The sequence below is a fragment of the Lithobates pipiens genome, unplaced genomic scaffold (assembly GCF_037356315.1).
Source record: "Lithobates pipiens isolate NorthernLeopardFrog02 unplaced genomic scaffold, aLitPip1_a1.2 Scaffold_18, whole genome shotgun sequence".
NCBI classification, from domain to species: Eukaryota; Metazoa; Chordata; class Amphibia; order Anura; family Ranidae; genus Lithobates; species Lithobates pipiens.
Genome location: NW_027507758.1, coordinates 440,947,345 through 441,235,702, shown reverse-complemented (window position 1 = coordinate 441,235,702; position 288,358 = coordinate 440,947,345).

Sequence of the window (288,358 nt, the reverse complement as noted above, 5' to 3'; positions counted from 1 at the left end):
AAAGTGCATCAGCGCTGAAAGCTGAAAATTGGTCTGGGACTGAGGGGGGTTTAAGTGCCCAGTAAGCAAGTGGTTAAAGACTAGGTTGACACTATAGCCTGGTGCAGACTTGTGCATGGCTTCAAGTTCTTAAAGTAGAAGTAAAAAGAAAACTTTTTTTTTTATTTTGGATAGAGAAAAGGAGGGTTATAAACCCTGTCAGGTTTTTCTGTCTGTGTCACTTCACTCCCTGTCTCATAGTCAAACAGAAAGTGAGAGGAAATCTCTCCAAGCTGAGGGAATCCCTGGTTGCCACCAGAACAAGTGTCCCCATTGGAAGATTTCCCCTCCAGTCTTGTTCTGGTGACAATCCAAAATTGTGGGATTTTCTTTCACTTTCACTCTCAGTTGATAACAATAAACGGGACAAATAAAGAGGGTGAATCTCCCTAGCGGGGCACAGACAGTATTTAAAAACCTGACACGTGTTCTAATATCTCTCCACTCTATCTGAAACAAAAAAATAATAATGTTTTGCCTTTAGCTATACTTTAACTGAAGATTTTATGAGATTGTATAGTTCAGTCTCAGCATAGCTAATAAACACTGGCATTTAAAGAGGAAGTAAACCCTGATGAGTTTACTTCCTCTTTCATTCCCTGCAAAGGCAAAGTTTAATGGAGTACTATGCATCGCATAGTAGCCCATTATGTGTCACTTACCTGACACAGGAGCCAGCGAAGTCACCGCTGTCCCCTGTAGTCCGCCGCATCCATTTTCTCGGTGGGTTTCGCAGCTCTGCCGCTGTCATTCGGCGAAGCCGCGATGACGTCACTCCCGCGCATGCGCACGGGAGCCGAGATGTGCGGCATTGCTCGGCATCTTCGTTATCGAGAATGCCACGCTCAGTGCGCCTGTGCCCCGCTGTCTACGGGAGGAAATGGCCAATTAAATAAAGTAAACATTTCTAACCAAAGATGCCTTCATTGAATTTATTTATAAGTTTAGAATATTATTATTATTATTTATTTGCTAGCTGTGTACATAGAGAATTTCTCACTAGTAAAATGTGATTGGAGACGTCTGTAATTTGTTTAAAAAAATATTTTGCCATTAAGTTGCTGTGATCGGCAGTTTTAGTTGGCACAGTTAGAAGTGTCAGATGGATATCTTCTACCTTCAAAGGACTAGGACATCACACCTTTTTTCTTTCATGAAGAATGAGGCTCTTTGAAGTCATAGTCACAAAACGGAGCGTCTCAGCCATTGTCTTGCCATTTGTCCAGGGAATAGTTGTGGATTCGTGCAATTTTTATTCTGGCTGTTGATTACAATGGTTAATTACAAAGTTATATGAATCTATATATTCCTCTAGGAATATCTGGTCTTAATTTTATCCATTGCTATATATGCTCCAACATGGAGACTCTCACTGCACTGTACAGAAATGTCTTGGCTAGACAGTGCAGCTTCCACCTATGTTTGAAAATATTGTGCTACGAAAACCTCAAATTTTAACGCAAATTGGTATAGAGTGTAATTTAGTCATTCCATGTGTGCCTTTAGCTTTAAAGGCTAGTTATACATTGGGGTGGTCTCCATTTATGTTTATATGAATGGATGTCTGGTTGCTGACTACTACTGACCTAGATGATTGGCCACAAAGTCACCAAGTAATATATCCTGTGATATAATCCTATTATAGCATGTATAACATGGCAGTCATATGTCACATGTCTAATATGACTGACTCCATAAATCACAAAACACATTGCTCTCTATCTTGTTCAAGGCAGGAATTGCGGAATTGGGAGCAGGTACCTGTCAGAAAATGGTCTACCCCTCCAAAAATAAAAAGCTTTCAAATATGTTAGAGGAGGTACTTTTACTTTTAATTGAAGATCCACTTTAACCTCTTGCCGACCGCCTCACGCCAATATACATCGGCAGAAGGACTCGTACAGGCAAACTAACGTACCTGTACGTGGCCCTTTAAGAGGCGGCCTGCAGGCGCGCCCGCGGCAAGCTCTGTGAGTCGGGTCGCGAGTCCCTCAGACTTGATCGCTGCAGGGATATCTGCGATTGCCTCACGGGGAGGAAGGCCTTCTGCCTAGTGACAGTGTCACTGATCTCTGCTCCCTGTGATCGAAAGGAGAGATCAGTGACGTGTCGCACATAGCCTCGCCCCCCCCCCCGCCACAGTTAGAAACACTCCCCAGGACACACTTAATCCCTACACTGTCCCCTAATGCTTAACCCTTCACTGGCAGTGTCATTTACACAGGAATCAGTGCATTTGTATAGCACTGATTGCTGTATAAATAACAATGGTCCCAAAAATGTGTCAAAAATGTCCGATATGTCCGTCATAATGTCGCAGTCATGATAAAAATCACTGATCGCCACCATTACTAGTAAATAAAAAAAAAATATTAATAAAAATGCCATAAAACTATCACCTATTTTGTAGACGCTATAACTTTTGCGCAAACCAATCAATAATCCCTTATTGCAATTTTTTTTTTATAGCAAAAAATGTAGAAGAATATGTATCGGCCTAAACTGAGGAAAAAAATCTTTTATATATATATATATTTTTTTGGGGGATATTTATTATAGCAAAATGTAAAAAATAATGCGTTTTTTTCTAAATTGTCGCTCTTTTTTTTTGTTTATAGCGCAAAAAATAAAAACCGCAGGGGTGATCAAATACCACCAAAAGAACGCTCTATTTGTGGGAAAAAAGGACGTCAAGTTTTTGTTTGGGAGCTACGTCGCACGACCGCACAATTGTCAGTTAAAGCGACGTAGTGCCAAATCGCAAAAAGTGCTCTGGTCAGGAAGGGGGTAAATCCTTCCGGGGCTGAAGTGGTTAAAGAAGCACTAGAGTTAGAAGTTCTTAAGCTGATGTAATACACTATATTACCAAAAGTATTGGGACACCTGCCTTTACACGCACAATAATTTTTATGGCATTCCAGTCTTATGCCGCGCACACACGGTCGGAATTTCCGATGGGAGCTTTTTGTCAGAGATTCCGACCATGTGTAGGCTCCATCGGACATTTTCCATCGTAATTTCCGACACACAAAATTTGAGATCTGGATCTCAAATTTTCCGACAACAAAATTAGTTGTTTGAAATTTCGATCGTGTGTACACAATTCCGATGCACAAAGTTCTACGCATACTCGGAATCAAGCAGAATAGCCGCACCGGCTATTGAACTTCAATTTTCTCGGCTCGTCATACGTCAACACGTTCTTGAAGTTTGGAATTTCTGAAAACATCGTGTGTATGCAAGACAAGTTTGAACCAACATCCGTCTGAAAAAATCCCATGGATTTTGTTGTCGGAATGTCCAATCGTGTGTACGCGGCATTATTTCGTACGGTTCGATATTGAGTTGGCCTTACCTTTGCAGTTATTACAGCTTCATCTCTTCTGGGAAGGCTGTTCACAAGGTTTAAGAGCATTACATCAGAGGGGTCATCAGCGTCAGAGGGGTGGGGTCAGGTGACGGGTGGCCCCGCCCTCCTAATATAAGAAACGTCAACGTTGGGATCCCCGCAGTGTCTCTGCAGTGGAGACAGAAGACGGATGTATGGACAGCGTTGGACTGAAAATCACCCATCGCTGGATCAGATCAGCCATCGCTGGACCCCAGAGAGATGATCATCCGTCGCTGGATAGCAAGAGTGGATTACCACTGCTGGAATCTTTTTTTTTATTTTTAATAAAGGAATTTTTCAAAAGTGTGTTTGTCTTATTTAACCATTTTTACACTTTCTTTGTGAAATGGTAGGGGTACTTTTGTACCCCCTTACCATTTCAAACAGGGGGGGGCCTGGATCTGGGGGTCCCCTTGTTAAAGGGGGCTTTCAGATTCTGATAAGCCCCACGCCCGCAGACCCCCACAACCACCGGCCAGGGTTGTGGGGATGAGGCCCTTCTCCACATCAACATGGGGACATGGTGATTTGAGGGGTCACAGACCTCCAAAGCATCCTCCCAATGTTGAGGGCATGTGGCCTGGTATGGTTCAGGAGGGGGGGTGCTCTCTCGTCCCCCCCTCTTTTCCTGTGGCCTGCCAGGTTGCGTGCTCGGATAAAGGGTCTGGTGTGGATTTTTAGGGGGGCCCCACTTCAATTTTTTTTTTAATTTGATGCGGGGTTCCCCTTAATATCCATACCAGACCTGTAGGTCTTGGCTCATCCTTACACACAATCATAAAATCGTAAGAATAATACTGATTTCAAAGAGATCGTACGATAATCTGATAGTTAGGACAGTTAATTCGATATTATTTGATCGGACATACATGAAAATATTTTTGGTACGATGCCAGATCGTACGATTTTAGTTTAATCAGTACAGCTGTCGTTCGAAAATGCAATACAAATGCATTACAACACATGACATCACTTATTCTGCCGTATGAGAATTTTCATGACTTTAGGAAATTTATCAGATTCGATCTGAGATTTGCATGGAAAAAAAACAGACGCCCATTCATCTGATAATCTCATCGTGTGTATTGGGCTTTACCTTCAATTTGACTGGTATGAAACACAAGAGGAGGTGAGGGGAAATCTTCCTAATGAAGATATTGAACACAATAAGAGCAGCTTTTCTTTATAGAGTGGTGGAAGAGGGGCTACTTCCAAATTTTTGTTGCTTCTTATGCCACCATTCTGTATGTTTCTTTTTATTTGCTGTCCAGATGACAATTGTCAGACAGAACAGAAATGAAGGAGAAATATCCCTTTCCATTTCTGTTGAAAACAAAAAAGAAAATACAAAAACAAAACAAAAAAAAAAACGAACCCCTCTGGGTTGCATTTTTAACAAACTAAAGCTGGCCATACATTATACAATTTTCTTGTTCAATTTCCTTTAGATTTACCTTCAATGGTAGTGAAAGGACCTGCCTGATTGCATATAAATTTAAAGTGTTTATATTTGACCTCATATTACATGGTTTTGGTAAATCTAAAGGAACATTGCACAAGGGAATTGTATAATGTAGGGCCCTTATGCAGGCTATACATGGGCCGAATTCCGCATTAATTTTCTTTCAAACATCTGAAATATGGTGGTGTCTTTCGAAAATCCTTTCTAAGCATTTCGCACCATTAGTAGGCTGCAGCAACGACCGATTTTCGTGCAGCCAATCAGGCATGTTGGAAAAATTTTACTAAAATTAACAAAATTTTCTAATCAATGATAAGAGAATTGTGTGAGAAATATAATCCAAAAAGAAATGCGCATAAGCACAAGAAAAGATTATTCCTGGAAAGGAAATTCCTGGAAAGAAAAAAGGTTCCCAGCTATGAAAATTCTATTCTGTAGGACATTAGGTGAAATTGAAGGCTTGGTTAGTCGACTTTCTAAATCCGTAGTGGCATCATCAGATCACGAAAGGCACAGTATTTCTGATTTTCGAAAGAAAATTAGTTCGGATTTCGACCCATATATGGCCTGAATTATGCAGGCCATATGTGAGTCAAATTAGGGATGAATTTTCTCACTAAACTCACCAAAACAATTCTATTACAGAGGATGTCTAAAATGTTAAATGTACAGTGCATCCAGAAAGTATTCACAGCACTTCACTTTTTCCACATTTTGTTATGTTACAGCCTTAATCCAAAATGGATTAAACTCATTATTTTCCTCAAGATTCTAAAAAACAATACCCCATAATGACAACGTGAAAGAAGTTTGTTTGAAATTTTTGCATGTTTATTAAAAATGAAAAAATATCACAGGTACATAGGTATTTAACGCCTTTGCTCACTACTTGAGGCACCTTTGGCACCAAATTACAGCCTCAAGTCCATTTGAGTATGATGCTCCAAGCTTGGCACATGTATTTTTGGGCAGTTTCTTTGCAGGACCCCTCAAGCTCCATCCAGTTGGATAAGGAGCATCGGTGCACATCAATTTTCAGATCTCTCCAGAGATGTTCAAACGAGTTCAAGTCTGGGCTCTGACTGGGCCACTCAAGGACATTAACAGAGTTGTACCATAGCCACTCCTTTGTTATCTTGGCTGTCTAGGTCATTGTCCTGTTGGCAGATGAACCTTCGCCCACGTCTGCGATCCAGATCGCTCTGGAGCAGGTTTTCATCAAGAATGTCTCTGTGTCAGGGCTGGGCTCAGCCCTTCCTTCTCAGAGATGGCCGCTCTTGGGTCTCATCCTTGGATGTACATGCCCCTGTCCTCCTCCATGATTTCCATAGAAGTTTTACCCTCAAGCCTGGTGGTCCTCTGAGGGGGAGGGGTCATTGAGGAAGGGGTACTGTCTGGGCTGGGCTCAGCCCTTCCTTCTCAGAGCTGGCCGCTCAGCTGTTGGCTAATTGCCAGCTCCTATCTCTCCACAGTTACTCAGCTGTTGATGATATCCTGCTCATCAGTCCTGCCTACTTAAGCCGTTCAGCCCAGTGGTTCTCTGTCTTCACCTTGGTCAACATCACAGAATCTCCTGCAATCCTTTTCAAGACTTGCTTTGCTTTCCCTTCTAGCTCCAGATCCTGATTGCTGTTCCACTACATTGATCCCTGACTTTTGGTTTGGCTGACTTTCTGTTCCGGTTGCTGAACTTTGGCTATGTTTTGACTTTTTAAACAAGTGTGACTTAACTGTACTTCTGTCCCGGCCTGATTTCATGGTTTCTGACACTCTGTACATTGCTGCATTCATTTTTAACTTAATCCTGACTAGTCTTCTAGTTCCTACCACTGAAAAACATCCCCACAGCATGATGCTGCCACCACCCAGCCTCACTGTAGGGGTGGCATTGGCCAGGTGATGAGCGGTGCCTGGTTTCCTCCAGACATGACGCTTGCCATTCAGGCTAAAGAGTTCAATCTTTGTTTCATTAGACCAGAGAATTTTGTTTCTCATGGTCTGAGAGATCTTCAGGTGTCCTTTTGGCAAACTCCAGGTGGGCTATCATGTGCCTTTTACGGAGGAGTGGCTTCCATCTGGCCACTACACCATACAGGCCTGATTTATGGAGTGCTGCCAGAGATGGTTGTTGTTCTGGAAGGTTCTCCTCTCTTCACAGAAAAACGCTTCTGTCAGAGTGATCTTCGGGTTCTTGGTCACCTCTCTGACTAAGGCCCCTTTCACTCAGTTTGGCAATGCGGTCCGCTCTAGTCCTGGTGATTCCAAACTTGCTCCATTTACAGATGATGGAGGCCACTGTGCTCATTGGGACCTTCAATTCTGCAGAAATGTTTCTGTGCCTTGATACAATCCTGTCTCAAGGGTCTACAGACAATTCCTTGGACTTAATGGCTTGGTTTGTGCTCTGACAAGCACTGTCAACTGAGGGACCTTATATAGACAAGATGTGCACCTTTCTAAATCATGTCCAATCAACTGAATTTGCCAATTTTGCTAAATTTTGAGAGTGATGGCAAAGGCTGTGAATACTTATGTACATGTGATATATTTATTTTTTTTGTTTAATAAATTTGCAAAGATTTCAAACAAACATCTTTCATATTGTCATTATTGGGTATTGTTTGAAGAATTTTGAGGAAAATTATGAGTTTAATCCATTTTAAAATAAGGCTGTAACACATCAAAATGTGGAAAAAGTGAATCGCTGTGAATATTTTCCGGATACACTTTATCTTAGTGCAGATATCTAGGAAAAACAGTCAGCTACTGTAATCTCACAAGCTGGAAATTACATTTCTGGTGAAGTTCTATTTACCAGCTGTGTACAGAAGACCTCCGGGTTGCCATATTGTAATGAAGTTCACAGAAAAATACAGTGGCTGCAGATTGAAAAGGAAAGGTAATTGTTAATAATATTAAACTACAATATAGCTTGTGTGGCAATTTTATATGTTATACATTTTTCTATTTGCTATATTTTTCACAAAAGCAGAGTTACCATTTATTAATCAAAATTCCTTTTATTTAACATACAGTACCGTCTGCAGTTAAATCTAATGCAGCCATCTATGAAGGGGGACTTCAAATGTCAAAATTGGAGCATCTTACAGTAGATTACAATGGGTCTGGGAGGTGGTGAATCCCTTAGGTTCTCATATTGCTGTGTTGCAGAAGAAGCAATGAAATTGTATTTTGGCTGAAATCTGGCGATCTTTCTCTACAATGATTAGACTTTTACTGTAATTATTTGCACTGCATGTAAAATAAGGAAGTCATTGTGTTACCTCCACACTGCACATACTGTTCAATATTACATTCCAAGTGTACAATGAAATCTCTGTTTTCAAGGCTACAGTAAACAAGTTAATACTTGAGATAAAACAGGGATTAAAATGGGAAACTGAATTAAAATAATTTAATTTATGAAAAAAGTAGCGGCCTAACGCCAAGCAGACACCTACCTCAATCTGAAACAAAGAAGGCGCAATATATTAATAGTAAAACAAAAACAATGATGAGTAAACAATAAACCTTGGAATGGAAACAAAAGCAGGTAACATTCAGCATGCAACAATGATAGGTATACTTTGGATGTAAGGACGTTTTGTTGTTTGTACTAGCAGGGACCTGTTCATCTACTGATTTTCATTACCAATTAGGTTACACTTTGGAATGTCAAAGCATACTCTGCTTATTGCTCATTTAATTTACTTCTGGTTAAAAGGTATTTTTATATCCAATGAAAATTCTTACAATTTGTCATAAGTTTGCTTTGTGTGTTTATATATTTGCATACTGAAATAAATATATAATTTTTAAATATTAGCTATTATGTACACAACCTGTTCAAATTAAGAAACGTGAACCTCCATCCAAAACCTTTGTATATTTCAAGTGCAGAAGGGCTAGGACACATCATAGATTTTCCTACTATTTGTGTCCATATTGGGGAAGGTCACATAAACAGCACTGCATACTAATTAGGACCAACCCATTTGATAGGTGCTAGCAATAACACTGACAGTACAACTAAACTATCTAATTTTCAAGGTCCTTTGTGAAAGACCTCATATTTTGCTGTGTTGCTCCAATGATCAACCATAACAATTCATTAGTAGATTGTGGAAAGGTTACAATGTGATTTTTGTTGCTGTTATGTCCGTTACAAAGGCGTCTTATTTCTTGTGAAGGTGAATCTTTCCAATAAAGGAAAAATAAAACACATTTTTAGAATGGTGAGTGTTAGTAGGTTAGATCCTCTAACTGAGATTGGTGACATTATCTCATTTGTTAACACTCTATAAAAGGAAGAATGCAGAAGAAAAAGGACAATACGAAAGTTACTGTCCATCCCCAGGGATAACAAAAATGCTTGTTTATATCTATAGCTTCAATGCTCTCCTCTACTACCCTACACATCAGGAATGGACTGTCCCTCAGTGTCATCACATTCAGCACAGGTATATTGGTCTTCAAGGACCTTTGACTACTGGTGTGGAAAGGAGAAGAGGCTCCTGAGGCCAGTCTTTCATATTCTGGTGGACATGGAGGGAGAAGAGAATCAGGCAAAAAGTGCTGTTTATGGTCCACTAGAACTAAACATGCATTTAACCCTTGCAGTGCGGGGGCAGCCCCACCACGAGAAAAACAGGGATATTTGGTTCACATATATAGGGAGTCCTGGAGCAGAGTAGCAGCGGAGGGACAGCATGACAGGTGCGGACTGCACAGTCACGCTGTTAAGGGGGTTTATGCCTGCTTCTTTAAGAGTAGGGGTGGGGCCGCAGCAAGCGACACATTCGCCGGGAGAGAAGGAAGGAAGGGGTGGAAGTGATGTCAGTCGAGAGTGGCGGGGAGAAAGATTCCCACCCACTCTCCCTTGTGTAGGACTAATTTGAAAAGGTGAGGCAGAAACAGGCTGGGCAGTGGTTTGGGTCTGTGAGGAGGAGGAGAGGTATGTTATATGGAGATATAACATGGTTGTTACCCATCTGTGGCATGGGGTATCAGGTACCTTCTGGTTATGAGGGGTTAACCAGAAAGGGGTAAAAAGGTAGGTCTCTGCGAAGTTTGGGTACCGTCTCACAGTCCGGGGGTTGTGATTGGAGGCCAAAAGTTGATATGAAGTTTGTCGCAGTAACCAGTGGTGTGTGTTTCCCTCCAAGACCCCATAAAAGTACAGAGAAAGTTATTATAAAAGTTATTTTAAATGTTTTTTATTTAAGTTTATGTTTGTTAATAAAAGGCCGGCAAGGCCATTTACTCCAATACCTTGTCACGTTTTTTGTGGGGAGGGATTTGAAGGGACTAGAGATTATGTTTATGGGGTAGCAGTGACTGGGGGGATAAATCCTTCACATGTCATGCAATACATGTTTATGCTGACCAGCCGTGAGGGAACATTTTTGATTTTCCCTGAGTTCAACTTTAATCTCACAGAAATGCCCTGGTAGTCACAGTACAAGAAATTGGGTGGGGGGGGGGGGGGGGAGGCATTAGGGGTGAATTTGAGCAAAATCTAACCCATCTGTACACTATCCAAAAAAAAAGTTATATTGAAGCAAAACGTTTACATCTTGCTTCAGAAATCAGGACGTGGTCATTTGACTTCGTAAAACACTAAACATCCCTCTTTATTTGGACAGCCCAGTGAACGCTCATCAAATCTTTTACATGCATTGCACGGGTTATGTCATTATTGCAGATTCCTCTTTTCTGATGAAACTCTGACCATTGTAATAACATTGAGGCCATTCCAATAACTTTCTCAAGCAGAAGCAAAAGGGGTAGGTGGGAGGGTCTGCTTGCTCTATTTGCCTGATAAGTCCCAGTGTTCTGATAAGAAAAACTACTTAGAAAACCAAGAGCAAGAGATAAAATGTCTGGGCGCTTTCTCTACACAAACAGGACAGATTGCTTCCAGTGGGGGGTTACTAAAACTGGAGAGTGCAAAATCTGGTGCAGCTCTGCATAGAAACCAATCAGATTCTAGGTTTTAGCCCACGTTCACATTGGCCCAATTTAGCATGTAATTTAACATGTCAAATTGCATCCCAAATCGGATCCCATTGGGACAATGGCGCTGTCCAAATCGGTGCGACGCTGACTTTGCAGCGCCGCACCGATTCCCAAAAGTAGTTTTTGCACTACTTTTGGCGACTTCGGGGGCAATTTCAGTAGACATCTGTGCATGGACCCGCACAGATGTCTGTCAAATCGGCCCTGAAGTCGGACTGAAATGCCAATTTCAAATTATGCGAGTTCAGCTGAACTTGCACGATTTCAAATCCGCCCTCAGACCCCTTTCACACTGAAGACTGCCCTGTGCTAGATAAAACCAGTGCTGAGTGGGCGGGGTGCTTTTAACCCCAAAGAAGGGTTTAACAAGGGGTTAAAAACACCGCTGCCAAAGCACTTAGCATACGCTTCGGCAGTGCTGCCCATTTATTTAAATGACAGGGGTGGTTAAAGGGATTGTGAAGTAAATTATTATTTTTTTTTTAAATAACAAACATGTTATACTTACCTCCACCATGCAGCTCGTTTTGCACAGAGTGGCCCCGAACCTGCTCTTCTGGGGTCCCTCGGCGGCTGTCTCGGCTCTCTCCCGCAGGTGCTTCTTACGTTCATGCGAGCTCCCTCGCATGGTGAGAAGCATCTGCGGGGCGCACTCCCGTGATACAGCCGGTGGCTATAGCCGCTCGCTGTATCACACGCCCCCCCCCCCCCCAGCTCCGCATCAGTGGATGTGATTGACAGCAGCGCGAGCCAATGGCTGCGCTGCTTTCCATCCATCCACTCCAGCCAATCACCGGCCAGGCTGAGTGGTGAAAAGGAAGTCGGGGACGAGCACGGGACTTTTGAGGGGTGAGGTAAGTAAAACGGGGGCGGGGGGCTGGGGGTGCAGGCACTGTCAGATGTTTTTTCACCTTAATGCATAGAATGCATTAAGGTGAAAAAACATTTACCTTTACAACCCCTTTAAGGAGTGCTGTATACACCGATCCCGCACCGTCCCAAAGACGTTGTTTGCAGGACTTTTTTTTTTTTGTCCTGCAAGAGCACCGCCCCAGAGTGAAAGCATTCGGGCTTTCACACATGGGAGGAAGTTTACAGGCTTTTTTCAGGCCCTATTTTTAGTGCTTAAACGCCTGTAAAGTTCAGTGTGAACGAGGGATTATTATCAAATCTTAATTGAACAAGCTGAAGTTAGAAGCTGATTGGCTACCTTTCACAGCTACACCACATTTTAAAGGTATCAGCTATAGTCAGGCCTTTTTTTTTCATAGAAAATAGGTGCAGGAACTCAACCGCGATCCCCCAAAAAACTCCTCCCCCCACACACCCTCCAAACCACATCAAATAGTGGATGTGGTAAAATTTCACTAACAGTTGAAGTGTCTTAAAGGGGTATTAAATACCAAGAATGCATTAAGTTCAGAGGTGCACTGCACTACACAGAGTGCATGGCTTAGCCTTTTTCAACAGCTGCCTACCTCTGCATCCCCTATATACATCTGACTTTCACCCCTCTTCAGCTCTGACCTCTGCATGCAACCCCCCCTTCCACTGCCACTATTTTCTTCCTCATTAAAAGCTCCACCATCTTCCACTTATCTTAATTGTGTTGCTCTATTAAGCTGAAGCACCCAGGGGGCTCTAGTACCTACCCACACACTGTAGGTGGCTCTGCCTCTCTCTCTTGCAGGGAGAACATCTAGTGGGGGTCTCAGCACCTGCACCTCCCTTGTCTCCATCAGTGAGAGCTGCTAATGCCGTGTACACACGATCGGATTATCTGGCAGACTTTTTCTTCCCAAAAGTTTTGACTCAAAACAAACCCACCCCTCTCTGTGCTAGTCCGACGGACTTTTCAAATGAACGGACTTGCCCACACATGGAGTAAAGACCGTTCATTTTGAACGTGACTCCAGGTAGACGGGACTAGCGAAGGAAGTCAATGTTGCCGCCTCCATCGGCGAGATTGACACCTCGCGAGCCCCGTTGCCTGGTATGGATTTAAAGGGGAACCCCTACACCGAAAAAACGGTGCGGGGGTCCCCCCAAAGTCCATACCAGACCCTTATCCGAGCAGGCAGCCCAGCCAGTTAGGAAAGGGGCTGGGGATTGAGCGAGCGCCCCCTCCTGAGCAATACCAGGCCATGTGCCCTCAACATGGGGGGGTGGGTGCTTTGGGGAAGGGGGGCCCTGCCCCCCCCAAAGCACCTTGTCCCCATGTTGATGAGGAAAAGGGCCTCTTCCCGACAACCCTGGCCATTGGTTGTTGGGTCTGCGGGCGGGGGGCTTATCGGAATCTGGGAGCCCCCCACCCTATGTGAATGAGTATGGGGTACATGGTACCCCTACCTATTCACCTGAGGGGAAAAAGTGTTAATAAAAAAAAAACCACAGCACAGGTTTTTAAAGTAGTTTATTAGACAGCTCCGGGTTCTTCTTCTGAGTTCAGGAGGCTCTTCCGCTATCTTCTGCTCTTTTACTGCTCTTTTACTAGCAGAGGAGCCCAGCTTTCTTCTTCTTCTTCATCGCTGCCGTCCGGGGGTCTTCTTCCGACTTTGGGGGTCTTGTCCCGCTCTTCGGTTCTTCTGCTGGGCCTCCGCTATCTTCTTCCAGCTCTTTTACTAGCGTTGGCTCAGTCTTGTCACTGTTGCCACTCTCACCGACCGCCTTCTTCTTCCTTCTTCTCTCCTTCCGATGTTGACACAACACTCTCTCTGGCCTTAATTACAGGGACGTGTTGCGCGGCGAATTATATAGGCATAAGGGGCACGGTCACCTGGTGATGTCACATGGTGACCCCGTCCCTTATGATGTCACATTCCCAGCATCCCCCGGGACTGTGACATCATAAGGGGTGGGGTCACCATGTAACATCATCTGGCGACCCCGCCCCTTATGCCTATATAAGTCACCACGCAACGCATCCCTGGCATTGCGGATGGAGAGAGCTTCGTGTCAACATCGGAAGAAGGGAAGAAGAAGGAAGAAGAAGAAGGCGGTGGCGACAGCGACAGAGACAGAAGACCGGGCCAACGCTAGTAAAAGAGCTGGAAGAACATAGAGGAGGCCCGGCAGAAGAAAGGAAGAGCGGGATAAGACCCCCAAAGGCGGAAGAAGACCCCTAAGCTGCCTAATAAACTACTTTAAAAACCTGTGTTGGTTTTTTTTATTAACACTTTTTCCCTCAGGTGAATGGGTAGGGGTACCATGTCCGGAATCTGCAGACCCCCCTTCCCCAAAGCACCCACCCCCCCATGTTGAGGGCACACGGCCTGGTACGGCTCAGGGGGGGACGCTCGCTCGTCTCCACCCCCTTTTCTGACTGGCCAGACTGCGTGCTCGAATAAGGGTCTGGTATGGACCTTGTGGGACCCCCACGCCATTTTTTCGGCGTAGGGGTTCCCCTTTAAATCCATACCAGGTGACAGGCTCACGAGGTGTCAATCTCGCCGTTGGAGGTGGCGACATTGACTTCCTTCTCTAGTCCCATTGTACCTCAAGTCATGTTCAAAATGAACAGACTTACTCTGTGTGTGGGCAAGTCCGTTCATTTGGAAAGACCTCCGCCAAAAGTCTGGTGGACGATGCACCGGACCTAGTCTGCCGGAAAAGTCAGTTTGTGTGTGGGCGTGTGTGGGCAGGTCCGCCCGTTCGGAAAGTCCGGCGGACCTCCGCTGGAAAGTTCGGCGGATTGTCCGCCAGACTAAGTTCACCAGATAGTCTGATCGTGTGTACACGGCATCAGGAGATCAGATCTGTGGGTGCTGTTGGGAGACATGTGTTTACAAGTGTTTACAAATGATGGTGTTGAGAATAGTGCCTGAGCCAGAGGTGGTGGAACTGAGGTCCACCAAGTTCCAGCTGAAAAAAAGCCCTGGCTATAGTTAATCTTCCCCAGTGTACCCAGTTTTCAGAAATCATAGCTGGCTGCAGATTGACATGGAAATGTCTTTTTTAATAATTTATAAATACAATGGATGAGTACAACGAGCAAAGGGCCAAGGTCCAATTAGCCTGCGCCAAGGTTGCAGTCACACAGGATCAAATGACCGGAGGTCCATGTACCCTTTGTAGACTAGTTACAAGAGTCAACAGTATAACATAAAAGAGCAACAATGATCCAGAATTGCAAATGACAAATCAAAACTCACTATGGGGCTCATCTTAGCTGTTACCACCAATGCATTAATGTTTCTAGTTTCCTTGGAACCCATTAGAGGGATGGATACCAATTTCTTCAGCAAGATACATTTCTTGGTTTATCTCCTCTACTATATTAACTAACAAACTATAGGTAAATGCACAAAGGCCCATAAGATACCCCCCACGATCAGCACAATTTCATCTGTGGCTTTCCAATATCTTCATGCACAGATGCCTATGCAAGTCACACATGAAATTGCCAAAAATAGTGCAGGAACCTTTTGCAAATCGGTCCAAGTAGGAGTCGCACTGATTTGAATGGTTCTATAGGCACAAATAGGGTGCGACTTGCCATGCAATTTTAAACTGTCAAATTATGACAAGGCCTCTTTTACATGGGCAGTTAGTGGCATACTTAGGATACCAGTGGCAAGATTAAGCAGATTTTCAGCTGGGATCACAGGAATATGCGCCTCTTGGCACTCAGCGTGTACAAAGTAATGATGGGCTGAGAGGAGTCATTTTTGTTTGCACATCCAACAGAGATCATCTGTCCTTAAGTGTAGATAACCACTGCATGTGCGTTTACCTGTAGACAGCCATGTCTGCTCTCAGTTTATCATGAATTCACACTGACAGAGCGGCTGCATCTAAATGTACTCACAGGTGATCCCACCTGAGAGAATACACTGATGCTTGCCAAGTGAATGAGGCCTTTTTATTATTTCTGGCATTTAGCACACTAATGTTTTCCTTTCACTAGGACTTGTAGGAACCCTACAATTTATTTTTTATTTAGAAATGATACTATGTTTCACAGTAATACAGTAGTATACCTTTTTATTCTGTTATCCTACCCTTTGTTTCAACATTCTATTCAGCTTATCATCATCAAACATTACCTCATTTGTTCTTATACTTTTCATTGTACCAGTGAAGGTAGACATGATTCACTCCCCTACTTTTCAGCTTTAGAAACACAAGGAATGGCCTTTTATCAGCAGCCAAAGCTCTCTGCAACTCTCTACATTCTCTAGTTCTCTTCAATTCTTTCTACGTAAAGCACAATATAGCCTTCTTAAAAACAGAAGTCAACCTAACATCTCTCTACCATCACAAGTCCATAAAGTAAGGGCCTTGCTCCTCATTCATCAATTTGATAATTCTATTTAGTAATAGTTGACATACTGTAGTTACATAAGTGAAAAAAGTAAATTTAATTCAACCAATAAAAAAAAAAAAAAAAACTTCTAGAAAACCTCTATATACACAATACTTTACCCACAGTTGATCCAAAGGAAAGAAAAACCCCCAATAAATGATAGCCCAGGTGCTGGGCTACAGCAATATGGTGAAGGAGGCATTGCCTTTTATTCTTCTCTTCCTCTACTAAGATACTGATGTTATGCTGCAGCATTCTTCTCTGGCCAGCAGAGAGAGAGAGAGAGAGAGAGAGAGCTAAAGCCAATCAAGCCCATAGACTTCTATGTAGAACGATAAGAATTCTGGGAGTTATAGTCTGAGATTACTTTAGACCACAGATCAGATTATGCATTGTGTGAGGTGTGGAGACAGGATTTTGATCAAACTTCACAGGAAAGTTCTTCCTCTTGGCACCAAGGAAATAGAGAGAGCAGAGCATCTCTTTCCAAGTATTCACCTATACTGCACTCTATACTGCACTTATTCCAAACCTAGCCTGCACCTATATAAATCTTATACTGTATTATATCAAACCTTTCCACCATCTGCACCACATTGACCTTGCACCTTTGCCATGACTATATCGTACCTATACTGTACCTATACTGCATGCGGGTGTCACGTCTACCCCACGCAGGTGCTCAGATAATATAGCTGGCTACTGTGTGCTTCACCTATAGCAGCCCCCTTTCCCTTAAAGCAAGCAGGCCTATCTATAATTGGTTGCCCCTAGGACTTATACACAATGCTATAGTGCCTAGCCACCTTGCCAGGGCAGGTGCGAACTAAGCAAACAAACAGACTACTTGCAGTTAGCAGACAGGTAGCTATGACAGTCCAGGTAAAAGGCAGGCTAAAAAGTTCAATATCCGATCCTGGTCATACACAGGGAAATCCAAACTAGCAAAACAGGGCAGACAAATGGGGGTCTCGATCAGGAACAATGCAGGTATCACTGTCTCTATCACAAGCAAGGAACAAAGCTTTTGGCTTGCTTATAATAGGTTGCTAACCATATCAATCATCCTGCAGGTGGACACCGACAGGGAGAATGCAATAGCCAAAACCTGGATGCTGGAATGAGGAGTAGGAGCACTTAAGTGATCCTAACAGCAGGTTTCCTGGGACTGTCCTTAAAGAGGAGTGCCACCTTAAAAAAAAATATTAAAAGTTAGCAGCTACAAATACTACAGCTGCTGAATTTTTATAAATGGACACTTACCTGTTCTAGGGTCCAGCGATGTTGGCAGCAGATGATGAGCAATTGTTCATCTCTCGGCTGCCCCCGCTGCCATCCTCTGTCAAGGAATCGGGAAGTGAAGCGTTGCGGCTTCACTGCCCGGTTCCCTACTGCGCATGGGCGAGTGGCGCAGTAAGGAAAGGTGCTAATTGTGGCACCGGAGGGGGGGGGGGTTCCGATGAGCGGAACTTCCACTTTAGGGTGGTGGTCCACTTTAAGTACAAATAAGCTCTTTCTTCCCCAATGAGGGCTGGCAGATAGCATCTCTAAGGACTTCCCCTTCCATAATAATTATTCTGCAAGTCCCCTTTGTTCCCCTTCCCCCTCCACTACTATACTAATTTTCCTTTGGACAATGCATGCCTAGTGGCTCTAGGAATAGCATTGCTGTTATAAATGTGCTCTGGAAAAATAGTTCCAGCACTCGTTAGATTACACTTTACTACTGCTTGAGATGCTACTGTTTATCTTATCTGGACTTCAAATGTCATCTTATGCCTAGTCCTTACTGTTAATCACTTTGTATGCTAAATTGTGTAATTACCATTGCTAATTAATTTTATGCTTGTCTAGTTACCAGCCATTTTAGGTGACGTTATATTAAGTTTGCCTTTACTACCTGGTTTGGTGTCTGTTTTCTTTGATATTGCACTACTATTGGGTACAAAGTATTACTTTCAGTGATTTCCTGTGATAATATATGTTTGTACACTCAATTGGGTGTGTCAGGGGGCTGTGGTTCCTGAGAAGGTCGTGGCAAAGAATCCTATCCTATCCAGCGGCTCCTATGAGGTAGCACTACAAAAGCAGGATCCAATTCACTACAGGGGGGGGGGGGTAAAAAATCCTTACTGATCCCCCAGGAGGCAATCTATCAGTAACGTGGGGCCAGCCGCCAGTCTAAGGTGCACTGTATGGCTAATGCACATGCGTGTAGGCATAGACCTGGACATTTTTATGGGCATAGAAGAAATACTGAACATACATCATTTTTCACGCATATGAGCACAGGCAGACCTCTCTGCTCGATTGTTGCCAACTTCTACCTGTTTCTGACTCTGATTCTGCATCCTCAACTGTACCTCTGCTTGTTAGATACCAGTGCTCCCAAGTTCCTTCTCAAAGCGTCTATAATTTGGCACTCGTGTCTTTCCTTTGAATCTGCAAACTCTGTCTTAATGTCTAGGGTTGCTTTTACAGAAACTGGGCAAGAGGTCACCCTAATTACCTAAGGCTCTGCATACAGGTACGTGACACAATCAGATATTCTCTGGATCAACTACCCCTGGTGTTATAACCTATAAATGTTAGTATCCAGTTATATTTTGTACCTCTGGGAATTAGGGTTGGGCCCGAGCATAAGGTCAGGCCAAAATTTGGTTGTTCGGAAGTTGAGCGAACAATGAACATTATGTGGCGTTTGCGGCAAATTCAAAAGCCGCGGGACCCTGTTAAAGTCTATGAGACACTAACATGAAAAACCAAAAGTGCTCATTATACAGTGTCTATAATATGCCTGTAAAGTGGCTCAGTTGTTCTGTGTTTAGAACAGTACCACAGCAAAATTACATTTCTAAAGGAAAAAAAGTCATTTAAAACTGATCGCAGCTGTAATAAATTGTCGGGTCTCGATAATATAGACAAAACTCATGGGTTCCCCCCAGTACATTGCCAGGCCCTTTGGGTCTGGTATGAATATTAAGGGGAACCCCGAACCAAAAATAAAAAAAAAATTCCATGGGGGTCCCCCCAAAATCCATACCAGGCCCTTTAGGTCTGGTATGGATATTAAAGGGAACCCTGCGCCAAATTAAAAAAACGTGGTATAGGGGTCCCACCCAAAATCCATACCAGACCCTTATCTGAGCAAGCTGGCAAGCCACAGGAAAATAGGGGGACGAGAGATTGCACCCCCCCTTCTGAATTCTACCAGGCCACATGCTCTCAACATGGGGAGGGTGCTTTGGAAAAAAAAAAAAAGTCCTGCAATGTAGATCCATCTCATGCCGCCAGATGAGCCTTTGAACACTTTTTTTGCATATTTTTGCAGGAAAAAAAGGGCATTTATTATTTTATTTTTTCCACAGGAGCCTGAAAAGCATTAAACCAGTAAAATACCACCAATAAAATAAAAGCATTATACCAGTAGTGATCAGTAGATCGTTGGATTGTGGGCTCAATGCCAGGCTCCTGCGGACACTTTCTTCAGCTTTCCACCTTTACCTCTGTATAGGCTTTCAGGTTGAAAGCTGGGGAAGTGTAAATAGGCTACAAGTCCATTTTTTCAGGGGGCTGGGACACCTAGCAACATCTTATGTTATATTTACCCTAAATATGGGTGTAACATGTAACATGTTCCTAATGGCGATCTAAGCCTTTGAACAGTAGAAACAATATGTAAATATTAACTATATTAACACTATTTATAACAAGTAATCTGCCTGGCTTTACAATTAAAAAGTCAAATCAGCATGACAAAAAGTTAACAAAAGTAGGATTATGAAAGATATGGGGCACCCTGGGACAGAACAGAAAAATAAAAATCTGTGCCCACTATATACAGTTCACACATATACCAAAGTCCTTGTACCTGAAAAATACTAATTACTGTGCCACAACTGGCAGTCACACAAAAGTTCTATTACATATATTTTTATGCAGGCATTTAACTGAGCCTAAATACTAAAGCCCACTGTCGGCTGATATCTCAGAGCCAGTCCAGGCTCTGCAGGGATCCCAACAATAATGTTAGGATTCCCTCAGATGCCTGATAGGCAGCTAGCTCGGTCTCTCAGCACAGCACTTAGAGCCTAACCTAACCACTCCTGCCCCTCCAGAGCACAATGCACCAGTGATCACTGGAAGGGCAGGGCACAGAGCAGTTACTGTAATCTGTAATTGTTATACATATTCCTAATTCATTGTGGCAGTGTGACTTATACTTTCCAAAACTGAAAGGCATAAATATGGAGTCAGAAGGTGTGGTTAATCGTGGGAGAGTGACAAAACCCGTTGGAGGGGGGGGCTTGTAATGTAATTGTGTAGTTGTAGGAAGTACAGGATTGCCCATGAAGGCAGCAGGGCCGAGGACTTGCGAATGATTTTGTCACCCCAGCAATGGATCTGTGTTTGTTAGAGTTCATCAACTGTATGCACCAGGGCTAATGCATTCTGAAATGTGAGTGGAAAAGTTGCTTGTGTTTTAAATACGTTTTGTCTTAGCCCTTGTACACACGGTCGGACATTCCTCCAACAAAATCCTTCGGATTTTGTCTGACAGATTTTGTCCAAAACTGGTGTTGCATACACATGGTCGGACAAAGTTGTCGGAAATTCCGATCGTTCGTAACGTGATGACGTAAATTAATTATGACGGGACTACGTTCAGGCTAGTAGCCAATAGCTTTGGTCTAGGAATTTGATCTGAGCATGCGTGGCACTTTGTCCGATCGGAATTCTCTACAAACGATCGGAAAAAGTCAGATCGGATCATGCCGTCGCAAAATTTTATAGCCCAGCTCTAAAACTTTGTCGGTCGGATACTCTGACGGAAACAGTCCGATGGAGCCCACACACAGTCGGATTATCTGACAACACGGTCCGATCGGACATTTTCCATCAGAATGTCCGACCGTGTGTACAAGGGCTTACAGTATTACACTATGCTAGTTCCTTCTTTTTCCTTGTGTTGCCATTACCTATGAGAGACCACGCTTGTAGGAGTCCACTGTTGGAAGCTTAATGCTGCGTACACATGATCAAACAATCCGGTGGAAAAGTTTGATTGAGTCCCCGTGTGTGGGCTCCGGTGGACTTTTTTTTTACCCAAAAGTCCGGCGGACTAAAAAAGTAGTTTTGCACCAAAATATGTCCGCCGGACTCGCAGTCCGGCAGACAATACGGCCGTGTGTGTGCTAGTCCGCCGTACTTTTGAAATGAACGGACTTTTCCCGCACGGAGAAAAGTCCGCTCATTTTGAGCGCGGCTCCAGGTAGCCAGGACCAGCAAAGGAGGCATCGCTGGCCCGTCACCTGGTATGGAGTTAAAGGAGTTTTTTCTACTCCGAAAAAATGGCGTGGGGGTCCCCCCCTAGGTCCATATCAGATCCTTATCTGAGCATGCAACCTGGCCGGTCAGGAAAGGGGATGGGGACGAGCAAGCGCCCCCTCCTCCTGAGCCGTACCAGGCCGCGTGCCCTCAACATGGGGGGGTGCTTTGGGGAAGGGGGGGCCGCGCGGCCCCCCCACCCCAAAGCACCTGTCCCCATGTTGATGAGGACAAGGGCTTCTTCCTGACAACCCTAGCCGTTGGTTGTTGGGGTCTGTGAGCGGGGGGCTTATTGGAATCCGGGAGCCCCCTTTAATAAGGGGGCCCCCGGATACTGGCCCCCCCACCCTATGTGAATGAGTGTGGGATACAATGTACCCCTACCCATTCACCTGTGAAAAAAATGAAAAAAAACACAACACACAGGGGTTAAAATAGTTTATTGCACAGCTCCGGGGGGTCTTCTTCCGTCTTTGGGGGTCTTCTCGCCAGACTCCTCCGCTGTCTTCTGCTCTTTTGCTATCTCTTTTACTAGCGGAGGAGCCAAGCTTTCTTCTTCGTCGCCGCCGCTCTCTACTTCCGACTTCGGGGGTCTTGTCCCCCTCTTCGGGGGTCTTGTCCCCCTCTTCGGTTCTTCTTGCCGGGCCTCCGCGCCTTCTTCTAGCTCTTTTACAAGCGGTGGCCCGGTCTTCTGTCGCCGCCTTCTGTTCTTCTCTTCCCTTCTTCTCTTCTTGAGCTATTGCCTCGTCGCTGTCTCTAGCCACAATGACAAGCACGCCGCGTGCCTGTCATTGTGGCCAGAGACAGCGACGAGGCAACAGCTCAAGAAGAGAAGAGAAGAAGAGAAGAAGAGAAGAGAAGAGAAGAAGAGAAGAGAAGAGAAGAAGAGAAGAGAAGAACAGAAGGCGGCGACAGAAGACTGGGCCACCACTTGTAAAAGAGCTAGAAGAAGGCGCAGAGGCCCGGCAAGAGAGCGAAGAGGAGGACAAGACCCCCAAAGTTGGAAGAAGAGGGCGGCGGCGACGAAGAAGAAAGCCGGGCTCCTCCGCTAGTAAAAGAGCTAGCAAAAGAGCAGAAGATAGCGGAGTCCGGCGAGAAGACCCCCGAAGACGGAAGACTCTTGTGTGTTGTTTTTTTTTTACATTTTGTTTCACAGGTGAATGGGCAGGGGTACATTGTACCCCATACTCATTCACATAGGGTAGGGGGCTGGTATCCGGGGGCTGGTATTAAGGGGCTCCCGGATTCCGATAAGCCCCCCGCCCGCAGACCCCGACAACCAATGGCCAGGGTTGTCGGGAAGAGGCCCTTGTCCTCATCAACATGGGGACAAGGTGCTTTGGGGTGGGGGGCCGCACGGCCCCCCCTTCCCCAAAGCACCCCCCCATGTTGAGGGCACGTGGCCTGGTATGGCTCAGGAGGGGGGGTGCTCGCTCGTTCCCACCCCCTTTCCTGACCGGCCGGGTTGCGTGCTCGGATAAGGGTCTGATATGGACCTAGGGGGGGACCCCGCACTGTTTTTTTGGCGTAGGGCTTCCCTTTTAACTCCATACCAGGTGACGGGGCTAGCGACGTCTCCTTCGCTGATCCCGGCTACCTGGAGCCACGCTCAAAATGAGTGGACTTTCCTCCGTGTGTGTGGGCAAGTCCGTTCATTTCAAAAGTATGGCGGATAATGTGTGGGCAGGTCCGCTCGTTCGGACAGTCTGGCGGACTTTACGGCAGTTTGTCCGCCAGACTAAGTCCGCCGGATAGTCTGATCGCGTGTATGCGGCATAAGAGACACTGGAGACCCCAAAGGGGAAGGTGCTACTTGGCCTAAATGAGGGCCACTTTGGGAGGTGAGTGCATAGTGTGACTGGTGGAGGGTCCACTTGGTGTCAAGTCACTCATTTGCTAGTATTCCCCGCTGGATTGTATGTGGATAGCAATTTGTTTACAGAAGATATCACTGGATATATGGACTTGTTTGACATATTATATGTTATATTTCTTTGTCACTGGTTACGCACACTATGTTTGTGTTGTTTGTAACACCATCAGGTGCCACATTCAACACACCCACTAGGGGCAGTATATTTTGATTATATGTGCATATTGTACAGTAAATTTATCATCTATATGGTAGCACTTCACATTTCACATTTAACAGTTGGTGTTAAGCAGCAACCTCTTACATCAAAAATATATAACACTCATTTTAATTTTAATAGTAGCGCAGAAGTAAATTTATTTTCATTATTATAAGCCCTTGTACACACGGTCGGAGATTCTGACAACCAAATCCGTCAGATTTATTCAGACGGATTAATTCCAGAAGAGATCCGGACGTGATGTTGCATACACACGGTCGGACCAAGTTGTGGGAAAATCCAATTGTACAGAACGTGATGACGTTATTTCGTTACGACTGGACTACGTTCAGGCTAGTAGCCAATAGCTTTGGTCTAGGAATTTGATCTGAGCATGCGTGGCACTTTGTCCGTCGGGGTAGGCTACACATGATCGGAGTATGTCCGATCGGAGCATTTTGTCAGAAAATTTTACCGGCAAGTTGGAAAAGTTGGTCCGTTGGATATTCCGATGGAAAAAGTCCGATGCAGACCACACACAGTCGTAATAGCCGACAAAACGGTATGATAGGAAAGATTCCGACGGAATCTCCGACCGTGTGTACAAGGGCTTAGACAAGTGGCTGCACCAAGGTGCTTCACTATTGTAAATTGTAAGCAACGTAACACGCAGTCATCACAAGCCCAATTGCCAATATTTGTTTGATGCTACATTTTCTATCAATAATGGTCAGGAGCCATTATGGTCTTGGAGAACAGAATATATACCAATTACATTTTAATAGTTCAGAGAGCATTTATAGATACAGGTAAGGATTCAATTATCATTGCAGAAAAATGCAGTAGAAATATTTTATTACAGTTGGTATTTCGTAAAAAAGTGGGAAATTTTTAAGAATATAAATTGCCCAGAAAATTTACCAAGTGAGGCCAATTTCCTTGGAAATTAGGGACAGCAGTCATCTCTAGAAGGGTTACATGATTTCCCAAGCTCAAACTCTTTGCCCTCGTACACACGGTCGGGCATTCCGACGGAAAATGTCAGATCGGACCGTGTTGTCGGATAATCCGACTGTGTGTGGGCTCCATCAGACTGTTTCCGTCGGAAAATCCAACGGACATAGTTTTAGAGCTGGGCTATAAAACTTTCCGACAACATGATCCGATCGGACTTTGTCTGATTGTTTGTAGAGAATTCCGATCGGACAAAATGGCACGCATGCTCAGATCAAATTCCTAGACCAAAGATATTGGCTAATAGCCTGAACGTAGTCCTGTCGTAACGAAATAACGTCATCACGTTACCTACGATCGAATTTTCCGACAACTTTGTCCGACCGTGTGTATGCAACACAAGTTTCGGACAAAATCCGTTAAACAAAATCCGACGGATTTTGTTGTCGGAATGTCCGACCGTGTGTACAAGGGCTTACTGTTCATGTTAATGACTGTTTTGGAGAATCAATGATTTCTAAATATTCCTAATGCTGTGTTTGAGATATAGATACCCGTAAGGTTAATGTGACTTTAATGTGGTGATGGGCCTTACACGAAAACAACACCCTGAATCTTTTACCCTTGATAGCTTTTACCTGAACCTGGGATTATAAGTGGAGAAAGGGTGAACAAAATGTGACTTTGTACCTCATAGAGACAGAAATCACATAAAAATGAAATTACAATTTATTACAAAAGTAAAAAAAAAAAAAAAAAACACACACACACACACACCACATATACAGTGTGACCATCAAACAATGTGTTCTGAAAACCATATAAAAAAATGGTATCATTCCACAGAATAAAATTATTCATGTATGGTGTCTTTGATTTGTAATCTGCTCACTTCCTCAGGATCGGAAATGCATTGATCAAAGGCCCCATACATGAATAATTGTATTTTATCCCATTTATTCTGTGGAATGAAACAATTTATGATGGTTTTCAGAACACAGAACTTTTGTAATAAATTGTGAGTGAATATTTGTGTGATTTCTGTCTCTATGAAGTGCAATCAAAGTCCACTTTTTTCACCCTCTCTCCACCTTGTTAACTTGTGGTAGACTGTGGGTGTCTGAACAAAGGTTGGTACCTATAAAAGGCATTATAATTATAATATAAACCTGCCCCTTAATTGTCTTGATTCTGTGCCCAGACTTTGCTCAAAAATGTAAGAACAAGCAGTACAAGCTCTTTAAAGCAAGCCCTCACTGATCTTAATGGCTTTAGACATTGTGGTAAAATGAATCTTTAAATTTTACAACAATTTTTCACAAATTTTTTTCTCCCTGGCATCAGGTACAAGGCAGAATGTTGGCCTACTAATGTAAACACACTGCAGGTTACTGCAGTCATTCTATTGACTCCATAATACCCGACATCACTTACGATTACAGCTCGTTGCTAGCTTGCGTTCCAGAGTGATTATGACTCTCCCTGGTGGACACTGTTCAAGCCTTGTATCCCCCCTCAGCTGGGTGTCTTCTGCACAACACAGTTGCTTGCTGATTCCATCTGCCAGCATTTTGGCTGCTTTCCATCGAGTCCTTTTAGTGACTAAGGCTGGATTCACACCTATGCATTTTTAGTGCCTTTTGCATTTTGCAGATTTGTACTACAGAACGTGTTCCATAGGAAACCATGGTAAATGGACTATAGTGCAAATCTGCAAAACGCAAAAAGCACTAAAACTGCATAGGTGTGAATCCAGCCTAAAGACTGCTGATGAGCCTGTCTTTCTTCTACTCTTGTCAATGAATCTTTAACCATTTTGAAATAATTTTTAATGAACTGATAAACTTAGATAGTGGCGCCTTCTGCTTTTTTGTTCATTGCAGGTTAAGCTGTTAGAACCTAAATCCTGACTTCAGAGTATCTGTTATGATCTTTGAGGATGAATTATTTCACAGCATATTCTACTAGAAATCTCACTGATGGCTTGTGTTAAAGTGGTTGTAAACCCTAGATTAAGGCTTACCTGTAGGTCCAAGAAATATCTCCTAAACCTATACGGTTTAGGAGATATTTACCTGAAGACAGCCACCACATCCCAATGTCCGAATAAAAAGATAACAAATTTCAATTAATACGAAAGAAATTATAGCAGATATAACAAATGAATTTGACATGACTCGTTAATTCATTAAAGATCTAATGAAACAAAAGGTCACTCAAAGTAAATCTTACCTTCCAATCAGCTGATTAATTTTGTGCTAGAGGTTGGATTACTGGCAAAGTGCATTCCTGAGAACTGAGTGAGAAGGGTGCTGTAATGTATTTTAGCAGAGGAGAAGAGACGTTGTCATTGTGTGTGAATAGATTCAATAAACAAACAACTTTCTGAACTACGAATCATTATCACGAATATATATACATACATAAATATCGAATTGCAACGAAAACTAACAAAATTATAGCGCATATAACAAATTAATTTGTCATGATTCGAGATTCAGTATAACAAATATCGACACTCTACAGAAATAACAAATTATCCGAAAACGTATTAATGCAACATAATGAATATAACAGAACAAAATTATGTATTTTACGAATGACAATGAACCGAAACTAAATTAAATTTTCCCTTTTGCACAAGTCTATAGTCTTTTTTAAGGTGTGTTTGGGGTTATCGTGTTGGAGTACTGCCCTGCGGCCTAGTCTCTGAAGGGAGGGATTATGCTCGGCTTCAGTATGTCACAGTACATGTTGGCATTCATGGTTCTCTCAACGAACTGTAGCTCCCCAGTTCCGGCAGCACTCATTCAGCCCAAGACCATGACACTCCCACCACCATGCTTGACAGTAGGCAAGACACACTTGTATTTGTACTTGTCACCTAGTTGCCGCCACACACGCTTGATACCATCTGAACCAAATATGTTTATCTTGGTCTCATCAGACCACAGGACATGGTTCCAGTAATCCATGCCCTTAGTCTGCTTGTCTTCAGCATACTGTTTGTGGGTTTTCCTGTGCATCATCTTTAGAAGAGGCTTCCTTCTGTGACAACAGCCATGCAGATCAATTTGATGCAGTGTATGTCGTATGGTCTGAGCACTGACAGGCTGACCCCCACCCCTTCAACCTCTGCAGCAATGCTGGCAGCACTCATACATTTATTTCCCAAAGACAACCTCTGGATATGACGCTGAGCATGTGCACTCAACTTCTGTTCTCTGTGGAACCTGTCCTGTTAAAACGCTGTATGGTCTTGGCCACCGTGCTGCAGCTCAGTTTTGGGGTCTTGGCAATCTTCTTATAGGCTAGACCATCTTTATGTAGAGCAACAATTCTTTTTTTCAGATCCTCAGAGAGTTCTTTGCCATGAGGTGGCAAGTTGAATTTCCAGTGACCAGTGTGAGAGAGTGAGAGCGATTACACCAAATTTAACACACCTGCTTCCTATTCACACCTGAGACTTTGTAACACTAACGAGTCACATGACTCGAGTCACATGCCCAATTTGGACATTTTCACTTAGGGGTGTACTAAATTTTGTTGCCAGCGGTTTAGACATTAATGGCTGTGTGTTGAGTTATTTTGAGGGGACAGAAAATTTACACTGTTATACAAGCTGTACACTCACTACTTTACATTGTAGCCATTTTTTCAGTGTTGTCACATGAAAAGATATAATAAAATATTTACAAAAATGTGATACTGTATACCCCCCCCCCCCCATGACCCTTTTTGCAAAGTAGACAGTCCTAGGTATTTAGTAAGAGGCATGACAAGTTTTTTGAAGTTGTAGATTTTTGTCAGAATTTTTTGGAAAAAGAAGAAATTTTAAAATAAATAACTATTTAAAAAAAAAAATTTTTTTAACATACTGTCAACAGTGCAGTACAGCTTTATCATATAACGGGTGAGGCAGTAATCAGGGACACTGACTGGTGATAGTACAAAAAAATATATTTTTTAACACCTTCCTGCCCAACCAATAGCAAATTGCTGGCTGTCATATGACGCAGCGGCGCGATCTGTCACCGACTGCACCCATGGGTCACGGTCGATGACCGATCTGCGTCTCGGCTCATTGCTGGTACCATGTGATCCCTGTGACATATCATAGCAGGTCACATGACAGTTGTAAGCAATACATGGCTTCCTTTCATTCCATCCATTGAATACAACTGTGTTGCTAGATGGGATTGGTCAGTGTGATCACATGATACAAACAAGGCCAATCACAGCCAATCTGTACCACGTGATTAGCTCTGACCAATCACAGCTAATCAAAACAAAACAGCCTGAATGAAACAGTTGGATTCGGCAAAATGCTTGCTTATAGCAATGTAATACATTGCTATATGCAAACATAATGTGTAAAAAAATAAAATAAAATCCTGAGCACTTCATCAGAGTAGTAAAATGTTACTATGGTAACATTATTTTGCTCTGGTCACAGTGTGTTTTAAAAAAAAAAAGAAATAATAAGAAAAGAAAAACAAATGTAAAACAATTATTAACCACTTGCCTACTAGCCACTTTTACCCCCTTCCTGCCCAGGCCAATTTTCAACCTTTAGCACTGTCACACTTTGAATGACAATTGCATGGTCATGTAACACTCTACCCATGAAGTTTTATTATTTTTTTTCACAAAAATAAAGCTTTCTTTTGGTGGCATTTTTGCTAAACAACGAAAGAAGACTGAAAATTTTGAAAACATTTTTTTTCAAGGTTTTTTATAAAATTTTGCAAATGAGTAGTTTTTCTCCTTCACTAAACCCCTTTCACACTGAGCCGCCCAGGGCATCAGCGGTAAAGTGTGAAAGGGGTCTAATATGCGCTGATGAGGCTGCATTGATGGGCAGTGATTGGCTGCACTGATGGGCACTGATGAGGCAGCACTAATAAGTGGTACTGGTGGGCACTGGTGGGCACTGATGGGCACTAATAGGTGGCACTGATGAGCTCTCATATGTGGCACTGAGAGGTGGCACTGATAAGCAGCACTGATGGCCACTTATAGGTGACACTGATGAGGGGGCACTGGTGAGCACTGATCGGCAGCACTGTTGGGACTGCACTCATAATCAGGACACTGATAATAAGTGCCCTGATTATCAGTGCAAATGTCCCTAGCACAAACTGGTTGTCATCTGTCAGCGTGAGGAAAGAAAAGTCAACAATTGGCTTGTGTTTACATCCTGTGAGCAGCTGTCATTGGCTGACAGCTGATTTTGTGGTAAAGGTTTGCTGCGATTGTGATTAGCTGAGTCCGATTACAGAGGGGGCTGCCTGCGCGCTGCAGGGGGCGTGCAGGCAGCGTGATGACGGGAGTATGTCCATGTATGCTCTTCCAGCAGGGGAAACCCATGCTGTAGCCGTCTTTTAGCTATAGCTTGGGCAGGAACTAGTTAAAATTTACATAAGAACTGCAAAATAACAATGTCTAAACTTTTCCAGATATTAGATGAAATGTCTTTTGACATTTTATTGTATTATATAAAGTTCATCTGCCATTTAATTATTTTTTTTATACATTATATGCAATTTATGTACTAATGATAACGTAATGTTGTTATTTCTTTTTTAACCACTTCCTGTCTTATGTATGTATATAAACACCCTGACCGGAAGTGGTTAATACCAGGATCATGGCTGCATCTGCTTCCGTGTTACAGGCAGGGAAGGAGCCGATCAAATCTGTGTTTGATCGGCTGCTTTGAAGGGCAGGGGAGACATCTAACAGACCCCTGATATCTCCATAAAGAGTACCAGTCACCAGGGCTGCTAACAAGGGGGTAGCACTGACCCTCCAGTACTGGGCCCAGCCCTGTCAGATCAGCAGGGGGGCCCACAGGCAGAGAGGGGACTCCCAAGTTCTGGCTACCCTGCTCTGCAGCATTTAAAAAAAAATCCCAATTTTTTTCAGCTGTCTGTTGCTGCAGCCTCAGTGGCTTGTAAAGGTAAAAAAAAAGTGATGTACAAACACTGCTTAATCTCATCTATCCTCCAATACTCCATTTACTAGTGATTGGTTTAGAGAAGGAAAAAAAAACATATCCTTGACAGTGCAAAAACGGACAGGAGCCTACAGATGAAGTTTAAATTACTTTGGATTTTGATTTAGATATTCAAGGTCTGAGTAGAGCAATTGCGGTCCAAGCACTGATTCTACACAATACAGTCAGTTGTGTTGCGTCCCCATTGAACTTATAAACAAAGGGTTGAGGGGCACATCCTAAACATACATTTCTAAGGTTGGTGCTGCTATAAAGACCAATATACAAATTCAACCATAGACAATAACGCACACATACACAAAAAAAAAAGTTGCTTTCAAATCTTGTAAGGCTACTTAAAATCACCTGATCTTAATAAGTGAATATGGGGATTTAGTCACATCATATGGCCATACCGTGCTTAAGCCCACTATTTCGTCAAAATACCCAATTTTTAGTGGGTCCTACACTATTCATAGAATGAAAGATAAATCCCACTTCTCAAAATCATGGGGCATACGCACTCCTTACATGGGGGATAAAGGGCCCTAGTTAATACTTAAAGTGGATGTAAACCCTCAAAATATACCCAGTGAAGTGAACAGCCTCTGATGATACAGAGATGAAACAAATCTCCCTACATAAGTTTTATTTGTATAGCTGCTGTCTTCCCCTTTCTACATTATTTGAAAAGGGCAGATCGTGTTAGAAATCTTTCTTCCTCTTCCAGCAGTGGGTGTGGAGTCTGGTCATACACTGTGTGAGAGCCGATTGGAGGAAAGGCACACACCCCCTCCACATAGGCAGAGGAATGAAGAAACATGCAGAGCTATAGTCTGAATAGACAAGCTCCCTGCGTATCTACCTCTAAGCTCACTCCCTGACATAAATGTTCAGCTACTGTTATCTCCTGTGTCAGAGAACTTGTCAGAAGCGATTCTGTTGATAACAGAGGAATGGAGCACCAGAGACAAATGGCACTTAAGCCTAGTACACATGAGGAGATTATTGGACAAATGTCGGTCTGTATTTGTGTTTGCATGCTAGTCTCCATATTGAAAACAAATAGGTTACCAAAGTACAAAAATTCTCGCATGACAGAATAAAAATTCAGAAGTGATGTAATGTATTTGTATTGTATTTTCAGACGAAAAACTGTACTGATTAAACAAAAATCATATGATTTGGTATTGTACGAGAACATTTTTTGTGTTTGTCCCTTCGGGAAATGTTGGATGTATACTAATAATCAGATTATCAAATGATCGCGTTGAAAACCGGTAATTTTTTGTACGATATTCTGATCGTGTGTACAGGGGCTTTAGAGCTTTGGAGAGAGGTAAGTAAACACTACAGATATGTGTGTAGCACCCTGATGTTTAGGCATGTTTTCTCTTAAATTTATTTGCCAAGTGATAGTTGCCTTGGCCAATTGCTAGGGGGTAAACTGACTTTGCCCTAATTCTGGAATTGCTGCATGTCTCTCTTCTGTCACTAGGTGGCTGGGTACCTGGCGACATTAGATAAGACAAGGGCATTGCAAGGTCAGATTACAAGTATATGGGGTATCTCAGCCAATGGGCAGGGATTTTCTAGAATCCCTTGGCCTGCTGGGAGAACCAATTTATTGGGTGGAGTCAGGTGATTGGAGTTCTGTGCCACCTGCGTGTCTGGGTGGACGTGTGTTGTGCTGCCCCGGGATGCTAGGCCAGAGCCTGAGGCCTATCCCAGGGACATTTGGCTGCTAGGCTGTCTGAGGGCCTATCCGAAGCAAGAGAGCAGCATAGGGTTTCAACTGTGGCTTGCAGTCCAACCAGAAGTGACTGTTCTGCCGGTCGGAGAACCTGTCATGGTCAGAGGTAGAGGGGAAGCTGAAGCCACTGAGGGACCATCCACCTTGTTACAGGGGACCACTGTGAGTATCTGACGCAAGTACCAGAGCAGTATTCTCATCAACTGGGGACAATGAAAAATTGGCAAACTTCAGGAGATGTCAAACCACCAGTGGAGGTGACGCTTGCCGAGCAATATTGTGTGCCAAGCCAGGGACCAAGCAGGCCAGTGGGGTGACGAGGAAGATGCTGAAGTAGAAGATTGAAATAGTGTACATTATCTACCTTACATTGCACCCACCATGCCTCGTAACTCACTCTACACAGAAGCATGTCAGCTGTCCCTAACGTTGGAGGTCAGCATTAGGCCTGAGACTTGGCTACATGTGCTTAGGTCAAATTTAATGAATGGGGTTTACATCCACTTTAAAGCAGAGTTCCACCCAAAAATGGAACTTCGGCTTTAAGGGAAGTTGACCCCCTGACATACCACATTTGGCATGTCATTTTTTTTTGGGGGGGGAGCGCATACCCTCTTTTTAGAGGGTTCCAGCTGCCACTTCCTCCTGGCACATCGTGGTACATGATGGGAGATCACCTCTCCCCCTCCCTCTCGCCAATAATCTGGGACACGTCACAGGTCCCAGATGATTGCTCGGCCAGTCACGGCGCACTGCGTGCCCAGCTGTGAAGCCACAGCTGGGTGCCCATAGTGACTATGCCGGTGCCGCAGAGAGGATTGGGAGACGAGCGGGGCTTCGTTCCCCCACATTGCTGGACCCTGGGACAGGTAAGTGTCCGATTATTAAAATTCAGCAGCTGCAGTATTTGGACTGATAACCTGCAAAGGCTTTTAAAATGTCACCTATGGTAATTTTTTAGGTACTGTAGTTTGTCACCATTTCACACGCTTGCACAATTTTAAATCGTAACATGTTTGGTATCTATTTACTCAGTACAACACCATCTTTTATATTTTACCAAAATAATTGGGTATTATATTGTGTCTGTGGGCACTAAAATTAATTTAAATGTATGTTATCTTGAAAATCTGTGTTGGATACACGACTATGCAAATATCCTGTGACATAAAAAAAATTGCAACAACCACCATTTTATTTCTCCAGGGCTTCTGCTTTTAGAAAATATATAATGTTTGGGGCTTTCTAAGTAATTATCTAGCAAAAATGTTGATTTTACCATGTATGTTAAAAATTCGAAATCTAGTTGTTAAAGAATGTTGTTTTCTCACCATCCAGCCGTTGTACAAAAACTACCAGATGGCTGCATCCTGTGGGTGGGAGGCATTTTCTTCAATGGTCTTACCTTTTCAGTGCGAAAGCATGCATGCTTTATGATTGTTGTGTCAATTGTACACAGCAGATCACGAAACAACCTTACAGAACCAATGAAACTGGCCCTGTATCACATGATGCAACCAAACACAGCCACCACACATGTAAAGGCTGCATTTTGGAGCCAGCGTTCTGTTCTGTTTCCTACAGTGATAGGCTCCAGCATTTTTTTACACTGCACCTGAGTTAGGCACAATCCCCCTGATCGCTCCCCACACCAGTACAATGTCACCAGACCAGTGCAGCCAGCCACAGTGCTTCTGATCAAAAGCAGCCAAAAAGTCTCACACGTGTGGTATCCTCATACTCAGTAGAAAAATGTGTTTTGGGGTGTAATTCTAAGTATGTATATGATGTGTGTAAGAAATATCCTATTTATTGTCAACTTTGTGTAAAAAAAATGTATATATATTTTTTTCTTTTTTCATTTTCCAAAATCTTGTGGAAAAAAATGAGATCTTGAAAAGACTCACTATGCCCCTAAGAAAATACATTGGAGGGTCTGCTTTCCCAAATGGGGTTATTTTGGGAGCCTTTCTCCTATCCTGGCCCTTCAGGGTTTAAAAAAAGGGAAAGGTAGTCAGGAATCCTTTGAAAGCATGAAGGTGCTCCTAGGTTTTTGGGCCCCGCTGTGCATCTAGGCAGCAAAGTTTCACACGTGAGGTATCCCCATACTCAGCAGGGTTAGAAGAATGTTTTCTGGGGTGTAAGGCTAAATTTAGACATGCTGTTGGAGGGCATTAAAAACCCATGGTTAACCCGTGTTTTAGCGCCCCCCCACCTTACGCTGCAGTGGCAGCAGACAGAGGTGTTTACATGCCGCTGTTGTGATGCTTTCATTTGCGCCAACATTTTGCTATCAGCAAGTCCGCCAAACATGATCCAGGTGGAGAAGAGCACAAATGCCCCAGAGCATTTGTACAGAAAAAATGGGGTTAAAACAGGCAGTGAAGAAGCATCATATTGCCTCCTAACCTCCTGTAAATCACCTCTAAAAAACGATTTGAATGCAGATCACTAATCAGAGGAGCAGGGAGTTTAGATACATGTCTAAATCTAGCCTAATTGTAAGTAGGCCTTTGCTGTGTATTATTATTATCATTATACAAGATATAGAGTAATACCTTGGATTACAAGCATAACTTGTTCCATAAGAATGCTTGTATTGTTGTATTTGTATTTGTTTTTGTATATAGAAGCGCGTTACCCCATAGGAAATAATGGAAACTCAGATAATCCGTTCCACAGCCACTGCTTGTCAATGCGGTACCACATGTGGCCAGGGGTGCCGGAGACACTTGGAAATGCTCAGAGATGCTCTGAGACCTTCGGAAATGCTCGGAGATGCTCTGAGGCACTCAGAGATGCTCAGAGACACTCAGAGACACTCAGGAATGGAGTGTTTCCAAATGTCTGAGTGTCTCCGAGCGTCACCGGTGCCCCCACAACTCTGATCAAACGTGGTACTGCACACCCCAGTGGCTTGAATCCTGCCTGTCTTGCGAGACAACAGCAAGATAGAATTTTTTTTAAAAAACAGCTCGTAAACCACATTACTCGCAATCTGAGGTTCCGCTGTATATAGCGCCAACAGCTTGTGCAGTGCTTTACAATGTTAGGGCAAACAGTAAAGTTACAATACAATTCAATACAGCAGGATTTAGATATGAGATACAACTTTCTTTAAAAGATCGAATTTAAAAATCCTCTCTTTTTAACCACTTGCTTACTGGACACTTAAACTTTTCTCCTGCCCAGACCAATTTTCAGCTTTCAGTGCTGTCACACTTTCAATGACAATTGCGCTGTCATACAACACTGTACCCAAATGAAATGTTTATCATTTTTTTCACACAAATAAGGCAGCACTGATGGGGACAGATAAGGTGGCACTGATGGCCATTGATAAAATGGCACTGATGGGCCTTGATGGGTGGCAATGATGGGCACTGATAGGTGGCATTGATAGGTGGCACAGGTGGGCACAGATGAGCTGGTGGGAGCTCTCCTTGATCGGGCCCGATTACCCTCTGAGAGCTGATCTACTTTTTTTTCTCCTCACACTGTCAGTGCGAGGAGAAAATATAGCCGATTACTATTACTGTTTACATCAAATGATAAGCTGTCATTGGCTGACAGGGGTCAGGATCGACCCCTTACACCGATCTGTGATCAGCTGAGACTCATAGACTTGCTGATCACAGAGCGTGCCACACATGCACCCTGCAGGCTTCTCGGGCACAGGAGGACATCAATAGACGCACTCCTGGCAAAGTAGGTCCGCGCTGTAGCCATCATTCGCCTATAGCCCGGAACTCTGAAGCAGTTAATCATTTTCCCAAAATTTGTGACAATTACAATTTCAAAAAGCTTACTATGCCTCTTACTAAATACACAAAGTGGGTCATTTAGGGGTTATGTGTACTGTCCTAGCATTTTGGGGCCTCAAGAATTGAAATGGGCAATCAGTACATCAGGACTGATCAATTTTCAAATATATACCATAGTAAGCAGACGCTATAACTTTCACACAGACTAAATAATTTACACTAACTTGAGTTATTTTTACCAAAGAAATGTAGCAGAATACACTTTGGTTCAAATTAATGAAAAAAAGATTATTTATTTGCAAAATTTTATAATAGATACGAAGTGCACCTTATAATTGATATTCTCCCACAATTTCTCACAGATCAGGATGCACGTTACGTGCACGCACACCACATTGGATCACGCTATGGCCACTTTGTGGTCCCTTGTCTGCTTTTTGGTTCCCCGTCTCAGCCCTGGGGGAGATATCCTACCTGGTATCCCCATTCTCCTGTGCAGACATTGGGTCCAGTGTTCAGGCTGTGCAGTAAGTTATTAACTTATTCTATTGTCCCTATTTCGTTTAAATATATATTGCTGAAATCTTCTTTTTCCAGAGTATATCTTTAACTATCAATATCTATTTTTCTTTATAGTATATTACATCATTACACTAGTGATAAATGGCTGAAATGCCAAGAAACGCGTTGAGTGCTACCAGATATCAAGCGATATTTGGTTATATTATTCATATTAATATTTTTTTCATGTGTATTGTTTATACCTATTCACCAATTGTATTGTATGTTATGAGCAGTATTTTTTAGTGTAAGTCATGTGACTACCTATATACTTGATATAATGTTTCTCTTTAGAATGTGGTATGAACTTGTATATGCAACAATAAATCATGCATTGTAATTTTATTCATGTATTGATGCTATTTTGACATGGCATGCCTCATATAAAGACCCAGCTTGCTTTCCTTTCCCACATGACGAGGGAGCGGCAGACTGGCAGTTGTGGAAGCGATCGGCGGGTTCAAAGTTGCTTGTATCACTTCCACATTGAAAGCTGACAGTTGGCTTTACAAAAGTACATACACTTCCAGCCAGAAGTGTGTTAAAAAAACACAAGTCTGCAGCACAGTTAAAAATCTGAATTCCCAGAAAAGGGTACTGCCCCCCCCTTTCCTATCATTGCGCCCTGAGGGGGCTACCTAAGAAGCCTTATGCTGGCACTGACCCTGGATGTAGGAGAGCTTACGGGTTCAGGTCTGGTAACTGGCCTGCACTATTCAATAGAAATAAGATACACCTGTGGTCAAATCCAAATGGTATATCTATATATCTATAGATTTCAGGTGATAAAGGGGTGTGACCACATGTTAACACTGAAAATTCTGAATAAACACTCTGCACACTGCTATACACCCTTTCTAATACACTTTGCATAAAAACAGGGATTTTTAGTTCACACGCACATTGCAATGTATGTTTAAGCTGGCCAACTGTGTCAAAGTAATCCCTCTCTGGCCAGTCCCTACTCTAATCGAATCTAATCAATCATTCACCATACCCTTATAACGCATGTCTTTGGGTGTAAGAGGAAACTGGAGTGCCTGGCGAAAAACCACATGGGAGCAGAGGGAGAACATGCGAACTCCATGCAGGTAATATCCTGGTTAGAATAGTTAGAATAGGAAACCAAGGACCCAGTACTGCAAGGCATGAGTGCTAACCACTATGCCACTGTGCTGCCCGCATTTAACCACTTCAGCCCCGGACGATTTTACCCCCTTCCTTACCAGAGCACTTTTTGCGATTCGGCACTGCGTCGCTTTAACTGACAATTGCGCGGTCGTGCGAAGTTGCACCCAAACAAAATTGACGTAATTTTTCTCGCACAAATAGAGTTTTCTTTTGATGGTATTTGATCACCTCTGCGGTTTTTATTTTTTGCGCTATAAACAAAAGAAGAGCGACAATTTTGAAAAAAACACAATATTTTTTACTTTTTGCTATAATAAATATCCCATTTAAAAAAAAAAAAAAATTCCCTCAGTTTAAGCCGATACGTATTCTTCTACATATTTTTGGTAAAAAAAAATTGCAATAAGCGTATATTGATTGGTTTGCGCAAAAGTTATAGTGTCTACAAAATAGGGGATATATTTATGGCATTTTTTTTTTTTTTTACTATTAATGGTGGCAATTTGCAATTTTTTTCATGACTGCGACATTGTGACGGACATATCGGACACTTTTGACACATTTTTGGGGCCATTCACATTTACGCAGCGATCGGTGCTATAAAATTGCACTGATTACTGTGTAAATGTGACTGGCAGGGAAGGGGTTAACACCAGGGGGTGCTGCAGGGGTTAATATGTTCCCTGGGAGTGATTCTAACTGTGGGGGGAGGGGACTCACATGGGGAGGAGGCCGATCGGTGTTCCTCTGTACTAGGAACACACCATCGGTCTCCTCTCCTCTGAAACACACAGATCCACGGTCCTGCTGTGTTCCCGGGCAATCGCGGGTGTGCACCGGGTCCCGGCGGCACGTGAGCACCCCCTAGGCGGCCGGGAATGGGAGGACGTCATATACGCCCATCTGCAGGCATCATATGACTATGGGTGGGTAGGGAAGTGGTTAATGAGTACCACACACACCGCAAATACCCACATACTACAAATACACACACACCGCAAACACACACCGCAAACACATACACAGAAAACACACACACACCACAAACACACCGCAAATACACACACACCGCAAACACACACACCGCAAACACACACACAGCAAACACACACACAGAAAACAAACACACCGCAAACACACACATACCACAAACACAAACACATCCACACATCGCAACCACACACCGTAAACACACACACTATCTATCTATGAAAACGGATGGCTTGGTCCACAGTGATGAGGATCATCTGTCCACAATTCAGCAGTTGTATCTATGGGGAGAGAAGAAACATGTATTAACTATTTCATAAAAGAAGTATAAATAACTAGTAAAATAAATGTTCTAAATAATTCTACCAGCTAACAAAACAATCACTGTCACCCAACAATGGTCAAAGAGGCTGTTTTGGGAGAAAAGACACAAATCAAAATTAGTCAAGTAACCCTCTGCCATCACAGTGGACAGATTCTTGTCTCTGGCATTCATATCCTAATTCAGCCACAGCAGCTAATGAATCATCCAATAAAATATTTTATTTTTTTGTTTTCCATAGTGCAGGGAAAGCTTAGAACCTCTGTTTTATTGCTTCCTGGGAAACAAATAGGTTTTACACATGTCCAGGGCAGCCATCAGAAATTGTGGGGCTCCTTAGATAGCTTTAGGCCTGGGCCCCCCCAGGCCTGACTGACAACATTCCCCAGGGCCTGCCCAGTGACTGTCCCACCGAATCCACCCACTAGCCATCTCATCAAGTCCTTCCGTGCACACACCTTTTATTTTAACACATACAACATCATATATGAAAATTAACAATGTATTATAAGTCATCAGTGCTTTCATATTTATATTTTGCCCAAAAGAGACACCCCAAACCAGCAGCTATATGCTCGCACCCCACTCACACCCGTATGTTCTCAGACCCCCTAACACCTGTACGCTCTCAGCTCCCCTCACACCTGTATGCTCTCAGCCCCCTCACACCTGTACTCTCTCAGACCCCCTAACACCTGTACGCTCTCAGACCCCCTCACATCTGTACGCTCTCAGCCCCCCTCACACCTGTACGCTATCAGCCCCCCTCACACCTGTACGCCCTCAGCCCCCCTCACACCTGTACGCTCTCAGTCCCCCTCACACCTGTACACTATCAGCCCCCTCACACCTGTACGCTCTCAGCCCCCTCACACCTGCACACTCTCAGCCCCCTCACACCTGTACACTATCAGCCCCCTCACACCTGTACGCTATGAGCCTTCTCACACCTGTACACTATCAGCCCCCCTCACACCTGTACGCTATCAGCCCCCTCATCCCTGTACACTATCAGCCCCCTCACACCTGTGTACACTCAGCCCCCCACACACCAGTACGCTATCAACCTCCTCACACCTGTACACTATCAGCCCCCTCACACACCTGTACGCTATTACTTTAGAAAATCAACCCCCTGGTCTTTATTCTATTATACTTGGTGCACAAACAATAATGGGTGAAAGACTCTTAGAGCCCACACTAACCTGATTTACAATAAACACATTATAGCAGACAACAGACAGGTGGCTGGAGTTGATGAGATCAGTATCTTCTATTAGCCCCAACATTATGAATCAGTAACTATTTATAATATGGCATATAAAGGGTTCCCAGAGTCTGTGTGTCTTGGGGGGATATGGACCTGAATCCAAAGTAACACCACCTCAAGGTGGACAGTACAGCTGGTTATGGTGAGTTTGATGGAAGATTATCGGGAGTAGCTGTGTGGTCCTAGATTTTTCAGGATGGCTGGATCTATGAGTATCAATCTATACTAATAGATGGAGTGAATTTCAATGTCCTCATTCAGACCCCCTGGTTTTAAACTATCCAAAGTGTATATCCAGAAAGTTTCCCTCTCGCACAGATGCTTGATGCGCTCTGCTCGAGGGAAACTCCCAGGATGGACTCTATAACCCAGATCTGTAGACCATCGGTGGAACCCTGATGGAACTCGGTGAAGTGTCTCGGGATGGTGAGGTTGCTGTTGTCTTCAATGGAGTGCCTGTGTTCGCCAAACCTTTTCTGTAGGATTCTGATGGTGCGGCCTACATAAAGCACCCATTTGGGGTGGTGGCAGCTATGAAAGTGGAGATATGAATTGCCTGCAGTTGGTTTGGTGTAGTTCTTGGCATGAATGGTATTGTTTGTATGACTTAGTTCTAGGCTAGAGTGTCAGGGCCACAGACTGAAGTGAAGGATAGGCCTAAGTTGTTAGTATTACAATAGGCCACAAAGTCGTCAACCAAGGACCGTGAGCCATCCCAGATGATGACTATGTCGTCTATGTATCGCCCGAAATACACAATACACAGCTGTCACCACTCCAGATGGATTTCCAACGTGCCTAAAAGCCAATTTTATCCGTTAAAACTAGAGGATTACACCGAACAGACTGACCTCTTCAAGAAAAAATCCCTTGAAAAAGGTTACCCTGCCCCTCTAGTCCAGGGTGCCTACAACCAATTTCTCAGTGAAACGCCCAAACCCAATCATCACCACTCCAACTCATCCTCCCAGACACCCGGGTTCATCACTCAGTTCCACACACAGCATAAAAAGATGGAACACATCTTTCAAAAACACTGGGGTATACTATGGGAAGACCCCCATCTCTAAAACTGTCTCAGTGACTTACCAAAGTCACTTCCCCTTTCCCACTAGAGCCCTCCCAATTCTTCTATCACCTACAAGAGTACTAGTGTCACCCACTGTCACATCCACTGTAGACCCACTTTGCTCCCAATGCTGTAGAGTGGTCTGTGTATGTGTATGCATGTGTGTGCATGTGTGTGTATTTGTGTGTCTAAGTATGTGTATAAGTATGTGTATAAGTGTGTGTGAGAGTGCATGTGTATGTGCATGTGTATCTATATGTGTATGTATGTAAATCCAATCCAATCCATTTTAGATCTACCCCTTAGATTTAGAAAGACTGCACTTCCAAGTGCACTTGCAGTGCAAAGTGGATTTGCCTTTCATAAATAACCCCCTTTATCTCTTTGGGAATAAAAAAACCAAGCTCATAATTTATCTAGGATCAGGTGCTCTTTCTTTATGCTGAGATATGCATAACATGCATTTATATTAGGAATGTCTATCAAAATTATAGTTAGCGTTAAACAGGAATAAGAAAGAAACATCTGTTTCCTATGTATGAGAGGCAACGAGGAATCTACAGGGATGTTTGAAATATTCCAGATACCTGATGCTGGAAAATATCGTAAAGAGAATCATCGTTTTTTCCAAACATGAACCAGCAGCCATCATCACCGTATAGAATGCTTATGAATTATGGTAACAAGCTTTCCACACACATTACACACCAATTTACGCTTTATCAAGAAGCTTAAGAACATCTGGGAGAATGGAATGTTTGAGACTTAGATTACACACTATGGCATGTGGAGACTTTTGGCCTGTGTGAAGCATACAGTAGGGGGCCTGCAGTGCAGTAACTACAGTATTACCTGTCAATAACATCTCATAAAGTGCAATATTCACAAGGTCAGGGAAAAAGTGAGATGCTAATACACAGTATTAAACTATACACAAGCGTAAAACAGCCCAGTCTGCAGAGAGTACATAAATCCAGGCTGCCAAGATTCATCACCTGCTTAGTTCTCAGACTGGGCAAGCAGAACATATCCATGAGAGTTGAGATTTACCTAGGAGGTATCAGATTCACTCCATCTATTTTCACAAAATAGAATACATATGCAGTCTTGCCATGTAAACCACATGTATCATTCCTACAACTGACAATTTACTACAGCTGCAAGATGTAAACCATCAAGAACCGAAATGAAAACTATCACTTATCAATTGTCAGCTTTTCAAAAAGTGAAATGTGAATAATTGAAACAAAGTTCAAATATCCAAATCATTTATAAAATAAAAAATTTTTTCGCTGTTCTCAAGTAATATAACTCATCACAGGGAAAAGGTATAGAAAGCCATATTCTTACCCTTCAGCTTACTGGGAAAAAAATCCGTAGTTACTGTATTTGTAGTAAAATTGCACTTCTGTGTCTTAAAATCACAGAAAACACTTTCATTTCATAACATTAGCATTGTAATAGCAATGCAAATTATGAAATATCTTCTTTCCTATTATCTTGGTCTTTTGGTTACTCTTCCTCTTAGATTGTAAGCTCTTACGAGTAGAGCACTCTGATTCCTCTTCTATTGAATTGTATTTGGAAGTAAAATAATACTGCGCTAATATATAACAAGTGAAAATTAAATCAAAATATGCCAGCAGCTACACAGGAACGTAACAAATATTCGTATACAAAGGGTGCAGAAATTGTAGCGCTAACAAAAATATGTGCACAAATAATAAGTGCAATGATCAAAAAATGAATGTTCCAAATCCAACTTAGTGAAATGAGTAAAGAAGTGAAAAATGCTATCTGAATCTGAGTGATGATCTTCTAATGTGGAAAATGCAATGTGAAGCATCAATGATGGTGAATCCTGAAGGTGAATAAGATTGGGCACTCTTACCGGAGCAGGTGGACCCGGATGTCAGAGACACCGAATCGTAAAGGCTTGGAAATCCAGATATGTGGCTCTTTCAGAGGGATGCAGGAACCCAGAGTGTCCAGTGATATCTCCAAATGACCTCACGGGTATCGACCGAACTGAAAAGATATTTGACCAAAAGGATCGCCATGACAGCTCTCATCCAAAAACAGCTCCTCGCCTCAATTGCCCTGCGCCCCTCAACCTGGAAGGAAGTCGCAGTGAATTGTATTGGAACTGTACCGTTTGCTTTTATTTTGTAAAGCACTGTACAAACTATTGGTGCTGTATAAATCTGATATAATAATAATTATAATAATAATAATAATACATGATGCATGTTTGCTGGTTATATTTTTCAGCAGCTTCCTTGATTGCCTGCACGAATCTCCATTGCTCATTCTTTTTGGTTTACTTTCAAAGGACTACATATCCCATGGTACCTTTCTGCCTGTAAGCAGTGATTCCTGTACTGTCTGCATCTCCAGAAACTCTTCTTAACTTCTCGTTAGTTCAGAAGGCAGGCTATGTGAAATTTGTGACACAGCAGTGTCTATTCCCAGGACATAGTGAATATGTGTCCCATAATTTGAAGGAGTAAATGTCTGGGACTTCAAACTTCAACATCATTAGAGTAATTGGAGTAGGCTAGAAATAATTGACATACAATGTAAAAATGAATATATGATTTTACATTTTTACCTTACACACAATTTATGTTGCCTGTGAATTGTTCCAAGTCAGCAAATGGTCATACTGTCAGCACAGACTGGGTCTTAACAGGTATGCAAATTGCATAGTGTAAATCAGCATTTGAAGTAGAACAGTTTGAGATACCTGGAGATCTACTGTTATTCTAAAACAGAGAACATGTTTATGTGTGTGACCCCAAACTGAAGTGTGGTATTTTAGTCAAACCTCAGTAGCAAGTTTGGCATTTTTATGATGTATTAACTTGCTGGATCACCTATTACAGAGGTGTCAAATTCAATGTCATTGCGGGCAGCATCACCCTTATGGTTTCCCTCAAGGGGCTGATTAAATCTGTGAGACTAGATGCCCAGAGCACCTCCCCTACATTGGATGTCAAGAGTCCCCCATCCCCCACCCTCCCTTACATCACAGTGCACCCCCCCCCCCCCTTACCTTGTGCTGCTGCTGGACAGAAGCTGGAGGCAGCTCTGCAAAGTAGAAAGTCCCGGGTCTGGAGGAGGACCAAGGTAGGGCTGGAGTCAGCTGCTGGTGTCCTGCTGAATGCTGACACCAGGGGAGGTGGAGACAAGGAGTGCTGTGGCTGCACAGAGAGGCACAGGATCTGTAGGAGGAGAGCTGTCCTCCTATCTGCTGCCAACTGCTAAGACAAAATGGAGGTGGAGACAAGGGGGGTGCTGCAGCTGCAGGAGAGGTGCGGGGGCCACTTGAAATGATCTGGAGGGCTGGATTTGGCCAGTGGGCCTTGTGTTTAACACATGTAACTTAAAAGTAACATATCAAATGGTATTGGTGGATGTGGACAGTCTTCTTCAGAAAGCTACTGGATTGTCTAGCTCCAATCTTTGTCTTTCACCAAGCTGAAGAAGAGCAGAAAGAAAGTTGGACTTCAGAGAGGAAAAACTTATTAGCTAAATTAAAAAGTGCAGTATAAGACTCCTTTCACACTGCTAGCGCGGCTGTGCGGACGGGAGCGGGTGCTTTTAACCCCAAAGATGGGGTTAACAAGGGGTTAAAAGTGCCCACAAAGAGCCGCTGCCGAAGTGCTTTGCAGGCACTTCAGCAGTGTTGTCCATTGATTTCAATGCCAGGGGTGGTTTAGGAGCGGTGTATACAGCGCTCCCAAAGACAATGCTTGCAGGACTTTTTTTCCGGTCCCGTATGTGCACCGTCTCAGTGTGAAAGCACACTGGGGAGGCTTGAGAGGTGATTTTCAGGCACTTTACAGGCTTTATTTTTAGCACTAAATTGCCTGAAATGCGCCTTCAATGTGAAAAGGGTCTAAAGGTAACATTGGGGGGAGAAAATATACTTGAATGAGAAACATATTTCAGACAAGGAAACAGTTAAACTGGTATAAGAGCAATCTAAAAAGGAATACAACATGAGAACAGGACTGAGGACCACTTCAGAGTATAGGGAAAACTATTTTATATAAAGAGCAAGGCAAAGTGGCTCATAAGGGATGGAGAAATAGAAGGGAAAATAGTAATCCTATTCTGATGGGGGTAATTTCCTTAGTGGAGGAATACGGGCTTTGTTAGATTTACTATGCAAGGCCATGCTATGTAATACATGTACAGTACGTTTGCTGTTAAAATGGCTATTAAAAACACATTAAAAGCATCTAGAGATCTCAAAGCAAACCAACCCTACTATTTCATATAACCACACTCACTTGCAAATGTGTGTGATGTGCTTAGCAGATGGTGTATTCCATTCTTCAACCACAAATAACCCCTGCCAAAATCTTTGCTCATCATAAAAATAACTGAGCAGACATATTTGAATAAATGATGGATTATTAAGCAGTCATTACCTTGAGGTCTTACTGTATGTTTCAATGAACTGAACCATTATACACAGAATTACCCAACTGCAATTTAAAAAGAATGAAAATATTGATTTTTGACTTGCAGATATAAGATAGGGTCATGATTATAAAGCAGGGAATGTGACTTTCATCAAACATTCACTTCAGGCGAATCAATCACTGTCATTTAAAAACACACACCAGAAATATTCATCTGCCGTGAATATTTGGTGAAAGTCACATTCACTGCTTTGAAAGAAATATATCCCACAAACAAAAACTGATTATTCCCTATGGAGGACATTGGTGCCTGTGATCTGCCAGTGTAATGTGGTGGTTTTCATTGTTCATTATAAACTGCACCAACATATCTACCTACCTTATTGATGTGCAGTCAGAGTTTTTGAAATGTATCAGAAATTAAATGTACAAATGTATCAGAATTTCTGAAATATGTCAAACTTGCCCCTTTAAGTGGACCTTATACTTAAAAATAACTACTATGTACTAGTTAAGCCACAGGCACCCCATGAAGAATGGATGGATCGAAAAAAAAAAAAAAAATATATATATATATATATATATATATTAGTAATCCTTAAACCATAGCTTCTGGTCTTTGTTCACTAAGGTGCTGGTGACATTAGATGGCCTTCTGGGGAACCTATAGATCCTAAATCTAATAAGAATACACTCCTGCACTGTGCATTTGGATTGGATTTGGGATTTTCAGGTTTCCCAGGTGGCTACCAAAAGACGGTGTGGCGTCTCCGATGCCTGGGGGAACTGTCAGAAGCGGAGACCTTTCCTTTTTTTTGCATGCGGGGGTGGGGGGGTTCACAGACTGTCTACCTTCTTTCTTGCTAATTTTTCAATGTGAGCTTTCAATATGAAGAAACACTAAATGCCTAATGCCGCGCACACACGATCGGAATTCCGGCCATAGAAAGACCGATGAGAGCTTTTAATTGGAAAATGCAACCGTGTGTATGCTCCATCGGAATTTAGCTGTCCAAATTCCCGCCAGCCAAGAATTGATAGCATGTTCTCAATTTTCCAGACGGAAATACTTTCTACCAGAAATTCCAATCGTGTGTATGCAATTCCGACATGGCAAAAATCACGCACCCTCAGATTCAACTACGAGACGGAAGCTATTGGCTACTAGCTATTGAACTTCCTTTTTCTAGTCCCGTTGTATGTGTTGTACATCACCGTGTTCTAAACGATCGGAATTTGGTGTGACTGTGTGTAGGCAAGACAGCTTGAGCGGAATTTCCGTCAGGAAAACCATCAGAGCTTTTTCCGACGAGAATTCCGATCGTGTGTAAGCGGCATAAGGTAGATGAGTTCACTCTCTGAACCGCCTTTCTGCAAACATTTAAGGTCTAAAAAATGGGAATCAGAAAAAAAAATTCATGACATTAAAATGGAGTTCCACCCAGAAATGGAACTTCTGCTGATCCAGTTCCTCCTCCCTTCTGGTGTCACATTTGGCACCTTTCAGGGGGGAGCAGATACCTGTCTAATACAGGTATTTGCTCCCACTTCTGGCAAAAGAGAGCTGCAGAACCCAAACTACGCTATGTCCGGCCCCTCCTCCGCCCCCTGCTGTCTTTTGGGAGACACAGGTCCCAGAACACAGAAGGGACCATTCAAAACGCGTAGCGAGAAATGCGCATGTACAGTAGGGAACCAGGCTGTGAAACCACAAGGCTTCACTTCCTGATTCTCTTACTGAAGATGCCAGCTCCTGCACCTGGAGGGATGGGTCAACTTTGAGTGAGGACATCGCGGGACAGGTAAGTGTCCTTATTTTAGAAATCAGCAGCTGCAGTATTTGTAGCTGCTGACTTTTTTTTTTTTCAGTGGAACTGCACTTTAAAGGTGTTTGAAGAGTATACACTACTTCCATAGGAAGAATTATGAATACTATGTAGGCTGTGTATGCACTCTGATTCCCTCTACTATACATATACTTGGAAAGATAAACCTAAACTGGTGGACTCAGTATCTGGTGCAGCTGTGCACTGTAACCAATCAGCTTCTAACTTCAGCTTGTTCAATTAAGCTTTGACAATCAGGCAATGTTCACATTGGGCCAATATGAAATGCGATTTGACATGTCAAATCGCATGCCAAATTGGAGCCTATTGCTGGCAATGGCACCGTCCGAATCAGTCCGATGCCAACTTTTGTGGCACCGTGCCAATTGGCTCATGCCAATCATCAGGAGTAAAAATGCTCTGAAATTAAATCAGTGATATCTTTAAGTATCGGGTATCCTTTAAAATGGAGAAAAATCTCTCAAAATAAAGGTGTGTAACTTACATTACAGCCAAATGGTGATGCCCAACCTTAAATCCAGCTGTTGTCTCTGATCTGGATGGGACTCTTCATCACAGCCCCGGGGGAGATGATTATTCTTGTCCCTCTTCTTCCCTTGGATTTAAGGTTGGGCATCACCATTTGGCTGTACTGTAAGTTACACACCTTTATTTTGAGAGATTGTTCTCCGTTTTAAAGGATATCCTATATTTATAGATATAGATATAGATATAGCCATGAAACGTGCGTCGAGTTACATCGAACTGATGCTTAGACAATGTTGGCTCACCATGAAAGATCAATTATGTTTATTGAACTTTTATGAATGGATGAGTGTGCTTTTGTAACTATAATGTTTATTAAGTTTTATCTTACGCTGTATAACTAGTACATATGTATGCAAATGTATTACATTATACTGTGTCCTGTATTTCAGATTGAAACCCTCTATAATGTGATTTGTTATTAATAAATAATTTTATAAATGAACTGAATAAGGTATGCATTCAGTGACTTGGCTCATATAAAGTCCCATTTCTTTCTTCTTTTTGTTGATGTCAAAACAAAGGGGATGGCACGTAACCCTTGGACATAGCCCATCCCTGATCGGGGTAAACAGTCAATGAAATTGGCTGTTTTCCCACGTGTTCGGCTGTGTCCAATCACAGCCCATCACAAGTATGAACAATACGGCAGTATCCAGGGATCTCTCCTTCTCTCTCCTCACACACTGATCGTGTGAGGAGAGAGAAGGAGAGATCTGAGATCTGTGAGTTACAGCTTTAGTGTTATTACTGTCTGCATTACTGTGCACAACATGCCCCCCCCCCCCCCCCCATGAAGAGAGCCTATCACACAACCCATCTGGATCTGTAACAGCCCATCTGTCACACAAGCTGCCAACAGTACCATCATCGGTACCGCCATCAGTACCATCTAGATCTGTCATAGCCCATTTGTCACACAGCCCATCTGCCAGTAACGTCATCAGTCCCACCATCGGTACCACCATCACTACCGCCACACAGACCCCTCATCGGTACTGCCATCAGTACCACCACACAGTCTCGCCATAAGTACCGTCACAAAGGCCCGCCATCAGTAACCTGTTAGTACCATCACACAGACCCGCCATGAGTGACCTGTCAGTACCACCACCAGTACCATCACACAGGCGTGCCAAAAGTACCGCTATCATGCCCCAAAGAGTTTTCATGGCTGAGGAGGCATATAACATCCTTACCATGTTGGATGATGAGAGCAGCGGGGAGCTCCCATCATCCGAATCTGGTTCGGAATATGAGCCAGTAGAGGGTAGTGGATCGGAGTCCGAGTCAGCAGAGGGAACTGCCCCTCCTAAGAGAATAAGGAGATCAGGACCAAGATCAGAACCAAGATCAGAAGACCTGCCTCCCACCAGCAGCGCTAGACCCCAGGAAGAGGAGCCCAGTACCAGTCCTGCAATTACACATCCAGCCCAAAGATTCCAGGCCCATTCATACCTTCCTGCTGCCCTGGAAAACCCCTTATGGTTGCCTGCCATCTCAGGATCCCCTATAATCCCCCCTTTCACTGCACAGCCAGGTGTGCAGCACAACACTACTAATTTTTCACAATTGGATTATTTTTATTTGTTTTTCCAAGAAGATTTGTTGTAGTGCATGGTGGACCAAACAAATCTCTATGCAGAGCAATATATTGCTGCCAACCCCAATTCATCCTATGCCCGTACGCTCCATTGGCGTCGTCTCACACTAAATTCATTCAAATTGTTTTTGGGCCTTACATTCAATATGGGCCTTACAAAGAAGAATGAACTGCGTGCCTACTGGTCCACCAACCCGATCCATACAAGCCGATATATATTCTGCTGTCATGTCCAGGACACGCTATGATATGATTATGCACTTCCTACTTTTCAACAACAATTCGCAGTGCCCTCCCCGAGATCATCTCAACCATGATAAATTGTATGAAATACGCCCCCTAATAAATTCTTTTTTCTGAAGTGTTTATCCCAGACCAAAATATTTGTGTAGACGAATCCTTTATCCACTTTACTGGCCTGCTGCAGTTCAAGAAGTATATCCCAAGTAAGAGAGCCAGGTATGGGTTAAAATTGAATCAATTGTGAGTCACTGGATATGTGTACACGTTCCGAATTTATGAAGGCAAAGACTTTCAGCTCCAGCCCCATAATTGTCCAATATATATAGGAACCAGTGCTAAAATTGTCTGGGACCTTGCATACCCCTGTTTAAGAAAGGATACCACTTATAAGTAGACAATTACTACAGCAGCTTGATCCTTTTCCGTCACCTGTATTGTGAAAAAAACCTGGCATGCGGTACCTTCCGAAAAAACAGAAATGGCTTCCCACAATTTACTATCAAAAAGGCTACAAAACAGGGAATCCACATTCATGAGGAATGAGGAGGTCTTGGCCATGAAGTGGCGGGACAAGAAAGATGTTCACATGATGACTACCATACATAAGGACACCTTGGTGGAGTTTCAGAGAAGATGTAGCCCCATTGTAAAGCCTGAATGTGTCCACAACTACAATCTGTTCACGGGAGAGTGGATTTAAATGATCAGATGCTACAACCATATTTGTCAACATGAAAGTCCCATTACTGGTATAAAAAAATTGCATTTCATCTTTTTCATATAGCGATGTTCAATTTGCTTGCCTGCTATCAAAAATTACTGCTCTTATTTACCAGAAAGGACCCGCCCCAGAAAGCATTTGATCTGATAGTGTGAGTCGACTTCCTGAGCAACATTTTCCCTATAACATTCCCCCCCACAGAATCCAGAATAAGACACCAAAACAGATGTTGTGTATGCAGCAGAGTAGGACTTAGGAGATATACCAGCTATTATTTTCCCCAATGTCCCTCCCAACTTGGCATGTATATTGGAGTTTGCGTCAGAAATTATCACACATTCATCAGATATTAGTTCCCCTTAACAGACTGCCATTTCCCTGTTTCAAATACCTATGTGGATCATTTGCCTGCTACCATGTTTCTACCTTCCATGTCAACTGACCCTGGCCTGTTTACGGACGATGTCTTTGCCTGCCGTTTTAACCACAGTTTTGACTTCCAAGTGCACCAAACTCAGCCTGTTTACCGACCATACCTTTGCCTGACGTTTTAACCATGTTTCTGACTTCCACGTTCATCAACCTCTGCCTGTTAATTGACCATGTTTTTGCCTGCCTTTTGGACTGATATTTTGCCCTTCTTCTTTAGTACACAGGAGTCTCACATATGTGAGGGGCATCAGAATAGCGTTCTGAGTAGAGAAAATCAGTTTTTGGGTTTCTGTGTTCCCAGAACAAAGTTTGGTGTCCAGAGGCTTCAAAGAGATTTGGGTGGGAGAAGCCTCTACCCCTGTCACCCTGGCCCTAAGCTTGATGGTCCTTCCTGCTGCCTGGACCAATACTTAGGTTGTGCTGACCATATCACTGTCTGTAATGACCCAGGACTTTATGGACCATGTTTGTTCCTGCTGCCTGGACCAATACCTGGCTGTGTTGCCTATATCTCTGCCCTCTGCCTCTACTGACTATGGACTATGGACAGTATTTCTGCCTGGACATCTCTGCCTGCTACCTGGACCATTTCTTTGGCTGTGCTGACAGTATTTCTGCCTGTACTATCTATGGACAGTATTCCTGCCTGCTGCCTGGATGATTGCTTTTACTGTCGCTGACCACATCCCTGCCTGTTGCCTGGACAGATGCTCTCCTCTGTGGACCACTGCATTACTAAAACCACAGCTAATCTTTTGTTATTTGGTATGTACATGCTATGTGTTAGAAATATGCAAGGCCTCCAAAAATGTGATCGGTAGACAGAAAATTATATGTGGAATTTATGCTCCTAGAACGCCTGAAGCTGCTACTTGGATGTTGGGCCTCTGTATATGGCCAGGCTGGGTAAAAGTCTCACACATGTGGTATTGCTATAGTCAGGAGGAGTAGCAGACTGTATTTTGGGTTGTAATTTTTGCTATGTACATACCATGCGAAATATCTTATAAATGGACAACTTTGTATAAAAAAATGTGTTTTCATTTATTTTCCACAGTTTCCGAAAACTTCTGGAAAAAATGAACAGTTCAAAAGACTCACTATGGCTCATATATTATATGTTTGGGTGTTTGCTTTCCAAAATGGGGTAATTTTGTGGGCGTTTCCATTGTGCTGGTGCTCCAGGGCCTTCAAAAGTGAGATAGGAGGTCATGAAATTATATGTGCAATTTATGCTCCTAGAACGCCTGAAGGTACTACTTGGATTTTGGGCCTCTGTATGTGGCCAGGCTGCGTAAAAGTCTCACACATGTGGTATCGCCATACCCAGGAGGAGTAGCAGAATGTATTTTGGGGTGTAGTTGAAGTATGCATATACTGTATGTGAGAAATAACCTGTTAATATGACAAGTTTGTGTAAAAAAAAAAAATCTTAATTTTTCCAAGAATTGTGGGGAAAAAGTACAACTTCCAAAAACTCACCAAGTCTCTTACCATGTACCTTGGACTATCTACTTTCCAAAAATTGGTAATTTGGGGAGTATTTGTACTTTCCTGGCTTGTTAGTGTCACTAGAAATGGCCTTCAGTTCATCTGTTGTGGTCAGTTTTACGTGACTGGCACCATAGCTTATAGACTCTATAGCTTTCAAATAGACTAAATAATATCCACTAATTTGGGTTAGTTTTACCAAAGATATGTAGCATTATACATTTTGGCCGAAATGTATGAAGAAAAATTACTTCTTTGCAAAATGTTACAATAAAAACTGAAAAAAAAAAATTTTTCTTCAAAAAATTTCCCCTTTTTTGCTTATATCGCAAAAAATAAAAAAACTCAGCAGTGATTAAATATCAACAAGGGAAGATCTATTTGTGAGAAACAAGTGATAAAAATGTTGTTTGGATACGGTCTAGCATGACTGAGTAATTGTCATTCAAAGTGTGATAGCACTGAAAGCTGAAAATTGGTCTGGGCAGAAAGGTGTATAAGTGCCCTGTATTGAAGTGGTTAAGAAAAATGTGAGACCCATTAGAACTAAAGAAGTGGCTTGGATAAGCTGTGAAATGTTTTCGTCAATACAGAAAAAGTCTAGTTGAATATGACTATCTACTAGTACCAAAGATGAACATACTTATTTTTAAAAAGTAATAGTTATTTTCAGCTGAGTCCAATGAGCTTTATAAATTGTCATCACATTGCAGAAAATGAAGATCCTTATTTTATGATGACAGATAGTCCATCTGCCTTACTCTTTCCATCCAGGGCACAACCTCATTGGAGACTGTCTGTTTTTCCCATGTTGATGTGTGTATCCTCCAGGTACGGTAGTCTTCTCTTCATGCCAGTATAATGCTAGTAGGTTGGTTGGCTGCCAGGGAAACTATCCATGTGTGTGAATAGTACAGAGTACTGCAGAATTTGTTTTTGAAACTTAACCTAGGTCCACACTACTGCTGCTGCATAATCCATGCATTTTCAGTGCATTTTCGAAAGTGCTTTTGAAGTGTTTGCATGCTTCATGCATTTTTATTTTTTTAGGAGGGGACTAGTTATTAAGCATAATCCAAAAACACACCAAAAATGTGGCAAAAATGTATGTGTGTGCACTCCCATTGAATTCCATGGAACCAAACACCTGCACCTTTTCAAAGACTGTACTTCAACATGTTGCATTGATTTGAATTGGCTATAATAGAGAATAATGTCATTTCTAATGTCGTGCATTCAGTGTGACGGCAGACGCAGGATAAATTGCACTAATGGGCACAGGCCTTTAACCACTTGCTTACTGGGCACTTAAACCCCCCTCAGTCCCAGACCAATTTTCAGCTTTCAGCGCTGATACACTTTGAATGACAATTGCGCGGGCATACAACACTGTACCCAAATTAAATTTTTATCATTTTTTTCCCACAAATAGAGCTTTCTTTTGGTGGTATTTAGTTACAGCTCGGAGTTTTATTTTTTGCTAAACAAACAAAAAAAGATGCAAAAAAAAAAAAAAAAATCATGTTTTAATAGTTTGTTATAAAATTTTGCAAACGGGTCATTTTTCTCCTTCATTGAAGTGCGCTGATAAGGCGGCACTGATAGGCTGCATTGGTGGGCACTGATGGGCTGCATTGGTGGGCACTGATAGGCTGCATTGGTGGGCACTGATAGGCTGCACTGGTGGGCACTGATAGGCATAGTTAAGGCGGCACTAATAGGCACAGATAAGGCGGCACCGATGGGCACAGATAAGGCGGCACTGATGGGCAAAGATGGGCACAGATAAGATGGCACGGATGGGTGGCACGGATAAGTGGCACGGATGGGTGACACGGATGGGCACTGATAGGTACCACAGATAGATGGGACTGATGGGCACTGATAGGTGGCACTGATAGGTGGCTCTGATAGATGGCACTGCTGGGCACTGATGGGCGGCACTGCTGGGCACTGATGGGCGGCACTGCTGGGCACTGATGGGCGGCACTGGGGTGCAGCACCTTTGAGGCAGATTGGGTGGCACTGTGGGTGGCACTGTGGGTGGCACTGTGGGTGGCACTGTGGGGTGGCACTGTGGGTGGCACTGTGGGTGGCACTGTGGGCACTATGGGCACAGACGGGGGGCACTTACTTTTACTTTTAGTTCTACTTCAGGTGGCATGTGGTGCCTTGCATTGCTGGCCGTGATCGGGACTGATGTCCCGATCACGGCCGCCGGTGATCGGCTTTTTTTTTTTCTCCTCGCGCTGTCAGCGCGAGGAGGAATAATAGCCGATTACCGGCTCCGTTCTATCACATGATCAGCTGTCATTGGCTGACAGCTGATCACGTGATAAGGGGTCGGGATCGACCCCTTACACGGATCGGTGATCAGGCGAGTCTCACGGACTCGCCGATCACAGAGCGCGCCCCGCGCGCCCCTCAGGGGGCGCGCAGGCCGCTCGTAACCGGGACGACGTCAATAGACGTAGTCCCGGAAATCTAGGTCCGCGCTAATGCCGTCATTCGGCAATAGCGCGGATCCCAAGTGGTTAAGAATGAATTCAATACATAAACAGTCAAAAATGAGCACAAAATTATAGTATGAAAAAATAGAATTTCAGTATATTTGTATGTTAAACCTATAACAGCAGTATGAAAGAAGAATGAAATGTTCTGGTGCTAAGCTCATGGCATGCACACTGTATAATTATGTACAATTATTTCTTATTGAAAGCTTCCATCGCTGTCAGCTTGCAGAGAAGAGAGGCGATCAGATCTTTCTGAAGTCATATTCTGACATCTGCTGGTGGCATCAAAAAACTACCAGCGACTGCATCACTGATTGTTCTGTTGGGTACAAAGCTTAGAAGTAAATATAACTACATACAATAGTGGCTGAGGTATTTTGTTAAAAATAATATTTAAAAAATCATACTGGTTATTATGCTTAACATCTTTGCGCCTAAGAGTAAAATGAATGTAATAGATTTGCAATTTTGCAACTTTAACATGTGTTAGTAAAACCGTACATATCATCACAACTACTTTACGCATCCAGTTGGGTTATACAATGCTTTTTCAGGACAAATTGGGCTTTCAATTGGTGGTAAATGGTAAAGGATATCTCCTGTTTTTTTTTTTTTATTAAAGGAAAACTGGCCCAAAATACAAAAAAAAATAAAAATTTTTTTTTTAAATTTAGCTATACTGTATATTTCTTGCTCCTACCATAACATACCACCAAAGAATAACATTCTCCTACTCCTGACGATCACAGCGATACCATATATGTGTATGTTAGTTGTTGTATTTACCTGCCTTACAGCCCAGAAGCAATAGTGCACATTTTACTTTTTTTTTTTTTTAAATCCTACCTATAACACACTGACACTGATACTAATTAAAAAACAAAAATCCTGTCCAAAAAATACTGACCCTGACCTCCTTTGACTCTAACATTGAACTTTCACCCTGAGCCAAACACTAACTCTATCACTGACCTGGATCAAACCCTGATCTAGGTATTTTTTTTAACTATTATTTTTTTTACTACACACACTTTTTTCCTATCTCTGCAAGGGCTGAGAAAGATACAATATAGACTGCGAAGGACAGAGACAGGAAACACGGGGTGGGCTTCACAGTGACTAATCACTGTGATAACCAATCAGAGGCTATCACAGTGATCAGGTGACCCAGAATTTGGAAGTCCTGGGTCCTAATTATCAGAAAAGGGCCCCGGTCTTTTGGTGACAAGCACAAAGGGAGATACTCAAATATGCAGTGCCACTGGAAAATACACAATTAAATATTATGTAGTGGTCACCCCTGGAGGGGCCACGGAGAGTAAACAGGTTCTCCCACAGGAGCACAGAGGCTGCCCACCACTTAAGCACAGTCCCACGCACACCGTCAACTGAGGCTCAGTCTAGGTCTTTTTAGTATGCATTGCTGAACTTTAACAAAAGAGGGGTTTAAAGTCACAGAATACTCCAAAATGGAGTAAGGACAATAGGTGGACAAAATTCTCTCCTAATCTTTCAAAAGCAGAATTTCTGGAGGTAGGAACCTACCACATCAATAAACAAAAACCACTTCTGGCACTTAGTTCCCTTATGGCGCTTGCACAACCATCAGTCCCCAGCAAGGTCTTTACTCACAGTGTCTCACTAGCTGTTTGCCATGTAGCATCCACAGGTTGATCCTTAGTAAGGGACATAACAATATATTTCTCCAGACCCAGGACTTCAGTACAGTACCCTCCAGCAAATGTAATTCTCATTCTTCCCCATGCACTAAGCCCAGCAGCTGCTGAGGACCAGACTTCAGTTTCTTGTCTAAGTGGAGCTGCCTCCAGAGGCGATAGCCCCAAGAGAACCGGATCCATTCCTAGAGGGAAAGAGAACACTCTGTGGGATCGGCTGGGACATTATAAATATTCAACTGATCATTTGATATTCTCTGGAAATTTCTTTCAGAGGCAGGTTGGAGTAATCAAACTCTCAGTTCAGGATACGCTGACCAACACAAAGCAATCTCTGCTCTGTTCACTACAGTGAAGCCAAAGACTAAATTTACCTTGCAGCCTAACTAGAGGAGGGTGCTACAATTACAGTATATACTGTATGACGTATTTGAACATCACTGAACATCACTGCCCAGTGAGCAGGTTTGCTGGCATAATAGAATTGGTATTCCCATGTCCCATTCTACTTGAACTTTTCAGAATATATCCCTCAAATCTTGATGTCCACTAATATATATTACTTTTAAATATGTAAAGTAAGACACTACTACTATACTTGTGCATAAAAACCTAAAAAATATGAAAAACCTTTTTGTGACACTGTGAAAAACACACAATTTATAATCAACACTTCTATATACCATATAACACTATACCTATTGATGAAATGCATTTAGGTTGGGTTGCTGCTGTTACTTCTGGATTGCCGTTCAAGTCACGTCTGGAATAGTTGGAATCCCCTTGGAGAGCAGTGGGGCAGAATGCTGGTAGCACAGGCTGTTTGAGCTGGTGCTGGTTTTGGCATAGAACAATGTAAGTGCCTTTGACTGGCTTGATTTTAATATGCTGTATTTTAATAAATGTGCTGCACTGTTGATCTACTTTTTTTTTGGATTCATGATTCCAATTTGGATGCAAGAGATGAGCTGTACAGCAGGGCATATTATATGCTGAATTTACTGCATCTTACCTGCTGACATAATATAAAGAGTGAAAAAGTCTTTATGGCCATGTGAGCCTGGTGAGCGGTTTCCTTTACCAACCGTGGTGGAGCACTTTAATTTGAAGAAGTTGGCAGTGATATCATAAGGCATGGTGTATGGGAATATTTCACATATTTATGGACAGTAAAGAAATGCAAAATAATTATTTGCTGAAATAATTTTGGAATCTATTTTATAGACTGATACTAATATTTTTAGTTGAGGAAATCACTTGGAGTTTTTGGCATATTAGTATATGAAAGTGATAATTATATATTGTGTGTTTTTCACAGTGTCACAAAAAGGGGTTTTCACGTTTTTTTAGGTTCGTATGCACAAGTATAGTAGTAGCGCCTTACTTTAGTGGTTTGCACAGTTAAAGGAGCAGCTGCTTAAAAATATAATAATACTTTGAAGGTTATAATAATTTTAACATATATTACTGTTTCTATAATAATAAACATCCATATTTTCCCATGTCGAGAGCATGCGCTGTTTTGTTATTGTACTATAATTTGCCAGGAAAAGTTTGAATTTTATTTGGTATTAAAGGGAGAACCAACAGTTTTTGTTCAGCTATAATGAAATGTGCACCTTGAAATACATTTCACAACAAAAGAAATCTACTAAATCTAGGAAAGGAGTTTAAGAAGAAAGAGAAGAGAACATTAGATAAATGATCATTTGAAAGATTTCAAAATCTGAGCAGCTCTTTTGGATTTTCAATTTACGAAAATGGAATAGAGTAGACAGTGAATGTGTCAATGTACACATTTTGTTTACATTTAAAGTGATTGTAAAGGATTAAATAAAAAAAAACTAAGAAAAAAAAAACAAAGTTGTACTTACCTGCTCTGTGCAATGGTTTTGCACAGAGCAGCAGCGATCCTTTTCTTCTGGAGTCCCCCGCCGGAACTCTTGTCTCCTCCCCCACTGAGTGCGCTAATAGCAAACCACCTGCTATGAGGGAAATTGTGCAGACTCACTCCCCAGCTGGCTCTGTGTGTCCATTTAATTATGGTATATTTTTCATAAACTGAAAATCTAATAGCTTATAACAATTTGAGTCTCTTTAATTTTAGATTCTATTCTAATGAACATTCATCTAATGGTTTCTCTCTCAAATTCTTACATTCCTATTTTAGGGTTAGTAGGTTTCTTGTTGCATGGTTCATTTCAATGCAGTATATCTTAAGGCTGGTTCCCACATTTTCAGGTGTGGGAATACATGTAAATCACACGTGTTCCTGCACCAGCAGGCACCTGCAGACAAAATGCCAAAGCACCATGCGGTTTTTATGTGGGTGCGGTTAAAGAAAAGAGTTGAGGACCTTTTCCCCATTCAAATAAAAGGGCTGCTGTGTCCATACAAACACTCCCCACAGCAAACACAAAGGTGTGAGCCTAGACTGTTCAAGCACTGTCTGTGTTGACTTGGGAACTACTGTACATCTTCATGTATGTGCCCTGCAAGGTAGGAGCCTAGGATGTGCAAGGTGCACTATAAGTCCTTGACTAGTTCATTCTTTCATATTCAAACTTACACATTTCTGTTAATTTAAAGTTTTTTTTAACAGCACCAGAGATTGTACTTACCATGAATGAAAAATGTTCTGGTGACTGCTGCGTTCGATTGTCAGAAGTCCTTGGATACCCGTGGAGCAGTGATTTTCTAGCGTTGCAAGGTTAATGTCAGTGGCTGCTCCTGTTACATATAGTTGTCAATTGCTGACTATACCTGCCATTTCCGCCCTTGTGCCCCCCCATTTATAGAATCCATAACATCTGTTTCACAATGAAAAGTGAATGGAGGTCAGGCGGATGGATGAAAGGTCCACCTCCTCCGATCATAGACACTTTTCATTGTTGGAACCATGAGTATGGCTTCTTTGTATGGAGAACGGGGGCAGAAAGGATAAGCATAGTAGGCATTAGATGAGTGCCTGTAACAGGTACAGGGGTATCTGGGGGCAGAGGACTTCAGATTTCAACCAAACATAGCAGCCACCATAATATGGGACATTTTTTATTCATGGTAAGTACCGTCCAGGATGCTGTTTTAAAAGAAAATTTTCCCTAAATTTCAGCTTTTTTCTCTGACTATCCAGAAAATTACATAAGCCCAATCATGACATATTCTTTTTAATATGTTTCATGATAGTAAAGGAGTAATAATTGTGATTTTGAATCTAATGTATGTAGACGTTGCAATATTCTGAAAGCTTATTGTTCTATATTTTAACATATGCAAGATACTCTTTCTAGTTACACAGACACATGATCAGTGGGAATGGAAGATTTTTGGATAGTAGGATAAATTAATTTAATTAACTGTGATAACTTGCACGGGTGCCACAAACACGGAAGCATAGTAACAGACTGCACAGGCTTCCAACATATGGAGTACATTTGTTTAAAGAACATGATGTTTGGCTGATCTCTAAAGCAAAAAAAAAAAAGGAACAGAACTTCATATGAATGGAAATTTACAATTCAGTTGACAATTCAGTCAAGATAATCTGGAAATAGAACATTAAAAATTCATACTAGGCTGCCATTATCCAAAAGGTAACATCAGAGAAACTAAAACCCACCTCCAACCAAATCTGTTGTCTACATACCCTTTGGGGAGACCTTCCCTCACTTCTTGTTCTGTCTGACCTCTATCATCTGGACAGACTATGCTTCCAATGGATAGAAAGACTGCAAAAAAGATGGAGTTTTAACCCTTTTCCAGGCTACTAAAAACACTGTAATTGTTCTCTTTGGGTTATTCCGAATACAAGCAAGGGTGAATCTTCCCAATAAGGACACAAAAATAAATAACAAAATTTAAAACATACAGGGGTTCTAACACATTATTTACTCTATCCAAAACTAATATTTTTTAACCACTTCAATACTGGGCACTCTCCCCCTTCCTGTGCAGGACAATTTTCAGCTTTCACCGATGTCGCACTTTGAATGACAATTGCGTGGTTATACTGCATTTGTATCATTTTGTTCCCACAAATAGAGCTTTCTTTTGGTTGATCACCACTGTTTTTTTTTTTTGCTAAATGTTTTTCTTTGTTTTTGTTATACATTTTTGTAAATAAGTAATTTTTCTCCTTCACTGGTGGACACTGATGAGGCTGTACTGATGGGCACTGGTGAAGTGGCACTGATGAGGTGGCACTGGTGAAGAGACACTAATATGTAGTATTGATGGGCACTGATAGGCGGCACTGATGGGCATTGATAGGTTGCACTGATGGGCACCAATAGGTGGCACTGATAGATAGTTCTGATAGGAAGCACTGATGAGGAGGCACTGGCAGGCTTTACTGCTGGGCACTGATTGGCATCTAGAATGGGCACTGACTGGCACCTTTAAAGTTAATACCTGGTGGTCATGGGTGGCATCCCTGGTGGCCCTGGGTGGGCATCCATGGTCAATGTCTCTGGTGGCCATGGGTGGCATGCCTAGTGGTCCTGGGTGGGTATCCTTGGGGGGTGGGGGCTGTGCTGATAATCAATCAGCGCAGACCCCCCCTGTCCAGAGAGCAGCCGATCAGCTCTCCTCTGTCAGACGCGAGTGACGGAAAAGCCTATAAATGTCTCTTCCTGTTTACACTGTAAACAGCTGTGATTGGACACTGCTGATCAGGTGGTAAAGAGTCTCTGTCAGAGGCAATTTATCAGGGAAATGGCTGGTGTTGGTGCTTCAATCATCCTGGCACCATGGTTGTATGGTATCAGGACGATTGAAGCGCATTATTTCTATTATTACATTGTTATATAAAATTAAATAGTTCAACTCACCATAATGCAGAATAAGTGGGAGCCCTGAGCGTGTCACTTGCCGCTTTCGCCTGCCACCAGATGCGGATTGTAACTTGCCACGTCACCTGTCACCAGATGCAGATTGTCACTTGCCACGTCACCTGCCACACATTGCAGATTGTCACTTGCCACCTCATTTGCCACAAGTTGCGCATTGTCACTTGTCACGCAACAACTGCCAGAAAATATGTTTTTTTGCGGGCAATTTATCAGGGAAATGGCTGGTGTTGGTGCTTCAATTATCCTGACACCATGGTTGTATGGTATCAGGACGATTGAAGCGCATTATTTCTATTATTACATATAAAATGAAATAGTTCAACTCACCATAATGCAGAATAAGTGGGAGCCCTGAGCGTGTCACGTGCCGCTTTCCCCTGCCACCAGATGCGGATTGTCACTTGCCACATCGCATGCCACCAGATGCAGATTGTCATGGAGACATGCTTGGCCAGTCCATCACCTTTACCCTTTACCCTCAGCTGCTTTAGCAAGGCAGTGGTCATCTTGGAGGTGTGTTTGGGGTTGTTATCATGTTGGAATATTGCCCTCTGGCCCAGTGTCTGAAGGGAGGGGATCATGCTCTGCTTCAGGCTTCAGTATGTCACAGTACAGGTTGGCATTTTCATGGTTCCCTCAATGAACTGTAGCTCCCCAGTGCTGGCAGCACTTGTGCAGCCCTAGACCATGACACTCCCTCCACCATGCTTGATTGTAGGCAAGACACACTTTGTACTCCTCACCTGGTTGCCGACACACGCTTGACACAATCTGAACCAAATAAGTTCATCTTGGTCTAATCAGACCAGAGGACATGGTTCCACTAATCCATATCCTTAGTCTGCTTATCTTCAGCAAACTGTTTGCAGGCTTTCTTGTGCATCATCTTTAGAAGAGGCTTCCTTCTGGGATGACAGCCATGCAGGCCAATTTTATGCAGTGTGTGGTGTATGGTCTGAGCACTGACAGGCTGGCCCCCCACCTCTTCAACCTCTGCAGCAATGCTGGCAACACTCATATGTCTATTTCCCAAAGACAACCTTGGGATATGATGCTGAGCACTGTTCTGAGTGTAACCTGTCCTGTTAAACCACTGTATGGTCTTGGCCACCGTGCTGCAGCTCAGTTTCAGGCTCTTGACAATCTTCTTATAGCCTAGGCCATCTTTATGTAGAGGAACAATTCTTTTTTTCTGATCCTCAGTGAGTTCTTTGCCACGAGGTGCCATGTTGAACTTCCAGTGACCAGTATGAGAGAGTGATAACACAAAATTTAACACACCTGCTTTCAATTCACACCTGAGACCTTGTAACGAGTCACATGACACCGGTGAGGGGAAATGGCTAATTGGGCCCAATTTAGACATTTTCACTTAAGGGTGTACTTACTTTTGTTGCCAGTGGATTAGACATTTATGGCTGTGTGTTGAGTTATTTTAAGAGAACAGCAAATTTACACGGTTATACAAGCTGTACACTCACTACTTTACATTGTAGCATGGTGCATTTTTGTGCTGTACAGTGATATGCGGTGCTTTCCTGTGCGCTGCAATAAAGTGCAGCATGTCTGCATGCTGTTTTAACAAAAAAAGGAAGCACTGAAATGTAATTTACTAGCAATATAGAAGTTTTTTTTTTCATTGGAAATGTCCCTTTTGCCATAGTACATCCTATAACAAGAATTTTAAAAAAATGGGGCCCTCCAAAATCCATACCAGACCCCTAACACATACATGCAACCTGGCTGGCCAGGAAACGGGGGGAAACAAGCATATGGGCTCCTTCCCACTCCTGAACCACTCTGGGCCAAATGCCCTCTACCTTGCGTGGGAAAACCCCCTTGGCAAAGAAACATATCGTCAAGTTGATGAGGACAAGAGCCTCTTCCTCACAAGCCTAGCCATGTGGTTGCAGGGGTCTCCAACAACTCTTATAACATGTTCGCAATCTCTAACAACTCCTATAGCACATTTTCAGTCTCCAGCAATTTCTATAGCATGTCCCCAACAACTCTTATGATATGTTCAGTCCACAGCAACCCCAAAAGCATTATCATAGTATGTAAAAACACTTCTACAATGTCTATAGCATACCCCAGTTTCCGACAACTCCTATAGCATGTCCCTGCTCTGCAACAATTCATTGTCATAGTGACTTCCTGCACAGAATAACTTTGGCAGTAATTTGTATTTTAATTAAGGACTGAGGGCCAGTTATTCTGAGGCCCAGTTATTCTGTATGTGCCACCACTGCATATTTCACAAATTCAGTCAATGTAAACATCAATAGTGTGCAATCGGCAGGGCATTGTTGATATTTACACTTTGGACCTTTGTGCTGTACACTGTACGCATATAAATGTAGTGCTTACTCACCTACAAGCAACTGGAAATGTGCCCAGGTTCTTCCCAAGTGGATTGCTCTGCAGCCAGAAACATAATCTAACCCACACTTTTCCTCAACAACCAGTCTGGAGGTGTTGTTTTTTTTATTTTTGAAGAACTTGAATAGGGTTGAGGGAATTGAGTGGGATACTCCAAAAACCGAAACTATGTACAGGTTGAGGACAGGGCTGTATAAATATTTTATGCTGTCATCTGCATAGCTCCACACCTATGATCCAGAATGTTCTCTTTTCTGGACAGCAGGGGAAGTAAACAGACTAGCAGTGCAGTGGGATTCCCCTTTGTCCAGATTCCAGTGCAGGTCCCTTTAACTCAACTCCCCACAATCCTCTGACCTCCTGGACACACCCGGGGGTATAAATGTCAGCTCTACCCAGCTTCCTGTGCTCAGAGAGATCCTGCCTGATGGGACAGCAGTGACTGGGCAAGTGAGCTGTTCCCAGGTGCTGGGTCCTTCCCTGTTAAGTCTGGTGTGCGGGCCACCAGCAGTGAGTACAAGAGCACGCAGCATTTTTCAAGCACCAGTCACTGGAGAGGGCTCTGTTAAAGTCCATTTTCGGAAGTTGTCCAGGACGTGGGTTGGCCCTATCTGCAGCAACCAGAACCTCCTGACCAAAGCAAGTAGAAAGCATGACGTTTGTGCCAGCAGGAGGTCCACTCAGCTCTCAGTCTGTTGAACGAACGATTACTATCTTGGACACGTGAGATTCTTTAGCCCTCTATTCTATCGGAAGATTGAACTCAGAACACCCTGCTGCCATCTAGTAGACATTAGTTGAACGGCAGTATAATTGTTATATCCTTTTTCTTCACGGTTCAGATTAATGTTCTGTACTATATTCCCGTGTTCACACGATCTCCGGTACAATTTATGTTGAAGTTTATTGTTAAGTAAAGTAGAAATTGCACATCACCGCTGGTCTGATTATTTGGCTGAAACCGTTACACTACAGCAGCAACTGAGAACACTGAGCAGACCTAACTAGTCAATGGCAGCTGTACTTAATACAGTGAGCAATTACATTTACCTAATATAAACATTACAACCACAATGACTGCAGCGTGACAAGCTAAATTTACCCATCAAAAAAACAGCTCCACATAACACAGTTAGCCAACACTATCTACATAAATATTAGCACAAGCGTTTACATGTATGCAGCTTAAAATATGCTCACTACTCCCACCCTATAAATGCAGAGTTTTCTATTCCTTGTTTACACAGCTTTACATTTGGATTAACAATGGCCAGTGTACATTAGCCCATAGGTTAACATACTGCTGTGTTGAGATGCATATAAACTTTGGTTTTGAATGCAGAGTATTATACCTTGGCATGCATGAGCCCTTTTGCTGCTAATTAAAGCTACTTAACCATGTTGAGAAGATTGTCCTGTCATTTAGCCTTATTTATTGCAAATACTAAATACACACCCACATTTTGCCTCTACTGTTTAATTCAGGGGTGTCAAACTCAATTTCATCGCAGGCCGCATCAGCATTATGGTTGCCTTCAAACACTATATAAATTTATCCAGGGCTTTTTTTCTTAGCGAATAGGTGCAGGAGCTCAACCACACCCCCAGCTGAACCCCATCGAATGGTGGGTTGCCAAATTGCAATAACATTGGGAGGATCTCTATGGGGAAATAAATATCAGGAATGCGTTATGTACAGAGTGCAGAGTTCAGGGGTGCGTCACATACCGAGTGCAGTATCCAGGGGTGCGCTATGTACAGAGTGCAGTTTCAGGGTGCCCTAAGTACAGAGTGCAGAGTTCAGGAGTGCACTGTGTACAGATTGCAGTTTCAGGGGTGCCTTATGTGCAGAGTGCAGAGTTCAGGGGTGCGCTACATACAGAGTGCAGGCTCTGACCTCTGCACCACTCATCCTCCACCTCTGTACACATATTTGCATTGCAGCTTACCACATGATGCCCCATCCCACACTGCACCTGTATCTGCCTCTCCCTTGTCCCCGCTGTAAGTGCAGGGCAGGCATGTATCTGATGGGACCATCAACAGAAAAACTGTCCTTGTAAACAGTGGTGAGCGGGGAGGGTGTGGTGAAAGCCGGAGGTGGTGAAATGGCTGAAAAAAAGCCCTTCGGTGGGAGAAATAAATAAAATGGCCTTGCTGGCCGCATTCAGCCCGCAGGCCTTATGTTTGACACATGTGGTTTAATCTGTAGGCTTCTAGTTCTATTAAGAGGCCCCTTTCAGGCAGTTCTGAATTTTGGCATGGAGGCTTCCATTTTCATAATTGCCCAGGACCCCATTTTATCTAGCACCATCCCTGCATAAAATATTGCACAGCAAATGATTTCTATTTTAAAAAGAAACATCATCCCATAATTAGCAAAGAGATACACATTTATTAGAACAGATTACATGTGGGTGTAAGGGTGTATGGCTGAAACACAAAAATCATTATAACTGAACTGAAAGCCAACTAGAGGAGTAATTCAGTGGAATATAGAGTTCATAAACACCTCATTGTTCATATGATTTATTTATTTCATAGTATTTCCTGTGTTTATTTTTTATCTTTATTTCAAAGTTGTGCATATATATGTTATGTTGTCTTATAACATAAATAAGAGGAACTCATAAGTTTATAAAGCATAAATTATTTGACTCGTGTGAATCCTTATGTCCTAAATTAGAACATTAGAAAAACTACAATCCTTTATGCAAAAGATAATTCATTTAAGGGAGCTCTATGTCATACAGACTGCCTGTCAGACTTGACAAGTCAGCTAACACTCGCTGCCTCCTGCTCAGAGCTATGATTAGAGACAGTTTTCAGATGATGCGCAGACATCAGGTATGGACATAGAGTGGGGGGTCAGCAACCTGTAGATCACCCTCTTCCAGCAGAACTCGGACAGGTGACCAGGTAGATCGCAGTCTGGGCTTGCTGACCCCCCATTCCAGAGCATCAAACAGTGCAATGCAGAGGGACTACTTGTAAAGTTGGAGCTTTAGTAGGGATCAAAAGCCGCATAAGCCAATGCCTCCTCTGTAGTGCTGGCTCCTGTCCCATTTAGTGATACCAACTGCACTGTAGCTCTTATCCTGGCTGGCGGTCTCCAGAGTGGTGCCAGCAGCAGGAAAGAAGAGATCTTCAGGTCAGTGTGAAGCAATACACTGGGTATAATAGCAGCATTGTGTTGCATTCTCGCCACCTGCTTTAGCCCCTTGGACCATGCGGTTGAGGGGCGCTTGCAGAGTGGCCCCATTTGCTTGAATTAGTCTCGATTGACAGGCGGTAGCACCCACCAAAAGCAAAAGGGGGCTTAATTCCTGCTGCAGCATGTGTATACCAAGGGAAGTAGGGATTGGAGTCGCTAAAATCCCCACCCACTGACCCACCCACCCAACTTTACATGTGAATAAGCACTATGAGTGCTGTTGCCTAATGCAACTAAAGGCTCATTCACAAGTGCAGCAGGCACTGCTGTTCCTCTGGAAGGTGATCCGAGTGTGTTTGACAGATGATGAGGAGGCAATAAGTTGCCTCCTCACCACCTGATTTAAACCCATGATTGCTGTGCAATGCATGTGATTGCAACATGGTAGTACAGCAATTAGTGTGCGCAGTGATGTACCCAGTGATGTGCTCAGTGATCTTTGACTACTTCCATGTTGTTCAGGTGAATCTCCACCTCTTTAAGGATGCCTACCCCTGGAATTGTTTAATTGTAAAATCAGGGTCAGGACAAGATTTTTCAGAACTCAGGGAAAAAAAGGTAAACTGTACCTCCCCCCCAATTATATGCAAGCTTAGGGGATCCTACCCGCAACAGTCAGTCACTTGTCAAAATTACCGTGCAGCTTCAGATCTGTCAGTCAGGTTTTGCTTGGACCTAGAAATGTGCAGTGACATTCAGGGCCATCTTTAATACTGATTGGACCCTGGGCAAAAATTTTCTTGGGGGCCCCCCCCATGCAGTTTTGCTCTCCATCTGCTCTGAGACATACAATAAATAGCAGCTAGACTTAAAATCTGTTTACTGAATCTGATCAGGCAGCAAGTGCGATTGGTTACCAGTGGTTACAGCATATCATTACTGCTTAATGACTGGTTGCAAGAGGTTATAGCACACATTTACATATGAATGCCGGTTATTTACATGTAAACACAGGGTCTGCAGGTGAGTTATCTGTACACAACAATAGGGCAGAGCTGGGCAGCATTAGTACCATCACTTCACACTGAGATATTGGGACTAAAACTTCAAGGGACAAGGGAATTTACACTGGGAAAGTTGGGCCTCACAACGATGACAGGGCCCAGCTGCCCCTTTTGCCCTGCCTTAAAGACGGCCCTGGTGACATTGTGGGACCTTCCTGATGTGTTCTTTTCCTCTGCTGGTCTCCTTGTGCCGGAGCCAAAAATAATAGCACGTGTGCCAGTCAGAGTGGAGTATGAAGTTGTACAGGTTAGGGAGAAGAAAGTATGGGTTGTATATGTCAGATCACCTAGTTATGAATTAACCACTTCAGTACAGGACACTTTTACCCCCTTCCTGTCCAGGCCAACTTGAGCGCTCTCACACTTTGCAACACGGTGCCCAAACAAAATTGTTATAATTTTTTTGAGACAGATAGAGCTTTATTTTGGTGATATTTATCAACACCATTGGGTTTTTTAGTATTTGCGATTTAAGTGAAAAAAGACAGAAAATGTTGGAAAAAAATATTTTTTTGTTTTGTTTCTATTATAACATTTTACAAAGTAATTTTTCTTGATTCTGCCCACGATTTGAAATAGCAGCAAATTGCTGGATGCCCGTGATTCCTTGTCACTTCCAATGGCACCCCAATCGCGGCCCGATTTTGCCACGATTTGTCAGGTGACAATTGTGGTAAAATTGCACATACAGAATTGCGAGACACCTTGCCCAAAAGAAGCCACGATTGGGGTGCCATTGTTAGTGACAGGGAACGCACGTGCGCCCTGCAATTTGCCACTATTTCAGATCGTGGAGAGAATTGCGGCGAATCCGCCCTCTATTCGGAACACCAATATGTGAATGTTATAGAGTCTACAAGCTATAGTATGTATCATTTCATTTATGTATATATCATTTCATTTAATTCTAATTTCTAGAGGCCCCGAAAATGCCAGGAAAGGACACATACTTCCCAAATGACCCCTTTTTGGGAAGTAGACAATCCAAGTATTTAGTAAGAGGCATGGCAGGTTTTTAAAATTTTAATTTGTTTCCCACATATCTTTGGAAAATTAAGAAATGCAATACAATTTTTTTTTCTCGCAAAAATTGTCATATTAACAAGTTCTTTTTCACACACAGCATAGACAAACCTGCGATTACACCCCAAAACACATTCTGCTACTCGTCCTGAATGTGTGAGACTTTTTCACAGCCTAGAGAGGCCAACACCCAAGGAGCACCTTCAGGCAGCTGTGACGGATACACTACTGATGGATGGCAGTGATTCCTGCTCTGTGACAGGTACACTAATAGGCTGCACTGACAGGTACACTGATAGGTGATACGTCGTATGATTTTCACCCAGAAGAACAAAAGGACGAAATCGCCCTCCTCTCCCTAGCAATCTAAGAATGACTCAAGCCCCATACACACGATCAGATTTTCTGCTGACTTTTACCTTCAGATTTACCAAAACCATGTAGTGCAAGGGCCTGCCTGATTGTATACAAATTGAAACTCCTAAGGTTTGACCTCATATTGTATGGTTTTTGTAAAACTGAAGGTAAAAAATCAGCAGAAAATCTGATAGTGTGTATGGGGCTTTAGTTGTGCTTCAATGGAAAATGTCTGCTAGCTAGAGATGTGTTTAGAGCCAGTTACCGCAGGAATAGGACAAGTTTATCATGAATGTAATCTTCAAAGGTGATTATATTCCGCACTGCAGTCTAAACTTTTCCTTTGTAGCTTTTAGATCAGCATTGTAGGACAATTTGAAACAGAAAAGAAACAGTCTGAATAACATTTTGGTTAGAAGCCATTCCAATATCATAGCTGCTTATACTGGCAACAGATTATATGCATGGATGAATCAGATCATTTTGGCTTCTGAAAATCAGACAACACTTTTGATAACTCATCTGATATTCATTTCAAGGGACTTATGAGATTGGAAGTATATTGATGTTAAATTCATTCTGACAAATCTCTCACGTGTGCAATAATTCTGGGCAGATCTGGGGAAAGGCTGCAGAGAGATGTGGCAGAATTTAGCAGAAGTGGCCGCAATTATTTTCTACTGGCAAATGTTTAGCTGGTGAAACACACTTGACATGAGAAAACAGTTCTATGCAAATAAAAAGTGAAATTACACAGAATGATAGGATTTCCAGCAAAACTTGTGTAGCAGTACTCCCATAGGGGCTGCAGAATATAGTAGTTCCACCTGTCACCCTGCCCCAACCTGACATTCACTTCCAGACACTCCAAGACAATGAACAAGTCCATCAGCTTATTTTTTTGTATTTTTATTGAGGGATTAGAACTTGGATGGGGATAAGTAATTCATGGGATGCCCAGAAAATGATTCTTGCATGGTATGGGACAATTCATAAATTCTCCTTCTGCACAACACTTGCCTTCTTTGTCCAGTACTGTTCTTCAGGCTCAGCTAGCACATGGTTAGGCCTAACTCTGGTTTCAGCCAGGCCTTAGCAAAGTTCCTTATTACAGGCAAGGACCGTGGGTCTAAACCCAAGAGCAAATATGTAATATGTTTTAGTCCACTAGCCCTTATGCCGCGTACACACGATCGGACTTTGCAGCTGAGGTCCGCTGGACTTTCCGAATGAGCGGACCTGCCCACACACGACCGGACTTTTCCAATGGGCTAGGTCCGGCGGACAACCAGCCAGACACTATGGCGGGAGTCCGACGGACTTTTGAAATGAACGGACTTGCCCACACACGCAGAAAAGTCCATTCATTTTGAACGTGACTCCAGGTAGATGAAACTTGCAAAGGAAGTCAATGTCGCCACCTCCATCGGCGAGATTGACACTTTGCTAGCCCAGTCACCTGGTATGGATTTAAAGGGGAGCCCCTACGCCGAAAAAACGGCGTAGGGGTCCCCCCAAAGTCCATAGCAGACCCTTATCCGAGCACGCAGCCCGGCCAGTCAGGAAAGGGGGTGGGGACGAGCCAGCACCCCCCCTCCTGAGCCATACCAGGCCGCGTGCCCTCAACATGGGGGGGTGCTTTGGGGAAAGAGGGGGCCCTGCGCACACACCCCAAAGCACCTTGTCCCCATGTTGATGAGGACAAGGGCCTCTTACCGACAACCCAGGCTGTTGGTTGTCGGGGTCTGCGGGCGGGGGGCTTATTGGAATCCGGGAGCCCCCTTTAATAAGGGGGCCCCAGATACCGGCTCCCCACCCTATGTGAATGAGTATGGGGTACGATGTACCCCTACCCATTCACCTGGTGAAAAAAAGTGTAAATAAAAAAACAACACAAGTTTTTAAAATAATTTATTAGACAGCTCCGGTGGTCTTCTCTTCTTCCATCTTGGGGGTTCTTCTCGCCGGACTCCTCCGCTATCTCCTGCTAGCTCTTTTACTAGCGGAGGAGCTCGGCTTTCTTCTTCATCGTCGCCGCCGTCCTGGGGTCTTCTTCCGACTTTGGGGCCTTGTCCTGCTCTTCTGGGGTCTTGTCCTGCTCTTCGGTTCTTCTGCCGGGATTTGGGGGGACCCCCACGCTGTTTTTTCGGCATAAGGGTTCCCCTTTAAATCCATACCATGGGGCTAGTGAGGTGTCAATCTCACCAATGGAGGCGGCGACATTCACTTCCTTCGCTAGTTCAGTCTATCTGGAGCCACGTTCAAAATGAATGGACTTTTCTCCGTGTGGGTAAGTCCGTTCATTTCAATTGTCTGCCAGACAATTTTGAGTCAAAACTTCTTTCTAAGTCCGCCGGACTTTTGGAAAGAAAAAGTCCGCCAGAGCCCACACACGGCGAATTGTCCACTGGACATCCACCCCCGCATCCTACGTTATCTGTTAGGCACACTCCTTTACACGGGTCATTAATCAGCATTTCCAATTCTGTAAAATACAATAGAATAAAATACAATAGAAAATTAAATAAAAAAGTAGAATAGAATAATAGAACAGAATAAAATAGAATAGGAAAAATGTAATATAAAAGAATAGAATAGAAATAAGAAGAATGTATATAGCCGTCTTCCAAAAATTTGTATTTTGAATTTCAAATTAATTCGAATTTTGAATCAATTTGAAAATAACGAATATACAAAACAAATCCGAATATACAAAATGAATTCTGAAAATTGATCATTCTAACAAAACAAAATTATTAACTTAACGAACGTATCCAAAGCAAAACTAGTTTTTCCTTCCTGCACATCTCTAGTTATACAACATCAAATACTAGTGGCTGGTTTTACAAGAAGCAAAATGGAGCAATTACAGGTACACACATAAGATACTGAAAGTGTGACAAATGCTGTCAGAACAGAAACGTAGAAAATGAATATCTTTATGAGATTTCTGGCAGCCAACACCACAAACCAAACAACTTTACCCCCATACAGCCAAAAATGATACCACGACCCAAATTTATTGGGCAAATAATGGCCACGGCGCTTTATTGGTTTACAATTAAACATTCAAAATTCATAAATATGTATTATTTAACCATAAATAAAGTAAATATTTCATATCTATATAAGCTTAGCTATTAGAACTCGAGGCATATTGAACTAAAAAACAATAAATGTCCTCCCTAGCATTCCAGGGTGAGCAACCACATAAATCACCAGCGACATGGGTGGGAGGCAATTTTTTAGCACTTTTGCCAAGACTTGACCAACTGCAAAAATGACTGGGAGCTCTCCTCTATTTATAGGGCTCCCAGGAATTCTTGAAAAATCCATCAATTCCTATTGGATAATTCATTTTCCTCAGAATAACTACTTGCTGCCCACCATATAGCAAAATGACGGTAAAGTGCTTTGCGATATCCTGACCAAATGTCATATGATGTCGCCAGATTATCAAGCCGCTGTGCACCCCTGGGGGCACGCATTGCGGCGCTCGTTGTCGCGGTGTGCCAGTGTGACACACCCCAACTCCGATCTAGGTAAAGAGTTTCTGACGGAGACTCTTTACCACGTGATCAGCCGTGTCCAATCACGGCTGATCATGATGTAAACAGGAAGAGCCATTGATTGGCTTCTCCTCACTCGCTTCTGTCAGACACGAGTAGAGGAGCGCCAATCAGCTGCTCCTCTGACAGGGGGGGTCTGTGCTGATTGATTATCAGTACAGCCCCCCCCCCCGAGTATACTCACACTGGGCCACCAGGGATGCCACCAGGACCACCAGGGATGCCACCTCTAGTCACCACCGGGTATGCCACCCTAGACAACCAGGGATGCCAATTGTAAAGGTAGGTCCTTGCTCTGTTAGGTGCTCGATTTCCCTCTTCCTATCTTTCCTAGGCCGTGGTCTGGATGTACTTGGGAGTCCCATTCACCGGTGAGATAACCAAAACTCATACACGAGATGTATGCGAATAATGATTACAATTTAATGTTTTGAATACAACAGGTTATATGCTGAAACAGTTGGGGTGGCGCCCTGTGGAGTAGCCAATCAGGGACCCGCTCGTAGCTATACAGCAAGCTTTTCCTAGTAACAGGTTTATTGACAGAACAAGCAAAATAAGCAGAAATTGTCTTCACGGCAAAGCACGTCATTAACCTTCACACGAGATAAGAATAAGACTACGATATTTAACAATATTCAACAATATTGTGCTAATAGTCTGTGGTCCAGACGTTCTAGGTCATAGACGATATAAGATAGTTGCATATCTTGGCTTTCTCTGTACAAACTCTCGCGGCCAAGGGCATTCAAAGAAAACAGCATGTTTTCCAAATAGCAAGCATCTATGTCTTAGTTTTACAAAGTTTTAAAATGGATGACAGTATAACAAAATGGAGACTTGTTAATCCTTATAATCCCTCCTGTGATCATAACTTTGGCACGAAGTTATCGATCATCCTCTATACCAGACATTCTTGGAAAAAGCCATAAGTGCTTTCTCTTCGTCATTGGGCTTGGTTGCTATTGTTGGATGGGAAACCTTGGAGGCTGCTATGCAGCAGCACTTGGCGATCACATAGAACATTACTATCAACAACACTATCATCACTAATACGAGAAATATTTTCTTGAAAAATCCCAGTATTGTTGGGGCTAAAGAAAATGTTTTACTGTCCTGGGGGGGTAATTTGTTCCGTGCTACCTTTACTTCTAAACCTTTGTTATTATTATTATTATTATTACTGGGCCTTGGAACTAATGCTCTTTTGTCTAGCGGTCGGTTCTCAGTACCTTTTGAGCTTCTTGTAAACCCACATGACCCTGTCATGATACATGTCATCATGACTATAGAAAAAAACACAAAAGTCAATACTATCGACCAGAGCAAAATGGTGTGTAGTACATACTGATCTTCTAAGCCCCTGTCCCTTTCTTTTTGCAAAGACTTCAGTCCGAGCTGGTGGGAGGAGGAGGAAAGTCCAGGGAGATTCTGACGAACTGTTCCTGGAGGGTCTGTAGGTTCGTCTCTGGGGTCTCTTTGGTGTTGGCGTCCTCCTGTTGGCCTTGGGCAAGTGTCCTCTGGGGGTGTTCTGGAGTCGGTGGAGGTTCGGGGCATTTTTTTAGTCTGCTGGCATGGATCCACTGAGGGGTGTAGTCTGTGAGGACAGCAGTCCTGGAGACCTTCTCCACGTTCCATGGACCGGAGTAGATGGGCCCCACGTGCTTCCGTTGGGCAAGCTGCTTGATCAACACTTTATCCCCCGGGATGAAGGGGTGAGTAGGTTCTGTTGGAAGAGGAGAAAAGGTGACAGCAACTTGTTCATTATGTTCTTCTATTGTACTTACCAGATGTTTCACGTACTCTTCCTGTAAAGAATATAGGTTAATGTCAGTCTGTGCATCTAATGCTTTTAGTTGTGTTTGTGCTGGGACACCCATTAGGATTTCGAATGGTGACAAACGTGTCCTAGTGTTTGGGCATGTGGGTGAAGTCTATTTGTAGGTCCTGTAGTGGGCCTAGGGGTGGGGGCAACTGGCCGTGTATACCATGTCGCTTACCCTGCGTGTTGTTTTGAGCGCATGTGAGGCATGACTTTGTTAGGGTCTTTGCATGGTTCTTTAGATTAACTGTGCAGAAAGTTTTTTCATACAGCTGTTGCAAGGGTTGGGACCCTATATGTCCGGGACCATGCAGGTAGGAAAGGATGAGGGCCGAGCTGGCTTCAGGGATCCCAATGACCCCTCCATTTGTCCAAAGGCCTCTTTGGTCTTTGGACAATCCTTGCTGGACCCAGAAAAGGACATCAGCGTCTGTGGCCATGGATTGGATTTGGGCTGCAACTGAGGGGAAATCTGGCGCTGAAAAATCTTGTTGGAAAAATATCGTGGTAGGGGCGGGTGGATGTGTGGAGGAATTTGCCGCCGCTCGAGCGCATCTATCCCCAAGGGCGTTGCCTCGGGCAATGTAGCTACCAGTGGTGGTGTGAGCCTTGACTTTAATAATCGCCAAATGTTTGGGCAGTAGTATAGCCTGGAGAAGGGCCAGGATATGCTCCTTGTTGGCTATAATTTTGTTGTCAGCCGTTCTAAACCCCCTGTTAGCCCAGATCACCCCGAAATCGTGAACCACGCCGAAGGCGTATCGACTATCAGTGTAAATATTGACATCCCTATTTGTGAACAGGATACATGCTCTGGTGAGGGCTACCAGTTCCGCGACCTGTGCCGAGGAAGGCGGAAGTGGCTTAGCCTCCAGAACCAGATCTGGGAGTTGTACTACCGCGTATCCTGTCAGAAAAGTGGAATCCGAAGGGCGCAAGCAACTGCCGTCCACAAAAACTTCCTCTGCACCGGCCAGAGGTACGTCTGTTAAGTCCTTTCGTGGGGAGGTGACTTGGTCCAACACTTTTGTGCAGTCATGCATTTTGGATGGTTCACCATAATTCATGAGTTTGAGCAGAGAATGTAATAGCCTGAGGATGGGGGAGGTGTCAGAGGTGTGTTTGATGGTCAGATTGGAGGTGTTTAGAAGAATGATTTCATACCCGCTGGCTCTTTGGGTGGTCATATGTTGTGTATTGAGGTTTTGGATAAGGTGGGTGACTGAGTGGGTAGTGTATACAGTTAGGGGGTGTCCCAGAACTAACTTGTTGGCTTCTTGAATGGCCATGGCACATGCGGCCATGTTCTGGAGGCAAGCAGGCATGCCCTGGACCTGGAGTGGGAGTTTCTTTGAAAGGAAAGCCACCGGTCGGTAAGAATTACCGTGCTCTTGGGCAAGAACTGCTGCAAAGGCAGATCCATTAACTACACAATATAGATAAAAAGTTTTCCTGTAGTCCACTAGTCCTAAGGCCGGGGCGGAGGCAAGGGAGGAGAGGAGGGTGTTAAATGAGTGTAACATTTCCTCTGTCCATTCCACCACTTTTGGCGCAGTGGAGAGCGTGGCCCTCCTCAGAATGGAGTCATGAAATGAGCAGTCAGGGATCCATTGCCGGCAATAGACGATTGCTCCCAGGAAAGACAAGAGGGCGGCCTTGTCCCTGGGTGGCTGCAGAGCATTAAGGGCTGCGGCACGGTGGGGGGAAACACTTCTCTCTCCCTTGTTGAGGATGCACCCCAAGTACTCTACAGTAGGGGTCACCCACTGTATCTTTTTCCGTGAGGCCAAGTGACCTGCCTTGGCTAGGTGATCCAGCAAGTTCTTTGAGTCTTCTTCACAAGCTTCTGGGGTAGGGCTGCAGAGAAGGAGGTCATCCACAAATTGGATGAGTACCGACCCGGCGCTCGATTGCCAGGATTTGACTGTCTCATTCAATACCATAGAGAAGGCTGCCGGGCTGTCCACATAGCCCTGCAGTAGGCGGGTCCAGGTCAGTTGCCCCCTCCCCCCCCAAGAAAAAACAAACATGGGCTGGGCCAGTGGATCCACAGGGATGCTAAAAAAAGCGTTAGCTAAGTCAATTACCGTGTAGGCCACTGAGTTTGCCGGTATGCAAGAAAAAATAAAGGCAATGTCTGAGACCAGAGGGGGGAGAGGAACCACCATTTTGTTGACTGCCCTGAGGTCCTGTACCAAGCGCCATTCCCCGCTTGCCTTTCTCACTGGGTATATGGGGGTGTTCCATGAGCTGATGACGGGTGTCAGGATGCCCATGGCTACATACCTATTGATGAGGGGTGTAATCCCCTCAGTTTTGTCAGAATGTAGTGCATATTGTTTTTGAAAAACAGGTACTGAGTCTGGGCGCATTTGGGGGGTGTAAGGGGTACATGGGATGAAACCCACACTCGCGTTATTCTCTGCCCAAATAGCATGGGTTTCCAGGGAGGCAGGTAAGAGTACAAAATACCCTTTTTTGGATTGTCTCTTTGGGCCTTGTAAGTCGCAGAGTGCGGAGCTGGCAGTTACTGCTCCCTGTGGATCAAATTTGATCACCACTCCCAGTTTGGACATTAAGTCCCTTCCCATCAGGGAGACTGGGCATTGGGGCAGGATGGCAAACCGTTGTTGGCAAAGTAGCACCCCCACCGGGGTGGTTACTGATAAGGGTGGGGTGATAGGGTGGGTAACAGGAGTCCCATTAATACCTATGGAGCTTCCCTCAGAACATTGTGGCGTGTCAAAGGTCACATCATTGATGGAGCTAGAGGTGGCACCAGTGTCAATGAGAAAACAAATGCGTTTTCCATCTACACCCAGGATCACCTGGGGTAGGCTCCTCCAGGACACATTGTAACATACCAGGCTGAGGGAAGGGACATACTCCAGGCAGCCCTATGTCCTGCTTGAGGGTTGGGTGGCAGGCCATTGCATGGGAATAGGGGCTGGTGGGGGTGGTGGAACACGAAGGGCGGCATTGTTAGGTGGAGGGGGTCCTTGGGGTCCTTGATAGGGCTGGTGATATCTGGGGCCTGACACTGGTCCTTGGTAAGTGGGGGTATGTTGATGTTGTGGAGTTGAAGGAAAGGCGTTAGGGTAACGCCTTCGTCCATTTCCCTTCCCCCAAGGTCCCGTCTGGCCCCTACGGTAGGGACAATTGGACTTCCAATGTCCCATTTGACCACAGTTGAAACAACCCTGGTCTGGTGGTTGGCGGGCATATTCTGGTCTTCGAGTGGGGGCATATGGTTGGAGTGCCATTAAAGGGGTTGGGGGTTCAAATGTGTTATAAAATAACCCCCCTTTTTGTTCAAAAACCCCGGAAGTTTCCCTGGAGCGGGTGTCTGACATGAAATCCTCCGGGGGTTGGGTAGCCCATTTGGGGTTAATTAATTTTAGCAGCTGTACTACTTTTGGCTCCCCTCCGGCCATTACAGTAGTGGTAAAAAGGGACCCACTATAAAAGGGATTATTTCTGGGGCGTTCAGGGGTGTAGTTATAGGGGCCGAGGGTATTGGTTTTCCTTCTGTGAGGGCATGATTTTTGGCATGTTTTTTTTTATAAATTTTTAGAGGGGCTTCCCATATCTTGCAAGATTTTTTCATGTAATCTACATCCCACTTCCCGGGGGGGTATGAGTGCTTATGTAACTGACAAATCTTTTTTACTACATGCCAATCTTCTGTGTTGCAGGGGCCCGCGGGACCTATATCATGGATCCCTAATTGCTGGCACCTTTCCCTAACCTGACTCCAAAATGGTTCTACATAAGGACCGGGCACTATAGTCTGCACATACTGATAGGGAGTAGGTTGTTCATGAGGGGTCCCGTCTTTGCCTACAGTATTCCCCATTATGGGGGGGTGTTAGGAGATGCTTGGTAAGGGGGCAGAGGTGATAGCAGCCAGTGGCACGAATCACCTGTTGTTGAACTTCTTCCAGGGAAGATTCAGCAAGGAGGTGGGTTTCACTGACTGGGCTATGCAGGTTTATTCTGACTAGCGTGACAACGGGAGATGTTTCGTCCTGGGGGTACACGGGGCTTTCTCCTAGTCTAGTGGAATATCCCCCTGGGCGAGTGGCTATCAATATCAGGATATCAATTTGTTTAAGAAACAATAAACCAACAGTACAGTGAGGGCAAGGGTTAACAATTTCACAGCAATCTGGATCACAAGGTAAAGACATTGAAAGAACAGCAAAATACAAAAAAAACTATTGAAAAGGCAAGTTTGAAATACTTACGTAACCTGGAAAGAAAAACATGAACAACTAAATCACATACAATCGTTTTACATGACCAGATAAAATGAAAAATATGAACAACTAAATCACATACAATCGTTTTACATGACCAGATAAAATGAAAAATATGAACAACTAAATCACATACAATCGTTTTACATGACTAGATAAAATGTGCACTGTGTTTGATTTGATCAAATTACCCTTCGGGCGTCCCTTGAACATCCGACCTTATTTGGGGAGGGCGCAATCTATTGCTTCCCTTCCCTGTAATGTTCCTCTTTAATCTATTTTACTTAATAGTTTTAAGTCAGGCCAACCTAGCCGGACTCTCTTTTAATCTATTTTACTTAATAGTTTTAAGTCAGGCCAACCTAGCCGGACTCTCTTTTTTTTTTAGGTACGAGCCCTCTACTTCTCCCGATGGGCCAGCCTAGCCCACCGCGGAGGCACAGCAGCAATACAGGTCCCGCACGTGGCGGTCACCGCGGCAGTATGAGTGACACCAAAAGATCCTCACCAATAAGGTAAATAAATCAGTAGTCACTCACCTGCCGATCGATGACCCCACTTCTGGTACCAGCTGTAAAGGTAGGTCCTTGCTCTGTTAGGTGCTCGATTTCCCTCTTCCTATCTTTCCTAGGCCGTGGTCTGGATGTACTTGGGAGTCCCATTCACCGGTGAGATAACCAAAACTCATACACGAGATGTATGCGAATAATGATTACAATTTAATGTTTTGAATACAACAGGTTATATGCTGAAACAGTTGGGGTGGCGCCCTGTGGAGTAGCCAATCAGGGAGCCGCTCGTAGCTATACACCAAGCTTTTCCTAGTAACAGGTTTATTGACAGAACAAGCAAAATAAGCAGAAATTGTCTTCACGGCAAAGCACGTCATTAACCTTCACACGAGATAAGAATAAGACTACGATATTTAACAATATTCAACAATATTGTGCTAATAGTCTGTGGTCCAGACGTTCTAGGTCATAGACGATATAAGATAGTTGCATATCTTGGCTTTCTCTGTACAAACTCTCGCGGCCAAGGGCATTCAAAGAAAACAGCATGTTTTCCAAATAGCAAGCATCTATGTCTTAGTTTTACAAAGTTTTAAAATGGATGACAGTATAACAAAATGGAGACTTGTTAATCCTTATACCAATCAGTGCCCACAATGGATGCCAATCAGTGGGCATTACTGATTGGCAGGCATTATTGTTTGGCACTGATTAGCATCCATCAGTATTATCTATTGGTGTACATCAGTGCCACCTATCAGTGCCCATCCATGCCCATCTGTGCCACCTATCAGTGCCCATTAATGCCACCTATCAGTGCCCATCCATGCTGCCTTTCAGTGCCCATAAGTGCCACCTATGTGTACCCATCAGTGCTGCATATCAGTGCCACCTATCAGTGCCGACTATCGGTGCCCCATCAGTGCCGCATATTAGTGCCCATCATCAGTGCCAACTGTAATGTTTATGCAGAATCACTGTGACCTTTAATCCCTTTCTCCTGATGCATGCTGCGGGAGGGGCTGTACCAGGAAGTCAGTCACAGTGTGTGTGGGACTGGGAAGCAGCAGCATGATACTTAGAGGGAAACCTGTTGTATATGACTCCTCCATGTAAGAATGTACATCGCTTTCTGAGTGAGTAATAAACCCTTCCCTGGTTAAGAAGTGCATCCAGCCTGTGTGTAACTTGCTGAGCAGACATTGGCAGCATTGCTAGCAACACCCTGAGAGACCCTGTGTCAAAGGGACATAACAGTGGCGACGAGGATTGTGGATTTTAGCACACATGGCTTTCATAGGGTTTATTCAACCATTTGATCCTGTTGCTGAATCATGGAGCTCCTGGGTGGAGAGGCTGGAACAGTATATGGAAGCAAATAGTGTGGCTGTAGAAAAGAAAGTTGTAGTTTTCCTCACAGCATTGGGTCAGGCTGCATATGGCACTCTCAGAGACTTAATTTCTCCAGATAAGCCGGTCTCTAAGCCCCTACCTGAGTTAATTCAGAGTCTACATGAGCACTACAAACCAAACCCGCTAGATATCGCAGAGCGGTTTAAATTCTACAGTAGAAGGCAGCATGCTGGGGAGGATATAAAGACTTATATCATTGCTTTACGTAAACTAGATGCCACTTGTCAGTTTGGAGACTACCTGCAGATGTCTCTCCACGTCATGTTTGTCATGGGACTCTGCGACCCAGCCATACAGAAACGTTTACTCACAGAACCCGACTTGACTCTGATGAAAGCCACGGACCTTGCTACGGTCATGGAGTTGGCTACATAGGACACCACCCTACTGAAGGAGCCAACTGAACCTCCTGCAAGCCAGGGAGAGCAAATATTCCACACTGCTATCACCCAACACCCACGACGGCCGTCGCTAAATCAACCTAAACCTCACCACCCTAATTCTTCTGTCTTTAGGATACCAACTTGCTATCGTTGTGGTAACAACTCTCACAGTGCACCTGTTTGCAAGTTCAAGGATATCATTTGTTTTCTTTGTGGAAAGACTGGAAAGACTGGTCATATTGGGCGTGTTTGCCGCAGCTCACACTCCCCAAACACTACCACAAAAGGTAGATGTAAACAGACATTTTATGTGCATACTGACAATAACGGCTCCAGCTCTGATGAGGAGACCTGTGTCCAGCATGTTTGACTGTTTCGGGTAGCTGGGAACACTCCTGCGATAAAAGTGGATGGCACACTCAATGGCTGTCCTGTCTCCATGAATGTTGATACAGGGACGGCTGTGTCCGTCATTTCATGGACTGATTTAAAGGCATCGGATCTGTCCTTACCGCTCCAACCTACAAATCTCACACTACAAATCTACAGCAAGGAACTGCTACAGCCCTTAGGTTATGTGAAACCCATTGTGACATTAGGCAAGCACAGTGAAACTCTACGCCTTTATGTTGTAAGTAAAGGAGGTCCTCCGCTGTATGGTAGGGACTGGATCAAAGCCCTGGGTATGCCCCCTCTTGCCATTGCCCAATGTACATTGCTTTTTGAAGTAGACCATTGGGTGGAATCCCTAAAGTCACGCTTTAAGGAGGTTTTTGAGGACTCTCTGGGCTCGGTAAAAGGAAAAATGGCCCACCTTATCTTAAAGCCTGGTGCTACACCTCGTTTTTGTAAGGCAAGATCAGTGCCCTTTGCATTGCAGAAGAAATGGAATCAGAGCTGGACCATCTATTGGCTGAAAAGATCATAACTAAAGTTGATAGAAGGGAATGGGCATCGCCAATTGTGCTTCTCAAGAAAAAGAATAGAGGCATTAGAATTTGTGGGGATTTCAGGGTTGTCCTGAACAACCAACTTCTTGTGGATCAATACCCGTTGCCTCGACTTGAAGATCTATTTGGCTCACTGGCTGGGGGGCAAAAGTTTACAAAATAGACTTAAAGCAAGCTTACCTGCAACTGCAAGTACACCCAGATTCATGCCATCTGTTGACCTTTAACACCCATAAAGGATTATTCCAATATAACCGCATGGTTTTTGGCATATCCCCAGCTCCAGCCATCTGGCAGCGGATCATGGATGAGGTCCTGGCAGGCATACCTTTCACACAATGTCTACTAGATGACATGCTCATTACTGGTCCCACTGATGAAGAACACAGAAAGAATGTTGAAGCTGTGCTAGAGAGACTCCAACGGTATGGTTTACGTGCCAATCTTTCAAAATGTGTATTTTTCAAGTCTCGACTGGAATTTTGTGCCCACACTGTGGACCGACATGGGTTACACACTACTGAAGAAAAGGTTAAAGCCCTTACCCATGCCCCTACTCCCCAGAATGTCACACAGCTCAGGTCATACCTTGGCCTCCTAAATTACTACCACTGTTTCTTACCGAACCTAGCACACCAGCTCTACCTGTTACATCGCTTACTGGATACAAGAGCTAAATGGATATGGACAGACAAATGTAAAGAAGCTTTTTGGCTTTCTAAAGAGCTCATTCTGTCCTCTCAGGTTCTGGTCCACTACGATTTAAAGAAACACGTCACCTTGGCTTGTGACGCCTCACCTTATGGACTGGGTGCCGTGCTTTCCCATGTCATGCCAGATGGCACGGAGCGCCTCATTTCTTTTGCCTCCAGGTCTTTAACCTCAGCAGAACAAAACTACTCCCAGATAGACAAGGAAGCTTTGGCCATTGTATGGGCCACAAAAAAAATTCACACGTACATCTATGGATGGGAGTTCACACTTATCACTGACTACAAACCTCTGTTGTCCACACTGAATCCTGAGAAAGGAATTTCTACAACCGCATCTCGCTTACAAAGGTACGCTTTATTCTTGGGAGCTTATACTTATTCTATCAGATACTGCTTCCACGAGGCCCATGGCAATGCAGAAGCATTTTCCAGATTGGCAATTGGAGACCACCCACCTAGAGACATACGGATGGAAGTGGAAGTACACAGGCCACGGTCCTGCATGTCCACCTCCCTAATTGCCAGACATACAGCCACAGATCCCTTCCTGTCTCAGATATTCTCGTATGTTCAGGCTGGATGGCCAGAGAAAGTGCCAGGTGAATTTCATCCGTACTTTACCAGAAAATGTGAGCTTGTGATTAATGCTGGTTGCCTACAGTGGGGCAATAGAGTGATTATACCTCAGTATTTGCAACCAATCATGCTAAGGATACTGCATGAGGGCCATCCTGGCGTGGTGCGCATGAAGCAGGGAGCCCTGTGTCAAAGGGACATAACAAAAACTTACTTATTTACAAAGTTTTGTAACAGAAACAAAAAAAAACATTTTTTTTTCAAAAATTTCTGTCATTTTTTTATTTGTTGAGTAGAAAATAAAAATCCCAGAGGTCATCAAATACCACCAAAATAAAGCTTTATTTGTGGGAACAAAATTATAAAAATTTTGTTTGGGTACAGTGTTGTATGACCGCGCAATTGTCATTCAAATTACGACAGCGCTTAAAGCTGAAAATTGGTCTGGGCAGGAAGGTGTATAAGTACCCGGTATTGAAGTGATTAAAGAGACAGTGTCCTATTTGATAAAATGCTATTAAAAATCCTATAATACATGCGGAGAGGGGCGGGGCTGCCTCAAGCCCATGTATGTGGGCTCAAATACCCGTGCAATCCTTTTACATTCTGTCAGAAGGTTACACAAGTTTGATCATTACTCTAACAAACACCAATCGTCTGCTGTAGTTTGGTCCCATCTTTGTGAAACGTCATGCTTGACTGTCATGCTAGGTGCTACCCTTTAGACCCCTTTCCCACTGGGGCTGCCCGTGCGCGAGGGGTAAAGTGCCGCTTGTTTTAGTGGTGCTTTACAGCTGTTTAAGTGGCACTTTTTGGCTGCTAGTGGGGTGCTTTTAACCCCAAAGAAGGGGTTTAAAACACCCGTGTTGCGGCACTTCCGAATTGCTTTTCAGGCACTTCGGAAGCCCTGCCCTTTCATCGCAATGCGCAGGGGTGACAGGGTGCCCAAACTGCCCCAAAGATGCCGCTTGCAGGACTTTTTAATGATGTCCCACAAGTGTTCTAGCTCTAAAATGCCTGAAAACTGCCTCAGTGTGAAAGGGGTCTTACTGAATGCCATAAATGAGGGTCAGGACTATTAAAACAGCAGAATTATTGTTTTCCCGCTTTTATTCCCATACTGTTGTTTCAGTGATAATACCTCATAAAAGATGTCCCATCTATTCTGAAAGCCTATTCTTTTTATACTTTAACATATGTGACATCCTTACTGTGTCTAGAGACACAAAAACATCATCAGTAGGAATATCAGATTTTGGTATAATACAATTAATTAGTTTAATTAGCTGTAATAATAACTTGCATGGGTGCCGCAAACACGGAAGCAGAGTAACAGATTGTACAGGCCTGTGACATATGGAATCCATTTGTTCAAAGAACATAATGTTTGGCTGATCTCTTAAGAAGAAAAGCAACACAACTTCATATGAATGGAAAAATACAATTCAGTTGCCTTTGAGAGATAATATGGAAATAGTTACTGAAATTAATACCAAGCTGTCTTTATTCAAACGTAACATCAGCAGTGCAAAAGTACTTAGAGCACTTAAAACCCACCCAAGACTACTATCTGTATATCCTTTGGAAAAATTTCCCTTCACTTCCCATTCAGTATGACATCTGCCATCTGGACAGGAAGTAAGGTTCAACTCCCCTCAGGGAAAATAAAGACGGCAATTAAAATGAATTTAAAATTGTATTAAAGATTCAGCTTTTTATTTTCTTTTTTTTATTAAAAAACATGTCATACTTACTTGCTCTGTGTAATGGTTTTGCACAGAACGGCCCTGATCCCTCTCTTCTCTGGTCCCCTGCCGGTGTTCTGTCAAATTAGCTAACTCCTCAGAACTCCAACCATCTAACTTCCGGTTTCTTTATACCATCAGTAATTGGAGATTGACGAATTGCTGTTTGGACTGAAAACTGGCAACCGTTCACAGTCTGCTGCCTGATATTATGAGTGGAGATTGTTACTTGCTTCGATACTAACCAAAAAAAATATATACAAGTATTATGTCGCTCATAAAAACACCCACCCGCCTATCACTATTTTTCAAGAAATGAAAAACACTTAATAAACACAATATTTAAAAAACATATTTAAAAGGCATAATAATAATGCTGCAAGTAATGATGCTGTAGGTGCAATCAGCACAAGAGGGGGAATGGAAAGAGATGGGGGGAATGGGAGTGAAAGGGGCGTAAGTAAGGAGAGGACCCCTTCCTTAACTAGGTCTAAAATCCGACAGGGAAGGGGTTAATCACTCTCAGGAGGATAAAAACTCTCAGGGGGGTAAAAGTATGGTCCAAACACGGCAGCCATCCAGTGGAAACTGAAACAGGTTCCCAATTAGTACTGTAAAGATAAGAGAGAAAGGCGCCTCTGAGTGTAAACTGTAAAATTCCTATTTAATGCACAGGTGGTTAAAAACACTCGCATTAAGTAGTACATTAACAGGCAATGTAAAGATTCCAAACCGGAGGGAGACCCTCGATGTGTCATCTGTATCCCTTGCGCTGGGGGAGTCCTGTCGGCGTGTGTCCGCTCCTGGGGGCTGTATTAGATGTGCAGAGCCGGCCGATGTAGAGCAGTGAGCGTTAGTCCGAGGCGTGGAACGCACGAGGAACTCCGGGCGATGGGAGATGACGTCACAGGGGATGCAATGCGAGGGAAAGGGGCGGGGATGCCGGAACCAATATACAGGCCTGTATATTGGTTCCGGCATCCCTGCCCCCTTTCTCTCCCCTGTGTGCTATTTATACCCCTGCCCTGATTCCAAGAGCCCAGCTTGGTAAAGGAGCGCAGCCGTCCTGTCATACACGGTCTTGCCAGCTCAGGAAACGCGTTGCATACCTTGTGACGTCATCTCCCGTCGCCCGGAGTTCCTCGTGCGTTCCACGCCTCGGACTAACACTCACTGCTCTACATCGGCCGGCTCTGCACATCTAATACAGCCCCCAGGAGCAGACACACGCTGAACTCTGAAGTGGCAACAACCTTGTTCTCGTTAGCTGCTGTGGTGTCAAAACAGCAAAAATCTTCCTTTACCGGCTGGTATTCAGTTGCCGGTGTTGTGTCCAAGCAGCAATTTGTTGAAATCTCCAAATACTGATGGGTTAATAAAACCGGAAGTGAGGTGGTTGAAGTTTCTGACGAGTTGGCTAATTTGACAGAACACAGGCTACTCCCCCTTGACCAGTGCCGAAATGTCAAGCTGCTGTGAATGACAGAAGGCAGGGTGTTAGCAAGGTGGCAGTGGAATGCCAGGTGTGATGAGGATGATAACAGGGTTAGGGTGTTAGCAAGGTGGCAGTAGGGTGTCAGATGTGATGAGGATGAGGATGACAGGGGGTAGAGTGTTAGAAAGGTGGCAGTGGGGTGCCAGGTGTAATGAAGATAAGGATGAGGAGAGGACACAGGGTGACAGGAGGTAGGGTGTTAGCAAGGTTGCAGTGGGTACCAGGTGCGATGAAGATGAGGATGACAGGAGGTAGGGTGTTAGCAAGATTGCAGTGGGGTGCCAGGTGTGATGAGGATGACAGAGGGTAGGGCGTTAGAAAGGTGGCAGTGGGGTTCCAGGTGTGATGAAGTTAAGGATGAGGATGACAGGAGGTAGAGTGTCAGCAAGGTTGCTGTGGGATGCCAGGTGTGATGCGGATGAGGATGACAGGGAGTAGGGTATTAGCAAGATGGCAGTGGGGTGTCAGGTGTGATGAGCATGACAAGGGGTAGGGTGTTAGCAAGGTGGCAGTGGGGGTCCAGGTGTAATGAAGATAACAATGAGGAGAGGATGTAGGGTGACAGGAGTTAGGGTGCTAGCAAGGTTGCAGTGGGTGCCAGGTGTGATGAGGATGAAAATGACAGGAGGTAGGGTGTTAGTAAGGTTGCAGTCGTGTGCCAGGTGTGATGAGGATGAGAATGACAGGGGGTAGGGTGTTAGAAAGGTAGCAGTGAGGTGCCAGGTGTGATGAAGGTAAGGATGAGGATGACGGGAGGTATGGTGTCAGCAAAGATGCAGTGGGGTGCCAGGGGTGATGAGGATGACAGGAGGTAGGGTATTAGCAAAGCGACTATGGTGTGCCAGGTGAGATAAAGATGAGGATGCCAGGTGGCAGGGTGTTATCAAGGTGGCAGTGGGGTGCAAGGTGAGATGAAGATGAGGATGACAGGAGGTAGGGTGTTAGCAATGTGACCGTGGGGTGCCAGGTGTGATGAAGATGAGGATGACAGGAGGTAGGGTGTTAGCAAGGCATCAGTGGGGTGCCAGGTGGAATGAGAATGATAGGAGGCAGAGTGTTAGCACGGTGGCAGTGGGATGCCAGGTGCGATGTGGATGGGGATGACAGGGGGATAGGATGTTTGCAAGGCGGCAGTGGGGTGCCAGGTGTGATGAGGATGACAGGGGGTAGGGTGTTAGGATGGCAGCAGTAGGGTGCTAGGTGTGATGGGCATCATAGCTAATTACTGCATGTGTAATATAGAACAGTGCAGTAACATGTACGGGAGTGTTAACTCGTTTATGGGGATCACTGCCTCTTGAAATCCACTATATCTGTGTCCACATACTTTTATGGGAGGCGAGCATCCATCAATTAAGATGTTACATTCCACACACTGTGTTATTTTTTTAGTTACTGGACATGGAGGAGGAGGGAGGGACTGGGCTGTCATTTAGGATCTGTATACACGCCCAAATGTATGATGTCCATACCATATAACCTGACTAGCTCCGATCAAAAAGGAAATGTTATCTCCAGCAATAGAGACCAAACTGAACATGTGCAACCTGACTCCACTCACTGCGTCTTATCTGGACTTGTCCAGTGTGACGGTGCAGGAGGGGGAGGATCTGTGCATATACACAGTCAAACCGCCTTTTTACACAATGCAGAGGATTACCCCCTTAAATTCCACAGTGAGAATAACAAGCATGCTATTCTGCATATACACTGTTGTGGGTTTAGTAACACTTTAATGCAAAGCGGTCTGTGATTGGAGGAGGTGTGGATGCACATCACATTTCCCTCTTCTAAATACAGAAAGCCTTGCATTCAGTGAAAAGAATGCAAGAGTTTTTTGTAAATGGAGGAGGTGCCAAGCGAGCAAACTCCTGTAATATCTGTACTACAGCCAGAACTACAAGTTTCAGCACCAGATGATCAGTGCCAACAGGGAAGTGAGGGCTGAAAAAAGTCAGTTATAACAAATGCAGTCTGAAGAGCATCAGCGTTCAGTTTATAGAGAGAGAGTGCATTTGGAGTTTCCAACTTGTTCTCACACTCCATTGTCCCCTTCTGGTGCCACATTTGGCACCTTTCGGGGGAGGGGGGGGGCGGGTACCTGTTTTTGAAAAGTACCCTGTCCCCACTTCTGTTGGACCTTGCCACAGTGAGGTACTTCAGAAGTCTGGCCCCTTCCTCCTCCTCTCCCTACTGTTGGGCCAGCCGTACTTCGCGAATGTGCAGTAGGAACCCGACTGGTGTTCTATCAAATAGTGCCCTCCGTCGAAAAGTGCCCACGTATGTGTAGAACGGAGGGGCACTCCAGCTGATTTCCCGATCAGCTGGTGTGAGGTCACCATACACATGCGCACATCGTAGGAGGATTTTGCGACAGGAGATACCATTTCATGGGCACAATTGAAAGCTATGCAAAGTGACCATAGACCATAGTTGTCAGATTGTGCCTCGCTGTTGCAGGGCAAGTTGTGTCTGTGTTGCAACCCACCCTTAGACACAGGCAAAACCCGCCATTCAACACACCAAACCCACCATGCAACACAGACAAAAATGGACCTTGAGCACACTGTAAACCCACGGCGCAACAGCGAGGCACAATATGACAAATACGGTGTCCCTCCGCTGTTTGCATAGCATTCAGTTGAGCCCATGAAATAGTATCTCCTGTCGAAAAAAGCTTCCTACGATGTGCGCATTCACTATGGTGACGTCAAACCAGCTGATTATGAAATCAGCTGGAGTGCCCTTCCATTCTGTGCATGCGTGGGCACTTTTCGACAGAGGGCACAGTTCTACAGAACACCGGCAATGGCGGCAGTGTCACCCAACAGCCGTCGGAAACATCAGCTGTGGTGCCGACATCGCTGGACTCCAGGACAGGTAAGTGTCCTAATATTAAAAGTCAGCAGCTGCAGTATGTGTACATTTTTTGAGGGGAAGGTGGAACTCAACTTTAACCACTTGCCTTCATGACCAGGCCATACAGCGATGCATTACTCTAACTGACAATTGTGTGTTAATGCAATGCTGGACCCAAATATAATGTGTGTCCTTTTTTCCCACAAATAGAGCTTTCTTTTGGTGGTATTTGATCACCTCTGCAGTTTTTACTTTTTGCACTACAAACAAAAAAAAGACCAACATTTAAAAAAACTAAAAAAACAAAACAATGTTTCTTTATTTTCTACTATAAAACATATCCAATAAAAAAAATGTAAAAAATCGAATTTCTTCATCAATTTAGGCCAATATGTATTTTTGGTAATCATTTAGGTTTTACTAGTAATGGCGGCGATCAGGGTCTTATAGCTGGACTGCGACTTTTGACACTTTTTAGGGACCAATGACACTAATACAGTAATCAGTGCTAAAAAATATGCACTGTCACTGTACTAATGATACTGCTGGGAAGGGATTAACATCAGGGGCAATTAAAGGGTTAACTGTGTGCCTGACCAGTGTTTTTAAAACTGTGGAATGTGCATCCTGTCAGAACGACGATCTGCCTTGTTTAAATAGGCAGACCGCCATTCTGCCTCTCTGCTGGATGATTGGCGAGTGCCGGTGGACATCGAGTCCACGGTACCTGCTGCTGGGCTGCCGCTGTGTGTGTGTGATCACAGCGGTAGTGAGCTGCTGGAGGAGCGGAAGAGTCAGATCACATAAATATATATATATATATATATATATATATATATATATATATATATATATATATATATATATATATATATATATATATATATATATATATATATATATTGTGGAGATGCGACCCTATGTCACAGGTGCATATAAGCAGTATATGCCTGATTTTGGGAGGAATACTAATTACACACCTGTGGGCTGGGTTCATAAACATGCCAGGAAAAGAAGTCAGTGCTCAGACGTGGAGACAGCTCTGCCCGGCAGACAGGAAGTCTGGCCAGGAGGGTTCCAGTAGGAGACGGCTCCAGAAGCAAGAGACAGGAGGTCTCGGGGTCTAAGACTGCAGGTGACAGTCTGTGTGTATGTCTGAAGCAGGCAGGTGTAGCCTGTGACTAAGGCTGGATTCACACTGAAGCGATGCGGGAAAGCCGCGAATCCGCGGGGTTTTCCCGCATCACATGCCTCCCACCGGCAGTTCACACTGCCCTATGCGGACTGCTGGGAGTGTCAGTGAAATGTTAATGATACCCCCAGATCAGTTCGCATATCACAGTGTGATCTGCAAACTCGGACAGGAATCGCATGGCGTGAACACCCATGCGATCTGATTCTGCTGCGGACCAAAAAAAGGGTCCCGTGCGAGTTTGCGGCGGGTGCGATGCGAATTCAGCCATACTATCTGTATGGCTGAATTCGCATTGCACAGAGATCGGATGTGATTTGCACTGCAGTGCGGTGCAAATCACATCCGGTTCTCGCTGCCGCAGCGGTGTGAACCCAGCCAGACAGTGAGTAAGCCAGGAAGCTATCGTTTGTTTATACAGTGATGGTGGAACCCCCTGCGAGGGAAGATTACTCTTTGTTTGAACTTTTTTGTTTCCTTTAAATAAAAGTGGGCTGCCATGCCCTAAAAACGCAAGTCTGGAGTGGCACACTTCTGGAAAATTGCATGCACCACTTGAACCTAATCACCCCGGATCTTCACAATATATATATATATATATATATATATATAGCTAGCCCGACGCGTTTCGACACATATGTCTTCGACTGGGGCATGGGCTAGCTGTTGGCACCCCACATTGCTTTTACTTTTATTTTATTTTTTACTTTTACCTTACTGCTTTGTGATCACTAAGTCATTGGTTACACTCTTGACTTTTAATAAATTATCCTTTTTATCGCCTGACCCGCACCATGTGGAGCTTTTTCTTTCTTTTTTCTCTTTTGGTTTAAACCCTTCAAACATCTTCCCCTTTATTTTGGGGTATCCGGAGTATCGGAGTGCAGCGTGCCTTACCTGAGTTGGATTTCCTAACCACTTTGAAGTTCCATCGGTGAGATTCATGATTGGATATACGGCCCTTTGGAGTCTCCCCACCAGGCTGACGAACCTCCTCCGATTCACCCCTCGGTCCTAGATTGTGACCCCAAGCCTTATTGACTCAACCGTCATACGACTGTGTGAGTCCAACATTTCTGGTAAGAAGTATCCATCTATTCCTTTCCAATGTCTCCAGACAAGCTGTTGCACATGGACATATCCGTTTAATAGGATCTGCCCCGTATTGCGATACGGTCTGACTACCATTGTGCCGGTCTTTCCACAGGAAGCTTACACCTATTCTTTGGACTTTATTTTGTTAATTTACACATTTATATGATCTTTGTTATATGATCATCTTTTCTACACATATTCACTTTATAAGCGCTACACTATTTTTTACCACTGCTTGTTGAACTTTGTTTGTTTGAGTGTTGGCTGCTGTGCTCTTTTACCTATATTTGATTTTAGCGCAGTGTTTTCCCCTATCCCCAGTCCAAATTTTTTAGCTGTTCGTAAGTTCTGGTGCGAACCGAACCAGGGGGTGTTTGGCTCATCCTTATACATAACACTGTGATATTAGCAGCTTGCAGTAGAGGGCAGCATATTCTTACAACTGTATAATTAAGTAAATCCAGCAGGCTACTATAGAGTCCATGTTAACATGAATGCACACAGTGCAAAAACTGAAGTAATGCAGTGCTAAATAAATGACAGTTGGCAAATTTACAGCATGTACTGCAGATCTCTTGTATCACTCTTTCTACCAGGAAAGATGAGTGTCCATGGATGGTTTCAGAATGGTGGCAGCTGCTTTTAGCTTAAAGAATCTGCTTATCAAAAACTCCTTCAGATTGCTATTCTCAAAGCCACCATATTTTGCTGGCCACAAATTGCTAGAATTGTGGATTCCTGCTGAAACTGGTGAAATTCAGGCCATTGGTGGCCCTCTCAGCAAAACCCAGCTCAACAAACCCCTTTTTATATGTAAACTCAGGCTTTAACCAATATGGCTAGCACTACTTGGTTTTCAAGCATTTTCTCTGTGGTAGTCTATACCTTCCAACTTTCTGAGATGGGGTCTGTATTTATAGGTCCAAAAGAGGGAGAACTGAAAAAGAAAGGTTTTGTTCTGAAAGATTTTGTATCCCTGTAAAAAAAGGGGAAGGTGAAAACTACCCTACTAGAGTGTCACCTCAAACATTTCCCCACTTATCACATGGATGATTTGCTGAAGTACACATTGGGCATTGATATAGCCATTACAGACCATGCAACTGCATTGAAGCCCAGAAGCACAAAGGGTCCACAGTTTTTTAACTACATAGTGATTTATGCAAGTACATAGTTTGGTAAATATATTTGAATTAATTCAATGTACTGCATGTGAAGCATAAGAGCCTCCATACAAGTCTATGAATGTATCAGGAGCATCTAGTACTCCTGGTCCTCATTCCAGCATCAGGGGTTTTGGCTATGGCACTCTCCTTGTCTGTCTGTCCACCTGCAAGGTGATTAACGTGATCAGTCTCAGAGTGCAAACTAAACCTGTTATAAGCCAGCCAAACCCTTACTCGCATGCTTGTGATATGTGTGTTATTCCTGATCAAGACCCCTGTCTATCTGCCCTGCTCTGCTATATTGAATTTCCCTGTGTATGACCTTGGTCTGAATTTTGGACTACTCCCTGAATTCTGCCTGCCTTTTACCTGGACTGCCTTAGAACCATGCAATCTGTCTGCCAACCCGCAATTACCTGTTTGCTTTGCTCAGTTTGCGCCTGACCTGGCATGGTGGCCAGGCACTACAGCATTGTGTATAAGACCCGGGGCCACTGAGTACCAGTAGGCCTGCTTGCTTTATGGGAAAGGGGGCTGCTATAGGTGAATAACACATTAGCCAGCTATAGTGTCTGACCACCTGCGTTTGGGTAGACGTGACATTATCCCAAGCCTTTAACAAAAATTTATTTTTTTCGGGGAAGATGGACTCTACAGGCTCATTTATTTGCTGAAGAGGTTTGCAAAATGACAAGCCAAGTCCAGGAACTGTCTGTGCATGTAAACGCACCTCCAGCAGTAATGCAGGAGCCAGAGCCCAAAGTTAACCTGATCGTTTTTCTGGTGACCGCCATATGTTTTCCAACTTTAAAAATAGTTGTATGCTATACTTTATGCTTAAGCCACACTCTTCTGGTTCTGAAGCACAGTGGATCAGCCTGATTATTACATGGTTGCAGGGAATCCCCTGTCTTGGGCTTTTAGTCTCCCCACAGATGACCCAGGCAGAGGGTCCTATGAAGCTTTTTTCAAGGCCTTGGGTTTACTCTATGATGATCCTAATCATACCCACTCAGCAGAAGCTAGCCTTAGATCATTATGTCAAGGTAAACGCACTGCTGAACAATACTCTTCTGATTTCCACCACTGGGCAGGTCTAAGAAGCCAGTTCAGGTTAGGCCTATCAGACTCCATCAAAGGCTCCTTAGTACATTACCCTGAACCAAAGTCACTGAATGGAGCCATGCAGGTAGCCATCCATATAGACAGGCGTTTAAGGGAAAGGCATACAGAGAGGTTTGTTTCTTTGCCCCTAGTATGCTGCCCACTTCTTCTTCTTCATTAACCCTTCCTGAGCCCTCTAAACCTCTCCTGGAGGATGAGCCCGTGCAAATTGGTGCTACCCATTTATCCTCTGGGGAAAAGGCTAGAAGAAGATCTCAGGGACTCTGCTTTTACTGTGGCAACCACAACCACTTTGTCGCCAGCTGTCCTAATAAGCAGAGAAATGCCAAGAGTCTAGTGTAGGTGTGGTCTGCTTCTATAGACAACACTGTGTCTGTCAGTTTCCCTCTGAGATAATCTATTTGTTCCTGCACAAATTAGTTCTGCCAAGTTTTCCTATCACCTCTCAGCTTTCATAGATTCTGGTTCTGCTAGCAATTTCATTTATAGGGACCTAGCACACTGTCTACAGATTCCTATGACAAAGATGCACAGACCCTTTTCAGTCTTAGCTGTTAATAACTCTTCCTTGTCCATTGGTCTGGTCACCTTGTGCACGGTACCTATTACTCTGACTATTGGGGAATTTCATAGGGAGACAATCAGCTTCTACTTGATCTCATCTCCTGCTCATCCCCTTATCTAAGGGTATCCCTAGCTTAAACGTCATAACTCACACATAGATTGAGCTATAGAGGATATTAGGCCTGAATCCAGAACTGCATTAAAACTGCTGACCAGTTGCCCATTTCTAACTCTTGTGTGGCCAGTACCAGTCATGTGCCTTTATTACAATCCTATTCAGATCCTGATCATGACTCCAGGCTTGCATAACCATGTGCCTTTATACGACTGTTAAAGCAAAAAACGTTGAAAAGTTTATTGATTGCTCTACAGGCCACTTCTCCTGCCAATTGCCACAGCCTGAATCTTTTTCTCCTAGAAGCCAAACGTACCCGCTGTTTCGCAGCCTTGAGCCCTGTTTGGAAACTTCCTCAAAGTCCTCAGAAGTCAAGCCCTCTGGACTACTGCTACCCTTGCCTGTCCCTAAACTCCCTGGGATGTGCATCCAGGCTAACTTGTCCTCAAGTTCCACAGTCGCTAGACCTGGCGATGCAATCCAGTCAATCGCTACACCTGGCGATGTGGTCCAGTTAGTCGCTACACCTGGAGATGCGGCCCAGTCAGATGCTATACTTGATGATGCGGTCCAGTCTGCCTCTGCATCAGTTATCCTTGTCCAGCCCATACCCATTGAGTCTCCAGCATTTTCTTATATGGGACTTTCTGTAACCTGGCCACACCATACTACTACATTCATTCAAACCTGTCTAAGAAGTTCAATCCATCCTTTGGATAGACTGCCTCATTCGGCCAGGTGGGGCTTTCATCCTTTTTTTTCAAGCCTCTTTGCATTCCGCTTGTGTTTCAGCTATCCAGCTTGACACCTGTGACATGCCACCTGCTAACCAACCCAACCTTAGAGGTCCCCTTACCACTGCCTGGTCTGATGGTCCTGCACTGGATGTACAGCTCATCTTTAAGGGTCCGGGGGCCCCTCCTCAGAGCGGGGGGGAGGGTAATTTCAGGAGCATCTAGTACTTCTGCTCCTCATTCTAGCATCTGGGGTTTTGGCTATGGCACTCTCCTTGTTTGTCTGTCCACCTGCAAGGTGATTAATGTGATCAGTCTCTGGGTGCAAACCAAACCTGTTATAAGCCAGCCAAACCCTCACTCATGCTTGTGATAGAGAGTGATACATGTGTTATTCCTGATCAAGCCCCCTGCTCTGCTAAATTGGATTTCCCTGTGTATGACCCTGGCCTGGATTTTACACTATTCCCAGAACTCAGCCTGCCTTTTACCTGGACTGTCTTGGAACCACACTACATTTCTACCCAACCGCAGGTACCTGTTTGCTTTGCTCAGTTCGCGCCTGCCCTGGCATGGTGGTACGGTATCACCAACTGGGTGCTAACATTTTTCTAGAGACTATGCCCACTACTGCAGCTATGTCTGGCAATGTATAGCAGCTTTCCAATAGCTCTGCAGTACATGTCATTGTTGGGCAATACATTTTCTGCTTCATTGCCCTTTTGGTAGCCTGGTTCCATGGGTGTTTTGCTTCTTTTGTATCTTGCATGTGGAACTGTTTCAAGAGTTTGACAATTTTCTGAGTTTGGTTGAGAAGATAAATTCCATCTTCTACCCTCTCTATTTGGACTCCTAGATAGTGGCTGATCCCTATTTTGTTCCAAAGTTCTGTTTTAGCTTGCAAACTGTCTGATTGTAATCCCCTTGTTCAAAACAGGTTATAATGTCATCTACATAAATGATGGTGTATACCAGTCTGTCTTCTTGATTTATGGAATAGAGCTCTGCTTTGTTACATGAGAATCCCTCTCTCGTGAGTACTTAATTTACTTTCTCATTCCATGTTCTTGAAGACTTAAAATTGGAGTTCCACCCAAAAACATAACTTCCGCTTTTCCTGCCCCCCCGGTGCCACATTTGGCACCTTTCAGGGGGCAGCAGATACCTGTCCAATACAGGTATTTTGCTCGCACTTCCGGGCACAGATACCTGAACCCCCTGTGGGTATCTACGGCAGTTCCCATCCCCCCTGCTATCTTTTGGGAGACACAGGGATCCCAGAAGACAGCAGAGACCAGTGGGATAGCGCAGCACGAGTCACACATGCGCAGTAGGGAACCAGGAAGTGAAGCCGCAAGGCTTTACTTCCTGATTCCCTTACTGAGGATGGCAGTGGCAACACCCATCAGCTGAGGGATAGATCAGCTTCAGGTGCCGACATCACGGGTGGCTGGGCGCCCTAGACAGGTAAGCGTCCTTATTTTAAAAGTCAGCAGCTGCAGTATTTGTAGCTGCTGACAATAAAAATAAGGCTGTAGATGCTCTTTTAAAGTTTACACACAAGGTTGTGTCCCTGCTCAAAGCTTGATGGTTACTCCATGTTGAGATCATTCTTAATGTCTCTGTATAGGAAAGCGGTTTTGATGTCTGTGTGCTTCACTCGCATGCCTTTATCAGGTGCAATGCTAGGAAGTATTCTGATGGTGGAGTGTCTTACGATGGGAGTGAATGTTTCAGTGTAATCTTTGAATTTCTGGGAGTAACCCTTGGCAGCCCTTGGGTTGAACTGGATACACTTGTGTCTATTTTCAACCAATCTATGTAACTAATCTAGTGATATATTTGTGGATATTTTCTTCAGCATCGTGCTTCACTTTAAAAATCCACTTGCTTACTAAAGTTTTGCAGTTAGGGGGTAGTTCTGTGAGTGCCTAGGCTTTGTTTTGCTGAAGCAATTTTATTTCTTCTTCCTCTGCCTTTTTGGTAATTTTCCTCCCAGGACCTTGGTTCAAGTATGTTATGTGTCTTAGCAGCATATGACAGCTTGCACGGCAGTATCCCCTTTGTTACCCGAGTGGGTTTTCTAATTTCAGCCTTTTCTGTAGGATCTAGTGGAGAACCTAACTTATCTATTGGGAGTTCCACCTATTATTCTGACTCCTGTGTGGCCTCATTTTGGTCAGCTTCTCGTGTTGATTCACTGGGGAGATTCAATTCACAGCTTTCGGGATCATTGTTTCTGATGATGGGCTATTATTAAAATAAACTCTGTGGCTTAGGCCGCGTACACACGGGCGGACTGTATGGCCTACTTAGTCCGTCGAAACACATTTCAGCGGACAGTCCGCTCGTGTGTGGGCTTCAGCGGACTTTTTCAGCGTGCAGTCTGGCGTACTAAGTATTTCGGATTTTTCGAAATACTGTCCGTCATACTTTGGTTTCAGCGGACAATCCGCTCGTCAGTAGGCTAGTTCGACGGACTAAGAATGGCGCATGCTCAGAAAGGATTTACACGGCGAAAGGTTGCATTGCTGTGTATTGGACTTCCTATTTCTAGTCCCGTCGTACGTGCTGTACATGTCATCGCGCAAGCTTTCGACAGACTGTTTGTGCATCCGTGTGTGGTCAAGTCCGTTCATTCGAAAGTAGGACGGACTGTCCGTCGGATTGTATGACGGACTAAGTAGGCCATACAGTCCGCCCGTATGTACGCGGCTTTACTCTCACTTTGTAAGTCTTTGAGTACAGGATTCTATATCCTTTATTTTGCTCACTGTAGCCCACCAGATGCCCTCTATGTCTGTGTTCTCCAACTTGGATCACTTCTTGCTTGGGATATACTGTAAGCAAATGCTTTATATTTGAACACTCTAAAGTGCACTATGCTAGGCTTGATCAATGCCACATTTTGAATGGGGTGCTTTTAATAGCTTTTGATGGTAATATATTGCAGTCACATAGTAGGCAAGGTTGAAAAAAGACACAAGTCCACCAAGTTCAACCTATGTGTGTGATTTTATGTCAGAAATACATTGTATATCCCTGTATGCTGTGGTCATTGAGGTGCCTGTCTATTTTTATTTTTTTTTTGAATTATTGATGCCCCCCGCTGAAACCACTGCCTGTGGAAGAGAATTCCACATCATAACCACTCTTACAGTAAAGAATCCTCTACGCAGTTTAAGGTTAAACCTCTTTTCTTCTAATTTTAGTGAATGGGTGTGTGTCTTGTTAACTAGTTCCCTACCGCTGTATTGTAAAATGACAACGGCAGGAACCGTTCTTCCCTCCAGGTAGGCATCATTTGACGTCTTCTGCTTCCTGGCATTGTGGAGAGCACACGTGTGCCAGCGGCAGCACACACGCGCTCTCCACAATGCCAGGAAGCAGAGGACGTCATATGATACCCACCTGGAGGGAGGAACAGTTCCTGCGCGCCGCATCATTGGGGAAGGGATGTGCGTGCCCGCAATGTCCGATGGGCACCCGCGATTGCCCGGTAACAGAGCCGGTACGTGGATCCGTGTGTGTAAACAGATCCACGTCCTGTCAGAGAAGAGGAGAACTGATCGTATGTTCCTTGTACAGAGGAACACCGATCTGTTTTATCCCCTGATCAGTCCCCTCCCCCCACTGTTAGAATTACTCCCTAGGACACACATTTAACCCCTTCAATGCCCCCCTAGTGTTAATCCCTTCCTTGCCAGTCACATTTATACAGTAATCGCTGCATTTTTTTATAGCATCGATCACTTTATGAATGCGAATGGTCCCAAAATAGTGTCAAAAGTGTCAGATCCGTCTGCTGCAATGTCACAGTCATGATAAAAATTGCAGATCACCGCCATTAGTAGTAAAAAAAATTAAATAATAAAAATGACAAATCTATCCCCTATTTTGTAGACGCTATAACTTTTGCACAAACCAATCAATATACGCTTATTGGGATTTTTTTTTTTTTTTACCAAAAATATGTAGAAGAATACATATCGGCCTAAACTGAGGAATTTTATTTATTTATTTTAAATTGGATATTCATTATAGCAAAAAGTAATAAATATTGTGCTTTTTTTCAAAATTGTTGCTCTTTTTTTGTTCATAGCGCAAAAAAAAAAAAAACGCAGAGGTGATCAAATACCACCAAAAGAAAGCTCTATTTGTGGGGAAAAAAACAATCAACATTTAATTTGGGTACAATGTCGGATGACCACGCAATTGTAATTCAAAATGTGACAGCGATGAAAGCTGAAAATTGGCCTGTGCAGGAAAGGGGTGAAAATGCCCTGTATTGAAGTGGTTAAATTCCCTATTGTGTGGTCATCAGTATGGTATTTGTACATTGAAATCATATCCCCTCTCAAGCGTCTCTTCTCCAGAGAGAATAAGTTCAGAGCTCGTAAGCTTTCCTCATAACTAATATCCTCCAGTCCCTTTATTAGTTTTGTTGCCCTTCTCTGGACTATCTCCAGTTCCAGCACATCCTTCCTGAGGACTGGTGCCCAGAGCTGGACAGCATACTCCAGGTGTGGCCGGATCAGAGTCTTGTAGAGTGGGATAATTATCTTTTTATCTCTGGAGTTAATCCCCTTTTAAACACACGCCAATATTCTGTTTGCTTTCCTTGCAGAAGCTTGGCATTGCATGCCATTGCTGAGCCTGTCATCTACTAGGACCCCCAAGTCCTTTTCCATTCTAGATTCCCCCAGAGGATCTCCCCCTAGTGAGTAGATTGCATTCATATTTATACCACCCAAATGCATTATTTTACATTTTTCTACATTAAGCCTCATTTGCCATGTAGTTGCCCACCCTATTCATTTGTTCAGATCTTCTTGCAAAGTTTCCATATCCTGCCGAGAAGTTATTGCCCTGCTTAGCTTAGTATCGTCAGCAAATACAGAGTTTGAGCGGTTTATCCCATCATCCAGATTGTTTATAAATAAAGTATATTAAATTGGATTGGTCCCAGGTCAGAACACTGGGGGACCCCACATTCCACCCCAGACCATTCCGAGTACTCCCCATTTATCACTACCCTCTGAACTCGCCCCTGTAGTCAGTTTTCAATCGATGTACTCACCCTATGGTTCGTGCCAATGGACCTTACTTTGTACAGTAAACGTTTATGGGAAACTGTATCAAATTGGTTGGGCAGGAACGATTCTTCATGAATCCACACTGATTACCGCTAATGATAACATTGTCATTACTAAAATCTTTTATATAGTCCCTTATCATCCCCTCTAAGAGCTTGCATACAACTGATGTTAGGCTAACTGGTCTGTAATTCCCAAGGATGTATCTTGGCCCTTTTTTAAATATTGGTGCTACATTGGCTTTTCTCCAATCAGCTGGTACCATTCCAGTCAGTAGACTGTTCGTAAAAATTAGAACAATGGTCTGGCAATTACTTGACTAAGATCCTTTTTTTTTTAACATAAAATTTTTATTAATTTATGGCAAACAGTACATACAATCCAAAAACAGTCAAAATAGACAGATGTTACAGACAAAGATCACATATCCGGAGACATATTTAGAACATCTAAAAACGAATGGTCATGTCCTCGGGTCCACAGCCCACCCACAAGGTTATAAACACATAAGTACTACCAGGGTCCCGACCACTCCACCAGAGGGGGGGGAGGGGAAGGGGCGCCAGGTCCACTCCTCTTCATCCCAGGTTCCCAGCCACCCACCACCCCAGCCACTACATTACGTCAGTGTTAATACCAGACTTGGTCAATCTATATAGGAACACCTACCCAATAGTCACATGTTTTGCCCCTACCCAAGCAGCCCACACTCTATCAAACTTTCCAGGGCAATTCCTTCCCATATACGTTAATTTGTACAAGGGCAGCGCCCTATTAAGGAGCGTTAACCACAGCTGTCTGGTAGGAGGCTGAGCCTGGTTCCATTGAAGCATAATTGCCTTCCTGGCATACATAGCAGCATAGAACACAAACTGTTTTTTCCGCTGAGGGGCCTCTACAGCAGACCAAATGCCCAGGAGAAGTGGAAGGGGGCTATTAGGGACATGTAGTTTACTAACAGAATTAATATCCTCCAGGACCTCCGACCAAAAATCCCTAATCAGTGAACAGGACCAGACCACATGGAAGAAGTCCGCCTCCCCCACACCGCACCTGGGGCACGCCGCTGGCCTATCCGGATACATCCTGGCCAGGCGCTTCGGAGAGAGATAGGCGCGGTGTAAAAACTTCAGCTGAGCAAACCTGTCCCTGGAAGACACAACCAGGGTCAGGTATTGCCGAATCCCCTCCTCCCAATCCTCCCCCCCAGATCTGGAATGTCCCTGCGCCAGGTCTCGTACAGCTGGGAAACTCTAGAAGTGTCCAAAAGTGACAGTGCATTATAGATAATTGACATTGTTTTAGACCGCTCAGGAGATCTAAGCTCTTTTTCCAAATCCGACATCTGGAGAGTAATTAGTTCGGGAAATTGGGACCTATAAGCGTGTCGGATCTGGATATACCTGAAAAACATACGGTTTGATAGGCCCCTAAGACCCTTCAAATCATCAAACGTGCGAAGCCGTCCCTGAGACACTATATCCCCTAGCGTAATGATCCCATATCTAGTCCAGACAACCGGGTCCGGGATGGAGTAGAAATGGGGGAGACGCGGGTTACCCCACAACGGCGTCTCGGGGGACCAGGTGTGCGGTTGTCCCAGCTTTTTGGACACCGTGTCCCAGACTTGAATTGTTGCCCTCATAGGCGTCGTAACTCCCGAGTTAGATCTGGGCCCTTTGTAGATGAGATCTCGCAAATCAGAATGGGTCCCCAACAGGGCCCCCTCCACCACCGCCGCCGGATTCACCGGCTGCCTACCCAACCACCATTTAAGTGTCACGAGAACCGCCGCCCAATAGTACTTTAAAAAGCAAGGAAGGGCAAGGCCCCCCATTGCTACTGGGAGTTGTAGGGTAGATTTAGCTATCCTGGGGACCCCCCCATTCCAAACAAAGGTGACAACTATACTATCCAATTTCTTAAAGAATGAGGCGGGGATGGGGACGGGGGTCTGCCTAAACAAATAGATAAGTTTGGGTAATATAGACATTTTAATTAAATTGACCCTACCCACCGGGGTCAGGGGAAGAGACCTCCATGCCACACATTTCTGCGTGATCTGGGTCACCACAGGGGCAAGATTAAGATCAATGTATTTCCCAAGATCCTTACTGATCTCCACCCCCAGGTACCGAAATTGAGATACTCGTTGTAGCTGCCCATCAGAGTCCATCGGGCCTGCCCCCGAATGGAGCGGAAATAGCACGGACTTTCCCCAGTTTATCCGGACTCCCGAGTAGTGCCCATACCGGTCTATAACCGCAAGTGCCCGCTGTAGGGAATCGCCGTCGTCTCTAAGGTACAACAACGTGTCGTCCGCATAGAGGGACACCTTTTCCGTCAGAGGGCCTATGTCTATGCCTCTTACCTGGGTCGTGGACCTAAGAAGGATGGCCATGGGCTCCACCGCCAAGGCAAAAAGCCCCGGCGATAGAGGGCATCCCTGTCTCGTCCCCCTTTGAAGGGGGAAAGGCGAGGAGAGGACAGCCCCCGTGCGCACCCTCGCGGTCGAAGATCTGTACACGGCCGCAACCCAGGAGACGAAGATGGGACCAAAACCGAACCTGCGGAGGACCTCCCATAGATAGGCCCATTCCACGGAATCGAAAGCTTTTTCCGCATCCAGGGAGGCCACCACCGCCTTGTCAACATCTCCGACCCCCGAGGACAAGACCGCATACAGTCTCCGAAGGTTAATATCTGTCCCTTTCCCGGGCATGAAGCCCGATTGGTCAGCATGCACCAGGGTGAGAATCACCTCGTTGAGGCGTTTAGCTAGAATTTTAGTCAATACTTTGGCATCAGCGTTGAGAAGGGAGATAGGTCTGTACGAGGAGCAGAACCGGGGGTCCTTGCCAGGTTTGGGTATTACTACAATTATAGCTTGAGCCATCGAGTGGGGAAGGGCGTCGCCAGACAGCGTTTTCGTAAACATATCATGCAGCCTGGGTACCAGTACGTCCGCATACTGTTTAAAAAATTCAGGGGGGAGCCCATCCGTACCCGGGGTCTTTCCTGACTGAAGGGATCCCAGCGCAGCCCACACCTCCGCCAACGTTATCGGGCTATCCAAGGCCTCCCTAGCTTCAGGGGACAGAGTCGGAAACTGCACGTCATCTAAAAATTCGTGTAACTGGTCCATGGAATAATCCATTTTAGAAGAATACAAATTGGCATAAAAGTCTTTAAAGCAAGCATTAACGTCTGCCGGATCAGTGTGAATGGTCCCATCCGCAGATTGTATCCTAGCGATGGCGGCTAACGGGGACTGTTTCTTAGCTAACCAGGCCAGCATCCTCCCCGTCTTCTCCCCCTGCTCAAATATCCTCTGTGTCTGGACCAATTGCCTCTTGTGAACCTTAGCTACCCGCAGGAGCATCACCTCCCTGTACGCTACCTTCATGTCCTGTCCAGTAATTGGGTTAGCCGTACTGGCGAACCGTGCCTCCAGGGCCTGGGCCCTAGCCTCAGCCTCCTCAAGGACGATCTGGTCATTCCTGCGCTCTCTAGCAATAGAGGAAAGATAGCATCCCCGCACATAAGCTTTAAAAGCATCCCATTCAATGCCTGGGGACGCGGACCCGGCGTTCAGTCTCCAGTATTGCTGTATCAGCCCCCCCACCTCAAACTCTATAGTGGGGTGACTAATCCAGAACCTGGAGAGACGCCAAATTCTATCTGAAGGGGCAGTAGCCGTTTGCACACTACAAAGCAGAGGGGAATGGTCCGATATACCTCTAGGAAGAATACTGATATCTCTAAGTTTAGGAAGCAAGGTGGAACTCACATAAGCAAGGTCAATACGTGACAATGTATTGTGGGGAAGAGAATGACAGGTGTAAGAGTGTACCCCGGGATTTTTCCACCTCCACGCATCCTGCAGACCAAATATTCCCGCCCATTTAGACAGGCTAGACTCAGTGTGAGCATCAGAGGCCAATCTATCCAGGGATGGGTTCGGGGCAATATTAAAGTCGCCCATCAGAAAAATATTGTCCGTGGGATATTGTGCCAATATTGGGACCATATTATATAACAAGGACATGTCAGCCGGAGGAGGCAGGTATAGACCCACCAACTCCAGTCCGCTCTCGCAAGCGTGTAAAATAACATAACGTCCCCCAGGATCCAGCTTGACATCCAGTAAGTCAAAGGTAAGGGATTTACGGACCAAAATGCTAACCCCTCGAGAATACCCCGTGTGGGTAGCATGAAAATGTCTGCCAACCCATGGTCTTTTGAGGCTAAGAATTTTGCTGCCCACCAGGTGCGTCTCTTGTAGGATGCAGATGTGGGGGTCATATTTCTTGAGGAACTCAAAGACCAGTGAGCGTTTAATTTTATTATTAAGACCCCGAACATTCCACGAGAGAACCTTCAACTGGGCTATAACACGGGTCGAATTTGATAGCATACGGGGAACTGTGGACAAGCCGGACCCCGGGAGGACAGCCTCACCCCCCACCAATACCACATGTACACAGGAAAGTAGATCTGTCTATGAGAAAATGATGCCATAACATTTTGGAATGTAAGAACAAAAAAGCAAAACTTAAACTGAAACTTCAACCCCCAACCCCCCCCACCCCACACCCCGCCAACCGTAGCGTAAGGTGTCTGCATACCCAAACTAAACATACCAAACTGATATAGGAAGGTCTCCTATTGGGGCAGCGTGGCACAGCAGCCCACCGTGGAGATCAAAGACAGATAACAGCACTAGAAAAAAAGAGAACAAAAGTAGAAAGCAAGAAAGAAGAAGAGAGAAAAAGGAGGGGAAGGGAAGAAAAGGAGAGAGAGAGAAACTCCGGGAGCTCCACACCGCAACACCCTTCAAAAGCAGCATTTTCCGTGATTAATGAACAGAACATATTACAAAAACCATCTCTTAGTGTACACTAAGGGCACCAACTTATGCTCCCACCGCCCCCCTCAGGTCCAACCAGTCCATCCAGGCCCCACCAAACTCCGTAGAAACCCACCGGGGGGTATCCCCACCCACGGAGAGGCAACCCCAACAGTCCCCCCACTCACCCCACCCCTCGCCCACCAGGTTACTAGCCACGATCCAGTCCCGGGGGAACCAGTGGGGGGGTGAAAAAACGGGAAGGCGTCCGACTAATAGAAAAAAAAAAAAAGGGGGGGGGATGGGGAGGCCCACTCACACTCCCCGCGGACCGGGGTCTCACCAACCCCCCACAGAAGTCAGAGGGGGGGGGCCGAACAGGGGCAAGCGGGGCTCCAAGGGGACACTCACAAATGGTGAAGCCCAGATAGACAGAATCCACATCAGGATAGAGTCACGGACGGTGGGAAGGATAGGCCACAGGCGTGACAGGAGCGTCACCAACCTCCACAAAAAAGCAGCAGAGTTAACGGTCCCGAGGCAGCGACTCAATCCAGCGAGAAGCCTCATCCGGTGACCCAAAGAATCTAACCGATTCGCCATCGACCACCCGTAGTTTAGCAGGGAACATCATGTTGTATTTCAAGCCTCTGGCGCGGAGCTGTGCCTTGACCTGATCAACCGTGCGGCGTAGTCGCTGTGTTTCAGTCGAATAATCCGGGAAAATCATAATTCTGGCATTCTCATACCGCAACTCCTCCATCTTCCTCGCCTCCCTCAGCACAACGTCCCGGTCACGAAAGTTCAGGAGCCGAAATATAAAGGTCCTCAGCGGCGTCCCCGGCGGTCCTCTCACCGATGGCATCCGATGCGCTCGTTCTACCACAAATTGAGGGGAAAAGACAGCCTGGGGTAAAAGGGTGCGCAACAGGTGTTCCGCAAAAGTCGCCAGTTCTCGGCCCTCCGATCCCTCCTGGAGGCCCACCAGGCGGAGGTTGTTCCTCCGATTTCTATTTTCCTGGTCTTCGGCACGAGACTCCAGCACCTTCATCTTCACCTGCAGGGTCCGGAGAGCTTCACCATGCGAGTGAATCGTATCCTCCGTATCCCCCACTCTCCGCTCAGCTTCAGTGAGCCGGTCCCTGTATTTGTCCATGTCCCTCCGGATTAAACCCATCTCCATTTGCATCTGCTCTATTTTGGCGGTCAGTGTGGTCTGGCATCCTGAAATCGCCTGCATCAGAGCGGTGAATTGTTCGTTTCCCAGCGCTGCCGTCTCCGGGTTATCCGTCTGGGACGCCATGTTAAGGGAGAGCACACGTGCGTCCCGGGGATCCGGCGAGGTTTTCTGGGCCTGCTGCCGCTTCTTTTGGGAGCCGGGGTGCCCTCTTCTCATGCCCAAAGACAAGTGACACACTCACAGGTTTAGACAGGCTCAATAAGTCTTTTGCAGACGGATAAATAAGCAATGTAATGCGGAGCTCCCCTCACACACGTCCACTCAGGTCGCCATCTTGCCACGCCCCCCGACTAAGATCCTTAAAGACTCTCGAGTGCAAGCCATCTGGTCCCGATGACTTATTAATGTTAGGTTTTTCAAGTCTATTTCTAATTCTGTCCTCTGTTAGCCATGAGGGTGCTTCCTATGGCATGTCATGAGGATAAACAGTGCAGCTTTGGTTACTGAAGCCCCCCGATTCCCTTGTGAAGACTGAGGAGAAGAATAAATTCAATACCTTTGGCATCTCTCCATCTTTAGTAACCAGATTCCCTTCATCATTCTTTATGGGACCAATATTATCTGACCCCCCTTTCTTACTTTTTATGTACTTAAAGAATTTCTTGGGATGTTTTTTACTCTCCTCCGCTATGTGCTTTTCGCGTTATATCTTAGCCGCCCTGATTGCAGCGTTACGTTTCTTGCTGCATTCTTTGTAGAGTTGGAATGCTAATAATGATCCCCCAGCTTTGTATTTTTTGAAAGCCTTCTCCTTTGCTTTTATATGCATTTTTAAATGGAAGTTAAGCCACCCAGGACTTTTATTAGCTCTTTTAACCACTTAAGCCCCAGACCATTTGGCTGGCAAAAGACCAGAGCGTTTTTTGCAATTCAGCACTGTGTCGTTTTAACTGACAATTGTGCGGTCCTGCGACGTGACTCCTGAACAAAATTGATGTCCTTTTTTCCCTAAAAATAGAGATTTCTTTTGATGGTATTTGATCACCTCTGCGTTTTTTAGTTTTTTGTGCTATAAACAAAAAAATGGCGACAATTTTGAAAAAAAAAAACATTATTTTTTTGAATTTTTGTTAATAAATATCCCCAAAAAATATATAAAAAAACAACATTTTTTTCCCTCAGTTTAGGTCTACATATGTTTGGTAAAAAAAATCACAATAAGCGTTTATTGATTGGTTTGCGCAAAAGTTATAGCGTCTACAAAATAAGGGATTTTTTTGGCATTTTTATTAATAATTTTTTTTTACTAGTAATGGTGGCAATCAGTGATTTTTATCATGACTGTGACATTATGACGGACAGATCGGACACTTTTTACGCTATTTTGGGACCATTCACATTTATACAGCGATCAGTGATATTAAAAATGCATTGATTACTGTGTAAATGTGACTGGCAGTGAAGGGGTTAACCACTAGGTGGCGCTGCAGAGGTTAAGTGTGTCCTAGGGAGTGATTCTAACTGTGGGGGGAGGGGCTATGTGTGACATGACACTGATCACCGCTCCCGGTTACAGGGAGCGGTGATCAGTGTCCTGCCACTAGGCATAACTGGGAAATGCTTGTTTACATCAGCATTTCCCCGTTCTTCCTCTGCATGAGATGATCGCTGGTATCCCAGCGGATATCGAGTCTGTGGCACCCGTGATCACACTCACGGAGGTCGAGGCGATCGTACGCCCGCAAACCGCTTCTAAAAGGGCAACGTACAGGTACGTTAATCTGCCTGTACGTGCCTTTCTGCTGACGTATATTGGCGCGGGCTGCTCGGCAAGTGGTTAAATGTATTTTCCACTGGGATGCACTGGCTAATACCCTTATTTAATATGTTCTTAAAGCATACCCATTTTCCCCCCGTGTTCTTTGTTCCTAAGATTTTATCCCAATTATTATCTTCTAGCAAGGATCACAGTTTAGGGAAGTTGGCTCTTTTGAAATTCAGTGTCTTTGTATTGCCCTTATGTTTCCTAATTGTGTGATTTATACTAAAACGAATTGGCCTGTGATTGCTGTTTCCTAAATTGCCCCATACTCAGTGGCGTATCTAAGGTATGGCAGCCATGGCAAGCGCCATGGGCGCCATGGGGGGAAGGGGCGGCAAAAAGCCGCCCTCTGCATGAAAAAAATCCCCCCTGTCCTCCCAGACTAATATAGTACCTGGCGCCGATGTTCTATCAGATAGCTGGCTGTTGGGCTCGGCTTAGGCTCTGTCAGCAGGGAAGTTTGGGGCAGGGGGCTCCACTGACGCTCTGCCCCTGCCCTGCCCCATGTACTCTGTATGTGCACCCCTCTGGTGGGAAGCTACACCTCCGACCTCTGAGAGCAGGAAGTGAGCCTGGCTGGCCAGGTAGGTTTTTCTGCTCACTGTTACTAAGCCCTCCCTGACAAAGTTGTTTACCCCCCTGTGTAGCTGTGCATTGCTGAAAACTGGCTACTGCATTCGCAGTCTGGTCATCTCCTGTAGTTGCATTCCACAGTCTGGTCATCTCCTGTAGTATGTTGCATTCGCAGTCTGGTCATCTCCTGTAGTTGCATTCACAGTCTGGTCATCTCCTGTAGTATGTCGCATTCACAGTCTGGTAATTTCCTGTAGTATGTCGCATTCGCAGTCTGGTCATCTCCTGTAGTCGCATTCGCAGTCTGGTCATCTCCTGTAGTCGCATTCCACAGTCTGGTCATCTCCTGTAGTATGTCGTATTCGCAGTCTGGTCATCTCCTGTAGTTGCATTCCACAGTCTGGTCATCTGCTGTAGCATGTCGCATTCGCAGTGTGGTCATCTCCTGTAGTATGTCGCATTCGCAGTCTGGTCATCTCCTGTAGTATGTCGCATTTGCAGTCTGGTCATCTGATGTAGTATGTCGCATTCGCAGTCTGGTCATCTCCTGTAGTATGTCGCATTCGCAGTCTGGTCATCTCCTGTAGTTGCATTCGCAGTCTGGTCATCTCCTGTAGTATGTCGCATTCACAGTCTGGTCATCTCCTGTAGTATGTCGCATTCGCAGTCTGGTCATCTCCTGTAGTATGTCGCATTCACAGTCTGGTCATCTCCTGCAGTCGCATTCGCAGTCTGGTCATCTCCTGTAGTTGCATTCCACAGTCTGGTCATCTCCTGTAGTTGCATTCCACAGTCTGGTCATCTGCTGTAATATGTCGCAGTCTGGTCATCTGCTGTAGTATGTCGCATTCACAGTCTGGTCATCTCCTGTAGTATGTCGCATTCACAGTCTGGTCATCTCCTGTAGTATGTCGCATTCACAGTCTGGTCATCTCCTGTAGTATGTCGCATTCACAGTCTGGTCATCTCCTGTAGTATGTCGCATTCACAGTCTGGTCATCTCCTGTAGTATGTCGCATTCACAGTCTGGTCATCTCCTGTAGTATGTCGCATTCACAGTCTGGTCATCTCCTGTAGTATGTCGCATTCACAGTCTGGTCATCTCCTGTAGTATGTCGCATTCACAGTCTGGTCATCTCCTGTAGTATGTCGCATTCACAGTCTGGTCATCTCCTGTAGTATGTCGCATTCACAGTCTGGTCATCTCCTGTAGTATGTCGCATTCACAGTCTGGTCATCTCCTGTAGTATGTCGCATTTGCAGTCTGGTCATCTCCTGTAGTATGTCGCATTCACAGTCTGGTCATCTCCTGTAGTATGTCGCATTCGCAGTCTGGTCATCTCCTGTCCTGTAGTATGTCGCATTCGCAGTCTGGTCATCTCCTGTAGTATGCCGCATTCACAGTCTGGTCATCTCCTGTAGTATGCCGCATTCACAGTCTGGTCATCTCCTGTAGTTGCATTCCACAGTCTGGTCATCTCCTGTAGTTGCATTCCACAGTCTGGTCATCTGCTGTAATATGTCGCAGTCTGGTCATCTGCTGTAATATGTCGCAGTCTGGTCATCTGCTGTAGTATGTCACATTCACAGTCTTGTCATCTCCTGTAGTATGTCGCATTCGCAGTCTGGTCATCTGCTGTAGCATGTCGCATTCGCAGTGTGGTCATCTCCTGTAGTATGTCGCATTTGCAGTCTGGTCATCTCCTGTAGTTGCATTCGCACTCTGGTCATCTCCTGTAGTATGTCGCATTCGCAGTCTGGTCATCTCCTGTAGTATGTCTCCTTCGCAGTCTGGTCATCTCCTATAGTATGTCTCCTTCGCAGTCTGGTCATCTCCTGTAGTATGTCGCATTCACAGTCTGGTCATCTCCTGTAGTTGCATTCACAGTCTGGTCATCTTCTGTAGTTGCATTCGCAGTCTGGTCATCTCCTGTAGTCACATTCGCAGTCTGGTCATCTCCTGTAGTCACATTCGCAGTCTGGTCATCTCCTGTAGTCACATTCGCAGTCTGGTCATCTCCTGTAGTCGCATTCACAGTCTATTTAAAAGTAGTATCTGTTGTTGCACAAATCACTTTATTACACTTTTATTTCTGATATTTATGGCTATTCATATTTATTTAATCCATATCGAGCACTATATTGGATTGGCTGCTTCAGCTTGGCACACACGCACAATCAAATAGTGCTCAATAAGGATTAAAAAAATAGATATCATAAAGTTTAATAAGGTGACTTGTGCAAAAAGCTCATTAAACGTTCTACATTCAGTGAAAGTTTGTGTAGTGCAAACTTTGCAGTACATGAACTTTCACTGAATGTAGAATGTTTAATGAGCAGGGGCGGACTGACCCATCGGGCACTTTATGTAGTGCCAATCCATAATTTGTTAATTGAAAGATTAAAGAGCTTGACTTGTTACTGTTGACTAGGGATGAGCTTCGAGTTCGAGTCAAACTCATGTTCTACTCGAACATTGCCTGTTCGCCTGTTCAGCGAACAGTGAACAATTTTGGCTGTTCGCAGCAAATTCGAAAAGCCGGAACACCCTATACAAGTCTATGGGAGAAATCTAAAGTGCTCATTTTAAAGGGTAATATGCAGGTTACTGTCCTAAAAAGTGTTTGGGGACCTGGGTCCTGCCCCAGGGGACATGGATCAATGCAAAAAAAAGTTTTAAAAACGGCCGTTTTTTCAGGAGCAGTGATTTTAATAATGATTAAAGTGAAACAATAAAAGTGTAATATTCCTTTAAATTTCGTAGCTGGGGGGTATCTATAGTATGCCTGTGAAGGGGCGCATGTTTCTGGTGCTTAGAACTGTCCCTGCACAAAGTGTCATTTGTGCAGGAAAAAAAGTCTTTTAAAATCACTTGCGGCTATTTTCGGGTCCCGTAATACAGAGAACACTCAATGAGTGTTCTCTGCATTAGCCGACAATTCATTCATTCATTGATAAAAATAAAAAAAAAAGCGTGGGGGTTCCCCTAAATTCAATTACCAGGCCCTTCAGGTCTGACATGGATATTAAGGGGAACCCCGTGTCAAATTTAAAAAAAAATTGACGTGGGGGTCCCCCTAAATATCCATAACCAGACCCTTCAGGTCTGATATGGATATTAAGGGGAACCCCACATCAAATTTAAAAAAAAATTGACGTGGGGGTCCCCCTAAAAATCCATATCAGACCCTTTATCCGAGCACTCAACCTGGCAGGCCGCAGGAAAAGAGGGGGGGACGAGAGAGCGGCCCCCCCTCCCTCCTGAACCGTACCAGGCCACATACCCTCAACATTGGGAGGATGCTTTGGGGGTCTGTGACCCCTCAAAGCACCTTGTCCCCATGTTGATGAGGACAAGGGCCTCATCCTCACAACCCTGGCCGTTGGTTGTGAGGGTCTGCGGGCGGGGGCTTATCAGAATCTGGAAGCCCCCTTTAACAAGGGGACCCCCAGATCCCGGCCCCCCCTGTTTGAAATGGTAAGGGGGTACAAAAGTACCCCTACCATTTCACAAAGAAAGTGTCAAAATGGTTAAATAAGACAAACACACTTTTGAAAAATTCCTTTATTAAAAATAAAAAAAAAAATACAGCGGTGCTAATCCACTCTTGCTATCCAGCGACGGGTCTCCGGGGTCCAGCGATGGATGATCATATCCAGCGACGGGGGATCTCTCAGTCCAGCGCTGTCCATACATCCTTCTTCTGTCTCCACTCCGGAGACACTGCGGAGATCCCAGCGCTGACGTTTCTTATATTAGGAGGGCGGGGCCACCCGTCACCTGACCCCGCCCCTCTGACGCTGGAGAGGGAAGCCAGGGGTTCCCCAGTGACGTGTGGGTGACCCGCCCCCTCTGATGTAATGCAGGTTTCCGTTACATCAGAGGGGGCGGGGTCACCCACACGTCACTGGGGAACCCCTGGCTTCCCTCTCCAGCGTCAGAGGGGCGGGGTCAGGTGACGGGTGGCCCCGCCCTCCTAATATAAGAAACGTCAGCGCTGGGATCTCCGCAGTGTCTCCAGAGTGGAGACAGAAGAAGGATGTATGGACAGCGCTGGACTGAGAGATCCCTTGTCGCTGGATATGATCATCCATCGCTGGAGCCCGGAGACCCGTCGCTGGATAGCAAGAGTGGATTAGCACCGCTGGAATCTTTTTTTTATTTTTTTTATTTTTAATAAAGGAATTTTTCAAAAGTGTGTTTGTCTTATTTAACCATTTTGACACTTTCTTTGTGAAATGGTAGGGGTACTTTTGTACCCCCTTACCATTTCAAACAGGGGGGGGGCGGGATCTGGGGGTCCCCTTGTTAAAGGGGGCTTCCAGATTCTGATAAGCCCCCCTCCCGCAGACCCTCACAACCAACGGCCAGGGTTGTGAGGATGAGGCCCTTGTCCTCATCAACATGGGGACAAGGTGCTTTGAGGGGTCACAGACCCCCAAAGCATCCTCCCAATGTTGAGGGTATGTGGCCTGGTACGGTTCAGGAGGGAGGGGGGGGGCGCTCTCTCGTCTCCCCCTCTTTTCCTGCGGCCTGCCAGGTTGCGTGCTCGGATAAAGGGTCTGATATGGATTTTTAGGGGGACCCCACGTCAATTTTTTTTAAATTTGATGCAGGGTTCCCCTTAATATCCATATCAGACCTGAAGGGTCTGGTTATGGATATTTAGGGGGACCCCACGTCAATTTTTTTTTTAATTTGACACGGGGTTCCCCTTAATATCCATGTCAGACCTGAAGGGCCTGGTAATTGAATTTAGGGGAACCCCCACGCTTTTTTTTTTTTTTTATCAATGAATGAATGAATTGTCGGCTAATGCAGAGAACACTCATTGAGTGTTCTCTGTATTACGGGACCCGACAATTTAGCCGCAAGTGATTTTAAAAGACTTTTTTTCCTGCACAAATGACACTTTGTGCAGGGACAGTTCTAAGCACCAGAAACATGCGCCCCTTCACAGGCATACTATAGATACCCCCAGCTACGAAATTTAAAGGAATATTACACTTTTATTGTTTCACTTTAATCATTATTAAAATCACTGCTCCTGAAAAAACGGCAGTTTTTAAAACTTTTTTTTGCATTGATCCATGTCCCCTGGGGCAGGACCCAGGTCCCCAAACACTTTTTAGGACAGTAACCTGCATATTACCCTTTAAAATGAGCACTTTAGATTGTGAACGTTCGAGGCCCATAGACTTTAATAGGGTTCTAAAGTTCACACGAAGTTTAGGTCTGTTCGCAGGTTCTGGTGCGAACCGAACAGGGGGGTGTTCAGCTCATCCCTACTGTTTACTTAGTTCTGTTAGCTATTTTTTTTTTTATAGGGGCGCAGTTTCAGTGCTTGCCATAGGCACCATTTTCACTAGATACGCCTCTGCCCATACTGTATTTCCACATTCATGATCAGTTCTGCATTGTTGGTAATCAGGAGGTCAGTAATGCTTTGTTTCTAGTTGGGGCATTTACCATCTGACCCATGAAATTGTACTGCAAGACATTTAGGAACTGTCGAACCTTAGATGAACACGCGGTTCCTTCCACCCAGTCTGTCTGGATAATTAAAATCCCCCATTATAATGTCACTTCCCATTCCAAATTGTGATAGGCGGTCCATCTCCACCTCCTCCCTCTGGTTAGGGGGCCTATAGCATACTCCCAGTATTACTTTCCACTTAATTTCCTCCCTTTGTAGCTCTACCCATAAGGATTCCACCTCCTCCCTTGCTCCCTTAGTGATGTCATCTCTCACATTCACTTGTACATCATTTTTGATATACAGGCATACCCGTCCCCCTCTTTTAGATTGCCCTCTCAGTCCTTCTAAGAATTGAGTCCACTACCACCAGAGTATGTCTTTCCTTTCCCTTGGCTTTACTCCCAGCCTCACTGGAGGAGTCATTCCCCTGGCAGCTAGGGGAGTCACTCAGCTCCAGCAGTGCTGGTCCCTGACTGGTTTCACAAAAGTTTCTCAATGGGGTGTACTTATTGGGTTGTTGCAGCCCAAGATCGGCCTCCCTGACTCTTTCCTCTCTATACTTCCTGACTGTCACCCATCTACTCTGCTTTGGTGCCTGCCCCTCTTTATCTCCACCTGCCTCTGGGCTGGCCCCTGTCAGCACCTGCCTGGTATGAGCCCAACTCTCCTTTACTATGGTGGGACTTCTTAGTGTTGACAGTTGCTTCCCTAGATTGAGAACCTGGGCTTCCAGGGAAACAATGTGCTAACATTTTGCACAGCAGTATTCGCCCTTGATCGGATGATCAAGGAACGCATACATGCAGCAAGATGTACACCAAGTCGTATCTCCACACCCGCCGGGCATAGTACCTACTAATTTAATGGTGATTGGGGCTTATACTCTGTCCAAATTTACTAACAACTAGCTTCCTGACACTAATACTCAACAATACACAAGTTCTCAACAAGACAATACACAGGTACTCTCAACACACGTCATCACAGTCATAACTTCTTCTCCCCAGTACTTGTTAAGTAGGTTGGCATCTGACAGCATGCATCCGGTAATTTCTATAAGAGTACAATTCTTCCTTTCGGCTACATTGTTTTGTTTGGGAGTGCACGGTGTGGTTGTCTGGTGCGCTATACCTTGATTCTTCAGGTATGATTTCATTTAATTTCTCATGTATTCTCCTCCGTATTTAGGTGTTAATGATGGTTTTCATTAGTAAAAATCAAATGGGAAGGTTGTTAAAGGGAAGCGTACTGGCAGACCAAGGAAGACATCAAAATGTCAAAATGTCAAGATAGAAAACTTAAAGCAATATCCCATGAAAACAGAAAATGCACAACAAAACAAATAAGGAACAAATGGTCAGAAACTTAAGTTACAAACAAACGGACATGGCCACACATGAACGGACGTCCGTTTGTAAGACCGTTCATTTTGAACGTGATGACGTAAACGGGACTAAGAAAGTTCAATAGCCAGTAGCCAATAGCTTCCCTTGCGTCGTATTTGGTCTGTCGGACCAGCACACAGACGAACAGTTTTCCCGATATTAGTCCGTTGGAATTGAGTCCGTCAGATAGATTTAAAACATGTACTATTTCTAGGTCCGTCTGATTTTTTATTTTTTTTTTAATGATCGGACTAGCCCACACACAATCGGATTGTCCGACGGACTAATCCCTTCAGACCTAGTCTGCCAGAAAATTCAGTCGTGTGTACGCGGCATTAGACATTGGCTAAAAGAAATGGGATTTACATACAGAAAACCATCATTAACACCTAAACAGAAAAAAACAAGGTTACAGTGGGCTTAAGATAAACAATCATGGACTGTGGATGACCTGATGAAGGATGAAAGTGATATTCAATGATGAATCACAAATCTGCATTGGGCAGGGTGATGATGCTGGAACTTTTGTTTGGTGCTGTTCCAATGACATGTATGAAGACGACTGCCTAAATAAAACATGCACATTTCCACAATCATTGATGATATGGGGTTGCATGTCAGGTAAAGGTACGGGAGAGATGATAGTCATTAAATCTTCAATAAATGCACAAGTTTATATTGAGATTTTGGACATTTTTCTTATTTCATCAATTGAAAGGATGTTTGGTGATGATGTCATTATTGTTCAGGATGTAATCTGATGCAGATGTTTGTTTTAGAACTGCAAAGTACATGGTGATTCCATAATATTTTCATCTGCAAAAACAGTTGCAACTGACTACAGTTTTCTTTCTTTTTTGAAGTGTTTATTAACCGCTTAAGGACCGCCTCCTGCACATTTACGTCGGCAGAATGGCACGGCTGGGCACAATCGCATACTTGTACGGGGCTGTTTAAGTGCCCAGCCGTGGATCGCGCGCGTGCTGCCGGCGGCGCACTCGCGACCCGGTCCTGAGTACCGTGGCCGCGGGATCCATGGACCCAATCACCGCTGGTGTCCCTTGATCGGTTCACAGAGCTGAAGAACGAGGAGAGGTATGTGTAAACAAACCTCTCCCTGTGCTTCCTAGTGTGGCTGTCACCGATCGTCTGTTCCCTGTTATAGGGAAAGACAATCAGTGACGTCACATGCCAAGCCACGCCCCCCAACAGTAAAAAAAAAACACACACGTCACACTTAACCCCTCCCCGCCCCCTAGTGGTTAATTCCTTCACTGCCAGTGTCATTTACACAGGAATCAGTGCTTTTAAATAGCACTGATTGCTGTATAAATGCCAATGGTCTCAAAAATGTCCGAAGTGTCCGCCATAATGTAGCAGTCACAACAAAAATCACTGATCGCTGCCATTACTAGTAAAAAAAAAATATTAATAAAAATGCTATAAAACTATCCCCTATTTTGTAAACGTTATAACTTTTGCGCAAACCAATCAATAATCGCTAATTGCGTTTTTTTTTGTTTTTTATTACCAAAAATATGTAGAAGAATACGTATCGGCCTTAACTGAGGAAAAAAAATTTTTTTATATATTTTTTGGGGATATTTATTATAGCAAAAAGTAAAAAAAATGTAATTTTTTTTCAAAATTGTCGCTCTATTTTTGTTTATAGCGCAAAAAATAAAAAAGTCAGAGGTGATCAAATACCACCAAAAGAAAGCTCTATTTGTGGGAAAAAAAGGACGCAAATTTTGTTTGGGAGCGCGCAATTGCCGGTTAAAGCGACGCAGTGCCGAATCGCAAAAAGGGGCCTGGTCCTTTGGCTGTAAATTGGTCCGGGGCTTAAGTGGTTAAAGCCAAAATGTTAAAATGTTAAATGAAAATAGTTTTAAGAGATGTATGTGATTCATTTTTTACACAATGAAACAATTGAATGAACATCTTCATTGATCCACGCAGTGTATGAGCTCCATGGGACAGGTGGTTTGTCTTTGAGTGGTCTGTGGAAGGGGAGTATGTGTGGCCTTTGATTTCGTACAACACTTGCATTTCAAGAGCATTTTCAAAGGCAGCTTTGTCATATCTTCTGATAAACCTCTCTTTAAAATTTCCTTTCTGGGTTTCGGTGTGCCAATTGTGGTGAATGCATTTATTGTGGGGATTCTAAATGGTAGTCTTGCCTTGCTCATCTGTGGTGATGAGTCTGTATAGGGGTTCATTTAATCTTCCTTTTTCTGAGGATTTGTATGGTGTTTCAAATTGTGCATTCATCACCTTGGAATTGAATTGTGAGACCATTGTTAACAAGGGTTTTCGCTGATAGAAGGCTTCCTTCTAGGTCTGGGACATACAGTACATTTTTTACATGAGGATACTTTGCTTGTCCCCTGATGGTGTGATGCAATTCAAGACCCCTTGACCATTACCATCCGCAGTAATACTTTTATCATTTGTTGGGAAGACTTTGTTTTTCGCACTGAAATCAGTTTCTGTAAAGATGATCTCATCGCTGGTCATGTGGCTTGTTGCATTTGAGTCTATACACCAACTATTTTCTATACTACACCGAGTCACTTTAAATATGCCATTCCATCATGTACCTGCAGTTTCCTTTGTGACTGCTTTAACTCTTTCTCTTGTGGATTGCTCTTACCTTTTCAGCTCAGCTTTCCATATTGAACAGTCCTTTTTCAGGTGGCCAGTCTTTTTACAGCTAAAACATGCTCAACCTTCTTTGCTTTCTTTTGTGCCCTCATGCACATTAAAAGCTTTCTCAGTCTCTTCATTATGCATATTTGTTTTTTCCTTCTGTTATATTCATCAATTAATTTTCATTTGGCGTATTCTATTGTTAATTCTTGCTTGAATCTGGCTTCTAAAGCATTAATAAGGGCATTATATGATTATAGAAGGCTGCATAGCAGTAGCTCCACCACAAAGTTATCTTTAACGTGGTTGCAAAGCCAGAAGGTTTTTTTTTTATCTTAATGCATCCTATGCATTAAGATAAAAACCCTTCTGTGTGCAGCGGCCCCCTCAGCCCCCCCCCCCCCCCAATGCTTATCTGATGTCCCTCTAGCTCCAGTGATGTTGTAGGAATGTCTTGGCCATCCAGGACTTCCCTCCTCATTGGCTGAGACAGCAACACAGCGCCATTCGCTCCCGCTGCTGTCAAAGTCAGCCAGCCAATGAGAAAAGAAAGGGGGTGGGGCCAGACCACAGCTCCGTGTCTGAATGGACACATGGAGCTGTGACTGGGCTCGGGTGCCCCCAGAGCAAGCTGCTTGCTCTGGGGGCACCCAACAGGAGTGAGGGGCCAGGAGAGCCGAAGATGGACCTAAGAAGAGGAGGATCTGGGCTGCTCTGTGCAAATCCACTGTACAGAGAAGGTAAGTATGACATGTTTGTAATTTTTAATTAAAAAAAAACAAAAACTAAACTTTACAATCGCTTTAATTTCCTCTCCATTTGCACCTAGCTGTTCTATGATTTCTAGCATGGTATTCACATGTCCACATATTTCCTGGTCTTTTTCTAGCCTCATTTTATATAGCGCGCATAGCAGATATAGTTTACTGTTTAGGTTTGAACGTTCATGCAGTTTTTGTAGTGCGGTCTACATGCCTTTTAGCTGCATTTTCTTTTTTTCTGTGGATGATCTGATCATTTTCCACTAGCAGACGTATGATTGCTTTTGCTTGAGGCCGCGTACACACGCGGGGACTGTTCGCCCAACTTTGTCCGCTGAACAGTGTTTCGGCGGACAGTCCGCCCGTGTGTGGGCTTTCAGCGGACAGTTTCAGCGAACAGTCCGCTGAACAAGGTTTTTCGGAAATTCCGAAAAACTGTCCGCTGAAACTTTGTTTCAGCGAACAGTTCCCTTTGTGTGTAGGCTTGTTCGACAAACTAAGTTCCGCGCATGCTCAGAAAGGATTTACACGCCGAAAGTTATAATGCAGTGTATAGGACGTCGTATTTTTCGTCCCGTCGTACGTGCTGTTCACGTCATCGCGCACGGTTTCAGCAAACTGTTCGTTCGTCGTGTGTGGCCATGTCCGTCCATGCTAATTTTGAGCGGACTGTTTGCCGAAACTGTTTGACGGACAAAGTTGGGCGAACAGTCCCCGCGTGTGTACGCGGCCTGAGTGTTCTTCCTGTCCCATTTCTCCATTAGTGGGTCTGTCTGTGTTCAGTACTTGCCACAAGTCGTCTTTGTTTAGCAGCATCTTCAGCTTTAATTTCCACAGCTGGCAATTAGTATCGTTGAGCTGTGTGATAGTAGACCCTACATCTGACAACCATTTTTCAGCAGCTTGTATGCAGCACTTGCCAGCTTGTAGTATTCTGTTTAGTGCCTGGGCCCTTAACCTGTTGGTTATGGGATACGATGGCACTGACATAATGAGGAATGTAGAATTCAGCTTTACTTGCATAGGAGAACAGCATACATGTGTGAGAACAACATTAAAGGAATGAGCATAGAGAGAGAAAAAAAACCTTCCTTCCCAAGAACAATATACAAACATACATAAACACACATTCGCTAGTATATCACTACAGTACTATCTATAGTTTGGAGTGCATAGTATATGCTGTTGCACTTCCAAAAGGGATTAAAAGGACTGGAGCCCCTTCACATATATGGTAATTACTTCTCTGTCCCTTTCTTGTAAGTCCTTTAAATACTGTACAAATTTGGAAGTAAAACCAGCCATTCTGTAGGAGAACATATATGGTTCACTCTAAATTCTATCCAAAAGTGCTCAACTTGGGACTTTGTCAGGCTCATGTAACATAAACATTAGTGAAGGCAAGGGTATGAATACATACATTTCACCCCACTATATTACTCATATGAAGTATGACCAAAGTACCCTGTTCCTTTTATGAAAGTCTTTATACCACTCTCAGTGTGCTAGCCAATTGTGCTATTTAAACACTAGTATCACATGCCTTCCCTGCTTGTTGCTCATTATTGTTTGATTGAAGTGTTGCTCACCTATCTTGAGCAAATAAAACAAATGCTCGATCCTTTACCAATATGCAGCATCTAAAAATAGAGCTACCAAAAGACTCATCTTTGTTCTAGGCATTGGGGAAATTTGCAGCATGGCAGAACACAACATAATGGCTATTCATGCGCTGATGTTTATTTATGAGTCCTATGTTGGCCTTGCATAAGTTGCATTGAAGGTGGATGGAAGTCATCCAAAATTAAAAAAAAAATACTGATGGTGTAATTCCAACACACTCAAAGGAAGATACTTTTTACTACTTTCTAAAGACCACAGACATTATGCGTCTATGTAACCTAAATGTAAAGGGAGCCAAGGCTCAAAGCGTAATAAGTCAGCCATGCACTGGTGCAAAGCAAGGTGGTCCCTATATTTCAAAATAGAACAAAATCTTTACCCAATAACGAGAGATCTTAAAGTTAAACTTCTATTGCAGGTGATTTTGATCCCTCTTTCATGGGATACCAGAACCTTATGTTCTTTGATATGTGTTTTTGTTTTTTTTATGTTTTGCATTCTTTGCATACTGTCAATGTCCTTAAGTTGTAATTGGAAGCCTGGTTGTTTACTAGTGCAGCACTATTGGGGGTTCTTTCCCTTGAAGTAATTTCTGTTGTAGCGTGCATTATTTAAGACTCTGAACACCAACTGCCAAAGAAGGATGGTGTAGAAATGGAAAGGTGCAGAGATGGTAACTGTGTTAATATGGGGTTTGGAGGACCTCAGCAATGAGGAGAAATTAGAGACATTGTAACCAGACCATTCATTGCAACATAAATCTGTGCATAAGATTACAGTATGTGTGTATTTAACATATTTTATATATATTATTTAACTGTGAGCTGAGTGTGTCAATTTTCCGGAAGAGGTGATTAAGGTAGAATGTGATTTGCTTTTAACAATATATACAGTACAAGGTCCCTTTAGTTGTTCACATCATGTTGAACATAAAATACAGTAGAATACTCTATGTGACCGGAGGAAAAGAGTCCCTTACTGTGGAAACTGTGAAAATGTGAATTAGTCTTCTAGAAGTACTGGTCATAGGTGACTTGTGAAGGTCAATTTTTTTTTTTTTTATATAAAGACAGAATTAGTTTTGTTTCTAGTACTGTTTATTTGCATACATTTCAATAGTGGCTTAAAGTGGATCTACCCCTCTTGGCTCAGTCTCTCTCATCATAGTGAGCTGGTTGAGACTTCAGTCTGCTGTGTGTGGGGGGGCATGCTCCAGCTCAGTGCATTAGTAAACAGTGTGTCATGGCGCAATAGCCATGGGCATAGATGGAAAAGGTGGGGAAGCGTATCTCTTGGGAAATATGATTTGGTAAGCTACCCCTTGGAGGCATGAGTAGGCTTTGAGGTGTATATCGTAATTGGGCATTGTCCTCCTATAATCTGTATATGAAAGTATTCTTTTCCAGGCCAACAATATATACATACATACATACATACATACATATGTTTGTTGTATTATTATGCTAAATTAGAATTTATGACAATAGAGGTATCCCCATATTTTCCATCATTTTCCTCATGCCATTGTGCCCAGGCACTGTCCATTTCCCATTACCACTTTTCTTGTAAATAGATTTAAGTCAAGTCCACATGGGTTTTTTTTTTTTTTTCCCTTCTGCTTAGATTGCCAGTTGCATTCAATATAATGTGGACCTACCGTGCTCTTGCGCGTCTGTGGCATAAAACTAAGTCACAGCAAGATTTCAGCCAATATAAATCTGCCCTCAAAAAATACCATTCCTGCCTGCACACTGCCAAACAGACCTACTTTATCACTCTCATTAACACCCTCTCGTGCAGTCCCCGTCAACTCTTTTCTACCTTTACCGCTCTACTTTGTCCTCCATTACCCCCACCCACTAACTTACTCACTGCCCAGGAGATTGCTTATCACTTCAAAAATAAGATTGAGAAGATTTGTCTCGAGATCTCCGCTCTACAGACATCTCCCTTGCCTTACACTCCTTGTCCTCCTGCACAATCAATACTTTCCTCTTTTAACCCAGCTACTATAGAGGAAGCCACTGAACTTTTTTCTAATGCCCACCTAACCTCCTGCCCCCTGGACCCTGTTCCTTCTCAAATACTACGGTCACCATCTGACTCAATCCTACACTCCTTAACTCATATCTTAAACTTCTCACTCTCTACTGGCATCTTCCCCAACCCTCTAAAACATGCGCTAGTCACTCCCATACCAAAAGGCCTCAGACCACACCAATCTTAACAACTGAAGCCCATCTCTTGACTCCCTTTTCCCTCCAAACTCCTTGAACGTTTAGTCTACAACCGAATAGTATATGGGGGTCCCTGGCGCTATAAAAAGCTGCGGCGAACCTAAATACCTACCTGCCTAACTAGCGTCACCTGTGACACTAATACAGCGATCAGAAAAACGATCGCTTATTAGGCTGGGTTCACACTGGAGCGATGCGGTGTGAACACCCATGCGATCCGATTCTGCTGCGGACCAAAAAAAGGGTCCTGTGCGAGTTTGCGGCGGGTGCGGCGGGTGCGACACGAATTCAGCCATACTATCTGTATGGCTGAACTCGAATCGCACAGAGATCGGATGTGATTTGCACTGCAGTGCGGTGCGAATCACATTCGTTCTCATAAACCGCTGCAATGTGAACCCAGCCTTAGTGACACTGGCGACGGGGGGTGATCACGGGGTTAAACCTTTATTGGGGGGGTTAGGGGGGCACATTAGAACTAAAGGGGGCTAACCCTAACTGCCCTAACAGTTATTACAGTCACAAATGACACCAATGCAAAAAAAAAAAAAAAAAGCAATTGGTGTCACTGTGACTGGGGGGGCAGGGGTAATTGGGGGGTGATCGGGGGGTAAAGGGGGGGTGTGAGTGTGCCTGGCATGTTCTACTGTGTAGTGTAGTGCTTGTGCAACTCACCGATGCTCTCTCCTCGGTGCCGGAACGAAAAATACCGACACGGAGGAGAGAATACATCACTTCCTCTCCTGTGTTTACATTACAGGAGAGGAAGTGATGTCACCGATCGGGCCCCCGACCCGCGGGCAGGCAAGGACTTACATGTAAGCCCTTATGCCTGCCCGTGCCATTCTGTCGACGTACATCGTCGTGCGGCGGTCGGCAAGTGGTTAAGTACCTGATTGTTGGTAACAAAGAAATTTAGCCTATCCTGGACAGCTGGTACAGGAAAATCCACTACAAATGTTGGCAGAAAAGAAGGATGAAAACCATAATTAGAAAAGAATGGTGACTGGTTTGTGGCAGAGTGAGTAGAATTATTGAATGCAAATTCTGCCAAGGGTAATAATGAGGCCCAAGCCTCCTGGGAAAAGGAAGTGAAACAACGTAACTACTGCTCCAACGTCTGATTAGTACGTTCCGTCTGCCCGTTAGTTTGGGGATGATAAGCTGAGGAAAAATTCAATTTGATACCTAGTGCCTCACACAACGACTTCTAGAATTTTGACGTGAACTGAACTCCACGGTCAGAGACAATATCACTGGGAATTCCATGGAGCCTAACAATTTCTTTAATGAATATTTTGGCTGTTTCAGTCGCAGATGGAGTTCCTTTCATGGGAATGAAGTGTGACATTTTAGAAAAACGATCCACCACCACAAAAATGGAAGAAAACCCTTCAGATGGAGGAAGTTCAACAATAAAATCCATTGCGATTTTTATCCCATGGTCTTTCGGGAATGGGTAGTGGTCTCAACAGTCCCCATGCTTTATTCTTGCTATTTTTATTCCTGAGGCAGGGTGGACAAGAGTTGACATAGTCCCTACAGTCCTTTGCAAGATTTGGCCACTAGAAGTGTCTTTGAACTAGATTCATAGTCTTGTGACCCCCAAAGTGACCAGCCAGAGGATAGTCATGGCAAACCTGTAGAACAGAAGTGCGGAGACCTTGAGGGATGAAAAGTTTGTCTTTCTGCCAGAATAGACCATCCTTTTCTTGGAGGTTTGTATCCGAAGGGATTGATGTACCTCGGGAGGACTGACGAACCTGTGATAAGAAACTGGGTTGTGTTAATAAGAAATTTCCAGCTTGCAGGATAGTGTCCGGAGGAGCTGAGACTTCAGTTTCTGTGAACATGCGCTAGTCACATGGATAACGCATTAGGTTTACTGTTTTTGGATCCTGGTCTGTAAGTTATATGGAAATTAAAACGAGAAAAGAAAAGGGCCCATCTTTCCTGCCGGGGCCTGAGACGTTTGGCTGTTCTGAGGTACTCCAAATTTTTATGATCTGTGAAGATCAATATTGGGTGTGTTGCCCCTTCCAAGAGGTACCGCCATTCTTCTAAGGCTGATTTTTTTTTTTTTTAAATGTATTTTTATTGAAGAAAAAAGATTTTCATACAACAGGTGAAATCGTACACAGTGATACAAATAGTCAAGATTGATAATGCAACATCGTCAAAGAAAACCGCCGCAGGTGGGAAATAGACTGTGAACATTTCAGTATATCACATCAAAAAGTAAAAAGAAAAAGGACACACCACGAGTCTACCAGTAAAGATGCATAGAAAAACCAAAGAATATATATATCAGTGTGGGAGGGGTTGTGGAGCAGAAATCCCAAGGCCAAACCTGAGAAAACCATTCCCTAGAGTAAATGGTCAAAAGAGTTAAGGTACAGTCTCAGGGTTAACCATGGAAATGTCCCACTTGTCCCATATTTTAGAAAACTTGGGTAGAGTATCTTGCACCAGCGCAGTCAGATGTTCCATTCTGCGGATATATGCAATAGCAGAGATTAGCTGCGATTGGGACGGAGGGGAGGTGGACAACCAAAGAGTGGGAATCGTTCTCTTAGCAGCTAGAAGAATACAGGCTGTCAATTTCTTGGCGTATTTAGATAACGCCGCGATAGGCAGGCCTAACAAGTAGTGTTTAGGGTCTAATGGAATATCTACCTCCAAGACAGATTGTAGTAGGGATTGGACCATGGACCAAAAAGGCACAATCAAAGGGCAGCTCCAGAAAATATGGTAATGGGTGCCCTCATCTCGTTGGCATCTCCAACACAACTTAGATACGGAATGATCATATTTATATAACATTTCAGGGGTTTTGTACCAGAACATTAGTATCTTGTAGGCCGTCTCTCTCTGCTCCACACATCTGGAGACTCTAGAGGTAGAGGTCCAGATGTCCTGCCATTGGGAAATGGTTAAGGGGGATGGTAAAATTGTAGCCCATCTTCTCATATAGAGATGTGTGTCTGTGGTGGGTGAGATTGAATTGTGGAGGGCACTATAAATAGAGGATATAAGTCCTTTCTGGTACGGGCCTTGTGAGCACAAAGTTTCAAAAGTGTTAGGATTGGCCAGAGTCAGGTCAGGAGATCTAGAGTGGAAATAATGTTTGAATTGAATGTAAGAGAAAGAGAGTCGATCAGGAATGCCATATTTGTCCTGAAGCTCAGGAAAGGATAGGAATTTGCGAGATACTGGATGCACCAGATGGCGGAGTTGAAAGACGCCAGACCTATACCAAGGAAACATATTCTTCACCGAAAGGCTGTCAGGCATATCTGGATTAAAAATGACATTCAGCAGGGGTGAGCATGGAGAAGAGAGAGAGAACCGTATGTGACACTGTTTCCATACGGAGAGAGTAAAAAGCATCGGTCCCAGGCATATACGCCTAAGCTGAGCCATAGAGGAGGTCAGATCAGACCATAGCATGGAGCACGGATGGACCGGGGTGACCACACTCATTTCTAGCTCTGACCATCTACTGGTAGCAAAATATGACGACCAGGAGACAGCCGCCACTAGGTGCGACGCATAGTAATACTTCACGATATCGGGGGCTCCCAGTCCTCCATGAGATCGTGGAGCAAAAACCACCGTTTGGGCAATCCGATGCCTCTTATTCCCCCATATAAATTTAGCAAAGGCTCGCTGAATATTCCTAAGCTGAGGCATGGAGATAGCAACTGGTAATGTTTCGAAAAGATATAAAAACTTAGGGAGTATGGCCATTTTCAATACGTTAATCCTACCCAGGAGAGATAGGGGGCAGGACGACCAACTTCTGAGTAGACCATGCGTTTCCGCTATTAAGGATATATAGTTAGCTTCATAAAGGGAGCCGTACTTGGCGGTCAGGTTAATGCCGAGATATTTGAGAGAAACGGGGCACCAACGGTAGGGGTACGTGGATTCTAAGGAAGCTTGAAGTGCGGGGGGGATATGAATAGGGAGCGCTTCGGTTTTAGACGCATTTACCTTATAACCCGAGAGCCTACCGAAGGAATCTAAAAGAGTGTGAAGTTTGGGAAGGGAGGTTAGGGGTTTCGTCAGTGTGAGGAGAATGTCGTCCGCAAAAAGAGACAGCTTGTATTCTTTCAGTCTGAGGGAGACTCCCCTTATGTCTGAATCCGCCCGTATAGCTGCAGCCAAGGGTTCTAAGCATAATATAAACAGTAAGGGGGATAGGGGGCATCCCTGTCTGGTACCATTACTATGTGTGAATAGCGGGGATCTGTAAGATGCCAATTGGACTTGGGACGTGGGAGACGAGTATAGGGCTTGCAGGGCCGATAGGAAAGAACCAGAAAGGCCAAAGCGCTTAAGCGTTGCAAACATGTAGGGCCATCCCAGCCTGTCAAAGGCTTTTTGTGCGTCTAAACTCAAAACAATAGCCGGGCGAGACATTTTATCGAGTAGATCTATGAGGTCAATGGTACGCCTGGTATTATCCCCAGCCCGTCTACCCAGTACAAATCCCACCTGGTCATTATGAATCAGAGCAGGAATCAATAAGGAAAGCCTATTAGCTAAAATTTTGGTGAAAATTTTATAGTCGGAGTTGAGTAAGGCTATGGGTCTGTAGTTATCTGGCAGTGTAGGGGATTTACCCGGTTTCGGGATAACTGTGATATGTGCGTGGAGAAACTGAGAATGCGGAACATTGCCCCTTTGCAGGGAGGTGAAAAGATTAAGCAGATGTGGGCTTAGTGTCGGGAGAAAAGTTTTATAATAAACATAAGGAAGCCCATCAGGACCCGGGGATTTATGGGACGGAAGGTCTTTTACAACCGCAGCTAGCTCCTCCGGTGTAACGGGGGCATTTAAGGTGTCTACTTGTGGGGAAGACAACACTGGTAATTTCAAAGAAGCGCAGAAATCATCAAAGCTACTTTGGGAGAACTCATGATTGGGGTCAGAAGCTAGGCAGTTATATAATTTTTTGTAAAAAGTGCCAAACACTTTAGTCATCGTCAAGGGGCAGTAAGTTGGAGTGCCGTCCGGCTGTAGCAGGAGGTCAGGATAGGAGTGAAATGGACGGGGCTTAAGCTTGTTCACCAACATCCTATGAGGCTTGTTGGCAAATTCATAGAACCTTTGTTTAGTCCAAAGCAGAGCCTTAGAACACTTGTGCATATCCAAGGACTTTAACCGTTCGCGGAGAGAGGTCACTGTGCGAAGGCGCGGCACCGATGGGGAGGACACAAGCAGAGCCTCAGCTCTTTGCAATTGCGAGAGGAGGTCCAGTCTCTGCGCTGCCGAGTCCCGCTTAAGGCGAGAGCCAGCCGAGATACATAATCCTCTAAAAACAGCCTTGTGGGCCTCCCAAAGGGTGGACACGTCCCGCACCGACCCTTCATTAAGCTGAAAAAATTCGGGGGCGTGTCCGGAATGGCCGACTGAGAGGACGCACAGTGAGTGAGCTCCGGCCGAATACCCTGTTTTGATACTCTTATCCCTGCAATTTGGCTGCCCTGCTCGGTGTACTACCGCACACCTGCTCCCTGAGGGGGATGACCAAAGGACGGAGCTCGTCGAACACCCGGAGGATCTCCGCGACAGCTAAATCTAAGCCCCGGGCTGAATCGGGCCTTCCCGCCGGGCCGCAGCCCCTGCAGCACATGGCGTCCCAGACGGAGTGCTCGGACCCTGCCTTGACGGAGCAGTCCAACTTCAATGCTCTCATGCAGGCGATCGCGACCTGCCAAACCGCCCTGACGGGTAAGATTGAGTCCGTCCAGATGGATGTCGGATTGATCCGTCGCGACATGGATACCTTTCGCGCCCGGCTGACAGAGGCGGAACGGCGGGTGGGAGACGCGGAGGACACCCTGCGGGAACACTCCGGTGCCATCCGCACGCTGCTAACCAGGGTTAAGAGCCTGGAGAGCAGGGCAGAGGACTCCGAGAACCGGAATCGGAGAAATAACCTCCGTATTGTGGGATTACCTGAAGGGGTGGAAGGTGTAGATCCCCAGGCCTTCACGGAGCGACTGCTGCGGGATCTCCTGCCGGGTGCGCAGTTCTCACAGTTTTTCGCGGTGGAGAGGGCACATAGAATGCCTGCTGCCCGGGGTCCCCCGGGAGCTCCTCCACGCACGTTTATTCTCCGCCTGCTGAACTATCGAGACCGTGATCAGGTCCTACGGAAAGCGAGGAAGACCGAGACCTTGCGCCATGCGGACGCACGAATTATGATCTTTCCGGACTATTCCGTTGATACGCAAAAACTGCGCCGCTCTTTTGACCATGTCAAGCTGAACTTACGGAACCGCCGCATTAAGTACAGTATGATGTTCCCCGCCAGACTCAGAGTCCAAGACGGCGAGACCGTACGATTCTTTACATCCCCGGAGGATGCATCGCAGTGGCTGGACTCCCTGCCTAGGGGATGAGGTGGCTCTGAGGTGCCTCATGCCTCCCTCGTGTTATTGAATGCATCTTGCAACATCTGCAGTTACTACCGGGATTATTTGGCGGCTGCCACCACCTCTTGACTGCAGACACCTGGTGACTATTCTTCTTCCCCCCCCCCCTTTTTTTTTTTTTTTCTTTTAAGCTCTTCCTACTGGACTGGGGGTGGGGGGCTCCCCGGCCTTAGCGGGGCTCAGGAAATGTTGCTGTTCAAGGAATGAGGTGCCCAGGGTTTTCTCCGTTTCTTTTTCTTTCTTTTTCATTTTTGGATTTTTTTTAATTTTTTCCTCTTTTATTTACCGCATAATACTTTTTTATGTCTGGTTGGTAACGGGTTTTTGGTTGAAGTGTGTGCCCCCGACCTCGATCGGGAGACTTTCTGGAATATGCAGGGATCGTCTATCCTGAAGTGACTGAGCTGGAGTCGGTGTGCTAGGACTAGACTCTCAGGGAGCTGGGTTTTGCACGCACCCCCATGGTTGTTACCGGGATGCTATGTTTTGGGTTCAAGGCACGCCGAAGTTTGGGGGGTGGTGTCGGGGAGGGGGGTGGAGGGGGGTGGGGGGGTGGGGGTTCTGGTCATGTTTTTGTTCACAGCATATGGCTCATCTATAGGCTCATGTATGTATTGTATGTCATGTTTCAACATTGTTTTCAATTTCTGATGGTTGCAATGTCGTTCCTTCTGCTCCACTGGTGGGGAGGGGGGTTCTGGTATAGCACAGGTCCGGGGTCCTTAGTGATAAGGGGGCTGTGTAGTTCTCCGCTATTTCTGCTCAAGGACTTGCCATGGCACCCCTGAAGGTTCTTTCCTGGAATGTTAGGGGGATGAACTCTAAACATAAGAGGTCCTTAGTCTTCACCTACATTAAAAAATATGCACCCCACCTCTGTATACTCCAGGAGACACATTTAGTAGGGAGCAAGGTAATGGCCCTCAAGAAGCCCTGGGTGGGATCATGCTATCATGCCACCTACTCTGTATACTCTAGGGGGGTTAGTATTCTTGTGCATAAGTCCCTTCGCTTTACTCTCCTTGATCTCCATCTGGACCTGGGGGGTAGGTATGTGGCTCTACATGCGGTATGTGAGGGCACGGAGGTGCTGATTATTGGACTTTATGCTCCCCCTGGGGCTACCATGGAGCTCATGCATCGGCTAACCCCTATGATGGTTCTGTACCCAGGAGCTGGGGTGCTGCTGACCGGAGATTTCAACATGGCACCTGATCCCTCTGTAGATAGATTGCAGGCTGGCGGGGCGGGGGACTCCCCACTGCTGCGGTGGATGGAGGCATACGGACTGACTGATGTGTGGAGATGGAAGTGTCCGGAGGGTAGGCAGTTCACATGCCACTCTGCCACGCATGCTACTTTCTCCCGTATTGATCTAATGTTGGCTTCGGATGCATTGGTCTCTCGCACCCTTGGGATAGAAATCCTCCCTAGAGGCATATCGGATCATGCACCCCTATTGATACAGTTGGAGATGGGTCTTCCACCTGGGATGGCCTTATGGAGGCTTTCGGGGTACTGGTTAACTGATGAGAGGGTGGCCCCGGAGGTGGCGGTGGAGTTGGGGACCTTCTGGGGACATAATACAAACTCAGCTGGACCGCCTATACTGTGGGACGCATTTAAAGCCTTTGTTAGAGGGCAGTACCAAACGTCCATTGCCAGAGCTAGAAGGGATACCAGACTGGCACTGGAAGTGGCGGAGGGGCGGGCGTTGAGACTGGAATCTAGCTATGTTCAAGGGGGGGATGAAGCGACCTATGCGGATCTCCTGAGAGCTCATAGGGAAATTTCATTGCTCCGTACCGAAGCCACTAGAAAACTCCTTCTTAACCAGTCCCAACGCATATTTGAGCAGGGTGAGAGGACGGGTCGGCTTCTGGCTTGGTTGGCCAAGGAGCGATCGAACACCTCCCATATCACCCATATTAGAGGGGAACAGGGGGAGATGGTTTCCAGCCCGCAGCTTATAAATAGTCGCTTTGCAGATTACTACCGAGCTTTGTACACGTCTAGGGCTACGGCCGCCCCCGAGGCTCTGGAGGACTTTCTCAACCGTAGGGCTCTTCCGGTGCTCTCTGAGGCGGACCGTATTAGATTAGATGCCCCCATTACGCTTAAGGAGGTACAGACGGCGGTGGCTACACTCCAGTCGGCGAAGACCCCGGGCCCGGATGGGATTCCCGTGGAGTTCTATAAGACGAATGCCGATGTGGTGGTGCCACAGTTACACGCCCTCTTGCTTTCCATGTTACGGGAGGGGGAGCTACCGGCCACGATGTCCGAGGCGATCATTGTGGTGATTCCCAAACCTGGCAAGGACCCGGGTCTGTGCTCCTCCTACCGACCAATCTCACTACTTAATGTCGATGCTAAAATTGTCACTAAGATCCTAGCCACCCGACTCAATTCGGTCATTCTAACACTGATTCAGGGGGATCAGACGGGGTTTATGCCGGGTAAAGGCACCGACATAAACCTCAGACGTTTATATACTCACATATCCCTGGCTGCGACTGAGGACTCACAGAAAGTCGTCGCCTCCTTGGACGCCGAGAAGGCGTTTGACTCGGTTGAGAGGCAGTTCCTTTGGAAAGTCCTGGAGAGGTTTAACTTCGGACCCCAATTTATATCTTGGGTTAAACTGCTCTATAGAGCTCCCACTGCCAGGGTGCGCACTGACGGCCTATTGTCTGAAAGCTTCTCCTTGGGTAGGGGTACTAGACAGGGGTGCCCTCTCTCCCCGGGCTTGTTCGCACTTGCCATTGAACCCCTAGCAGTGTTGTTGCGTGACTCGGTGGAATTAGGAGGGCTGTGGGTTGGACCGGTGTGTGAAAAGATTTCGCTTTATGCGGACGACACCCTCCTGTATCTCCCGGATGCCTCCGCTGCGCTGGACACGGCCCTCGGGCTCATTGACGAGTTCGGCTCCCTATCGGGGGTACGTATTAACTGGGACAAGTCTCTGCTATTTCCCCTGTCTCCCGCTCCCCTGGTTGTATCTGCCCGTACCTCTTTGCGGACGGTAGATAAATTTCGCTACCTGGGCATAGAGGTGCAGAGGGGGTCCAAGGAGTATCTCACGGATAATGTCTATCCTGTCCTCCGGAGCCTGATGGATAAGTGCCAAGTGTGGAAGGCCCTACCCCTCACCCCAGTGGGGAGGGTCAACCTGCTTAAGATGACGTTTCTTCCAAAGTTTCTTTATGTATTTCGTAATACCCCAGTTCCGATCCCAAACTCCTTTTTCAAAAAGATAGATCAGGTGGTGTCTACTTTCATTTGGGCTGGGGCGACCCCGAGGATAGCGCGAGCTGCCCTCCAGTTGCCTCTGTCCCGGGGGGGCCTGGCCCTTCCCTGCTTCAAGGAATATTACTGGGCGGCTGTACTGGTCACGGTGCGGTGGTGGTTCCGGCAGATCCGCTCTAACCCATCTGTTAATCTGGAGGCGGCGATTCTAGGCTCTCATGCTGAATTGAGTGCCTTGGTATACAAGGGACCGAGGGCTCGCCCTGAGGTCACCACCCCTATGCGAACTACGCTTCGGGTCTGGACTCAGGTTGCGGCTCGGTTGGACCCACATGCCGCACTGTCACCACATACTCCACTATGGGGGAATCCTCGACTGAAACATCTCCAGTCGGTTCCTGATCAGGCTCTATGGACTAGATATGGTGTCACTACTCTGCAACAGGTGATGCCTGGGGGCTCCCTCATTCCCTTTGATTCCCTTAGAGAGGACTGTCAATTCCCCTCCAGAATGATTTTTTGCTATATACAGCTACGCCATGCCCTTAGAGCTCAATTTCCTGCAGGAGTAATCCTCCACTCTAACAATGTTGAGAGATTTCTTTTGGCCCCGGATGCGGACCGTGTTCTATCGTCTCTCTACCTTAGGATTTCGATGGAGTCGCCCGGAGGGGGAACTGGTCTCTTCCAGAAATGGTTGGCGGACCTCCCCACCCTGGCGACAGATGATTGGGAGGAGGGTATACAACAGTATTTGCCGCTGATGATCTCGGCTAAGGACAGGTTCATTCAGTTAAAATTCATCCGTAGGGCATACTATACCCAGCAACGCCTGTCCAGAATATATCCGGGACACTCGGATAGGTGCCCGAAGTGTACTACCACAGTGGGCTCTTTCTTGCATGTAGTATGGGAATGTCCGGCTATATATCAATTTTGGGAGGGGGTGGTACGGGAGATCAATGAGGTCGGGGGCCTCTCTGTGGGCCTGGACCCGGTAGTCCTACTGCTAGGTGTGTGTGACAGGGTGACACCGAACATACATCGTCAGTTGTTTGTGTTCTATGCAGCATTTTACGCCCGAAAGGCTATCCTCATGCAGTGGAAGAAGTCGGACCCACCTAGTATAACTCATTGGAAGGCTTTGATAGATGCTGCCCTTCCGTTGTATAAGCTTACTTATATGAGTCGTAAATGCCCCAAGAAATTTACTAAGATCTGGGGTTGCTGGGTACGGGAGTGAGACACTAGCCTGTCCGCTCCTGTGCGCGTGGTCCTCAGGTTTCTGGAACCCTCCCATTTCCAGAGACCCCCCTTTCCATCCTTGTTATGCTTTGGAGTGGGAGTCTATATATATGCTCGGTCTCTTGCCCTGGAAATCTGTGGCAAATACACTCGAGTGCTGCCCCTCTAGATAGTGGCTCGGGTGGGGGGGAGATATGCTCCAGGGACTGTGACTGCTGAATGTGTCTATATGAAACATGCTAATGTATGAGTATGATGTGATGACTCTCTGAGTTTTCTTTTCATTTCTACCTAATACTTGATATGCTGTAGTTTCTATGTAAAAAGGAAAAACGAGCTGTGATGTATTGTTGTATCCGTTTTATGACCAATAAAAACGTTTCTGTTAAAAGCTGAAAAAATTCGGCTAACCCGTGGGATAGATGAGCTTCGGTAACCGGGTCGCGGAGGAGGAACTCGTTGAATCTCCAGTGGCAGGTCTTAGGTGTAGAGAGGGTGAGGGCGAGGTCAAGCTGTACCGATGCGTGATCAGACCACGTTATGGGATTCAACTCCGAGGCCACTACCGACGTTAGGAGAGGCGCCGAAACAAAGATGTAGTCCAATCTAGAGTACATCTTGTGTGGGGGAGAGTAAAAGGAGAATTGCCGATGTGTAGGGTGTTTAATCCTCCAGGTGTCCAAAAAATTATGAGACCTAATGAGCTTGCGAAACGCAGCAGATTGACGTTCCGTTTTTAAAGAGGGATTGTCGGAAAACAGGGTCTGCCTATCCTTCCTAGCAGACATGGCCATATTAAAGTCCCCGCCAAGGATCATGAATGGCTGGGCATAGGTGCCCAGGCTGTCCAAGACCTCAGTGAGGAAGTGAATCTGGCCTGAGTTGGGAGCATAAACATTGATTATAGTAAGAGAACGAGATAAGTAGTCACAGTCCAGGAGAATGTACCTGCCCCGAGGATCGATAAATGAGGACTTAACCCGTAGTGGGCATGTCTTTTTAATCAGTATTGCCACCCCTGCTTTACCAGAGGGGTCGGAGGCCATAAAAGAGACCGGAAAATGTTTGGCCGCAAATTTAAGAGATCCCCCTGGGCGAAAGTGGGTCTCCTGGACTAGGACCACATCCGCATTAGAGGACTTGAACTCCTTCAAAGCCAACCAGCGCTTATGGATTGAGTTCAGGCCCTTAACATTGTAAGTAAGTACCCTCAAAGCCATCGTATAGAAATCAGAGAAAGCTTAAGACATCCATAATATACATATAAAAAACGGACATAACCATACCAACCATGAAGAAATCGGGACTCGTGGCGTGTCCTAGAAGTAAAAGGCAAATGAAGACATAGAATAACAACAATGTGATTATAAATTGTAGTAGAAAGCATCCAAATTGAACAAAAGATGAAAAAAAGGCCAAAAAATAGGCCTAGAAAGTAGAAAAAAAAAACATTACTAATAGAAAAAAGGCCTGGGGGGTGAAAACCACCCAGGAGTCCACAGCCGTAGCCATGGAACCAAAGAAGGCACATCAGGGGTTCCAGCTCATCTGGAGAGACCCCGCCACCTTCCAGCAAAAATTACAGGAAATAAGAGCAAAACACTGTAGTCCCAGCAACCAAAAAAGAACAGGGGCAGTGGAAAATGGAACCTGTAACTAAAGTTGCAAATATCCCTTGTTAAAGAGGAAACATGGTGAGACAGGGGCCGAGGCCAAGATCAGCCAAACATGACACTTGGAAGCTTCCATCAGGGAGGGAGTCTAGGATGCAGGTTACGTTGAGGGGTAGAGAAGGATTTCTGCGGCTTCTGGCGTGCAGGGGTCCAGATCCGAGCAGGAATGGAGGAGGGTCTGGGCGTCGTCGGAAGCTGCATGGGGTCTTCGTCTGGAAGCGGTGGTAGGCCCAGGTTACGTATGAAAGCTTCACTCTCCTGAAGGTCTCTCATAGAGTATTGAATCCCATCTTTAGTAGCAGAAAGGCGGAAAGGAAACCCCCAACGATATGGAAACTGATGATTTTGTAGATGAGCAGTCACGGGGCGAAAGCTGCGACGCTTGGCAAGAGTAATAGGGGATAAGTCACTAAAAATTTGAATCTTGGCTCCTTTAAATTCCAAGCGGGATTTGTTCCAGGTGGCCATGGTCAAAGCCTCTTTGCTATCGTAGTAATGAAAGCGTACGATAATGTCTCTGGGATTGGCTCCGGCAGGCGGTTTTGGGGCCAGGGATCTGTGGGCCCTATCCATTCTCCAGTCTATGTCCGGGACTTTAGGGGCAACAACGTTAAAGAGGCTGAGTAGGTAAGGTTTGATCTCCCCCTCACTAATAGCCTCTGGAACGCCTCTGATCCGAAGGTTTTGGTGACGTTCCCTATTCTCCAAATCTTCCTGTTGGGATTGGAGCTGAGAGACCGATTGTTTCAGACCGGCGTTGTCTTCTTCCAAAACGTGGACATATTGTATCAGGTCATCAAATTTGGTTTCCAGGACATCAGTCCGTTCTCCAATCTGGGCAAGCTCTCCCCGCAGTTCATGGGCCAGCTTACCCATTTCCTTTGAAACATTGCTCGTCAAGTCTTGTAGGAGAACTCGCAGTTTATCGTCAAGCACATCAACTGTGACCGGGGCGGACATCGTGTCTGAGTGGCTGTGTGACAAGGAATGTGGACTGTCGTGCGCCGGTGCTTGGGATGCCACTTGTGCATACGTGAAGGAACCTGGGGAAGGGGCTGGGGAGGCCGGCCTGCTTAAAAATCGATCCAGAGTCTGTGTCTGTGAGGGCCGCAAATCCGGGGACGCAGACTGAGGAAGGTGTTTCGGCCCGTATTTCACCATGAGGCGTTGGGACTAGGCGTATAATAAGTTACATGCGGTGTTTCCCATAGAAAAGTAGCGACTGCGAGTAGCACGGGAGCATTGGAAGGCGGCTAAGGCCTATGTAGGATGATCACATGGCTGTCAAACAAGTGGGACCCAAGATGAGACCCCAAGATAGTATGCTACCGTTCAGAAGATCCAAACCAACCGTGGGGGGAGGGGGGGATGGAGCAGGAGTGCAGGCCGCAGCAGTCAACTGTGAGGGGAGGGAGATGAAGTAGGAGGGCAGTCTGTAGCAGTCCCAAGCAACCAGGGGGGGGGGAATCCAGACCCCACTGTCCCACTGGGTGGTATAAGGGGAGAGGGCACCAGTTAAGGCAGGAATCAGGGCAATTAGCAGGCAGGTACAGGCCACTGGTAGTAGGAGAAGGAGATGGGTGGACCAAGATGGTCGCTGAGCAGGCCGAGGGTAGGTGCAGGGTAGGAGGGTGAGAGAGATTTAGGCAGGCAGATACTCAGGAGGGTTGCTATGCACAGCTGAGGCAGGGATCAATGCCTGTTCTGGATGGGGCAGCAATCCGGCCACAGGAGGGAGGGAGGGAGAGCAGATATGTTGGTAAAGGCCTCGGGTGGAGCAAGATGGCCGCCGGAGCTCACCTTTCTAGCTGGGGCCTGGGCTTCCTCTCTGGCATCCGAGCGGCGGCCAGCGGGTGTCCGGTGTAGGAGAGGCTATCCGAACGGATCCGCGCCAGGTGTCCGCTGCAGTCCCGGCCGGGATGGGGCCTAGGATGCGCCGTCCGGAGGCTCCGTGTGTCGGTGTAGGCCGGCAGATGGCGGCGTCCGGCCTGCCTCGCCGCCCGCCGCTGCGGAGCGAGAACGGCGGCGGACTCAGCAGCAATATCAGCTCCGTCCGGAGCTCCGATGGCCCACCGACGAGATGGAGAGGTCGGTGGGCAGAAATAGGGTGCGGTGGCCGAGGATGGGGTTCGATTGGAGCTAGGCCTCAGCGGAGCTCTCCCCAGGCACGTCCGTCGTCCTCGGCTTCCGGTCACGCCCCCCCTAAGGCTGATTTTATTTCCAAAAGTTCCCGATCCCCCACATCATAGTTCTTTTCCGATGCACCAAGTTTTTTGGAAAAGAAAGCTACAGGGTGCATTAAGGACTGAGGCCCTTGGCGTTCGGACAAAATGGCTCCTACAGCATTTTCTGATGCATCCACTTCCAGGGTATAAGGCAGAGCAGGGTAAGGATGTTTTAGTATTGGGGCAGATGTGAACAGTCCTTTTAATTTATCAAACGCAGCTTGAGCTGCAGCAGTCCATTGAAACCGACTTTGTTTTCTTGTGAGTTGTGTGATAGGTGCTATAATACTGGAGAAATTCTTGATAAATTTTCTATAGAAATTAGAAAACCCAATGAAACGTTGTACCCCTTTCTTGTCAGTTGGAGGTGGCCAGGATAAGATGGCTGAAACCTTCTGAGGATCCATTTCTACACCCTCAATCAATATCACCAGGCCGAGAAAGTGAATGGTCTGGCCCTCAAACTCATATTTCTCGGCTTTGGCATAGAGTCCGTTTTGCCTCAGTCTGAGAAGAACCTGTTTTACATGGTCACGATGTGTTTCTAGGGAGTCTGAAAATATTAAAATATCGTCCAAATAAACGATCACGAACAAATCCAAAAAGTCCCTGAAAATATCGTTAACGAAATGCTGGAAAGTAGCTGGTGCGTTGCAGAGTCCGAATGGCATGACCAAGTACTCAAAGTGGCCAAAGCGTGTCCGGAAAGCCATTTTCCACTCATCCCCTTCACGGATTCTGATCAAATTATAGGCCCCTCGTAAATCTAGTTTTGTAAATATTCTTGCCGACCGAAGTCTCTGGAATAATTCCGGGATCAATGGAAGGGGATAGCGATTTTTAATCGTTACCTTGTTCAAGTCCCTGTAGTCCACACATGGGCGGAGGGAATGATCTTTTTTTCTCAACAAAGATATTCCAGCGCCGGCTGGTGAAGAGGAATGTCGGATGAACCCCTTCTTGAGATTCTCGTCAATATATTCTTTGAGGACCAGAAATTCAGGTTCTGATAAGGGAAATATCCTTCCGAAGGGAATTTCAGCTCCTGGCAATAATTTAATTGGACAATCGTAGACCCGATGTGGAGGAAGAGTGTCAGCCTTTGTTTGTCAAAAACATCTAGGAAACTGTGACATGTAGCTGGGACCAGTCTTTGAGCCTCAGATGTGGGCTCTGAGCAGGCAAGAACTGGGACCAAGTGGTGGGAGATCTTGAGGCAGTTCTGAAGGCAGTAGGCGGACTGAAAAACCACTTCACCAGTCACCCAGTTTGTTTGAGAATTATGGGCTTGTAGCCAGGGCATTCCCAGAATGATTGGTAATAGTGGTAAAGAATTAATGTCCAGGCGGGTAGTTCCTGATGGTCGGGTAGTATGTTGGCGGATAATGTTTGAGTTTCATGGGTGATGGGGCCAGATTTAATGTTTGATCCATCCGCTAACCGTATGGAGAGTTGACGTTGCTTGGGTATTAATGGTATATTATGTTAAAGAACAAGAGCATGGTCAATGAAGCAGCTGCAGGTGCCAGAGTCAACTATAGCTTGTACCTGGAGTGTTCCTTCTGGAAGCTGTATGGAAATGGGAACAGCGATGTGAATAGATTTTGTCACAGGCAGTGCATTAGGTTCAAGAGGTGAAGGATTGAACTTGCGGGTCTTGTTTGGGCACACATTTGCATAATGACCAGCTTCTCCACAATAGAGACAGAGATTGTTCTGACGACGGCACTGCTTTTCTTCCGCAGATAACGGTGAACGAAGCAAGCCTATTTGCATTGGCTCTGGAGCTTCAGAAGTGGTAGCAGGTTTTTGAGATGAAGGAATGGGAGGATGATTCGGAACTTTAGGCAACATCCATGTGGGACGAATTTGGCTGATTCTCTCAGATCTCCGTTCCCTGAGACGACGATCAATTTGAATTGACACTTGTATTAGGTCCTCCAAAGAACTGGGAACTCCGACACAGGCTAACTCATCTTTTAGAGCCTCAGACAGTCCAATGCAGAACTGGTAACAGAGGGCGGCGTCGTTCCATAGAGTATCAGAACTCCACTGCCTGAAGTCCGTTACGTAGTCCTCTACAGGTCTGCGACCCTGCTGAAGGGCATGGAGACTGGCTTCTGCAGTTGTGGCACGCTGAGGGTCATCATACAACTTAGCCATCTCATTCAAAAAAGAGTCCATGGTATCTAGGAGATGGCTGGCCTGTTCCAATAAGCGGTGAGCCCAGGTTTGGGGTTCGCCCTGAAGTAAGGAAACAATAAATCCCACCTTTGTGCTTTCCAGGGAAAAAGTATGAGGCTGCAGCAAAAAATATAACTGGCAAGCATTCCTGAAGGCACGAAATTTGCTGCGATCTCCGGAAAACCTCTCTGGGGTAGGAACTCGAGGTTCTGGGGGTGGCACCACCACTGCATGTGCAGATGCTGACGTTGCCGGAATGGAGGATCGGGATGCTGTGGCCCCTTGAGAAGCAGCGGTGCTTGGTGTTAATGACTCCACTCTCTGCTCAAGTTGGTGATATCCATCTTGCAAACCCTGGACTGCTTGGGTGAGGGCGGAAATTTGTTGGCACAAGGCTTCCAAAGGTGAGGCCCCCCGGTCGGACTCCATTCTGGCTGGATCTTTCTGTCACGTACCTTACAGCAGAGTCAGACTGAGTACGGTTCCGGTCTCTACACCCCTGGAAGTGGGAACAGGGAATGTGGAGGCAGCGAAAGGGTGCAGGTGCCTGTAGCTTGGAGATGAAGACCTGAAGATACTGGGTCCTCCCGGGTGAAGAGGCGTAGGCCGGTCACTGGTGGAATACAGCGGGAGCCAAGCAGGTGTGAGGAAGACACTGCACGTCAGGAACAGGCTAGGTTGGCAACTGGCTGGCACCGAGGTACAGAAACGAAAGGCAGGTGCGTAGTCAGGAACGAGCAAGGGGTCTGGTAACGTGCTGGCAGTGAGGTACAAAATTAGGAAGCAAGCCGAAGTAGGAAATCCAAGCCGAGGTCAGAAATAATCCAGGAAACAACAAACAGAATAGTCGAGCAAGCCGGTAGTCAGGAACAAGGTCACAGGTACAAGAACGATCAGGTATTCCAAGGACAAGCTGAAGACGATCCAGCATTGGTATCAAGTCAAGATCCTGTTTATATAGGGCAAGATGTGCCCGGATTGGTGGACGTGGCCTGGGTGCGTGAGTACGTGCATACGTTCAGTTGGCGCGAGTGCGTCCACGTGTTCGTATTGGCGTGTGTCCGTTCGTACCGGAACTTGCACGCCTCTGACGGGGACACCGCGCATGGCCTTTGGGATGAAAGCGAACCGCCGCTACACGGGGACGGACATTCACATGGTGAGTTCTCTGACAATTGTCTTATTTTGCAGCGGACCAGAAAGATTGCAGCTGTAAAGGCTGTCTGTTTTTTTCCTCAGTGTCTGTTTTTATGTTGTTGCACAGCAAAAATACTCAAGATTGAAGCTTGTTGGTGCTTTGTTTCATATTGCCTTGCCTTACTGCTCCTCAGAAAAACACAATGCTGCAGGTTGCTTGTGTCCTTTCTCAGTGTTGGTTCTATCTTAACTACACTACCGAACTGCATAACAGAAAGGATTGTCTTGTGTTCCATATTATTTTACCCTGTGGCATAGCAGAAATGCACAATACGGGAGTTGGTGTTCATATTGATCTTATAACTGTATTTGGTGGTTTGTCAGAAATACGCAACATAGAGGTTTGGGTCTTTCTGTCTTTATATTTATAGCCTTGTTTTGCTGTACATCAGTAAAACACAACAGTAAAGGGGTTCCTGTCCTTTCTGTTTTTATATATCGGCTATGACCTAGCTAGCTGCACTTCAGAAATACGCAGCATTTAGGGTTTGCTTGTGTCTTAATGTTTTTACATCTTGGCAGCACATCAGAAAACCAGACTGTGAGGACTGTTTGTCTACATTGAGGTTCAGATTTGGGTCTCTTCCCATATTTGATATATCGGTTTAGCTAGTCACACTCAGGTACACAACATTGTTGTCTATGCTTGTGTCCTTTCTGTCCAAATCTATTGTGCCGTGCCCACAATCTATGATCTTTTTATTTGTGATATTAATAATACATGTATCACCTTTTGTATTTCAGCTTTCTTTTCCATGGAGGGGCCAGGATTTCTGGCTGTAGATGTCACATGTCAGAAAGCCTCGACCCCTTACATTCAGGAATGCCAGAACCATATCCTAGGGTTGAAGCCCAGTAGGGTTATGGGACACTGGAGGAAGGGGATAATGTATCGCCCTGTTTAGTAAGGACTTATAGAGTTCTGTTCAGAGGAGTATTAGGGCCTGAGGATGAAGTATAAGGATGTATACCTGATCAAATAGGTTTCGGCTCGGTGCATGGCCTACTTTTCGCCCTTCTAGCAAAACTAGATGTAGCAATATGGGTAGTCTACTCCTGCTAGGGACTTTAATCTGCTGAAGTAGGCTCTCAGGCGTAAGTAAAGCCATAGATTGCGCATGCCTTAAACCCAGGAATCAAGTTTCTGTTCATTTATTACCCTTAAGTAGGCTTCCCTTTAGTCTTTGACGTAAAGATAAAAAGGAACAAAAAAGGTTCTGTCATGGTGCCCCCCTTTTTTTTCAGTTTTATTTCCCTGAACAGGGTAGTGTTAAGACAGGCCCTCTTATTGATCAATGTAGTGTCATTGTCTTACAACACTGGTCTCTGATTTATCTTTTTAGTGATTCTAAGTAGCACCTACAGGCACAATAGGCCATGGTTGTTAGATGTGTGAGGCAGGAAACATTGCTAACCTACAAGTATAATATGTTTTCTGATTCCATCTTTAAGAGCCCATTCCACTTAGATACTGCACCCAAAGCGGAAAAGGCAGGGACATCTGTGGAGCAGACCTGCAGATCAGCCTCATGATCCAGTTAAGATACCTTTATCAAGCATATTGGAGGTAAAGCTCACTGCAGAACCAAGGTTCGCCAAGAGGGTCTTGCAGTGGCTCCACCCTAAGGTAGGCCCGAGCTACTTCCCGCCCGTTGGAGGAGGGAAAATTGTAGAACACTAGAAGGTGAGTGCCTATGAGGGATGATTTCCCTTGTAAACCGGGTTCAGGAGTTACTTCTCTACAACCTGAGGATCAAGGGGAAGGGTGGGGACTTAAAACAGCTGTTGATTGATTGTGTGGGAGGAGCCTCTCATCTCTCAGGTGTGCCGTCCTAGAAGATTTCCCAGAAAGACAGCTACCAGTAAGTAACTGGTACCTTTTATCACTAGAAAAATACACAAAAAATAAAAAAATATTCTGGAGATCACTAGAAAAGAAAACACCCAAAAGAAAATTCTGAAGATCACTAGAAAAAAAAACACCAAAAAAATATATTATTCAGGAGATTACTAGAAGTAATAAAAAATAAGTTTGTCAGAATTCAGCAGCAAGGTTACTTCATTATTATACCATTATAAAGAAGAAGAGAATGTGCTGCATTGAGAGATTTCATAATTTTCCGCGTCACAAATGTGATACCTCCATTATGAATGCTAGTTTTACAAGACCGATCGCTTCCAGCTCGTAATTGATTCTGAGCATGCATGGACTTTTTTGCGACAGACTTGTGTACATAGGATCGGAAAGTCCGACAACACACAGTTGTTGGCCGGAAAATTTGAGAACAAATGTCAGATGGAGCAAACACACTGTCAAACTTACCGCCAACAAGCTCACATCTAACATTTCCCGTCGGAAGATCTGATCGCGTGTATGAGGAATTACTCTGCATTAAATATTTATTTGCAAAACAACATTTTATGCAAATAATTATCAATAAAATAGAAAGCAAGGAAAAAGACCAACTTACTTTTAAAAATAAATGTGGCCAAAAACCAGTATCATTTCTCTAATTTAAATTATGACAGTCAAAAATCTAAATCCAGCTGAGCTGACAAAAGAGAAGCATTAATAAACTCAGATTTCATATGGCAGAGTACAATATGCAAGCCCTTTGTGGGCGGCCTGATTTGCTTTGACAATACACAAACTGTCAACCTTATCAATATGAGTTGCTTTGGTTGGCAAAAGGGAAAATATAAAGAGATGGCTTTAAAGATATGTGTATTTTTACCGCCTACAAAAAAATTGCATGTGTTTCATTTGCGGTTCTTGCTGGGATTGTGCTTTTGACATCTGTGTAACATGAAAAAACTATATTTGGCAGCTTTACAATCCAGATGCTGAGCTCAACTTTCTTGCAAAATGTGTCATTGTGATTTTGGCTGTCATTCTGCAGCTGGTCTCATAGAGCTGTTAAGGGAATGTTCAAAATTAGATTATTCTCTAACTGGCTGCTTTGTCTGTTGCCTACAAACTTGTGCAGCTAAGCAGCTTAGTGGCTCTTGGCGCTCCATGCTGCTAATGTAGCGGACGGTCAACTGGCATTTTGGAGGCATAAGCCTGTAATAGAGGATAGAAGAAGAAAAGGAGGATGACATTGTGGTGGAGTAAAGAAATTTGTATTAGATGAGGGTTAATGAAATAATAATAGAGGGTTAGGAGATTTAAATGTTCCCTGAAATCTAAAATGTCTAACACAGTTAGATAAATCTGGTAATGCTGACTCAGGCTGTGTTCTGATCAGTCTTGGAAATACACATCCCAGTTTTATCCCCTCCTCCCTATTTGTGCAGAGACTTGGCTATAATCCCTGATGTAAATCCTTACTACATACATATACAGTAAAGGGGTGATACTAACCTATCTACAGGTTCATTTATGGCATTATGATTTAATTAATATAAATTTGTTATTGTCTGTAGTTATTTAATCCAAAGAGAGCACATATGCACGCCTGCAAGGAAGCAGATGCATATGGCCTGTAAAACGCGTTGAGGCTGTCCTGCCCTCATGAATTAAATATATGTTTATAACCTGGCAATGATGTTTTGGGGGTGAGTGGCTACATACTGGATTCGTTTGGGTCAAATCTCCCAAATATTTCTGGAGTCATCCAAGTTTAAAAACAGCCTGTTCCAGCCTTGCAACTATCCAGCTACTTCTCTCCAACTCCATTTTATTCAGCTTATGTGAGATCAGGGAGGGCAGGTATGTGGCCTTAAAGGGGTTGGAAACCCTTGTGTTTTTTCACCTTAATGCATCCTATGCTGCGGCTGATGGAGCTTTCACTCTAGTCACGGCTGTGCTGGTGGCTACCAGCACTTCCTAGTCCATGGGTACGCTTTGGGGAACATCACTTCTGGATCTCAGGTGGAGCGGGGAGGTGCACGAGTTCGGAGCATGCATGCTCCTTCTTTAGAGAACAAATTCAGGCATCTTAAGCGTGGCATAAAAAGGCAACCAAGACCAGTGGGCGTGAGTAAAATCACTGATCTTACTAGATGGGCTGACAAGTGCTTGGGAAGACAATAATAGTGGATGGGGGACACTAAAATAAATATAACGGAACCGTGCATCCGTTATATAAGAACTGTCAGAAGAAGAGAAGCGCCACACAGTGGGAGCCTCCCATTGATGCAGAGCGGCCCAAGAACGAAGCAGGGAAGAAGACGCCGTGGAGGAAGATGGGGACAAGGTGCTTTGGAGGCTACCCCCAAAGCACCCTCACAATGTTAAGGGCATGTGGCCTGGTATGGTTCGGGGGGGAGCTCTCTCGTCCTCCCCTTTTTTCCTGTGGCCTGCCAGGTTGCGTGCTCAGATAAGGGTCTGGTATGGATTTTGAGGGGGACCCCCACGCCATTTTTTTTGGAGTGGGGTTCCCCTTAATATCCATACCAGACCTGAAGGGCCCGGTATGGATTTTGAGGGGGACCCCCATGCATTTTGTTTTCTTAATTTTTGTTTTTTTTCTTAATGCTGTTTTTAACAATGAACTGTTCATTGTCTAATGTCTAATAGCATTCCTAATGCTAACATGACCTGTGAGTAAATATCCTTAAAAAAACCCATAAAAGTGAACCAGTGTAAAAAAAAAAAAAAAAAGTCAAGTTGAGAGGTGCACCCGTTCAACCATTTACATTGCTTGACATTTACTAAGATTTTGCCGGCGCAGTGAACCAAAGCATTTAAACGCGTACTCAAATGCTGCTTGCGCATGCGCAATGCATAAATTGACCTCACGCAGTTCTAAGTGTACTTGCAGGTGCAGTAGGCTTGTTCAGAAAAAGTTACTTTATCATTCTATTTTGGGCATATTTGTTACTTGGGCAGTTATTACTATACTTCTGCACATCACCCACATCACCCCCATAATATTGGCACTTCCAACTTCTTTAAATTTTGAGTTGAAGAATGCGTGCGCCAGGTCTATAGTTTGGAGCGTTTGGAGCCCGGCGAAGGAGCATGCATGCTCCAAACACTTGAGGTTTACTACTTCTCATGTGCTTGATCATTGGTATCTTGTGAGTTACTTACCATTAAATTAATCTGGTGCCTCTCTTTCTTCTTCCTATTTGCTTCCAAAGCTGCCTTCTAATCTGGCAACCAGCTGCCTACACACACAGTGTCCCTGGGATCCTACAGTATTAGGTTTATATATGTACCTTGAGGACTTTCCTACATATGGATTTTAACCTAACTTAAATATATGTACTTTTACTTTTTCTTTTTTTTTGGTTGAATTAGACATTGGTTGAGTTTATCCCATATTGACTCCCTTCAGTCACATTTCTTTAATACTCCTCCAAGCGCTCTTCACATCCTGTTACTCTTGTCCTAGGATGGTTCAAGAATACTGACAAATCTTTCTATGCCGAAGCTTTCCAGGCATTAGTTAAATGCTTCAATAAGTGTATAAATGTACAGGGGTGTATGTCAAAATGTTGTTTGCTTTTAACAATTGACTTTTGGAATGAATGGATTTCACTAAACAAAAATGGCATTTACTGTTAGAAATTTGTTAAAAAAATCTTTTTTACATCCTACCTCTTTGGATTTTTTCATTACTGCGGTCAAAAATGAATGTCAGTTTGATCTCACTAACAATTAGAAAATTGAGCATATGTTCTTAGAGAAATAGATTTTGTACAAAATTCTACTAGTATATGGGCAGTTAGGTGGACTGGTCAGTGTAGGCTTACAGGGATTGAATGATGGGGATACCAGGCATGTGAGTCTTTACTCCTAATCTTCTTGACTCTCCACTTAGTGTGGAAATAGTCTGGGTCACTACACCCGATAATTTCTACAAAATGAAGATACTGGCATCCCTCCCCTCAAAACTCATGTTTGTTTGCAGGATGGCAACCGAGAACTTTATTGTGGCTTAGAGTGAACATTAAAATGTTCACACCTGAGCACTTCTGAGATCAATGTGGCAACTAGTGCCAGGAAAAAAAAAGTCTGTTCCCAAACTTCATCTGCAGCACATTGTTGAGATGTTACGAGTTGACCAGCTACCACTTATATACAGCAGCCCTGTGGTGATAGCATTGAACAGAAGAGCAAAATATGTAAAATATAACATATTGTACAAACTAAAACTAAACCTAAACCTCATGTTCACATAGTACAGTCCTACACACACAAAATAATCATAGGTATATGTCAGACCCCAATTACATTACAATTATTAGTTATCTCCAAACACATTAGATATTGTATAATTATTTCATGACATCATTTTAACACAAATCCCTAAATAGATGAAGTAGAAAAGATTTTTTTTTGTTTAAGTTGCCTATTTACAGAATTGTACCTTTTTAGTATGGTTATTTATACTGCTATTTTTGTGCATATGTGCTGTCTTTACTTGGTACTTAATTTGGAACTTCACTCTCCCAATAAACATTGACTATATTTAATCCTTATGCTGCTAGCATTAATAAATACTGTAGATAGGAAAGAATATCATATTTACCTTTTTCTTTACATTTATTCAATTACTTCCTCTTTTTTTTTTTGGCTAGGCAAATGATGTCATGCATTCCATCAAGAGAGAAGAGGAGAAGGAGGGGTTTTCTCAGCTAAGCACTCTCTCCTGTACTCATGCTTGAGCAAGGGCAGATGGATTCCTGGAAGTAAATTTGCCCTTACTCAAGATGGCCATGGCCATAAATTTTAGAGGGTGTTTTTCAAAGTGATTTTCTAACAAAATAAAGCATGTAGACATGGAGGGATGGGAGAGTTTTATTTGAATATTAAAAATGAATTCTCTTTGAGATGTAGAAGTTAATGTACAGGCTTGTCTGTGCTTATTTTATAACAATTTAATAGATTGTTTAGGTGTGTTCTTAGTTTTGGTAAGCCTAAAGTGGCCCCTTTAATCCCCTGTTGGGGAGAAAAACAGGGTCTGTTCCTACATTCTGGCTTTGTGAATTTACACTACTTGCAATAAAGCTGGTTGAATATTAAAGCAGACTTTCAGCCTAAACAGGCATGTACTGGCCATCGGGACTACCGGGAGTTTCCCGGTGGGCTGATGGCTCAGTGGGCCACTCTGATGTAGGGGGGCTGGTGATGGGACACTCTGATGTAAGGGGGCTGCTGATGGGACACTCTGATGTAAGGGGGTGCTGATGGGACACTGATGTAAGGGGGTGCTGATGGGACACTCTGATGTAAGGGGGCTGGTGATGGGACACTCTGACGTAAGGGCGTGCTGATGGGACACTCTGATGTAAGGAGGCTGGTAATGGGACACTCTGATGTAAGGGGTGCTGATGGGACACTCTGTTGTAAGGAGGCTGGTAATGGGACACTCTGATGTAAGGGAGTGCTGATGGGACACTCAAAATGTAAGTGGGCTGGTCTGGATGAAGTCCAGGTCCAAATTTCTGCCCCAGTCTAGCCCTGAGCCTAAATGTCACGTTGTGGTGTCCCGCCCCCCCCCCTCCTTTCTCTTACAAATGCAAATTAGCTTTTGGGGTGCAGAAAATGTATTGTTGTATTGTGTTTTTTCTAATTATAGCTTGTCCTAAAGTTTCTTTGTCTTAAAGTGGAACTAAAGTTCTGTCGTTGCATGCTGTGAGCAGACAGGCTTTTTATTGCAGAAGAGACATGCGATTTCTCTTCTGCAATAAAATACACCAACCTGCTTGCTCACAGTAACCCCTTACAGCAGCTGGCCTGATCCGGTGTGTCAGGATGACTAGCTTTTGCACATGAAGAAATGCAAACATGATTGTGCTGAGTCTGTGAGACTCTTACTTGGGGCACAGCAATCTAAGCATATTGTATGGTTACAAGAATGCTTTTGTTTTATTTAACCATGCCCCTTCAGGCCCTCCCACTGTTAATGCAATTTGGCCACATCCACTGTTCGGCACTACACGCGCCACATTGCTACTGTTCTTGGGGCACCCAAATGTGTCCCAGGTCTTTTACAATACTGTAGTGTATATTAAAAAAAATTCAGTTTGCTGGTAAAATGTTTGGGTTTCGCTTGAAGAAAAAGGTTGTAGTACCATATTCACAACAGCCTCCTCCAGCTAAAGCCAAAACAATAGTATGGGTGAAAATACAAACAAATTATGCAAAAAAAGATCCTTTTTTTTTCATGAAAAAATGTAAAATGTTTTTGGCTATTTTTTTATTTCCTCTATTTTTCCTAAAACTGTATATTTTTTTATATATTTTTAAATAATTTGTATAGTTTTCTTAATCTTACAAATAAATATTTAACAAAAGGTGTAGATCACCACGCTTACTTTGTGCTTTTGAAATAAAAGTTTAAAATACAGAATAAGGCCATTTGCAGTGCATACATGAATACTATAATTTTCGTTCACTTTTACAATAGACCAGTATACATATGTCATCTATAGCTACTCTGACCTGTTCTATTGCCATGCATGAGCCTTGCAGACCACAGAGCTGTGCTGTTGAACAACTATGAAACATGCTGCACTGATGAACACTGCTAAGAGAACATTGTCTTCAGGGACAAAGAACTGTATAAGAGAACATTTTGTTTAACATGCTCACAAACATAAGGGGGCTGCAATATAAATGCCATGTACTCTCATTCATCTAAAACATAATAAGGATTTAAAAATGATCTTATGATGCATCTTTAATAATTAATATTAATATACAGTTTATTATGGATAACAACCCTTTTCCTGTATCTGCTAACAAAATTGCAATAATGATGTCTCCTTAATAATAATGATTATTCCTTAACAATTTGCAAATATTTGAATACACAGTATCTCACAAAAGTGAGTACACCCCTCACATTTTTGTAAATATTTTATTATATCTTTTCATATGGCAACACTGAAGAAATGACACTTTACTACAATATAAAGTAGTGAGTATACAGCTTGTATAACAGTGTAAATTTGCTGTCCCCTCAAAATAACTCAACACACAGCAATTAAAGCGGGAGTCTGCCGGGAGTTCCGCCGTCTTTTTTTTTTTTTTAAAGCCAGCAGCTACAAATACAGCAGCTGCTGACTTTTAAAATAAGGACACTTACCCGCCCAGCGCACCCGCGATGTCGGCACCCAAAGCCGATCTCTCGGGTGCTGTCGTCACCATCTTGGGTATGGGAATCAGGAAGTGGAGCCTTTCGGCTTCATTTCCCGGTTCCCTACTGCGCATGCGCGAGTCGCGCTGCGCAATAAGGATGGACCCGCTGCCTCTGGGATCTGTGTGTTTCCCAGCAGGCAGCGGGGGACTTTCGGAAAGGGGCGTAGATCTACGCCCCTTTCCGCAGAGAACTATCCCGGAAGTGGGTGCAGATACCTGTACTGTACAGGTACCTGCACCCCCCTCCCCCCTGAAAGGTGCCAATTGTGGCGCCGGAGGGGGGGAGGATTCCAATGAGCGGAAGGTCCACTTTAGGGTGGACCTCCGCTTTAATGTCTAAACCACTGGCAACAAAAGTGAGTACACCTCTAAGTGAAAAAATGGCCATATTGGGCCCAAAGTGTCAATATTTTGTGTGGCCACCATTATTTCCCAGCACTACCTTAAGACCCCTTTCCCACGGGGCGCTTTGCAGGCGCTATAACGCTAAAAATAGTGCCTGCAAAGGGCCCTGAAAGAGCCACAGCTGTCTCTCCAATGTGAAAACCCAGAGGCACTGGCAGGAAAAAAAGTCCTGCTAGAAGCATCTTTGGAGTGGTGAAGGAGCGGTGTATACACCGCTCCTTCCCATTGAAATCAATGCAGCGCTTTGCGGTGGTTTTAACCCTTTTTCAGCCACTAGCGCGTGGGGGGGGGTAAAAGCGCACCACTAGCAGCTGAATAGAGCAGCCGAAAAGCACCGCTAAAAATAGACGCACCCACCCCCCCCCCCCCCCCCCAGTGTGAAAGGGGTCTAACCCTCTTGGGCATGGAGTTCACCAGAGCTTCACAGGTTGCCACTGAAGTCCTCTTCCACTCCTCCATGATGACATCACAGAGCTGGTGGATGTTAGAGATCTTGCACTCCTCCACCTTCCATTTGAGGATGCCCCACAGATGCTTAATAGGGTTTAGATCTGGAGACGTGCTTGGCCAGTTCATCACCTTTACCCTGAGCTTCTTTAGCAAGGCAGTGGTCATCCTGGAGGTATGTTTGGGGTCATTATCATGTTGGAATACTGCCCTGCTGCCCAGTTTCTAAAGCAGGAGTCTCAAACTGGCGGCCCTCCAGCTGTTGCAAAACTACAAGTCCCATGAGGCATTGCAAGGCTGACAGTTAAGAGCATGACTACCAAAGGCAGAGGCATGATGGGACTTGTAGTTTCGCAACAGCTGGAGGGCCGCCAGTTTGAGACCCCTGTTCTAAAGGAAGGGGCTCATGCTCGGCTTCAGTATGTCACATTACATGTTGACATTCACGGTTCCCTCAATGAACTGTAGTTCATTACAATTTAATTTGGGTACATTGTTGCATGAGTGCAACACTGATAGCTGAAACTTGGTCTGGGCAGAAAGGGGGTGAAAGGTATTAAGTTAAATACCCCTGAAAGAAAGCTCTATCTGTTTCAAAACAGATTGTCAGTCTGAATGTCAAAATATCATAGCAATACATCGACTTGATACACTGTTGACTATCCTAATATGTTTATTGGGCCTTATAGAGGGACTTTCCAATACGGTAGCCCATAGAACACTGTTGAGCATACTACTTTTTTATTCTCGAAAAGCAATCATTCTACCCTGGAAAAAGCAATTGGCCCCCACAATAAACATCTGTAAGAAACTGGTGAATGCAGAACTCCCATACTACAAGGCCACATATTTGAATCTGGGCTGTCCTAGAAAATTTGAGAAGGTATGGTGTAGCTGGATCTTGATAACGGATGCAAACAGGTAGTCTCACGTGGCTTACCTTTCACATTGGGTGGATGTTGAACGGGGTGCAGAGTAGATGTGTCATGGTGGGCCTGTCTTCTGTTCCAAACTCTTTGTTTGCTATTCTCCTCAATTGTTTTAAGATTGCTTTGAGCTAGTAACTAATGTAGAGGCCGGGGGGGGGGGGGGGGGTGCACTGTTTGGGGCTCACATAATTCTTCCAGCCTAGATGCACAACTATTTCCTGGCTAATGTACTTTCTTGTATGGTCGAGGAGGTAAGATTATTTACAGAGAGGGGTGGGGGAAAGTGTTACTTGCGGGCGGCAGAAGGTTCTTCACAAACTCTCTCTGTCTGTTTGGAGGATGTTTTTGTACTTCCGTAATTATATTTCTTTCTTTAAGAAAACTCAATAAACAGAACTATTATTTTCCAAAATAATATAAGTATCATAGCAATGGAAACTGAAAAAATGGCCGTATTACAGACTGGTATGCATGTGGTTAAACACTTTCCTTTCCAAACCACAAAGCCTGTTGTTACCAGATAATTCAGATAATTTATTAAATCAGAACTGACATTTCGGAATTTGTATTTTAGTTTCCCTGATAAAGGGATTTTACTGTTGTCATTTAAAATGTAATAGATAGAAGAGGAAGGTTGAGTCCTTTTTAACATTTGGAGTGATAAAGCGCTGTCAATTTTTGTATCCTTAGCACAGTGCTGTACAACCATAGTCTGTCAACTGTGATGTGTGCTATGCACTCTTTGTGTGAAATCCAAAAATATAAGCCATCTGTGTGGTTCTATAATGATGGAAAGAACTATGTGCAAAGAACAGCAATACATAGCAACCATATTTTATTGTTCTGGCTGACAAAAGGTGAAATGAAATTCATGCCTTGCTAAAATCAATACTTTCTGTACCTAAATTAAGCGGGTCAGTGTTGAAAACAAACAAAACATTTGTCAGTCAAAAAGCTCATTATTATGCTTAATATAAAATGTAGTAATATGTCAATTCGAATTACAGACCACCCTAAATGTTGTTTTTCAAACCTGTACTAGAATCTTGGCAATTCAAGTCTGTCTTTCAGACCCCTTTCACACCAAGGGCGTTTTTGCAGTTAGGCGCGTTAGAAATAGCTCCTGCAATCGGCCCTAAAACAGCTGCACCATTGTCTGTAGTGTGAAAGCCTGAGGGCTTTCACACTGCAGCGGTGCGCTGGCAGTACATCAGGAAAAGTCCTGCTAGCAGCTTCTTTGGAGCGGTGAAGGAGCGGTGTGTTTACCGCTCCTCCACCACTGCTCCCCATTGAAATCAATGGGGCAGCGCTGTAATACCGCCGGCAAAAACGCAGCTATTGTGGTGTATTGCCAGGGGGTTTTAACCCTTTCTCGGCCACTAGCAGGGGGTAAAAGCGCCCTGCTAGCGGCCAAAATGCACCACTAATCCGACAGTAAAACGCCTCTAAAAATAGCGGCGTTTTACCGCCGACGCTAAGGGGCGGTGTGGTGTGAAAGGGGTCTAATGGATAGTACCTTTTGCTTTTCCTTTCCATTGGCTTGCATACTCCGATCCCGAAGACAGTAAAATTGGTTGGTTCTATATTAATGTTCTAAATTTAAGGGTCACACAGGGACATATACAGTATCTCACAAAAGTGAGTACACCCCTCACATTTTTGTACATATTTTATTATATCTTTTCATGTGACAACACTGAAGAAATTACACTTTGCTACAATGTAAAGCAGTGAGTGTACAGTGTGTATAACAGTGTAAATTTGCTGTCCCCTCAAAATAACTCAACACACAGCCATTAATGTCTAAACCGTTGGCAACAAAAGTGAGTACACCCCTAAGTGAAAATGTCCAAATTGGGACAAAGTGGCAATATTTTGTGTGGCCACCATTATTTTCCAGCAATGCCTTAACCCTCTTGGGCATGGAGTTCCCCAGAGCTTCACAGGTTTCCACTGGAGTCCTCTTCCACTCCTCCATGATGACATAACGGAGCAGGTGGATGCTTGAGACCTTGCGATCATCCACCTTCTGTTTGAGGATGCCCCACAGATGCTCACTAGTGTTTAGATCCGGAGGCAGGCTTGACCAGTCCATCACCTTCACCCTCAGCTTCTTTAGCAAGGCAGTGGTCATCTTGGTGGTGTGTTTGGAGTAGTTATCATGTTGGAATATTGCCCTGCAGCCCAGTCTCCGAAGGGAGATCATGCTCAGCTTCAGTATGTCACAGTACATGTTGGCATTCACGTTTCTCAATGAACAACAGTAGCTCCTCAGTGTCGGCAGCACTCATGCAACCCCAGACTATGACACTCCCACCACCATGCTTGACTGTAGGCAAGATACACTTTTCTTTGTACTCCAGACCTGGTTGCTGCCACCCACACTTAACACCATCTGAACCAAATAAGTTTATCATGGTCTCATCAGTTCCAGGAATCCATGTCCTTAGTCTGCTTGTCTTCAGCAAACTTTTTGTGGGCTTTCTTGTGCATCATTTTAGAAGAGGCTTCCTTCTGGCATGACAGCCATGCAGACCAATTTGACGCGCAGGGCTGGACTGGGACAAAAATTTGGCCCTGGACTTCATTCAGACCAGCCCACTTTAATTTTGCAAACAAGCACAAAAACAGTATGTAAAACTATACGCAATTGTGCAAAAAAACATAAGTAACATAACATAAGGAGTCCTCACTAACCTCTAATTATTTCACTTATTCTCCTCTGTATTTTTCTCATCTTTCTCACATCACTGCGTGAAGTTGAGGGCAAGCCGCGCAGCCATTACTTTGTCACTGAAACCGCCCCACTGAGCCATCGGCCCACCGGGAAACTCCCTGTAGTCCCAATGGCCAGTACATGCCTGTTGACGCGCACGTACACGCAACTTCTTTGGTCAACCATGGCGATGCCTTTTCTCAGCGGAACCTGTCTTAGTAAACTGCTTTATGGTCTCGGCTACTGTTCTGAAGCTTCAGGGTCTTTGCAATCTTCTTATAGCCTATGCCATCTTTATGTATAGCAATAATTCATTTTTCTTATTCTCAGAGAGCTGTTTGCCATGAGGTGCCATGTTGAACTTCCAGTGACCAGTATGAGAGAGTGAGAGTGATAACACCAAATTTAACACACCTGCTCCCCATTCACACCTGAAACCTTGTAACACCAATGAGTCATAGGACACCGGGGAGAGCAAATTGGCTAATTGGGCCCAATTTGGACATTTTCACTTAGGGGTGTACTCACTTTTGTTTTTAAAGCGGTTTAGACATTAATGGCGGTATATTGAGTTATTTTGAGGGGACAGCAAATTTACACTGTTATACAAGCTGTACACTCACTACTTTACATTGTAGCAAAGTGTAATTTCTTCAGTGTTGGCACATGAAACGATATAATAAAATATTTACAAAATTGTGAGGGGTGTACTCACTTTTGTGAGATACTGTATATGTCAGCTTGTTCTTTTGCAAGCAATTTACTGTTCATATTCTTCATATTCTGTTATTGGGTTAGACCCACACATAAGAAAAACATCAGAAAATTGTTTAAAAGCTCTGAACAGTACAATTATTTTTTAAATAAATAACTGTAATTTGCTTTGCCAACACACATTTTCTTCCATTTAAAGTTGAGTTCACTAAGAAAAGTCACATTTAAATATAGTTCAATTCGAAAGTATATTTACTGTATCAGGGAATTCTTGCTTTTCATCAAACCAAACCTATGCAAATCATGGTTCATTACATTTAATTCAAATGTATTTAAACTGAAAATTACAGAGAGCTTTGTCAACCAGAGATTTTGTTTTTTTAATCAGAATGTTTAGCCTGTACATAATATGGAAAGGTCATTTATAATGAAGCAATACACCACATTTATTCTTCAGGTACATCTTGGTCCCGCAATGCACTCACAGTTTTCCTAGCAAAATAATACTCCTTTCGCACCATTACAGGAGACTGAAAGTTCCTTAAAGCTGTCATTAGGAATGAGCTGAACTGCCCTGCCATGTTTGCCCACACAGGCATGGGATGCACAGGTGTTATGTGCATCCCCATGCTGGCAGTCCCATTCATGTCAATTAGGATGCAAGAGCTGCATGGACAGAGCCACTGCTCCCAATTTGACATCTGTGAGGTCCCCAAACACACAGTGTGGATTTGGGGACTCGTACCCACACACATTTCAGATTGAGAGCAGCATCTGTGTTTGTGCATCAACTGCATCCTAATGGACATGAATGTGACTGCCTGCATGGGGATGTTATGAACACCTCTGCATTCTCATGCCCGTGCGGGCAAACATTGCCCACATAAGTATATGAGCAAGTGTGAGCAAGGCTTAACAGTCACATACAAACATTCATTAACACAGGCTGCTGACAGGCTGGGAGAGGCATTTATGGCGGGGGGAGTGTGTACAGGTAGGGGGATATATGGCCCCAATGCACTGGGCTTTTTGCCGTGGGGGCGCATATTTGCGTATCTCCCTTTGTGCTGGAAGCATCCGGGCCCCGTTCTAATGATCAGAACCAGGAACATCCGATTCCGGGTCACCTAAACGCTGTGATAGCCTCTAATTTGCTATTAGAGTGATTCTTCACTGTAAAGCCTGCCCCCTTGTATCTGTCTCTGTGAATGATGAGAAAGATACATTGTATCTTTCTCTGTCCTTGCAGAGATAGAAATAAAAAAGTGTGCGTAGGAAAAAAAAAAGATAATAGTAATTAAAAGAATAAAAAAAAAAATACATACTGTAGATCAAGGTTTGATCTAAGTCAATGTCAGGGTCACTGTTTTGGTCAAGGTCAGGATCAAAAGTCAATGCCAAGATGAAAGGTTAGGGTCAGTATTTTTGAGACAGGATTTTTAAAAAAAATTAGTATCAGTGTCATTTAGTGTCAGTGTAGATGTGTTTTATGTAGGATAAAAATGTTTGGGCTATACTACAGGTATATACAACAACTACAAAAAGCGTATGCAGAAAAAAATAAATAATAATAATTAAAAAAAGAAAAAAATAATTCCCAGATCAAGGTTTGATCTAGGTCAATGCCAGGGTTAGTGTTTGGATCAATGTCAGGGTCAAAGGAGGTCGGGATCAGTATTTTTTGGACAAGATTTTTATTTAAATTAGTGTCTGTGTGTTTTCAGTAGGATAAAAAAAAGAAGAAGAAAAATGTGCATTATTGTTTCTGGGCAGTACTACAGGTGCATACAACAACTAACATACACAGTTGCCATTATGATTTAAAAAGAGTAAACACATTTGATTGATAATAAATGCCAGGGTATGTAAACTTATGAGCACAACTGTATGTGGTATTGCTGTGATTGTCAGGGGTGGGAGACTTTGTTTTGGGTTGTTCTTTCGTGTTAGGTTATGGTAGTAGCAAGAAATATAAAGCTAAATTAATTTTTTTTTGGGGGGGGGGGGCCCTTTTCCTTTGATATTAATAATATCAAATTATATCCATTATATATAACCATTACCATTTACCAGCCTAATTTGTCCTGAAAAAAAAAACAAGGTATAATCTATCTGGATACACAAAGTTGTTATGATGATATGTACTGTTTTACTAGTACATGTCAAAGTTGCAAAATTGGGTTTAGGCATTAAAATTTGTTTTACCCTTAGGTGTGAAGAGGTTAAAACATCCCTGCTGCTCTGGGTTCGGCTTGAGCAAGGTTCTGCAAACTTTAAAGAATTTTGGATGCTGAACCCAAGCAGCATTGAAATCAATGGGTGACAAATCTGGCAAATCAAAAGTGACCATTTTCTGGGCTAATAGGCAAAGGGTTGTCAAAAAAATTGATGGAGAAGTGGTCACTACCATTGGGGATGTACCAGCCATGCACCAGTGCAAAAAAAGTTTTACAAAATGTAATATGGCTGGAAGCAGTGATTTGTTTAAAGCACTGATACTTACAAATGAAAAATGGTTTATTGCCATCAAATAACATCCAAGCCCTTTTGGCTTCTATTAAAAAAAAAAGGCACACAGACGCCTTCAAAGATGTCCAAACTATTTGGGGCACCTTTGGAGGATCTGTGTGTTGTTTTTAATTTAAAAAAATCAACAACAAAAAAAAACAAAAAACGGCAATGTAATGTTATTTGCCAGCAATTTAAACGTTATCAATTTTTATTTGAAAACATCACTTTTGCTGTAGCACATCCTACAACCAGATTAAAAAAATATATATATTTGCACCCCCTAAAATGCATACCAGACACTTTGACTATCAATCTTAAGAGTGTACCAGACAAAAAAAAAGTGTGTGAGGTCCTCCAGGAAATTAGGGTCTGGTATAGATTTTAAAGTGGATTCTCAGGCAAAAAAAACCAAAACAAAAAAAAATACTGCTTATATATACAATGCTTGACTCCTCCCGAACAAGTAAACCTTTGGATGACCGGCTGAAAGCCTGAATGTCCAAAGTTTGGTTTGAACCTGGGATCTGACAGAACCATTCATGCTACCTGTCATCCATGATTATCCACAAAGAGAAATTTTTCTTTAGTGGGATAACTATAACAAACTTCTTAGTAGAAACCAATACCTCGTTCGGAAACATTAAAAAATCGTTTTTTTTATTTTAGATATCCTGATTTGAATCAATATAATATAAATCAGAATTGGAATCCATATGTAATGCATTTGTATGCTTCTTGGGTTTTTCTTTTTGCCTACCTTTGTATCAACTGTGGATAAAAGATTACAAATATGGAGGTTTTCTGTTTATTAATTTTTTCTTTTGGTTGAACAAGATAGACTTGTGTTATTTTTTAAACTGACTAACTATGTAACGATAGGTATTTTATTTTTAATGGTTTCAGAAAATAGGATTACAACAGTCCAATCAATTGCATATCTTGACCTAACTGGAAACCTGCGCACAATGTCTATCATCTACTCTAGGTGTCTAGGTATTCCTAATGATACCGCAAACAATATCACAAAGCCTGCACCGGAGCGCATGGCCCTGCAGTGCTACTATTGGTGTGATCCAGTGTGATTTCAATAAATAGGCTGAAAACTGCACCACACAAAGTCGCACGGGAATGTGGACCATGTTCCTGTGTGATTCAGTATACAGTTAGGTGTGAACCGGCCCTTAAAGAGAGCCTTTCCTTTTTAAATTAAAGTCAAAGTACCAGGTGTGCCTAGTTCCTGGCACAACTTTGTTTTTGTATTGCCTTCCATAACACAGCACTAAGTGTTTGAGAAGCCTACCACCAGGTCCAATGGCTGCCAACAGGAGGCAGAGGGAGGTTCCTTAGCACTATGTAAGCTAGGGTTTCCACCCGTCTGCGATTCACCCGGGCAGTCCTGGTTTTGACTCATGTGTCTGATTTTCAGACCTCCTTCTCTCTCCTACCTCTGAACAAGTACACTAAGGTAAGGGGGACTCAGATGTAAGAGGTGCTCTGTGGACTCTGATGTAAGGGGGGACTTTGGGAACCCTGATCTAAGGGGGGATGCTGGAAAATCTGATGTAAGTGGGGGCTTTGGTGAGAGGAAAACCCCTTACATAAGAGTTCCCCTTTACTCCAGAGTCCACAGCGTTCTACTGCAGGATCCCAATACTTATGATGGAAACATTTTTGCAGAGCTAGCATGTCACTTCTTATAAGTGTGCTGACTGCTGAGTCTCTCATAGTAAACTACATCTCCCATGATTTTGTTCACCATGCTTGCTCAAAAGACCATATTTTTGAGACTATTCTAGACGGACAACTAGGCGTGTCCTATGCAACTTACATTCAGCCTGTTTGCAGGTAAGTGAGCAGGCAGGCGGGGAATAGGCGGGCATCTGCAATGCTCAACAAATGCAGAACAGCCAACCTCTAGGCATGTCTTACATTAACAAGCTACAGCCTCCAGCCCTGCCCCTGTGACATCATAGCACCCTGCTGTAGACTGATCAGAAAAAGTCTTGGATGCAAAGGGTTCAACAAAGTGATTTGTATAGAAGAGAAGCTGCATTGTCACCCTTTTAGAGAAGGTAGACCTATAAGCACTTTGCCGGGATCCCAGGTACATTACTGACACTGCTTGCCACGTTCTGTTAAAAGAACAAAGACATGTTTAATAACTGACAGAAGTATATTATGTAGTACTTACTGTAGCTCTATTTTATGAGAAAATGGTCACTTATTACAGCTTTCCAGCAATCAGTAACTACAGTCATGACAGATATGATTCTTGTTTGATTTACACATAATGATAGATGAAGTCAGGTTCATCAATTATTTGAGCAAGAACTGCATCTGTGTATTTTTTGTCTAACGTTTCTCAACACCACTGATTTTATAACAATAATGTTTAATAGAATGTATGTGCATTTTGCAGAATTTACTTGCACTGAAAATAACGGACAGAAATAATTGGTATAATTACAACACATGGACTAACATCCAAAAAATGGTTCTAAAAACAATTTTTTTTATTTACCACAGAAGGTGCTAGTTTTAGAAGTTGTTGTCAGCTTCTTTCTAGGCGTTGTAGTCAGTAATTGCTTTTTACAAGAAAGTAAATTACATACAGGGAGGCATAAGTTGTAAGAAAATTTCTAAAACACAAGTAATTAACAATAGCAACATTTTTCAATACAGTGCCTTGCAAAAGTATTCCCCCCCCTCTCTTGGCATTTTTTGTGTTTTATTTTCTCACAACCTGGAATTAACATGGTTGTTTGAGGATTAGCATCATATAATTTACAGAACATGCCACCAAATTTGAAGATTTTTCTTTTTTTTTATTGTGAAGCAAACAACAAATTGGACAAAATAACAGAAAAAGTCTATTCACCCCCCTAAAGTCAATACTTTATAGAACCACCTTTTGTGGCTATCACATCTCCAAGTCACTTTGGATAAGTCTCTATGAGATTGCTACATCTTACCACTGGGATTTGTGCCCATTCCTCCTTGCAAAACTGCTCCAGCTCCTTGAAGTTGGATGGTTTGCTGTGAACAGCAATCTTTAAGTCTGACCACAGATTCTCTATTGGATTGAGGTCTGGCCTTTGACTAGGCCATTTCAACACATTTACATGTTTCCCCTTAAATCACTCAAGTGTTGCTTTAGCAGTGTGTTTGGGGTCATTGTCCTGCTGGAAGGAGAACCTCCGTCCTAGCCTCAAATCACACACAGGGTGGTACAGGTTTTGCTCAAGAATATCCCTGTATTTAGCACCATCCATCTTTCCCTCAACTCTGACCAGATTCCCAGTCCTGACTGCTGAAAAACATCCCCACAGCCTGATGCTGCCACCATCATGTTTCACTATGGGGATGGTGTTCTTTGGGTGATGTGATATGTTGGGTTTGTTCCAGACATAACATTTTCTTTGATGGCCAAAAAGTTAAATTTTATGCTGCGTACACACAATCAAAATTCTCAAAAACCAAAAGACGTATCTCTCAAAAACCATCATAGCTTTTTCCGAGGGAATTCCACTCAAACTTGGCTTGCATACACACGGCCTACAGACGATCTGGATTTCCAATCGAAACTTTTTCCATCTGAAAAATTGAGAACATGCTCTCAATCTTTTTCTGGAGGAAATTCAGCCAGCAAAATTCCAATGAAGCATACACATGGTTACATGTTGCGATGAAAAGCTCTCATCGGTCTTTTGCTGGCCTGAATTTCCAGTCGTGTGTACACAGCACTAGTTTCATCAGACCAGAGCACCTTCCTCCATACATTTTGGGAATCTCCCACATGCCTTTTCGCAAACTCAAAATGTGCCATTTTGTTTTTTGCTGAAAGTAATGGCTTTCTTCTGGCCACTCTGCCATCACAACTTCTATGGAGCGTACGACTTATTGTCCTATGTACAGATACTACAGTCTCTGCTGTGGAACTCTGCAGCTCCTCCAAGGTTACCTTAGGTCTCTGTGCTGCCTCTCTGAATAATACCCTCCTTGCCCAGTCCGTGAGTTTTGGTATGCGGCCGTCTCTTGGCAGGTTTGCTGTTGTGCCATGTTCTTTCCATTTTTGTTTATGATAGATTTGATGGTGCTCCTAGGGATCATCAAAGATTTGGATTTTTTTTATAACCTCACCCTGACTTGTACTTCTCAACAACATTGTCCCTTGCTTGATATAGGAAAAAGCTAGGGTCTAAATGTTTGGACTTTAAAGACACACTGGTAAACAAACTAAAGGTAAAAATATTTTTTTTATTAACATTTTTTACGTAGATAAAACGTTTTTTTATAAATAGTACATATCAATGTATACACTGTAGAAAATATTCAAAAAGCTAGTAATTGTAAAGCACCCTGTACATAGACATCACATTACATACTATCATCATATTATAACCACAGCAGAAATCAGTAAATAGAAATTTTCCAACAGACGATCTCCAGGTAGTAGTGTAGTTATATAGCGATTGTGAGTTAGATTATGAATCCGGGTGCAAAACGCTTAACTAGTTGCTCGACATGTTGCGCGTAAGAGTACGCTTCTTCAATAGCTTAGGATTCTAATAAAATATATACAGAAAAATCAAAATCAGATAGAACAATCAACACTACATAAAAATGTGAGTACAAATTAATAACATATCAGTAGATAAAATAAGTTCAGAAAAGGAAGAAAATAAAAGGAAAGGGGGAAGGGATGGGGAAGAGAAAAGCTTTTTCTTATATCTACTACTGGTACGTTGGCACAAACAATACCTGTGTACTCACAGTGTCACCCTGTGAGCACATAAAAAAAACCTTTCAAATAATTTCCTTCAAATTGTCCATTGCTTGTTTGGAGAGTTCCTTGGTCTTCATGGCAGTGTTTGGTTGGTGATGCCTCTTGCTTAGGTGTTGCAGCCTCTGGGACCTTTCAAAAATGTGTGTATATGTAATGAACTCTTCATAAGGGGGCATAGAGTAGGAACCAATATTAAGCATCAGTATTCAGTTTAGAGCGACCCCACAGATCCCAAATCTTAGAGAACTGAGGCATAGTGTCATGGACTATTGCCGTAAGTCGCTCCATATGGCCAATGTATTCAAGGTTCTGCAAAACTTGGGAGAGAGCGGGCGGAGTTCGGCATAGCCACCGTATAGGGATGGCTTTTTTAGCCGCTAATAAAATAAAGGTGGCGAGCTTCTGAGCATGACAAGGTGCTTTTTGAGTGGCGCTATAGGTTTTTGAGCTTTGCAAATTATACACACACACACACACACACACACACGCACACACACAGTGGCTCACAAAAGTGAGTATACCCCTCACATTTTTGTAAATATTTTATTCTATCTTTTCATGTGACAACAGTGTACAGCTTGTATAAGTGTAAATTTACTGTCCCTTCAAAATTGCTCAACACACAGCCATTAATGTCTAAACCACTGGCAACAAAAATGAGTACACCTCTAAGTTAAAATGTCCAAATTGGGCTCAAAGTGTCAATATTTTCTGTGGCCACCATTATTTTCCAGCACTGCTTTAAGCCTCTTGGGCATGGAGGTCACCAGAGCTTCACAGGTTGCCACTTGAGTCCTTCCACTCCTCCGTGATGACATCATCGAGCTGGTGGATGTTAGAGACCTTGCTCTCTTGACACTTTGGGCCAAATTTGGACATTTTCACTTAGGGGTATACTCACTTTTGTTGCCAGCAGTTTAGACATTAATGGCTGTCTGTTGAGTCATTTTGAGGGGACAGCAAATGTACACTGTTATACAAGCTGTACACACTCTACTTTACATTGTAGCAAAGTTTCATTTCTTCAGTATTGTCACATAAAAAGATAGAATACATATAACTAAAAAAATGTGAGGAGTGTACTCACTTTTGTGAGAGAGAGAGAGAGAGAGGGGGAGGGGGAGGGATTTATCCATTCTTCTCTGCAAAATAGCTCAAGCTCTGTCACATCTGTGACAAGCAATTTTAATATCTTGTCACAGATTCTCAATTGGATTCAGGTCTGGATTTTGACTGGGCCATTCTAACACATGAATATGCTTTGATCTAAACCATTATATTTTGCTCTGGATGTATGTTTGGGGTTGTCCTGCTGGAAAGTGAACCTCCACCCCATTCTCATGTCTTTTTCACACTCTAACAAGTTTTCTTCTAAGAGTGCCCTGTATTTGGCTCCACCTTTATATCCACCTTCTCATCAACTCTGACCAGTTTCCCTGTCCCTCCTGTCCCAGCTTCCCTGTCCCTGCTGTCACTGCTGTCCCTGCTTAAGAAAAGCATCCCCACAACATGATGCTGCTACCACCATATTTCATAGTGGGGATGTTGTGTTCAGGGTGATGTTCAGTGTTAGTTTTCCGCCACACATAGCGTTTTGCTCTTAGGCCAAAAAGATTAATCTCATCTGACCAGAGCACCTTCTTCCACATGTTTGCTGTGTCCCCCACATGGCTTCTCACAAACTGCAAACAGGACTTCTTATGGCTTTATTTCAACAATGGCTTTCTTCTTGCCACTCTTCCATAAAGGCCATATTTGTGGAGTGCACGACTAACAATTGTCCTGTGGACAGAATCTCCCACCTGAGCTGTGGATCACTGCCACCCCTCTAGAGGTACAGTACCATGGGCTTCTTGGCTGCTTCTCTGATGAATACTCTCCTTGCCTGGCTTGTCAGTTATGGTGGATGACCATGTCTAGGTAGGTTTGCAGTTGTGCCATACTCTCTCCATTTTTGGATGATTGATTGAACAGTGCTCCGTGAGATGTTCAAAGCTTGGGATATTTTTTTATAACCTAACCCTGCTTTTAACTTCTCCACAACTTTATCTCTGACCTGTCTGGTGCGTTCCTTGGCCTTCATAATGCTATTTGTTAACTAAGGTTCTCTAACAAACTTCTGAGGGCTTCACAGAATAGCTGTAATTATACTGAGATTACATTACACACAGGTGGACTCTTTTTATTAATTAGGTGATTTCTGAAGGTAATTGGTTCCATTAGATTTTAGTTAGGAGTGTCAGAGTAATGAGGGCTGAATACAAATGCACACCACACTTTTCACAGATTTATTTGTAAATTTGTGGTGTTCTATCACATAGAATCCCAATACATTTACGTTTTTAGTTGTAACATGATAAAATGAGGAAAATTTCAAGGGGTATGAATTCTTTTTCAAAGCACTGTATTAATATATTTGCATACAGCCAAACATTTAAAATCATAGTTACCTTTAAGACCATGTTTCATGTTACACCCATATTTAGGATGTAAAATAAAGCATGGTACCATACACCTTCCCTCTTCACCCAAATTGCACCTCCCTCTTGCTGAGTTCTAGCATGTAGACTGGTGCAGACTGTTTCTTAGTTCAGTGTGGCTATGTGGGATCAATCACTAAATTAAGTCCCATCTTCCACCACAACAGATGCAGGGCAGTGACTGGCAGCAGGGCAGTGACATCACAGTAATTTTATTCCAGAGACCATTTTCTCCAGCTCCATAATAGAAGGTCTGTACTTCTGTATGGTGATAACAATGCTCTACAGGCCTCAATGCAAAAATGTAATAAATGCACATTATTTATTTTATCACTCTGGGTGCATTTATTCAATATTTTCAAAAGGTGGACTATGCCTTTAATAGAGTAAAAGTAGGCTTTAGAGTATAAGAAACAAGTTTAACTAATCAAACATTATTTTCCATGGTTCCAACTGCTCTAAACTATTGAAGGTTGGATGCTGATTGGTTGCTTTGGATTATTAATCCATAATTTGAAAAAACATATTTTTTTAACATACTTGCCAGATTTATGTAGGACATATTGTTCAAAATAACATAATGATACCCAGGATAACTTGAGTTTAAATTACTTATTTCAATGAGCTCAGATAAGGTGCTACAAATCAATACTAGTCTAGACAATACAATTAATTCTAGTCACAAACATTTGTCTTTCTACTAAACATTATTTTTGCAGGCACATTGGCGTTTTTTAAGAAATGTACCTAATGATAAACAAAACAAACTACCCTGACAAAGTTTTTAAGCTGTTTTTTTTTAACTATTAATGTTTTCATGCCCAATTTTGTGTACCAAGATTTAAACACAATCCAGTAGATTTATTGGTGGAGAACACCCCCAGTTTTGCTGATCTACACTAAACTGAAAAAAGTAAAAAATTCTGATAAAGTACCATGCTTTCTCTTTGGGTGATTAAAAAAAAAAATTGTTTCCCAAAACATTTATTTTTATGTTCCAATACAATTTTCTATTTTTATTTACAGTATATGCAAGGCTAATCACTAAAATCACATATAAGCTTTAACATGTTAAAATGTATGTAATCCAAAATCAAAAAGTCTTGTTTAATCTTTAACATGCTTTTGCAACATAAAAAATAATTTTCAATATGTTTAAATATGAAGCTTTAATAAAGTAATATGGGGTGTTCTGTACAAGGGCGCTTTCTGTTATAGGGTGACAACGCTCTGCCTCAAAACTCCACTGCTCTTCTGCGTTGTCAACCTGTACTACAGGATTCTGATGGAAATGGCAAGATACTGTTTTAACATACAAAATGTAGACAAGCACCACTGTTATTGCCTTCAGTAAACCCACCCTGGAAAAAGACATGCATTTAGACAATTTGTGATTGAAAAAAAAAAAGCCGTAGAAGCTCAGTAAAACCGAGAATGTGAAAAAGGAGAAAACAGGTACAGTACTTTACTCTATGTTTACTCTATCTTTACAGTAAAGAAAAGGCAATTTGCAAATGAAATTTCATTCAGTAAGGGCTCTTTAAACTTGCAGTCGAGCTGCATATTTAGCACCCCCAACCATCCCCTAAGCTGCAAAGGCAGCAGATGGGGTGTTCGCATGCCACATTTACAATGATTTGCATTGCGCCCATGACAAAAGTTATTGACCCTGTCAAGCAAAGGGGGATGTGCTGCAAATGGGGTTTAAACCTTGTGGAAAAGGTTTTTTCATTTTTAGAACCATGGAAATTCAGCTGCATGTCTAAACCTACCTTATAAACCTAGGGTTTATAACTAATGTAAACATAAACTATTGCATTTTTATAGTGAGTACACAATTTGGAACGTTCACCTGGAAATTATTTTGACATTTTGCATGCTTGTTCTGCTGTAAATCATGATTATTTATAAATTTGTAGATTCTACCTTGATTGGCTTTCTATCAGATGTTTGTAACCTCGCTTTCCAGGAATTGGGAAGAAAAGTCTCTGAAACCAGGCAGTTGTCCTATCACTTCCCTACTTTGTCACTGGAAGACAGGTACTCCTACATTACAAGAAGAAGCCTTAGCCCTTGTACACACGGTCGGAGATTCCGACAACCAAATCCGTCGGATTTTGTCCGAAACTGTTGTATACGCACGGTCGGACAAAGTTGTTGGAAAATCCAACGTGATGATGTTATTTCGTTACGACTGGACTATGTTCACGCTAGTAGCCAATAGCTTTGGTGTAGAAATTTGATCTGAGCATGCGTGGCACTTTGTCCGATCGGAATTCTCTACACATGATCGGAGTATGTCCGATCAGAGCATTTTGTCAGAAAATATTTCTGGATAGTTGGAAAAGTTGGTCTGACGGATATTCCGATGGAAACAGTCCGATGCAGACCACACACAGTCGGAATATCCGACAAAAATCTCTGATCGGACACATTCCGACGGAATCTCCAACCGCGTGTACAAGGGCTAAGTCTCTTACTCCTATGGCTGCTGCAACTTCTGCTCAGCAAAAGAGGTCTTTCTACTTTCCCAACCTCAAAATAAAGATTAGTACTTCCTTTCGTCACAAACCTTGGATCCCTAGGGCCATCAAACCTGCCCAGAAGCCCTCCACACACTGAAGGGGCACCCCCCATTCCTTGGAGTTGGGGAGTCGGTTGGCATTTCTGCCAGACTGTTTCCATAACATCCCGGACCTCTGGGTTCAATCTGTTCTTTTTAAAGTTTAGAAAATATCGTTTATATCTCCTAGACTCGGGGTCGGCAACCCATCGATTGTAATCTACTGGTTGACGCGAGCAGGTGACAAGAAGATCGTGCCTCTGCATTGCCAATCCTGGACTAAACACTCCTCTCCAGTGAGAGATGTGAGGAACGGGATGAGAAGTTATGGAGCAGGGAAGGAGAGATCCGGGTGAAACAGGGGAGGAGAGACCCGGGCGGAGCAGGAGAGGAGAGAGAAGAGCAGAGAAGGGGAGGAGAGAGCTGGGCCGAGCAGAGGAGGAGAGAGTTGGGCGGAGAAGAGTAGAGATCCGGGTGAAGCAGGGGAGGAGAGAGCTGGGTGGAGAAGAGGAGTAGAGATCCGAGTGAAGCAGGGGAGGAGAGAGCAAGGCGGAGCAGCGGAGGAGAGAGGTGGGTGGTGCAGGGGTGGGGAGAGCCTGGCAGGTGGATTTAAGGAGGAGACTTTCCCTTGCACTGAGCTACCGCTGCCACTGTAGCTGCAGCTATGGGCGTATTAGCAGTGGCGCTCTATGTTTTGGGGGAACAAACAAACCACCCAACACCTCCCCTGTTGGTCAGTCCAACCCAACCACCCCCCCGTCGCTCGGTCGATTGTCCGTCTGCCCATTAGCCCCACACTTACCCCACCCAGGCCACGAGCAGCTTTGGCGTCTTCCCCCTGCATCTCCTCCTCTGTGCCTCCCCCCTTGCTCCCAGCCAATATGGTTGCTTTTCCTCTCGACCAATCGGGTCTTAAGACTCGCTTCCTGATTGGCCAGGAGGAGAAGCAGGAAGACCATAGCTAATATTGTACCACCCTTTTTTTAAGACAATGCTTAAAAAAACAAAAAAACACTGAAATACATGCGTCTGGTGCCCTGCATGTAGATTATGGGCCGGGAGCATGGATTAGGGAATCGGCACCCCTGTGCCCCTAATGGAGCAGCCGCCACTGGTCTTTAGCCCACCCCCCTAGAAAAACCTGGAGTCCGGATCAGGTTTTGCAGTGCCAATGCATCATCTGTGCAGCCGAGTAGTGGAAAGTTTGATCCACTACTTGGCTTCTACCTTGTCTTAGGTTCCACACTCCTCCGCTCTCATTGACTGGGGGAAAGTTTTGAGCTTTCACCCGATATTTCCTTCATGGAGTGGAGAGAAGCCCGGTACAGGCGAGGAAGTGTTGGTGCTTACAGCCGGGCCTGTTGGACACTGACCTATCACAGGGCTGAGCGAGGCAGGGGGAGGAGGAAGTGGAGGGCACTGCCTGGTAGCAGTGACCACTATCACTGGTGAGCATAAATACTGCTCGGGTCTGCTCCACCTGTTGGGAACCCTCTGTAACCTTACTAGGGCCAACAGAGGGGGGCTGGGCAGGGGAATCTGTCATTACCAGGAGGGTGGCCTCTGTTTTTACATTAGGGGGGAGAAAGCATATAATTTGTTACTAGGGGACATTTGTCATTAGTAACAAATTGTAAAAAAAATATATATAAATATATAAATAATAAAAGAAAAGAAAAGAAAAACTGCTGACAACATCCTCTGCCCTACTGATGCTACCCTACTGACACCATCCTCTACTCTACTGGCTGACACCATCCACTGCTCTAAGACCGCACTACTGACACCATCCATTGCCCTACTGACTGACACTGTCCATTTTTAAACTAGGCTTTATATTTTTAAAGTGACATTTGTTTTATTATATTTTTCTAAATTGTCCTTTGTATTTAGTTAGTCCTTGCTAGTTAATTTCCTAAAAAAAAAAAAAGGGTGCTGAATTCCGGTGATCTTGTATCTCCTTCGTGTTTGATCATGTAGACCTCCACCTCTCAGAGATTGCCTACCCCTGCTCTAGACCCACTCTTACTTTTTACCTTCTAATCTGCCAAAAGAAGGCAAATTTAATGACTGCCTTGCAGCACCTTCAGGCATAAGGTGTGGTTGTACCAGTTTCTTTAGAAGAACAGTTTTTAAAGTTTCTGTTCAAACCTTTTAACAGTCCAAAAAACCAAAGGGGTGTATCTGCCCAATACTAGACTTAAAATCTCTAAACAGATTTTTTTGTGTACCAAAATTCTGGATGGAATCATCAAGATCTGACATTACTACTTTCAGACAGGGACATTTATGCATCAGTAGAAATACAGGATGCATACTGTATCTAGACATTCCTATATTTCCCTCACATCAACACTTTTTGATTACTTTTTTCTTTATGGGAGACCAACCATATGGTAGTACTACCTTTCGGCTCTCCTCTGCACCCTGAGTGTTCACAAAAGTGCTTGCCCTGCTTCTGACTCTTCTGTGGACCAAGGGCATTCGTGTCACAAGTTCGCTAGACCAGTGTTTCTCAACTCCAGTCCTCAAGGCGCCCCAACAGGTCACATTTTCAGGATTTCCCTCAGATGAAACGGCTGTGGTGATTACTAAGGCAGCGAAACTGATCACTTCACCAGTGCAAAATAAGGGAAAACCTGAAAACATTACCTGTTGGTGCGCCTTGAGGACTGGAGTTGAGAAACACTGCCCTAGACAACCTCTTACTTGTTGTTTAGTAAATAAACCCTATTGTCTACATCTTTTTAATATCTTTTACAAATTTAAATAGTAGACATTTTCTACAATTCCACTTTTTGCCAGGCAAGAATGAAAACAAATGATTTTTGCATTTAAATGGAAACGATAATGGCTTAGTCTACAGTTTTGTTTCTTCCATAATAAATTCCATAATCATTTTATTGACATTTTTAATTACAATTTGGAGTCTTTGGAACTGCTTTTTTTGCAAAGTCATGACATCTTTTTACTTCCTACACTTTAAAAATGTTTTTTGTAGACCCACTGAGAATACTTGTTCTTTTTCCTGGCTTAAAAAAATAGTGGTTTACAATTGCTTAAAATAGCCTTGTGCACAAGTAAAAAAAAAAAACTGAGAAATAGATTGTCAGATTTGAGAAAGATAGGATATAATCGGTTCTTCACAGGTATATTTTAAATTCTATTCACTGCTCCAATTTTAGAAAAGTACTCCAAACAAAATATAAAACATAGTGATAAAATAGGGTTGCGAGAATCTACAGTTTTGTTCTTGGGCTGTTCGTGGAATCCAGCTTGGAACCTGAATTTAGCTGCAAAATGTAAACTGGGAAGGAAAACTGTGCTATATATTCTTAAAACCTAAAAAAGCAGCAACTGTGCTGTAAGATATGTACAATCTAAAATAAGCAGTTGTAGATAAAGTATTGCTAAACCACAAATGAAAATTTGTGAAAATGACATAATATAAACATTTTGCCTAACTAATTAGTGAAAATAACAGTCCCAATATGAAACCTTAGATGATGAAAGTTGAATATTTCTCCAACAGTGCAAATCATAAAAGTAAATATAAAACAGTCCAAAAACCAAAAGGTCCTTTCAGTGATAATGACACTGTCCAACACCGCAAATGAACTGATACCTCCACCATAAATAAAACGTCAGCTGTGACGAAACGCATCAGGTGGAGCAATATACTGACATCACCATGTTTTTTAGATCCCAGAAGGACAGGAATTTTATCCTAGAGCCAGCTGGCTTATCTTTTTCCAATACGTGTTTATGCGAATATGATGCAAGTATGTTACTTTTAAGATTCAATTAACACTTATGGTTTTACACTGTGAACCTTTATCTTTTTTGGGGAACTTCCATGACCACTTAGAGGATATCGGTAAGGGATTCCCACTGTGATTGAGCCATATTAGTCGCTGTACTTGCTACCCTAGAAGTTGATACATGGTGGGAACGCCACATATGCATCTCCTTGTGAAAAGCAAATGTCCTCAATGAATAAGCCCAGCGTCGATGTGTGGAACGCATCTACCTGTACCTGCTTTTTTGTCCTGTAGTGTCATTTATGTTACAGTTTTTACATTAAAGAGACTTATCATTTACCTTGGACTGCATGTGCACTGGTGGGGCTTCCCAACATTGGATATCACCTCAGTGGCCACTCAGGCGGCCTAGGTCCACTCCTATTAAGCATTAATTAACGTACTATGCAAAAACAGTCCTTATCCTACACACAGAGCTGATATCTTGAAGCTATCCTATAAAATATTTCATATCTGCAATGCTAAAATAAAGGGAACTAGCCTATCTGAGTCGCCCAATGCACTCCTATCACATAACCCCCAGCTGACGGAGATCTTTAAAATACCTGATGGGGAATGTTGGGTGAAGTATGGGATTAAGTATGCACACCAACTTTTCCAAGAGGGAATTTTCAATTCATTTACGCATTTTAAGATAGAATATAAACTGCCTAATACATTTTTCTATAGGTATCTGCAGTTGAGACATGCTGTGCATGCACAATACGGCAGACGGCAGGTGCTATTGACCCCTTCAAAATTAGAACAGCTCATAGAAGATGGGGACCACACCAAGCTTATATTTCGGTACTATTTTGCTTTAATGACATCTTCGTCTGCCAGGATGGGCAGGGTGTCCACACAGTGGAAGTCGGACATCCCGTCCATCTCAGAGGAATCTTGGGATGAGGTCCTGGAGACAGCCCTACCTTCGCTGATCTCGGCTAGGGACAAGTTGATACAATTTCACTATCTCCATAGAATTTACTACATCCCACTGCGGCTCCACAAAATGGGAAGAATAGACTCACCTGAATGTTATAGATGTAGAGGGGCAGTGGGAGACTTTTTCCACATGGTCTGACAATGCCCGGAAATAGCAAAATTTTGGAGAGCGATCCTCATATATCTAGAAGATGCTTTAGCCCTACCCAATATCTATTCTCCGGCCAGATGCCTGTTGGGTGTTTTGGAGGAGGAAAGTATATCCACATCTCAGAGGACTCTACTTAGAATACTTTTTTGTTATGCTAAAAAAGCAATTGCTCTTAGATGGAAGGAAGCAACCCCACCGTCTCTACAATACTGGATAGGATTAGTTAATGGCTCATTGCCAATGTATAAACTCACGTATACTGCCAGAGGGAGTACTAAAAAAAAATTGACAAAATATGGGCAGGCTGGATCCAATGTGCTCCGTGTGACGGAATAATGGCTTAGGATGGGGGGGGGGGGAGTAGACAATTGGTAATAATACAGGACTAGATACTGAACATGACCCTGAACACGAAGGATGCCTTCTTTTATTCCAACCATGTATTTATTGGCGAAGAATTTGAACAGAGCATGCTTGCACCCACATGGAGTAATATGGTGAAAATGCTTTTATTGCTTAGACGTTGCGAATAAGTAACACTTATGTATGTATGCAATTGACAATATCAAGAGGTAAAGACACGAACATGTTATGTACAGATGTACAATGTTATTTCTGCTTATGTTATCTTTATAAAAACAAATAAAAATGTAACCTTTAAAAAAAAAAAAAAAAACCTTATCCATGAGGCCAAAGTTAGGGGCACTCCGATGCTGCTGCTCTCTACAGATGCCGAGAAGACATTTGATAGGGCACATTGGCCCTTTATGTTTGAGACCCTCCAACACATAGTGTTTTGGAATCTGGACTAGAAAAGCCCGATATTTTGTTTCTGTCCCCCTGACCAAATTAATCCTTAATATAAGTGTGCACACTTGAAGTCAAACACTGACACACACGCAGTTCAGTATTCAGATACTTCTGCTTTTTATTTCCTGAAACTCTGACTGATATACTTATGAGCCGGATATCTCACTATCAAATCAAAAACTAGATAAAAGACAGCGTGTACAAATCACAAATTATACATATTCATTATTGTGATGAAGTATAAGCTTTTTAGCTGGGTTATGTCCAAAATAGGGGAAGAGCAAGCTTCGGCAGCTAAATTAGTCTTGTTCCCAGCCCCATTTCTCCTTGGGTGTACTGTCACGGTGGCCGAGAACAGGCGCGATTCTTCTCTTTGACATTGCTCTCTTTCTTTTAACTCTTGCAGTTTTCACATATAGGGAGAAGCTGGCAGACATCTTAATTGTGATTATATGTGTATGATTAAGGTTGATAACTGAAAATGAAAGATAAGCACTTATACCTATAAGAGTACCAGAAATAGGCATTTCGCTTATAACACTCATGATCACATCCATTACAGTTCCCCCCTTGAAATGCTTATTTCACTAAACTGTCCCTCATACTAAAAAGACCACCTAAAACCACCGGCTTATCATTCCCCTCTGCAACTCTTTTAAGCTATACATAGGGAAAGGGCAGTGACTAGCTCACCACCCCCCCCCCCCGATACAGCTGATGAAATGTAGCCAGGTGCTGTCTGTCCCTATGGCCCTACAGCGTCGCATTTCGGGGGAGGGTGACTGTAACAGAGCGTAACACATAACTGTCATCATAGGCATCGCCAAGTCTAACATAAACATCGTAGTCATCGTCTGGGGTTTCTTGGTTCACCAATGTAGGGGTAGCTTGATTAACTGCCTTTTCCACACATTTCCTGATGCAGGAGAGAATGCAGCAAATTATAGCCGCCATTACCAGGATAGCTATTCCTATCTGGGTCAACAATCCCTGCCATCCCCCCTTTATCCAGGTGAAATACTGATCCCAGGGATTGGTGAGCCCTGAATTCTGTTTTAGCTCTCTGGACAAGTCCTCAAGTTTCTGGATGGCTAAGGTCTGAGAATCTGGTTTCTGCATCCATAGTATCCTCAAAGGTAGGTTTCGTTATGGCTACCATGTCCCCTATTGTTCGTATATGGGGCCTCAGGGGGTTAGAGTTAGGTGCAAACTGGGAACCTATCCACTCTGGATTGTTGAACATGTCTTTTAGTTGGCAAGGTTTCCTATCGCTGTAATACCCACTTCCCCACCATATACCAAAACCATAAGTCCCACTGTCTCCTGGGCTGGGGTTTTCAATGGTCAGTCTAAACTCCTTTTCAGCATACCGTCCTTGTTGTTTGTTAATTGTCATTCTGTCTAGAAGTGATTTCCCATTCTTGTCTTTCCTATTTTTGGCGGTTTCGGGGTCGTATCCCCATTTCGTATCTCCAGTGTTCCAACCCACTGCTCCCCAATAATCACAGTTGTTACCCCAGTAAGTGTCGGTGACATACATATACAAGGTTCCCAAATCCAGTCCTATGTCTCTGACTGAATAGTCTGTGCCCAGTATCCTACCATAAGGGGATATGAATGTAGCAACACGTGTGTTAGATGGTATGACTCAATTCTGGTATAACTCATCTCTTTGTTTTATGGCCACCTCTTGGGCCTGAGCATAAATCACAATAAAAAGGATAAACAGGATCATGGCTTGGTCCCCTCAGCCTCTACTTCTTCTTCGGGCACAGGGACTTTCTTGGAATGAGAGGCGTGTATCCATGAGTTCTTTCCGGACACTTTTACTGGTGTGGAGGTTGTCAGAAGGACTTGGAAAGGACCATCGTATCTGGGTTCAAGGGTGTGTTTCCTCACGAACTTCTTCACCAATACCCAATCTCCGGGGTTCAGGATCTGGGATAGAGGAAAACACTTGCACATGGATACGGGTTAATTCTCGAAATAAAGTAGTCACATAATCAGTTAATACATCAGATTGTGGTTGCAACTGTTGTGGAAAATAATAACCCAGTCTGGGGGCTGAACTGAACAATATCTCATAGGGTGACAAACCATGATTTCCCCTTGGGGTGTACCTGACACTGAACAGGGCAATGGGTAGGCTGTCTGGCCAACTCATTCCTATTTCCTGAGACATTTTCAGCATCCTGGACTTAATTGTGCCATTTAGTCTTTCTACCCTCCCACTACTCTGAGGGTGGTATGGGGTGTGAAAGGCTAGTGTGACCCCTAAGGCTGTCAATATCTCTTTGGTTACTGAGGCCGTGAAAGCCGGCCCCTGATCACTCTCTATAACCTCTGGGACACCATATCTGCACACTATTTCGGACAAGAGTCTTTTTGCGGTGGTCTTCGCGGTCATGTTGGCCACCGGATACGCTTCTGGCCATCCCGAAAACATGCAAATGACTGTTAAAGCGTAGTCATATTGGCCGCGTCTTGGCATCTGGATGTGGTCGATCTGTATCCGCTGAAAGGGGTATTGGGCCTTAGCCAAGTGTTTCAAGGGTACCTTTTCTGTTCTTCCAGGATTGCATTTGGCACAGATAGCACATGATCTGCAGAAGTTGTTGGTAAGCGGGGTGATACCTGGGGCTAGGTAGTATTTGTTGATTAAGGCATTCATCAGAGTTTTCGACAGATGAGAGGCACCATGGGCCCATTGTACCACTGCAGGGAACATTGTCCGCAGTAGGCACGGTCTCTTTTTCAACTCCATGATTCCTTCAACTTCTGTGGCTCCTTTCTTGATCCACACATCCTTTTCTTCTTTGTCAGCTGCCTCCTGTTGTTCCTTGAGGTAAGTTCTGCTCACAGGAGGGTTTTGCAGAGTCATAACCGTTTGCTCTGTCTCTTCGAGATCATCTATTGGATTGTCTAGGATGGGTGCTACATTCACTCTGCTGACCATTTCTCGCGTCCCATCTGCTGCTTGCTTTGCGGCAGTATCTGCCAGGTGATTGCCTCGTGCTTCTCGGGGAAACCATTTTGCCGTGCGCTTTTACTTTAAGTATGGCTACTTGTGTTGGGAGAAGTAAGGCATCCATCAAGTTCTTGATAGCTGTGCTGTGTTTCACAGGTGTTCCTGCAGCTGTCAGGAACCCTCTGATTTTCCAGATGATCCCAAAATCGCAGGCCACTCCCAGAGCATACCTCGAGTCTGTGTAAATGTTGGCTCACTCGCCTTAGGCCAATTTGCATGCCATAGTTAGAGCTTGCAGTTCTGCTTCCTGGGCAGACATAGAGGGGGGGTAACGCTGAGGCCTGGAGAACTGTGTCTTCAGTAGTGACTGCATATCCTGTGTGGTACCTTCCAGCCTCATCTGCATATCTGGAACCATCCACAAAAATTGTCAGGTCAGGGTTCTCAAGGGCTGTTTCACTGACTGTCGGTAGGTGGGATGTCTCCATCTTCATCACTTCAAACCAGTCATGAGCAGTTTGGTGAGGATCATCTTCCAAAAAGGTTCCCCCCTCGAGAATGGGAAGCAGAGTAGATGGGTTGAGAGTATTACATCGAAGGATGGTAATGTTGTCGGGGAGAAGCAAGGCACACTGAAGTCTGAGGTGCCTCTGTGAAGACAGGTATTTGGGCTGGGTCTGGTTTAGTATGGCAGTGATGTCATGTGGGCGAGGAGGGTTAAGGGATGGCCCAGAACAAGGTCTGCAGTCTTGTCTAGGAGAACAGCTCTGAGGCAGTGAAAGCTAAGCACTTATACCTATTAGCCCCTGTACACACGGTCGGAGATTTCGACAACCAAATCCGTCGGATTTTCTCCGTCGGATCTTGTCCGAAACTGTTGCATACACACGGTCGGACTAAGTTGTCGAAAAATCCGATCTTTCAGAACGTGATGACGTAATTTCGTTATGATGGGACTACATTCAGGCTAGTAGCCAATAGCTTTGATGTAGGAATTTGATCTAAGCATGTGTGGCCGTTGGTCCGATCAAAATTCGCTACACATGATCGGAGTATGTCCGACCGGCCCAGTTGGTCGGGAAATATTCCAACATGTTAGAAAATTGGGTCCGACGGATATTCCGACGGAATCAGTCCGATGCATACCACACAGTCGGATTATCCGACGACACGGTCCGATAGGACACATTCCGACGGATTCTCCGACCGTGTGTACAAGGGCTAAGAGTACCAGAAATAGGCATTTCACTTATAACACTCATGATCACATCCATTACAATAGGACTAGGACAGAGGATGATGAACTGGATACAAGCCATCTATTCCAGACCCTCAGCTCAAGTAAAAGTAAATGGTCAACTTTCCCCCCTCTAGAGATATCCAATGGGACAAGACAAGATTGTCCTCTGTCCCCGTTGATATTTATTCTGTCCCTGGAACCCTTCCTCCATATGGTGAGAGACAACCCCAACATCTCGGGATTACATCTCAGTGACACCCTGTCTCCTAAAATAGCAGCTTTGGCTGACGACTTTTCTTCATTTCAAATACCCTGGTCTCCATACCTAACCTGATGTCGAAACTGAAGAAATATGGAGAGCTGTCCTTTCTCAAGGTGAATTTCCAGAAATCAGAGGCCTTAAATATCTCCATGCCACCTTCTATGGACAGCCTGCTACGTGCAGACTTCCCCTTTAAATGGGCAAGTTCCCATATCAAATACTTTGGCATTCGTCTGCCTAGTAAGATAGAGGAGATCTTCCCCCTTAATCCCCCCCCTCCTTCTAGCGGACATCAAAAAGACCTACGGAATTGGCAGGGGGGACTATTCTCCTGGTTTGGGCGCTGTAGCATAATCAAAATTAATGTGATGCCCAGACTATTGCATTATTTGCAGATCCTCCACATGCAGATTCCAAGTGCTTTTCTTAGAGCAGCAAACAGAGTACTAGTCTCATTCATTTGGGCTCAGAAACCCCCTGCGACTGGCTCAACCAATCCTACGTTTACCAAAAATGTTAGAGGGAATAGCCTTCCCAGATGTGAGTATGTACCACGTGGCGTGTCATCTGACAAGAATTATTGATTGGTGCCATCACGGGGGAGCAAAAGCAATGGACCCAAATAGAGCGGCTTCTGGCAAGAATGGATTTAGAGGTACTGCCATGGTGCCGGAATGTACCGGTTTGTGCCTCACTTCATCCCACTGTAGGGGAGACGTGGCGGATAGCCCATAAATCCTTTCGCGAGCATTCGATCGCGCCCACCCCCTCACCGCTTACCCCAGTAATTGAAAACCCGGAGTTCAGCCGGGTCTGAGTGACCCCAGATTTCTAGAACTCAAAGGGTATAACAGATGTCTACTCCGCCACTTTACCAGAAATTGTAGGTTGATGTCCTTGGAAGGTATAATGGAAGAACTCTTCTAGCAAACTTATCTTTCTGGCAGAGGCTCCAATTGGCCCATTGGCCCATATTAAATCACAACCTCCTCCAGCGCCCTTTGAGAGAGACCTGACACTGTTCAAGCTTCTTTGTCAGGAGAAAGAACCAGTGCGCCACCCAATCTTGCTAACATATCAACTCCTTGTTATTCCTCCGAAGAAATACAGACCGCCCTATATAACCAAATGGGAACGCGATCTGGGAGCACAGCTAACTGATAGACAAGTAGAGAGGATAATCCTCTTCACGTGCAAAACATCACTGTGCTCTAATCATCAGGAGGCAGGGTTCAAAATACTCTCACAGTGGTATTATACTCCAGCCTGGCTGCACCGGATGTTCCCTCAGAGCTCAGATCTTTGCTGGAGATGTGGGGAGGAAACGGGCTCTCTCCTCCACATCTTCTGGTCCTGTAGGTGCCTAACCCCCTTCTGGACAGAGGTCCATCGCATCACACAGAAGTTCACGGACTGGGAGCTGCCCAGGACTCCCGAGTTCTTTTTACTACACCATCATGATATACCGAGCAAGGTCTACAGGAAATCAATCCTGCCTCTACTGGTCCCAGCAGCAAAAAGTTGCATTCCCCTATTTTGGAAGCGGACGGAGCCCCCGGGAGTGGCTATTTGGTTGAGGAAAGTAGCTGAGATCAACAAAATGGAAGACCTGGTGGTGACAGAGGGGACTAGGTGAAAAGTTCTGAAAAAGGTGGTTCTATTGGCATGAAATTTTCTACTCGGAGGAATGCACAAAGTTGTTGGCTTAACTGTTAAGTGTCTTGAAAAAGCCTGGGATGGTCGATGGGCCGCCGATGTGGGGATTGGAGATGGGATCCCTCTTCCTCTTGCCCCTCTCCCCACCCCCCTTTTTTTCTTTCTCCTGTAGTTCTCCCCCCGCTCCTTCTCTTTCTCTATCTTTCTTTCAAGGTACTCAACACCACTATATAGCAATTCTATAGGATTAGCGACCAATAGGTCACACCCCTTATTTATTTTACTAAAAACAAAAATGGAAACCCAATTGTATACAGGACACAGCGAGCCTCATAATTACGAGGTCGGCTTACCAGATCTTGTTTAAGCAGGACTTACAGACAATTGTACCTTGTTCTTGTACGCACTGGTTTTTTTTTTGTTGTTGTTTTGGCTTCTCTTTTAGTTGCAGTGTATTCTCACTTTAGACCTGCCTGACATTTTTAATTAGGGATGAGCTTCGAGTTTGAGTGGAACTCATGTTCGACTTGAACATTGCCTGTTCACCTGTTCGGCGAACAGTGAACAATTTGGGGTGTTCGCGGCAAATTCGAAAAGCCGCGAAACATCCTTTACAAGTCTATGGGAGAAATCTAAAGTGCTAATTTTAAAGGCTAATATGCAAGTTACTGTCCTAAAAAGTGTTTGGGGACCTGGGTCCTGCCCCAGGGGACATGTATCAATGCAAAAAAAAGTTTTAAAAACTGCAGTTTTTTCGGGAGCAGTGATTTTAAAAATGTTAAGTGAACAATAAAAGTGTAATATTCCTTTAAATTTCTTACCTGGGGGGTGTCTATAGTATGCTTGTAAAGGGGCACATGCAGGGCCAGATTAAGAACATCGTGGGCCTGGTGCTGAGGATTTTGATGGGGCCTTTTATAAACAATAAATAAATAAAAATGCAAACTATTTTTTGTTATAACAAATTAAATTAAAGAGAGAGAGGGAGGAAGAGAGAGAGAGAGAAAGGGGATAAAAGAGGTGTGAGGGGTAAGGGAGGGAGGATGAGAGAGAAAGGGGGGGATGGGAGAAAGAGGGAATGACATCAACGCAGCCTGGCCAAGGCAAATGACGGAAGGCACAGAACCCAGAAGGAAGACCGGGTGAAGATGGAAGTGCCCGGGCCCCGCCGAACTGATCACAGCACAGCACTGGATGTCTGACAGGTAAGTGTACCCTAATGTGCTAATATGCTGGGCACACTTGTACATTATGGCATAACCTCCCCAAGGGCCTCTAAAAAGTAGTAATGTTAGAAAAGTTTACTACCGCTTCACTATCACCGGAGCCTCTCATGGGGCCCCTACTGACCCTGTGGCCCTTGGGCAGTGCCTAAGTACATGGTTGTCAACATTTCAAATATATTTTAGGGACGCTTTTTTTACAAGTGCTATATTTAGAGTAGCTGACATCTCCCGTGTTCCTCTATACATCACAATAGTAATTACAAAATAAAATAAGTACTAATAATGGGGCAGAACAAATATGAGGACTGTGAGATTTCCTTTAGTGGAACTGACAAAAGTGCCCATTCTAGAGCTGGTAACATTGAGGAACATATAATTTTAACATATAATTTTAAAGAACAGTTTTTGTGGGTAAGAGGCATAGGGAAGGAGTGTGGATGGTATAAAAGTGTGAAGTATGTGCAGGTGAGGGAGAGGAATGTGGAGGGTCTAACAGTGGGCACTATGTACATGAGAGGAGTGCAGAGGGTATGGCAGAAGGCACAATGTACAGGAGAGGAGTGTGAAGGGTAAGACAGTGGGCAGTATGCACAGCAGAGGAGTGTAGAGGGTATGAAATTTGGCACTATGTATAAGAGAAGAGTGTGGAGAGTATGACAGTGGGCACTATGTACAGGAGAGTAGGACAGTAAGCAGTAATTACAGGAGAGGAGTGTGGAGGGAGGGTAAGACGGTGGACACTATGTATAGGAGAGGAGTATAGAGGGTATGAAAGTTAGTAGTATGTACAGAGGTGGAGGGTATGACAGTGGGCACTATGTATAGTAGAGAAGTGTTGGAGGTATGGCAGTGGGCACTATGTATAGGAGATAAGTGTTGGAGGTATGACAGTGGGCACTATGTATAAGAGAGGAGTGTGGAGGGTATGACAGTGAGTAGTATGTACAGGAGAGGAGTATGGAGGGTATAGCGGTGGGCACTATGTATAGGAGAGGAGTATGGAGGGTATGGCGGTGGGCACTATGTACAGGAGAGAAGTGTATGACAGTGGGCACTATGTATGTATGAGAGGAGTATGGAGGGTATGATAGTGAGTAGTATGTACAGGAGAGGAGTGTGGAGGGTATGACAGTGGGCACTATGTATAGGAGAGAAGTGTTGGAGGTATGGCAGTGGGCACTATGTATAGGAGAGAAGTGTTGGAGGTATGACAGTGGGCACTATGTATAGGAGAGGAGTGTGGAGGGTATGACAGTGAGTAGTATGTACAGGAGAGGAGTATGGAGGGTATAGCGTGGGCACTATGTATAGGAGAGGAGTATGGAGGGTATGGCGGTGGGCACTATGTATAGGAGAGGAGTATGGAGGGTATGTCGGTGGGCACTGTATAGGAGAGGAGTGTGAAGGGTACGACAGTGGACACTATGTACAGGAGAGAAGTGTATGACAGCGGGCACTATGTACAGGTGAGGAGAGTGTAGGATATGACAGCTGGCGTTATGTATAGGAGAGAAGTGTGGAGGGTATGACAGTGGGCACTATGTATAGGAGAGAAGTGTGAAGAGTATGACAGTGGGCACTATGTATAGGAGAGAAGTGTGGAGAGTATGACAGTGGGCACTATGTATAGGAGAGAAGTGTGGAGAGTATGACAGTGTGCATTATATATAAGAGAGGAGGATGAAGTAATCTGGGAAGGAAAAATTTAAAGATTTGTGGAAGGATGTTTAGGGACTGCGTAGTGGTTAAGCGGGCCAGACATGGATTGAAATTACACCAATTAAGCAGAGACCAGCCATAGTCGATCTATGTATGGGCTAGCTGGTTTTATGCAAGTCAACCTATTAAGCGACTTGAGTGCAACCAGCCTGTCAGGTTTTCCCCAAAACAATCAGTGCTGCCAGCTATAGTTAGCAACACTGATCATTGTATTCACTGGCAGAACACAATAACACTGCGGGAGTGATCGCCCCATTCACAGGTCAGCAGGTGAGAGGGTGTGTGGGGACAGGCTGGGGAGAGATACTAGTCAGTCCCTGGGTAGGTACTGGTTAGTATCAGAGCCAGATACACACAGGTTACATACGCCAAGATCATTAGAGCGAGAGCAATAATTCTAGCACTAGACCTCCTCTGTAACTCTAAACATGTAACCTGTAAAAAAATGTAAAGCATCGCTTAGTACACAACAAAAAATCGTGATAACTTTAGTGTTTTTTTTTTATGAATGAAACAGTTTCTTTCCAACATAAAAAGTTGCAAATACCACCATTTTATTCCATAGGGTGTCGGCTAAAACAATATATAATGCTTGAGGGTTGTGAGTAATTTTCTAGCATAAAAAAATGATGATTTTTACATGTAGGAGAGAAGTCTCAGAATGGGCCTTGGTGGCAAGGGGTTAATTATCATAAGTAATATACAAATAATTATTATAAGCTCTGTGAGGTCATCCTCTCCGTCTGCAGCAGAGTGTTCCAGCTTGTATTTATACTGCCGCTCTGTATGTAGCTTCTGACAGGCTGCGCAAGGAGACTTGTATCTCCGGAACCATATATGATAGCAGCCCCATATTTTAACCAGTGCTGGGGTGGGTCTTTAGATACCTACCCACCAAATATGGGGTCTCTGTGACTCCTGATCGCCGAGCTACAATCCTCGAAGTCGATCTTTTTTTTTTTTTTTGATTTTTTTTTTTTTTCTGGGCAAATGGGCCTATCTTGAGAAAGGGGCCTGGAGCTGCAGCTCCAATAGCCCCTATGTTAATCCGGCCCTGGGCACATGTTTCCCGTGCTTAGAATTGTCCCCGCACAAAGCGTAATTTCTGCAGGAAAAAAAGTTCTTTAAAATCACTCGTGGCTATAATGAATTGTCGGCTCCCGTAATACAGAGAACAGTCACTGAAAGTCATTGATAAAAAAAAAAAAAAAAGCGTGGGGTTCCCCCAAATTCAATTACCAGGCCCTTCAGGTCTGATATGGATTTTAAGGGGAACTCCACGCCAAATTTAAAAAAAAAATGGTGTGGAGTTCCCCCTAAAAATCCATACCATACCCTTTATCCGACTGCTCTGCGCTGCGCTGGACAGAGAGATCACCCGTCGCTGGATCAGATCAGCCATCGCTGGACCCCAGAGAGATGATCATCCGCCGCTGGATAGCAAGAGTGGATTACCACCGCTGGAATCTTTTTTTTTTTTTTTTTTATTCTTAACATAGGACTTTTTCAAAAGTGTGTTTGTCTTTTTTAACATTCTTTTACACTTTCTTTGTGAAATGGTAGGGGTACTTTTGTACCCCCTTACCATTTCAAACAGGGGGGGCAGGATCTGGGGGTCCCCTTGTTAAAGGGGGCTTCCAGATTCTGATAAGCCCCCCACCCGCAGACCCCCACAAGCACCGGGCAGGGTTGTGGGGATGAGGCCCTTGTCCTGATCAACATGGACTGTCTGTGACCCCCAAAGCATCCTCCCAATATTGAGGGCATATGGCCTGGTACGGTTCAGGAGGGGGGGCTCTTTTGTCCCCCCCTCTTTTCTTGCGGCCTGCCAGGTTGCGTGCTCGGATAAAGGGTCTGGTATGGATTTTTAGGGAGAACTCCACGCCCTTTTTTAAAAAAATTTGGCGTGGAGTTAAAATCCATACCAGACCTGAAGGGTCTGGTATGGATATTTAGGGGGAACCCCACGTCATTTTTTTTTAAATTTGATGCAGGGTTCCCCTTAATATCCATACCGGACCTGAATGGCCTGGTAATTGAATTTGGGGGAACCCCACGCTTTTTTTTTTTTTTTTTTTTTATCAATGACTTTCAATGACTTCTCTGTATTACGGGGACCCGACAATTCATTATAGCCGTGAGTGATTTTAAATGACTTTTTTTCCTGCAGAAATGACACTTTGTGCAGGGACAGTTCTAAGCACAGGAAACATGCGCCCCTTTACAGGCATACTATAGACATCCCCCAGGTACGAAATTTAAAGGAATATTACACTTTTATTGTTTCACTTTAATCATTATTAAAATCACTGCTCCCAAAAAAAACTGCCATTTTTAAATCTTTTTTTTTGCATTGATACATGTCCCCTGGGGCAGGACCCAGGTCCCCAAACACTTTTTAGGACAATAACTTGCACATTAGCCTTTAAAATTAGCACTTAAGATTTGGAACGTTCGAGCCCCATAGAATTTAATAGGGTTCTAAAGTTCACATGAAGTTTAAGTCTGTTCGCAGGTTCTGGTGCGAACCGATCCAGGGGGTGTTCGGCTCATCCTTGTTTTTAATAAAGGGGATTACCTAAATGTAATGGCAGCTATGGCAATAGGTGAATAAATGTATGGTGTGTTGGTACAAATTATTTTACAACACAAGTCTGCTGAAAACAAAAGGGGCAAATGTGCTTTGTGATCAACAAGCGTACTCTACACACGCAGAAATAAAAAATAAAATAAAATACCCTCCAGAAATGTGCAAGTTATTGTCCTAAAAATAAAATAAACTCTAAATCCTTAAATCCCAAATATTGTCAACCTAGCAAAAGAAATATATAAATACATAAATAAAAAATAAAGTAAAATACAAACAAAAACGTAGTACTAAAAAGGATTGTTGTGTGTCAGAACTATGAACATGTAGAGGGGAGGGGATACACACAAATCTGTAGCCAAACGCACAATCCACAGTAAATTAGCACAATTAGTGCAATTTAGCACAGTATAGTGCTTACTGTATAGCTGTATAGCAACTAATTATCTCTACACACGCTGTCAGCTCTGCCTTAACTAGTCTAATGCACAGACACATGGCTATTGGGATCCCACCCTTTTATAGTGAGGGGGCTGCCACCTAACAAATAGGCTATTCTAAGCCAGCTGACCTAAGTTCAAAGGCCACTCAGTGCATTATCATTACAAAGAAGCTGGGATCACCCTAACCTCATGGCTTGTAATAAACATTTTTCAGCTTAATAATTATTTGTGCTACAAAACGTGAGAGGTTAATTAGCAATTAGTACCCTTGTCCCATAAACATGAAGTAAAAAGGGGCTAGGACAGGAAGAGGTAAATAGTACTTTCATGGTACCACTTGTACAGATGATATACTCACAGATTAAAATTAGATATATTTTATTAACCACTTGCTTACTGGGCACTTAAACCCCCCTCAGTCCCAGACCAATTTTCAGCTTTCAGCGCTGATGCACTTTGAATGACAATTACGCGGTCATACAACACTGTACCCAAATGAAATTTTTATCATTTTTTTCCCACAAATAGAGCTTTCTTTTGGTGGTATTTAGTTACAGCTCGGAGTTTTATTTTTTGCTAAACAAACAAAAAAAGATGCAAAAAAAAAAAAAAAAAAAATCATGTTTTAATAGTTTGTTATAAAATTTTGCAAACGGGTCATTTTTCTCCTTCATTGAAGTGCGCTGATTAGGCGGCACTGATAGGCTGCATTGGTGGGCACTGATGGGCTGCATTGGTGGGCACTGATGGGCTGCATTGGTGGGCACTGATAGGCTGCACTGGTGGGCACTGATAGGCATAGTTAAGGCGGCACTAATAGGCACAGATAAGGCGGCACCGATGGGCACAGATAAGGCGGCACTGATGGGCAAAGATGGGCACAGATAAGATGGCACGAATGGGTGGCACGGATAAGTGGCACGGATGGGTGGCACGGATGGGCACTGATAGGTACCACAGATAGATGGGACTGATGGGCACTGATAGGTGGCACTGATAGGTGGCTCTGATAGGTGGCACTGCTGGGCACTGATGGGCGGCACTGCTGGGCACTGATGGGCGGCACTGCTGGGCACTGATGGGCGGCACTGGGGTGCAGCACCTTTGAGGCAGATTTTGGGTGGCACTGTGGGTGGCACTGCTGGGTGGCACTGTGGGTGGCACTGTGGGCACTGCTGGGTGGCACTGTGGGCACTGCTGGGTGGCACTGTGGGCACTATGGGCACTGCTGGGTGGCACTGACAGGGGGGCACTTACTTTATTTCAGGATGGCACTGCGGGTGGCAGGTGGGCACTGGCAGGGGGCAGGTGTCCGCTTAAATTGCTGGCCGTGATCGGGACTGATGTCCCGAACACGGCCGCCGGCGATCGGCTTTTTTTTTTTCTCCTCGCGCTGTCAGCGCGAGGAGGAATACTAGCCGATTACCGGCTCCGTTTTATCACATGATCAGCTGTCATTGGCTGACAGCTGATCACGTGATAAGGGGTCGGGATCGACCCCTTACACGGATCGGTGATCAGGCGAGTCTCACGGACTCGCCGATCACAGAGCGCGCCGCGCGCGCCCCTCAGGGGGCGCGCAGGCCGCTCGTATCCGGGATGACGTCAATAGACGTAGTCCCGGAAATGTGGGTCCGCGCTATTGCCGTCATTTTGCAATAGCGCGGTACCCAAGTGGTTAATACAAAAACAGAAAATAGGTTATATACACACCCATATACAGTTCAAAAACACAAAGCTTTTTCAAAACGGACAAGATCATTGAAAAGAGTACCTCACTAGATTAAGAGGAGGACTATGAGGATTTCATGTACAGATTTTTGGATTACATGTTTTTATATGAGGTGTGAATATGTGCATAAAATATGTTTTTATGTACACACTCTCTAGCAAGACACTTAATTATTTTTTAGTTATTGTTTGTATATTTTTATTATTACTTTAGGTTTCACCTTTTGTTTTTACGTGACCTCCACATCCACCGGGGAGACTTTCCTTGTTGGTGCCTTTACCTCTGTGGTTGTGGGCTAGGTGAGATGTGGGGCTACATACATTACTGCCTATGTCTCACCTTTTTGGAGGGTGCACGATACATCACATTAGGTCAAGTTCTATGTGTCGTTAAATGTGTTGGCAAATGTACAACTATTCACTGCTAAGATCATGTTTGACTCATATGCATACATAGCTCTGTATGTATTTGTAGCCCTATTTATGTTCTGATTGTAAATTATCTGTGTATTATTATCATTTATTGTTTCTAGATCTGTACTCATTTAACTCCTGAAGAAGTGGTTAGTCCGCAAAACACGTCGAGAAAGACTGGTGTTATCATGAATATAGTGCCCTTCTTAATCTAGTGGGGTACTCTTCTCAATGATCTAGTCCTTAAGTTTTTTTGTTTGTTGTTTTTAAACTGAATATGGGTGTGTATATGGTAATGTATACAATTTCAATATATCTTTTCTGTTTATTTTGTTTTTGTATTTAAAAAAGTTATCTCATTTTAATCTGTGAGTATACCATCTGTACAAATTGTACCATAAAAGTGCTGATTGCCTCTTCCACTAATAGCCTTTTTTTTCTCCATTATTCAACTTAAACAGTTTTTTACTTGCTTGTACATTTTGTACTTCTTCATAAGGTTTCATGCCTGCAACAGAAATGAAGTATAGCCTGCAAAACAGTTCTGTTCTTGACTTAAATTAGCAGCTGTCCCTGATGCAATTATGAGTACTTGTTCAGCTCACTATAAAAATAAAAGTTCACATGAAATGATATGCTGTATGTGTTCTATCAATATTTTTGTAGAAGTGAGTTCTTTCAAATACTTTAAAACTGCATATAGACAGCTCTAGGATAGTCTTACTTATCTTTGGGTTCATGGACAGCCTCAGGTACCTTTTTAGATGTGTATAGACCATCCTTCCCCCTAGGTTTCTATGCAAGTACTTTTATTCTTTATATTCGATGTTACCTTTTTAATAAGCACAACCCTCCTACATGTCTACACTTACCTTATGCATCAATAGTTTTAACCTGTGGACCAAGAAATACATGTGCCTCTCAGTGGACTTTGATAGCAGCTTCTCTCCAGAACACCAGCTTTATAATAAACATCTTACCAAATACAGCAGAGTTTATATGACTTTATTAAAGATGAGCTTTTGGCTAGGATACTAAGTAAAAATGAATTACAGACAGCTCACAACCAGAATATAAATTATTTACAACACATTTTTTTGCTTCATAATATAGAAATTGGGAAAATAACATGCATATCTGTATCTATATTGGCATAGTAAATATAATACCTCTTAGTGGAGGAGTCTTTTAACCACTTCAGATCCGCGCTATTGCCAAATGACGGCATTAGCGCGGACCTACATTTTCAGGACTACGTCTATTGACGTCGTCCTGGTTACGAGCGGCCTGCGCGCCCCCTGAGGGGCGCGCGCGGCGCGCTCTGTGATCGGCGAGTCCGTGAGACTCGCCTGATCACCGATCCGTGTAAGGGGTCGATCCCGACCCCTTATCACGTGATCAGCTGTCAGCCAATGACAGCTGATCATGTGATAGAACGGAGCCGGTAATCGGCTATTATTCCTCCTCGCGCTGACAGCGCGAGGAGAGAAAAAAAAAGCCGATCACCGGCGGCCGTGATCGGGACATCAGTCCCGATCACGGCCATCAATACAAGGGACCACCTGCCACCTGCCTGTGCCCACCTGCCTCCCGCAGTGCCATCCTGAAGTAAAATAAAAGAAAAAGTAAGTGCCCCCCGTCAGTGCCCCCTGTCAGTGCCCATAGTGCCCACAGTGCCACCCACAGTGCCACCCACAGTGCCACCCACAGTGCCACCCACAGTGCCACCCCACAGTGCCACCCACAGTGCCACCCAATCTGCCTCAAAGGTGCTGCACCCCAGTGCCGCCCATCAGTGCCCAGCAGTGCCGCCCATCAGTGCCCAGCAGTGCCGCCCATCAGTGCCCAGCAGTGCCACCTATCAGAGCCACCTATCAGTGCCACCTATCAGTGCCCATCAGTCCCATCTATCTGTGGTACCTATCAGTGCCCATCCGTGCCACCCATCCGTGCCACTTATCCGTGCCACCCATCCGTGCCCATCTTTGCCCATCAGTGCCGCCTTATCTGTGCCCATCGGTGCCGCCTTATCTGTGCCTATTAGTGCCGCCTTAACTATGCCTATCAGTGCCCACCAGTGCAGCCCATCAGTGCCCACCAATGCAGCCCATCAGTGCCCACCAATGCAGCCCATCAGTGCCCACCAATGCAGCCTATCAGTGCTGCCTAATCAGCACACTTCAATGAAGGAGAAAAATGACCCGTTTGCAAAATTTTATAACAAACTATTAAAACATGATTTTTTTTTTTTTTTTTTTTGCATCTTTTTTTGTTTGTTTAGCAAAAAATAAAACTCCGAGCTGTAACTAAATACCACCAAAAGAAAGCTCTATTTGTGGGAAAAAAATGATAAAAATTTCATTTGGGTACAGTGTTGTATGCCCGCGCAATTGTCACTCAAAGTGCATCAGCGCTGAAAGCTGAAAATTGGTCTGGGACTGAGGGGGGTTTAAGTGCCCAGTAAGCAAGTGGTTAACTTGTCAGCAATGCATCACTATCACCATTCTTTATGTTAATACTATTGTTAAAGAAAGTTATTTGCATGCTGAAGCAGTATCCAAATGTCTATTTAAAAGATGATAACTATAATGCAATTGGCTGTAACAAAATTCCCACAAAAAATATTTCCAAACAAAACTCATTAAGCTTTGCAGTTTTTTACCATATCATGGTGATATCATCGTCTATCCAAAAAATCCTTTATATCTTTTGTAATTACAAGCATGCTGAGCAGATGCCACACTTTATACCCAATTGTATCCATTATCTCATCTACAGCATCATGTCAAGAATGCACGGTATGAGCCAGGGATGTGTGTGCTCATCAGGCTTCAGGCTGGCGTGCTGCTGTTCTCTAGACACCACAGTGTTTTGAGTTAACAACACATTAAGTGTAGGTGTTACTGTTGCCTCTTCCGTTATTCCCATCCCTTTATTCCCTTGATACAGGCGTTTTGAACATCCAATTCTCTCACTTCAAATCCTCTCTGCTAAGAATTTCCTTAGCAGTTTCAGCCAGGTCATAAATCTGCTCATTTAATCACTTTTGGCTGGCATACACTCTTGACTGTTTAATTTGGCTTAAAACCATTTTCAGGTTTTTACAAACCAGTATTTTTAATTAGGCTTGTGTTATATGAGCACAATGACATAGTACTCTTGTCAGCTTCTGTTAGCTTAGCGATGTAGTATTTTTCTAACGTGGCTTGCGTTTCCTCCAGCAGGGTGTGCTAGAAGTGACATTCAATTTACTAGCCAATTAGTAGGTTTGGGGGTGGGGGGGCTGGGGTTGATTTATTAAAACTGGAGAGAGAAAAATCTGGTGCAGCTCTGCGTAGAAATCAATCAGCTTCCTTTTTGTCAAAGCTTATCTGAACATGCCAAAGTTAGAAGCTGATTGGCTACCGTGCACAGCTGCACCATATTTTGTACTCTCCAGTTTTAGTAAATCAACCTAAGGGTTTTCCCTCTTGGGCTTTGGCCTGACAAGAATATCTTTCTTTAGGCCTTTGGGGCTTAGGGAATGGAGTGCTGCAAGGATCTCTCCTCCTCAACAGATGTCTTGAAGATGCTAGCTGCCATGAATGTTCTACTTGGGCTAAGAGGAAGCAAACAACAGTTGTAAGCCACAATGGAGGTGATGATTGACTAATTGGAAAAGAACACTTCCATGTTGCCTTCAAACTAAGACTGAGATACTATTAGGACCTCTGTTTTCAAGGGGTCCATTATTTAAATTTGTATCCAGGCAACATAGCCCATTGAGAAAGAGCCAATACATTTTAGAAACATGTGCAGGAGATCAGAGACTGTTCTATGTGCAAATCTCCAGCTATCCTGTGCTCCATTCACCCTCCTTCCAGTTCTCCATGCAGTGGTGCAATATAACTACAAAAATCCTAACTAAATCAGATGGGGTAGAGAATCCCAGTCAGAGTTGAATGTCTCTGGGATCTTATTGACATTTTTGTTAGTTTAAGTGCAGTATTTACTTAAAGTGGTATTAAACCCCAAAACAAATTACTTTTAATATATTGTTTTAAAGTTTTTTTATTATATGTTATAACCTTTAGCAATTGATGCTTCTGTATATCCTCTACAATAGGCTTGTACCTTGTACTCTCCCCATCCTGTTTTTTTCATTCACATATGTAACATATTAGTAAATATTCGTTTGTAGTAACCACTTTTTGTTAAAATAAAAAATCATGAAGTTATGCTAAGTAAACTGATACCTAACATGCCACACTTCAAAATTGCGCACCCCTTGGAATGGCGACAAACTATAGTACTCTAAAATTATCAATAGGTGACATTTAAAAGCTTTTACAGATTAACAGTTTAGGCCCCTTTCACACGGGACGGATCAGTAATGATCCACCCCGTGATGATCTGCTCGCTCAGCGGGGTTCGCTCCGTTGTCCCCGCTGAGCCAGTGGCGGACAGGGCGGTCCCGGCAAACTGTGCCGGGACCGCCCTGTCAGCTCTCCGTTCTCCTCTATGGGGGATCGGATGAGCACCGACCGTCTGCCCGTGTTCATCCGATCCGCTCTGCAGACAGATAGAAAAATAGGATTCTCCTCTGTCTGCAGAATCGGACAATTGCGGAGGCGGACAATAGCGGGTGTCTGCGGATGTTCATCCGCAGACACCCTCTATCCCATAGGGATGCATGTATGTCCGTATTTCATCCGCAAATGGATGGATGAAATACAGACATACTGTCCGCATGTGTGAAAAGGGCCTTAGAATTAAAGATGAGGTCTGAGGCTAGAATTATTGCTCTCACGTTTGCGTTGATACCTCACATGTGTGGTGCGATCACCATTTATATGCATGTGGGATATGTGCGTCACATTTACGCATGAGCACTTTACATTTTTTATAATTATTTCTTTCTTTATTTATTTTATTTAAATTATTTTTTTGCACTCTCTTTAATTTTCTTTGAACTTTATTGCTAACACAAGAGATGAATAACATCCCATATGATAGCATGAACTGTGACAGGTCCTCTTTATGGAGAGATCTAGGGTTTATTAAACTCCAGATTTCTACTCTGCCCTTGAAAGTAACTGATCAACTTAAGATTTGTTTGATCGGCTGCTTTACAAACCGAAACTGGAAGTGACAAAATCCTCTGCTTCTGGTTTCTGATGTCATAGAAGGGGGTAGAACAATGGAAATCACAAGTTTCCCTCACTCTGCGTAGTGCATGAAATGCAATGGCCATATTTGTGCCACACTCCCTGGTAGGATATCAGGACTATTGCAACTACTGCCATAGTCCTGATATCACTGCTCCCATATGAGGACATTCAGGTACGTCCTAAAAGTTGGAAGTGGTTAAATTGTGCTTATGTATTTAATTTTCATATACCCAATTTAAATTGCCTGTGTTTGTGAAAGGTTTACTTAAAAATGATTGTCTAAAGATTGGGTTGTTGACTTAATTTAGCTGTTATTGTAGACATAATGATCCTAAACAGATTTGGCAATCCCACTTTGGGATTTAGCCATCTTTACTTTTTTTTTTTTTCCCATAAAGAATTTTTCTTTTATTTATGATAATGTAAAACAGTACAGAAATAACATTACAAGGCAAGACAGCTCCAGCTGGAGCGCCAACACAGAGTACATTTTAACATGCGAATTCAAAACCACCATTCCTATAAGGTCAATAACATTCTCCAATAAGTCATGTTTATGTGACATCTTCAAATATTCTCCCATCCTGAGGTTTGTGTATGGTCACAATTCTTCCTGCCTATTTGTCTACAGGATGGGTCCCTGCTATGTAGTAAAATTTGCATTCTGTATGTCTATTTTAGAGGGTGGCATGCACTAAGGGAGTTGGCCCCTGGGGCCACTCCTCAGTCCATGCCCCCGACTCGTGAAGATCTTTACTTTTTGAGCTGATAAAGGAAGGGAAAAGATCTAATGTGAGAAAACCAGTCTTGTTCATGAGTACTTTTACATTTAATCGGTTCCTAACTGGCTCACGCATATATACTGCGGTAGAATGACTCCCCTGGGTGAAACCCCATATGGCGGGGAACCCAATGTGTGTAGCCAACCTGCACGATCGCTGCCAACCACCGCGTGCATGAGCGCCAGCATGGGGATCTGTGTGTGTAAACACAAAAATCCCTGTGCTGTCAGAGGAGAGCATATTGTTTGTTCCTCAAATGTACAATGTACAAATGTACAAATGATATGTCTCCTCTCCTAGTCACTCCCATTCCACACAGTTAGAACACGCTGAGAGAACACACAGTTGACCCCTTGATTGTCCCCCAGTGTTAACCCCTTCCCTTCCAGTGACATTTGCAGATAAACACTATTACTAAAAAAAATAAAATAATAAAAATGCCATAAATCTTTCCCGTAGCTTTTAGATGCTATAACTTGTGCGCAAACCAATCACTATATGCTTATTGTGATTTTTTTTTAACCAACAATATGTAGAAGAATATATATTGGCCTAAACTGATGAAGAAATTTGTTTGTTTTTTTAATTGGGGGATATTTATTATAGCAACAAGTAAAAAATATTCTTTTTTCAAAATTGTTGCTCTTTTTCTGTTTATAGCGCAAAAAATAAAACTAATCAAATACAATCAAAAGAAGCTCTATTTGTGGCAAAAAAGGACGCAAATTTTGTTTGGGTTCAGCGTTGCACGATTGTCAGTTAAAGCGACTGGTCAGGAAGGGGTAAAATCTTCTGGGGCTGAAGTGGTTAATGGTTGCACTTAATGCCATTTACAGTGTTTTAAGCTTATGAAACATAGAACAAATGTCATGTAAAGCTAAGGAAGAATACATCCAAATTGCTATGGTGAGGAAACCGTTCTCTGAATAACACACTTTCCCTGCAGTTACCCGGCCATGATATATATGAGTGGCATCTCTGGAAATCCATTTCTATAAACAAGCATAATATTTGTGAAAATTTAAATGCAATTTAAATGCAATTTGAAGCTACGGTTCATTTGTGTATTTCGGTGGCTATTAATGCATTAGCTCATGACAGGCTCTGATAGATTTAGCCAATTGAGGAAAGCAAAGTATTTGTTCTGTCATCTATTCCATGCTCATTGATCATGAAACTGCCAACATTATCATTCTTCCCAGTTCACATGAATGCCTGGCTGTCTGTCAGCCATTTACATCTCACAGTGATTTTCCATCAGTGCAATTAGAGAATTTTAATGCTGGCCAAAAATAAAGCCTTTGAATATGAATACTTTGAAAAGTAAACACATAAAGTAATGGCTGTTTGCACTCATTGTTTAGAAAATGATACTGAATAGACTACAATTTGCTGGGATTACGTACCAGAAAAAGTGTAGTTAGTGGTAGAGGAGTGATCACATTTATTGCTCACAGCTGACAAGAATATGGGAATGATACCAGTAACGGTTTAAATACTAAAACAGAATTGTCTGAGTATGTATATGACTAAGCTGTTGAGTATTATTATAAAGAAAGATAGCAATATATGTATTATTCTCATGGATTAGGATGGCAGTACTATTCTTGTATGTTTGCTCTTCCCGTTACTTGAGCACAGGCAATTTAGAGTGCTTGTAAATATCCTGTATAGATACCAAATACCCTGAAAAACGTTTTAAGTACAATGATCATTAATCCAATTCTTATGTTAAGAATAAGTAATTTTATTTATCATTGTTTTAAGAACTACTAAAAACATATATGTATATCCTGGACTATAATGATCTCAATACTTTGGAGGCCTGTAATGGAACAACTTCCTATACAGGTAGGTGTACATGGCAACTCATGGGGCCCCCGGGCAATAGGAGATTATGGGGCCCCGGGCAATAGATCATGGGGCCACACAGTATACACACACACACAGTATACACACACAGAATACACACGCACACACACTGAAAAGGTACTGGAGAGGCGCGGCAGCTATAATCTTGGGATTTAAAAAAAAACACTGATTTTTACATACTATCTATGACAGTTTTATTGAGGCTGGCAACCCTGATGGGGCCCCTTAGTGGCATGGGGCCTTCGAGCAGTGCCCAAGTGCCCGAATGGCTAGTCCGCCCCTGGCACATGGTATGAAACATATACACAACAGGCCACTTTATTAGTTTCACCTGTTCAATTGCTTGGTAACACAAATTGCTAAACATCCAATCACATGACTGTAACTCAGTACATTTAGGTGTCTAGACGTGGTGAAGACAACTTACTGAAGTTCAAACCGAGCATCAGAATGGGATTTAAGTCACTTTGAATATGGTATGATGGTTGGTGCCAGATGGGCTGGTCTGAGTATTTCAAAAACGGCTAGGATTTTCACGCACAACCATCTCTAGGGTTTACAGAAAATGGTGTGAAAAAGAGAAAATACCCAGTGAGCGGCATTTGTGAGGATAAAAATGCCTTGATGATGTCAGAGGTCAGAAAAGTATGGGCAGACTGGTTCCAGATGATATAAAGGCAACAGTAACGCAAATAACCCCTCCTTACAACCAAGGTATGCAGAATACCATCTCTGAATGCACAACATATTGAACCTTGAAGCAGAAGAGCTACAGCAGCAGTAGACCACACTAGGTACCACTCCTGTCAGCTAAGACCAGGAAACTAAGGCTACAATTCGCACAGGCTCACCAAAATTGGACAATAAAAGATTGGAAAAATGTTGCCTGGTCTAATAAGTCTCAATTTCAGCTGCAACATTCAGATGGTAGGGTCAGAATTTGGCGCAAACAACATAAAAACATGAATCCATCCTGTCTGGGAGATTTGAATCATGGATGTGCAGCCACTGCGTGATGCTTTCATGTCAATATGGACCAAAATCTCTGAGGAATGTTTCCAACACCTTGTTGAATCTATGCCATGAAGAATTAAGGTCATTCTGAAGGCAAAAGGGATTCAACCCAGTAATTGCAAGTTGTACCTAATAAAGTTACCGATGAGTGTATAATAGCCCTCTGAATGTGAGGGGGCCTTGAAGAATCTCAACACGTTTAATGAATGAGATTGACTTATTCACAAGACTGGAAAGGCACAGATCTATGAATAAAATGCAATTGTACATTTATTATTACACACTTCAGTTCCTACTGATATCATGCTTCTATAAACCAAGTCACCATGGTTCAATAAAAAATGGTATTGAAATGTCAATTCACCAGTATGTGCATCGGGATCAAGCCGCTGCGTGGGCATGTGCGTGTGTGATCCCTCTCCTTCTGAAGGGTGTTCCTGAATGTCCACTTAGAAGGAGGAAGTGCTCCCCTGGCCGTATATGTGCAGTGGCTGGGTGGGAGGTGGTTAAAGGCTAAGTTCACCTTGTTTTTTTTATTCCAGCTTCTCTATTTACCAATATACTATTTGTTGCAAAAAAGAAAAAACTTTCTGTGCATTTTAGGACAAGGCCTTACCCCAGCCTCCCTAGAATATCCCAGCTTGTTCCATAGAAAAGTTAATAACTTCCTGGTATGTAGATTTAGGATATGAAAACTGTTAAGACACACAAAGTAATTCACCAGCTGACCCCATTAGCACTCACCCTGTACCTGCACTTCCCCTCTAGGAGATTGCTCCCACCTACCTCTGTACTGACATGCAGGCAGTAGCATTAAAAAGAGAAGTGTGTCCCTGGAAGTCTGTAAAGCTCACCATACACTAAATAATCTGATTGTACAATCTCCTTTAGATCTACCATCAACTATGTAGTGCAAGGGTCTGCCTGACTGGACACCGAGTGATTGGGTAGATATATGTGTTCTCTGATTATATAGTTACAGTACAGAGGTGGGTGTGAGCAATCTCCTAGAGGGGGGGGGGGGGGCAGGTACAGCATGTGTGCTAATGATGCCAACTGGTGAATTTGTTTCCTTAACATGGAAGAAATTTATGTTTTCGCCAGTTCTTGTATGAATGGCGTGAGCTCTGATTGAGATAAGGATTCTGGAATGCCCCTGAATTTGTAGGGTTAGCTCACCTTTACCAAAAAACTGCCTTTTTTATGTGGATGTTTTATAGCAAAAAATAAAACTTTTTTTTTTCCAAAATTGTCGGTCATTTTTTGTTTGTAGCGCAAAAAAAGAAAATACGCAGAGGTGATCAAATACCACCAATTGTTGACAGACAAAAATCAGAAGCTGGAAGAAGAAGGCCAAAGATGTCACTGGCCGCCAGGGAGCATCTGGGCACTGCGGGAGAGTAGTATAGTTTTGCTTTAACTAACATTGTTTAAGCAGTTAGAGCAACAGTTTTTTTTCTTCTGCAAAAAAGGTTAAATGATATTAATAAAGTCTTACTGTCAAAAACACCTTAGCACGTTGGCTGAACAGATTGGTCTTTTAAAGAAAGTAGAAATATAATGGATCCACTGGTGGCATCAACAGAGAATTAAATTATCCTACTTGAAAATTTAAAAAAAACTGCTGCATAAATGCTAGTGACAGACTGCATTATATATGTCCTTTTTTTTTTTTTTTACCATTTTTTGACACTTTTGAGTCTGTAGATTTCTGACTAGTTACTCCACTAATTGATATTTATGTTGTAGTAAGACAGCTGCCTAAGATTCAATGTGTAATGTAAGCCTATCCAACAGCATATACCCATTGGAAATGTACCGTATTTCATAATTATGTAAATGAGGGCATTTTGCATCTTTTATTATTTGGACATATCTATTGTAAATATGTATATGGCAGTGAAGTGTAATTAGAAATGTATTTCTCCTTGGTGCTCACCTTATCACAGAACTGGCTTGTTGTCATTTGTTATTCATGCATCTTAATTCTGTTCTGAAGAGCTGTCAACAAAAGTGTGTGGCTCAGAATACATAATAAGTCATCCTGCCTCTGCTCTTTCTGCATCTGGAAATTAATAATCTGACGAATAAGATACGAGGAGGACGAGAACTGGTAAACAACTGTCAAACTTATCAGGCAGAATTTCAGTTGACTAACTTTTCAATGGGTGGATATAGAATACTTGAATTACTGTACGCTTCAGTGTGTGATCTGTAATCAGTGTGGAGGACTTTTTTGAAGTTTCAGATCTTTATAGATATAAAAGTTTCTTTATGCATATGTGTATAATATTTATGTATAATAATAGTCAAGGATGAATAAAAGTGACCAGAACTTTTTTCATGTCTATGTAACTGTGGGGATTACCTAGAAAGGGAAATCTCTCTGGGCTGCCATTTTTAATGGAAGGCTCTTGAGAGAAAAGACTAGTAAGGGAAACAGGTGCACATGGCCTTCTTAGCCCTTGTACACACCGTCGGACATTCTGACAACCAAATCCGTTGGATTTTGTCCGACGGATTTTGTCCAAAACTGTTGCATACACACGGTCGGACAAAGTTGTTGGAAAATCCGATTGTACATAACGTGATGAAGTTATTTCGTTACGACGGGACTACGTTCATGCTAGTAGCCAATAGCTTTGGTCTAGGAATTTGATCTGAGCATACGTGGCACTTTGTCCGTCGGAGTAGGCTACACATGATCGGAGTATGTCCGATAGGAGCATTTTGTCTGAAAATGTTACCGGCAAGTTGGAAAACTTGCTCCATCGGATATTCAGAGGGAAACAGTCCACACACAGTCGGAATATCCGACAAAACGGTCCGATCGGACACATTCCATCGGAATCTCCGACCGTGTGTACAAGGGCTAAGAAAAATATGGTATATAGTATCAGATATCTTTGTTAACCACTTGCCTACTGGGCACTTAAACAACCCTCCTGCCCAGACCAATTTTCAGCTTTCAGTGCTCTCACATTTTGAATGACAATTACTCATTGTCATAGTCATGCAACACTGTACCCAAATGACATTTTTGTCCTTTTTTTCCCACAAATAGAGTTTTATTTTGATGGTATTTAATCACCTCTGGGTTTTTTATTTTTTGCGCTATAAATGAAAAAAGACTGATTTTTTTTTTTTTTTAACGCATTTTTCTTTGTTGTCTGTGATAAAAAATTTCAAATTATAAATTTTTCTTCATAAATTTTGCCCACAATTTATACTGCTACATATCTTTAGTAAAAATAACCCAAATGAGTGGATATTATTTGGTCTTTGTGAAAGTTAGAGTCCACAAGCTGTGGTGCAAATCGCACAAAATTGATCACATCTGATGTACTGGAGGTCTATCTCATTTCTTGTGACCCGAACAAGCCAGGAAAGTAAAAATACCCCCCAAATTACCCCTTTTTTGAAAGTAGACATTCCAAGGTATTTAGTAAGAGGCATGGTGAGATTTTTGATGTTGTTATTTTTTCCCACAATTCTTTGCAAAATGAAGATTTTTTATTTTATTTAAATTTTTTCCACAAAATTGTCATTGTAATAGATTATTTCTCTCACGTGGCATGTGTATACCACAAATAATGCCCCAAAATAAATTCTGCTACTCCTCCTGAGTATTACGATACCACATGTGTGGGACTTTTCCACAGCCTGACCACATAGAGAGGCCCAAAATGCAAGGAGCACCGTCACGTGTTCTAGGAGCATAAATTACACATCTAACTTGTTGACTACATATTACACTTTTGAAGGCCCTGGAGCACCAGAACAATGACACGTGACACCGACATGGCACTGATGACAGATGGCACTGATACGTGACACTGATACATGGCACTGATGACAGATGCCACTAATACGTGGCACTGATGACACGTGGCACTGACAGATGGCACTAATATGTGGCACTGATGAAAGATGCCACTAATACGTGGCACTGATGATACGTGGCACTGATGACACGTGCCACTAATATGTGGCACTGATGACAGATGGCTCTAATACGTGGCACTGATGACACGTGACACTGATGACAGATGGCACTGATACCTGGCATTGATGACACGTGACACTGATGACAGATGGCACGTGACACTGACAGGTGGCACTGATGACAGATGGCACTGATATGTGGCACTGATGACAGATGGCACTAATATGTGGCACTGATGACACGTGACACTGATATGGCACTGATGACAGATGGCACTATGTGGCACTGATGACACGTGGCACTGATGACAGATGGCACTATGTGGCACTGATGGCACTGTGGCACTGATGACATGTGGCACTGATGACAGGTGCCACTGATGACAGATGGCACTTATACATGGCACTGGGGACAGGTGGCACTGGGGACAGATGGCACTGATGACAGGTGGCACTGATGACAGACAGATGGCACTGATGACAGGTGGCAGTGGGGGCAGATGGCACTGACAGGTGGCAGTGGGGGCAGATGACAGTGGGAGCAGTGGGGACAGGTGGCAGTGGGGACAGATGGGCAATTATAAATAAGAGTGGTGAGAATGGACAATCCTGTCTTGTCCCATTAAATAAATCAAGGGGGCAGGACAGGGTGCCATTAACTCTAATTCTGGCCGTCGGGTGACAATAGAGGGATTTAATCCATCCCATCATCTTCTCACCCAATCCCAAGTATCCTAACATTTCAAACATAGACCCCCCAATCGACTCTGTCAAAAGCCTTTTCTGCATTATTTGAAAGGACCGTGGGGGTGCCCCTCTTGAGGACTTCCTGTATCAACATTATAGATTTCACTGAGTTATCTCTCCCCTCTCTACCCTGAACAAACCCCACCTGGTCATTATGAATCCATTTTGGCAGATATGACTTCAATCTCTCTGCTATTACTTTTGCAAAGAGCTTTATATCCGAGTTTAATAATGAAATTGGCCTATAGCTTTCTACTGCTGTAGGGTCTTTACCCTCTTTCAAGAACAGAGTGATATGTGCCAAAAGTGACTCCTCTCTGAATTTCTCCCGTTCTCCTACTGCATTAAAATAGTCAGATAATTTTGGTGCTAACTGCTTACAGAACTTCTTATAGTACAAGATGGAGTATCCATCGGGGCCCGGGCTTCCTCCTAAGGCGGTGTTCTTAATTGTTCTCTCTACTTCCTCTAATGATATGGGGGCTTCTAATGCCTCCATCTCTTCTTTCTCACCCCTCGGGAAGTCCAGGTCCCGTAGGTACTCCCTTATTGCTTCCCTATGCTTACCCATGTCTTCACCTTTCTGCCTTATGTTATAAAGGGCCCTATAATATGAGTGGAATTTACTCGCTATGTCCGGGGAAGAGATTTGCATCTCCCTCCTTTCATCTCTAACTATCGGAATGAAAGTCCTGTTCTTTTTTCCTTCACTCTTCTTGCCATCCATTTGCCTGATCTATCTCCCCACTGATATCTTTCCTTATTTATGGTATGGAATGGGGATTTCCTCTCTTGTTCTAGACATTCTTCTAGTTCTCTCTTTTTTGCTATCAACTCTTGTCTTTCCGGGATTCCTTTAGGCCTTGCTCTTTGCTCTAACTCATTAATTTCCTTATATAACTGGGTTTTCTTCTTTTACCTTTCCTTTTTTTTCCCTGCTCCGATCCCAATCAGGATCCCCCTTATTACTGCTTTATGAATTTCCCGTAGAATTGGGCTGGAAATTCCTGGCGTATCATTAAGCCCAAAGAAAGTCGTCAATTCCTGCTCGATCCTACTAATTGATTCATGGTCCTGGGTCAGTGAATTGTTTAACTTCCAAGTTATCCTAGGTCCAGAGTCCCCCTTTATCTCAAGTTGGATTTTCACCGTGGCATGGTCCAATAAAGTGATTGTTTTTATTTCTGCCTTTTTAAGGGCTGGGACTAATTGGTGGTCTATAAAAATATAGTCAATCCTGGAAAAGGAACTATGGACCGGGGAGAAAAAAGTGTAGTCACACTACTTTAAATGGGTGATCCTCCATGAATCTTGTAACTGCCAGTTTGCCAACACTTTTTTAACTGTTTGATGTCTTTGTTCTGTAGATCAATCCCCCCCCCCCCCCCGAATTGTCTACCCTTGGATCTATACTCCAATTCAGGTCCCCTGCTACAATCAATTTACCATCCTTAAAACCTTCTAATTTTTTTAAGACTTTCTTGAGAAATTTGCCCGGGTTCTTATTCGGTGCATAAACATTCACAATCGTGCACTTCAAATTGCACAGTTTTCCTTTTATAAACAAGTACCTTCCCTCTGGGTCCACGAGACGCTCCTCAACCTCAAACCTCATTGTACTAATGAAGCCGATACTCCATCACCTCATTCAAGAGGTATAGCTATCTCCATAATACCATACAGGAAATTGATACAAAGCTAATTTAATCCCAGAGAAGTGTGTTATGTGCGTCTCCTGGAGGCACACTATACGTGTTTCCAACAATTGGAGTTCATTCTTTCCTTTGTACCTTTTTTTATTGTGTTTAGACCCCTTACGTTATATGTAATCATGTTAACCACAACCATATATTACTTCTAAATCGGTATTTGGGAGCATCTAGTGAGACTCAGAAGAAGTGAGCAGGACCAAAAAAGACAAACCCCCCCCTCCCCCCATCCGATAATGGTTAACCATCTCCCTCCCTTTTATTCACCCACCCTATCCCATCATTCTGAAACAACACACCTAGAAAGGCTGGACAGAACTCCCCCTTTCTTTTTATTCTATGGACCAGGCTGACCTCTTCCTGATGTCACCTTCTCTCCATAGTTCCCTGGGGGCTCTCACCCTAGACTATCTAGGACCCTCCCCAACCCCTCTCCCCCCTTCCCTCCTCTCCATTCTCCCTCCCGCCGCACCTTTTTAACCTTACTTGAGTACTACACTTCCTTATTGTTTGTGGGAGCTGATATTATTTAGCTTCCCTCCCCCCTCTCATCCCTTCTCTTCTCTCTTTATTCCATTTTGGATTTTTCTGTGATGACCAGATGCCCTCCTCCTATCCCCATGCCAGTAGTGTGTGTGTCTGGGCGGGGGGGGGGGGGGGGGGCGGGTGTATATCTAGTCGATCACAGAAGTCCCTTAAGTCCTCTGGAAAGTGCAGAACTGCAGAGCATCCATCCTTTTTCCCTATCAAGCAGGCTGGAAACCCCCATTGATAGGATATCTCTGAGGCTACCATCAGTTCAGTTAAAGGCTTTAAATGTCTCCTCATCCTCAATGTCTCTCCCGCCAAATCAGAATAGATCTGCAGTTCTGCTCCTTCATAGGTCACTCCAGGGAGTGTCTTAATTTTCCCCATAATTTGAACTTTCTCTTTCACAAAGTGAAACCTCACTTTTACATCTCTCGGGTTCTCTAATCTATCAACTGAACACCGTGACATCCTATGTATTCTGCCTATTTTTAAGGTCTCTGAGGCTTCTCTATCTATGAGGGGGTTGAATAATTGATGTGCTATATTTCTTAATTCCGCATCACTGCGTGTCTCGGGGAGTCCTTTACTATGCACATTCTTCCTCCTACTCCAATTCTCTTGGTCCTCTAATTTATACAGGAGTGTTATATTCACTCTCTGGAGAGAGATAACTTGCTCAGATATCTCCTCGAGAATTTGATCATGGACATCTAGCCTATCCTCCATCTCCTGTACCCTCCCAAGGATCAATCCAATATCTGCCCTTACTGCAATTTCCACTTTCAGAGATACTTCCATTTTTGTAAACATCTCTGCAAGTATCTCCTTTATTTGTGGCACCTCTTCTTGGGGTGGGGATTGCATGCTTCTATCTCCCACTAACTTTTCCTCTTCTACTCTTTTCTCTTCCCTCCTGTCCTGAGTTTTTACTTGTGTTTTGACACTACCTTGTAGACTGTTCTCCTCTCCTTTTGACCCTCTTGTCTTTACTCCACTTGCTTTCCCTCCTTTACTCTCTTCTGGTACCTTCTGACTGTTTAAGCCTGAATGCAGGGGCGCCCCTAGCCTGGGGCTCCCTTGCCCTTCCTCTATCATACTAGTATTACTTGTATTATTAGCCATGTATCGTTGGCTACCTCCAGGACTTGAGATGGGAGGGACACTTTTAGCAGATTTACTTGCTTTCCTCCTCATATTAGTTTTACTCCTTCAAATAACTTAGGGTTTCTCTTTTCTCAATTTCTTTTCTTTCTCTCCTCTTCCTCCCTGTCTCCAAGTAACCCTGAATTTCAAACTACATCACCTAGAAATCACATTCGAAATACATTATTCAATCACATTGAACAACCCGTTTCAATCACCCCTTGACACCAAAAAGAAGGGAGAGAGAAGTAGAAGGAAAGTCAGTAGGGGATGCAATGTATGTAACTCCATCAGATTTACTCATTTGCTTTATAAATTGCGGCCACCTTAGAATTATATGTGGACCTTAGTCCCATACCAGTCCTATAGCCAAGAGTGTTAATCCCCTGCTGTAAGACAATGTTCTTCCTATAGGACTATTAATTGAGTTTTAGTACCAAAACAGTCAACCTTGCTCCAATGCTTCCTCTTCCTCTTGTTGTAGCAATATTGTGTCAATTTTCAATTCTGCTCCAGTCTGATACCTGATTGCTTATTTGCTATATTTCTTTCATAGATCTCCCTAGGTAGATTTCTTAATTTTCTCTTCTGGGGTCCTCTGCTGCGTTCCGTGACCCTCTTATGAAAAAACATGCCCCCCAACATTGTCTTATCTTGGGTACTTCCACTTAATTAAGAGAAAAAAAAAAAAGGAAAAGGAGGACACAAGAGTCTAACACCACCAATACAACTGAAATCTGTTTTTCTAGTAGCCACTCTCACCTCCTTCATGTTGACCGCAAGAGTCTCGTCACAAGCTCTTCCTATTCTGCAGAGGAACCGTGGAAATTGCAAGTGAATACATGAAAGCGACATAGCAAAGCAGTAGCAACAATATCGCCTGTTGTGGCGCCAATAATGTCCAAACCTCTTTTGGTGTTGGCATATATAGCCGGAGCAATTATGGTAATGGTATTAGCGTCAATGGTGGTCACAATGTTGGTGTCTGTGACGCTGGTAATTGGCGACGTATAGCTGGCGCTGGCAACGGTGTCAGTTCCAGTACCTGCTTCAGTCCATTAGGTGATTGTAGTGCTAGTAACGATAACAACAATGGCGGCAATAGTAGTATGGTTATTGGATTCTCTACTGCTTCCACTGCTTACTACTGCTGTAACAATAACATCCATATTAATAATAGCAGTAATAATAGCAGTAATAGGTGCTTTAAAGTTATAAAATATTAATGTCAGGCTGCAGACTATTATACTGTCTATTGTACTATGATAGCAGTAGTGATGGTATAGTCTCAGTGGGGATGTATGGCGGGGAGGCAAGGCTAGCAGTTCTCAGGTTTTAACATCAGCTGCTATCAGAGTCGCAGCTATGTTCATAGTGGTAATGTGCTTAGGGCAAATGGCAGTGTCTGCTGCGGGAGCGTGGCACAGTTGTGAACAGCAGCATCAGTAGTTCAAATAGTCCATTCACTTCTACGAGTCCCGAATTGGGCAGCTTCTCCTCCGTCCGCCCGCTTGCTTCAATCTGCTGATGACCATTTCCCGCTCCTGCCTCCAATGGTCCAGCTGATACTGGCAAAACGCAGCCGGCGGCTCCCGCCGTTCGCTCAGCTCACCTCCCCGGCTGCATGGAAGGTGCTCGATGCAGTGTTCAGTGAGGGCTCGGGAAGATCCAAGGGCATGGTGAGGGTTGCCCACTCAGTATGTGCAGCGGGCAGGCATACTCCAAACTGGGCGGCTCAGCTTCTCCTCATGCCGGTCACCTGCAGCTGTTGGCATGGTGGAGCAAGATAGAACGAGGGAGTTCCGTGGAGAGCCCGGGGTTCCTTGAGAGCGCCTAGAGCACGCCTATGTCATGGTGCTCCGTCCCCTTGGAAGATATATATAATCCTAATTGTAATAAAAAAGAACAGCTGCAACAATTAATTAGTGGACTCAGACACTATATGCCAGGTAATGATAAATATATGAATGGTGTGATCATTCAAAAAAGCTTTTTCCTGACACCAACATGGCAGCATACTAGTGATAGAGCTCCGCCTCTTGACTACTCCCTCAGGACCGGTGAAAAGTATAAAAAAAGGACTAGTTAGCTGACCTCCCATTCTTTTTTTTTATCTCATACCTCCATGCACCAGTGAAGAGTAAGCAGTTCTATGTCCCCACCTCTGCCTCAGTGCAGTAGCTGTCTGGGTTTAGCCTCTCTCAGTGCGAAGTCCCAGCACTCGGGCTGCTAGATGCACTAATAGCCTGGGATCCCCTTCTGTGGATCTTTATGGGGTCCTGCAGTGTTTCCTCATTAGGAAAATAATCTGCCATCATGGAAGTATCTGTGGGCTGTTTGGGGGGGGGGGGGCAGTTAGTGCCCTTGATGACATCATCGAGCTGTGTAGTCATTGGGAGTTCTGATCGCCATCTTGCTTATGGGTAAAAGCTCCTTCTTGCCAGCAAGAGCTCTCTCGGTGCCCCCTACTGCTTTTTTACAGCTAGGACGCCAAAAAAAAAAAAAAAAAGAAGAGAAATGCATATATATTAATGTATTTATTTTGGTTTAAAAAAAAGAAAGAAGGAAAAAGAGAAATGTGTATGTGTGTATGTGTGTGTATATATATATATATATATATATATATGCATATTTTATTTTTTCTCCTCTGCCTTTCATGTCAAAAGCCCTTTTGTCAGCCTAGCTCTGAGGAAGGGGGTGTGCCCCTGAAATGCATTAGCCATACCCCGTGTTCTGTGCATGTCCATGCCTTCCATTTCTGTTTTTCTTGAAAAGCCCTTCTCTCTCTAGTGCAATTTTCCTTGCTGGCTATCCTTATTTCATCCTATTTGTCCTCAAGCCATGAGTCACTCACTGCTTATGCAAAAAGACACTCAAATTCAAAGGTACGGGACCACCGTGTTGGTAAGTTTGCAGGAAAAGAGTGCCTCCTTATGTGGATTGCTTTGAGTTTTTCAGCCCTGCATGTTAATGCTCTCAAGGATCAAGAGCCAGGGGAAGGCAGACGGTCTTTTTGGAAAAGTGTAGCCCTAGATGCCACACCCACTCAAGGGAAAAATTTCCAGGGAAAACACCAAATGTCTTTATTATTTATGGTGAAAGATTCAATTTTGAACTCCCTTCAATTATCCTGGCCAGGCATCCCCCTTCTAGTTGCTATTAGAAGAGCAACCTGGCACCTTGACTTTACAAGTTTCACAAGTTTTATTCCTGTCAGAGACCGGATACAGCATCACTGAAATCTACTGCTCCTCCTCCAGACCATTTCTCTCCCTAGGAGCTGCCAAATCCACTGCAAAAGCAGGTGGCTACTACAATACTTACGGACATTTCAGACTCAGGGGGTCCTCGTCCCGGTCCCATTCACAGGAAAGATTGTATGTTTTCTACCCAACCCTGTTTGTAGTTCACAGGGAATGATGGTTAATGTCAAATTGAAGATCAGAAGAGGTTGAACCTTTTTGGCCCTCTTAGAGGGCCAAAAAGGCCTTCTTAGAGATCTTTAAGATAGAGTCCATTCAAGCAGTACAACCAGACAGCTGGATGCTACTACTGGATCATCAGGATGCCTATCCTCACATCCCAATTTTTTTCTTTCCTTTTCCTTTCAAAATAAGTAAGTTTGGCAATTGGTTAGACGCATCTCCACTTTACCAGCCTGCCTTTTGGCTTATAAATATCTCTGAGAATGTTTGCAAGGGTCTCAGTGCCATGTCAGCTCCAGTCACCACTACCTGGATGTCATTCTTCTTCTATCCAGAGTAAGGATGAGCTCAGGCGTGTTTGTAAACAGCACGAGCAGAGCTAGGAAGTTGGCACTGGGAAGCGCTAATCACAAGCTGCGAGACATTTCCCGATCTCTGCAGCCGCGCATGGGGACAATGTCTCACTGCTTATGATTAGTGCTCCGCAGTGCCGACTTCCTGGCAGGCTCTGCACATGCTGTTTGCGAAAATGCCTGAGCTCATCCTTACTCTGCGTGGAAGACGGTGCTGCCAATGTAAATTGGTCCACTGCTTGCAGCTTTTGTCCCTTCAATGTGATATGGGCTCTTGGTGTTCAGCTTTGAGAGCTGTCTGGTTCATCACTTCAGTTTTCTTTGTGTTGGTAAAGAGGCTGAAGTTGTTGCATGCTGCTGCAAATTTGTCTGGCTTGCATATTTCTTCTCTGATCCACACTCATCGGGTTCCCCATCATGCAGCATGCGCGCACCTGCTACCTGCAGTGTTGAAGAGCTATAAGGAGCAGTTGAAGTGGAGCTGAAAGAACTGTTATGTTTTGAGTTAGGAACTGTTGAAGGACTGTTACCATAGGAGACAGCATTCCTGCAAGTGCAGATGTGGTTTTCTGCGGGGTTCTTTCCCTGCATAGCTGTTCTATTGAAGTTGCGGAGTCTGCCAATTGAGTTTGCAACTATCTAAGGGTGTCCTGGCCCTAACCCTTCCCCAAAATATATAAAAAGGACTGTCAAATAAATAAAACCTCTTTTACATCCAAGAAGTGTCTGGCGCCCAATGATTTTCATCCTCTTTGTATCCACGATGCTTCACAACCCACCCTATATTGAAGGATGTCAGCTATCTTTGGCCTTGCAGGTCCTCATTAGACCAAAAGAGGTAAGAGACTTTGCTACATATAGAAAAAAAAAGTTTTCTGAGAACTTGAGAGAGCTTGTGAAATCCTGCAAGATCTTGCAATTTGCACTGGTGATGTAGCCTTCCCAGGGAGCACCTGTAAATGTAAGTATGCAAATCAACCTTTGATTTTATAAAAAATAAACAGGCCAAGAAAGGACTTTACCGGTACCAAGTAGGCAAAATGTAAAATGACAACAGATTATTTTATTATGTTATATTTGTTAAAAATACATGGACAAAAAAAAATCTTTGACTTATGGAAAATGGTTAGCATTGTCCTTATTCATCATCTTTTTGATAATGAAGCTCTACAACCATTTAATAAACTGTCAGAAAACTACTATTGAACAAATAAATTATTATTTCAGTACTTGCAGTTGCTGCATGCTCTGCAGAGTCAGGCAGTGACCTCCCCGTTAAAATATAATCCTTCCACAAGTTTAACTATGGCAGTATCTACAAGGAATTCCAAACAGGGACTTATCGGTGACCTATATTCTTCCCTACAAACAACAACTAGCGCTAGTACACAAGTTGATAGTCTTGTGTGGTGGTGTATGGATTTGGAGAGTATTAGTGATGAGGAATGGGAACAAGCTTTGGAAAATTTGGGTCTCCTTATCTTCTTCACAGTGTTTGACCCAGTTATTTATCATTCATAGGTATCACTATACACCTCAGAAATTACATACTTGGGGTAAAGCAGCTCCCCAAACTGTCCAAGATGTACCACTGTCCGAAACCTGGGTATTTTATGTTGGTGGGATGAACCTGTATGCCATGTACACATGACTCGACTTTCCAGCAGACTAGGTCTGACGGTCTTCCCGATAGACTTTCGGAGGAGGTCCAATGGACTTTCCGAACGAGCGGACTTGCGCACACACGAATGGACTTTCCGGCAGACTAGGTCTGACAGACTTCCTGATGGACTTTCGGCGGAGTTTGGATGGACTTTCAGAATGAACGGACTTGCCCACACACGGACTAAAGTCCGTTAATTTTGAATGTGGCTCTAGGTACAACGGGACTAGAAAGGGGAAGTCTATTGACACCTTGAGAGCCCCGTCACTTGGTATGGATTTTTTTTTTTAACAATCAAGAGTGCTTTATTGGAACGACAATGCAGTACAAAATCCATACAGTTAATGCATATAACTGACAATATACATTTAACAGGTAACTCACGTTGATGGTAACAGTTCAACATCCATAACTGAATACAGGCATGTTCAATATAAGTAACATTCTTAACCACATCAAGTAATCCAGGGGGACCACACCTTGTCAAACTTCCAGGAGCAACCCCTGCTTATGTTTGTCAATTTGTACAATGGTAATACAGCATTAACTTTACCTTCCCATGCGGACAGAGTAGGGAGAGCAGATGATGACGACCTCAACAGAATCTCCCTCTTAGTTTAGAAGAGAAGGAGAGAGATTAACCACTTGACCACTGGGCACTTAAACACCCTTAATAACCAGACCAATTTTCAGCTTTCAGTGCTCTCACATTTTGAATGACAATTACTCAGTCATGCAACACTGTACCCATATGAAATTTTTGTCCTTTTTTGCACACAAAAAGAGCTTTCTTTTGGTGGTATTTAATCACCGCAGGGTTTTTTATTTTTTGTGTTATAAAAGAAAAAAGATAGAAAATTCTGTAAAAAAATGAATTTTTCTTAGTTTCTGTTATAAAATTTAGCAGATTAGTAATTTTTCTTTGTAAATTTTGGCCAAAATTTATACTACATATCTTTGGTAAAAATAAGTACAAATTGGTGGATATTATTTGTTTTTGTGAATGTTATAGAGTCCACAAGCTATGGTGCCAATATCTGAAAATTGATCACACCCGAAGGACGGATCTCATTTCTTGAGACCCTAACATGCCAGAAAAGTCCAAATACCCCCAAATGACCCCTTTTTGGAAATAAGACATTCCAAGGTATTTAGTAAGGGGCATGGTGAGGTTTTTGAAGTTGTCATTTTTTCCTACAATTCTTTGCAAAATCAAGATTTTTTTTTCCTTTTTTTTTCTTTCACAAAATTGTTATATTATCAGATTATTTCTCACACACAGCATACACATACCACAAATTACACCCCAAAACACATTCTGCTATTACCCCCGAGTATGGTGATACCACATGTGTGAGACTTTTACACAGCGTGGCCACATACAGAGGCCCAACATGCAGGGAGCACCATCAGCCGTTCTGGAGCACCCATGACAATTCAGACATTTCTCCCCTACATGTAAAAATCATCATTTATTTGCTAGAAATTTACATAGAACCCCAAGACATTATATATGATTTTTTAGCAAAGACTCTAGAGAATACAATGGTGGTCATTGCAACTTTTTATCACGCACGGTATTTGCGCAGCAATTTCTAACGCGTTTTAAAAAAAACAGTTTTGTGCTTAAAAAACAAACAAAACAGTAAAGTTAGCCCAATATTTTTGCATAATGTGAAAGATGAAGTTATGCTGAGTAAATAGATACGTAACATGTGACCCTTCAAAATTGCACATGCTCGTGGAATGGCGCCAAACATCGCTACTTAAAAATCCTCATAGGCAACGCTTGAAATTTTTTTACTGGTTACATGTTTTGAGTTACAGAGGAGGTCTAGGGCCAAAATTATTGCTCTCGCTCTAACGTTCACATTTGTGGTTTGAACACCGTTTTCATATGTGGGCAGGACTTACGTATGCGTTTGCTTCTGCATGCGAGCACATGGGGACAGGGGCACTTTAATTTTTTTTTCTTTTTTATTGTTCATTTTACTTTATTTATTTTAGTTTGACATTTTTGACATTTTTTCCCCAAAAATACATTTTTTGATCACTTTTATTCATTAATATGGCATGACAGGTCCTCTTTACAGTGAGATATGGGCTCAATAAGACCCCACATCTCACCTCTAGGCTGGGAAGGCTGAAATAAAAAAAATAAAAAAATGGCAGGGTATTGGCAGGGTATTGCAGAGTATTGGCAGGGTATGGCAGAGTATTGGCAGGGTATTGCAGATTATTGGCAGGGTATGGCAGGGTATTGCAGAGTATTGGCAGGGTATGGCAGAGTACTGCAGAGTATTGGTGGGTATTGCAGAGTATTGACGGGTATTGCAGAGTATTGGCAGGGTATGGCAGAGTATTGGCAGGGTATTGCAGAGTATTGGTAGGGTATTGGGTATTGCAGAGTATTGGCAGTGTATGGCAGGGTATTGCAGAGTATTGGCAGGGTATGGCAGAGTATTGCAGAGTATTGGCGGGTATTGCAGAGTATTGACGGGTATTGCAGAGTATTGGCAGGGTATTGGGTATTGCAGAGTATTGGCAGGGTATTGCAGAGTATTGGCAGGGTGTTGAGTATTGCAGGGTATTGCAGAGTATTGGCAGGTATTGCATAGTATTGGCAGAGTATTGACGTGTATTGCAGAGTATTGGCAGGGTATTGGGTATTGCAGAGTATTGACAGGGTATTGCAGAGTATTGGCAGGGTATTGCAGAGTATTGTCAGGTTATTGGGTATTGCAGAGTATTGGCAGGGAATTGAGGGGTTAAATTCCAGTGAGCAGCGATGTGGGCACTGCAGATGCAGCCCACAGCGCTGCTGACACTGATCTCTTCCCCCTCCGCTGTACCGATCAGTACAGAGAGGGGAGGGAGGAACCGGCGTCATAACATGACGCCGGTTTGTTTACAAGTGATCGCTCCATCATTTGGTGGAGCGATCACGTGGTAAACGACTGCGAGGAGCGGCCGTTTACCGTGATTCGTGATGCACTGGGTCCTGTGGATGCTCTCGACTGCGCGCACCAGGGGGCGCGCGAGAGCGGAATTCTGGGAGGCCGTTAATGAACGGCCTCTCAGAGTTAAACAACCGCCCTGGGCCGGTTGTTAAGTGGTTAATAGTTTGCTGTGGCATGGCCTCTGGGCATTCTCATGTATTCCCAATAGGGCAAGCTCCGGTGACCGGAGGACCGACAGATCCATTCGAACATTCAGGTGATCGAATATCCCCTCCCAATAGGTCGACAATGCAGGACACTCCAAGAACATATGTAAGAATGTACCCAGTTGAGTCTGACAACGGGGGCAATGGGGCTCCCTGCCTGAGTACATCTTTGACAGTCTTACCGGCGTAAAGTACACTCTATGGAGGAACTTTATTTGTATCAGTTTGTCACTTGCCACAATTACTAACTTGAAACCCTGCTTCAGGCAATCCTCCCAATCCTCCCACAACCTGGCCATTCTGGGAAGGTCCCTAGGCAACAGGGTACCGTATAGAGCAGAGAGAGGCTTCTGCAAATCGCTACAAGACAGGAGATCCTCCACCGGGTCCAGCTGGAGGAGCAGAGGTACCGGGAACTGGGCTCTAGCAGCATGGCATAGTTGGACATAGCGAAAGTACATCCAACCCGGGAGGCCATATGTTCTAACCATCTGGGCAAACAACAACAATGTACCTGCTGGCATTATGTCTCTAAGCGTTTTGACCCCATACCTAGTCCACACCTGGGGATCTGGGGCTGAACAGGTGACCACTGCTCAGTGTGCAAAAACCTATGTCTAGCCACAACCAACACTCTCAGTGTAGCCTTCGTCGGTACAGGCAGTTCCGCATAAGTCCTTACCCCCCTACAGACCAGGTTTTGAAGTGCCTGCAGAGAGCCCAAGACTGGACTGTTCCTGAAGATCTAATTGAATTTGGGAAGTACCATCATCTTAAAGATACTGACACGACCCACCAAATTCAGCGGCAGTCCAGACCAGGACCGGAACCTTTCCCTGGTGAAACGGAGCAGAGGAAGTATATTAAGACTATAGTATTGGGCAGGGTCCCTGGACACCAGGACCCCCAGGTATTTAAAGGTAGATACCCTCTCCAAAGGTGTGGAGTTAGTTGCATTGGGGTCTCTACTATCCAGGGGGAATAGGACAGATTTAGAACAATTAATTCAGATACCAGACTGGGATCCAAACCACCAGCAAGGGCCCAGCTTCGATCAAATAAAGCAGAGCGTCGTCGGCATATAACGAGATTTTTTTCTTCCAGTTCGCCTATTTGTAACCCCCGAACCCTGGGAAACTCCCTCACTAATATCGCCAAGGGTTCCAGCGCCAAGGCGAACAGACTAGGGGACAAGTCAAACGCCTTCTCCGCATCGAGAGAGGCCACCACCCTGGAGCCAGTGTTATCATGCTTGATGGATAGATTAAGGAAAAGACGTTGTATGTTTATATCTGTACCCTTTCCTGGCATAAAGCCAGTCTGGTCTACATGGATTAAAGTTGAAAAAACTGACGTAAGTCGAGTGCCTAGAATTTTGACCAATATTTTTGCGTCCACGTTGAGCAAGGAGATAGATCTGTATGAGGAACACTCCTGGGGGTCCTTACCAGGCTTGGGGATGAGGACAACGACTACCTCCTCCATAGATTCAGGGAGTGCCTCCGCGAGCCCAGAGAATAGGGAAGCAAGTTTCGGAGCAAGAAGCTCCACATGTTGCACATAGAATTCCATGGGCAGCCTGTCCATACCTGGGGTTTTTCCCCCCTGAAGAGCCCCGATCGCAGCTTGCACCTCCTCCAGGGTGATCTCCCCATCTAGCATAGCTCTATGGGTCTCCGACAGTACGAGAATGGGGATCTCTCCCAAATAGTCCTGCAAGTCCAAGGGGGTGGACCTAGTTCTGGAAGTATAGACCTCCCGGTAGAAATCATAAAACCTGAGGCCAATGTCCCTAGGAGAAGACAATAGTTCTCCATGGGCATCACGGATCTGGGCTATGTGAGTGGATGCAGATTGTCCCCTCGCTAACCAGGCCAATAGCCTCCCATTTTTGTTGCCGTATTCAAATATTCTTTGCTTAAAGTGTAGCATGGACTTTTTTGTCTGTTCCACATTATATATAGAAAGTTCCCTTAGTGCCCTCTGCCAGGTCAGGTAGTTGGAGTGACGCTTGGATCCGCAATATAGGCCGCCTCACGCCTCTCAACCTCCTCCTCCTGCTCCTCCAACGATCGCGATGCCTCCCTCTGAAGGTTAGAAATATGGGAAATGTAAGCGCCCCTTGTCCATGCCTTAAAGCCATCCCAGAGATGTGATGAGGTAACCGAGTCCCCATTATTTGTCCAGTATTGACATATGGCTTCGGTCATTGGCTCCTGCAACCTACCATCCGTCGCCCAAAAACTAGACAGGCGCCACAGTCTCAGACACGGGGGTCTATTCAAGGACACTGTAAGGCTAAGGGGGGCGTGATCAGAAATACCCCTTGGTAAATGCCTGACCTCCTTTATCCAGCTAAGTGCCCCAGATGAGGCATATACCAAGTCAATTCTGGATAGGGCTCCATGTGAAGCTGAATGGCAAGTATATTCTCGATCATGGGGATAATAATGTCGCCATACGTCAGTTAGTGCAAATGTAGCAGCCCAATTCTAAAAGTCTGAGGGGGCCCTAGCTCCCGGGTGCAGTCTGTCCAGCTACTCTGCCGGCACCAGGTTAAAGTCACCAAACAGAAAAATCTCCTGAGTGTGGTAACCCATAGCTATCTGCATAATGTCATAGAGGATCATCGAGTCAGCCGGTGGGAGGTATAAACCCACCAGAACTAGTTGTTTAGCACAAATTGTCATATGTAGAATCATGTACCTTCCCCCTGGGTCAGTTCGGGCATCAAGGACCTGCGACGGGAGGGACCTGCGGATCAGTACACTCACACCTCTAGCATAATTTGAGTAGGTGGAATGGTAATGTATTCCAACCCATGCCCTCCGGAGGCCGAGGGTCTTAAGGCCCACCAAATGCGTCTCCTGCAGAATGCAAATGTGAGGGCAGACCTCTGCAGAAATTTAAAGACTAGCGACCTCTTAATAGCAGAGTTCAGCCCTCTCACATTCCATGGGACAATGGAAACACTAGCCATCCCGCAGGAGTCTTAAATGATATGACCAAATCCGCATGCCCCCAGCATCCATCCGCGGTGCCCCAGAATCCATGCCACTATCCACTGTTGTCAATCGTAATATCACCGCACCTGAATGAATTTGTACCTTTAGGGGGTGGCAATCCCCCCCACTGTAATACAGCAACTCCAAAATGAAACAATAAAAAAACAATACCCCAATATCTGCAACTGCGGAGAATAAATCCCCCCACCCCGCATCCCCGACAAAACTGGCAATGCATTTTATCCCCTACCCCAAACTGTAATAAACTAAAGAAGGGATGTTAGCTGACAGCAAGAGGTGTCACTCCCAAGAGGTCTCTTGAGTGTTCTCAGGGGCATATATCTTAGTTACAAATAAACTGTAACAGTAACAGTAAACCCCCCCCCCCCCCACCCCCCAACCCAGGAGTTCACACCTATAAAGAAAAACATTGTCCTTTATATATATAGTGTGCATATCCCTACTGCCTTGCATCACTGACATTTACAAAATTGCACAACTATTACTTAGAGTACAGTAGACGTCCAGGAGGGGGGTATTTCCGCTACCCGGCGTGCATAGCACTAGATTCAAACTTGGCTGGTGTCCATAGCCCCATTACACTAACCAGTGCTCTGACTGGCATTGTCCACTGACTCTAACCAGACACAGTTCCCCATAACGAAACCAGTCACGATACAGAAGGCAGCGTCCCCCCATGTATTATTTACAGTGCCGTGGTGCATCAATGGGTTCAAAATGTTCTCCTTCCCTTGCAAATTTATATATGGGTTGGTGGGAGCAGACTTTCCTCTTCTCCCAAGGTAACCCATATGGAGAATACATTGATTGGTATTGTCACTTTCTGGATGATTCTATATTCGTATGGAAGGGGCCAGCCAATGTATTGGACTCATTTTTTGCTTATCTCAATGCCAATCATCTGAATTTGGACTTTACCCACACTTCTGATCAGGTTAGCATTGATTATCTGGATTTGATTTTGGTGGGATGTGTGGAATGTGGAATAGTTTCTACCAGAACCTACAAGAAGCAATGTGCAGGTAACTCACTTCTGTTGGCATTGAGCTGTCACCCAGCGCATACAGTGTGGGCATTGCCAATGGGTGAGGTGAGTTCATTAGAGCAAGGAGAAATTGTTCTTCTGATAAGGATTTTGTTAAAGAATGTAACATTGTTTCCAGTAGGTTGAGAGAGTGAGGATATAGCAGATATTTAATAGCAAGAGGCAGAAGATTGGCAGAAAATAGAGAACTTAGCGATCTGATTGGGAATTCCTCTTCTCTTAGTAAGAAAGCGCGGTCCAGTGGGAGGGGAGGTGTTCACTTTGTGACCACTTACTCACAACAATTCAACCAGATTGTTTCTATCATAAAACATTTCCTTCCTGTCTTATATGCGGACAAAACTTTGCATTGTATTTTAAGACAGGGGAGCAGTTTTTCTAGTAAGAAAGTGCCTACTTTGGGTACTATACTTTCGCCTTCTCTATTTCATTCTACTTCCCCCTCCAATTCGTGGTTTTCAACAGGTAGAACATAGTAAAAATTGTAACTCGAAGATGATTGTCTACCTAATTGATTGCAGTACTTGTAGAGTACAGAATGTGGGATGCACTATCCGCAATTTATGTATTATAATATCTAAACACTACAATGATACTTTAACCACCTCGATACAGTGCAGTTACACCCCCTTCCTGACCAGACCAATTTTCAGCTTTCAGCGCTCTCACAGTTTGAATGACAATTACTCAGTCATGCAACACTGTACCCATATGAAACTTGCGTCCTTTTTTCCACACAAATAGAGCTTTCTTTTAGTGGTATTTAATCACTAGTGAGTTTTTTTATTTTTTGTGCTATAAATAAAATAAAACGTAAATTTTGTGAAAAAAATGCCTTTTTCTTTGTTTCTGTCATAAATTTTTGCTAATTAGTAATTTTTCTTCATACATTTTGGCCAAAATTTATACTGCTACATATCTTTGGTAAAAATAACCCACATTAGTGTATATTATTTGGTCTTTGTGAAAGTTATAGAGTCTACAAACTATGGTGCCAATCACTGAAAATTGATCACTTCTGATCAGGCCTTCAGTACATCAGGTGCATCTCATTTCTTGAGACACTAACAAGTCAGGAAAGTACAAATACCCCCCAAATGACCCCTTTTTACAAAATAGACATTCCAAGGTATTAAAGTGGTAGTATGGTCAATTTTTTAACTTTTACCTACAGGAAAGCCTATTATAAGGCTTACCTGTAGGTAAAAAAAATATCTCCTAAACCTGTACGGTTTAGGAGATATTCCCCTCGGTATGCGCCGCTGACTGCAGCGGCGCATGCGCACAAGGGGGTTCTCTCCGTGAAAATCCGGCAGCGCTCGTGCGGCCGGACTGAAATCTCCCGCGTGCATGCGCGGGAGTGACGATATCGCGGCTCCGGCCACTCACAGCGCCGGAGCCGCGATACCCGGAAGAGACGCCGAGGGAGCATGTCGGCTCCCTCGGCGTGGATCGGGCCAGATGTCGGGGCCTCGTTCTAAGGTAAGTATTTCATAATGAGCTAGTATGCGGTGCATACTAGCTCATTATGCCTTTTGCTTTGCAGGTTTAAAAAAATAAAATAAAAAATTGCGGGTTTACTACCGCTTTAAGTAAGTAGCATGATGAGTTTTTTTAAGTTGTCATTTTTTCCCACAATTCTTTGCAAAATGAAGATTTTCTTTTTATTATTTTTTTTTTTTTTTACAAAATTGTCATATTATCAGGTTATTTCTCACACACAGCATATGCATACAACAAATTGCACCCCAAAATACATTCTTCTACTCTTCCCGAGTACGGCGATACCACATGTGTGAGACTTTTACACAGCCTGGCTACATACAGAGCACCAACGTTGAAGTAGTACCTTCAGACGTTCTACGAGCAAAAATGACGCATCTCCTTTCTCAACCACCTATAACACTTTTGAAGGCCCTGGAGTACCAGGACAATGGAATTGCCCATAAAATTACCCCATTTTGGAAAGCAAACACCCCAACGTATAATCTGTGAGGCATAATGAGTCTTTTGAACAGGTAATTTTTTTCCAGAAGTTTTTGGAATATGTGGAAAAAAATTAAAACGCATTTTTTTTTTTACACAAAATTGTCAATTTATAAGATATTTCTAACACATAGCATGTATATAGCAAAAATTACAACCCAAAACACATTCTGCTACTCCTCCCGAGTATGGCGATACCACATGTGTAGGACTTTTATACAGTCTGGTCACATAGAGAGGCCGAACATTGAAGTAGTACGTTCAGGCGTTCTAGGAGCATACTGTAAATGACACATCTCATTTCATTCCTACCCATCACACTTTTGAAGGTCCTGGAGCACCAAGACAGTGAAATTACCCACAAAATAATCCCATTTTGGAAAGCAAACACCCCAACGTATATTCTATGAGACATGGGCTGCAAATAGATACTCGGGTACTCTGATGGCCTGGTGACAGGTACTCTGGTACTCTGATGGCCTGGTGACAGGTACTCGGGTACTCTGATGGCCTGGTGACAGGTACTCGGGTACTCTGATGGCCTGGTGACAGGTACTCGGGTACTCTGATGGCCTGGTGACAGGTACTCTGATGGCTTGGTGACTGGTATTTGGGTACTCTGAAAGGCGGTGACAGGTACTCAGATGGACTGGGACAGGTACTTGGGTACTCAGATGAACTGTGACAGGTACTCGGGTACTCAGATGAACTGTGACAGGTACTCGGGTACTCAGATGAACTGTGACAGGTACACGGGTATTCAGATGAACTGTGACAGGTACTGGGGTACTCAGATGGGCTGTGACAGGTACTCGGGTACTCTGATGGGCTGTGACAGCTACTCGGGTACTTTGATGGGCTGTGACAGATACTTGGGTACCATGATGGACTGTGACAGGTACTCGGGTACCATGATGGACTGTGACAGGTACTCGGGTACCCTGATGGACTGTGACAGGTACTCGGGTACCCTGATGGACCGTGACAGGTACTCGGGTACCCTGATGTGCCGTGACAGGTACTCAGGTACCCTGATGTGCCGTGACAAGTACTTGGGTACCCTGATGTGCCGTGACAGGTACTCGGGTACCCTGATGTGCCGTGACAGGTACTCGGGTACCCTGATGTGCCGTGACAGGTACTCGGGTACCCTGATGTGCCGTGACAGGTACTCGGGTACTCTGATGGGCCGTGACAGGTACTCAGGTACTCTGATGGGCCGTGACAGGTACTCGGACACTCTGATGGGCTGGGACAGGTACTCGGGTACTCTGATGGACTGGGACAGGTACTCGGGTACTCTGCTTGGCTGTGACAGGTACTCAAATACTCTGATGCACTGTGACAGGTACTCTGATTGACTGTGATTGACAGGTACTATGAGGGGTGGTGACAGGTCCTCTTTATTGGGGGGGGCAATCAGTGTGATTGGTGTACACTAGGCGGTAATGAGATGTTACCGCAATCTCCTCCTCACACACAATCGGTGTGTGAGGAGGGGAACAACCCGGTAACATCTCGTTACCGCGGTTTGTTTACATTTTAGTGATCGGCTGTGAAAGGATCACAGCCGATCACGTGGGTAAACAGCAGGGCCAATGGCTGTTTACCAACGTTGGTGACGAGCAGTGTTCCCGGGGAACACGCCGTCACCGACGTGCACGCTCAGCGCGCTCGCGCGCATGCGCCGTGCACAGCCAGGGGTGTGACCATCTGTGATCGGCGTGACTTCATCACGGCCGATCACATGGTAAACAGCCATAACCAATGGCTGTTCACCCCCTTCGGTGGCGAGCGGTGTCTCCGTGACACGCCGCCACCGAACAAACAGGGATGCGCGCGCACTCCCTGTTTAAACGGGAGGCCGCCATATGACGTCCTCCCGCCACAATAGGTGCGCCGCCTGGCCGTCATTGGATGGCCGGCGGTCAGGAACTAGTTAAATAGCAACGCAAAAAATATTTCAAATGTATCTAAACATTTTAGAACAGTCCATGGTGGTAATCTGGAGTCCTTTGCTTTTTGCAGTCTGGAACAGGTAAGAAGATCAGTTGGGGGGGGGGGGGGGGGGTACACACCATGCCCTACTTCAGCGGGAGGTGTGGTGGATACACAGATTGAATGCTAAATTTCCTAGTGGAATGAACAGTAGAATGGATGTGAATTTGTTTTTAAAATAATATAACTTGATTTCACAGGGGTTTAATAATTGATTTCCCTATAGTTTTCAGTGTGTGTTTTCCATTCTTTCCCTCCCCTTCTCTGGTTATACCAATCTCACATGATTTTAATTGTTAATTGATTTTAAATTGGATTGTACCATCTCCTTTTTTGGAAGAATGGATACTTTTCCTATATAAACTTGATTTTATTTTAAATCTGTATGCTATGAGGAAGGTTTTTGCCGAAACATGTGCTCAATAAAGATTTAAGAAGAAGCAATCAAGTTGCCGGCACTCTTTCTGCAATTTTAATGGGACACAATGGCCTGAGCACTGTTATTCAGCTCATCATCCTATAAATATGCGGTAGAGTTTTGGTGAGTTTTTGTCTACATTTCTATGTAATTATCTTTGCTCTATTCATTGAGTAAACTGTTATAAGGCATTCCTAGTGTGGACTCCTCCTTCCTTTAAGCTCTATATAGGGATGTCTCATGGAAAATAAACTTGTTTTCAAGGGGAAAAGGAGGGTTCTGTAGGTGTAAGGCCTGAAGTCGGGACAGATCACTCTGCAGGTGTCCCTGCACAAAAGATAGAGTAGAATAGTTACCCTGGGGTGGCCCTTTCCATGGTACTCTTCAAAGATAAGGTCACTAACTCTGGGTCCAGGCAGGAATTAGTTAAAGTATGTATTTGCTCCCCCATTACACAAAAAAATTAAATCTTTCTCATTTAGAATTAGCATTTGGTATAACCTGTGTACCATATTTTTCAGACGTGAGGTTTTTTGGAGCGGCCTGGAAAAAATTGTTTAGGCTCTGGAGATGGAACACAGCCATTGGCACCTCTGTGGAGTTGAGGCTGCCAAATAGTAATGGTGCCAACCCTACTATACAGCACAGCTAAACTGGAAATGCAGTATGCTATAAATGCAAAATAATATGATTTATCCAATCGTACTCTTGTAAAAAATGAAAAAAGGACCTTTTTAAAGTTTTACTTTAGTGTTGCCAAATTAATTATATGTTAATAATAAAAGAATACCATAACAACCACTCCATGTATTGCCAAAGAGCATATTCTTAGTGAATCCCAAGCCACACATTAGTCATATATTACTCTGTTCTCTCAGAAACAGAACATATCTGGCTATCAGGGTTAATTGTGTGTATTTTGCCTTTAAATGTCCTTTATGATCTCAGAGAGTAGAGGGGTGACATGGATACAAGCTTAATTATAGGTTTTAGGAATAAACTTACATAAGCTACCACATGCCAGATAGGAAACAGCAGGGTAAAATGTATGTTCGTAGAACTTGTATGCTGACAGATTATTTTCAGCGTGAGAGCTTAAAAATAGAAAAACAAGTAAGAACCTATTGAATTCTCAGAGTAGAAAGTATTTATTCCAACAGCGGGGACAGGGTTCCCCAGTGACATTGTGATTGTGACTCTAAATACATGTATAGTGAATGGTCAATGTACTGATTTAATAGTAAGTGTGTGGGCATGGAACTAAAGCTAAAATTAAAATACTGGAAATAGAATGCATTCTGTACTTTGAAACTAATTGGCCAAGAGACAGGAATAGACAGAAATCTATGCTGGCAACATTTAAAACCATGCAGTCCATGAATGTTGACAGGGAATGTGTTCAGTAAATTCTATCAGAACTGCAACTAATGTCTTTCTACAAACCCAAAAGAGATATAAGTAAGGTAAATATGTAGGTCATTTCCAAGTAAAAAGTACTTGTTTGTACTATACAGTATGCTAATCTGATGTAATAGATAAAGTATTACTAAACCCACACCACAAGTTGCACATGCTCAGTTTGGTGTCTATTGCTAAAGTGTTTTTTTCCTTTCTTGGGAGTGTGCATGTGATCAGCACACAGCCAATCAGCACTCTCCAGACCAAGATTCAGGGATCCTGCGGGCTCATAGGACAGTGAGAGCAGAATGAAAACTCCTCCTACAAGCTTTAACCAGACTGTGACATTGGGGTGTTTAGCTCAAGTGGTTAGAGGCATTTTTCAGTCCACATCAGGCAGGCGTTTATAGTTAAGGGCCTGGTAGCCCACGTTTATTAAAAGGAAAAACAAAATAGTCCATCCAGGAATCCCACGCAGGGGTCCAATCTTAAATTAAATACACACAATCCAAATGAAAATGCTAGCCCACCTGGCTACTCCTCAGCAGTAGTGCTGCTATAGGTACTTGCCCCTCAAACGAGCTGCTTGGATACACACAGTCTTAGGCTCCTTGGACGCACACAGCTTCAAGCCCTTCAACACACAGCTTTGGACTCCTTGGATGCACACAGCTTCAACCCTTCAACGCACACCGCTTTGGGCTCTTTGGACATGCACAGCAGCAAGCTACTCCACCATCCCTCACACTCCATTCCCAACAGCCCTTTGTTATATGGCATGTGTGCAGCTGGGTACACACCCTGCTCGTTATCCTCAAGACCTGGACACAGGGCTGGAGATATGCAAACTCTGTCTCTTTTTCCTCCGATTTCATAAGGACAGAGCCTCGCTCTGTCACAAGACACTGATAGAAGTCATAAGACTGCTCTAACTATTGATGAGAAAAAGTATTTAGCAGTTTATGTGTACTAAAACTATTACATTTTCATACTCTGTGTATTATGGGAGACCAGATATAGTGAATGTAGGGTCCTGGGTTTAGTAACACTTTAAAGAGGAAGTAAAGGCAAAAAAATAACAAAATAAAAAACACACCCTGTAAGGCAAAGGCATAATGAGCTAGTATGCATAGCATACTAGCGCATTATAAATAACTTACCTGAGAACGAAGCCCCCGAAGCGGTCCTCCATCTTCCTCTACGCCGCTGCCATGGATCCCGGAACGACTTCCAGGGCTCGCTGCTCTGTGATTCGCTGGAGCCGCAATGACGTCACTCCTGCGCATGCACACGGGAGCCGACACTCGCAGCATACTGCCGCGATCTGCGGCCTGCCCAGTGCGCCTGCGCACCGCTGTCTGTGGTTTGTAAGGGTTTACAACCACTTTAAAGCGGAAATAAATCTCTGTAAAAAAATAAATAAATACATAAATAAAAAATGGGCCCTCAGGACCAGGAGCTTATAGCCATAATGCGCTAATATGTATGGCATATTAGCACATTGTGGCACACATACGTTCCAAGCAATCCCCTCCATCGCTGCAACATCAGAACTTCCGCCAAAGAAGATTGCCTGATCTTCCGACTGTTTTTTTTTTTTTTTCGGCTACTTGATTGGCCAGGCCAGCATGACATGAATCATGCTAATGGAAGTTAATGTCATCTCAGCACTAAACCCTGATGTAGATGTACAGTCATAGCCAAAAGTTTTGGGAATGACACAAACATTTTATGGATGGCACAGTGGTGTAGTGATTAGCACTCTCGCCTAGCAGTAAGAAGGGTCGCTGGTTCAAATCCCAACCACGACACTACCTGCCTGGAGTTTGCATGTTCTCCCTGTTCCTGCGTGGGTTTCCTCCCACACTCCAAAGATATGCTGGTAGGTTAATTGGCTTCTGTCCAAAAAAATAAAAAAATGTCCCTAGTATATGTATGTGAGTTGGGGAGTGCAGGGGCAGATGTGAGTGTGCAATGTATGTGTGGAGTGCTGTGTAATTTGACAGCTCTATAAGGGTACTTTAAATAAAAAAGAAATAGGGATAATTGTAGACACACACTTACTCTGGATGGACTGGTGTCTTTATTCAACCTTACTAACTATGTAATTAATATTCACAAAGTCTGCTGCCTGAGTTTTTATGATGGCAATTTGCATATACTTCTGAATGTTATGAAGAGTGATCTGATGAATTGCAATAATTGCAAAGTCCCTCTTTGCCATGAAAATTAACTAAATCCCATAAAAAAAATGTCCACTGCATTTGTGAAGAAGATTTGAGGGCACCTTAGAAAGTCCATCAAGCGCCAGGACCGTCTCTACAGTTGATTCAGCTGCGGGATGGGGGCACCATCTGTGCAGAGCTTGCTCAGGAATGGCAGCAGGCAGGTGTGAGTGCATCTGCATGCACAGTGAGGAGAAGACTTTCGGAGGATGGACTGGTGTCAAGAAAGGCAGCAAAGAAGCCACTTCTCTCCAAGAAAAACATCAGGGACAGACTGATATTTTGCAAAAGGTACAGGGATTGTACTGCTGAGTACTGGGGTAAAGTAATTTTCTCGGAGAAATCCCCTTTTTGATTGTTTGGGGAATCTGGAAAAAAACCTTGTCCGGAGAAGAAAAGGTGAGCACTACCATCAGTCCTGTGTCATGCCAACAGTAAAGCATGGACAGGAAACTCCACAGACCTTAATCCCATTGGGAACTTGTGGTAAATCCTCATGAGGTCGGTGAACAAAAAAACCCTCACAAATTCTGACAAACTCCAAGCATTGATTATGCAACAATGAGCTGCTTTCAGTCAGGATGTGGCCCAGAATTTGATTGACAGCATGCCAGAACAAATTGCAGAGGGCTTAAAAAAAGAGTCACCACTGCAAATTTTGACTTAATGTAATTGTCAATAAAAGCCTTTGACACTTATGAAATGCTTGTCATTATACTTCAGTATACCATAGTAGCATCTGACAAAAAGATCTAAAAACACTGAAGCTGCGCCTGCAACAGTGAAACTGGGATATGATGAGCAAATGTATTAGCATTTTAGTTGTGTCATGTGGGAAAGGATGAATGAAGGAAACATTTTTAAAGTAAACCTTTTTCCTCAAATCTAAAAAGGAAAGCTGTATGCAGCTTTGCATGCACATGTATAATGTGCTTTCTATGTTGAGAGATATCACTCCCCGTAGGCAGCACAACTATATTACATTTGATGGGTTTTACTATACCAATGTGATATATCCCCCTGAGGAAAATGATTTTTTGTCAAGAATTGAAACGCCTTGGAGTTCATGTGCATTGTTGTATACTTATGTATCAGATGGTGGCTTTTATAGATTGATTGGCCTGAAAAACTGTGCATTCATTTATTTTTATTTTTTAAAGCAGATACTTTTTTTTATTGAGAACATTTTTTTTCAATTTACAACAAAACTAATACATACAATACATACTCACTAAACAACTAAAATTACAATTATACTAACAATTCATAGCAAAACACAAAAAAAGGAAAAAGAAAATTAGACTATGCAACTTCCAGATTATAAATTCATTTTTACTTAAGACCTTGCATCTAAGCAATGGATTAATATTGACCTTTTTCATAATACATTTGCAACATTACAGTATAAGTCATTATAATCAGTTTAATGATAACTTCTTAATGGCGTACATGTATTTCTATTGCATAACTGGGATTTTTCTCTCTGCTAAATTTCAGTCAACTCATCGGTAGACTCAACATATTTACATTAACAAATTGGAGACTAGCCATCGTGACCAACTCTTTCAAATATTTTTGGGGCATTTCCTATGTTTATATGCCAATTCTTCCCTTCTCAAATTACAGTTAATCGCTTCAAACCATTGAGTAATTGTTGGTGGGGAGTTTGAAATCTACCGTATATACTCGAGTATAGGCCGACCCGAATATAAGCCGAGGCCCCCAATTTACCCCCAAAAAAACTGGCAAACTTATTGACTCGTGTATAAGCCGAGGGTGAGACATGCCTGTCCATCCCTGTGTGTGTGTCCGTCCATCCCTGTGTGTCCGTCCATCCCTGTGTGTCCGTCCATCCCTGTGTGTCCGTCCATCCATCCCTGTGTGTGTGTGTGTCCATCCATCCATCCATCCCTGTGTGTGTGTGTCTCCATCCATCCATCCATCCATCCCTGTGTGTGTGTGTCTCCATCCATCCACCCATCCCTGTGTGTGTCTCCATCCATCCACCCATCCCTGTGTGTGTGTGTGTGTGTGTGTGTGTGTATATGTGTATGTGTATGTGTATGTGTGTGTGTGTGTGTGTGTGTGTGTGTGTGTGTGTGTGTGTGTGTGTGTGTGTCCAGCCTACCTTTGTCCCGAGCCTCCGTCCCGTGCCTTGCCTCCTTGCCTCCGTTCCGTCCCGTGCCGTGCCGTGCCTTCGTCCCGTCCCGTCCCGTCCCGTGCCGTGCCGTGCCTTGCCTTGCCTTGCCTTGCCTCCGTCCCGTGCCCTCTTCGGCGGCCATTGTAAAATTCAAAAGCCGCGCCTCCTCCTTCGCCTGTGATAGGCGGAACACTGAATTTCCCAGCAGCATGTGTTCCGCCTATCACTGCCTTCGTATCATCCTCGTCCGTAGTACGAGGATGATACGATGTCCGTGATAGGCGGAACACAGGCTGCTGGGAAATTCAGTGTTCCGCCTATCACAGGCGAAGGCGGAGCCGGAGGCGCGGCTTTTGAATAGAATGGCCGCTGTCTGTCTGCTCGACACGCTGATCGAGCGGGCAGACAGCGATGACTCGAGTATAAGCCGAGGGGGGCACTTTCAGCCTCAAAAAAGAGGCTGAAAATCTCGGCTTATACTCGAGTATATACGGTATTTCTGCAATATAGGTTTTCAGGCTATATACATAGACCGCAGTCACATCACATGCATTTCAGATGGGAGAATATCTTCCAATATAATCCCTAGCAGAGCTATTTTTGGGTCAGAATGAACGTGTGTAGAACATAGAGTATTTAAAAAAATATCAAAAATACAGTATCTCACAAAAGTGAGTACACCCCTCACATTTTTGTAAATCTTTTATTATATCTTGTGTATATCTTCATGTGGCAACACTGAAGAAATTACACTTTGCTACAATGTAAAGTACAGCTTGTATAACAGTGTAAATTTGCTGTCCCCTCAAAATAACTCAACACACAACCATTAATGTCTAAACCAATGGCAACAAACGTGAGTATACCCCTAAATGAAAATGTCCAAATTGGGCCCAAAGTGTCAAAATTATTTTCCAGCACTCCCTTAACCCTCTTGGGCATGGAGTTCACCAGAGAGTCACAGGTTGCTACTGGAGTCCTCTTCCACTCCTCCATGACAACATCACGAAGCTGGTGGATGTTAGAGACCTTGTGCTCCTCCACCTTCCGTATGAGGATGCCCCACAGATGCTCAACAGATACTCAATAGGGTTTAGGTCTGGAGACATGTTTGGCCAGTCCTTCACCTTTGCCCTCAGCTTCTTTAGCAAGGCAGTGGTCATCTTGAAGGTGTGTTTGGGATCGTTATCACGTTGGAATACTGCCCTGGGAGGGGATCATGCTCTGCTGCAGTATGTCACAGTACATTTTGGGCATTTATGGTTCCCTCAATGAACTGTAGTTCCCCAGTTCCAGCAGCACTCATGCAGCACCAGACCATGACACTCCTACCACCATGCTTGACTGTAGGCAAGACACATTTGTCTTGTACTCCTCACCTGGTTTCTGCCACACACGCTTGACACCATCTGAACCAAATACATTTATCTTGGTCTCATCAGACCACAGGACATGGTTCCAGTAATCCTTAGTCTGCTTGTCTTCAGCAAACTGCGGGCTTTCTTGTGCATCATATTTAGAAGAGGCTTCCTTCTGGGATGACAGCCATACAGACCAATTTGATGCAGGGTGCGGCATATGGTCTGAGCACTGACAGGCTGACCCCCCACCCCTTCAACCTTTGCAGCAATACTGACAGCACTCATACGTCTATTTCCCAAAGACAACCTCTGACTATGACACTGAGCATGTGCACTCAACTTGTTTGGTAGACCATGGTGAGGCCTGTTCTGAGTAGAACCTGTCCTTTTAAACCGCTGTATGGTCTTGGCTCGGGATGAGCTCGGTGTTCGACTCAAGCACATGTTCGACGCGAACATTGGCCGTTCGTCTGTTCGGCGAATTCAGAACTTTGTGGACCGTTCGCACCAAATTCGTGTGGCACGAACGGCCCACAATGCACTATGCCATCGCAGTGCATTGCTGGCTCATGATTGGCCAAGCATGCACTGTGACCCCGCATGCTTGGCCAATCACAGCACCGGCAGCGAGGAGAGCCATAATTGGCCACCGGTATAAGAGTCACATGACACCGGGGAGAAAAAATGACTAATTGGGCCCAGTTTGGAAATTTTTTACTTAGGGGTGTACTCACTTTTGTTGCCAGTGGTTTAGACATGAATGGCTGTGTGTTGAATTATTTTGAGGGGACAGCAAATTTACACTGTTATACAAGCTGTACACTCCTACTTTACATTGTAGCAAAGTGTCATTTCTGTAGTGTTGTCACATGAAATGATATAATAAAATATTCACAAAAATGCAAGGGGTTTATCGGAAGATGAGACCAATGTGAAGGAGGGGGTAGAGCGCAAACAGCTGCCATCAGCTCCCATCAAGCAATAAGGCGGCCCCACAAAGTAAAGTGTTATGGCCACCACTGCATATATCCAATTCAGAGGCACCAAAAGATTTACCCAATGTGCAATAGCATTTCTACCCAGATGTGAGTTCCATTCAAAATAACTGGCTTCCATTCAAAATAAATGATACCATAACAAATTACGCTGCTTGATGCATTGCAATTGTTTGAATGGACCTCTAAAGAGACACCAAACTCTGGTTTAACTTTTTTTTTTAAAGAAAAAAGAAAACGGTGTCCCCAGAGTGGGGCTTTTTACCAGCAAAAATTTACCTGTACAATATAAATAATATTGACATGTAGAAAGTAGACTAATGTTGTAAATATTTATTAATAAAAAAAGAGGATAAAAATAGGTAACCCAGTGGTCGAGGACTGAGCTCCACTATATAGGTAAAAATGTATGGTATTACATGTATAAACAGAAATACACATATACATATGATTGTGATGCTTGAAACATAATATCAATAGAATAAAAGATATATGCGTATAGATAGTAAGAACCCTTTACGCGTTTCGACCCTCCCAGGGGTCTTCTTCAGAAGGTTACTATCTATTGTGAAAAAAGGGAAAAAAGGACAAGCATAAATATATATCAATACATGATACACTGTGTTGTGCTAAAGATAATCTGCTGTAGGCAGAGTATATATCAAAACATTGTAAGATTACACAGTTAGCGATCAAATGATACACATTATAACAATAGATACCTATATTGATCACAAAGGAAATCCTCTTTAAAAGACCGGACAAGATTCCGTCCACTCTCCCATAGTCTTCATGGATGTGCCGACCTTATGTAGATGGAAAATGATGGCTAGCTCTACCCAAAAGGGAGAGCAAGGAAAATGGATCCAAAGAGTAAAAAGCTTACAAGGGATCACATCCCTATTACCACCTCCAAAATATAATAATGGAGGAAGGTATGGGTATGGGTAAACAGGATTAGGAGAGAGGGCAACCTACAGAGAAAGAAAGAATATGAGACATATGTATATATATATGTATATATAGAAGGGCCCTATTCAGAAACTATCACCTCTGTATAGAGAGATAGAACATACCCGCATGCAGTGTCAATAGTATACACACGTCGGGGATACACATATGTCACAGTGAATCCTGCCATTTCAGAATGGAATATTACACTCAGTTAGAGTGTGGGCAAATGCCCAGAAGAGAAACCAACGCCAAACCGAAACACCATATACAAAAAGAATGAGAAAGGAGGAAGAACAAGGGACGAGGGAATAGGAAGAAAAAAAGAAAGGAAAAGGAAGAAAATGTGGGGTGGATACAAACTGGTGCCAAGCAAAAACGTGCAAAAGTGAACGAACAGTGAACATAAGCTAAAACCGAAAGTGGAAGGGAAAAGAAAGTGGAATGGTGTAGCAACCTCCAAAATATCCCAGCGTGACCACAATGGTGCTGGGATAGAGCAATGTATATATACCTATAGCCAATTTCCAATGGGTCCACGTTGGGTAGCAGAGCCAGACGGAAAACACTTAGATAATTGGTGGTAAAGTGACTTGAAATAATGACCTTTACAATACAGCCCCTAACATTAATATGTTTCCATGGAGCGAGAGAGGTCTTATGTCTGCAAGTAAACAAGAGATAGTTTTATACTCCTGCCAGCAGAACTATATAGTGCAAATAGAAAGAGTGGAACAGCATAGAGTAAAAGAACCCAGGGACTTACCCAGTTGCGTGAAAACGATATAGGTGTACTCCTGTAAATGAGGGAATAGTGTGCAGTGTGAAAGGGTGGGGTATAAATAGCCCAAGTTGGGTTGATAGGTCAATCGAAATCTCCACCTGTTAGCCCATAACCTCTATTGGTCGCCTGAGAGCCGACCGGATGTGGTCCCCTCGGCGTTCCGGAAATGACCCTCCTAATATGGCGGGAGGGTGCACGGTAGCGTCGCACCAGCGTGACGTGGGTGCGTCACGTCGCACGCGTAAAACGCGCGTGCGCAGTGAGGCCACCAGTCCGTTACCGTTCGGAATGCCGCCGACCAGAAATTATCGTCCCGGGAAGACGGGCAGCGCTAACCCGTTCGTATCCCGGGACCTAATGGGGAGAGGCATGCGCGCGCCAATGCCACACCCCTCTTCTGGTCGTGAAGCCATACCTCATTGGTCCATCCAATAGACATAGATAAGGACGAGAAATGACCTCGCATGGCACCATCCAGTAGAAAAATGGGAAAGTGCAACCGGACCCTGCGTCGTACAGCATACAAGATAGTAAATCCAAGGAAATATGTTTTAATAATAACATGTCAAAAGTAAAAAATAATAACAAAAAAATAAATGAACATAAACAAAGAACATTTCATCATAAGCATGTAATCTACAGGTAAACTGGGCACATAAAAAGAGCAATCTACTGGTTGGTATATAAGGATATGACAAACTAGTAATCACGGGGCACAAAGTTGTATGCTGCACTAATGCATCACACACATGTGCACATACATCCCATCAGACACAACAGTGGACGGATGCAGGTAAAATGCACCCATTCCAAAGAAAGATGGGATGCATGAGCACGCGACATGCACACATGCGACGCATCACGCATGCGTACAACATTAATGTGTCACACACGTGCGCGTACCACCCATCAACCACAAAAATGGGCAGGTGCAGGTGGTCACTCCAATGAGCAATGGGGTGGCACATATGCACCATGCCTATGTGTAACACACCCTGCATACATGCAGCATAACCGGCCACATAGGTGCCCCAAAAGACCCACGCACGAAACAAGAAGGGAATGGATCTGCAAGAAAAACAAAAAGGTATATTGGAAGGACGACATGGAAAACACATGGCTAGTCCGCAGTGTGTCACTGTGTTTTGCCAGAGGTGAAAACCCTTTAGGAATGGAGCAAAGGATATAGCTTCATTCAGGCCTGGAGAGACAGTAGCATTGAGCTTAAAGATCCATCCCTGTTCGAGTTGGAGAAGGGTCTTGTTCCAGTCTCCCCCTCGAGCTTCCAGGGTGATGATTGGAACCATCTAATGTCCAGCTATGAGATTGAATTTGAAAATGGTGATCGAGTGGAGACCGAGTTATAACCCCAATAAACGTCAATGAATACAACTTAAAATTTACAATGTCATATAGTCCTCATTTGATCACCTTTTTGGACATAAAAATTGGGCGCTCTCCCACTAATTCAATTTTTACCGCCTTGTATCGCAAGGACACTGCCGGGAACACTATACTTCATGCAGACAGCTTCCATCCAATAAATCTTAAAAAGTCTATACCCTACGGCCAGTACCTGCGGCTGCGCAGGAACTGTTTGGATGATGCCCTTTTTAGGGCCGAAGCTGCCCAATTACAGACAAGACTTTTAGCCCGTGGCTATAGTCGGGTATGTCTATGCAAGGCGTACAATCGAGCATTGGCCCAATCTCGTAACAATCTTTCACACCCTGGGGCAGCAAAGGACGACCCTGTTAGGCATTTTGCCAGGATCGTCCTTCGTTTTTCCAGGCAACATGTCCCGATTCGTCATATTATCCAAAAACATTGGTCTATTTTGAAAGATGACCACAAAATTGGCAAACTAGTGTCGAAACATCCTTTAATTACCTACAAACGCGCCACTTCGTTCCGCGACAAATTAGTACAAAGTGAATATAGAGATGAAGCAAGACGAGCAGTGCACTGCTCAGTTTTGGGATCATTTCCCTGTGGGCATTGCTCTACCTGCAAGTACATCAAACGGAATAAAATCTTCCAACTCCCAAATGGTCGAACATTTCGTCCATCCCACTTCGCCAATTGTCAAACACGTGGGGTCGTTTACCTCATGGAGTGCGAATGTGGGTCGTACTATGTAGGAAAAACCAAGTTGGAACTACATAAAAGGATAGCCAAACACGTTTATCACATGGAAATTGGTAACTTTTATGTACCCCTTGGACGACATGTAGTAACCACACATGACTACAAGATGCCCGCTATTTCCTTTGTAGCCCTAGATCGTATACACATCCCTGTTCGAGGGGGAGACTGGAACAAGACCCTTCTCCAACTCGAACAGGGATGGATCTTTAAGCTCAATGCTACTGTTTCTCCAGGCCTGAATGAAGCTATATCCTTTGCTCCATTCCTAAAGGGTTTTCACCTCTGGCAAAACACAGTGACACACTGCGGACTAGCCATGTGTTTTCCATGTCGTCCTTCCAATATACCTTTTTGTTTTTCTTGCAGATCCATTCCCTTCTTGTTTCGTGCGTGGGTCTTTTGGGGCACCTATGTGGCCGGTTATGCTGCATGTATGCAGGGTGTGTTACACATAGGCATGGTGCATATGTGCCACCCCATTGCTCATTGGAGTGACCACCTGCACCTGCCCATTTTTGTGGTTGATGGGTGGTACGTGCACGTGTGTGACACATTAATGTTGTACGCATGCGTGATGCGTCGCATGTGTGCATGTCGCGTGCTCATGCATCCCATCTTTCTTTGGAATGGGTGCATTTTACCTGCATCCGTCCACTGTTGTGTCTGATGGGATGTATGTGCACATGTGTGTGATGCATTAGTGCAGCATACAACTTTGTGCCCCGTGATTACTAGTTTGTCATATCCTTATATACCAACCAGTAGATTGCTCTTTTTATGTGCCCAGTTTACCTGTAGATTACATGCTTATGATGAAATGTTCTTTGTTTATGTTCATTTATTTTTTTGTTATTATTTTTTACTTTTGACATGTTATTATTAAAACATATTTCCTTGGATTTACTATCTTGTATGCTGTACGACGGAGGGTCCGGTTGCACTTTCCCATTTTTCTACTGGATGGTGCCATGCGAGGTCATTTCTCGTCCTTATCTATGTCTATTGGATGGACCAATGAGGTATGGCTTCACGACCAGAAGAGGGGTGTGGCATTGGCGCGCGCATGCCTCTCCCCATTAGGTCCCGGGATACGAACGGGTTAGCGCTGCCCGTCTTCCCGGGATGATAATTTCTGGTCGGCGGCATTCCGAACGGTATCGGACTGGTGGCCTCACTGCGCACGCGCGTTTTACGCGTGCAACGTGACGCACCCACGTCACGCTGGTGCGACGCTACCGTGCACCCTCCCGCCATATTAGGAGGGTCATTTCCGGAACGCCGAGGGGACCACATCCGGTCGGCTCTCAGGCGACCAATAGAGGTTATGGGCTAAAAGGTGGAGATTTCGATTGACCTATCAACCCAACTTGGGCTATTTATACCCCACCCTTTCACACTGCACACTATTCCCTCATTTACAGGAGTACACCTATATCATTTTCACGCAACTGGGTAAGTCCCTGGGTTCTTTTACTCTATGCTGTTCCACTCTTTCTATTTGCACTATATAGTTCTGCTGGCAGGAGTATAAAACTATCTCTTGTTTACTTGCAGACATAAGACCTCTCTCGCTCCATGGAAACATATTAATGTTAGGGGCTGTATTGTAAAGGTCATTATTTCAAGTCACTTTACCACCAATTATCTAAGTGTTTTCCGTCTGGCTCTGCTACCCAACGTGGACCCATTGGAAATTGGCTATAGGTATATATACATTGCTCTATCCCAGCACCATTGTGGTCACGCTGGGATATTTTGGAGGTTGCTACACCATTCCACTTTCTTTTCCCTTCCACTTTCGGTTTTAGCTTATGTTCACTGTTCGTTCACTTTTGCACGTTTTTGCTTGGCACCAGTTTGTATCCACCCCACGTTTTCTTCCTTTTCCTTTCTTTTTTTCTTCCTATTCCCTTGTCCCTTGTTCTTCCTCCTTTCTCATTCTTTTTGTATATGGTGTTTCGGTTTGGCGTTGGTTTCTCTTCTGGGCATTTGCCCACACTCTAACTGAGTGTAATATTCCATTCTGAAATGGCAGAATTCACTGTGACATATGTGTATCACCAACGTGTGTATACTATTGACACTGCATGCGGGTATGTTCTATCTCTCTATACAGAGGTGATAGTTTCTGAATAGGGCCCTTCTATATATACATATATATATACATATGTCTCATATTCTTTCTTTCTCTGTAGGTTGCCCTCTCTCCTAATCCTGTTTACCCATACCCATACCTTCCTCCATTATTATATTTTGGAGGTGGTAATAGGGATGTGATCCCTTGTAAGCTTTTTACTCTTTGGATCCATTTTCCTTGCTCTCCCTTTTGGGTAGAGCTAGCCATCATTTTCCATCTACATAAGGTCGGCACATCCATGAAGACTATGGGAGAGTGGACGGAATCTTGTCCGGTCTTTTAAAGAGGATTTCCTTTGTGATCAATATAGGTATCTATTGTTATAATGTGTATCATTTGATCGCTAACTGTGTAATCTTACAATGTTTTGATATATACTCTGCCTACAGCAGATTATCTTTAGCACAACACAGTGTATCATGTATTGATATATATTTATGCTTGTCCTTTTTTCCCTTTTTTCACAATAGATAGTAACCTTCTGAAGAAGACCCCTGGGAGGGTCGAAACGCGTAAAGGGTTCTTACTATCTATACGCATATATCTTTTATTCTATTGATATTATGTTTCAAGCATCACAATCATATGTATATGTGTATTTCTGTTTATACATGTAATACCATACATTTTTACCTATATAGTGGAGCTCAGTCCTCGACCACTGGGTTACCTATTTTTATCCTCTTTTTTTATTAATAAATATTTACAACATTAGTCTACTTTCTACATGTCAATATTATTTATATTGTACAGGTAAATTTTTGCTGGTAAAAAGCCCCACTCTGGGGACACCGTTTTCTTTTTTCTTTATAACATACCAGGGGTGATCAGCGCCCTCTGACCCTAATTTTGGGGGTGTTACCGTTCTTTCTGTCTAACTTTTTTTTTTAAACTGGCTCAGGATCAAGCCCATGTGTGTGTGTCACCATAGGAAGTGATTTCCTATGGTGGCACATGGAGAACAGCACAGCATGTTTGTTATTTTTATTTTATTCAACTTTACAATCACTTTAATTAAATAACATTCAAATATGATATTTGTCTTTTACTGTATGATTCTTTTAAATGCTCTTGCATTAGAAATTATTTTTTGGATCTTCAACTGAAAGTAGTATATATAGGACATATAGGGCAACAATATTGTATATTGTTTAAAAGAATTTCACAATTTGATCTTTTGGTTATTGAACTATATATATACATTTTAGATCACTAAGACCATATAGAATAATATCAAGGAAAGTACAACAATTACTAAATCTAGACACTAAAATCAAAATCAATGTTTTCCTAAAAGATCTGGATACTGTAAGGTTTTAGCTTCAAGCTACTTCCTTTGCCAAAGGCTTTCATGGTACAATGTCATTGAAATAATAACACTGTATAGCCAGTATGATGCCTGGGGAAAGACAGAGTATTTTAAAAGAATATCAACATGCTTTAAATCTGCAGCTTATTGTCTATGTGTTTTCAGTAATTATGCTGATTGGGTTTGTTGTGGTGTCTAATCTTGCTTTACAAATGTATTATACGTCAAATTTTCCCACCTAACTCAAAAAAGTGAAGATTTCCTATATTATATAGAACAACTATAAATAATATTTGTGTGAAAATATTTTAGTAGAGGATAAAGCTCAGGCAGCCGCCTCCAGCTCCCATCAAACTGTGAGACAGCACCACAAAGTTACATGCTTTGAACCTTGTTGTATCTATATCTTTCTGAGGTACCATACAACTAACACAGTGCTTAGTGATCAATCTATGCTTACTGGACTAGGTGTTTGTGGTCATATGTACTGTGCCGCTGCCAGTGTAATCCAATGAACGAGATACATTTTCCTCCATGCAAAGTTAGAGAGCAGGAATACCCTTTTGAGAAAAGTTATGGTGGCTGGGAACCTGCCACCCTGGAGCAGTGTGGGCCATGACTTGGTGGAAGGGGGATATTCCTTCAGTTTGTATAGGAGAAATTGTAGCTCCAGCAGTTCGTTTTAAACTGATATTGAGACGCTTGACCTGCTTCCACTACATATATTTTTTTTATCAACAAAAGAAACTGTGGATGGGAAAACTGGCTCGTCTACCTTGTCCCAATCAGGTGATGCTCCCAATGAGCTTTGATTGCTGAGTCATGTGCTTGTGCATCAAGGTAGTGCGCAAGTGGGTGACACAAGTGCTTCCAGCAGGTGTTGTAGATCACAATTGTATTATTGGCACCAAACTGCAGATGGGATGGGCTAAAATAAGGATTACAGCAACATTTGCCTTTGAGGCAGTGCCGCCAGGAGAATTTGTACAGCTGCTACCTGCAGTTCTTTGCAAGGTACGTCACATACTTGACTTTCTCCCTCAATGCTCTTCAGGCTCTCCCTTCCATGGTACCCACTTACGGTCTGCCATCTCATCCTCCATTGCACAATACTTAAACCTTCCTTCTGCTTCAAATCTGCCATGGTATGTTCAGATAATTTTCACTTCTCGTTTTACTGGGCTATGGTGGGATTAATGAAGGAGAAGGAGAGGGAAGGGACACACTGGCAGATAGTCGACTATGCTGTGTATGGAATGATGTAGATGTAGATGGTTTTGTTTGCCAGTCAACCATCTTCTGGGTGTGAGGTTATTGTATTGGTCAGCCACTTTGGGAAAAAAGGTTTCTGTGGCCCTACTGCCACTATGTCCTGCAGAATCTGCTCTCCTAGTACTACTGTCACACGCAGCACATCATCTCTAATTTTAGACCTACCCCTCAATGAAGTATTTTGGGGAGATAAATGAAATGCCTAGCTTTTAATAAGACTACAGTATTAGGGGAATTAATGTGTGGTGCTTTTGGTGCATGCTACTTAATGCACAGCAATGCACTGGTGTGCTGCATACAATAGGAAGCCCCAGAAACTGTTCAGGATCAAGTGTATGCTAAATACCTCAATGGCTCTAGGAAAAGGGTCCTAAGGAGAACAGTTGAGCCTATGCAATTGTGAACAGGGGGGAGATGTTCAATGGGTATGCAGCCCACTACACTGCAATCAACAGTATAGCGATGTAAAGCACAGTATAGTACTGTATAGCGGAGTATCTTTACCTCATTTTCCTACACAGATTTTTCAGCTTTCCATAACCAGCTCCAATACACACTGACAATATGGTTACTGGTAACCCCCCCCCCCCCTTTTATAATAGAGGGGGCTGATCTGTTCATTCTTTTAGATTGCTGGCTCTAATGGTTCGGGCGCACATTTCTGGCCACAAATTTAGAGTTTGGAGGTATCGCAAAATGATCTGCTTTGAATCCAAGCTGGTGGTGAATCTGAACCTCATCTATGTTTTAGGTCAATAACCAGTCTCTCCCTTTCCTACTTCCTTTTAAAACACCTTCATAAATCCTCTTTGGGATTGTTTGCTTGATGCTTATTTCATGGTTAAGCCAAATATGAGGTTGCGTTTTTTAATCTTTGCTGCCCTGGATGTTCATGATAGTTGCTTATTTTTTTTTATTTGCTCACATAAGGTATTTCTTATCTTTCCTTTGTTTATCTCTATTATTCTATGAATGTAAAGTGCATATTTCAATCAAACACATTCCTGGACATAGGCTCATCAGTAGTGGGTGCTATAGCAACTACCAGCAGGAAACTGGGCTTGTCATGAAACAATGCACATATTCGCTAGCATAGTGTGGATCATCAGATAATGTCTAGAACTTTTATTGCGGAAAGATCACATCACAAAAGAACCAATGCAATGTTTCGGAGCCATGCAGGACCCCTTCATAAGGCATGTGATATGTTTGATTTCTCTTTATATGGCAGTGGCGGTATCAATACTGAAAGCTCTGTCCTTGTCTGGCTGTAGATACAGCCTGAATTGCTTTTGGTTTGGGACGATGCAGCATCATCAGTTGCCATCAGTACCTAGGGTAAACACATGATCAGACAGATCAGTGTAGGTGACTAAAGGAGATCAAAATGTCATCATACACGAGTTGCACAGGATTTTGTTAAGGAGCTTTATAATGCCTTACAGTGAGGTGCGTTATTTTGAATGGGTCCCAATATGGAAGAAATTGATTCTGCTCTATTTAATTTTACCGCAGTGCAGGTTCGCTATGTGGATGCTGGGGTTCCATTCAAAATGAACTGAACAATTTATGCTGCTTGGCGCACTTTAATGATCTCCATGAATTAAATACATTTTAGAAGAATTATTTCCAGATCTTCAAATTGAAAGTAGTACATGTATGACAGAATTATTGTTTATTGTTTTAAAGAAATTTCTTTCTCTACTTGACCTTGTTGTTACTGACACAATATAGAATATTCATGAGAAAGATATGAAACACATGCTAAATCTAGACACCAAAATCAAAAAGCAATTTAGCAAACAAAAAAATGTTTTCTTAAAAAGTTCTGGATATTGTAAGTTTTAGCTCCAAGATGTTTCCGTTGCCAAAGACTGTCAGTTGACGGTATAATATCACTAGCCAGTATGATGCCTGAGAGAAAACAGACTATTTTAAAAGAACATTAACATCATATAAATCTGCAGCTCATTGTCTTCCCAGTAACAATGCTGATTGGGTTGCTATTTTAGTTTATTTTCTTGCTTTACAAATATTTTACACTTCATATGTTCCGACCTTGAAGTGAAACTGAACTCAAAAAGTGAAGATGTATTTTGTTATAGGGAACTACTAGAAATAATAATAATAATAAGTAAAACCCTGAAAAATTTACCCTTTACCCTAGAATGCTTCCTGAAAAACAGCTGTCTACTATGCCTAGGCTGTGACTAATGTGATGCCGTTACTGTACTGCTCCATATTCTCTTTGCTGGAAGGAAAGCTGTACCTGAGGACCTGCAGACAATAATTGCCTTGCTTCTTCATCCATTCAGTGAATCTGTGCTTTCCTAAAAGACATCTATGGTTATCACATACACTTTTAATTTATAGCATCAGCATTTTAATTGCAATACAACTGACAATTTCTGACAATCCAATATACTATAAGGTTACTTGAAAAATCCTCTCTCGTGTTGTGAGTTCTGCCTATCTGCTCGTCATCTCTTTCCACAATTTCCTGGATTCACTGCATGCTTTGTAGCTTCTCCTCTGCTATTTTTAATAAAAGTCCTCTTTGTTTCTTCTGTATGTAATTAACATAAGTTTATGTATGGAAGAAACAAAGAGGACTTGGGTTCATAAACTGTGTGCACCTTCATCACTGGACAAGGACTGTTTAATATACGAATTTCACAAGTTGTTAAGTGATTTAATTACCAGCACGTAGGCTAACGTTTGTGTGGTTTAAACTTTGATTTGGACATTATGTGATTTAATTAATAGCACATAGGTTGTATCTGTGGGATATTGAAACAACTGTATTTACCTTTTTTTGAGGTATGGTATTTGTGAGCTGCGCAGTATTATGATGGTTCACATCTCTCATCTGTTTCCTGTTTTACTTGAACTAAAAAATTCTACAACACTTTGTAAAGTGCACAAATACCACTATCCCAATGTGGTTTTATTGTTATTATTATTATTATACAAGATTTATATAGTGCCAACAGTTTGCGCCAACAGATTGGGGTAGGGAGTTCCATAGGATGGGAGAGACCTGGGAAAAGTCCTTGAAATGATCTCTGGAGAAGGTGACAAGGGAGCTAGAGAACATGAAGTCTTGGGAGGAATAAAGAGAACAATTTGGTTGATATTTTGAAACTAGGTTAGTGATGTAGCTGGGGGCCGAGTTGTGGATGACTTTGTAACTTGTTGTTAGTATTTTGAATTTAACTGGTTGGGTGAGTGGCAGCCAGTGGAGACATTGACTGACTAACTGACAGACAGGGGTAGCAGACATTGCACAATTGGTAAGGTGGACGAGTCTGGCAGCAGCATTCATGATGGACTTAAATCATGAGGGTTTGCCTGTGTAAAGATAAACCAATGAGGACGAAGTAACACTAGTGGAGGCGAGAGATGACCAGACAGTGAATTAGATGCTTTTTTGTATCATTGGTTAAGAAAGGGTGTATTTTGCAGATATTGCAGAGGTTGAGGCAGCAAACTTTGGAGAGTGATTGGATGTAGGGCCGAAAGGAGAGTTCAGAGTCCAGGATTACAACGAGCAACTTGGAATGGGGGGACGGGTTGATGGTTGTGTCATTGATCTTGAGGAGAAGTCAGGGGAAGAGGCACGTGGGTGAGGACATATTATGAGCTTGGTTTTGGATAAATTGAACAACCTGGAGTCTGGCTTGTTGATTGTGCAGATGGGTCCTGGGCTTATAGCAGAGCCAGGACCAGAGTTCTGGGCTCCACTCTCCCAAGGAGTCTAGGCATGCAAGGGAGAAGTGTGCCTATAGGCACAGGATGGTCGGACAGAGCAGACAGAGGGCCCCAGCTGGTGGGCTGTAGCAGCCAGGAAGCTGTAAGAAAGAGTGTCACCAGAAGTACAGAGTGGGTACCAAACAGGGACACAGTTACAGGGTCAAGGGGACCGAGGTAAATGCCTGAACAGCAGTGCTGACCAGAGATCCAGGTGGCTTGGTATTTTCCATTTGTTATTTCGTTATTTCTTTAAAAATAAAACCCTGTGTGGGAATTCTGGATGGACATCTTCTTTGTTTAATAAACGTGTGCCAAAAAGCCCTTAAACTGCATATCTGGCGTGGACTCACTGGTAAGCTCCACACTAAGCTAAACAACCCCCCAATGTTCCTATATATATATATATATATATACATATATATATATATATATATATATATATATATATATATACATATATATATATATATACATATACATATATATATATATATACATATATATATATATATATACATATATATATATACATATATATATATATATATATATATATATATATATATATATATATATATATATATATACATATATATATATACATATATATATATATATATATATATATATATATATATATATATACATATACATATATATATATATACATATATATATATATATATATATATATATATATATATATATATATATATATATATATCAGCAAGCTACCATGATGTAGATATCTTGACATTTACAAAAATGAAAAGAGAGAGTGATGCTCTAAAACGGGGGTCAGCAACCTGTAGATCATGATCTACCAGTAGATAGCGGCTAGGTGACTGGTAGATCACAGTCTGGGCCTGCTGACTGCTGAACCCCCATTCCAGAGCATCAAAAAGAGTGCAATGCAGAGGAACTACTTGAGTAGCAAGGTCCCAGGCCCCCTTTAGTCTAATGAGAACCTCCAGAGCAAAAGACTGCTGATATTCTTCTGTATAGAGTAGATTGAAAGGTATAGTGGGTGCAATGCAAGATAGATTCATGGCGCCAGACACTTCTTGAATGCAAAGAGATTGTATTTCTCTTGAACAGAACTGTGGAAGAGAGGGTTTAGGGCCAGGAAATCCTTAGGTAGTTGCAATGTTAATTAGCAGACTCCGAGACTTCTATAGGCAGACTGCCAAGCAGGGAAAGGCACCCAGCAAGACACCATATTTGCATGTGTATAGGTGCTGTCTCCTATGGCAACATATAACACTTCCTAACACAAATCGTAAAAAAATCCTTTACTTTCCTACAATCACCTTTTGTAGGTTCTCACTCCACTGAGCTCCCAGTCTCTCTCACTAGCCTTGCCAATTCACTGCCAATGAATCATATGTGCTCTTCCAGTCTTCACTTTAGTATCTTCCTCAAGCCTCACTCCCGTTTCTCTGCTGGTTCACTAGCTTGGCACTCCAGATACTTCTCAAGCTTCATCCCACTGGCCTGCTCGGTACCTGGCTTGACACACAAGGCTGCTCTGCAAGCGCCACCTCCGCTGGCTGGGTCCCTTGCTTGACACCTGCTGAAGTTTCCGAATTTTTCACCATCCCTGATTTGTGAGAATACTGCTCTGGTACTTGCTTCAGCTACTCAGTGTACTCCCTGGTAATAAGGTGGTCGGTAGGGAGAGAGCAGAGAGCCTAGCAGCCAGATGTGCCTGGGATAGGCCCAAACTCTGGCCTAGAAGCCAGGGGAAATACAACACATGTCCACCCAGACAGCCGCGCAGATGGCACAGAACAGTGATCACCTGACTCCACCAAATATATAGGTTCTCCCAGCAGGCAGAGGGATTTAAGGAAACCTCTGCTCATTGGCTGAGATATCCCATATACTCCTAAACGGTCCTTGCTTTGCCCATGTCTTATCTAATGTAACCAGGTACCCATCCACCTAGCGGCAGAAGAGATAAGTGCAGTAATTCCAGATTTAGAGTGAACTCAATTGACCCCTAACATTGAGCCAAGGTAACTACACCTGGCAGGTAAATTTAAGAGCAACCCTGCCTAAACATCAGGGTTCTACACTTGTAAAGTTGGAGCTGTAGTAGGGAGAAAAAGCCGCATAAGCTGATCCCTCCTCTGTAGTGCTGGCTCCTGTCCCATGTAGAGTGATAACAGCTGCTACCCACCCGGCTAACGGTCTGCAGAGTGGTGCCAGTAGCAGGAAAGAAGAGATCTTAAGGTCAGTGTGAAGCAATACACTGGGCATAATAGTATAGAGATGCTTTTACACTAGTATGCTGCAGTTTACCCACACTGCGAGTGCAGTGCAATGTACCTGCAGCTTTCCTGCATAGATGTCTATTATATCCTGCAGGTTTGCTGCACTTCCTGAATGCAGGAGTTTTGGTGTGCTTTCAAAAAGTAAACTACACCTGTAGGATATAATAGATGTCTATGGTAAAGCGCAGGTAACCCAGGAAAGTCACAGATGCACTGCTCTGCACCTGTGGTGCCAGTAAACCACAGCATATCAGTGTGAAAGCAGCCTTATAGGGGGCTCAGAACAGTAGTTTTTCTTTTGCAGTTTGGGGTGGTAAAACCCCAAAGTTATGTGATTTTACCACTTCCAACCCAACCGCACTCTCTTTAACTGCAGTGGCCAGGGGTTTTCACATGCATCAGCTGCAGTAGGAGTTATATGCCCTGTCATGGTTGGTGGGTGTAGCACCTGCCAAGCATGACCCATTCAAGTGAATGAGACCACTCTGTAAGTGCCCTGAAACCTTTTGCAGTACAGCCAACAAGGGGTTTAAGCACGACCACCTGCTTTAACCCCTGGACCCCGCAGAAGCATGCAGTTCCGGGGCGCTTGCAAAATGGTCACATTTACTTGAATGAGTTGCAATTGGCAGGCGGTAGCACCCACCGAGAGCAACAGGGGGTTTATTTCCTGCTGCAGCATGTGTACACCTTTGACTGCTGCCACAGCAGCTAAAGGGAGTAAGGATTGGGGGTGGTAAACTCAATTGCCGATTTTACCACCCCCTGCCCAACTTTACATGTAAACGAGCCCTAAGGGTGCTGATGGGAAATGCAACTAAGATCTCATTCACAAGTGCAGCAGGCACTGCTGCTCCTCTGAAAACTGATCCAATTGTGTTTGATAGGTGGTGAGGAGGCAATAAGTTGCCTCCTCCCCACCTGATTTAAACCCATGATTGCCGTGCAATGCAGGTGATTGCGACACGGTAGTGTGGCAATTAGAGGTTTAAATCAGTTACTGCGCCTGTAATCTTTGACTTCTCCCATGTTGTTCAGGTAGATCTCCACCTTATTAAGGTTGCCTACCCCTGCTCTAAAAGATACATGTAGCACAGTTTTAATGTCAGTAATGCCGCGTACACATGATTGGACTATCTTGCGGACTTAGTCAGGCGGACCAGAGTCCGCCGGACAATTTGACCCTGTGTGGGCTCCAGCGGACTATTTCTTCCCTTGAAAGAAGACTTGACTCAAAATTGTCTGCCGGACTCGGCTTGTGAGCCCCATCACCTGGTATGGGTTTTAAGGGTAACCCCTACGCTGAGAAACAGCGTGGGGGTCCCCCCAAAGTCCATACCAGACCCTTATTTGAGCATGAGGCCAGCCCGGTCAGGAAAGGGGGTGGGGACGAGTGAGCGCCCCCCTCCTGAACCATACCAGGCCACATGCCCTCAACATGGGGGGGTGGGTGCTTTCGGGAAGGGGGGCCCTGCGGCCCCCCCACCCCAAAGCACCTTGTCCCCATGTTGATGAGGACAAGGGCCTCTTCCTGACAACCCTGGCCGTTGGTTGCCAGGGTCTGCAGGCGGAGGGGCTTATCGGAATCCGGGAGCCCCTTTAATAAGGGGGCCCCCAGATCCCGTCCCGCCACCCTATGTGAATGAGTATGGGGTACATTGTATCCCTACCCATTCACCTGGGGGGAAAAGTGTCAATAAAAAAAAACACAACACAGGTTTTTAAAATAGTTTATTAGGCAGCTCCGGGAGTCTTCTTCTGACTTCGGGGGTCTTCTCGCCGGGCTCCTCCTCTATCTTCTGCTCTTTTGCTAGCGGAGAAGCATGGCTTTCTCCTTGGTCCCCCTTCCCCGAATTACTCACCCCCCCATGTTGAGGGCATGTGGCCTGGTACAGTTCAGGAGGGGGGCAATCGCTCGTTCCTTACCCCCTTTCCTGACCGGCCAGGCTGCGTGCTCGGATAAGGGTCTGGTATGGGCTTTGGGGGACCCCATGCCGTTTTTCAGTGTAGGGGTTACCATTAAAACCCATACCAGGCGACGGGGCTCGCAAGGTGTCAATCTCGCCGATGAAAGCGGCGACATTGACTTCCTTCGCTAGTCCCATCGTACCTGAAGTCACATTCAAAATGAACAGACTTTAGTGTGTGTGGGCTAGTCCGTTTATTTGGAAAGTCTAGAGGACCTTCACCAAAAGTCCGGCGGAAAAGTCACTTCATGTGTAGGCAAGTCCGCTCGTTTGGAAAGTCCGGCGGACCTCCGCTGGAAAGTCCAGCGGACTGTCCGCCGGACTAAGTCTGCCGGATAGTCCGATCGTGTGTACGCGGCATAAGGGTCTAACTCTACAGACTATGTGAGAAAGAGTGGTGACGAGTGCAAATTTAAAACCACTTTTTGTGTGTTCCTCTATAGAAATATATTTCACATAGTTACACTGTACAACACAGCCATCTAAAAGCTAAAACGCAGCTTGATCTCCTCACAGTCTACCTAATGTTAATGCACTATAAATACATTCCAACTGTTATTGGCAACTACTGAGTCATGAAACTAGTTAAAAATAATCTCAGATAATCATGGAAAATAGATGGAAACACAAAAATGTGGAAAAGATTACACAAATAAGGAATCATTTTTAGTAAGCAATTATTTGGCTGCCGTCATAAGGAAGAACAGGTACTGGGCTCTTTTTTTCTTGGTAATTAGAATTCAATTTAAGCACACTTGAATAAATTATGGATTGTATTGCTGTACTAGGCCTTTTGAACATGGTAAAGTGTCAGTGACTCAGAATAGATGCATTAGGTTAGTGACAGTAAAATACGTCATAAGGTGGAATGCTTTTCCTCCTCTGTAAGCTATATTTTTGGAGCAGCTACAGAGTTTTTCTTGGGTGGGGGTGGGAGAGGACGGGCAGGAAATTGGGCTAATGGCCTGTTCTTTACAGCAGTTAGTAGTGGACTTTTTCTCAGTTCCCCTTAAAAAAAATCTGCTCCATTCACTCTGGATGACGGCCAAGGATACAAGAATGCACATTTTGTGGGAATGCCAATCATGGCAGGATGCTGAGCAGTAGCATACTTTAGCATTTGATGGACTATCTCTCTTTGAGATAGAATGCATGTTCAGTTTTTGGACTGTAAAGTTGCAGTGTTCCAGCAATGTTAACTTTGACAATAGTCCTGTTGATGTTTTTTACATTTGAAAGGAATCAGCCTAATACAATAAAAGAGTTCCGATTCTTAACTGCTAATTCCTATGTGCAGGATGCATTGGAACTAGCCATAATTCATCTTTTACTGGTCTGACTTCTGCACAGGGAATTTGATTGATTGCTGTGGGCTACTACACTTGGGAAATAAGAACTCTTTATTAGGGATGAGCCATGATCCTATTCATGTGTGTTAATATATTAAAGCCCTTGTTTCTTTGTATTGTTTGTCATTACATTGCATACGTGTTTGGAAGCAGCTATAAAGTATTTGCTCATTACACATGTAGCACTGACCCCCGAAGGAGCTGCTGAATTTGTTTGGGCCTGTACTCTGCTAGTGAACCCCCACTGACTTGGCTCAGTCCCCTTGACACAGCTGTGGTGCAATGTTGGTGTGGAACTAATGGTGAAGGATAACCCAACAATATGCAATATAATAACAGTATACCTTTGTTATTACCTGGGTATCTGATGTCCCACATGCTGGAAAAGGAACAACACCCCACACCAGAAAAGTATCTTAAGGCTCGGTTCACACAGGGGGCGATGCGAGGCGACACGACTTGCCTCGCCGCGACCTGCCGCGACCTCAGTGGCGACTTGCAAATGACTTCTGTATAGAAGTCAATGCAAGTCGCCCCGAGGTCGCCCAAAAGTAGTACAGGAACCTTTTTTCTAAGTCGGAGCGACTCGAGTCGCTCCTCTTAGAAGGGTTCTGTAGTACAGAACGGGGGCGACTTGTCAGGTCGCGGCACGGCAAGTCGTGTCGCCTCGCGTCGCCCCCTGTGTGAACGGAGCCTTACTGTGGTTAGTGTAAAATAGTAATTACAGCAGTTGCACTGTCATACCAACATAATGTTATCCAAAAAAAAGAAAACAAAAAAAAAAGTATGACACTAATACACACCCTAAAGAGTTAAACTACAAACATTTATTAGCTATAAATAGCAGAAAATATAAACAAGCAAATAAAATCCCTTAATCCCCAAAACTAACCCCATATATGAAATCCCTATACAACAATCCCTAAACAGAGATTATATATCTTAACCAATTCCCCAATAAACCATACCTCTACAAAGGTATATTAAAAATATTCCCCGTTTCAAAAAGAGAGGGGTATGTTGATGCAGTGGATGATTCCCACCCTCCCCTAACATATGACACCCCTTATCTTACACCTATACATACCCCCAACCTACCTATGAGGAGAGCTGACCTGGGACAAACAATCATGAATATACAATTAACCTGTCAGTCAGTCATTCGTCAGAACTTATTGGAAATGTCTCCAGCTGGAAATTAAGGAAAAACTTTTTGTGCACAAAACCAGACATAGTCATATTATACTATATGCAATGTTCTCTTTCTTTTCCTTTTATGATCCTCCGATATTCTGACGAAGTTCCGACATTCAAGGAATTAAACATGTAAGCTTTTAGGTTGGGACAGACACCTCAGTGGTCTTTAATTCACCTCCCCTCAATCAAGACCAACTGTTATTGTTTTGAGAGAGTACATTGGACAAGATATGATCAATTTGGAATGAGCAGCATAAGATGACTCTGGAAAAACATATATACGATCATTAAACATCATATACAGGCACTGAGGTCGGTGGGCGACTTGTGGAAAGTTTCAACTCCATTCTATGGACTGGTAAACTGCCGATTGGAGACTCAAGGCCGTTTGATATAGATGGACAATTTAAGATCCATCCTGGATTGGAAAAATAATCTGCGAGATCAACATCCAGTAAGTAACCGAGCAAAATCTGTCTTTCTGTGTATTGCTTAGAGGATATATCTACAAGCTGTGGGAACCTTGGCACACGGTTACGAGGATGATGGCAGTGTTTATTGTCCTTACTATTTCTATACACAAACAGCAGAGATCCCGATTATTCATTTAAACCACCCAGTGCCTGCTTTCACTCATTCAGTCTTATGTTATTAACAAGAAACCAACTTTGGATGATTATATTTCTTTGGTTATAAAAAACCTTTTTTCTTTTTTCTCCTCTCTCTGGAATGTCGGAGGATCATAAAAGGAATAGAAAGAGAACATCACATATAGTATAATATGACTACGTCTGGTTTTTGTGCACAAAAAGTTTTTTCCTTCATTTCCAGCTGGTGACATTTCCAATAATTTCTGATGAATGACTGACTGACAGGTTGATTGTATATTCATGATTGTTTTTACTGGGCCATCTCGGAAGGGAACAGCATATATTTATTTCCATGGTTTGGAATTACGCTGTTGTCTCTAGAAATTGTCCAGGTCAGCTCTCATCGTAGGTAGGTTGGGGGTATGTATAGGTGTAAGATAAGGGGTGTCATATGTTAGGGGAGGGTGGGAATCATCCACTGCATCAATATACCCCTTTCTTTTTGAAAGGGGGAATATTTTTAATATACTTTTGTAGAGGTATGGTTTATTGGGGAATTGGTTAAGTATATAATCTCTGTTTAGGGATTGTTGTATAGGGATTTCATATATGGGTTTAGTATTGGGGATTAAGGTATTTTATAAGCTTGTTTATATTTTTTGCTATTTATAGCTAATAAATGTTTGTAGTTTAACTCTTTAGGGTGTGTATTAGTGTCATACTTTTTTTTTTGTTTGTTTTCTTTTTTTTTTTGGATAATATACAGTTTTGATTACACCCCCCGCTATTTAGTCCGTGAGTACTACTTTATGGATTAGAGGCAGGATTCCCTAGGTTCTTTTGTTTTGGTACACCAACATAATGTGACAGCACATTCGGAACACATAACAGTATGCACATGTACAGTTGTCCTAAGTGATCCATGAGAATGTGACTCCAATTGGTACTAGTGCTCAGAGTGACTACACCTTACTCTTGGCACCTTCTCACTTCCAGCACACTCTGGGGAATACAAAAATTAGAATGCTAAATATGGTACAACACAACTACAAGGGAGCTCCCCCTACTTTAGTAAGATGCAAGGCCTTGCAATACAAGATGCAGTCTTTGATCTTCTTTCTTCTGCTAGCTATTTGTATTGTAATCCAATTGTAATCCAACAGTGAAATAACAAGGGTTAACTTGAGATGGATGTTAGAACAAATCCTATAGTGTGGTACACCTGCAACTGTCTCCGTTGTAATTGACTTAGGGTAACACAGTGTTAAAAGTGAAGGGAGAGATAGGCTTGAAGCCTGCTTAAACTCAGTCTGTCTATTAGATTCTCTTCCGTGGGACTACAGGTCCCATCAACAGTGTGTTAAAGTCTAGGTGTATGCAAGTGTGTTAGGAAACTGTGGGCAACCACCCTCTCACCAAACTGGGACTGAAGAATAAGACAGCTCCACACCAATGGTCTCAGTCCATTTGCTGTGGCCACGCCGTCATGCTGTTCTGCTTCACAAGGTCACCAGGAGCTCTCAGTTACCCCCGTGGTGGGCCTCCGGATCCTTCCCGATCCGACCACACTGCTATCCCAGCACGCTGTGGTGTGAAGTCCTCCTCTGGCTTTACATTGTTGCTCCATACTGAGCAGGCCGCAGTCTTCTGGAGACCTCCTCACAGGTCCTCACAGGCAGGCCATGTGTCCAGAAGAGAAAGGAAATAGCCGTGCGTGTCCTTTTATAGCCTACCCAGCATGCAGTTCAGTACAGGGTGATCATGGGTAGGTCACCTGGCATTCTGAGTAGATAGGTCATAGTAAAAATTTAAACAACAGTCACTTCCTGTTCACTTTCTAGTGCTATAGAAAAGGAAAAATAATCCAAGTCCATTTCCTGATTTGGCCGCTAGATGCCGCCAAATACTAAGCTATAACACTGCCCATGGACTTACATTGTAAAGCATTAATAGGCAAAAATATCAGTGCTACACACATGCAGACTCTTCTCTGCATAATACTGTAGTGTTGCACAGTGGTTGTGCTTTGCCTTCTATGTTTTTAAATTGTGGGCAGTTCACTTGCTGTGGAACCATACAGGGCAATGCACCAAATATCCAGCATGCAGGATTACTAATCAAAATATACAAGAACAAAAACAATGGATTTTAATTTTTTTGCGCATGTTTTGTATGTTGCAAAATGCAAAAGCCAGTGTGAACATGTCTGTAATGAATTTACAATTCAGTGGGGTGTTTTTACTGTAAAGTTTAACTTTGCAAAGAAAAAAAAAAACACATTTTTGCTTGCATATAATTGTATGATGAAAGTCAGTAGAGTTTCACTTCATTTACTAAGCTCTGGAGCAACTGCACTGGCAAAGTGCATAGTCTATTTGCCTTTAGTAAATCCATGCACACTGCTAACAGTTTATTTTCTGTTTTTTAAGTAGAGCCTGTAATAAATAAAAAAATTATATATGACGTGTAGCAAAACAACTTTTCTTTACCTCTCTTCTGAAATCTAACACAATACAAATGTATTTTTCTTTTTTTTCAGAGATGATCCTGTCTAGTGATGGACGAACGTTTCGCCCGGCGGTCGTTTCGCGGCGAATTTCCGACATTCGCGGTCCGCACGTTCGAACGCCTTTTTCCGTCGTTCGCCGCGGCGGACTTACGTGTTTAATGTATACAAGAACTTTAACCTTTGGTGACACGTTTATCATGTGATACAGGACAGCCAATTGAGACATGACAGCACATGGACACTTGGACATTCCCCCTAACCTATAAATACACCCGATCCGGTGGCCATTTTACATTCTTTCTTCTGTTACGATAGGGACAGGTTCCTGTGTGGAGTAGGGAGAGATAAACCACTAGCTATTTGGTACACAAAAGTTCTTTTCAGGACTGGTATAGGTGTTAGGTGTTGATAGGTTTGCTGTGCTGCTGATTCTTGCAGCAGCCTGAGTGTCTTTTGTTAGTTTAGAGAAAGGGAAAGGACGGTGTATGCTACAGGGACAGCCAGATTAGTCTTTCATCATCATCATCATCATCATCATCATTAGCTGTTACTATCAAGGTCCACAAAAGAGCTGTTCCAGTAACCACTAATCGTTCTCTTTTTTTGCCAATTTGTATAGGGACAGGAAGGAAGCAGTGTTGTCAGGCAGTGAGGGTAATTTTAAAGACTTGCTGTTATTATTAGTTCCACAAAGGTTCTTTTCAGGACTGGTATCAGTGGTACAGTAATAGGCTTGTACATGTATAATATTCTTTCTTCCAAATATAGAAAGGATATTATACTTGACTGCTGCCCTTCTGCTGCAGTCTGCTAAACATTCACAACTCACTTGTTCCACAAAAGTTCTTATAAGGACTGGTAACTTGGTATAGGGTGCTACGGTACATAGGCTTGAGTGCGGTACAGTCTGCTGTTCTGTAAGGACCGCTATCGGTCCACAATAGATAGGGTTGACGTGCACCACTGCTGACCGCTGCCCTATACTGCAGCAGTCCTTCAGCGGTATAGGGACTGACGTACAGTCTGCTAATCACTAACACACAACCTGCTTGTTCCACAAAAGTTCTTATAAGGACTGGTAACTTGGTATAGGGTGCTACGGTACATAGGCTTGAGTGCGGTACAGTCTGCTGTTCTGTAAGGACCGCTATCGGTCCACAATAGATAGGGTTGACGTGCACCACTGCTGACCGCTGCCCTATACTGCAGCAGTCCTTCAGCGGTATAGGGACTGACGTACAGTCTGCTAAACACTAATACACAACCTGCTTGTTCCACAAAAGTTCTTATAAGGACTGGTAACTTGGTATAGGGTGCTACGGTACATAGGCTTGAGTGCGGTACAGTCTGCTGTTCTGTAAGGACCGCTATCGGTCCACAATAGATAGGGTTGACGTGCACCACTGCTGACCGCTGCCCTATACTGCAGCAGTCCTTCAGCGGTATAGGGACTGACGTACAGTCTGCTAAACACTAATACACAACCTGCTTGGTCCACAAAAGTTCTTATAAGGACTGGTAACTTGGTATAGGGTGCTACGGTACATAGGCTTGAGTGCGGTACAGTCTGCTGTTCTGTAAGGACCGCTATCGGTCCACAATAGATAGGGTTGACGTGCACCACTGCTGACCGCTGCCCTATACTGCAGCAGTCCTTCAGCGGTATAGGGACTGACGTACAGTCTGCTAAACACTAATACACAACCTGCTTGGTCCACAAAAGTTCTTATAAGGACTGGTAACTTGGTATAGGGTGCTACGGTACATAGGCTTGAGTGCGGTACAGTCTGCTGTTCTGTAAGGACCGCTATCGGTCCACAATAGATAGGGTTGACGTGCACCACTGCTGACCGCTGCCCTATACTGCAGCAGTCCTTCAGCGGTATAGGGACTGACGTACAGTCTGCTAAACACTAATACACAACCTGCTTGTTCCACAAAAGTTCTTATAAGGACTGGTAACTTGGTATAGGGTGCTACGGTACATAGGCTTGAGTGCGGTACAGTCTGCTGTTCTGTAAGGACCGCTATCGGTCCACAATAGATAGGGTTGACGTGCACCACTGCTGACCGCTGCCCTATACTGCAGCAGTCCTTCAGCGGTATAGGGACTGACGTACAGTCTGCTAAACACTAATACACAACCTGCTTGGTCCACAAAAGTTCTTATAAGGACTGGTAACTTGGTATAGGGTGCTACGGTACATAGGCTTGAGTGCGGTACAGTCTGCTGTTCTGTAAGGACCGCTATCGGTCCACAATAGATAGGGTTGACGTGCACCACTGCTGACCGCTGCCCTATACTGCAGCAGTCCTTCAGCGGTATAGGGACTGACGTACAGTCTGCTAAACACTAATACACAACCTGCTTGGTCCACAAAAGTTCTTATAAGGACTGGTAACTTGGTATAGGGTGCTACGGTACATAGGCTTGAGTGCGGTACAGTCTGCTGTTCTGTAAGGACCGCTATAGGTCCACAATAGATAGGGTTGACGTGCACCACTGCTGACCGCTGCCCTATACTGCAGCAGTCCTTCAGCGGTATAGGGACTGACGTACAGTCTGCTCACTTCCTTGACCCAAAAAAGCACACCGTACTATATGCCCCTACCCTCCTCTTTGAAGAGGTTGAGCGGTGTCATATTTCTACTGGGGCTGCTTATGATATCCCTGTGCTGTGCTGACTTCCTCCTGGGGGTTCTTATTATGAAGGGATCACACTATCCCTGTGCTGTGCTGACTTCCTCCTGGGGGTTCTTATTATGAGGGGATCACACCATCCCTGTGCTGTGCTGACTTCCTCCTGGGGCTGCTTACGGTGCTGCTGTCAGTGCTGTATGTCACGGTGCTGCTGTCAGCGCTGTATGTCACGGTGCTGCTGTCAGCGCTGTATGTCACGGTGCTGCTGTCAGCGCTGTATGTCACGGTGCTGCTGTCAGCGCTGTATGTCACGGTGCTGCTGTCAGCGCTGTATGTCACGGTGCTGCTGTCAGCGCTGTATGTCACGGTGCTGCTGTCAGCGCTGTATGTCACGGTGCTGCTGTCAGCGCTGTATGTCACGGTGCTGCTGTCAGCGCTGTATGTCACGGTGCTGCTGTCAGTGCTCTGTATTACGGTGCTGCTGTCAGATGCCTCTATCACGGTGCATGTGTCATTCCGGTATGTCACGCTGCTGGTGATCATCTCCTGCACCCTCTTCTTTGCCTACCCTGGTCCCTGACCTTCCCTCTCCTCCATTGCCTTCATTAGCTCCATAGTCCTGAATTGTTAGAACAATTTCCCAAATAAAATAAAAATGCTTGTAGTTATCGATCCCAAATTCACCTCATACATGTATTATGTCATTGTCCAGATGGTGGGACTACGTTTTACCCCCTAATAATTACCACGTGGCCGCAAATTCGACATGAAGGTTTGCAAAGTTCGCCTCCCATTGAAGTCAATGGGGCCCGCGGCGAACGTTCGGTTTCGCGAACGTTTGGGTCCGTTCGCATTTCGCTTTCGCGAAACGTCCCGTCGGAAGTTCGTCCATCACTAATCCTGTCATACACAGACAGGTGCTAGACGCCAGGGCCCTACACATTAATGGTCACAGCATAGAGGGATAGCCCAATGTAGACACCTCCAGTGCTAACTTATCAATGGGAAAACAACAGAAATCAGTCAAGACTTCATAATCACTGTTCCTCCAGGGTAGATGGCAGGGTGTGTATGGGTGCCTAAAGACAATAGTTAATCACCCATGAAAATGGCTGGACCAGGAAACTACCTATGGGCATCTTTAGACATGTGCATGTTCTAAAGTGGCGACATCTCTTGAAATGAGAGGCTCTCAAACCCAACCTCTTAGAGGTGGAGGGCATAGTAAACCCTTATGGCTTTGCCATGTAGAAAAACACAGGTGTTTTGCATATATTACGTTTTTAATGTCCATCTCAAGTCAAATCTAAATTTTTGCTGAAAAGCTCCTCTATTCCCCATGCAGGCTCCAAATGTTTATTTTTCATTTATTTTTCTTAAACTCTCGAGTCCATATAAATTCTTTGTTGAGGTGTAGGAAACCTCATCCCACTGTGTCTGGATCCTGTTCAGTGCCTGGATCCAGAGGCCCAGTCTGCAGGATACGCTACAGTACTTGGGTGCGCCAGCTAGTTTTCACCTCAACAGTAATTGTGCCATTACAACCACTAATCAATTCCTGATTGATTATAACAAAAAGGAGTAAGTGGTAGCATTAAGAAATACCCCAACAGAAAAGATGGGCACTTGCTTATTTTTTTTATTTGTTTTTGCCCCATCAACATCTTTAAAAATGAGTTTTGAGGAAATAAAGCCAAAAAAGTAGAATCTACTTTACACGCAGTAATGTTTGTTCTAAAATGATTACATGTGCTGCAATAGAACAGTGTGTAAATATTTGACACTGATAATAGACAGTTACATGTTACTATTATGGGGTGCTGTAGAGTAGTTGTGTGTTTTTGTTTGTCACAAATTATTTATTGCTGGTAGATAATAATGGGCTAAACTGTCAAGGACCAATAACCTGAATAGTACATTGTAAAAATGATGATAGTTTTAAACTCATTAAGTTTTCATTTATCTAAGTCATGGCATAGCTAGAAGTTAGTAACATCCAGCTGGGCTTGTTCTGTAACATTGCTGATGTTTCACCATTTATCTAAGTTGCTTCCTCGACTCTAATGATTGTCAGAAACATGCATTTATTGTAACATAGAATAAATTCAGCGCTTATTCTGGTAGAAACACTATCCACCAAGTAGAATGGATACAGCATTTCAAATATAAAGTCCATAGCCTTAAGAAATATAAAAGTTCATTAAAAAATCCAGTGATTATAATTCCAAGCAACAAGTGCCAATGAAGGACCACCACCGATAGGAGGGACATACCCCAAGCATTGGACTACTCAGAGGCAGTCAAGAAGGCATTTTTTGCAATGGTTAGCATCAAGCCGTCAAACTCCTTGGGTCTCCTAATAGCTATATCCGTCAGGTTATAACACACTCCTTCCAGGGCAGTAATTCAGATCTCACAGGATGAAACAGCATGAAACACTTCACTGCAGAATATTACAGACATGAATGTTTAATAAAAGATGCAAAGTACTCATAAGCAATTGTGAAAATTGTGTGTTGTACATGCTTTATGGGCATAAAAAGACTCCCTCCGAAGAACCCCACATTCCATGGACTCTCCTGGCAATGGGCAGTGGGCCTGGGTATGGCCTCAGGAATGACAGCCCCCAACATTGTACATCCCCTCCTAACAGGAACAGATCGCTGAGGGGGTAATGGGAGTGGCTCTTGACCTTCTGGGGTGTTGGTTCCAGGGCTCCTGGGGAAGTCCTTTTGAAGGGCGGCAGTCGATCGGAAAGACAGTGGCTGACTGGGCCCTTGACGCTTGGTAGGACCAAGCAGATCTTCCACAACTGTATATTGTTCCATCTCGACAAGGAGGTTCACTGTTTTGGGGTCTCCATGACTGACGCACCGTTGAAGGTCATCTGGCAGTGACCTTATGTATCAGTCCAGCACAACCCGCTCCACAATTTGGGGGTCAGACAACACTTCGGGCTTCAGCCATTTTTTTACTAGTTGCACCAGGTCATGCATTTGAGACTGTGGTGGCCAATCCGGATGATACTTCCATTGGTGCACTCGTTGGTCCCGAACGCCCGTAGTCACCCCCAAACGAGCCAGAATTTCTGCCTTTAGTTTTTGATAATCTTTAACGTCCTCTGGTGGTAGGTCGAAGTAGGATTTTTTGAGGATCTCCGGTGAGGAAAGGAGCAATTAGGCCAGCCCACTGGTCCTGGAGACACCCTTCTCTCTCTGCCGTCCTCTCAAATGTAGCCAGAAATGCCTCTATATCATCACTCAGGGACAATTTCTGCAGAAAATGGCTTGCCCTTGCGGTCACCGGGTTGCTGGGGCAACGGCCGCTTGTTCATGGCCCTGAGAAAGCTGCTGCACTGCTTCTTTTAAGGCAGTCACCTGAGCCTGTATAACCCCTTGCTGGGTCACTTGCTGGGCTGCCAACTGGGCCACCAACAGGGGAGTATTTTCTTGCTGCAGAGCCAGTGCCTCTTTGTGGTGCATTTGTTGTACCTCCAGCTGGGTTGCTAAGTGCTGATTAGCTTCCTCATGGTGAGTCTGTGCTTGCATATTAGCCAAGGACAACTGTTTAATTAGCTCCTCCATTGTTTCAGCTTTCAGCATTTGTGCGGCTTTAACCCAGGACATATATTCACTGTACTGTCCCTTTAAATGTTAGTTTAAGTCCAATGCAAAAAAAATAGCAATAAAAACACCTGTTACTTTGTCCTGCCCACATTCGAGCACCACTTGTACAGTTCAGGGGACCAGCTAGATCGCAGGACACAGGCTTTTCACTCAAAAGGAGGTTTATTGAAACTTAAATGGATTTACAGTAGCAAAAACAAAAAAAAGAGAATTCAGTCTCATGACTTTCAAAGTCCAGAATTGCTATCACAGACAAACAGTCCATGGTTTCTGTTGCAGGTAGCTTCCCCTGCCAGTAGGCTTCCAGGCAGGACACTGCTGTTCCCTTTTGCTGCTGCAAACAAAAACACCATCCGCCATCCACAATCTCCAATCTCCAATCTCCACTACACTCCTCCACACCCATCTACAACTTCCTGTCTTGTTTTAAACCCACTTCCTCTGACAGGTGAGTTAACCACTTTTGTTCCCTTAAAGGGACCACAGTCCAAACAGAGGGGAAACATAGAGTCCTTCCAGGACCCAGCCACGGCGTCCTGTACAATATATATATACATATATATATATATATATATATATATATATATATATATATATATATATATATATCCCTTACAAAATTAAAGTATTTTAATAAATAGTACCCTAGACTGTGATCAAAAGAGGCAAACACATTTTTTTAATTCAGTCAATTCATTTTTTGCAGTGTCTGGTGTGGCTTTAGTTTTAGATCCTTACAAACTTTTAGGATCTGGAATTGAGGAGAAAACACATTAATGAGTTTGTCAAAACCTTAACACCCCTTTCACACCAGGGCGTTTTGCAGGTGCTATAGCATTAGAAATAGCGCCTGCAATCTGCCCTAAAGAAGCTGCACCATTGTTTGTAGTGTGAAAGCCCCGAGGGCTTTCACACTACAGCGGTGCGCTGGCAGGACGTCAGATAAAATTCCTGCCAGCAGCTTCTTTGGAGCGGTGTGTTTACCGCTCCTCCACTGCTGTTCCCCATTGAAATCAATGGGGCAGCGCTGTAATGCCGCTGGCAAAGCGCCGCTATTGCTGTGTATTGCCGGCGGTTTTAACCCTTTTGCGGCCGCTAGCGAGGGTAAAAGCTAGCGAAAATGCGCCGAAAATCCGGCGGTAAAACGCCGCTAAAAATAGCGGCGTTTTACCGCTGACGCAAAGGACGGTGTGGTGTGAAAGGGGTCTAAAAGATCAGCAACATTCTCTGTGAGGTCCGAATGAAGGACTTTAGCTGCTGAGTCAAAATATAAGCAATTAAAGTGGGATTCCACCCTAAAGTGGAACCTCCGCTGATCGGATCCCTCCCCCCCTCCGGTGTCACAATTGACACCTTTCAGGGGGGAGGGGGTGGAGATACCTGTCAAAGACAGGTATTTACACCCACTTCCGGGCATAGACTCCCGTGGGAGTCTACGCCATTTCCTGCCCTGCCGCGCTGTCTGCTGGGACACACACGGGTCCCAGTGACAGCGCGGAGATTTCCTATTGCGCGACGCGACTCGCGCATGCACAGTAGGGAACCGGGAAGTGAAGCCGATTCGTTTCACTTCCTGATTCCCTCACCTAGAATGGTGGCGGCAGCAGCCGAGGGCCGAGCGATCGATCGGCCTCGGCTGCCGGCATCGCTGGAACCCGGGACAGGTGAGTGTCCATTTATTAAAAGTCAGCAGCTGTAGTATTTATAGCTGCTGGCTTTTAATATTTTTTTTTGGTGGAATCCCTCTTTAAGTAACACACTCCCAAACCAAATCTCATAGGGAGAGAGTCCAACATTCCCCTTAGAGGCTTTGAAAAATATAAGAAAACATTCAGGCAAAAGTTTTCTAGTTTCTTACTCTACTTTTTCTACTGCATTGTAGACAGTAGGGGGTGTGTAAAAATATAACCTCAAAACATCTAGTAAGGACTCACCTATAAAAATTACTTCCTCTGTTACTCTCTGTAGATTCTGGCACTCTGTACTTACAAACTACTTCTGATAACATTTTTTACTGTGGTCTTTGCAGTAGCATTTGCCACTGGACATCCATAAAACCATGGACATCCAGAAAACCATGCATACTCGTAAGATCCTGACTTGGGCATCTGGATATATATTTTTGTAATCTCTGGAAAGGATGTTCAGCTTTTGATAACACTTTTGGTAACATGCATGGGTGTAGCATAAGGGGTTGCAGGGGTCACAATCGCAACCCCCGCCCCTAGCTCCAGGGGGACCCTGCAGCCTCCCTGTCATATTATCATATCCTCCACAAAATCCAGCTCAGATCTGCCCTAGGTCCCCACAGTCACGCTTCAGTACTGGGCTTCTACTTTGCCTTCCACAACCCACACCCCCTGGGGAGAACCTGTGAGACATTTCCTGAATGGAGAGGATCATGAAGTGAGAACAGCCCCTGATGGGGAAGTGTCTGTTCTGTGTGCTGGCAACATGGAATGGTAACCGAGCTCAGCGAGGCAAGAGGAGGAGAGTGCTGTACTTTAGCCACAATAGGACCAATGTCACTGGTGAGGTATGACACTGCTCAGTGTCTCCTAGTCACCAGCTCGGATTCTCTGTACTCTCTACCCAGGGATGTCTACTTACCCCATTTCCCTGACAACTGGGGAAAAGACACACACCTCCAGGAGGTGACCTTTTCCCAACACTGACAGAGAAACCTTCAGAAATTGCTAAAACAAATCCCTTAACACCTTCTCAGGGGGCCCCTGAAGGGCTGCAGGCTCCAAATTTTGTGTCACATGCCCACCCAGATCTAACTTGCCCCCTGACCACCCCCTCCACCCTGCATGCTATGCCTGGCTGCTGAGCTCCTTTCCCATTACAGCACTCTATACTGTTCCTCCTCCGCAGGGCTGAAATCACATTCCTTTACAACACAGCCAGTTAGCCATGATCTGCACAATTTCACAGGTCAGAAGGGCAACATAAAAGCCAGATACACCCTGTGAAGGCTGACAGACTGTGTGTAAAGGAATGTGATTTCAGCCCTGTGTAGTGTGGGGGGGGGGGGGCTGTATACAGTGCTTGGATGGGAAAGGAGCTCTGCCACGTGACCTGCCTGGGGTCTCTGTCCTCTGATTCTCCAGCAGTGATCCCTGTCCTCTGATTCTCCAGTGGTAATCCCTGTCTTCTGATGTAAAGAGGAACTCAAAACTCTTAAGCCACTTTGAGTATCTTCATATAAACGCCAGGCCGCCGGGATCTTGCAGTGTCTCCGACAGTAGAGACAGAGGAAGGATTTATGGACTGCACTGCACTGGACTGGAGGGAGAGATCCCCCATCGCTGGATCAGATCAGCCATCGCTGGACCCTGGAGAGATGATCATCCGTCGCTGGATAACAAGAGTGGATTACCACCGCTGGAAAATGCTTTTGTTTTTTTTATTTTTAAAGGACTTTTTCAAAAGTGTGTCTTGTTTGACTATTTTTTACACTTTCTTTATGAAATGGTAGAAAAAGTACCCCCTTACCATTTCAAATGGGTGGGCTGGGATCTGGGGGTCCCCTTGTTAAAGGGGGCTTCCAGATTCTGATAAGCCCCCCACCCGCAGACCCCCAAAACCACCGGCCAGGGTTGTGGGGATGGGGCCCTTGTCCACATCAACATGGGGACATGGTGCTTTTGGGGGGACCCCAAAGCATCCTCCCAATGTTGAGGGCATGTGCCCTGGTACGGTTCAGGAGGGGGGGGCGCTCTCTCATCCCCCCTCTTTTCCTGTGGCCTGCCAGATTGCGTGCTGGGATAAAGGGTCTGGTATGGATTTTTAGGGGGAACCCCACGTCAATTTAAAAAAAAAACTTGACGCAGGGTTCCCTTTAATATCCATACCAGACCTGAAGGGTCTGGTATGGATATTTAGGGGGAACCCCACGTCATTTTTTTTATCAATGACTTTCAACGAGTGTTCTCTGTATTACAGGAGCCGACAATTCATTATAGCCGCAAGTTATTTTAAATGACTTGTTTTCCTGCAGAAATTAGACTTTGTGCAAGGACAGTTCTAAGCATGGGAAACATGCGCCCCTTCACAGGCATACTATAGGCACCCCCCAGGTACGAAATTTAAAGGAATATTACACTTTTACTGTTTCACTTTAATCATTATTAAAATCACTGCTCCTGAAAAAATGGCCATTTTTAAAACTTTTTTTTGCATTGATACATGTCCCCTGGGGCAGGACCCAGGTCCCCAAACACTTTTTAGGACAGTAACTTGCATATTAGGCTTTAAAATTAGCACTTTAGATTTCTCCCATAGACTTGTACAGGGTGTTACGCGGCTTTTCGAATATGCCACAAACACCCCAAATTGTTCACTGTTCGCCGAACAGGCGAACAGGCAATGTTCGAGTCGAACATGAGTTTGACTCAAACTCAAAGCTCATCCCTACCTGTGGACCACTTGTTCTTCTCGTTCTGGGGTCCTGAAAGTTGAATTATTATTCCCAGCTATACTGGGCCAGAATTAGGGTGGAAGCTGTGAGTTGCACAAACCCAGCAAGTGTCCAGGGCTGTAATGCAGCATCCTTAGTCACCTGGTCTGCTTCCATGTGTAAGTTTTAATGTTAATATGGCTACCTCAGCAATAAGCTGGAAGGCTGAAAACAGCCAATCAATTAACTTGGCATGCTTTATTGGTTTACCTGTCAAAGTAAAAACAAACTTCTGGACCTGCAAATGGAACCAAAAGCTCTCTATCTTGACTATCTGTATAAATACACACTCTTTTTAAAGCTCACAGGCTTTGCTAAAACATGGAGCTCTGCTTCTTGAGCTGGGGAAAAATGATCCAACGACTCTGAATACAGAGTATCCTTCTGGGTAATAAACTGCATACTCAGTATGGGTATTGCCATCCTCAGTATAAAACCAGCATCAAATCTACAAAACACATTTGTTTGTTTTTTTGTCTCCAGCCTCCTCCTCCAATAAAGGCAATAAGGTGGCTTCAAATGTATGCGTTTTTCTTTTTTAGATTTGTGCCAAAACAAACCAAACAAATTCATATTTTGAACCTTTCGTTGGACAAACTTTTAGTTAGCTGTATATTTGCTGCACAGAATGTGGGACCATTAAAATGTAATAATGGACCAAAATAATGTCTGTAACTTTGTCTAATAGCACCTTTGTATAAAGCTACAGCTCTGATATATTGGGGTAAACCCTTGATTACCGGTTACAGCTTGCATAAATATATTACAATGGCATGTTGTTTGTGTAAGAACTCCAGTTTCATGTTTCAAAAAGACAACTTTTTCCTGGCAGTATTATAATTTCTCATTGCTTTCTTTGTTGTTAGTTTTATCTACATAACACAAGTCCTTAGTTTCCATCTGACATTATTTTCCTGATGTCATAACATAATAAATTATATCAATAACCTGCGGTCACGCAAAGATGTCCATAAATCCAAAATTTTCTTCCGCTTATACCATGGCACTTACAAGGAAAAGGAGCACATCATTTCACAATCAACACATTCTGCTTTGGATTTCAAAAATAAAAATAAGTAAAAGCAAAATAACTAACAATCTGTATATGACAGAACAGAAAGCTCTCAGCCAGATTAAAAGTTATAAAATGACTGGTTGCAGGTGGCACCTAACATATCAGGGTGTGGGGACTTAATGCGTTGGGTCTCTTATATTTATATTTTATTTATTATTGCTCTCACATCATAGACCGCACATAAAGTTATTATCAGTCCTTTATATTTTCATTTTTTTCATAATGTCTTATGTATCCCATCCATTTTGGCACTGTTAAATATTATTGCAGCTATATTCCAATTAACAACCTCATCTTAATCTTTTTTTTTTCTCCCAATAAGGGTGTATTGTATAAATGTAAAATTTCAAAATTGTTATCCTAATCTAAACTAAACCCATCTTACAAATTTCCCCAATAACCTGGATTTCATTATCAACCGAAGGTTGTCTAAATCAGTTACAGTATGGCTATATTATTAATAAAATTGTTAAACTCATATAAAAAAAATGAATACTCAAGTGATAATCTCAATATCACATCCTAATTCTAATGTTTATCCACAGATATATTTCCTTAAATGAGGACAGTTTACTTAATTTCCCTTTTTTAAATGCAGTGTTACCACTATCATCACTATCAATAAGGATATTCAATTTGTGTAATACATGGTTAAATGTAACCTTCATTTTACCATGTTTGGAAAACAGATTTAAAATAATTGTGATCACATTGTTTATCATTAGATTAATTAACCTGGCACATTTTGTTATTCATTTTTTGTCTAAAAAACTGAAATTGGCACGGTGTCCTTCTAGCTTATCACTGATCTCTTATCCTAGTTACATACTTTCATGAGAGCGCAAAGGAGAAGGTCACATCTGCATACATGACACACACAAGAGATAGAACTAAAGGTTCCAGCATTCACTCACATACACGAATATGTGAGTAAATCTCTTACATTTTACCATGTGTACAAAACACATGCATATCATTCTCTCACTTTCTTTTAACTCTCTAATTTTTCCCTGCTTAAGTTCTACTTTCCTTATTTTGTTCCAATATATTTGCATCCCATGTATTGTAATCCCATATGTCACATACTCTAGCTTCTATGATTCTATGATAAGACGGGCAGCCATAGTGCTAATACCATCTTCCCTCTCTGACAACATATAAAGTATGTCTGTTTTGACTCTCATTTCTCTGATTTGACTTTACTAGATGTAGTGCCTGACCCCAAATTCATCCCACAACTTAACATCATAATGTCCATTTCTGTCTAGTGTTAATTGTCTGTCACCCTTGATCCATCCTGCTCACATAGATAGCTGTTTCTCTAGCTGTTTACTCTGCATGATTCTTAGTCCTTGTGGACTACCCAGTTACCCATTGTGGATCGCTGTCCACTCTAACCATTTATCTAGGGGCTCAGTATAGGCGGAACTGCACCTTCGGTTCATATATTTTATAGGGCTCCTTTTGCGATGGCCATTTTTTGAGGGTCTCTTACCCTTCATTCCCTTACTTAATTTAGTGCCCATAATGACTGGCCAGTCATTTTCTCTTTTCCACTTGTACCTATTAGTGATGGATGAACATCTGATGGGACGGTTCGCGAAACACGCGCAAATGTTCGCGAACCCCAGGTTCGCCGCGGGTCCCATTCATTTTAATAGCAGGCGAACATGAAAAACCTCCAGATCATATTTGCAGCCACAAAATACTTACTAGCTGTGCACACATAGTCCCACAACATGGACACTGACATACCAGAAGTATTAAGCGAATCTGCGATCGGCAAGCATTCTTTTTTTATCTGCAAAATTTCGTCAATTCAGGAGCGCAATGAAGGCCATGGAGGAGAGGCAAGGCCAGGCTATGAAGGGGGTGCAGAAATGATCCTGCTATTGGAAAAGTTCCATACATTTTTTTTTTTATAAGTTATATAAATCGTTTATACAGTTATAATGTGTATTTTGTTTTTGTAATATTGTTCAGTTTTAGTGTAATAGCTCAGCCTAAATCAGCCAGAACTGACAGCAGCTGGTAAATGCATGTCAAATACATATAGGGTCCATTCACACGTCTGTAAAATGGGTCCGCATCAGTTCCACAATTTAGCGGAACATTTACAGACCCATTGATTTTCAATTCCAGTCTGAAAAATTAGGCATTCACAGCCTTGATAAAGAAGTAAGTGTCAGCCAGTACAGGCCCCAAAAATTAGCCAACAGGCGTTCACCTGACAGCAAAGAACTTTGTATTCTGTGGCCGGAGGTACATTAGGCATTCACAGTAAGTTTCGGCCATTAGAGGCCCCAAAAATTAGGCATTCAACGCACCTAAAAGGCCTTTTATGCTGCTGTATTTACCTAAGACAGAATTGTTATGGGTGGTGGCAGATATTTGTGGCCTGTCATGAGGAATTTGAATCAAACATGGTCTACTGGTCACATGTGTTGAATTCCTCTGAGATCCATGCCTCATTCTTTTTTAGAAATGTGAGGTAGCCAACACTGTCGTGAGCTAGGCGAGTTTGCGCTTATTGGTCACAATCCCCCCTACTGCGCTGAACGTCCTTTCGGACAGGACACCGGACAAGGGGCAAGCCAACAGTTCCATTGCAAATTGTGCAAGCTCTGGCCAGGGGTCAAGCCTGCCCACCCAGTAGTCCAGGGGTTCATCACTTCTCAGAGCGTCCACAATCGGCCGTTAACCTGATGTAGTCGGACACCCGTCAGTCTAGGCATTCACTGATGCTGGATCCGGGTGACACCTGTCGATGGGTCAGCTGAAAGAATGATCTCATATCAGAAGTGACCAACACATCTTCAAATCGCCCTCTTCTTGCAGGCGCTGTTGGATTGGTACCCGCAACTGTTTCTCTGTGAGTGGAAATTCCTCTTCCAGCGCACTTAAAAGCAGAATGCAGCATTTCTCTAAGCAAGGCCTGGAAGTGCTCCATTCTGTCAGCCCTCTGTGATGGTGGTAACATTTCTGGCATTTTTTGTTTGTACCGGGGATCTAAGTATGTTGCCACCCACTACTGGTCCTTGGCCTTTATGCTTTTTATACGGTGTCCCTCTTAAAACACTGGAGCATGAAGGCCCCCATTTGCACTAAACTGGAAACGGTGTGGTGGCCTGGCTCCTGCTCATCATACCCCCAATTCACAGACAAGAACAGGGATCCCAGAAAGGTTTAAAGCATGCCCTTCTTGCTCCTACTCATCCGCCCGGCACCATCCTCCTCTGACTCCTCTTCAGACTCCTGTTGTTGACTTGTCTCAGATGGAGTAGCCCCCCTGGGAATTCATCCAGCATTGCAACTTCCTCATCTTCCTGCTCCTGCTCCTCGACAGCCTGATCAATGACACGATGCAATGCACGCTCTATAAAGAAGGCGTAAGGTACGATGTCACTGATGGCGCCATGGCTGCGACTGACCAGTTTGGTGATCTCAGCAAATGGCTGCAGAAGTCTGCATGCGTCGCATGAGCAGCCACTGGCGCGGTGGGAAAAAAACAAGCTCCCAGAACCTGTCTTGCCGCAGAGTTCGTACAGAAAGTCGTTAACTGCACGTTTCTGCTGGAGCATCCTATCAAGCATATACAAGGTTGAGTTCCATCGCATCAGGCAGTCACAAATAAGACATCTGATGGGCAGATTGTGTCGCCGCTGAATGTCAGCAAGGCAAGCCATGGCCGTGTAAGCTCTTCTATAATGAGATTTTCCTTGCCTGCCACAAGACGTCCTGGACTCCAGGGTATTTTACAACCAATCGCTGCACAACCAAGTTCAAGACGTGTGCCATGCATGGCACGTGTGTAATTTTGCCCTGTTTCAATGCGCTCAGCAGATTGGCACTGTTGTCACACACCACTTTATCAACTGTCAAATTGTGTTAACCACTGATCTGCCTGTGAACGCAAATCTGAAAGGAGTGCCGGGCCAGTGTGGCTCTTGGCTTCCAGACACAACAGACGCAGCACAGCATGGTAACGTCTCATCTGGCATGTCGAATAGGTTCTGGGGATCTTGGGCAGTGCAGCGGAAGAGACGGTAGCAGCAGAAAAGGAGGAGTCAGGTGAGGGGGAGAGGGAGGATGGAGTAGGAGGAGGAGAAGAAGAGGCAGGCCTGCATGCAATCCATGGCGGTAAAACCAAATCTACACGGGTACCACGGGTTACATGCTTGACGGCCGTCAGAAGGTTCACCCAGTGGGCAGTAAAAGTTATATACCTTTCCTGCCCATGTTTGCTAGACCACATGTCTGTGGTCAGATGTATCTTGGCACTGACACTGTGTGCCAGAGATACATTCACTTGCCGCTAAGCATGGCCATATAGCTCTGGGATGCCCTTCTGCGAGAAATATTTCCTTCCTGAGACCTTCCATTGTGGTGTTCCAATGGCCACACATTTTTTAAAAGGCCTCTGAGTCCCCCAGTTTATATGGCAGTAGTTGGTGGGTTATCAGTTCCGACAAGCCAGCGGTCAACCGTTGGGCAAGAGGGTTATCCGGCGTCATCATTTTTTTACGATCGAACATTTGGCCCATGGTAGCCTGCCTTTTTCCAGAAAAACGCGAGGATGGCATGATGGAAGGTGGAGTGGAGGACAATTGTGACGAGACTGCAAAGGCTGCAGATGGCAACACTATTGTCAGCAGCGGACACGTTAAAAAAAGCCCACACTGCGGAGCCATGTGCCGGCATCCTGGGAGCACCAGATGTGACCGTACATGGTTGATGGCTTGCTCCTGATACATTAGCTGTCTGTTTGTCCCTCCTGTGCAATGTAAGTTTGGCCTGTTTCTCCTCCCTATCTGCTGGTCCATCTCTCCCTCTGAACTCCCCTCCTCTTCCTCTCTTGTGGGCACCCACGTGATGTCCATAGACACGTCATCATCGACATCAGCAACAGCAGGGACCAACCTCCTTGGGCTGATCTGGGTACTGTCGTCAGACTGCTGAGTGGCGGTTGTTGCTACCTCCTCTTCCTGATCCAATGCCAAGAATGGCTGCACATCGGAAATGTCTTGTGATGGATCGGAAAATAATTCCTGTGACTCAAGCGGAGGGTATATAGTGGTGGTGGTGTTTTTGGGGGTGCACACAGCAGAGAGCGAAGAGGGTGCAGATAGAGAGGATGAGGAGGGTGCAGAAGAAGAAGGCTGAGTGAGTCACTCAACCAAGTCTGGTGCGTCCTTTGACGTAATCTTTATTTGAAAGTATATTATAAGTGTATTACACCCGATATACTGCACGCCAAACAATAGTACACCTATACCAGTCCTTAACAGGACTTTTGTGGACCTATTAGTTAGCGATTTGTGTCACTACAGTCTGTCCCTGCTCCACACAGCAACCTCTCCCTACACTGACAAAAGACAGCTGCAGAACCGCTCAGCAGCCACAATGCTGCACAATACAAATGCACTATAATGTGCTTTCTATATTTGAAAGTATATTATAAGTGTATTACACCCCTATATACTGCACACCAAATAGTACACCTATACCAGTCCTTAAAAGGACTTTTGTGGACCTATTAGTTAGCGATTTCTGTCCCTGCTCCACATAGCAATCTCTCCCTACACTGACAAAAGACAGCTGCAGAACCGCTCAACAGTATCAATGCTGCACAATACAAATGCACTATAATATGCTTTCTATATTTGAAAGTATATTATAAGTGTATTACACCCCTATATACTGCACACCAAACAATAGTACACCTATACCAGTCCTTAAAAGGACTATTCATACGGTAGGGGGTATGTCCATGTGCTGAAATGTCTCAATTGGCTGTCCTGTACCACATGATGGATGTGTCATGGGTCAAAGTTCTTCACAATGTAAAAGAATATGGCGGCCGCGAATAGCGCTATATGTTTGCCGGTTCAGCCAATAGCGAACACGCAAAGTTTGCCACTAACGGACTGTGGGGGGCGAACCACAAGGCCATCTCTGTTGCCTATATCCTCTTGCCTCTAAACTACTTTATCTAGCAGATGTACTACATATACCTGTGAACAGCACTATTCTTCCCTTTCTTATCTATAACACTCTGATGGACAGTAGACAGGGACAACATAAAGTATAACCACCAATCAATACAGTTTGATTAAGGGGAGTAAAATAGGTACCCTTTGTTCCAAAAATGCCTTACAGATCAAGGAAGTCTGATAACTCAAATGTAAGCAAAATGCCTACTTCAGCCGGCTGATTATCAGAAATTCCCAGATCGTCTCAAGCTCCTCATTTCGGATTTTCAGGGTCACCTGTAAATTCCCTCCTGGCTGGCTCACCATCTGACCTAAAAATGTATAGATAGGCAACTTCTATCCTCATATTTATTAGTGGTTGCAAATTGATAATAACTACTGCAGTAGGGAACAGACACAAAAGATACACTCAGCATATTTCCAAATACCTTTTCTGCTTTATTATGATGCAATTGAAGGTTTTTATACACATGATTATGTAGTTATCACATTAATATTACAATTGTACTTTTATGGTAGCAAGGGGCGTAACATAGGCAGACTAATTCTAATCAGGACTCGAAAGAATGCAAACATGTACTGAAAATATTATTAGTGCAGTGTGCACAGTGAGGGCAGTGTGCAATACATACAAAACAGAATACAATTATATACAGAACTTACAAATGTCATTTACACTCGTTTTTTATTTTTAAAATTGTCCTGGAGGTTTAAAAGATAAGTTTACCTTTACAGAAAAAAAATGCATATATTTTTGCAGAAAAAAAATGTGCATGTATTATTTTTCCCTGCAAGAGCCTGAAAAGCATTGCATCCATGATCAGTAGATCACTTGTGCAATGTGGGCTCCTGAACACATGTCCTTCTGCTTTCAGTCTATAGCTCTGTACAGACATTCTGTTTGAAAGACGGTACTTGCAGTTTGTTCATTCAAAATGATCAATGAGGTGGCTGTGTGGGTAGGGGGTCTGAGAGGGAAGGCAGGAACTGGAACATTGTAATATTTGCCAGCACACCACGGATCATCAAATGTCATCCAAGAAGTTTTTATCAAAGAAAGATCACATCACAAAGAATAAGATGCAACGTTTCAGGGCCGTGCAGGAGCCCTTCATAAGGCATGCTACTTCTGAGCCTGTCGCAGGAATGTGTGTGATAGGAATATTAACATTATCTGGAAACTGGAACATACTATAAAAACAGGTGGAACATGTAACATGCTCCAAATGTGAACTTATCCTTTAGAGTTGACTACAAAACATCACCTTTATACCTTACACTCACGCTGTATTAATGTAGAGAAGCACTGACATCATTATGTCAGCACAGATGTCTGGATTGTTGAGGAATGCCCACCACCTCTAGAAGATGCAAAGAGAAAAAAATACATAATCCCATGTTACTCCCTAAGCCATTGAAAGTCAGGGAAAGGTTCCTGCTTATGCTGATTGCAGACTTCCCAACTGAACCAGGAAGATTTCCTAACAACCACTTTACTAATTTGACAAACCTGCCAAAAGATTGCCAAAAATAGTGGATCAGGCAAATTTCATCTCATGTTTATGGGTATCTTGACCTCCACTTTCCTCCAAGTTATAGTGTTTGTTAATGCAAAATATTTTTTTCTACAGTTCCCTCTTATATGTCACAGTAAGCTCCCCAGTGAATGTCTTTTTTTTAAATGTGCTGTATAATAGCTTACTTCAGAGCACCATTCGGCGGTCAGCTGACTGCCCGCTGGTCTCCTCTCTGATGCGATATCTGCAGGGGGAGATGCTGAGAAAGAGGAGGGGAGGAGATAGGCGTGTAGTCCCATGAGCTCCGAACAGCGCTGTTACTGTTCTATAACAGAGGCAACTATAGAAGAAAAATACCATTTTTTTTAGACCAGGAGAGGATCAGGGCCCTGACAGGCAGAGAGGGGAGGGTGGAGAACACACAGGACACATAGAGTAGGCTGAGGATGATGGAGGCACTTACTGATAACTCCAGTGTCAGAGCTCAGCAGCCTTGATGCATGAGAGTGAGCGCAGAGAGGGTTGGGTAGAAACTGTCAGGATCATATAGGTTTTTTAGGTGTTACAGGGGGCCAAATGACACAGCGCAAGCACTGGGCTGTATAACATGCTCTAAGGGAACAGGATTAAATTATTATTTTTTTTAGGTTAACAAATGCTTTAAGCATTTCTGGAAACAGGGTTTACCCATGGACGGATTAACGTAGGAGCTATTGGAGCTGCAGCTTCAGGCCCCTACCTTAATATAGGCTCCCTGTCACACACCACACATGTAGTAATCCATTGTCTGCCTTTTATCAGCAGTGAGATAACTGGCCCCAACAGTTTCTGCCTCGGAGCTGGGGGCGAGTGCATTGTGCTGTGCCAATGGTGAGAAAGTGAGACACAGGATCAGCACAGCACAGTGCTACAGGAAGTAGGCATGATTGCTCTCCCTCCTATCCTATCCCTGCTGTATTGGCCCACCCCACACTCCACCCCAATGACGTGCACACACTGCCAGTGAATATGGTTGCTGTGTGGGCATGTGGAGGTGGCAGATTTAATTGCAGAGCAGAATACTTGGTGAGTATTGGCATACAGAACCCCCCTCCCCTTCTCACTTCCAAATGTCTCTCTTCTGCTGCTCTTTCAACACTGGCACTTCTCTCTTCTAGACAGTAAGGGTTGGGGGGCAGTCTCTATGACCTGTGCGGCAGTCTCTGTGACATCTGGGGCAGTCTCTATGACCTGTGTGGCAGTCTCTGTGACCTGTGTGGCAGTCTCTGTGACATCTGGGGCACTCTCTGTGCGGCAGTCTATGCGACCTGGGGGGTAGTCTCTGTCAGGCAATCTCTGTGGGAGCCTCAGTCTCTGCCCTCAGAGAGATTGCCAGTGCTCCCAAAGACCTTTCCAGAGCATGAAGGAGTCAGGAGGGGGAAGAACCAACAGCCCGAGCCTTCAGTGCACAGACGAGAAAGTGGAATTTATTTCCATAAAAAGATTCACCAAAATTCTCAGCACCAGGCCCACAATGCTTTGAATCTGGCCCTGGGTTTACCATAGTTACAGTTTGAAGGTAAAGTTCAATCCTGTGCGAGATATATCATTCATAGATGGCTGGATGGAACTCAGAAGGCCCTCAGACACTAGTAAATATGAATCCCTAATGGTGCAGATGTACTCATACTGCAGATAGAACACACCTGTATGTGACTTTACGCGTAGAACACATAAGGAATAAAACCCTGAAAATAGTAAAATTTTGCCTCATAATATGAAGAAGATCCATTATTGGACAGCACCTAGAGATTACTCTTACTAATATTGCTGATCATTACACAAGTAGATTTTCAGATAAAGGAATTCAGAAAAAGAAAGCTTGAAAGAGTGTGAGAGGTGAACCTATTTCATAGATTGTTAGTAAAGTGTGCAAAAGAATTATGCCTTTTGGCATTGAAGGATTGTAATTAGTATGTTGGCCCTTTCTTTGATTTTATGAATACTCCTAGTGCAGTCGCAGAACAGGCAGTTAATAATATTCTTTGCGGTGAAATGCATTATTTTTAATCATATACACCTAAGACACTGATCTCTATTTATCTATTGCTTTAGACTGAATATTTTTGTGCACTGACCTTTAGGACTCTAGAGAGGCAAATTAATATTTGCCCTGCTTCAAAGATTCAGCAGAAAATTCATCAGTTTTACAATTTCATCTCTGAATGGAAAAACTCTCTTGTCCTTTTGAGATTTCCTCACTATTATAGGTTACTTTTTTATTCAATATATAAAATGTGGTTGTTTTGAGGAGATTTTAGAATAGCATTGCTGGTCGAAGAAAATTGCAACGGTAAACCAAAAAAAATAACTAAAAAATAACATTTATTTATAAATACTTCTGATTTGTTTAATTGTTTTATACATACAGTATATTATAAATGATCTAAAGAGTTTTGTAAATACTTCTGATTTGTTTAATTGTTTTATACATACAGTATATTATAAATGATCTAAAGAGTTTTTTTTATTTGCAGGACTGGAGTCTCTTGAAACAGGGACACATTGTGTGCATGGAATTTGTGTGCTTTGCTTTAAATCGCATGGGTTTTCTCAGGTGCTCTTATTTTCTCCTGCAACTCAAAACATACTTCCGGTAGTAGGTTAAGTGGCATCTGCTCAAACAAATCCTAGCATAGATTAATGCATAGAATGCGAATAAGAAAAACTTAATTTAAAAAAGTTATTCAGTAAAGGCTAGTTCACAGATCAGTTAGATGGACATTTCCTTTACCTTGGTCCAAAGCCATCCTGAGATTTATCAAGGCTACCCTCTTCATAGGGGCAGCAGAAAAAAAATTGATTTGGTGAAAATTTGATTCAAAGGTATACTCTGATTTGGATGAGAATTCTAAAGCTGGCTATGGAAGGATCAAAATTTGGCCAGTTCAGCAGAGTTTGGCTGGGTTTTGATCCATGTGTAGTTGTGCCTGACGTTGTATCCCTGACGTTGATCACAAGAATGACTTTTGCCGAACAGGCATGTTGGAAAATTTTCTAGATTAGCCGGCTACAGCGAACCAGCTACACCCACTGATCAGTGTATTCTGACATTTATTCATCTATCCACTTTGACTATGTGGGTGGATTAATCTGTTCATTTTCTTTCATTCAGCCTGCTGGCTGATCAAAAAAAAAGGAAAATCATGTGTGGCCACCTTAAGTTCCAGCAAAATACTGCAAATAAGTACTACACTAGATGATCTTTTTGTTGTTGTGCTCATATTGCAGGCCCAAACTGTTTCCAAATTGTGCTAACAATACTGACACCATGGGGTTGATTTACAAAAGGTGATTAGACTGTACAGTTTGCAAAGAAAGTTGCAAATTTTCCCCAGAGTTTAGAGAATGTGATAAAGCTCTGCTGACTTCCATCATCCAATCACATGCAAGTAAAAATGCGGGTGTATGCAGTTGCGCAGCTGCAGGTGCGCGCTAACGCATGCGCAGTGACAAATGTTGGCGCCCTCTGGCCTATTTAAGCCTGCTGCAGGTGCATGTGGGTTGCTGGATTATTGTCAGGTTCCTGTGTCTCTTGTACCTACTATCTGCATCTGATTTATGTTTACTACCCAGCTTGCCTGACTCCTCCTGCTCTCCGCCTGCATCGTCCCCCAACTTGGACTTGACTATTCTCCAGTCTCCGCAGCTGTACCTTTTTTTGTCTGCATGGTGTTTGACCCCTGGCCTGGCTACCAACTCCGTTCCTGGTTTATCCTGCTGTACCTAATCTCGGACTGATCCTGTTGTATATAACCCCAGGCCTGCCTATTGACTTTGCTCCTGGTTGTTCCACTGGGATTTCTCCTTGCACGGCTGCCTAGTCAGCTTATCCAGCACGCCCCAGCTGCCTTCTGCTACCCAGCTACCCAGCAGCAGCACTCAGCAATCCGTGCACCTTTGGGCACCATACTCCCTGTCTCACTTCCAAGGGTACGCTGCACTTAGCCGCAAGGGGTGCCCTCTCAGCAATCCGGCCTTGCACCCAGGGCTTGACAGTCTGGGACCTGTCAGATCGCCCTTTTTTGCATGTCCCCACTTTATCCCACACATTGGGGTTGATTTACTAAATACAAACACTTTGCAAGTGCAGTTGCCCCAGAGCTCAGTAAAGAAGGGGAAGCTCTGCTGACTTCCAACATCCAATCATGTATAAGCAAAAAACATTTTGTTAAAATTTTCCTTGCATATGATTGGCTATGCTTTGCAAATTAAGCTTCACCTTATTTACTAAGCTCTGAAGAAACTGCATTTGTAGAATGCACAGCCTATTAGCCTTTATTAAATCAATCCCCAAAATCTCTACGCTCTCTCTGACCAAATCAGTAATGTTGCATTATTTACTTGTTTTTTCACATAACAGCTGTCTGCTATATTCATTGCCTTTCTAGCAGGTACGGCATAAGAAAAATGTATGTACTGTATGCTTTTTAATGTGCAGACCACATTAGGGAGAGGTTAAGAAAGTTTTCTCATAAATCCTCTTTACGCGAGTTGCAGTGTTACCTGTCTGTCCATATGCATAAGCCTACAAATAAAACATAATAAAAATCTTTTGCACATTACTTCTGTTACTCTAGTTTGTTATTCCTTAACCACTGCCAGAATTAAATGGTTGAAAATGGTGGAATTGCTGCTGATCTAAAGGATGTCAATATGGCTAAAATGGTACTCCACATCTACTATATCCGGTAATACCAACAAGAAATACTTCTTGTAGATTAAAAGGAAAAGTATGGACAAAGCTTTTTTGGCCATACTACTCCTATAGATCACAGGAGTGCAGTTCGTTCTGTACTCCTGTGACCCATTTTCCTGTGACGGCACTCAGCCAGTCCAGGCTCAGGAAAGATCCCAACCATATGGTTGAGATCCTCCCAGATGCCTGGACTGGCACTTGGCTCAGCCTCTGAGTGATCCACTGAGAGCCTGAGTTAGCCCCTCCTGCCCCCTTCACAGCCCAGTGCTCCAGGGAGCACTGGAGGGGAGAGCAGAGAGCCACTGACTGAGTCCTGGTTCTCTGCTCATTGCGGAGTGGGAGAACTGAGCGATCAGCAGTGTTTGACCTAGGTGAGTATCTCTTTCTCTTTTAAATATTTGCATCAATCCCATGGTGACATCACCATCTTTAGCACCTAAGCAGTTGGGGAAACTGGTGTGTTTCCAGAAAAGGTAAGCAATCGCTCTCAATCTTTTTTGGAGGAACTGGCATGACCCTTTTCTGTAGTTTTTTTGACAAGTCTCTGTATGTTGACTGCACATTGTAGAAGATTATTGATTTTATCCAAGCAGAGTACAAAATGCATGAATGCATATAAATATCCAGTAGCCGGACCCTGCAAAGAAAAAATAAGAAAAAATATTGTATGCTTTTTATTTAGTGTGAATGCTATTTTCATAGCAAGACAATTACAGAAGGGAACTATAACAGCAAAAAAAAAACAAAGCAGTGGAGTTATTCTAGAGCAAGGAGGAGGGTACCATACTAATACTTCTCCCAGCTGGACTTTCTAAGAACCTGGAGATGTGCTAGTAACATTATTGTGTTTTTAATTTCTGCTCTATTTTTTAGAAAGGCTTTCTATTACTATATTTATAAGATACAGTTATTTTTTTAGATCAGAAGGCAGATTTGAACAAGCAAGACCTATCTCATTTAGACCTCGATGAGCCAGATGCAGCAAGTAAAAGTAGCAAGGTGTGTCCATGCAGGATGCAGAATCTGAAGTGGTCAGTCCTTTTTTGGCCACTGGTCTCATTGGTTCCTTAAGCCTGGTTGCCAACGTGGATAGAAGGGCTGAATGCTAGGGGTTCCTAACACATTCATGAAGCAGAGGCAGGCCAAAACAAAGTCAATGGTATAATTTTGTAGTGTCAAGTATCAGTAAACCCCCCTATCATTTTCAGCCAAGGGAGCTGCCATCTTTGCCTCTGTTTAACCACTTCAGCCCCAGAAGGATTTGCCCCCCTTCCTAACCAGGCCGTTTTTTGCGATATGGCACTGGGTCGCTTTAACTGACAATTGTGTGGTCGTGCAAAATTTATGTCCTTTTTTTCCTCCATAAATAGAGCTTTCTTTTGGTGGTATTTGATCACCTCTGTGGTTTTAATTTTTTACACTATAAACAAAAAAAGAGCGACAATTTTGAAAAAACACATTTTGTACTTTTTGCTATAATAAATATCCCCCCCAAAAAAAGTAAAAAAAAAAAAAAAAAATCTCTATCAGTTTAGGCCGATGTGTATTCTTTTACATATTTTTGGTAAAAAAAAAATCCAATAAGTGTATATTGATTGGTTTGCGCAAAAGTTATAGTGTCTACAAAATAGGAGATAAATTTATGTTAGTTTTATTATTATTATTATTTTTTTTACTACTAATGGTTAGCGATCTTCAATTTTTATCAGGACTGCGACATTGTGGCCGACAGATTGGACACTTTGACACTTTTTTGGGACCATTGACATTTATATAGTGATCAGAGCTCGAAATAGCCATTGATTACTGTATAGATGTCACTGACAGGGAAGGGGTTAACACTAGGAGTGATCAAGGGGTTAAGTGTGTTCCCTACGTATGTTTCTAACTGTGGGTGGAGGGAACTGACTGGGGGAGGAGACAGATTGTGTGTTCCTACTTAGTAGGAACCCTATGATCTGTCTGGTGGACATCGCTCCCGCTGCTCACGTGCATTGGCTCCAGGGACATGCTGAAGGCACACACGCGTGCCCGCTATAGCGTCTTCAAGAGCTGACGTATAGCAACGGCAATTTGCGCAGCTGTTCCAACCTGCCACAGTATAACTGCAGCGGCTGGTCGGCAAGTGGTTGATCTACAACTGCCATGATGCTGCACATTTGATCAGTTATGACACCATCCATTGGATGGTTTGACAGTTTGGTTGAGAGCACAACCAATGGGAGTGTTACATTTCTGGCACGTCTCGGAAATTAAACTGTTTTATGCATGGGTTTACTTCCGCTTTAAATGTGTATATTTTTCCACGGCGCTAAAAGTATCTTCTATACACAGTATGGTAAACCAATTATAGCAAATAAAGTGTGAATATAACACAAAGTACTGCGTTGCAAAACCCCTATTACTCAACATGCATATTTTAAATAAATAGATTAAATGTAGTGACCAAATATTCTATATACAGATAAAGTGCAGTAATTTCACACATAAAGTGCCCAATGCAAGCAAAAAAGTGTTCAGTGAAAAGTCACAAAGTGCTCAGTGTTTCTTCTAATCTTCATTTGCAATTTTTCAAATAGCGAATCTTCCCAATATGAAGCTCAACACCCATGTGCCATCACCTCCACACCAGAACATTCACTGGATAACCATAACCCCTTTCTTAATCAGTGGGTCATAAGGGGAAATCCAGTACCTCTGTCACAGTCTCTACTTTAAATTTCCCTCTCACATGATCCAAGGTACCATAGAAAGATAAAGCTTATACCGGTAGCTTTTAGTATTAAACTGCTTTTATTTTAAAATCTCATCATAAAATATAATGCATTCCCTGATCATTTAAAAGTGCCCTGCCTTGCACCAGGAATGACAAGCATAAACCTTGGTGTGTGGATGGTGTAGAAATAATAAAGACCATATCAGGCCTGGGGGTCAATCTGTGAAAATGTGCTGCACTTCCAATCAATGCTCTGTAAACTGCATTACTCGGAATCCAATCCAGTTTTAGTTTCACAGTATGTAAAGAAACTTTACCATACCCGGGGATTAAGCTTGTCACTTCTCTCCAAAACGTATACTTCGCAAATTACCCTCAGGTATTTATACGCATTAAACAACTGCTATGTCTATGGTCTGTGTACCATATTTCATTCTTGGGTAGAATTCAAGCCAAACTAAACTTCTGTTCTTTTTTATATCCCTATCTCTATATGTCTCCCGTCAGACTATAGAGCAGATAGGGATATAAAAAAGAACAGAAGTTTAGGGAGTATGGACATTTTGATGGCTTGAATTCTACCCAAGAATGAAATATGGTACACAGACCATAGACATAGCAGTTGTTTAATGCGTGTAAATACCTGAGGGTAATTTGCGAAGGAGGTAAATGCCTTTGTATGGCTATCCAAAAACCCCAGTTGAATAAGAGATTACTCTACCAACCGGCAAACCTGGGAGGTATGGGGCTACCGCATCTGTGGCTGTATTATGCTTCAGCTAGACTGACACAGATGGCACAGTGCCCCCCCCCCCCCCGACGGATGTCTCTTGAATCCAGTTTGAGCGGTCATCGTGGGCCCTTATTACCTCCCGGGCCTTCTTTGGTTGGATAGAGTTAGGCCTAAAGACCTAACACCATTTAATGGAGTTGTAGGCCAGGCAATACAGCTGTGGTCATTGTATAAAACTACATATGCCCTGGTTCCACGCAGTCCTTGATTGGCCTGATTCCTTGAAGATCCCAGATTCCCAGCAGCTTTCAAAACTCCCATTAATTTTTTCCACTTTACACAAAAGTGCTTCACCTCCCTCGAGGCCTCAACGCAAGAACCCCCCTTTAGTGCATTCACTTTCTTACAGGAGAGACATGAACTTCCCAGGGTGGAATTTTATAAATATCTGCAGATTAGGCACTTCTATGCCACTCATTTCCAGAGAGAGGAGTCTTCTACTACAAATACTTTTGAACACCTATGCAAGTTCTCTTCCAGGGATAAGGACACTATTTCTACTTTGTATCAATGCTTAACTGAATGGGATCTTCCCTCCAAATCACATGCAATGCTCAGTTAGGAAACTGAAACTGGTCTAGAAATAGCTCCAGAAAGCTGGACGGATATGGTTTCCAATATGAGAACATTTAACAAATCAATGATGGTTAGAGAAACGGTAGTAAAACTCCACACAAGCTGGTATTATACCCCCTCCAGATTGAATAGATTTAGTCCCTTGATCCCAGGGAACTGCTTCCGAGGTTGTCCAGATAGGGGTGCACACCTCCACCTTTTTTGGAGCTGCAAGGTCCTTCAATCCCTATGGCTAAAAATATCTGACAAGGTAGCCCAGATCACTGGAATATGTTATACTCTGACCTTTCAGATGAGCCTACTTTTTGCATGCTCCCTGATGCAGCCCCCCAGCTCAAAAACTAGCCCACACACACCATAGCCATAAAAAAATAAAAGCCATAGCCCTGCACTGGAGATCACCGGCAGTTCCCTGGGACCAAGTATTACGTCTCATGGAGGCAATCCATTTTATGGAGAGAGTCCACCACACCTTGATGGACACCATGCCGGTGTTCAACAGGAAATGGGCCCCCTGGTCTTCCTATGATCTATAAGGTTCTTGGAAGGTGAATTCACTTATGTTAGGTGCCTCACTGCTAATAGGTCAGAGCCCCTCTTTCTTTTTTTCTTTTTCCCGGTTTTGCTTTTTTTTTCTTCTCCTTGTTTTTCTCTTGTTTTTCTTCTTCCTTTTTTACGATGTTTGCATATTGTGCCCTTAAGGGATTTTTTTTTCCTATATACAATAAAGATAATTCTAGATACCAGTTAGGGCAATGACAAATTCTGGTTGTGATTTTTTTATGCCACTTGTAATCACTTACCTTTGAGTTGAGTATATCACCTGTTGACCCCTTAATTGAAAACAAGTATTATGTATATGAAGAGAATTTATAAGTTGAATGTATATTTTTATTTTCAGCAAAATAAAAATTGTTGGTAAAAAAAAAAGAAATAATAAAGGCCAAGGATATGTGTAATGTGATTGCTGACATAACAATATAGTTGTTCAGCAGTAGATATGAATAGGTATAGCAAGAGTTAACAGGTATGTTATAAGAGCAAGCGGGGGAAATCCTTCCTGCAGTGCCTCCTGAAGACATCATCATGAAGAAATGCATTGGGGTAGAGCTAGAGGAAGGGAAGTCATTCTGCTATGTACATCCAGAAGTGACGAGGTAATCCCAGGAAAAAGAGCTACCGGTAAGCCTGCACCTTGGTAGATGGGGTAAGTATCTTAAGAGGTTTATGCTTGTCATTCCTGGAGCAATGCTGGGCACTTTAAAATGTGGAAAAAATACACATTGGGAAACACAGTTTTGAGTTAAACACAACAGCTTTTAACGCTTTGATTGATTAACATAGAGATTACTGTGGCTCGGGTTTTTGTGTTGTTATGGATATGATGGTGATTTTTTTTCCTAGCTTAGATATGTGAACAGTTACATTTTAGTTACATGTGTTGTGTTTGGAAGAAAAGTGGGGAGGGGAATAGGACATTGAACAGGGCATGAGTTCAGAAAAAGCTAGAGTTCTTCTGGAAGACAAAGAAGCAAAGGCTGTTCTGGAGACAGAGGAGGAAGGAGTTGAGGAGTTGTGCTAGACTATGAGAAGAAAGGAGAAGATCCCATAACCAGGAAACTGGTTAAGTAGCTGATTAGCATACTTATGTCTATCCAATACATTGTACATGCTTATTTGTTAGGAATGATAGATAGTTTTTACATCTATGTAGGCATATTTTGTTTTATTTGTATCCTGCAGTGGTATGTGCAGCTTTTCTGTTCAGTAAAGCACATTAATACACTACAGAGTTTTAATTGCTTCCTTGGTTTATACCACAAAGAACCTTAAAAGATATCAAGCAAAACAGTTTTTTGTTTAATTGATATGCTTCAGCTTATTATTGCAAATTTATTGTAAGATGCTCACTCAGATCTTACAATTACAATCCTTTCACAATGCCTGTTGCTCCTCCCCACCAGCATTATGTTTTTCCTGTTAATACTCCCCCACAGCCACTTTTTCACCACAATCTCCCTCACCAATCATCTTTCTATGTTCAGATTCTACCCAGAGCCAATACATCCCTAACTCCTGCTTCAAGCTCCCAGAGCAGTTATTTTTTCACCTTTGAGGAGCAAAGCTCCTCTCCAGTTCAGACTAGTCACACCAGGCTAGCCTACCATGTTTTAAAAACTTTCACTTTTACTAATCATAAGAAAAACAATTTTCGGTTTATATAACTTGCACACGATTGATTGCTTTAAGTAAAAATTCACACAATGTATTGTTTGAAATACAGTGCATAATACAGTAAATATACAAGAAAAAGAGAGTGCACGGCTGCCCTAGTGTCATTCCATTTTAATGATACAAATGCTAAAATCAAACAATAGAGGATTGCACTCACAAACATGGGACTTAGATCGCATGTACAGCAGGGGTTGGGGTTGGCTCCCAAGAACGAGTGGTGATGGTATGAGAAGTCACTGCAGACTCTGTTTCCTCGTCTTGTCAGGCTGCGTTTGCTGAATGGCACGTGCACGGTCCAGCCGGCGCTGCGTGACGTCACCTGCGGCCAGAGAGGAAAAACAAGGTGAGTGAGATGTCTCCTCTTTAGCTAACAAAAAACGGTGGCCAAGACTACGTTTCGGAGGTGTGGCCTCCTTCTTCAGGTCACGCCCTTACCACCTCTAGCCTGTCTTTATATGAACCCTCCAGCCCCTCCCCCGGGACAGCCAATACCGTTCGACAGACCAGGAGCACGGAGTTCACAACAGGAAACACATTCAAAGAGGGCAGGGCCTGATATTTAGCGAAACATTCTAAGAAAAGATTTGAACAGGTGTATATGCATTGATTATGTTTATTTTAATAACATTTAATAGAAATAGTGTTTACCTATACTATTTAAAATATAAAATGTGATATATTAAAATGATATCTATAATATATAAATTAACATTTGTGGTATTTTTACTGAAATTCATCCTTTAACTATTAAAATCATCATTCTAACCTAAAATAGTTAGTCGCCTTCAATAATTCTCAAAAAAAAAAAAAAATCGCAGAAAGTGGCAATGAGAAGTCACAAAAACAAATCGCAAAAAATGCAGAAAGTCGCAAAAATAAATCACAATAAATAAATAAATAGCAGACAGTTGCAAAGAGAAGTCGCAAAAAGAAATTGCAAACAAAATGCAGAAAGTCACAAAGAGAAGTCGCGGTAAAGGGTTACGTGTGCCTCTTTACCTTAACTATGGATTTCTGATCTATCAGATTCCTTTTATTGTCATACACTTTAAAGTCCATTTTATTAGTATATTATTTAGTTTGCTTGCCTTTTTTTTCATACTGAAAAAAACATTGTAAGAATAAATCCTGTTTTGGATTTTACAGATATTTAAACATTTATTCTAGAATTTACTAGTGCCAAAATTCAACGTCTGGAAAAAATCACAATATTAACTGGTTGTCTGAAAGCTGCAAAGTAGGCAACTCTGCAAATATAATCGTTGTCACTACCTATCATATAGCATGCTCACTGAAGTGCTCAAAATTACTGAGAGCAAGCCTTGCCAGTTAAAATTGTGAGGATTCTTAGTGATGTTAAAAAAATGCATATGGCTCAAAAAGTATTTTCATTACTATTATTTTATTTTATTTACTATGAGGGCTATTTAGTAGAGGTTGCCAATATGATGTGCAATCTAAACTATGGGTTCAATTTATGCCCCCCCCCCCCCCCCCCCCATGGCCACTGTGTTGCATGTACTTCAGGCAGTCTCTCTCCTGTTGCTTCGATACAGAGCGGGTTGCGTGTCGTCCAATGAACAATTCATTAACATGCATGCTTCACTGACATCTCTGGATTCTCTGAAACTCAATGTAATATATGTTAATTTTAACCACCCATTAAGGGTGCACGGGCGCAACCCCCTCTATCAATGCAACCCCCTATATGGTTAATAGATATCGATGGCCGCAATGGCCACCCCCTTTTCATGCAGGGGGGTGGTTGTTTGCTGCCCCCAAACAAAAAACCACCAGCCGTCACTGCCTTTAACCTTTTACCACAATAATAATATACATCATAGGATGATCTTCCAGTCATCACAAATGAGCCATTATCAGATGGATGTTACTATGTTCCTGGCAATACCCATCACATTATTTCTTGGTGAAAATTGTCCAGCTGCCGGACAGATGGGGCAAGCTGAGCATTTTGCTTCAAGTGGTGTCTTCTGGGATGGAATCTTTACAATATTCTTCATTCAGCATATAACCCCCCAACTACTGTGTGCTCTGATAAACACTATGGAATGCCCCAGTTTCTATAGTACAGGAATGTAGAGATCCTGAGAGCCTGGGACTAATACCATAATCAGTGGTTAGCATTGGTCGTTGGTTGAATTTAGTGTTGGCTTGGGTAAGTAGAAGACTCCTTGGTATAAAGACCAGGTAAAATAGTGCATTGGTGGGTTTTGTTTTTTAAATTTTAGGTAAATTATACTATATATTCAAATTTTTGTGTGTTTGATATTCAGCTGTCATTTGTAATGGATTACAGATAAAAAATATATTCAGCTCTTCGACTATAGACACAAAATTGGCAACAAAATACCAAGCCAGGCATATTCTTCCCAGATCAGGCTGGAGTACAGAACATTTTGTTGGAAGAAAAAGAGTTATCTTTTCATAGCCTTATCTGTGATACATCACTACAGACAAAATGACTATGGATAACAACACGGGGTGTGTTGTGTATGTCACCAAATATTGATTTAAATAAATAAATATGTTTGTGTCTAATGTGTTTCTACAATCTTTTTTAAGTACTCTATGTACTAATCTTTAGCATAGCATTTAAAGCAATATGGAATAATTTTGTAAATGTCTATGTTATATAAAATGTCCGAGTTATTGTTAAATTACCATTGGTCATTTCTATAATACAGTGGCAGTGATTGTAAACACATTAATAACAGTAATAAGAAATCCTGTGGCTCAAATGATGTACTTATTATTCAGATTCAATATTTTTCTACAATATGTTTGTCTCGTAGAGTGCATTTGTTCTGGTGGTCTGTCAGAGCTCTATATAAGCAAACAATAAGTGAAACACAAATGTAAAAGGTAACAAAAGAAAAACAGCAAGTTATTGTAAGCATTTGAAACACTCACGGAGCAAACAGAAAATTAAATTTTTTTTTCTTTCTTACTAGGCATTGTATGTCATTTTGACATGTTCTGAACCGAGAATGGACAAGCGGCATATAATCTGATCCTACGGCAGTTCATTGCTGACCCCTGTGTTGTTCAACTGACTTTTTACATTTTAATGTCTTCAGCAATCTGTTTTTATCCCTGGTTTTAGCAGCATGTGCTAATGATGCTCACTGGTCACCTGCAATGCCCAAACATTGAAAGGTAGAGAGAGATGTGTATACAGAGATAAAAATAGAAATATGGATCAAAACATATTATTCTGGTCGTACATTTATCTATTGAGCTCTAATAGTTTTGGGTTTAGGGCTCAAAGCACTGAGAAGTAAAGCAGATGTTGAAACTACCTATTGTTTTTCTAATGTAAAGCAGCTCTTAGCCCTTGTACACACGGTCGGAGATTCCGACAACCAATTTTGTTATTTCGTTACGACGGGACTACGTTCACGCTAGTAGCCAATAGCTTTGGTGTATGGATTTGATCTGAGCATGCGTGGCACTTTGTCCGATCGGAATTCTCTACACATGATCAGAGTATGTCCGATCGGAGCATTTTGTCGGAAAATATTTCCGGCAAGTTGGAAAAGTTGGTCCGACAGATATTCAGACGGAAACAGTCGATGCAGACCACACACAGTCGGAATATCCGACAAAACGTTCCGAACGGACACATTCCGACGGAATCTCCGACCGTGTGTACAAGGGCTTAGGGCTTGTTCACATCTATGCTGTCCAGTGTATTTTTAATCTGCATCAAAAATGCATACACAGTATTTAACATGGATTCCAATGCCCATAGATCACACCAGTGCAGGGCAGTCCAGTGTAGTCAACTAAAGTAGAACATGCTGCATTTTTTCTGTACGGAACACATCTGGTACCAGAATTGTACCTGAACACACATGTGCTGAATGGGGATGAATAAAAAAAGAGGGAAAAAAATGCACCATAACACATCAAAAACACACCTAAACAAATAAAAAATGCATGTAAACACGCATGCAGAAATGCATCCGGAATTCAGAAATTATGGTTTGAACAGGCATTTATAAAGTAACAGACCCCCCCCCTCCCAAACACTTTTTTTATTTATATTCACCTGGTGATTCAGCCAGTAAGTCTGTTATTTTGCAACTTACTTTAAAAGAATAAGTGTGTCCAGACACAGTAGCCGTTAGAGGGTTAAGACAAACCCATTTGCAAATGTCAGGGGTGCTTACATGCATTCATTTATGTAAAATCATTATCCTAAAACCAAGGGAAAACTGTTTGTTGTAACTGGTTATAAAGCATTATCCAGAGATCAGCTTCAGTTTTTTTGTCATGGCCTTCTAAATCTACTAGTCTAACACTAATCTCTCCGTAGGCTAATAATGCTGCTGTCCAAAGGTGTCTGCTTTACTACTTCATCCACAGTGCAGACACCCTAAGACAAGAAGTGTGTTACTGGCTCACCAGGTGAAATAAGGGGAAAACAAGAAAGAAAGAAAAGGAGTGCAGCCACCACATCTAAGGATTGGTAAGCACTTGTGAAACAATAAAAGTGAAATATTCCTTTAAATTTTGTACCTAGGGGGTGTGTATAGTATGCCTGTAAAGTTTGTTTCCCGTGCTTAGAACTGTCCCTACACAAAGTGTCATTTCTGAAGGAAAAAAAGTCATTTAAAAGCACTCGTGGCTATAACGAATTGTCGGCTCCCGGTAATACAGAGAACAGTCATTGAAAGTCATTGATAAAAAAAAATGCATAAAAAAAAAAATGCAAATTCAATTACCAGGCCCTTCAGGTCTGGTATGGATATTAAGGGGAACCCTGCGTCAAATTAAAAAAAAATTACGTAGGGTTCCCCCCAAATATACATACCAGACCTGAAGGGTCTGGTATGGAGTTTAAGGGGGACTACACGCCAAATAAAAAAAAAATGGCGTGGAGTTCCCCCCAAAAATCCATACCAGACCCTTTATCCGAGCTGATGTAATGGAAACCTGCGTTACATCAGAGGGAGGCGGGGTCACCCGCACGTCACTGGGGAAGCCCAGGTTTCCCCTTGCGTCAGAGGGGGATGGGGTCATGTGACGGGTGGCCCCTTCCTCAGCCAAAAGACCTGTCAGGCTGCTGGGATTCCCGCAGTGTCTCCATTGGAGCCAGGATGCGCTGCGCTGGACATCATCATTGG